Genomic DNA, 286,211 nt, shown 5'->3' with positions numbered 1-286,211 from the left:
CCTTCAGTATCTTCCCCTTTTGTGCCTCAGGTAATTAGAAGAGGTTTCCATTGCTTAACACCAAACAAGCCCTGAGTATGACTAACCATAATCTAAGACAAGGGAACCCTGCTATCCGGCAGTACTGACTAGTTTCCTGAACTGAACTCACAGATGTCCAAGTCAGGTATGTATATAAACACAAAGAAAGTACCTGGTTCTTTATTTATGAAACTCGAGATTATAGGAAAATGATGCTCTTTGCAGTTTTCTCTTCATGGTTCAATATGTCATTTAGCAATTTTGAAAAGGATGGGTCTAAAAAATTATCTTAAATTACCAGTTAGTCCTTTGGAACTGAGCATTTCCTCCCAAAGTTCCTGGGTACTGATGTTGACCTAGCATCAAAGAGAAACAAACGCTGTATTACTGAGGGTGCTGATGGGGAGACAATTTTATGTATTCTGTTGCTCCAGATATCTACCTATTGTTCCCTCTCGCTCTTGCTCTCTCTCTCAATGAAATACTCACAAATACAACTCAAGCTGTCATCTTTCCCCAATCCTCTCTCCTCCTGCCTCCACCCCCAAGAATAACCACTATCCTAAGAAAATCTCATTTAAAATTTTTTTAAACTTGTTACTTGTCCAAAAGCACTATATATAAAATTGTTTCGTGTCCCTAAATATGCATAAATGGTATCATACTGAAGATATCCTTTTTCAATTTGTGTTGTTACTCAACATTAATTTTTTTTAATTTATTTATTTTTATTTTCGGCTGCATTGGGTCCTCGCCGCTGGGCGCGGGCCCCCTCCAGCCGCGGCGCGAGGGCTTCTCACTGCAGTGGCCTCTCCCGCCGCGGAGCACGGGCTCCAAGAGCGCGGGCCTCAGTAGCTGTGGTACACGGGCCCAGCCGCTCCACGGCACGTGGGATCCCCCCGGACCAGGGCCCGAACCCGTGTCCCCCGCGTCGGCAGGCAGGTTCCCAACCACTGCGCCACCAGGGAAGCCCACAATATCATTTTTACACTCCACTTCCCGCTCCACACCATCTTCCTCGTCCCCCAGCCCCAGTCAAGTGCTGGAAGGAAGCTCCTCTTTGAGGCTTACCTGCAGGGCCATTTCCTTCTTCGTGCTCCCCATGGCGCTGCAAAGAAGACAGAAGCTCTGTTACTGACGGAACGTTGCCCTGATCAGCAAGCCGAGACCCTCCTTCAGACAAAGCCCCCCCCCCTCGCCCCTTTAAGTGAGAGTGGCAGCAAATAAACGCAATGATGCAAAATGGACACCCCACGGGAGAAGCAGAGCTTGCGGCCCGCGGGCTCATGGCTCGCCGGAAGATTTTCTGCGGATTTGCGGAGCCCCTTCCCCGCCCCGGAGCTGGCCAAGGGGTACGCGCAGAGGCCAGACTACGGGCTCCCGGGCCACGCAGCCCGTCAGGCATCCGAGCGCCTGCCGAGGAATTCGGATGGAAAAAGTCTACAGAACCCTGCTATCCCTACTGTTCCAATTTATTCCTGGGAAACTGAGTCACTGCAAACAGATACACGGTCCTCAACCTGCAGCGAGAGTTTCCAACAAAATTTGCTGCGACCCAGGCACGGTCGTCATGGCAACACAGCGCTGGCCTAAGGCGGCCAAGAAATAAACAGTACACATAAGCCACGCCTACTCTGAGCCCAGCGGAAAGGCAGGAGGGTGTCCCGCCCCTTGCTGTCAGAATTGGACTGTAGGAACACTTTCATTGGCTGAAGAGTTTGTCCCTGTCTGGGACATTTGAACCCACCAAGCAAAGACCCGGTGCATCCATGTACTGTCGAGGTGCATCCTCGAATCCCTGCATCCCTCCTGTCCCACCAGGACTGGCATGCAGCCTTTCTATTGCTACTTAATACATGCCGGGCAGGGGTGGCTCCAGGTTTTGAGGGATCGGAAGAGGTTCCCTTTAAGACAAAGAATACAAAATTACAAATTCAAAATTAAGTATGAAAGTCAAGTGGAGCAAATAGAAAACAAGCACAAACCTAGTGTAAATGATCTACACCAATTAAAAGATGGAAATTGTCAATGGACAAAAAACAAGGCCCAACTGTATGTTGTCTACAAGAAGTCCACTTTAAATATAAAGACACAGGTTTAAAAGTTAAAAAAAAAAAGACAGTTAAAAGTAAAGTAAAGGGGAGGAGAAAGCTATGCCATGCTAACACTGATCAAAAGAAAGCTGGAGTAGCTATATTAATTTCAGGCAAAGCAGATTTCAGAACAAGGAAATTTATCAGGGATAGAGAGAGGGCACTACATAATGGTAAAGGGATCAGTTCTCCAGGAAGACATAACAATACTTAGTGTGTATGCACCTAACAACAGAGCATCCAAATACGAGGCAAAAACTGTTTGAACTGCCAAGAAAAAATAGATAAACCCACTATTATAATTGAAGACTTCAACACCACATCTTTAGGAATGAGTTGATCCAGCAGGCAGATAATGAGCAAGGATATAGTTGAACTGAGCAAACAGCATCAGCCAACCTGATCTAATTGACATCTATACAATACTTCCTCTAAACAGCAGAATACAGATTCTTCTCAAGTTCACATGGAACATTCACCAAGATAGGCCACATGCCAGATCATAAAAATACCCTAATAAATTTAAAAGAATAGAAATCATACAGAGTATGTCCTCAGACCACAATGGAATTAAACTAGAAATCAATAATAGCTGGTGAAAGACATCTAAAAGATTTATATAAATGGAGAGATATTCCATGTTTGTGGAGAGGAAGAATCAATATTTTTAGATGTGATCTATAGATTAAACACAGTTTCAGTCAAAATCCCAGCAAGCTATTTTGTAGATAACAACAAACTAACTCTAGATTTTATATGAAAAGATAAGAGACAAAGAATAGTCAACACAACGGTGAAGAATAACAAAGTTGGAGAACTGACACTATCGGACTTCAAGACTTACCATTAAGCTACAATAAGCAAGACAGCATTTTAGTGAAAGACTAAATCTATGGAATAGAATAAAAAGTGCAGAAAAAGACTTGTACAAATATAGTCAACTGATCTTTGACAAAGGGGCAAAGGAAAGTGATTGTAGAAAGAATAGTCTTTTCAAAAAATGGTGCTGGAATAATTGGACATCCATTTGCAAAAAAAAAATCTGGACATAGACCTTACACTTTTCACAAAAATTGACTCAAAATGGGTCATAGACATAAATATAAAATGGAAAACCATAAAACTTGAGAAGAAAACATAGGAGAAAATCTAGGTGAACTTGGGTTTGGCAATGACTTTTTAAGACACAACATCAAAAGAATGATCCATGAAAGAAAAAATTTATAAGTTAGATTTTATTAAAATTAAAAACTTGTGCTCTTCAAAAGACTGTTAAGAGAATGGAAAGACAAGGGAGAAAATATTTGCCAAACACATATCTGATAAGGGACTTGTGTCCAAAATATACAAAACTCAACAATACGAAAACAACCCAGGCTTCCCTGGTGGTGCAGTGGTTAAGAATCCGCCAGCCAATGCAGGGGACACAGCTTCAAGCCCTGATCCGGGAAGATCCCACATGCCACGGAGCGACTAAGCCCCTGCACCACAACTACTGAAGCCTGCATGCCTAGAGCCTGCGCTCCGCAACAAGATAAGCCACCGCAATGAGAAACCCGCGCACTGCAAGGAAGAGTAGCCCTCACTCACCGCAACTAGAGAAAGCCTGCGCCCAGCAACGAAGACCCAACACAGCCAAAAATAAATAAATTAAACAAATAAATTTATTTTGTTTAAAAGAAAACAACCCAATTTTTAAAATGGGCAAAAGATCTGAACAGATACCTCACCAAAGTAGATAAACAGATGAAAAGTAAACAAATGAAAAATATGCTCAGCCTCTTTTGTCATTAGGAAATTACAAATTAAAACAATAATGAGAGACTTCTACATACCTATTAGAATGTCTAAAATTTTAAAGAAGACCTGTGTTAAATGCTGGTGGAGATACAGAGCAACAGGCACTCTCCTTTATTGTTGGTGGGAATGCAAAATTGTACAGCCACTTTGGAAGACAGTTTAGCAGCTTCTTACAAAGCTAAGCATAGTCTTACCATATGATCTAGCAATTGTGCTCCTGTATATTTACCCAACTGACTTGAAAACTTATGTGTACACAAAAACCTGCACGTAAATATTTATAGCAACTTTATTCATAATCACCAAAAATTGGAAGCAACCAAGATGTCCTTCAGTAGGTGAGTCAGTAGTCTGTGTTACATCCATACAATGGTATCTGTAAGACACAGCATTATTGACTGGGTCTACTAGGTGCAAGTGATGTTTTTTGCCACATGGTGGTGGTTATTCAAGCTCTTGAATCGTTTGAAATCTCCCTTAGATCTTAGTTCCCAAAATAAAATTCAAACCAGGTACTAAACTCCTCCTGCCAGCATGCTGAGAGATAAAGACTTTTTATTCACTTTTAAAAGGTTAGATTTCTCATCACGTGGTCTCTGCTATAAAATGCAGTCACAACTTTGCCAGGCCAAACCACAGAAACAAATATGAGGAACAACATGTCTTTACACCCTGACCTTACTCTTACTGTCCCGTGTAATTATTAATAGCAATGCTTTTTACTTTCAAAAGTGTACAGTTTACAGGACTTCCCTGGTGGCACAGTGGTTAAGAATCTGCTTGCCAATGCAGGGGATACGGGTTCGAGTCCTGGTCCAGGAAGATCCCACATGCCGCAGAGCAACTAAGCCCGTGAGCCACAACTACTGAGCCCGCGTGCCACAACTACTGAAGGCTGCGTGCCTAGAGCCTATGCTCTGCAGCAAGAGAAGACACAGCAGTAAGCCCGCACACCACAATGAAGAGTAGCTCCCGCTCGCCACAGCTAGAGAAAAGCCCCCACGCAGCAATGAAGACCCAACACATCCAAAACTAAAAAATTTGTTAAAAAAGTGTACAGTTTAAACAATATGGAACCTCCTCAATTTTTCCCCAAATGGATCACTCCAACTTTTAACATCTTGATTTAATGAAATTTCCATCTGTTACCTATCTTATGACATGGGTCAGTGATTTGATTGCTTTGCCCAGAAGTCAGATACCTTTTTCAAAGACACCTGTTTTAATTAAGCCCATCCTAAGGAAAGTACTTTTTCCGTTTGTTTGTTTTGCTTTGTTTACTGCAAAAACTTCCAACTTAAGTGTTACCGCTGTGTTTTGGAGTTTGAAAGACTGGAAACAAACAAACAGGCAAAAACCCTTCTTTCTCCTGCGAGTTATGTTCATTGCCACAAGGTGGTGGTTTCCTCAAGGGAAACACTTCTGTGATCCAAATTGAACACCAGGAGCATTTTCTCTATTAAAACTCTTCAGAGCCGTGATGTGACTGTGTAAAAGAAGAATGAACCTACTCGCTTCAACAGCAAATCACAAACCAGAGCAAATTATTTCCCCAGATAACTTCCAGTCTTCCATGTTAGATAAGAATGGATACATATAACACATCTTTGTCTAGGCTGACAAATATCTCTGCTTCTGGATATTATGTTTTCTTTTTCCGTAAGTACCAGCATGTCCCTACTGTAACTTGGTCTGAGGAAGGCAGCCAGGAGTCATAGAACTGGGAACTTTTGAGTCTAATAGGCTTGGGTGGGTCCTGGACCTACCACCTACTGCCCGTGTGAGCTTGGGCAAGTTACTTCAACTTCAACTTCAACTTCCTCAGCCTTGGTTTCCTCATCTTTAAAAGGAGGAGTATAATACCTACCATTCAGGGATGTTGTGGAGAGAGATAATGCCTTTTAAAGTTTCTGGACAGTAAAGTCGTTATTGGTATTGTTGTTAAAGTATCATGTTTGGAGTGTAGGATCATTGCTGGGAGGTAGCTTCCCAGTCAAGGATCAAGGTGACCGCTCCCTCCCTTGCCTACAGATGGAGCCATTGGATTAGTTTTCTCAGTCAGGGTGGACATGGTTAGTGTTAACTCGGGGGGCCTAAGTGGTGAAGTATCAGATGTAGAATCTTCCACACTCTGCCGCCAGCTGCCAGCTTGATGTTACCAGGATGGCTTTAATGACCAGAAATTTTACATTTTTGATGAGATTTAATTTACCAATTTTTTATTCTGTTTATTGTTTTCTTTGTCTGAAGAGATCTTTCCCTAAGGACTCTTTGCCTACTCCCATGAAGACATACCTTTTATCTTAAAGTTATAATACTATAAATTATTTTTCAATTATAATAAAAGAAGTTATTTAAAATTCACATTTAGACTTATGATCCATCTCAAATTCACTTTTTCATTGAAATTTTTATTGAGATAATTATAGACTCACAACCTTGAGAAAATCTTTGTATACTCTGCCGAGTTTCCCCCAATGGTAACATTTTGTAAAACTACAGTATAATATTGCAACCAGGATATTGACATCAATACAATCCACCCATCTTACTCAGGTTTCCCTAGTTTTAGTTGTACTCATTTGTGTGCATGTGTGTGTGTGTGTGCGTGTATTAGGTTCCTTAAAATGCTGTCATATTTAGGTTCATGTATTCACCACCATAGTCAAGATCCTGAACACAAGGATCCTCTGTGTTGCCCTTTATAGCCATAACCACCTCCCTTCTACATATCTCTCCCCACGTTCCTAACTTCTGGCAATCAGTATTATGCCCTCCATTTATAAAATTTTGTTATTTAAAAAATATCTAGTATAGCACAGGGAATTCTGCTCAGTATTCTGTAATAACGTAAATGGGAAAAGAATCTTAAAAAGAATGGATACATGTATATGTATACCTGAATCACTTTGCTGTACACCTGAAACTAACACAACATTGTTAATCAACTATACCCTAATATAAGATAAAAATTTTTAAAAATGATATCTAAATCATATCATACAGTATGTAGCCTTTGGGGATTGGCTTTTTGTCACTCAGCATAATTCCCTACAGTTGTTGCATGTATCAATATTTTGTCCCTTTTTAATTGCTGCATATCCCACAGTATGGTTGTACCACTCTTTCAGATTAATTTTTGTGGAGGATATGAGATAGAGGTCAAGGTTCTTTTTTTATTCCATATGGATTTCTGACTGTGCGAACACCATTTGTTGAAAAACTTTCCTTTACTCCATTGGATTGCTTTGGCACCTTTGTCAAATATCAATTGGTTGTTAAGTGTGAGTTTCTTTCAGGACTCTCTAGTCTATTCCACTGATCTATTTGTCTATCCCTACGTCAGGACTCCTCTGACTTGATTATTATAGTTGCATAGTGTTACGGGCTGAATGTTTGTGTCCCCTCGGAATTCATATGTTGAAACCCTAATCCTAATGGGATGGTATTTGAAGGTGAGGCTTTTAGGAGGTAATTAGGTTATGAGGGTGATGCCCTCATGAATGGGATTAGCGGCCTTATAAGAAGAGGCCAAAGAGTTAGCTAGCTCTCTTTCTGCCATGTGCCATCCTAAAATTTGTGTGGACATCTAAGGTCTTAATTCTAAATGGCCTCTGAGTTCTCTAAACTTGGCTAATATTTATCTCAAAGATTTGTGTGTGTCTTGGAATACTACCATATCCATATTTGTTTTAATGTAAAAATAATGTTTTAAAATCCTAACCATCAGAGATCTAAAATTCTTCTGTCTTGTTTGTTGATGGAGTGATGCTATTGGATTTCAGAAAATTGGGCTAAATTGAAATGAGCCAACCTTGCATTTTCAGTTTCAAAATCCAAGCAATTTCCCTTTTTCTGACTTGGTATTATAATATTTCAAATACTAAGACATGAAAACACATGGCTACAAATGATGATCATTTTCCAATCATTTTGCAAGCTGGGGCTGGGCATTATTCAGAAGTGGTGCTGAGGATGGTGGTCCCAGCCTCTGAGCTGCAGAATGATGTTGAGGGCTGGCCACATTGTTCATGTGGCAGGGAATGGCTCTCACTCAAGATCAGCTTCTTATCAGCTGCCAGGAAATGGTTTTTTTTCATCAAAGGGTTTTTTTCAATGAAGAAAGATTTCTGACACTTAAAATTTTATTTTTTACCCTGCTGTCAACAATATAACTATGATGAGCCTGCGTGTAGTTTTCTTTGTGTTTATCCTTTTTGGAATTCATCAAATTTCGTGCATCTATGGATTTATGTCTTCCACCAGTTTTGGAAAATTCTCTGCCATTGTCCCTCTGAATACAGTCATTTCCCACTTTTTGAAAGTTCACTTTATGTCACCTTGCTTTTATAAAAGACCTACATTAGTACATGTTTTCACTAATAGAAAGAAATCTATAGAGGCTTTTCACTTTTAAGGAAAAAGGCAAAAATCAAAAATAACATTCAGCATTTGTTTTGCAGGGAGCTGTTACAGAGGCAGCAAAAGTAGCATTGCCAGCTCCTTCCCAGGAACTACATTCAGTGTCTCAGCATCAAGGCACCATAGCTTTGAACGGTGTCTGTGAGCATGTACGCCTTATTTCAATTTATTTTGTGCATCTATTAGCACAAAGGTAATTGCTATTTCATTTTATACTATTTCAGATTATGAAAGGTTTCATAAGAACATTCTACTTTCAGATGGTGGGGAAAACCTGTATTGCTTCTGTTCCATTTTCTCTCTCTCCTCTCCTTCTGCGACTCGGGTGATATGAATGTTAGACATTTGAATATGCTCCACATATCTTTTTGATACTATTATCTCTTTTTCTCTCCATCTTTTTTCTCCCTCTGTGCTTTAGTTTCTTTTGACTCATCTTCAAGTTCATTAATTTTGTGCTCAACAGTGTTCAATCTGCTATTAAACTTATCCAATGAGTTCTTATTTCAGTTATTATACTATTTAAGTTCTAGAATGTTCACTTTGTTTTTATAGTTTTGTTTTTTTGGTAGATTCCACTTATCTGGTGCCATTTTTCTCCATCTACTCTGTCTACATTTTTCTCCACTTTATTCAACATATTAATCTAAGTGGAGGTATTATGAATTTTTATTTTCTTCTATTTTTTTTGCGGTACGTGGGCCTCTCACTGTTGTGGCCTCTCCCGTTGCGGAGCACAGGCTCTGGACGCGCAGCCTCAGCAGCCATGGCTCACAGGCCTAGCTGCTCTGTGGCCTGTGGGATCTTCCCGGACCGGGACACGAACCCGTGTCCCCTGCATCGGCAGGCAGACTCTCAACCACTGCGCCACCAGGGAAGCCCATGAATTTTTAAAGTACAGTTTACCCTTGAAAGGCACAGGTTTGAATTGCACTGGTCCACTTTTACATGGGTTTTTTTCAATAAATATACAGGCTGGTGGCCCTTGGTATCCACGAATTCCACATCCACAGATCCAACCAATTCAACCAACTGCAAATCGCAAACTGAACACATGCTCTGAGGTTGGTTGAATCTGTGGATGCAGAACCAGCAGATACTGGAGGGCCGACCATGGGGCTTGAGCATCTGTGGATTTTGGTGTCTGCATCGGGTCCTGGAACCAATCCCCTGTGGATACCGAGGGATGACCGTGTAATACACATACAGTGAAATGTGTAAAGTGTGCTAATCATTAATGCACAGCTTATTGAACTTTCACATTGGTATATATTCATAAAACCACCACCCACATCAAGATACATAACATTTCTGGCACTTCTTTCCCACCCAAGCAGTTATCTTCCTCTCCCACAAGAGAAAACCACTGTTCTGACTTCAATCACCATCAGTTAGTTTTACATTTTACTGGACTTCATAAATGTCTTTTGCATCTGGCTTCTTTCACTTAATATAGTATCTGTGAGATTCATTCCTGTTGTTTTTGTATCATTCTTAATATTGCAGTAGAGTATTCCATTGTATGAATAAACTACAGTTTATTTATTCATCCTCTAGTTAATAAACATTTGGATTGTCTCCCATTTAGGGGCTAATTTCTCTTAGATATATACCTAGGAGTAGAAACATTGAGCCCAAAGGTAGCTGTATGTTTAGTTTTAGTAGATTCTGCTAAAGAGTTTCTCAAAGCCAGTTGTGCCAGTTATCAATTTGTTACCTCTCAGATCCAAATCCATACTTAATTACCTGCCATGTGCTAATGGAGATGGGCCCTGCAAACATTTCTCCTTTGCCATCTGGCACAGTGTTCAGGTTTGTCAGTAGGGAGCACTGGCAGTCACTGCAGGAGAAAGAGGACTCTCTTCCTGGTTCTGATGTTCTCACTTGGCAGATTCCTGCAGCATGTGGCAACCAGAAATACAAAGCACATCTCCATGGGCAGCTTCCTCCAAAACCCCAGAGGGTGACCTTCCAATGCATCACTTCTGTGGGAAGTTTTCCAGCAATTTCCACGGTGTGGCACCCTTCCATGGATGGCTTCCCTCAGCACCAGGAGGAATGCTTTCCAATGAATACCATCTGCATAGACCTTCAGCAAACCTCTTCATCATCCAGTGGGTCATGGCTACATAATCTCCGACAAGGTATGGTTCTCAGACCCCTGGTAGAAGGTGAAGGTTGGGACTCATACAGACTTGTTCCTTCTTTGGGTGGTCTGTCTCAGCCCGAGAGGCTGCTCCCGACATCTGCCATAACTATATTCTTTAGAGTTCTCTTTTCTCCTTAGCAGGTCGTCCCCTCTAATACTTAATAATTCTTTATATTAAAATTTCCTGTCCAAAGTACTGTGTAGTTTCTGTATCCTGCATACACCCTGGCTGATGCATGGATATACCATTTTACACCTCCACCAGCAGTGTATGAGAGTTCCAGTTCCTCCACAGTCAAAGTTCTGTCTACTGACTCCAATATCTGAATGATCTGGGTGTCTACAATTTTTTCTCTTCCTTATCAATTATATGTTCATGCCTCTTCACAGGACTAGTTATGTTTTACTATACACACACATTGTAAATAAGAGGTAGAGAGACTCCAGATGATGTCATTTGACCCACAGTGTTCCCTCTTTCCTCTGACAAGCAGGTGGGTTGAGGAGTGATCATCTCAATCCATTGAAGGATTGAGCTGGGTTGGGGCTGGGTTTCAATTTTTACAGGACTCAACGTATCTCCGGTTTACCCCTATTCCTCACATGTGGATTTTTTTTTTTTTTTTTTTTTTTTTTTTTTTTTTTTGTTACGTGGGCCTCTCACTGTTGTGGCCTCTCCCCTTGCGGAGCACAGGCTCCGGACGCACAGGCTCAGCAGCCATGGCTCACGGGCCTAGCCGCTCTGCGGCATGTGGGATCTTCCCGGACCGGGGCACGAACCCGTGTCCCCTGCATCGGCAGGCGGACTCTCAACCACTGCGCCACCAGGGAAGCCCCCACATGTGGATTTTGATTGAGAGCCTTGCAGATCTCTGTCTCCTAAGCCATGGAGGGTTATGGAGAGTCAGCTCTGCCCTTCAGAAGTTCCCAGTCCAGCTCTCTGGACACTGTCCCCACGGAGCTTCAAAATCTGGCAAATCTCAGGAAGAGGCAGGAGCTGGCCTTGTTTTTGAGGCAGGCTCTTTCTTCTTGGGAAGGCTTTATTTTCTAAGCACTGTGGGACTTTGGAAGATTTCACTCTGCTTTTTAGATGCATTTAGATTCGTTCCAATACCATGTGACCAGTAAAAGCTTTACTGGTTTCTCTTTATTCCATTAGAAGTCTTCTTTCTGGACAAAGATTGATCATCAGCCAGTGCCCCGAATTAGCAAATGTCCTTGGGGAGGGGAGAGGGAACAGCTGGAGAGCCTCATCTCATTTTGTTGCAATAGGAGAATTGACCAGCCACAACCTACCACGTCCTACTTAGAAGAGGAAATCCCCTGGGCTTATGAAACTCAACTCTTTTCAAACTATTGTCCCTAGCATGTGTTTCAAAATCTTAGACTTTTCTTTCTTGACAAATTTCTATCATGTCACTACCCTGAGGCTATAGGTGTCAAAACACGGTTCACGGGCTTCGCTGGTGGCGCAGTCGTTGAGAGTCTGCCTGCCGATGCAGGGGACACAGGTTCGAGCCCTGGTCTGGGAGAATCCCACATGCTGCGGAGCAACTGGGCCCGTGAGCCACAACTACTGAGCCTGCGCGTCTGGAGCCTGTGCTCCGCAACAACAGAGGCCACGATAGTGAGAGGCTTGTGCACCATGATGAAGAGTGGCCCCTGCTTGCCACAACTAGAGAAAGCCCATGCACAGAAACGAAGACCCAACACAGCCATAAATAAATAAATAAATAGATAAATTTAAAATGGAAAAAAAACACCCACGGTTCAGTGTTTTTCAAACTGTAGGTCACAACCCATTAGTGGGGCATGAAATCAATTTAGTAGGTCTTGCTAGCATTTTCTAATGAAACAGAATAGAATAGAATAGATCAGAGTGCATGGCACATAGTAACAATAAGTATCGTTTCATGAAATTTTTGTTGCACTTGTGTGTGTATGTCTGTGTTCTGGTTTGCAATGTCAAACCTCTTTATTGCTATGGGTTGCAGGCCAAAATGTTTATTTATTTATTTTTTAAAATATTTATTTGGTTGTGCCGGGTCTTAGTTGTGGGTGGTGGCTTCCTTAGTTGCGGCATGCAGGCTCCTTAGTTGTGGCATGCCTGTGGGATCTAGTTCTCTGACCAGGGATCGAACCCGGGCCCCTGCATTGGGAGCATGGAGTCCTATCTACTGTGCCACCAGGGAAGTCCCCCCAAATGTTTAAAAGCCACTGGATTTTAGTTTAAACAGAGGAAGGACAAAGTGGAGAAAAATAAATGATCAGAAACCAATGTTAGTTGAGTATGGACAACTCTGGGGAGAAGTTTGGCCATGAGTGGGAAGTCAATTGATTAAAAGCTGCTCTTCTGGGGGCTCCCCTGGTGGCGCAGTGGTTGGGAGTCCGTCTGCCGATGCAGGGGACGCGGGTTTGTGCCCCGGTCCGGGAAGATCCCACATGCCGCGGAGCGGCTGGGCCCGTGAGCCATGGCCACTGAGCCTGTGCGTCTGGAGCCTGTGCTCCGCAACGGGAGAGGCCACAACAGTGAGATGGACCACAAGCATCAGTAACCTTAAGCATCAGAGAAGAAAATCCTTTGAGGCCCAGCTCCTAGTGGGGCTGGGGCAGCTGGGGCAGGTGCAGAGGGGTAGCAGGGGGAGCTGAAGCTGAGAAACAGCTGAACCTGCGTTGGTAAAGACCATGACAGCCCTGAGAGAAGACCATGGAGTTCTTGGTGCCAGATCCCTGGCAAAAGGCCTTGTAGTTGGCACAGAAGCAAGGTCAGCTGAGGGAAAGGACAGGCCTGTGGGTGGGGTGAGGCTCTTCGGCTAACCCCTCGTTGGTGCATCAGGGTCAGCAAAAGATAAATTTCAGCCACAGGCCCGAGGAGACTGGGACTGGAACAAGTGCTAGTGTTTTCTTCACCTTCTCCCTGCTTTCCCAACACCACACACACACACACACACACACACACACACACACACACACAAACACACACAACTGACCAACTGACCTGCCCGCCGAGGCCACCAGACATAGGGGAGAGAGTGGAGGCTCTGTGTTCAGAAGGCCCTGACTTTCAGTCCACTGGCTGGGTTGTATTGGGCTTGTGGTCTCCTATGCCTAAAGCAGGGCCAGTGAGACCTTCTGCCTGGGTCCTTGGGAGGCGTGCAGACCCATCGCTGTGCCCGTGTCTGGCACGCTATGAGTACTCCGGAGCCCAGAGCTGCTTGAACCCCCAGGGGCCGCACTGGGGCAGAGAGTTCTGGAGGAAGGTTGTGCCACAGTGACCTGGCTGGCTCCTGGCCCTGAAGTCCACAGGCCCCCCAGGTTTGCCTACTGAACCCCAAGACAGCAGTGTGGGTCTTCTGTGAGGCATGGCACTCAGCAAAGTTTGGGCAGAGAGGCTGGCATGGGACGCCCTGCAGTGCATCAGGCATGTTTGCTCTTGTCACTGAGCGGGGAAGTTCTACTCTGGGTCACAGCTCCGATCTTTGTCCTATTCCAGGAACTATCTCCTGGCCTCGGGTCTGGCCTCGGACTTCAGGGCCTGAAATTTGGCCTGAGCCCTGCCTGGGTTCTTGACCTTCTATCATGCCCCATGCACACCTGGTCAGCCATGGGGATCTGCTGGAGTTTGGGGAAAGATTTCAGCTCAGTCATACCTCAGCCTATCAGGTTTTCTCCCTCCCTTCACAGCCTAGCTGATTGGTCTTTGTCCATCAAACCCTGGCTCCATCATCACCTCTCACAGAAAACCTGCCCTGGGCACTTGCCCCTCCCCACACTGGGTTACGTGCCCCTCCTCTGGGCTCCCTCTGCCCCCCTCCCGCCTCTTGATTCCATACCACTTACCCCTCCACTGCTGCTCTGAGTTTGCTTGGAGGTAGGACTCTGCACAGCACCGGCACATAGTAGGTGCTCTGGCAGCATTTACTGAGTGAATGAACCATCAATCCCAGGCCTCAATTTTCTGCTCAGTGGTCCTGTTCTCTAAAGCTCCTATTTGCCAGCAGCTGAGCCCTGCTTTATTTCAGGGCTCAAAGAGCAGAAGTGGCAGCCCAAATGGGATGAACACCCTGTTGTAAGACCCCAGCCATAACCTGCAGGGTCTAATCTCGCCGTTAGAGAATCTCAGGTACTTGTGTGTGATTACTAGCTGGCTAAGTTCCATTTCTAAGGGAAACAGGTTCTTAAAGCTTTGTGTATGAAAGGGGTATAAAGACAAACCTTTGACTAGTGTGCAGAGACAAGCAGGACACACAGGCCCCTGCCTGCCTCCGCCAAGGCCTGTGGTAAATGGAAGGGGGAGGAAGATGCAGGTCCCAGGCCAAGACCAGCCAGTCAAGATGAACATCTGTCCCTCAAGGCCCCTCCTCAACCAGTTCTTTTACTCCCTACCGAGATGAGATACTCTTGATGGCACCCAAACCTTCCCCCGAGCCATGGGGACTCGAGGGGTCCACGGGGCCTTCAGAACAGCAGGTGGGAGTGGCTGCAGGGGGCACAATAGCTCTCACCAAATGGCTGCTTGGATGCCTGGGGTGCCAATTGAAACCACCATGGCATGAATGACTCAGGGTAGCAAAGTTTCCTGAGAACTGGGGTGGTGGGCGAAGCTCTCAAAATGATAAGGGAATGAGTTCCCCAGATGTGTAAAGCTGGTTCCAAGTCATCATCAAGGTCCGTCTACAAAAAAGAACATCCTCAAAAATGACACTGCTAATCTAAACTACAGTGAGATACCTGCCCCCCCCAGGATGGCTGTAATCAAAAAGAGGTGATAACAAGTGTTGGTGAGGATGTGGAGACATGGAATTCTCATACACTGTTGGTTGGAATATAAAATAGCACAGCTGCTTTGGAAAACAGTTCGGGGGTTCCTCAAAATGTTAAGCATAGCTAGCATATGACCCACAAGTCTACTCCTAGGTATTGCTGTATACCCAAAAGGAATGAAATGTTCATACAAAGACTTGTACACTAATGTTCATAGCAGCTTTATTCATAATAGCCCAAAAGTACAATCTGTCCATCAGCTGATGAAAGATAAACAAAATGTGGTGTGTCCACACAATGGAATGCTATTCAGTCACGACAAGGAGTGATGTATTTCTACATGCTGCAACGTGGATGAACCTTGAAAACATCCTGCGAAGTGAAGGAAGCTGGGTCACAAGACCACATGTATGATTCCACTTTCATGAAATGTCCTGAGTAGGCAAATCCATAGAGACAGAAAGTGGATTAGTGGTTTCCAGGGGCTGGGGGAGGAGCAGGGAATGGGGAGTGACTGCAAATGGGTTCGGCGGTTTTTGTTTGTTTGTTTGTTTGTTTGAAGAGGGGGCGTGTTATGAAAATTATCTGGAATTAGGTAATAGTGGTGGCTGCCACTGTGTGACTATGCTAAAAACCACTGAATTGTCCACTTTAAAAGCTGGAATTTTATGGTATGTGAATTATATCTCAATTTGTAAAATAAGGAAAAAATGACGCCGATGGAGAGGAGTTAGAGGAACTGAAACAATAAAATGGATCGCGAGTGTCGCCCGTCCGCGTCCGTCGCCTCCATCTGAACGAACTTTAGGCCCAGGAACCGGGCACCGAGAGGGCCTGGGAGAAGCAACGCTGGGGACTGGATCTAGGAAGAAACACGGCCCGGGATTCGAAGGGAACGCGGTTAAGGTGGCGGGCTGGGATCGCCTAGGACGGGGGAGGCGTCTGCAGGCTCAGAAGTTGGCCGGGCGGGAGCGGAGATTTAAAGGCTGGAGCGCAGAGGCTCTTAAAGAGGCCCGGGCGAATTCCCATTCGGCGTCCACTTTAAAGCCAGCTCCGCCGCGCAGAGGGTCGGACCTGGGTAAGTGCGCGAGGCCGCGGGGTTGGGGGGGCGGCAGCGGCGGCGGGGTTCCGTGGCCGGGTCCGCTCGCCCTGCCGTGTCCGGGGCGCTCGGTGCGGATGGCCTGAGCATCGGGCCGCACGTCCTGAGAATCTGGGGCCCGCTGGGTGTCAGGGTCGCGGCGCCGGGCCCGGCCCCCCCCTGCGCCCACGGCGGCGGCGCTCTATTTTTAGCAGCCGCTGTTGCATTATAAGGAATGCGCGGCGCGCCGGGCGACCAGGGCGCGCGCGGGCTGCGCGGTCGCTTTAAGGAGGCGCCGGGGCGGGGACAGGCCAGAGCGGCCGTCAGGCCGCGGGCCGGGAGCCGTCAGTCCGGCTGCCGCGGGGCCCGGCGGGCGCGGCGCTGCTTTCTCGCCGGCGCGGGCATGGAGGAGGCGGCCTGAGGCCGGAGCCGAGCCGGGCTGGAGCGCGCGGTGAGCGGTCGGGGCAGGCTGGGAAGGGAGGGCACCCGGCCGGGCGCTTTGTTCCGGGCGGGAGGTGTGGCCGCCCCGGGCCCGGCCGCGCTCGCCACAGGCGGACTGCGCTCAGGGGCTGGCGGAGAGTGGCCTTTGCCCCCACGGCAGGCTCCAGCGTGACGGTGTGCGATCGAGAAGTCGGAGACGATCGAGACCCCAGTGAGAAGGGCCTGCCCACCGCGCAGAAAGTCCCTTTCATGGTAACCGCCCTTGGGTTCCTTGTCTGCCCTGGCGAGAACGCGCGGAGAGGTGGGCGGCGGGACTCGGGTGGATGGAGGCGGAGGGGGGGAAAATCTTTCCCCTTTTAAAATGGCGTTAACGAGGGCAGGGATTGGCCGAGGGAGTTGTCAGATTCATCTGAAAGATAAAAAGCAGCTGCTGCATAAACCTTTGCTGCGCCGGGGGCTTGGGGCTCTGGTCACAACCAGGGCCCGGCTCATTCATTGACGGGACCTGCAGGGGCGCCCACCGAGTGTAGGGCACAGTGCCAGTTACCGCGCCGCGAGGAAGGCAGAGGTGCAAACTGAGCGACAGCCCGGCGTGGTCGGTACTGGGGTCAGGGAAGCGCTGGGGCTGTGGGAGCAGACAGCGTGGAAGGGCAGGGAAGGCCTCCTAGGGGAGGTGACGCCTGGCGGGAGCGTGGGCACTGGACACCAATTAGACTTTGTGGCTGGAACTGAGGTCTGTGCTGGCCAGGGCCAGAGCCGAGGCTGGAGAGGTGGAGAAGGGCCACTTCATCCCGGCCCTGATCCCCAAGCTCTGGGATTGCCCCTCCTCCTCCCACCAGCGCCTACTCCGAGCAACCCTCCTTGGGCTTGAATGGTTCTTGCCCCTCCAGAACTCACACTCTATCCTGGACCTGACCAGAGAGGGTGACTGACAAGGCTCAAAATTGTGGCCTCAAAAGAGTGACCTCCCCGGCAGCAGGAATGATAAGGGAATCTGACTTAAAAGCCCTGAAGCTCCACTGTAATAATAGCTGCCAGCAGGGCTGACACAGACCAGGCACTTGACGTGGATATGCTTGCTCATCACTTGACAAGACTCCTGCAGAAGGGTTTTATTATTCCCCGCATATGCAGATGGGGAACAGGGGCTAGAAAGAGTAACTTGCGCAAGATCGTATCTAGGGTCCATGATGTAGACCCCGCAGCTCCTCAGGCCCCTCTTGTGAGGGTCTGGCTGACCTGGCCTGAAGGCTCCAGGTGCAGCTTGTGTTAGGCTTTGACTCTATTGCCTTTCATTGGTTGGGTGAAGTGTGGCGTGGTGAGCTGCTGGTGTTAATAACTGACACGTGTCAGGGGCTTTGCAGTGAACAAAGCACTTTCACCAAGACAGTTCTTAGAGTTTCTCCTACTTTTCTTCCCAGGAAAGAAACTTGAGCTGGCTAACATTTTTGTAAGTCTCCTAATTTCCTGTAAATCGCATGTCCCTGCTGACTGGGGCTGAAAATGTTCCATGAAAACTTATTCATGGTTTTGACCCCCCAGTCTGTTCTCACTCCCAGCAGCCAATTAGCTTTTCTGTCTGTGGTTTAAGGTGTAGTTTGTCCTTTCTCTGCTAGGCCAGGAAGGTTGGAGCTTTAATGCTCTGAGGTTTTCGAGGCGCAGAGTCTGCCAGCCTCTTTGGGGGTGCGGGTGGAGGTTGTGTAAGCCGGGTGCTCTACTAGAAACTGCCCCCCGCCTCAACATTTTCTTATGGGGGTGCAGTGTGGCCCTCTGCTGAACGCTGGTGGGGCAGTGACAGTCTTCCAGGGCTGCCAGCTCTGTTTGTATTTGCCACTACTTATGTTTTCACCTACCTAAGACATCTTTGTGACAGGTATAACTTTTATTAGCTCTAACCACAGGTATTTCACACTTTCAGTTGATCTGAGCTGCTTATAGAGAGGCAAGTCCATTATCCCTGGGGTTGGTTCCTGAGCTTGAGTGATCACCTGGAACCAGGGTGGACTTCTGGGCTCTGATGGACTGAACTAGCTCCTGGGGTGCCTGGTCCTAACATCAGCCTGATTCACATGTTGACCAGCCTGCTGCATCAAGTGACTTCTCGGGGAAACGTGACCTCCCTTTTATATTTCACATCTGGTGTCATCATTGTCTACCAATGAAGTGCCCCCATATGGAGTGTGCCTCCCTGCAAGCGACTGAAAACATACCTGTTCATGAGCATCATGTAGTTTGCACAAACCATACACATGTGAACTAATTGGGAACACGTTCTTGTGCAAAGCTGGGAGTGCACAAGAGTGTGCACTCTTGCACTCAAGTGTCCAAAGAGTGTGCATTGAGTTCCAGAGGCTCTGTGCTTGCCTGGCCCGGGGAAGGTATCTGACTGGCTAGGAGGTAAAGCTACCTTTGTCTAGGGATGGGAGAGAGGAAGGAACTGGGTGAGCTCCCTGTGCCCTGGGCATCTGGCAGCTATGCATGGTCTAGAGGCTGAGCAGAGAGGTTGAGCTTTGAGAGGAATTTTGTTGGTGGTCTCTGAGGCCTTGCCACCCCTCACAGTCTCAGGTGATGCCACTGGGCCCTGTGGCACTGGATCAGTGCGGGTGCTTTTGGCTGCAAATAATGTAACCCAACTAATAGTGGATTAAGGAGAGCTTAGATCTCCCAAAGATGTTCTCAGCTTTTGTGAAGTCTCTGGACACAGGGGTGGGATATTAGTGCCACTTCCGGCAAGTTCTTGCATGGGACAGGCAGCCAAGAGGGCTGAGTGTTCAGAGCCATGATTTTTACCTTCTTGGGCCACTGCCTCTTTAACATGCCAGTGAGAAGCCCAAAGAAAAGTTCCCTGGATGTAGGAAGTTGGGCGTTCAGTTTGGGAGATTTGTGGATCTCTGAAAATGAGCCCTGGATCCCAGGGTAGATCCCCTGCTTCACTGTATTCACTGAGGACCTACCCAGGGGCTCTGCCCTCCCAGCCAGGCCAGCAGCCTGTCGCGGTAGAGCCGGTGTCAAGAGTGGAAGTAGAGCGGGACGGGTGTCAGTTCTCAGCTTGTGGGTGGAAATCCATGCAATCAGCGAGTGGGTCTGTCTTGTGGAACTCTGACTGAGAGGGCAGTGCTGCCACCTTCTGCTTCAGACAGCAGAGGGCGCTGTCGAGGCCGAGGTGACGGCCATACCGCACTCCTTGGTGTCTGCCATAAATCCCTTGGTGTCCGTCTCCAGTCTTCTAGGTAGCATTCCTGCTGCACATAATGAGGCTGGTCCTGCCTGTTCTGAGACTCCCCCGGCCTTCCACTGAGCCCCACCACTGAGCCAAGGGCGGGTAGCCCATTGGCATGATCCATGGCAGCTTTCTGCAGCCATCCCCCTTGTAGGGGTCACGAAGTAGCAGTGTGTATTTAGCTTTTTAATGTCCGTATCATTGTCCTTTAGTATTTTTCAAATTAATTAATTATATTTATTTATTTTCGGCTGCGTTGGGTCTTCATTGCTGCGCGCGGGCTTTCTCTAGTTGCAGCGAGCGGGGGCTACTCTTCGTTGCGGTGCGCGGGCTTCTCACTGCGGTGGCTTCTCTTGTTGCGGAGCACGGGCTCTAGGCGTGTGGGCTTCAGTACTTGTGGCTCATGGGCTCTAGAGCCCAGGCTCAGTAGTTGTGGCACACGGGCTTAGTTGCTCCGTGGCATGTGGGATCTTCCCGGACCAGGGCTCGAACCCGTGTCCCCTGCATTGGCAGGTGGATTCTTAACCACTGCGCCACCAGGGAAGCCCTCCTTTAGTATTTTTGATAGCTTTACTCGGTGGAGCCTTTTGATGGCCAGATGGCCAAATGACAGTATGGGTCATCATTGGTTATGAAATGACATTCTGGGTCTCAGAGAGGCATATTTTCATCTACAGAGCCTGGCATCTGGCCACCTAAATGGATAAAACATCGTGATTTGGATCTGGGTTGTGTTGCTAATGAGATTTTGGACAGTACCAGGAAGGGATTTGGCTGTGCAGTGTGTGGCGGTAGAAGGAGGGAGGGGGTATGGAGAGTTCTGCGCTGTGATTCAGGTCCTCTGTGACCGTTGATAGGGCCTTGGGAGCGTCCTGCCCTGCAGGGGCCCAGGCTCCGTCTGTGACTTCTCTGCCCCGCCCTCAGGGTTGTCATGGGGATTAGATGAAACACACAGATGAGAACATGCTTGGGAGACCAGAAAGGGCCGTAAGAATTAAGAGCATTATCAGTATTCAAGCAGCCTTCAGGTAACAGAATCATAGACCCAGAAGGGGCCCCTGGAGCATATTTCGTCTCAGTTCAGACCCAGGAGAGCACATTTCTCATAGTGATGAGGTAGATGGTTTTAGGTGGGACACATTTTAATAGTTATATATATATGTGTGTCTATATTCACACTTATTTATGTGTACTATAAAATACAGGTATGACATAAAACCCCCCTTTTTTTTTTACTGGCTATTTTACTCAGATTAAGGCTAAGTAAGAATTTTAAGTTAAAAAGTATGGTGATTTTAAGGTAAAGATTAAACCAGTAATATTTCAGTCGTAGACAAATACAGCCCAAATGGGAAAGTGACCCCTTGAGTGGAGGCTGGGCAACTTTCAACAGGGGGTCCCTCCAGTGCAGCCTGTGAGGGGCGGGTCTTAGCTGGACGCTTTCAGAGGCAGGGAGCTTGACGCCCCTTAAATCAGTTTACCCCATTTGGGGATTCACTTATCCTGGCAAAGTCCTTTTCTTTCTCCCTTTAACCTGTCCTGCTGGATCTGTGTGCCACGGTGAACCTTGACAATCGTGCTTTTCTCCAGCACAAGCAGCCTGCTTTCTCCAAGTGCTCCTCAGATGGCATGGCTTAAAGGCGGCCTCTCTGGAGGTCTACCCTCTCTCCCCGCCCTCCTTCCCGTCTCTTCCTTCCCTTCCTGCAGTGAAGACTTGTGGGCTGGGCTGGGGTAGATGCTCCTCATTGGCCGTCTCTAAGCCTCACAACAGTTTTGCTGTTAGCCTTTGACAGACGTGGAAACGGGGGCTCAGGGTGGTTAAGTAGGCATCCCCACGGCCATGGCCTGGGAGGCGCAGAGCCTGGAAGGAGTCTCACCAAGGTCTGTCCGGTCCTGGAGCACATGCTCCATCTGTTACTCGGTGTTGCTCCCAGGACTGATGACTTTGGTCATTTGATGACACGCCCCTTCTCTCCTGGTGCTCATGGGACATGGCCCACAGGGTTCTGGCCATACATGATCAGTGCTGCAGTGGAGCGAAGGCCTCGTGAGGAGAGGGCACAGAGCAGTATACGCACAGCGACGCTGTGAAGCAGCAGAAGCCATGGAGGTGCAGGCGTGGCTGGTTGGCAAGAAAGGCAGAGGGAGCCTAGATGGAAGTGGTTTTCCCCGACTCATTAATCTCACTGTCAACCTGGAACCCCTCCATCATTTGTGCACTTGGTATATTTTTTAATTTTCAAAAATATAAAAAGATGGGGCTTCCCTGGTGGCGCAGTGGTTGAGAGTCCGCCTGCCGATGCAGGGGAGGCGGGTTCGTGTCCCGGTCTGGGAAGATCCCACATGCCGCGGAGCGGCTGGGCCTGTGAGCCATGGCCGCTGAGCCTGCGCATCCGGAGCCTGTGCTCTGCAACGGGAGAGGCCACAACAGTGAAAGGCCCACGTACCACACACACACACACCAAAAAAAAAAAAAAAAAAAATATATATATATATATATATATAAAGATGAAGGATAATATATAACAAGCACCATGTACCCATTACCCCAAATGAGCAGATGCGACCGTTTTGTCTGCACCTGATCCCTTTGGCAGGGCTTCAGCGCATCCCTGGTCAGGAGGCCTGGCTGGCTGGGCCTGCCCTCAGCCTCCAGCCAGCTTTTGGAGCCTCGCTCCCGAGTTTCCATGTCCTGGCTCTTTTACCTCCACGTCCCCAGCAAATTCACTGAAAATGCCACCTGGGTCTCCATCAAGGTTGTCGATAGATCCTTTTGCGGCCTGAACTCACCCCAGGGAGGAATGAGTGTGCATCTTGGGATTTAACCTTTTTCAGAAAGTTCCTCTATCCGAATACATACTTGCCTTGAGCACTGTGGCTTCAGGCCAGGCTGTGGAGCATCATTTAGTCAGAGCTGCCCAAAGCAAACTGTAATTTAAATGGTAAATGTACATATTTGGAAAAGAGAGAAGAAAACCCCATGATTTTCTTTTTACCATTAGATGACACCGATTTGTTAAGCTGCTCATCGTCAACAATCTTGAGCCAAATACATTTCTGGTCTAAAGTGCAGGACTGCTTTACAGGAAGGAAGACCGGAGTACCATGTAGTACCTTTGTCACCCCTAACATGGCCAGCTCTCCCTTTCCTCGGCTCTCACAGAAAGATGGTGACCCAGGTGTGTGGTCCCAGGTCCTCCCGTCTGCCAAGCTCTCCAGCGGCAGAGGGGGAAGCTCTCCTTGACGACAGGAGACAGGAGAAGGCTTCTCCCCCAACTGTTTGCAGCCTCCTGCTTCCCGTCCCGCCCCCGCCTGACTCCACTCCCGAGCTGGAGCCTGACATGGCCCATTTGCAGGTAGCTTGGGCTTGACTTAGGACAGTTAGCAAAGCACCACTTTTAAAGCTGCGCAGAAAAGATGAAAAACCTTCTGGAAAAGCCTTGCATACCCAGGCAGATTCCATTTTCAAGGAGTCAAGGAGTTCAAACTGGGGGCAGACATTTGAACAAGTTTCGTAATAGAACACGGAGACCTGAGGCGGTCCCCGAGTTTTCTTTACTAAGTGGTGAGAATGAGCTGAAATGTTTTCCGTTCCTGAGTTGCCAACAAAGGCTAACACTGCCTGCGTCCTTTCCCCTGACTCCATGGAGATGCTGCAAAAGCCAGCAAAGGCTGGGACCCCAAAGACCTCTGAAGGACCTGCTTTGTTGGGGTTTGTCTTGCAGTAGAAACGGTCAGAGACTGTACCAAGGAAGGCAATTAAGCATATTCTAAAGTCAGTTCCTATTTGTTTATGCAAAAATACACATACATGTTATGTTGACGGCCTACTTTTTTTTTTTTTTTTTTTTTTTTTTTTTTTTTTTTTTTGTGGTATGCGGGCCTCTCACTGCTGTGGCCTCTCCTGTTGCGGAGCACAGGCTCCGGACGCGCAGGCCCAGCGGCCATGGCTCACGGGCCCAGCCGCTCCGCGGCACATGGGATCCTCCCAGACCGGGGCACGAACCCGCATCCCCTGCATCGGCAGGCGGACTCTCAACCACTGCGCCACCAGGGAGGCCCGACGGCCTACTTTTTAAAGAAAAGTTTTGGTTTAAAAAGACTCTGCTATACATACTATGTGTTAGGCCGTCCCTAGTATCCTAACTACCCAGATTAAAAGTAAAAATATTTGTAGGCATGTGGTGCTGTGTGGAGATTGCTGAAGATGTGCTGGAGTTGGGGAGGCCCACTCTCCCCTTAGGGCTGACCATTTTGGGGGGGGCTTGGGGACAGATTCTTGCCTTCCCAAAGCATTATATATTCACTTCAAGAGCAAAATTCATTTTAACTCAGTTCCAGTTTTTTTTCTTCTTCTTCTTCTTTTTAGCCTCTAGAACTTTAACACACCTTGAAAATTCCCCCTTTTAGATGACCGCCAAATTCACCCCTTTATATTTTAATTCCACTGGGAATGGGGGTCCCAAGGCTGAGGCGGAGGCAAATGCATCTTTCTTGGCGAGCACCATTCTCTCACAAGGGCTCAGCAGCCCCAAAATAGCATCCATCACGTTCTTCTTTCAATGCCTGCTCTGTTGTAACTGGAGATGATGGAAAAGCGTGGAGCCACGGTCCCAAAGCCTTGGGGGCATATCTTAAATAATAACTTGTAGGAGATATGTCTTCTCAGTGGTCCCTCCGCACCCACATTCCTCAGGTTGAGATTCCCCGGGCGACAGAGTCAAGAAGGCCTAGCAATCCCCATACGCTCCGCACACCCATTCTCTTCGCGCAAAGGAAGTCAGGCCCCGGTGCCCTGCTGGCGCTCCCTGGCGCTAAGGTCAGCTGGCATCAGAGCCTTCCGGGCCACCCCACTCAGTGACCCCCGGCCCTGCCTGCCCGCAGTGGCCCCAGTCCACTTATCTGGGGCTGGGTGGGTGTTTCCTGCATGTTTGAGATTTTAAGCAGGAAATCAAAGTAAAGAAACAAAGCCTTTGTTTTACTTCTGGGCTCAAACTGGGGATGGCTGGAGGGATGGAAAAGGGGAGTGGGAGCAGGTCACTTAGCACTTCCATCAAATAACCATTCTAATAAAGCACTCAGCAGGGGCTGTGTTGTCCTTAGGGCTGGTGTGCGTGGATAGGAAAGCTGGGTGGAGGCTGGGAGAGCCTCTGTGTGGAAGGGAGGAAAGAGAGGGCCCCAGGCAGGGTCTGGCACCACCAGCGATTGGCAGCCAGAGGGGCCTCAGGGAACCTCAGTCCTGCCTCCCTTCCTCAGAAGACCCCAGAAGACCCGCAGGAGAGTGGGAAGGGGCCCGGCTGCAGGCCAGAGGGCCCCCCTGCTGAGTCTCTGCCCCCCCCACCTGTCCTCTATGTGACCTTGGGCAAGTCCGCGTCTGCCGTGGGCCTCCTTAGCGGTGTCTGTAATAGGGACAGTGCTGCTATGACACGTGTCTCAGGCATCCCCCCCGCCTTTCTCCTCTAGCCCGGTCATGCGGGGCCAGGCCCTCATCCCACATACGTGGAAATGGAGAGGTGCTCGCCCCAAGAGATCTTCATTCTTCCCCAAGGATTTTCTCCCTGTGCCAGTTTTCTGAGTGTATCATTTATTTTTCTTTGAAGATTACGCAGTCGTTGATGGAAACCGTCCCCACCTGCAGCGTTTCTGGGGATTGCAGGGTGGGCACCATGCCAGCAGGCCATCTGAGCTCCGGGGTCAGCTGCCACACTTTGCGTGGGTACCATAGGCGTGGCTTCCTCGTTCCCTAAGCCCCGCGGAGCCACGGCTGTTGTACGTAACAGGCTGTCACCAAGGGCCTCTGAGAAAGGGGGCTGCCTGTAGCTTAGAACGGGGCAGAACTTAAAACTGAGCGTCAGACACCCTTCCCTTGCCTGCTCACGCCCTTGGAGACTTTCTCCCCAGCTCTCTGTCTCCTCAAGCCTAGTTGACTGCCATTTTCCAGGGACCAATTTTCTTGGACACTTTCCCCTAGAACTTCTGAAAACTCCCAATTTCCATTACTTTTGACTATAGAGGAGTAAAGACATGGAGACAAGGCTGGGAGCCTACCCTTTTACTCCTGAAAAAAGCCAATAAAGAGCTTGTCTGAGCAAGAGGCATGCACCCCAGACCTACACCGTGACCTCCTGCAGGAACCACAGCAGGAGCTGTGGGGTTGTTACTGTCACGGTTCCAAGCCAGGTCAGACTCTTGAGTCAGGCTTTCCCAATGACCAGAGCAAACTCAAGTGTTCATCTTTTTTCCTTTGTGTTAGGACAGTGTTCAGAGTAGCTGTGAGGCTTAGAGCTGATGTAGATCAGGATATTTATTGAGCATCTTCTTGGTGTCAGGCATGCGCTGGGCTCCACAGATACAGTGGAGAATAAAACGGAGGATGGGCCCTGCCCTCCTGGGGCTGACAGTCTGCTGGGGAAGACACATGACATCATAAACAATTAGGCAACTGAGTGCAGCGTGCAAAGTGCCGTCAAGACAGACAGCTGGGTGTCTTGGGAACTAGAGCAGTGACCTCACCTAGTCTGAGGTGCTGGTCAGGGAAGTGTAGCACGTGGTCAGGACGTGATACACAGGCATTCTAACGATCGGCCCTGGCCACGGCACTCGGCCTGATTCCACCTCCAGCTGCCTGCTGCTACCCATTTACCAAGGATAGTTTTGCACGAAGAGGTTTATACGTCATTTGTCCGAGGTCACACAGCTAGTAAGTGGCACAACCGGGATTCAACACCGGGTCCGTTGGAGTCATTTCCACGCTCCTGACATCTCTGCCTCCAGCTTTACCCTGCTCGGGCTCGTCCCCCGCCGATGGGATGTCGCTCCACTGTTTCTCCTTTCTCTGCACCCCCGAAGCAAGCCAGCACGGACTGTGGGTGGGGATCATTCCTCAGATCATCAGGAATAGAATGTGCTTCCTTGCTGAGCCCTGGGGTGGCCCAGAGGCAGGAGCAGTGATCCTTCATCCCGCTGGGTGGCTGAGGTCTCCCTGTAGAGGAGGCTGCGCTGGGCGCCTCGCGGGCTGAGGGTGGTGATTCAAAAGCAGCCGCTGGGTGCTTTGTGACCGCCTGGAGGGGTGGGATAGGGAGGGAGGGAGGGAGAGAGACGCAAGAGGGAAGGGATGTGGGAACAGATGTATATGTATGACTGATTCACTTTGTTATAAAGCAGAAACTAAAAAAAAAATAAATATAAATAAATAAATAAATAAATAAATAAAAAAGCAGCCGCTTCCTTCCCCTCCTGCCCCTGTCCTGAGTGCTCTGGGGCAGCCTGGAAAGCAGCCTTGTGTGGCCCCAGGAACCCTTCTGTGCAATTTGGTGGAGGGGACGTTGGAGCGAGTTCCCACAACATACTTATGAGGAGGATGAGGAGGAGGACAGTAATAATAACACTTTCTGTGTCGGGCACTGTTCTAAGCACTTGAGCGTATTGGCTCATTCTGTTCGCAGACAAACGCTGGGAGGTGAGGACGTGGATAACAGATGAGGAAACGGAGGCGCACACCCGGGTTGAGTGGTTTGCCTGACGTCACATTCCCAGCAGAGGGGCAAATGCTTTGAGTCATGACTTCTTATAAAAGTGCTGTATATAGAAGAAAGAGAGGTGGGCGGCCGGCCCCCTGGCCAATGGTGGCTTCTAGGCGGCTCCTGCCCCTTGGGAACGGAGTAGGTCTGCCCACTCTGCCCTGTGCCCCCTCTGCATCCACGGCTCGCTGTCTGGCCTGGCCAGGCTGGGTAGGAGGGCAGGAAAGATGCAGCCACCCTTTAGGGTTTGGGGAGAGAGATGTGAAGAGTGGCCTCCTGCCCTTCCGGAGTGTGGCAGGGTCCCTGAGAAGACATCCCTCCCCACCTCCAGCCTGGTTCAAGCCTCCACGGCCAGGCGGCTGGACCCCCCCACCCTGGTCCTGCTTCCCTGGACTTTCCCTTTGCTGAGGAAAACCCCACACCTCCCCGGACGCTCATGGCCTTGCCCGCCTCGTGTTCAGGAAGTTTCCCTTTTGTTTTGCTCCAGCCCTTCTCTCTGCAGTCTGCTTACTCGTTTAGAACGAGGACTGGGTCGCCTCTCCTCACCTCAGGGAAGGGCCTAGATCCTGTTTCTCATTTTGGGTCGAACATAAAATTTTTCACATTTTTCATTTATGATGTTTAACCTTTGGAATACAAACAATGGAAACAAATCAAAGCAGCGGTCATTTTTGAATGTGCCTTTCTGCCCTCCTCCTCCGCGGGCTCTGCCGTGCTCCTGGGGTGGCTGTGTGCTCTCCCCCAGCTAAAGATGGCTAGACCGGAAAGTTTCCAGGCTGAGTAAGCCCTGCAGCTGCTCCGCAGTGTCACTGCTACTTCCGTTAACCTCACACTTCTTTGCGGCCGAAGCTAGGCCAGGCCAAGGCAGCGCCAAGGGTCGTCTGCCTTGGAGGGGCCACACCACGCAGTTGCTGGCATGCTCGAGGTGGCAGGGTAGCAGCAGGTGCCCCCCCACCCCAGGGAGGTGATTTATTTGGCTTATATAATGTGTAAAACTTTTTAATTGGTAGCCAACATGTAAAAAATCAATTTCACATAAAAATTCAGATTTCTGGCTACCCTTTAAAATTTTTGACTGGAAGCCCCGTTGCAGATATGCTTCTGTCATGGCGGTCAGGTGGTGGAAGGTACCAGTGGCCTCCTGTTTACCACAGGCCCCACTGCTCCCTATTGCCTGTGCCTGTCCCCTTCTCTCATTTATCGACCTGGCCTCTGCCTACACATGAGTTTGGGGTGTCCATTTGTCTCCTGAGTCCCTCTTTCTGCTATTGCAGGGTAAAGCAGTTGAGATAGTGGGTCAGGTAGGAGGCGGGGGGCTGGAGTTTAACCATTCAGCCCTGGCAAGAAGCATCCATCTCATAGGCAGGGGGTTGCTGACACAGAGGGAGGCCTGCCCCCAGCATCCAGGCCTTCCCTTTGCTGTCTCTCACCACCCCTGCCCTTTTTCTGGGCTGGGACAGCGCTGAGGGGCAGCCTGTGAAGCTGTTCTCCGGTTGCCTCCACTAGGGAGAAAGACAGTATGAGAACCTCTGCCTTGATTCCATCAGGGGGTTCTGGGGGTGGGGTGTGGCATCCCCAGCCCGAAGGCAGAGATGGTCAGGGAACTGGGCCCTGGGAGCTACAGGGGGCTCAGTGTTTGGGAGTGTGGGTGACAGGGAAGGACCCCCTTAGAGTCACCCACTCCTCCTCTGGGCTGGTGCCCTTGTGTGTCCAGTGCGACTGCTCACATGGTATCTCCCTTGTGAGGGCCACCACCCCACTTCTCTGTGTGGCCCACAGCACTTCAGCCTACCCGCCACCCAAGCAGAATCCCAGCCAACTCCCAGGGTCACCCCTGCATTTGGGGAATGCAGACAGCAGACACCGGAAGCATTTCTGTGCGGAAAGCTGTGCCAGGGCTCCAGGGTGACCCCGAGATAAGGAAAATGAAGCCCAGCCTGTAGCCCCCAGCCCCACCCCTGCAGGGGAAATGTGACAGTAAAACAACTCCCAGCCCCTAGATTTGAAGGGAGAAGAGGCAGCGTGGCCGTGTGGCTGAGCTGGGAGCTCGTGGTCACTTGCAGGTGGCGATGTGTGGCTTGGACAACCATGGAACCTTGGGGACCTCAGGGGCTGAACAGAGCCTTCTCCATGAGGTGGCTATGATGAATCAGTGGAATAGTGGCTGCAAAGCACACTGGCTGCCACCTGCCACCTGGTGGCACTTCGTAGACGCAGGCAAGGCGGCTCAGTGGAAGGAGGCCTGGGGAGCAGGAGAGGCCGGGAACGAAGGGGTGGCTTTGGGAGCCTGGGGCGCAGGGCGGCCGTGCCTCCTAGAGGGAATGTTTTCACAGGCCGGGGAGAGTGAAGAGGGAGGGCGGGCAGACGGCATTCCCGGGCAGACTCCACGAGGCCCTACGCATTGGGCACCGCCCCTGTCTCCAAGGACGCTGTACTAGGAATCAGTGGGAGAGAGGCTCTGGGCGCCGGGGACGTGATGCCGGTCAGCTCAGGGAGGGCCCGTGGGGAGAGCTTCAGGCTCCGGGGTGGTTTCCAGGAGGAGCACTGCGCCCGGGCTTGGTTGAGGGGTGGCCGCGCTGGAGTGGCGGGAGGGCGGCGCCCGTGAGGGGGGCCCAGGCAGGAGATGTGCCACGAGGCCTTGGCCTGGGATTTGAGGTAAAGGGATGTTGGAGCTGGCGGGGGAGGCCGAGGAGAGAGGGGTGGGGCGGGCTGGCGGGGGTCCTGTGTGCGGGGTTGAGCCTGAGCAGCCCAGGGGGGCTCGTAGGAGCCCCTCCTCCAGGCATGGGCCGAGGGAGCAGCTGAATCAGGATGCAGAGCAGCCTGCCAGGCTTTGGGGAGTCTGAGGGCCTCACTTTGGAGAGCCCCAGAGTGTCCAGAAGACGACCCTCTGCATTGGGGTGATGGCCAGGATGACTTTCCCGATGGTGCGCAGATGCCGGCCTGAGGCTGGGAAGCTCCTCCTCAGCTGCGGGTGAGACTGCCCGGCCCTAGGGAAGTCGGAGTGGCCCCCAGGACTGAGAATAAGAATCCAAGGATAAAGCCACTTCCTCCTCTCTGCCCCTCGAGGGAGCTGCGGGCCAGGCGGCAGCCCCGCCCCTCACCCCTGGACTGAGTGCAGCCCCAGCCTCCCTGTGGTGGTGGGACATGGGGACACAGGGGGCCGGCATTGGGGTGCGACCTCAGCCCGTGAGGGCCAAGCGGCCAGTTGGCAGCACCTCCGTGGCCCGGGGACGCCAGTGGAGCACGTTGTTCTGAAAGGTCGTGCGGACCCTGAGACGCCAAAGCCCCCGGTAACCCCTCAGCTCGGAGACCCCCGCAGACCCACCCAGCCGCCTGGGCTAGCTGGGCGGGGAGGGGGGCAGAATTCTAGTGTTTAGTTGTCAGTCTGGATGCCACAACCCAGCTTCGCCCTTTTCCAAGCTGCGCCCTCGGGCACGTGCCTTAACGCCTCGGATTCTGCTCCCCGCTGGCAAATGGGGGCCAAATGCCACCCCACACAGCTCTGCCGTTGGGCCTTTGTGGCCAGGCCAGCTCCGCCTGCGTGACCTTCCCGCTCCCACCCGGCCCTGCAGCCCTTTGCCGTCTGCTTCCCCTCTCGTCTCCCCTGAGCTTCTGGAGCCCTCGGTTTGTCCTGTGCACGTTATGCAGCGTCCGCTGGGCTTTTCTGGCTGGTGAACTTCACTGCGGTCATCAGAAAGAGCTGTGGGCCTGCTGGACCGCGCGGCCTTCCAGCGAGCCTGCATGGCGCGCCTGTGGGGAGGGGAGGGGAGGGGAGGGGAGGGGCGGGTCTGGGGGCCTCGGGGTCGTGCGGGGCCCCTGTGCTCCCACTGCCGCGCCATGCAGCCCCTGCACTTGTCCCTCCATCATTCTGTGCTGATGAGCAGCCACCGCGTGCCAGGCACTGTGCTGAGTGCTCTGGATACAAAGACAAACACCCCCAGTTGTCAGGCAGCCGGCAGGGGCTCCTCCCACTCCCCTTCCTACCACCCCGCACCCGTCACACATTCTGCGCTCCAGTCACAGGCACTGCTTGCAGAACTTGGCACCTTCTTGGTTTTTCACACCTCTGTGCTTTACAGCTTTGCAACTTCTGGTCCTCACCTAGGATATGCTTGTCCCTATCACTTACCTTAGCTGATACCTACTTGGCCTTCAAGACCCCATTTTGTCATTGCCTCAACCAGGAAGCTTTCTGCAATGCCCCCAGGCTGGGTGAGATGCCCCCCGCTGCCCCTGTGCTCCCACTTAGCCTTGTATACTGTAGTCCTCTGTCTGTCTGCCCCTCCCCCCCCCACACCCCATGAGCCCCAAAGCCGGGCGCTGGAGCTCATTCATCTCCATCTCCCCAGCTCCGAGGGCCAGGCACATTGGAGGTGCTCTGGGAGTACTGACTGGACGTGCAAGTCTTCCGGATCTGACCCTCTGTGTGCGCTGGGGGAAGGGTGACCAGCACCGGCGGCCTGTCCACTTTACTCCTCCTGGATCATTCTCCTCTGGGCTCAGGAAAAATGGTCCCTTTCTCATGTCATGTGTCCTTAACAGGTTTTTCTTTCCAAGGATAAATCCACCAAAACAGGAGGAACCCAGAGAGGGGCTAGGTTTTAGGATGGAGAGCACTTCTGGGTTTAAAGACCAGAGGGAGAAACCGTTTCATGCTGACTTCCCAGCAATTTGGTATCTGCTGCGCAGTCTATTCAGTGAACAAGCAACTCCTGAATATTTGGGGAAATGTCTTTGAGGAGCTTAAATCTCCTTCATCATTGGGTCAGCAGCATGCGGGGGCTTGTTGTCCTCCAGCATGGCTGCGGGAGGCTGCCCCCCAAGGTGGAATGGGGGAGCTGAGACAGCCGGCAGATGGGCGTGAGAGCGCCCCGAGGACGGAGTGGGGAGGGGCTGAGTTCTGTTGAGCTGTCATCTGTGGAACCAGCCAGTTTGCAGGGCATGAGCTCAGGAAGGACTCTGGAGAGGCAGGAGGGCTTCCTGCAGGAGGAGGGACGTGGGATGGACTTCGAAGGATGCTGGTGATGGTAACTCCCTGATGTTTAGTGAACGCTCTCTATGGGCCAGACACTGGGCCAAGCAAATAAATGTAGCCTATCATGACCACCACAAGTCACATGCTGCCACTGTCCCCACTTTTACAGGAGAGAAAACCGAGGGACAGAATGTCCGTAACTTGCCTAAGGTTGCAGCTGTGCGAGTTCCTAGCTCAGGCTCCTTGGCGAGGGGTTCCAGGTGAGGCGCGAGCCCCAAGGTGGGCAGGGAGCAGCCGGTGCGTAGGACCACAAGGGGACAGGCTGGGGCAGGGACCAGCACAGTGGAGAGGGCCCCAGACAGGGGTGCTGAAATAGGAGGTCTCAGAACCCCTTCCTGGCGTTCCCACGATGCTGGCCAGCTGCCTGATCCCTCAGCTTTCTCCCTGGTCCTCAGGGCAGGAGCACCTGGCAGTACCAGACCTGTGCCCTCTTTGGCAGACTTTGTCCCAGTTGGGATGGGGGGCGTGTCTGTTCCCAGTGACTAGTATTTACCCTGGGTGCCCCTTGGGCCCTGACCTCTCAGCTGCTTCTCCCGCAGGGGCAGCGGTCCGGCCTTGGAGGCCTCCCTGACTCTGACACCACCTCCCCAGCTCACTGCTGGCCTCTTCCTAGCACTTCTGGATCTCCTGCCTCTGGCCTGGCCCGACTCTGCACCCACCCACCACGCTGTCCGCCACGAGAGGTTGCCTAGCATGACGCACTGGCCACGGGCTCTGGAGCCACACTGTTGTGGTTTTAGATCCTGGCACTGCTGCTTTCTAGCTGGCTGACCTTAGAAAAGTTATTTTACTTCTTTGTGTCTCAAAATTTCTTCAAGTGTAAAATGGGGACAAAGTTATACCTCATAGGGTTGTTACGACAATTAAATGAGTTAATTTGGTAAAATCTTCCAACAGCATCAGACACGTCGCCTACGTTAATTAAGTGCTCCTATTATTTTTAACATGATCACCCTTGTAATTATTATAGCAGGTCATTTCTGGGACTCATAGTGCGGGGTTGTAGATGGCTAAGCTCCAGGCTCTGTCAGGAGGTGCTCACACACTAGCAAGTAAGACCCTGGTGTTAACAGTTGTGATATACGAAAGCACGTGGTACTTGGGGTTCGTGAGTAAGGTCAAGGGCCTGGCTTACTTCAAGCACTGGCCTTCGTCTGGATCTCAGGACTCCTGTCTGATATTTCTGCCCTGCTGTTAGCAGTCCAGGTGTGATCCTGGCAGAGGAACTTGGATTTAATGGGGTAGAAAAGCAGGGGGCTGCTGTATTACCCGGAAGACTTGGGTAACAGAGTTCTCCAGAGATAGCCAGGCAGGCTCCCCGAGAAGGTCCTGAGCCCCTCCCATGGAACAGGATGGCCAGTAGGTGGGATGTTTGGGAGGGAACCTAAAGAGTAGCGGGTTCGATCTGGGACGGCAAACAAGTTTCCTCTCCCGACCAGTCACCCGGTTCTGGCTGCCAAGGGTGCTGCGTTGAAACGGGTTGTAAGACTGAGCAGGGAAGAGGACGACGATGGACTGTGGTGTCTGCCATGGCTCTGGGAAAGTGGGGGAGGCACCCATGCCACATACCATCCAGACCTGATGATGTTTAAGGGCCTGTACAGCATAAAATAACACACGGTTGGATTGGTGGTTAAATCTTAATAATCAAGTGAGCTGAATGCATGGGCTTCCCGGAGGGGTTGAGAGATGCAGTGACGGTGCTGGGCTGGGATTAGCAAAGGTGGGAGACAAAGGGCAGAGCAGAGTCTTAGGGAGGGGAGAGTGGAGCCTTAGGAATGCCAAGTGGCCTAGACCCCTGGCGGGGCTGCACGCCATTTTTGCACAGCCTGCAAATCAGCAGCCCTGGGGAAGCTGCCCATTTCTGGGAATTGTGCAGAAGGGACGGGCAGCTCCTGGAATGCAGAGCCATTTCCTCCACATGGGTTGGGTCACCCCCCAGTGCATCCTCATCCCCCTGCACTGGGCACACCCAGACGTCACAGAGATGAGATTAGCTTCCCAGGGCTGATTCAGCTCAATGTGAATGAAAGTCCACTCACTCTCCCAAGAGCTGCATTAATACTGAATGTGTCCCCCTCTTCCAGCTTTATTTACCAGACAACTTGTAGTTTGACAGATGGGGTTAGGGGAGGTCTTTAAAATAATTAGTATGGAAATAGAGAAGCAAAAAGCAGTGAAAACTAAACCTTCAATTAAGTTGGTAGCATCTTTGGGAGAGGCTCTGGGATGACCACTGCCACAGCTGCTACAGTCAGAGAAGATGAAGAGTGCCCTATGTGTTACGAGTCACAAAGACAGTCAAGGAAAAGTCCTGTGATGTTGCGAAACTAATGACCAAAAGAATTCTAGGCAGTGCAACACGACGCTTCCAAGCCTGACCTTCGGTGTCTGATCCATGCACTGCTGATGCCCACTAAATACTGGGGGCTGTTACTGCTATGTAGCCTCTCCTGGGCACCTTTTCTTCTGGCTAGGACTATGACACCACTTCGGAAGTGGTGCTGGGGGGATGGGGAGCATGGAGAGGCCAGGAAGCCCGTGAGCCCCTTGACAGTGTCTGCAGCCAAAGCCATTTCTTCTACCATGTGCCCACTTAGAAAAATGGGCAGTGTTCTGGGCTGTTCTTTTGGGAAACAAGCGCTGTAGAAGCCCTAGAAACTGGGAACTTGGGGAGAAGGCGGCAGATTTGGTAAGAGATAATAAACACTGGGCACTGCTGTTTTGGGGGGCTGCTGGGGCCCACTGCTGTCCTAGGATTTGTTACTGTGTTGGGTCCTCCAAAAGCCCTATGCGTTCAGGTGCTCTCAGGGCCATGGATGGGGCAAGCAGGGGTCCAGATCACTAGGCTCTAGCACACTGGAGGGAGCCCAGGGGCCCAGCTGCTTTGCACATCAGTGCAAATATGCCCTCACTGGGGGGCCCTCCAGTTTCCCCCCCCGCACTGGGACTGTAATTACACATTCTTGAGGGTCCTGTTCTGTTTTATAGATGGGGAAACTGAGGCTCCCTGAAGTTAAGAAACTCGCTCCACGTCACACAGGGAGTCCGTGTCAGAGACACAAGTGGAACTCAAGCTGCCTGGCTGAAGAGTCCAAGGCTATGACTGACACTCCACCCCAAGCTGCCCCCCTGAGAACAGAGGGGGCTTTGCACAAGGCTTCCCAGGAGGTCTCAGGAACCCCCTCCAAGCACACTTTGAAAATTGCTGGGTGAAAAGGTTATTCTGGGGTCATGGGTCCACCCAGGCCCCCCTTCCTCTCTTCCTAGGGACACGAGCCTACCCCTGTCCGAAGGGAGGGTGTCACGCCCTGCTTATTGGGCCAGTATGGAGTAGTCAGTCAGCGAATACACCCTGAGGTTCCCACGTGTTGGGCCCTGCCTGGCCCTGTGAGAGGTCAAGAGAATGAGCCGACGTGGCTGTTGTCCTCTTGGAGCTCCCCAGTTGCTGGGAAGACGAAATCTGCCATTCAGGAAACCACTTCAAACCAAGCAGGCTGGTGCTAATCGTGGGGAGAGAAAGGGAGCAAAAGACAGCCACCAAAAAAGCTTATTTCTCAGCTGAAAGATGCCTAAAGTTTTCGTATACATGTCATTAAAATCGTCGAGGCAGTGATACTGCCTTTTTTTTTTTTACATCTTTATTGGAGTATAATTGCTTTACAGTGGTGTGTCAGTTTCTGCTTTATAACCAAGTGAATCAGTTATACATATACATATGTTCCCATATCTCTTCCCTCTTGCGTCTCCCTCCCTCCCGCCCTCCCTATCCCACCCCTCCAGGCGGTCACAAAGCACCGAGCTGCTCTCCCTGTGCTATGCGGCAGCTTCCCACTAGCTATCTCTTTTACATTTGGTAGTGTATATATGTCCATGCCTCTCTCTCACTTTGTCACAGCTTACCCTTCCCCCTCCCCGTATCCTCAAGGCCATTCTGTAGTAGGTCTGTGTCTTTACTCCTGTCTTACCCCTAGGTTCTTCATGACATTTTTTTTCTTAAATTCCATATATATGTGTTAGCATACGGTATTTGTCTTTCTCTCTCTGACTTCACTCTGTATGACAGGCTCTCGGTCCATCCACTTCATTACAAATACCTCAATTTCGTTTCTTTTTATGGCTGAATAATATTCCATTGTATATATGTGCCACATCATCGTTATCCATTCATCCGATGATGGACACTTAGGTTGTTTCCATGTCCTGGCTATTGTAAATAGAGCTGCAATGAACATTTTGGTACATGACTCTTGTTGAATTATGGTTTTCTCAGGGTATATGCCCAGTAGTGGGATTGCTGGGTCATATGGTAGTTCTAGTTGTAGTTTTTTAAGGAACCTCCATACTGTTCTCCATAATGGCTGTATCAATTTATATTCCCACCAGCAGTGCAAGAGGGCTCCCTTTTCTCCACACTCTCTCCAGCATTTATTGTTTCTAGATTTTTTGATGATGGCCATTCTGACTGGTGTGAGATGATATCTCATTGTAGTTTTGAATTGCATTTCTCTAATGATTAGTTATGTTGAGCATTCTTTCATGTGTTTGTTGGCAATCTGTATATCTTCTTTGGAGAAATGTCTATTTAGGTCTTCTGCCCATTTTTGTATACTGCCTTTTAGAAAAAAGTTTCCAGTATGAGCCGGGGTTTGGGTTACTCTGGCACTGGGAAGGGCTCTGGGAGCGGTGGTTGCCATGGGAACCAGCGCTCAGCCGCCTCCTCCGCCCAGGGGCTGCGGTTCCAAAAGTCGGTTTCTGAGTTGAGCGGGCTGTCTGGAACCTCAGAGCCATTTCCCATGGAAACAATGTTCTAACCGATGGGTGACGTTGCCACACGAGCCTGTTTAATCTGACTGCAAGGGAGCTGAGGTGGCAGCGGGCTTCTGATGGGGGCGGGGGAGGAGGCTGGGAACGGCGGAGCCTCAGGGTGGAGGGAGGGAGGGAGACTGGGTCCGCCTCTTCTGGGAACAAAGTAAACAAGGCGAGAGAACAAACATTTGAGCACCTTCTTTAAGCTGGGCTCGTCTCATACATTTTAATTTCCCGCTTAGAGCAATCCTGCAAAGGATGATTCTCTAACCAACTCCATCTTTCAAGTAAAAAAACTGAGGCTGTGTGAAAGGTTAACTCGCCCAAGGTCGCTCAGCTGGTGGGTGGGAGAGTATCAGTCATGGAAAATTGGTGGCGAGACTTGAAAGGGGGCCCCGGGCCCACCTTATTCCACCGTCCCACCTCGAAGGGGCCATCTATGACCCCCAAATGGTGAAGAACCAGCGTTCCAGAATGATCTCCATGGTGCCGTCTAGTTGAATAGACTGGAGAGGAGAGGGAGGTCGTAAATGGAAACAGTTTGCTCCTTAAGCACCGACCAACTTTTTATCCTGTGGTGACTTTCGTCATAGCCTCTGGTGACTTTAAAAATTCCTTCTCCACACCACGTGAGATCAGCCGATTTTGTAGGAGTGTGGTGCACGCCCCTTGGCATTTTGACTGCCCTCCCTGTTTACAAAGACATCATTTTAGTCAGGGATTATTTCAGGGGAGGTTGAAGACTGGAAAAACATGTGCATCAAGAGAAGATCTGCCCGAGAGCCCTTACAGATTGAGGGGTTTTCTGGACTCATGGTCCCGCCTTTGTAAACCTGGGCTCACACTTGCTTCCAGGAAGGGTCTTATCTGTGTGATCCGTCTGACTTGGGAGAAGGAGGGAGACAGTCCCAAGGCCTGGCCGGGAGAGCTGTGCCCGAGCCCTCTGCGTGGGGAGGGGAGGCCAGTGCTGTGGCTGGTGGGTTGTCTGACGGTTGTCCAGAAAGGCCATTGTTGGGCCCCAGTCCCTCTAGCTGACGTCTGTCCTTGCTGATGTGGTGCCGGGCCTTAGTGATCCAGGGAGGGACGAGATGCATCCCTGCCCTGTTGTGCACAGTAAGTATAGAAGACTTCCAGTGTGGTGGTGGCCTCTGCACCAGGAACTGCGGGGCACGGGGTCGAAGGGGGTGCCTCCCGGGAGGCGATTCCTGGGCCTGACCTGTGAAGAGGTGTGCGCTCTCCCCAGGGCCCCAGTAGGAGGTGGGGCGGGCAGAGGGCTCCAGGGGACCACAGGGCACACTGGGGAACACAGAGTGGCTTGGGAGAGAGTAGTGTGAGCGGCTGCAGCATGGGTCCCACTGGAGAGGTCAGCGATGGCAGCCAGTGACTGCCTTGAATGTCCCGTGAAGGGACGAGGACTTGACCCATCAGCCGTGGGAAGCACTAAAGGGTTTCTCCCCGCGAGGGACCCAGTCCAAGGTTTGTGTTAACCGTGCATTCTAACCCTGTTCCATTGAGTCTGAGGTGGGAGGGAACCCCAAATTGGCCCCCCGTGGTCTCTCAGGGCCCAACTCCTGAGTGCAGGGCACTGTGAAAGGAAATCGGCCCTCATCTGACCACTTCCTGCCAGCTGCCTTGCTTGGCAAGCAGAGGGTGATTTTTTTCAAGTCCCCAGGTGATTCTGCTGTGGGTGGTCTGAGCACGGCCTCAAAGGTTGGTCCTCTATCTTATTTACTAGTGTATTTCTCATCTTCTTTTATTTTGAGAAGAAAATCAAGGGAAACGATTTTCCTTCCCGATACCTTTCCAGCCACTTAGTATTTTTTTATTCACGTTGCTGCCAGCAAGAAGGGAAGAGAGCTTTCATTTTTATTTATTTTAATTGTTTTTATTGAGGTATAGTTGATTTACAATATTATATTAGCTTCATGTGTACAACATAGTTATTCAAATTTTTTACCGATTATACGCCATTTAAAATTATTATAAAATATTGGCTATATCCCCTGTGCTATACATCATATCCTTGGAGCTTATTTATTTTATTTATTTTATTTTTTAATATTTATTTATTTATTTATTTATTTAGTTATTTATTTTTGGCTGTGTTGAGTCTTCATTTCTGTGCGAGGGCCTTCTCTAGTTGTGGCGAGCGGGGGCCACTCTTCATCGTGGTGCGTGGACCTCTCACTGTCGTGGCCTCTCTCGTCGTGGAGCACAAGCTCCAGACGCGCAGGCTCAGTAGCTGTGGCTCACGGGCCTAGTTGCTCCGCGGCATTTGGGATCTTCCCAGACTAGGGCTCGAACCCGTGTCCCCTGCATTGGCAGGCAGATTCTCAACCACTGCGCCACCAGGGAAGCCCCTTATTTATTTTATACATAGTAGTTTATATCTTCTTGGAAGGCAGCTTTAAAAACAGCCTCTTTCATAGGCAGACATGTTCACATGACTTAGTGTCACCATCCTCCCCAGGCTAGGACAGCGGTTCATTTTTGTCTCCCTCATCTCCCCTCTGGCCCCTTTGGACCACCAGCTCTGTCCCGTGGGAGAGCTCAGTGTGTTGAAGGCTCAGCTTAACTCCACTGTCATCCCCACCTAGGGGGGGAAGGGGGAACCAGATGCTGGGGCTCAGCTGACACCTGGTCCTTCTAGCCCGCACCAAAGGAGTTTTAAGTCCCCACTCGAAGGAGAGGGAATCACACATTTTCAGGTGGCCCGAACATTTTATTTGGTGGAAATATTTTAATACTGTTCAGCTTTTCTGATACACAAATAGAACACATGCTTGTTGTAGAAAATTGAAAATCTGAGAAAGTGTCCCAAAGTCTCCTGTAGAGACAGCTACGTGCCAATTCTCTCTATGCCTAGAACCACCCTAGACATGTAGATTCATAGATGGTAGTTTCATGGAAGTATAATCATATGTACTTGCTGTTTTGCAGCCTGGCTTTTTTTTTTTTTTCATGTATATTATAAACCTTTTCTAGGCTAGGGAATATCGTCCTTCTGAATAGCCATATAGTATTGCATTGTATGGATAAACTTTTCTTTAACTTGCCCCCCAGTATTTAAGTTATTTCCATTTTTTACCCCTGTTCTTAACATCTTTGTATGCTTATCTGATTACCTCCTTAGACTACGTTGTCACATGTGGTATAGCTTTGAGAGAGGATATGTCCGTTTTAAATTTTGATGTATTTATGCAAGTGTATTCTCAGTCCAGTTTGGACAGATTTACATTCTCACCCACAATGTATGAAAGCGCCTACTTCCCCGCCGCTGCAGGGAAACCCTAAATGTCAACATCAGGCTTCAGTAACTGCAAAAGATTATGCAGTGACTCTCGCCTATAGCCCCATGAAAATCAGCGTGGCCACATAACCTACATTTGTGTCTGACATCCTTTCTGTTGAAATCTAGAATGGAGGACCCTTTTAGAGCTAAGAGCAACTGTGAAAACCCAGCCCTTTAATCTGTTAGGTAAGGAAACTATGGCTCAGTCAGTGGCCTTCCCGAGCAGCAGTGATTGCACACAGGACACACAGTTCGTTGTCCCCTGGCATGCTGCCCGCCCCCCTACCCTTCTATGAGCCCTGAAGCTACCCAGGAATGGCCCTACCGGAGGTGGTTTGTGCTTTTCCCTAGTTAGCAGCTTAGGTCCCTGGCAACACCCTCAAATTGTTCTTTAGGTGACTCTCCTCCCTCGTCCCCCACCAGTGTTTAGCCTTCGGTGCTGTCAACCTCCTCCTTCTGGAAACTCTGGGCTTCTATCACCGTGACAGATCCTGCTTTCCCTCCTATTTCTCTGAGTGCTCCTTCCATGCTCCCTGCCCGTCCCTCCTCCTTGGTACTTTGTGATGCAGTTTCCAAAGGTCACCCCCCACTTCTCTGCCATCACCTCTACACAGTCAGTCCTTATCTGTTCAGGCTCAATGGCTCTTTGGGATCCTGGTCCCACATTTCCAGCCCCTCCTAGTCAGCTTAGCTCAACGTTTCTCAACCTTGGCACTATGGACATTTTAGGATGGTTAATTATGTGTTCTAGGGGTGTTTTCCTACGCATTATAGGATCTTTAGCAGCATCCCTGGCCTCAGCTGACTAGATGCTGGTAGCACCCACTTGGTTTTGGCCACCAAAAATATTTCCAGACATTGCAAATATCCCTGGGGGACAAAATTGCCCCTGGTTGAGGACCACTGCCTTAACTGGACTCACCGTCATCAAAATAAAACTTATCCCTGATCCTCCTCTTCTTCCTCCCCAACTAAAAGAGGGGTTGACCAGATGTCACGAGAGTCTAACACGACTTTCTGCGTGATAGAGGGCAAGGAGATCAGAGAACAGAGCCAGGATCACAGAATTCTGAGAGTTGGAAGGGGCTCAGAGACGCTGAGCTCAGCTGTGCTAAGCTGTTGGGACCCTCTTTTCCTTTAAGCTCAGACAGCCTCCCGTTCTTCTCAGCACCACAGTCCAACGACCAGCGCTGATGTGAAAGGCGAACCTCCTTGCCCTCCCTGCTCAGACTAACGCCCACGTGTTTAGCTGTACAGGACTAGGGCAGAATTTGATGGTGGAAAAACGTCGTTGACATGGCCTTTGGCTGGTTAAAGGCCGTGTGGCATTATATCCCCAAGACTGGGCCTGGCACATAGTTGACCTTCAGTAAACGGTTGAATAAATCATTTTAACAGTTACTGTCTCTGGGTGAGGGACCTGGGGTAGCACTTTTCTCTTGCATGTCTTCATTTTCAAAACTTTCTACAACTGGGAGTATTTGTTACTCTGTAAGACAGGAGGAAACCCCGTGAATATGTTCCCCTGAGTCAGAGAAGCAGCCCCCTGTCTCATTCCACGTATCTTGCCTCCCCAGGTCTGACCTACCAGCAACATGGCGACCAGTGCCGTCCCCAGCGACAACCTCCCCACGTACAAGCTGGTGGTGGTGGGAGACGGGGGTGTGGGCAAGAGCGCCCTCACCATCCAGTTTTTCCAGAAGATCTTTGTGCCTGACTATGACCCCACCATCGAAGACTCCTACCTGAAGCATACAGAGATTGACAACCAGTGGGCCATCTTGGACGGTGAGACTGGATGGCAGCCCTGCCTGTGGGTGGGGCATTACGCGGGGGTCAGGGATAGTCGATAGGCTTCAGCAGGGCATGCCAGTTTCTTCTGTGTTGCCATTATGGGATGATTGGTATAAGGCTGTGTATGTTTTCCAGGGTGAATTCTGAACAACTTTGTGGAAACCAAAATGTGTATTCAACAAAGAGGCAAGGCTAGAATCAAGCCAACTCAGTGATGTCATGTTTGTTATTTCTCTCTCATCAGAAGCTCTGATTAACATTTATAGATGTCTCTAGCTAATTAAAAAGGGGGAAATCAATTTTTTCTCTTAATAAACATAGTTTATTTGATAATTGTCCCTGGGGTGGGGTGGGGAATCTTGCATCTGACATTGTGTTTCTAGTTTAGTCTAAGTTGGTCTGCAGTAGCAGTTCTCAAAGTGTGGTAGCCAGGCCAGCTGCAGGGGCACCAGCAGGAAACTTAATCAGAAATGAAAACCCTCAAGCCCTACCAGTTCAGAAATACTGGGGGTGGGGCCCAGCAACCTGTGTTTTAACAAGCCCTTCAGGTAATGAAGTTAGAGAACCACTGTTCTAGATTCTTACTGATTCTTACTTTATACTGTCTGAGTCTCGAAACAAAGAGCCATTAATCATAGAATGTCATTCTAGGAGGGGAGCTTTGTAAACCACTGGGATACAAGTCCTCTATCAGACATGTGATTTGCAAATGTTTTTTCCTAGTCTTCGGCTTGTTTTTTATTCTCTTAACAGTGTCTTTCAAAGACGAGAGTTTTTAATTTTGATGAAGTTCAGTTTATCAGTTTGTTCTTTTAGGTGACTCTCCACCCCGCTTCTGGTGTTGTGTCTGAGAAATCTTTGCCTGACCCAAGGTCACAAAGGTTTTCTCCTATGTTTTCTTTTAGAAGTTTAATGGTTTTAGGTTTTACATTTAGGTTTATGATCTACCCTGAATTAATTTTTGTATATGGTATGAGGTATGGGACAAAGTTCGTCTTTTTGGTATATGGATATGCAGTTGTCCCAGCACTATTTGTTGAAAAGATTGTCCTTTCCCCACTGAATTGCCTTTTTTGTACCTTTGATGAAAATTGATTGTCCATATATTCTGTTTGATCTATTGTCTGTCTTAACACCAATAGCACACTGTCTTGGTACCTGTAGCTTTATAATAAGTCTTGAAATCAGGTACTGTTAAATCTCCAACTTCATTCTTTTTCAAAGTTGTTTTGGCTAGCCTAGGTCCTTTGCATTTCCGTGTGAATTTTAGAATCAGTTAAATTCTAAGATTCTAGATTTTGATTGAGATTGTGTTGATTCATATTCGTATGGGTGAATATGAGGAGAATTGACATCCTAACAATGTTGAGCCTTCCAACCCATGAACACAGTGTCTCTCTCCATTTATTTAAGTCTTCTTTAATTCGCTTATCAATTGTTTTGTAGTTTTGAGTGCATAGGCCTTTTACATATTTTGTCAGATTTATACCTACCTCTGTATTATAAATGATACTGTTGGGCTTCCCTGGTGGTGCAGTGGTTGAGAGTCCGCCTGCCGATGCAGGGGACACGGGTTCGTGCCCCGGTCCGGGAAGATCCTACATGCCGCGGAGCGGCTGGGCCCGTGAGCCGTGGCCGCTGAGCCTGCTCGTCCGGAGCCTGTGCTCCACAATGGGAGAGGCCACAACAGTGAGAGGCCCGCGTACCGCAAAAAAAAAAAAAAAAAAAAAAAATGATACTGTTTTTTTAATTTCAGTTTTCAATTGTTTATTGCTAGTATATAGAAATACAGTAGAATTTTATATATTGTAACTTGCAGCCTTGCTAATTACTTATTAGTGCTAGTGGCTTTTTTGTAGATCCTATTGGGTTTTCTGCAGAGATGATCATGTCCGTGAGTAAAGATAGTTTTACTTCTTCCTTTCCAATCTGGATGACTTCTATTTCTTTTTCTTGCCTTATTTCATTGACTTGAAGACATACTTGTCTTGTTCTTGATCTTCAGGAGAAAGCTTTCAGTCTTTCAGCATTAAGTATAATGTTAGCTATAGGGTTTTTATAGATGTCCTTTATCACGTCAAGGAAGTTGCTTTCTATTCCTAGTTTGCTGAGAGTTTTTATCAGGAATGAATGTTGGATATTGTCAAATGCTTTTTCTGTGTCTATTGAGATAATCATATGGGTTTTTCTTTTTTAGTCTTTAATATGGTAAATTACATTGATTAGTTTTTCTAAGGTTAAACCAAGATTGTATTCCTGGGATAAACCCCACTTGGTCATGATATATTATCTTTTTATATATTGTTGGCTTTGATTTGTTAAAAGTTTTTAGAATTGTTGCATCTATGTTCTTTTTTTAAAAATAAATTTATTTTATTTATTTTATTTTTGGCTGCGTTGGGTCCTCGTTGCTGTGCACAGGCTTTCCCTAGTTGTGGTGAGCAGGGGCTACTCTTCGCTGCGGTGAACAGGCCTCTCACTGAGGTGCCCTCTCTTTGTCTCGGAGCACAGGCTCCAGGCGTGCAGGCCTCAGCAGTTGTGGCACGTGGGCTCAGTAGCTGTGGCTCGCGGGCTCTAGAGCACAGGCTCAGCAGTTGTGGCGCACGGGCTTAGCTGCTCTGCGGCTTGGGGTATCCTCCTGGACCAGGGCTCAAACCTGTGTCCCCTGCATTGGCAGGCCCACTCCCAACCACTGTACTGCCAGTGAAGCCCCATCTGCGTTCTTGAGAGATGTTGGTCTGTAGTTTTCTTGTAATGTCTGAGTAATTCTGGCTTTATAGAATGACTTGGGAAGTATTCTCTTTTTCAATTTTCTGGAAGAATTTCAATGACATTGGTATTACTTCTTCCTTAAATGTTTAGTAAAATTCACCTATGAAGACATTTGGGCTTGGAGTTTTCTTAGTGGGAAGGTTTTTAACTGCAAATTCAATTTCTTTAATAGATATAGGGCTCTTCAGGTTATCTATTTCTTCTCCAGTGAGCTTTTGTGGTTTGTGCCTTTCAGAAACTTGATCGGTTCATCAGAGTTATCAAATTTATTGGCATCAAGTTCATAATATTCTCTTACTATCCTTTTATATTCCATAGGATTTGCAGTGATGTTAGATCTCTCTTTTTTTTTTTTTTTTTTTTTTTTGGCGGTACGCAGGCCTCTCACTGTTGTGGCCTCTCCCGTTGCGGAGCACAGGGCCCGGACGCGCAGGCTCAGGGGCCATGGCTCGCGGGCCTAGCCGCTCCGCAGCATGTGGGATCCTCCCGGACCGGGGCACAAACCCAAGTCCCCTGCATCGGCAGGCGGACTCTCAACCACTGCGCCACCAGGGAAGCCCCCATCTCTCATTTTTGATATTGGTAATTTGTGTCTTCTCTTTTTTCCTAATCAGGCTGACTAGAGATTTGAAAATCAATGTCATTGATTTTCACAAAGAACCAGTCCATTGATTTTTCCCATTTAATTCTATTGATTTCCATTCTTATGTTTATTGTTTCCTTTTGCCTTCCTACTTTGGATTTAATTTGCTCTAATGTTTCTAACATCTTAAAGTGGAAGCTGATGTCATTGATTTGAACATTTCTTCTTTAATAAGATATTCATTTTGGTGCTATAAATTCCCCCTAACTACTCATTTAGCTGTATCCCACAAATTTTAATATGTTGTGTTTTCATTTTCATTAGGTTAAAAATACTTTCTAAGTTCCCTTTTTATATCTTCTTTGACCCTTAGGTTATTTAGAAGTATATTATTTAGTTGCAGCTATTTAGGAATTTTCCAGAGATCTTTCTGTCATCGATTGCTATTTTAATTTCATTGTGTCAGAAAACATACAGTATATTATTTGAATTCTTTAAAACTTATTGAGGCTTGTTTTATGACTCAGGATATGGTCTATCTTGGCAAATATTCCATGTGCACATGAAAAGAATGTGTATTCCACTCTGTTGGGTGGGGTGTTCTATGAATGTCAACCGGCTCAAGCTGGTAGTGTTCTCTAAGTCTTCTGTATCCTTACTGATCTTCTGTCTACTTGTTCTGTTAATTATTGAGAGAGGGGTATTGACTTTCACAGTTTAATTGTGGACTTGCCTATTTTTTTCCTTTTAGTTCGATCCGTTTTTGCTGCATGTATTTTGACACTCTGTTGTTAAGTGCATAAATGTTTAAGGTGGATCATCCTCTTGATGAATTGACCTTTTTATTATTATAAAACGACATTCTTTATCCCTGGGTTTCAACACTGTGGCCTAGAAGCTCTCTCAGGGCAGTAAGCCGGGAAGCTGAACGTTCATAGGTGCCTTTCCCTGTTTTTTGTTTGTTTGTTTTGGCCTCGGCTTGCGGGATCTCAGTTCCCCAACCAGGGATTGAACCCAGGCCACAGCAGTGAAAGCCCAGAATCCTAACCACTAGGCCACCAGGGAACTCCCATGCCTTCCCCTCTTTTGTATCCCATCTCTCAGGGGTCACCATCCTTTGTTGCCTGATGTCCAGTGTCTTGAAATCCAGTTTCGTATATTTTGTCTGTTTTTTGGTTGTTTAGGTGAGAAGGTAAATCTGATCCCCAGTACTTCGTCTTGGCCAGAACCAGAACCAAATCATCACTCTCAAAAAATAGAACAACTTTGTGTATATACTGACTTGTACACTTTAAAAGGGCAAATATTATGGTATTTGAATTTGATTTAATTAATTTTAAAAAGCATCCCTTAGGGTTTGTCTGCCGCCCTGGAACTTGGAGCCGTTCCACCAGGTGCCAAGCACATTCTCCCTCGGGGATTTGTGTCTGGTGTTCTCTCTGTGCTCAGCATGTTCTTCCCTCATTCAGCTCTCCGTTCAAGTGTCCCTTTGTCTGAGAGGTCTTCCCTACACTAGTGCTCACCCCACCCCTGTCACTTCTGTCCCCTTGCCCAACTGTTTTTTTTTTATTCTGCCTTTTACTGTTGAACATATATTTATATGTGTTCAATATATTTATTTGTTTGAGTTTTTGTCACTCCCCACTAAAAAGTAAATTTATGAGAGCAAGGACTTTATTTATTTACTGCTGTGTTCTCAACATCTAGAATACTGCTTGACTCATAGTAGGTCCTCAGTAAATGTCTGTGGAATGAGTGAACGAATGAGTCCTGAGCAATATATGTGCAATCATAGGTTTGGTGGGCTAGCTATATGATTTGCCAACTGACATCAAAATAAATATATATAACCATTAAAATTAAAAACATTTATGCACTTTCTAAAATCATCTCATGCATCACCCATTTGAATATATACCACTCTTTGGGATATACTGGGTTAAAGAAATGTAAACAGTTTCTTTACTGCAGGGCTTGAAAGAACCTTCAATATACAAACATACATTATAAGTATATTGGAAGAATATATTGTCCTTAGAGTTTCCCAAAGGACTGCTTTTTTGCACATCATTCTGGGCTAGTTCCACAGAAATTCTGAAAAGCATTGCATAATGCATGTAAGAGAGTAACGTCATGCCTGGTTCAATAAATATTATTTCTATCTACTGCCATATTAACTGCTCTAACTTTTTTTTTAATGATGGAGATATTTTTAATGTTTATTTATTCATTTATTTATTATTTATTTGGCTGCACTGGTTCCTTAGCACATGACTCTGAGTTGCTGCAGGCAGGCTCCTTAGTTGCAGCTCACGGGCTTCTTAGTTGTAGCATGCAAACTCTTAGTTGTGGCATGCATGTGGGATCTAGTTCCCTGACCAGGGATTGAACCCGGGCCCCCTGCATTGGGAGCATGGAGTCTTAACCACTGCGCCACCAGGCAAGTCCCTCTAACATTTTTTAAAAGTAACTTTGGATATTAGATTACCCAAAGTTGTTTCTAGAAAAAATTTTTTTTCCTCAAGGGTGGTTTTAGGAAGATTTGGGGATAACATTTATAGCAGTGGAGGAAGCATGGCCACAGCATTACTTTATAAGTGTGAATTTGCAGAGCTTGTGTTCTGAGGTTCCTGGGCTCCCCTTAGGTGCTATGCCTCTGATCCTGCCCCCAGAATCAGGCCTGATTTAGGGCATTGCCCACCCAGGCCTGACTCAGGAGTAGTTACTGGATTCCCAGATTAGCACACTTCTCTACTCAATTAGGTCTTGTTTTAAGGAAAGAAAGGCTTAAAGCATTACAGCTAAATACTAATTAGTCTGGCATTTAAAAGGATGTCCCATATTTAGGGAACTTTAATCAAAGGCTGGTTGTATTTAGGCTTGGGTGTAACTCTGACCCCTACTGGGGCTGAACTCTTCTGGGGTTGTTGGCTGCCCTGGGATGGACGGGACTATCCCTGACATCCTGCTTCCCTGGAGCCCACAGCATCCTGGGGGAGGTGCTCAGCCTGGGATGCCTGCCAAGCACTCTGAACTCTGGGGTTTCTCTTCTTCCAAATTCAGAAAGAGCAAAACATGGCAGCTTGATAATGCAGAGGAACAGGAGGAGACAATAATGATATCTGTTGGGCAGTTCCCATGTGGAAGGCCCATGCTGTGTACTCTTTATCCTTACAAACGCTATTGTGGTGGCTACTTTTGTTATCACTATAAAAATAAAGCACGGAGGGAGTCGCACAGCCAGCAATGCTTTCAACTTCCCTTTGTCTCCTATACTCTCCATCAGTGTGGCTGCGTGGGAAAACCTCTCCCACCTCACACAGCTGGTCCCTGCGCCTCTGGGAGTGGAGCTGAAATCCCAGGGAGAAGGGGGCGTGGCCTGGATTATCAGGGTCGGCAGACACACGCACCTGCCCTTCCAGCTCCTTGCCCAAGGTCTTCAGAGGACCAGGGGCTCCAGTTCTGATCTGAATCTCAGAGCACAGATGCTCAAGCTTGCTCAGGGGGCCTTCTCTGTGGTTTCCACACTGAAGAGTCTCAGTCTTCCCACTTACAAACCTATTTCTTTTTCTTTTTCTTTTTTTTTTTTTGCGGTTCGCGGGCCTCTCACTGTTGTGGCCTCTCCCGCCGCGGAGCACAGGCTCCGGACGCGCAGGCTCAGCGGCCATGGCTCACGGGCCCAGCCGCTCTGTGGCATGTGGGATCTTCCCGGACCGGGACACGAACCCGCGTCCCCTGCATCGGCAGGCGGACTTTCAACCACTGCGCCACCAGGGAAGCCCCAAACCTATTTCTTGTTGTCTTTCAAGGGGTCTCATTGCCCTGGTGCTCGCAGAATCTAAAAGATGAGATGGCCGACCTCAGGGGCCAGCAGCCAGGCTCCCCAGTGTCTGTGGGGCCCCCCAACTTTGGAGCAAGCCTGCTCTGTGTTCTTTCCCACGAGGGCTCGGGACCTTTGTCTCACCTTCCAGTGTTAAGGGCCCAACCCTGGGGACATCATCGCCTCCTCATCATCTGGGTGCCACCTCTGTGCTGTGGGGCTGCATCGGCTCCCCATCTCCCTCTTCGGGGGTCTGTGACTTTGGACCCCCGTCACCCTGTCTGTCAGCTGTATGACTCCCCGTACCCCAGTTCTCCGGCTTCATGAATCAGGAAGACCCGAGCCTTAGTCAAAGTCCTGGAGTTTTGTGTTTGTTTTTGTTTCTGTTTTTATTGTGGTAAAATATACGGAACGTCAAACTGACCATCTTAAGCATGTTTAAGTGGACAGTTCTGTGGCATTCAGTACCTTTATACTGTTCTGCGACCATCACCCCCATCCGTCTTCAGGACATTTGCATTTCCTCCAGCTGAAACCCTGTACCTGCCAAACAGTAGCTCCCATTTCCCCATCAGCCCCAGCCCCCGGCAACCCCCATTCTACTTTCTGTCTCTATGGTTTTGACTACTCTAGGGACCTCGTACGGGTGGAATCATACAATATCCGTCTGTGACTGGCTTATTTCACTTACCACATGGTTCACCCGTGTTATAACATGTGCCAGAATTCCCTTCCTTTTGAAGACTGAATAATGTTCCATTTTATGCATCTACCACATTTTGTTGAGCCTCTCATCCGGCAATGGACATTTGCGTTTTGGCCCTCGTGAACAATGCCGCTGTGCACGTGGGTGCACAGATATCTGCTCCAGTCCCTGCTCTCACTTCTTTTGTCTTGGAGTGCTTGCCTGCCTGTTCTTCCAGTCTGTTTGGAGCTGGAAGGCGCCTGAGCGCTGTGGTATCAGCCCCCTTTACTTTACACCTGAGGAAGCTGCAGTGCCGATGGAGAAGGGACTGCCGGGCTCAGACCTCTCTAGAGGCAGAGCCAGGCCTAGGGCCCCCTCACTCCGCTAAGGACGTCCCATCCTGTCAGCCTGCCTCCCGCTCTGGCCCAAGCCTCAGGCCTGCAGGGTAGGATGTTGACCAAATCTCCTGCCCACTTAACAATCTGGGCCTTCCCACCCACATGGCTGCCAGCCCCGCCCTCTGCCCAGCCAGCCTCTGGAAGCTGGCGTCTTTCTTCCGTCGACAGAGGACGGTGGCCTGCGGACACCCCTTCCCACCTAGGGGCTCTGGGGCCCCGCTCTGCAGCCGCTCCGTCCCCGGCCGGGGCTCAGTCTCTGCAAAGAGCGAAAACCCCGGCTCCCCTCCTGCACCCTCAGAAGCTGGGACGTTTCCACCCTGGCTTCCGCCCAAACCGCAGACACAAGTGCTGTTGTCTTCACGGAGGGGCCTGGACCTGGCTCTTCCCCGAACACTTGAATCCGCATTCTTTCTGGGGAGGTGGGGGGAGGAGGACGCGGGGAGGGCAGCAAGAGGACAGGAACACTTCCTGAGGGTTTTTTCGGAGCCGGGGGCTTTGCATGATGGGCTCTGTGCTCAGCAGCCCTTAGGCCCACTTCAGAGAAGACCCCTCCTTGTGGCCCCCGCTAAGAGGGGCGTACGGGCCGAGCTGGCCTTCCTTCCACCCGTCCTCCCCTTTCCCTGCCCACAGTGATGTGGGAGGGATTTCCCTCTTTCCTTTCCTTTCTGAGGGAGCACGGCTGCTGGCCTGGGATTATGCAACTCAGCCCCGCAGGCCTCTCTGCCTGACCCTTTATCTCACCTCCATCAGCCATCACTGCTTGAATGCTTCCAGTGACGCAGAGCTCACTGATCTCCTGGTGCCTGGGGCGGTGCTGCTGGGAGAAAGCCCTTCCTGACCCTGAAGCCTGGTCGCCGTCGCTTCTGCCCCCAGCAGTGTTAGCAGCTACTGTGGGAGCAGAAGGTCTGCGTTCCCAGGGGGAGGGCTCTGGGGGACACAGGGTAGCAGCGGTGGCAGCAATTTTCCGATGGTACCGAAGTATTTCACCATTTTACCCACGGGTGCAGTAGCACTGGCCGAAGAGCAGCTGTGCTCACCTGTAACGTGAAGACACTAATCTCAATGTAGCAGGATTGCCACAGGGATGAAATAAAGCAATCCCTGTGAAACACGTAGCACAGGGTCTGGCCAGTACGCAGCAGTACTACTGTACCCGTGGGTAAAATGGTGAAATACTTTGGTACCATTGTAAAATTGCTGCCAGCGCCGCCACCCTGTGTCCCCAAGAGCCCTCCCCCTGGGAACCCAGACCTCCTGCTTCCGCACCTGTCCAGCAGCCCTGATTGGTAGGTCAGGGCCCTGCAGGGGAAGGAACTGAGACTCAGAGAGGTGAAATAACAAGTCCAAGGTCACACAGCTAATTAGCACCCCATTCCCTCTGACCCTGAAGCCAAGGATATCTTGCTCTATGCTCACCTTAGCCCCACTAGCCAGCCTGGGAGCTGAGGGACCGGCCACCAGCCAGTGACCTAGAGTCAGTTCGGCAGGGCTGAGTGATGCAGGTCTGAGTGCAGTGGGCACCCCTCCGCCTTCAAAGTCACAGCACAGCCTGGGGGTCATTCCAAGCTTGTCAGCACCCCAAACCCCAGGTTTTCCTCTTACTCACCTTGCTGACAATCAGGTCCTAGACTCCTGCAGTTAATTTTGGGTTTTGCCCTGGTTTCAGAGCTCCGAGTTAATCCCTGTTAGAAGTCATGTGACTGGTCTGTGCTAAGCGCACCAGCCCAGTCAGTAGATTTGACATCTCACCTGTCTGCCCTTGTGTTGGGTGACGCTGCCAGCTCCAGGCCACGGCACAGCCGCTGTCAGCCTGTTGTCACCAGGCCCCAGGTCCGAGTGACTGGGGGCTCCTCTTTCCCTTGGGCACAGACAGCCTCTGGGCCAAGACCACCTTCTCTCATCTGTGGGGTCTGTGCCCAAATGGGAGAGAGCCTCATAGGTGTTGACTCCCTAACTATCCCTTGGGGAGTTTGGGATTGACATGTACACGCTGCTATATTTAAAATGGATAACCAGCAAAGACCTACGGTATAGCACCGGGAACTCTGCTCAATATCGTGTAACAACCTAAAGGGGAAAAGAATTTGAAAAAGAAGAGATACATGTACATGTATAACTGAATCACTTTGCTGGACACCTGAAACTAACACAACAGTGTTAATCAACTATACTCCAATATAAAATAAAAAGTTAAAAAAAAAAAGAAACATCACAAATTGTAAGCTCCGCCAGGAGAGAGACTTTGCCCACCATTGTATCTCTGGTGCCAGCAGCGCCTATTAGGGGCTTAGTTATTGTCTGTTGAGGGAGGGAGGGAATGAAGCACCTTGTGAAGCTCAGCACATAGAAAGCCTCGGTAATGCTTTTGTTGCTAGGGCTGTTCTAATATGATTTATATTCAGAGAGTGGCTTGGTGCTTTCAAGAATAGGTCCTATCCCATGTGCCGATGAGGGGTCACTGACCCATCTGCCTGCATCTGGGGAGGTCCAGAGTGAGGCTTAAGCCCCTGACTTGGAGCTTCCACCTCTCCCCTTCAGTGTTGTGTGGATCGGTCTCCAAGACTTATGTATGTGGGACTGTTCACTAGTTCATTCTAGAAATACTTCTGGGTGCCTGTTGCTCTCTTTGGGGCGCTTTGCGTGCAGCAGCTGGCAAAGCCAGGGCCCTGCTCTCATGAAGCTTCTGGTAGAATGGGGGAGACAGGGCATGAACAAATATGTACTGTGTCAGGTGGTGATGAATGCTGCGAAGGAGAATGAGGCAAGGTAGGAGGGAGTAGACAGTGGGGAAGGGGTTGCTATCTCATCTGTGCCCATCAGGGAAGGCCTTCCTGATGAGGCGGTGTTGGAACAGAGACCTGAAGGGAAAAGCTGTGCCTGTGCCTGGGGGGAGAGAATCTTGGACAGAGAATCAGGTGCAAAGGCCCTGAGGCAGGGATGTGTTTGGGGAATAGCTAGGAGGCTAGAGTGCAGAGGAAGTGGGAGAGAAGCTAATAGGAGACATCAGGGAGATAGCTAGGGGGCAGTGATCTTCTAGGGCCTTGTAGGGAAATAAGCCACTGGAGGGTTTTGAGCAGAGGACGGGCATGGTCTGACTGATGTTTAAAAGGCTCGCTCTGGCCGTGGTGTGGACAACAGACCAGAGAGGAACCAAGGCAGAACTAGGAGACCAGTTCAGAGGCTCCAGATGGTAGACTAGGACATCGATAAAGGAGGTGGTGGGAAAGAGTTAGAGTCTGGATGTATTGTAAGGAGGAAGTAGCAGAATTTGTCGATGGAGTATGTGGGATGGGGTAGGTGTATGGAGGGAAGAGCCTTTGACCTGGACAACTGGTAGAATAGAGTTACATTTATCAAGATTAGGAAGACGGATAAATCAACTATACTTGAATAAAATAAAATTTTAAAAAAGGTTAGAAAGACCGGTAAAAGCAAATTTGAGGGAAAAATTAAGAGTCTAATTCTGGATGTGTGAAATCTGAGATGCCTTTCACACATACAAGTAAAACTCAAACCAGCACCGGGGGTCTGAGTCTGGAGTAAGGGGAGGTGTGCAGGCTGGAGATGGAAACTTGGGAGTTGCCACATAAAGCCATGAGACAGGAGACCTCTGAGAAAGTGAACGTGTTTAGAGACGGGGTCCCGGGATTGAGCGCAGGGGCCCACTGATGCTCAGAGAGGGATTAGGGTCAGAGAAGAAGCAAGATAGAGTGACATACCAAGGCCAAGTGCAGAAGGCTCTTCAAAAAGGAGGGAACCATCCAGTGCATCAGATGCTGGTGAGTGACCCAATGGGATGAGGACCACGAGGTGTCCGCTGGATTTAGTGACACGGAGTTCATGGTGACTTGACAAGCTCAGCTTTGATAGAGTGGCCTGATTATGGTGGGTTCAAGAGGGAGTGGGGAGGGGGAGGGAGGGAGACGCAAGAGGGAAGAGGTATGGGAACAGATGTATATGTATAACTGATTCACTTTGTTACAAAGCAGAAACTAACACACCATTGTAAAGCAATTATACTCCAATAAAGATGTAAAAAAAAAAGAAAAAAGAATAAAAAGGGCTTCCCTGGTGGCGCAGTGGTTGGGAGTCCGCCTGCCGATGCAGGGGACATGGGTTCGTGCCCTGGTCCGGGAAGATCCCACATGCCGCGGAGCAGCTGGGCCCGTGAGCCATGGCCGCTGAGCCTGCGCGTCCGGAGCCTGTGCTCCGCGACGGGAGAGGCCACAACAGTGAGAGGCCCGCATACCGCAAAAAAAAAAAAAGAGAGAGAGGAGAGGAGAGGAAGGGCAGGTAGTAAAACCAGATCCGTCAAGGGGTGTGGCTGTAAAGAGGAGGAGAGAAATGCACAGTAGCTGGATGGTGTGAGGTCACTGGGAGGGGTTTTTTATTTTTAATTTTTTCTTCTTTATCTTTGTTCATTTTTTTTAAGGTGAAAGAAATTATACCATGTTTACATACTGATGGAAATGAACCAATAGGGAAATGGATGATGCAGGAGGGGGAGGGGACAAAATAGTAGCAATGTGCTTCCACGGGTGACAGGGGACAGGATCCAGTGGGCAGCTGGAGGGATGATGGTCTTGGACAGGAGTAGGCTGGGGCATCCACCGCAGAGAGGGGAAGGCGGAGCACACATTTCAGAGAAGGGAGGTGGTTTTTTTCCCTCAAAATTTAGATATAATTCACATGTAAAATCCCCCCCCTTTTAAAGTGTACAGTTCAGTGGCTGATAGTATATACACAAAGGTGTGCAATCACAAACTGCTGATAGCTTTCACAGATCAGCGAGCACTGGAATCACCACGGTCTCCTCCTCAACATTTTCATCACCCTCCAGAAAACTCACACCCTAAATTATCCGTCATTCCCCCCACCCTCCCCTCCCCCCAGTCCCCAAGCCACTCATCTCCTTTCTGTCTTTATGGATTTGCCTATTCTGGACATTTCACATATGTGGAATCATATAACATGTGACCTTTGCGTCTGGTTTCTGTCCCCTAGCACAGTGCTTTCAAGGTTCATCCATGTTGTAGCGTGTCTCAGGATTTCATTCCTTTTTACGTGTGAATAATATTCTAGTACAGTTGATCCTCGAACAACGTGGTGATTAGGGGTACCGACCTCCCTCGCAGTTGAAAATCTGCTTATAACTTTTGACTCCCCCAAAACTTAACTACTAATAGCCTGCTACTGATCAAAGCCTTTACCAATGACATAAACTGTCAATTAGCATGTATTTTATATGTTTTATATATATTATATACTGTATTTTTACAATAAAGTAAGCTAAAGAAAATGTTTTTAAGCAAGTCATAAGGAAGAGAAAATACATTTACAGTACTGTACTGTATTTATCGATACCATAAGTTTATGTCATCTGTTTATATCTGTCTGTCGGTACCTACATCACTTTTCTCTTATAGGATACAAAGCACTGTAGATATTATATGTGTTACTAACACTAAACATCAAAAATGAAAGGATAATATGAAAAAGAAGTTCATATTTATACACAGGTATAATGATTCATGCATTGATAACAAAGAAGCAGCGACACGAGCACTCTATGGTAGCCTAGTGTAACCGATACAGTTGTTTCCCAGTAGCCTAGCTTTAACACTAATGAATGAATTGTTATAAAGTTTTTACAGCATACAGTATTACAGTCATACTCATAATACAGTACTGGAAACACTTACATTTTTTTAGAAACCACTTACTTGTGATGATAGACGGATATGCAGTTTCTCTAATTACAAGCTGAGGAGGGGAAGAGACATACTGTGCAGTTATGTAATTCTTTGAAAGCAAAGTTATAAAACAATAAGAAAACTAACAGATTAGTAATTTTAAATATCACTCACCTTATGCCTAATGTAAGGACAGGCCATCCACTTCAATACAAGTCTTGCACATGATGTTCTACACATATATTTTTGTATATTTATTGAAAAGAATCCCCATATAAATGGTATAAATAGACCTGCTCAGTTCAAACCCGTGCTGTTCAAGGGTCAGCTGTATATGGAGGGACATTTTGTTTATCCATTCATCAGTTGATGGGCACTTGGGTTGTTTCCACTTTGGGGCTACGATGAATAATGCTGCTGTGAGCATTGGTGTGCAAGTTTTTGTGCGGACATGTGTTTTCAGTTCTCTTGGGTACACCCCTGGGAGCGGAATTGCCGGGCCGCGTGGTAACTCTGTTTAACATTTTGAGGAACTGCCAAACTGTCTTCTAAAGTGGCTGTGTCATTTTACTTTCCTCACCTGCAGTGTGTGAGGCTTCTGCTGTCTCCAAGGCAGGTTGGTTTGGAAACTTGTGGAGTTCAGCTCCTGATAATCTGTTTTTGATCCTCAGCTGGGGGTGGAGGCTTGAGGAAAGAGGAAGCCGTGGGAGATGGTGGCCTGGGAATGGAGGGACTGGATGGGGATGTGTTTAGATTTACTGGGTGTTCTAAGGGTGCCCTGCGAGCTGCTCTAAGGGAACCAGGCCGGCTCAGCCGAGCTCTCTCCTCCTGGCTCCACGTGGCTGCCCAGGGGCAGGTGTGGAGTAGGTGAACGGTTTGGGGTGGCCAGGTGGGGGTGTGGGGAGGAGGCATAGCCTCCAGGACTTAGTCTTCCATCCCCACAAGCCTCAGGTGGTCCGTCCTCACCCCTCCTTTTAGGCCTGCCCCTCCTCACAGGCCTTGGGGACACTGTTGCCAGCTCCTCAGCCAGGCCGGGACCCAGACACGCTTGGTTTCAGATCATGCCTCTGCTGTTCATCAGCAGTAGGAACCTGAGCAGGTCCCAGCCCTGCCCTGCCTCCGTGTCTTCCCTGGTAACATTCCCCCCGCTCCCCACAGTGGTTGTGAGGTGGAAACGGGGTCTCAGGCCAGTGCTTCGCCTCCCTGTTCCTCTCCACGGCCAGGCCCCTCCTAGGCCCCCATCTGTCTCTGGGATGCTCCTGGGTCCCTGGTTACACAGGTGAGCCCCGCTGCTGCTCTTTCCCCTCTTTCTTCTCTTCCCTCCCTGAGAGCGACATGGAGGTGGGGTGCGGGGAGGTCCAGGCTCCTCTAAGAATCCCACAAAGCCACGGATGCCCTCCCTGAAAGGGTGTGCACCCACACATGCAGTGTGCCCACCAAGTCCGTGAATCTGTGGGCCTCATGGAAACGTCTCCCGAGACCTCCCCCACTTTACCCCACTCCCGCAGCTGCAGCGGTATGGTCATGAGAACAAGTGTCCCCTGGGGCCGGTGGCCAGCACTTTTCCCCTGGGGTCAGCCAGTCAAGGTTGGGGCCACTGCCAGAGGGACTCTTCCCCCATCGCCAGGGAGCCAGCTGGCGCCTGCCACGGGATTTTAGCTCCCTCCCCTTAGAGCGGCCTGGCTCCCACACTGGGCCAGCACTTTGGAGAAGGAGAAAGCGGCCCTTTTTCTGGGAACAGTGCCTGGTCGATGCATCCAGCCCTCTGCCCGGCACCCAGCCTACCCCATACACACCCTCTCCCAGAAAGGGGAGGCTTCATCACTATTGATCTTCAACTAGGTGGCATTTCTTAATGGGAGTCTTTTCTTAGGAGGAGCATAGGGCTTGGCTGCCTGACTGCCCTGTAAAATGGGCACATCCCTCCTGCCTTGCACAGTGGGTCCATCCCTCCTGCCTTGCACAGTGGGCCTGTGCATGAGAGGGGTATAGAAAACACCACGCACGGTCCTGGGAGGCATATTATCTCCAGAAATTGTCATCTGTGTTGCTTCATATTCCAGAACCCTTACTTCACCCTGAAGGGTGAGTTATAGGACTTTAAAAGTCTGTTTTTAGTGGTTTCCCTTACAGCTGGTGTGGGCTGTTTGAACACAATAACTGCATTTCCTGTGCGTGCGATTTGTACAGTCATTCTGTAAATATTTTTTGAGCCCTTCATTGGGTGCTGAAGCTTTTGGGGGACCCAGGGAAATGAAAGCCAGGCTCTCACGCTCTGGAGCTCCACCACCTGGTGGAGAGCTGAGCCCGGCCTAGAGGCACAGTCTGGGAGGAACCAGAGCCACACACACCAGCAAGGGTTCAAAGACAGAGGTCGGAGGTCGGAGGCCGGTGGGGGCCCTCAGGAGAGGAGGAGGGCTGTAGCCCTTCTGGAGGGCAGCTGGGGGAGCCCCGAGAGGGCATTCTGGTTGGAGGCATGGCTGGGCAAAGGCCTGGAGCCGAGACACAGCCCAGCCAGATCCACACCCTCTGGTTGAAGCCAACAGCCTGGATGAGCTGAGGCATCTGGGCCTTGGGGAGTTGGAGCACCCTCCTCCCCAGCGTGTGGCCTTGAGCAGGTCCCTTTAACTCCCTGGGCCTCAGTTTTCTCATCTGTGCAAGGGGGACAGTAATACCTCCTTTCCAGGGCCATGAAAAGGAGGACTGCGAGGACATGTGTGTATAAAGCCCCAGCATGGCGCTTGCTGCGTCAGAACAGTGAGCGGGACTACGCTTAGCCAAAGAGCTTGGACTGTACCCTGGGCTGTGGGCCAATGTCAGAGCCACGAGACCCCTTGCCAGGGTTTGCCTCCCTCTGGGAGCCCTGGAGGAGGAGGAGGAGGAAGGAGAGGGAGAGACCTAGGGAGGGGGATGGGGGAGGGTTCAGCAGGGACCCAAGCAGGTGCTACCTCCATGCTGGCTGCCCGCCTGCCTGGGACCCCGTCCCCGCCAGCATGTGGGCTTGGCTTCTGAATCCACCAGAGCCAAGAACGGCTCCAGGGTTTCCACTTAAATCCTCCCCAGCAGCACTGCAGGGCCCGTCCACCCCCGGGTGGGAAGACGGGGGCAGGGCAGGTGGAGATGCACAGCACTGGCCCCCTCTGTGTCTCTCCTCCCTCCTCCTCCAGTCTGTCTGCCTGCCTGTCTGTCTCACTCACACAGGCACACGTTGGCAGAACACCTCTCACGGTGACTCATGCTTTCTGTCTCAGGAGTCCTCCTGCCGTCGTGACATCAGGCATGGGGGATGCAGGCGGAATCATGAGTCTTTTTGAAGCATAGCTGCCCCTGTTCTGCAGCCTCCCCAGAAGCCTTGGAGGCCGAGCTGCTGACCAGGGCCTGGGACCAGGCTTTTGCAGGATTGTGGAGGGGAGGGGTGGGCAAGGGGTGGACCCCAAACCAGACAAGGCCCAGCTCGGCCCCCACTCCTCCCTGGTTGAGCCTGCCTTCCTGGGGCCCACGGTTTGGAATTTCCACGGCGCCCTCAACCCTGCTCTCTCCCCTTGGCCCCCATTCCCTGTGTGCCGTGTCCTCGGGGTGCCCCTGGTCATTCTTTCCCCTCCCTCCGAAGCACACTGCCTTTGCTGACACCCTGGTAGCCTCTGCTCGGGGTCCTCCTCCACCTCTTCACAAGCACCCTCCTTCAGCCCCTCACGCTCTGGATGCCAAACTCTCCTCTGACTACATCTCTTTCCTTTCTGGACCTTCAATAGCTCCCCAGTGCCCACCAAGTTCTAACATTTTAGTGTAGGATCCAAGGTCCCAGCCTCTGATCTCCCTGTCTCCTCTTCCCAACACAGACCTTTTCCCCCAGCACACCAGCCTCCTCACTGCTCTCTCTTTTCCAGCCCCCGGGCCCTTGCTCATGCTGTTCCTCTGCCTACGAGGCCCTTCCCCAGGCTCTGTCTTCTTTTTTTTTTTTTTTTTGCGGTACGTGGGCCTCTCACTGTTGTGGCCTCTCCTGTTGCAGAGCACAGGCTCCGGACGCGCAGGCTCAGCGACCATGGCTCACGGGCCCAGCCGCTCCGCGGCATGTGGGATCTTCCCGGACCGGGGCACGAACCCCTGTCCCCTGCATCGGCAGGCAGACTCTCAACCATTGCACCACCAGGGAAGACCCCAGACCCTGTCTTTTTATGTCAAATTCTATTCTTCTGATAAATGTCCTCTCTTCGATAAATGTCCTCTCTTTGCTAAAACCTTCCATTATCCCTCCAGGCCGAAGGGACCCACCCCGTCTCTAGATCTCCAGTAATATGCATCACTTTCTGTCCTGTGTTGTTATTTTTCTTTAAGTATCAGCCCAACTAGCCTCTAAGTACCTTGAGAGGGAGATGCATCTTATTCTTTAACCACCCAAAGTACCAAGCAGCAGAGGGGTTGGTACCGAGTAAGTGCTCAGAAAATAATTGGCAAATGGATGGCTGGACCTCTTAGGGTCACACCTGCAGGCTGTTTCTGTCCCCCAAAGGTGGGGCGGGCCTGGCGGTCACCACACACCCATGTGCTATTTCTGTCCAGGTTGTTATTAGGATTATGCTAGGCTCTTACAATGAGCTAGAAAGTTCCTATATTTTCCTTGCTCTGGAACAATTTGTAGATTACAAGACTAGCTTTGGGCTCCTCGTGGGGGAGTTTTTGTCTCTTCAGTTTCATTGACAATTATTGGCCTATTCGGGTTTTATATAGTTTCTTGAGCCAATTTTGTTTATTTATATTTTCTTAAAACACCCATTTCATTGAGTTGAAAATATGTTGCTATAAAACTGTAGATAGTTTTCTCTAATTAAATATTTATCTATATCCATAGTCATAGGCCTTTTCTCATTCCAAATATCTTTTCTTTTTTTCCTCTGATAGGAAGTCCTAAAGGTTTTTTTCTTAAGTGGTCTTTTCAGAGAATCAGCTTTTGATTTTTAGATATCAGCTACTTTTTCCTTCTTCCCATTTTCTTAATTTCGACTTTTCTTGATGATTTCTTCTTTCTTTGGTTTTATTTTATTTTTTATTTTCTAACCTCTTGGTTTAAAATACTTAGTTACTTTTTAGTCTTTCTTGTTTTCTGAAGTGCATTTAAAGCTGTAATTTTCCTCTAAGTACCACTTTGACCTCAAACCAGGGGGTTTATTATTGTCTACTGTACAATTCTAAATTGTTTGTGATCTCTGCTTTGCTCTTCATTTTTTTTTAAGTTTTTTTTTTAATTTGGCTGTGATTTTCAGTTAATTTATTTTATTTATTTTTGGCTGTGTTGGGTCTTCGTTTCTGTGCCAGGGTTTTCTCTAGTTGCGGCAAGCGGGGGCCACTCTTCATCGCAGTGCACGGGCCCCTCACTATCACGGCCTCTCTTGTTGCGGAGCACAGGCTCCAGACGCGCAGGCTCAGTAGTTGTGGCTCACGGGCCTAGTTGCTCCACGGCATGTGGGATCTTCCCAGACCAGGGATTGAACCCGTGTCCCCTGCATTGGCAGGCAGATTCTCAACCACTGCGCCACCAGGGAAGCCCCTGCTCTTCTCTTTTACTGGAGAGTTGTGGAGCACTATACCTTTTTAGATTTTCAGGTGGATAGTTTCTTTTATACTCATGTTTCTGTTCATTTCTGATGACCCATATGACTTATGCTTTCTGGAATTTGTTGAAATTTTTATTTATGGCCTAATATATGGCCAATTTTTATGACGATTTCACGTGTGTTTGAAAATACTTATTTATGGTTCTGAATGTAAAGTTCATTCTTTCAGTCTCTCAGATTACATTTGTGAATTGTATTATTTAATGATAAATCATTATTTTGGGAGTCACTTGTTCTATCTCTAAGGGAGGACTGTTCAATTCTCCCACAATGATTGTGGGATTTGTCAATTCCTATTGTTTAAAGAAATTAGTTTTTTATACATATATATATATATTTTTTTTAGGCAACATTCTTATATGCTTCTGACTCATGACTTTGACATTTCTTGATGCTGGACTTTTTCCTATTATAAATACCCTGGTTTGTTCTGTTTAATTCCTTAGTCTTGAATTCTGTTTTGTGGATGCATGTGGCTGGCATATCTTTTTTTATCTTTTCATTTTTCACTCTTTCTGTGTCATTTTGTTTTATACGTGTCTTTTATAGTAGCAGACAAGTGGATTTTGTACTGAGTATCTGCTTTTAATGGGTGAATTTAACCCATTTGCATTTACTGTCATTCATCATAGATTTATTTCTGCCATCTTATTTCATGTCTACTTTTTAAACTTTCTTATTTTTGTATAGTTTCATTGGATTTGTCCCATTTACTTAGTCCTGTTTTTCTTTCCTCTAATGATTAGGAAGGTTTGAGTTTTATTTCAGGTGGTTATTCTATACACATATGTGTGTATATACTTATGTTTTTCTATCAACATCTGGATGTAATCAATATCTTTAAACTCTTCCCAGATAAGGCAAGCACTTTAGTAATGACTTACTTTTTCCCAGCCCATACCCTCACATATGGATCAGCATAGATTTTAGTTCTAAATTGCCATTCATTTTCTCCAAGTTGTGTTATAATATTTATTTAAATTTAACTCTTAGGTTTTTCTGTTTCCTTTGCATACCATTGGTACCATTGTTTATAATACCACTCGTCTTTCTCTTTCATGGATCTATTTTTCACTTTGCTGGTGTATATCCTCCAAGAACTCTCTTAGAAACTGTGGGTAATGTAATTTCTAAGGCCATCAATGTCTGAAATGACTTTTTCTCTGTTCTCGAGGGTCCATTTTGATTTTCAACTCCCTGTTGAATCGTTTTTTTTTAAGTTCTGAATGATCAGATTTTTAAATATCTTAGACCTTTAGTTTTTGTTTTGGATAATATACACCCTCAAAATCTATGAGCATATTAATTACAATATTACCTGAATGTCTTTTGCTGTTCAGTTCAGGCCTCCCCATCCCCACTTCAGCCAAATCCATGCCATTTTCATCTGTTTTGTTGATTGCATTTCTGAGTGGGATTTACTTAGGACCAAAGGCTCCACTCCCTCTGGGTGAAGGTGCAGTCTTCGTTCCCCACCCCCTCCCGAGGAAACTGAGGAAACTGCCTCAGTCACCCCACTGGTCCTCAGCTGTAGATCTTATTTTCTTAGCCCCTTCATTTGATATCCAGACCAAAGAATTCTAGGATATCAGAACTCAATCCTGAAGACCCAGGAGCCCTACCCCGCCTTTCGTCCATGAGGAGACCGAGGCTCTTGTGTGTGGGGCACAGCCTGGGTCTGTGTGTCCGCCGAGCCTTGCCCCTCTGCCATGCTGAGTGACTCAGGAGGACGTGCAGGGGCGACAGCCTGTGGGGACGAGGTCACTCTCTCAGGCACGAGCTCAAGATGTCTCCTGAGGAGACGTGGCTTCCTGAGGGTCCTGGATAGCCCGTCCTGTGGCTTTCCTTGCCAGCCACACACATGTAGATGGATATATCCTACATCTGTATCTCTTGCCCCTCTTCTAAGTTTCTGACTGAAGTCTGCAAATGCCTATTTGAAACCCACATAGGTGTCTGAGAGGTTCTGAAGTGTGTGTCAAAAACTCAGCCCTCCCAACCCTCTTTTTCACCGTCTTCCCCACCTCGGGATATGATACCACCATTCATTGGCTCAGGCCCCAGACAGCCACTGTCCTCAACACTCTTCTCTCCCACTCCCACATCTGCACATTTCCACCCAGAACGCCCCGCTCCTGTTGGCTCTGTCTTAGAAAGTAGCCTAAACCTAGTCACTTCTCTCAGCGTCCACCCCATCCCGCCATTGGTCCAGCCCTCCATCCTGTCTTGCTGGTTATGGCATAACCTCCTACCTAGTGTCGCTGCTTCTGCTCTTGGTCTGGGTTTTCCCAACAGCCAGGATAAACTTTTCAAATGTCCTATAGATCATTTCGCTCTTTGGCCCAGCCTCCGCGGTGGCCCGTTTCTTGCTTAGAATGAAGTCAGCCTTACCCCGGTGCAGCAGCCCACCCCCCATCACCTGCCCCCACCTCCTATCCTCCACTCACCAGTCCCTCCGCTTCCCCAGGCCAGCGAGCCTGCCCTTGCACACCTCCACGCACTGTGTTTCCTCTGCCGGAAGTGCTCTTGCCCTCGGCCACGTGGCTGCCCCTCCCCCATCATTTAGTCACTGTTCAAAAGCTTCTCCTAGAGACGCCCTCCTTCCCTATCCAAAACGACACCAACTTCTTCCAGTTTCCTTCAACTGGCACCATTGGTCTTCATAGTATGTACTCATCTTTACTAGATATAATATTATCCATTCATTTATCTGCCTTCCTATTAGAGTATACATAAGTCCTATGGGAGCAAGGATTTTGCCCCATTCCCCCTGTATCCACAGTGCCTAGAACACTGCCTGACACACAGTAGGCTCTCAGATATTTCCTGAATGAATGAATGGATGCATGAAACCGAATAGACTTCACATTCATTTATTCATTCAACTACTGTTTGTGCCAGGCTCTGAGTAGATGAGTGACACACAGGCCAGCTCCCTGCCTCTGGGAACTCACAGTCCAGCTGGGGGTCTTTTCATGGGCAGTGAGAACAGCGTCATGAAGGGTCTGTATGGGGGCGGTGAGAGTCACGGGGGCTCAGGAGCAGAATTCTGTGGGTCAGAGCCTGCTCACCAAGCTAGGGGAGCAGAGAGGAGGGGTGGCTGGGGGAAGGGAGTCCCAGGCCCGGAGGTGGGAGAGGCGCCCCGGGTGAGGACACAGGCTCACAGCAGACGCTCCCATAGGGCTTCTCTCTGCCAACACTGCTCCGAGGGCCTGAGTACATTCACTCAAAACAGCCCCGACGAGCCCCATTTTAGGAAGAGGAGGCACAGAGAAGTGAGCTTGCCCAGGATCACACTCCAGAGATATGAGGAGCCAGACTCAGCCCCGAACCCGGCTTTGAAATCGGTAACCAGCCGCTCCGCTGCGTGCAGGAGAGGGGAAGTGGGTCTGGGGCAGGGGCTTGCAGGCCGCTGAGGGGTTCAGATTTCACAGCGCCCACAGGGCTGGAGCCGGGCCAGGCTTGCAGGTCTAAAGGGAGACACCCCCGCCCCCTACACCTCTGAGGCTGTGACCTCTCTCTGAAACAGTCAGGGAGGGCATTTTATCTCTGGAGAATAGCGGTGTGGGTAGTGGAAGAGATGGATGGGTTGGGGGGAAGAGCCTTTGCGAAGAGGTTCCCCCCGCAGCCTCCGTCTCCCCAGCTACCTCAGCTCCCACATCCCACCACCCTGTAGCAGCCGCATCCTAGGTGGCGAGGGCCCCGGCTCTCAGGGGGCTGCTTCTTCTCCTCGCCCTGCCTGGTGTCTGTCCGCACAGGGACTGAGGACCCTTCCTGACCTGGGGATGGCCTCTTGGGGCTTCCCTCAGGCTTGTCCCAGGGCTCTCCTCCAAAGGAGCTGCAAGGTAGAGGCATTGTGTCCATTTTTTTAAAAATTTATTTTTATGTTTGGCTGTGTTGGGTCTTCATTGCTGCGCACGGGCTTTCTCTAGTTGCGGCAAGCGGGGGCTACTCTTGGTTGCGATGCACAGGCTTCTCATTGCGGTGGCTTCTCTTGTTGCGGAGCACGGGCTCTAGAGCGCAGGCTCAGTAGTTGTGGCACACGGGCTCAGTAGTTATGTCTTGCAGGCTCTAGAGCACAGGCTCAGTAGTTGTGGCTCGCGGGCTCTAGAGTGCAGGCTCAGTAGTTGTGGCACACGGGCTTAGTTGCTCCGCGGCATGTGGCATCTTCCCAGACCAGGGCTCAAACCCGTGTCCCCTGCACTGGCAGGAGGATTCTTAACCACTGCACCACCAGGGAAACCCCACTGTGTCCATTTTACAAAGGGGAAAATGGAGGCTCAGAGAGTCAGGTGACTTTCCCAAGAATCAGCTTGTAAGGGCTGCAGCGGGGCTCTAAGCCTAGGTCTGGGGACTCCAGAGGGATTTTGCAGCAGAGTTGATCACTGGCTTTATGAGGCTTTTCTGTAGGCAGAGAATTAAGGCCCAGGGAGCACCGTGGGCTGGAGTCAGTGGGTCCACAAATGAGTCAGTTAGAGCCTCACACTGAGGTGTCTGAGGCCCCGCTGGACCCTAACCAAGCACAGCCTGGAAGCTCTTGGGGGCAGCTCGATGGAGTCACCCCAGGGGCCGCAGGAGCAGCCTGGGGGTCCACAGGCCGCAGGGGCTCCAGGGTGGGTGGTGACAGTCCCTGAGCAGCCTCATCCCACCCCAGTTCTGGACACAGCCGGACAGGAGGAGTTCAGCGCCATGCGGGAGCAGTACATGCGCACGGGGGACGGCTTCCTCATCGTCTTCTCAGTCACGGACAAGGCCAGCTTCGAGCACGTGGACCGCTTCCACCAGCTCATCCTGCGCGTCAAGGACAGGTGAGGGCGGCCAGGCCGGGACCTCCCCATGCCTGGCTCAGGGTGGGCTCTGTCTGTCTGTCTGTCTTTCTCAGGTCTTCAGGTGAAAGCTGAGGTTCGAGGGGCAGAGCTGAATTCAGACCTTTCCACACAGCCAGAGGAGTCTACACGCAGCCAAGGCCTCGAGGCGTCGGCCCCCTCCCGTCTCTCCTAAGCTGTCCCCACCGATGAGTCAAGGAATCATAAATAACATCTGTTTTTCAGCTCCCATGTAACCAAATTTTATTACAGTCAAAGAAAAAGTGAATTTTCTCTCCAGCGTACCTTGTAACTGGTTACATCACATTTGACTGTGAGATTTCTAAGCCCCTATTAAAGGCTCATGTTTTCCTTAGCATCATATGGCGTAGTTAAATAATTTGGAGTCTGTTTTAAGCCCAACTGGTCTTTTCAGTTAATTGGCTCTTAAAGAGGCAATGTAAAAGTAAAAGGACAAACTAATAGGAAAAGAGCAAGCTTTGAACAAATCTCGAAAATTCAAAATTTTCGAAAATTTCAAAATTCGAAAAATCCAGTTAACACTTATCTCAAAGGCAAAGTGTTAATAACTTTTCAAGGTAAAGGGACATACGCTCACACACACATACACACATATACACATAGAGCTCCAAGAGACAAATGTGGGTTAAGCCCCTGACTATAGGAATCTCTAAAGAGAAAACGTACATGACACAGATACGGGAAAATATTTAACCTTCTTGCTCATCAAAGAAGTGCAAGGAAGAAGGATAAAGTACAACTTTTCACCCATCAAATTATAATTTCTTTATGAAAATACTCGATGCTGACGAAGACTGGCATTTCATTCACTTTGGAACAGCAGTTTGGCCCCGTGTGTCCACGGGAACCTTTAAGGCAGACATGCCTCTTGATCCCCCCCTTCCACTCTTGGGAGCCATCCTGATTTTGCAGCTGCTATTTATTGAGTGGCAACTGTGTGCCAGCCCTGGCCCTGGTGCTCTTCACAAGTCACTGCGGATGGCCACAGCATGTTGGCCTGCATGGGTGGTGTGTCAGGGTGACTGGGAGATGAGAGGAAGCAGGTCTGGGAACCTGGCCGCTGGCCCAGTCAGTGCAGAGCCAGGGGATTCCCAGGAGGGCCTCCACTCACCTTGCAACATGCCTGAGGCTTCAAACCAAGGCAGCCAGCAGCCCCCGGGTCCCTCTTCCATTCCAGGAGATGTGGAGGGAAAGACTCTGAAGTTAACCCAGCCCCAGAGGGAGGTGCTGTGTGCTGTGTCAGGCCTGAGGCATGGGTGCCCCGCCTTCACCAAGGGAAGCTCACGAGCTGCTGTTCCTTTTTTTTCCCAGGGAGTCATTCCCAATGATCCTCGTGGCCAACAAGGTCGATCTGATGCATCTGAGGAAAATCACCAGGGAGCAAGGAAAAGAAATGGCCACCAAACACAATGTAGGTGGTGTGTGTGTGTGCGTGTGTGTGTGTGGGGGGGTGTCGGGGTGAGGGCTCAGGGGATGTCAGTGCCCCCTCACTCCTGCAGTCCTAGTCTACTGGAATGAAACACAGGCCTCCTAGGTAGTGGGCTAGATCCACAAAGAGGCACGTGTGATGTGGGATGTTTTGTGAAACAAGACAACAGGCCAGAGAGAAAGCACCTTCTTGGCAGTCATTAGAGGCCCTGCTGTTGAGAGCAGGTGCATTCACCTCCTGGCCCCGACGCAGCAGGTTCCTCGCTGGGCTGTGCAGAGGCTTGGCTTCGTCCCTGTCTCTGAGCCAGTGCCTGACTATGTTCAGAATCGTCAGATCAGCCACCTTCACTGAGCCCTGCTCTGTGCCAGGCATTGTGCTGGGGGACCATCTACTCCCGGCAACCACACGTTGAGGTAGGCACCACTGTCTTCATCAAGAGATCAAACCGAGGTTTGCCCAGGCCACATGGTGCATGTCAGCAGACATCTTTGGGTTGCTTGTTTTTTTCAGTTCACTGGGATGCCCCTTTGCCCACTGGATGGTGGGGTCACTGGGCTTCTTCCCACCCCTCCCCCCGCATAGCACAGCCATGCCCCGGCCTCAGTGGTCAGTTATGTAGAAGTTCACCCAGCCTCCTGGAAGGTCTGCAGGGTTGCCCCTTCCCTCTGCCCGGTGGGCCCAGCTCTGTAAGTAGAGAGAGGGGCTCACTGCGAGTTCGTTTTGCTTGTCTCTGCCTTCTGTGTTTATTCGCGTATTCATTCAACAGTCCTAGGCCCTGGCAAACAAAACTCTTTGCCTCAGGGTGCTTGCTTCTAGAGATGGCAGCAAATTAGAGCGTGTCAGAAGGTGACATGTGCTCTGGGAAAGTAAATCAGGGAAGGGGGTAGGGAACGTGGAGTGGGGGGCTGCTTTTACACATAGGTGGTCAGGGAAAGCCTTACTGGAAAGGTGCGTATCAGTGAGGACTGACAGGAGGTGAGGGAGTGGGTCCTCTGGATATCTGGGGAAAGAATATTCCAGCAGAGGAATAATCAGTGCAAAGGCCCTGAGGTGGGAGTTTGAGGAACAGCAAGGAGGTGAAAGGAGGTCGGAGCGGCCAGAGCAGGAGTAGGAGGGATGAGTAGCAGGAAGTGAGGTCAGAGCGGGGGGTTAAGGCCTTATGGACTTTGCTCAGAGTGGAGGGGAAACCACTGGAGGGTTTTTGTTTGTTTGTTTTTTTAAAGAAGATGTTGGGGGTAGGAGTTTATTAATTAATTTATTTATTTTTGCTGTGTTGGGTCTTCGTTTCTGTGCGAGGGCTTTCTCTAGTTGTGGCAAGCAGGGGCCACTCTTGTTGCAGACCACAGGCTCCAGACGCGCAGGCTCTGTAGTTGTGGCTCACGGGCCCAGTTGCTCCATGGCATGTGGGATCCTCCCAGACCAGGGCTCGAACCCGTGTCCCCTGCATTAGCAGGCAGATTCTCAACCACTGCGCCACCAGGGAAGCCCCACTGGAGGGTCTTGAGTGAGGAGTGACATGGCCTGACTCATGGCTGAACAGCTTCCCTCTGGTGCCCGTGTGGAGAAAGGTCTCTGGGGGCTGTACCGTAAGCCGGGTGCCGGCTGACGTGGACCTGCGTGTTGCCTGTGGAGGTGGCAAGGAGCGGGTGGATTCTGGTGTCTTTCTGAAAGCCGACAGGATCTGTCCACAGACCGGATGTGGGGTGACAGAGAAAGGATTTGAGGAGGATGCCAAAGTTTGGGGCATGAGGACCTTTCAGAAGACTGGAGTTGCACTAACCGGGCAGGGGGACTAGAGCACCGAGGACGTCGGGAAGACCAGGAGCTTTGTTTTAGACGCTTAGGTTGAGGAGCTGAGGGGAGAGTCAAGGGGAGGTGTCCAGACCGCTGTCAGATACACCATCTGGAGGTAAATACTGGAAATCAGCAGCATGTGGGTAGAATCTAAAGCCATGAAACCAGAGTAAATCTTAAAAGTTCTCATCACAGGCTTCCCCGGTGATGCAGTGGTTGGGAGTATGCCTGCCGATGCAGGGGACACGGGTTCGTGCCCCGGGACGGGAAGATCCCACATGCCGCGGAGCGGCTGGGCCCGTGAGCCATGGCCGCTGAGCCTGCGCGTCTGGAGCCTGTGCTCCGCAACGGGAGAGGCCACAGCAGTGAGAGGCCCGCGTACTGCAAAAAAAAAAAAAAAAAAAGTTCTCATCACAAGAAAAAACAGTTCTGTAACTATATATGATGGATGTAACTAGACTTATTGTGGTGATGATTTTGCAATATATACAAATATCGAATCATTAAGTTGTATACCTGAAACTAGTGTATGTCAGTTCTACCTCAATTTTGTGTGTATATATAATTATGTATTTATGTATACACACACATAGAGATGGAGACAGAGGTATATACACACAAAAAGAAAAAAACCATGAAGCCTGGGGGAATGGTTGTCGATAGGGCAGGGGTCCCAGGCTTGAGGCTGGGGACACTTCGGTGCTGTGGGTATATGGGGAAATGAGAGGAAGCAGAAAAAGGGACAGAGAGGTCAGTGATGGGTGAGGCCCAGAGTGGGGTCTTGGGGGCCAAGGGAAGAACATGCCTCAAGGAGGAGGAAGTGATCAACCAAGACAGGTGTGCTCAGAAGTCTCCAGGTGAGCACTTGGAACTAACCTCTGGGTTTAGCATTAGACGCAGGCCTCAGACAGCAGCGTGCACGTGCCTTCCACCGGCCAACATCCTGCACAGAGAGAGGCCAGGAGCCATGGCATCCCACAGCCTTGGGCTCCGCACAGTGAGCTGATGCTAAGAGCCTTCACAGACCCCTGGGTGGGTGCGTGGCTGGCTGGGACGGGGGAAGGGCGCTGCACAGGGGTAGCAGCAGCCCCATTCTGCAGGTAAAAGGGAATGAGCCACAAGGGGCTGAGGGGATTCTGGGGGCTTCAGGGCTGGCGAGGAGTACCCAGCCATCCCCACTAGAACCCGGGTCTGCAGTCTCTCAGCTGACGCTCCTACAGCGAACGCTGCTGCTTCATTGATCATTCGACCAAATGACCCTGTGAGCTCCTGTCCTAATTTTAGAGCTCATAAGGCAAGCTCTTCTTTAGCTGACCAAGGCAGGTCGCCCCCATCCAATGCAGAAGGTGGCATTTCCTGGCCCTTTGGTGGAGTCAAATAGTACTACCATTTATTGCAGGGTTTCCCTTAGTTTAAGTCTTGTGACTACAACACCCTAGAATTCTAAGAACCCAGATAATGCACATCCGTGTTTCTTCAGAAGCAGGATCCCTAGAAAGAAAGTGGAGGCGTCTGGGGACCTGGGCGTACTACAGCGGTGTGCCTGTGAGCAGGCAGCGGAAGTCTGAGGCCCCAGGAGCCTGGGACTTACGAGCTGGCAGGATTATAGGATGTGAAGAGCCTCCGGGGAGGTCCCAGCCCCAGCTGCCCTCCCGCTTCCCCGCTGAGTGAGTGTGCACAGGGAAGAACGCTGTCCTGCCCTCACAAGGTTGCACAGGACTCTGGCTCCCAAGAGCTATTGGGGCGCCTGCCATGCCTAGAAGAGGCTCCGCAGCGGACCTCAGCACCTCTACCTGTCCGTGCAAGGCCCTGTGGGAAGTGTAATGTGCACTTGGTCCAGATCTTGATTCTCTGCTGGCCACCGTGTGGCCTTGGGCAAGTACGTCACCACTCTGAGCTCAGTCTCCCCAGCTGTGAAACGGAGATAACCGCTTGCCTCAGAGGGTTAACGTGAGGATGAGTGAGGTCAGGGACGTTGAGACCTGGAAGGCCAAACAGCCCACAGTCACCTCAGGGAGCAGCCTACAGTCCAACAGCCTACAGTGGAAGGGTTATCAGAGGCTCAAATATTTGCCAAATGAAAATTTCGAAGGTCTGAGCCAAGTCCTTCGTGCTCTGCCCTTTGTGTCTGGGTCAGCTAGAGCAAGCCCCTGCTTGAAGCCACAGCGGTGTGTGAACATCTGATCTCCTGCGATGATCGTTGACGGGAAGATACTTTACGATGTGTTCTGGGCCATCATTTATGACACGCTCCTCTAAGATAACGACTTACCCTGTTACCCCGGACTCCCATGCATTTAAAGTGTTGATCGTTTTTATTTTCTTTGCTGAGCTTTTCCTTTTCAAGTGTGTTATAATGAAATGCCTTAATTTTGTAATCAGGAGAATGTTGTGAAAAATACCAAAGTTCTTCAGTCTAATCGTGATTGGCTCACCTGCATCTCATCTAGGGGGCCTGTGCGTGTTGTCCGGAGCCCACACACTCGCCACTTGTTGGGGGAGTGGGGATGAGCCTCCTGACTTTGTGGGGTCCCTATTAAAGGAGAAGACCGTGTCCTGACCTCATGGAGCCTTTGGTTTCCTCCCTGTGCCGGTCCGAGGCTTGGGGTAGACACGGCCCTATAGGGTCCCCTCAGCCACATCTCGCAGTGACTGCTGCCTTCCAGCCGGGTAATGATCCTCAGCCTTAAACATGCAGACACAATCCTTCTGCAAACGTGGCTGAGCTCCGGGCTCGTAGATGCAGACCAAGCTCCGGGCTCGTAGATGCAGACCAAGCTCTGGGCTCATAGATGCAGACCAAGCAAGAGCTGGGCCAGGCAGACGGTTGAGGTCGGGGTGGGGTGCATAGACCACCAGGGTCGCCAGGGTGCAGAGTCCTGCCCAGGGCCAGCCTCACCTCAGCCTTTCCCACCGGCATCCCCTCTGGAGGACCCGAGGAGAGGGGCAGAATCCTCTAAGGTAGAGAAATAGACCTCAGAGAGACAACTGAATAGAATCCGAACATACATCAGTTTGATAAATGAAACGGTCTTTAGTCTTCAAGTGTCTGAAAAGATCATTTTTATTCTGTTTTTAGGAGGCTCTTAAATATCTCTGTGACCAGAGAACAAGAGAGAATCAGAAAAGCTGTCAGTAAAACTTTCCGACTTTATAGAGTGAGAAACCACTGAGGGCTTGAGGTTGTAGGAGCTGGGGTTCCATGGGGGCTTCGTAGGGTTCCTCGGGACCTCTGAGAATTTGCCTTTTTAGGGAACAGGACTATGTAACGCTGTTACAGGAACTCCGTAACGCTGCTTTGCTTTCCAGATTCCATACATAGAAACCAGTGCCAAGGACCCACCTCTCAACGTCGACAGAGCCTTCCATGACCTGGTTAGAGTAATTAGGTGAGTGAGGCTCGCCTGCCTGGAAGCAGGGCCTCTGTGGCCAGACGGACACCGGGAAGGCTGGAGGAGCATGGCGCCGTGTCTGAGGCCCAGGCTGGGTGGTTCTGGGCCTGGTTTTCTTTTCTTTTTTTTTTTTTAATTTAATTTATTTAATTTATTAATTTTTTGGCTGCATTGGGTCTTAGTTGCGGCATGCAGGATCTTTGTTGCAGCAGGCAGGCTCTTCGTTGCAGCGCATGGGCTTCTCTTTAGTTGTGGCACCCACGCTCCAGAGCACATGGGCTCAGCAGTTGTGGCACGTGGGCCTAGTTGCCCCGCGGCATGTGGGATCTTAGTTCCCTGACCAGGGATCGAACCCGTGTCCCCTGCATTGGAAGGCGGATTCTTAACCACTGGACCGCCAGGGAAGTCCCTAGTTTTGGATTTCTTACACTTCTGTCCATCTCTGTCCCTCCCACCTACCTTTGCTCTCCCCGACTCCCTATGGGTGAAGCCACAAGCTAAACAAAGTGCTTTCCTGCGTGAGGTGCCTCCCTGGCCTCCCCTCCACCCTGCAGCTCAGGCTCCCTGAGGGCAGCGCCTCCATCCTGCCCCCGCTGTTCTCCCAACACCAAAGCTGCCAACACGGTAAAAAGTAGGCCGTTCTCCTCTTCCCTGATGTCAGAGCACCCCTTGACATTTCACCTGAACAAGCAGCATTCTGATCCCCAGGTTCCAATCACAGAGGCTTTGTACATGTGTCTCCTTTCCAGCCCCTACCCACTGTCGGTCTTCAGGGAGTGTCAGGAATCCCAGGCTGTAGTCTCTTGTGGATTCCTTTGCATAGTCGGGTCCAAACCTTAATCATCTCATGCTTAGATGACGGAGACAGTGTCCTGGCTGGTCTCACTGTCCCCCCACCTTTCCTGTTGCCAAAATCTTCAGCGTACAGAGCGGCCTAACCAGTGGTTCTCAGACCGCATGCATTTGGTATGTTGTCTTATGCCGACCTGTAGGGCTGTTGCTTAGTCATGGAATCGCCGTACACTTCCCAACCTGCCGCCTCTCAGCCCCCACAGTGCGTGCACACACTCACACCCATACACACACACCCAACAACCTCCTTTTCTCATCATTCCCCAGCGTGGACTGTGGTTTGCAGCCTTCACCTTATGCTTTAGCTGGCAGTCCTGCCCTCGGGAAGCGATTTTCTCTTGGGCCTTTGCCTGGAGTCAGGAGATGCTGCCACACCAGGAGGGGGTGATGTCTTGCTTATGGACCTCGAGTTCCAAGGGCAGGTTTTAGATGTAGGAAAAATGAACAGGAAACATGTAAAAAGCTTTTGTGCTCAGTTGACCTGTCATTTTATTTAAAATATGAAACACAGACATAGAAGCCAACCCTGTATAACATATAACATAGCTTGTGATTGAAATAAACGTAGCCACAGCGTGGTATCAGGAAGTCTCACCAGCAGCGTGACAGGTTTTGCTCTGCCGTCTCTCCCTTCCCACCTCCTCGCCTTAGAGACACCGTCCAGGCCAGGCTCTCCTCCTCCAGCGTCCAGGACAGCGGCCCCGCCTCCCCTCCCCCTCCCCCAGCCCCCTCCCCTTCCCGAGCCAGAACTGGGCTCCCAGCCGCAGACCCAGGGGCAAGGGAGGAGAAGGCAGGGAGAAGCAAAGCCCTTTCTAACGTTGTTATTCTGACCTTCCTCGTCTCAAAAGGCAACAGATTCCGGAAAAAAGCCAGAAGAAGAAGAAGAAAACCAAATGGCGGGGAGACCGGGCCACTGGCACCCACAAACTGCAGTGCGTGATATTGTGATGGCCCGAGGCCCTGGGCACAGTGACCGGGAACTGGCCAGCCCCTGGGACCCCTCCACCGCCTAATCGCACTGAAGACCATTCTAACCATGACCCTTGGCCTGAGGACAGGGAGAGAGGGAGGCTGGGCAGGGAGGAGAGAGAGTCTGGTTTTGCTGGAAGGGCACGGGCTGCCCTGTGTCTCAGCAGCAACCAAGAGGCAACGGTAAACAAAGCAGCATCCAAGTCCCTGCGTTGATGCAACCCGGTCCCTCCACGCTCTTGATGGCTGTGTTGTTCCTTTGAACCACATAGTGTGGAAGTGTTTATCCACGTACAAAAACAAGCCATGACCACGCTTCCCCCACCCCAACCCCGGTCCACAGTGTCTGAGCTTGGGTGTCTTTTGTAGATTTTTAAATTATTTTAGGGATTATTATTTTATTAAAGGGGTCTGTGCCCACTGCCTGGTGAAGTTTCAAGTCTTCAGCAGACCTCTTCTATAACATGTCTGGAATATGGTGGTTTTTTAACTGAATTTTCCCAGCCGTGCCAAAACTCAACTCAACGTGAAAGCAGAGTGACCGAGAGACCAGAAGTTCACGGGGACCGTGGCTGGAGGCCCTGGGAGAAACAGACCCTACTCATGCCTACTATAAACTGGAGAGAAGAGAGATGTGTGTACCCAGAAGGTTTTACTGTGGTTGAGGATGCAGATATTAGGAAACAAATTTTGTTTTGCTGAGGGGAGAGACGGGCACGTCAGTTTTAAAAGGGCTTCTCATTACCCTGGAAATCTATAAATTTTAAGTAAGTTTATTGGAGTCGCAAAAGTGTTCGTGTATTTTTCAGGTGGTGTGGGTTAAGTTCTGTGTTCTTCGCAGCCGTGGGAGAGGGCTTTCTCCCATCACCTGTGCTGTCTGGTGCCTCTGATACAAACACACTGAACCGGCGTGTACGGTCTCTGCGTCAAAGTCAGCTAACATGGACACCATCTGGAAAACTCTAGTTCGTGCTAAATCTTAACCAAAAATGATCCAGTACTGTTCTTACTAAAACAGCACCAAGACCTGAAGCCATTTTCCCTTTGAGTCAACTGACTCACTTCTTAAGCCCAATAAATGAGCAAAACCCCTTGAAGCATTTGCAAACTTAGTATTACAGGTTGCCTTTCTGGCAGGAACTTTTATTAACCTCTTGGACCTTAACTACACTATGTAAGTGGAGGAGAAAGTAAGGTTGGGGGTGACGACATGGCTCCCATACACCTGTTTCTACAAGGGGCCAGCCCCGTAGCTTCCTGACCACGCCTACCTGCCTCTCAGGTGCTGCTGGTGTGAGCCAGACTGGGGCGGGATGGATGGACAGCGCACCCTCGAGAGAGAGCCAAAAGATGAGGCGGCCGGCTAGTGACCTTAGTTTCCATCTGTTACAAATCAGGCCACCAAGCAAACTAGAATATCCCTAGTGAGTGGCCTGGCCACCACTTGGAGAAAGAAACCCGGGGAAAGTGAGCACTCAGCTGGACATCGAGGCACCTGGATTCTTCCCTAGTTTTGAAAATATGCTGAGTTCCTAACTCAGCAAGATCACCAGCAACGTGGTGGAAGGGGAACGCAGCCAAAGAGTGATTCTGATGCCGGAAAAAACAGTTGGGACTTCTGTTTGTTGGAAAATCAAACTTCTTTGTCTAAATGGCCCTTTTTTTCTCACCCTAAAAGGAAAGATAACGAAGAATATTCCAGATCAGGCACTTCAGAGCTTCCCAAGATCCTGTAATGTTAATGGGCCTTCTAAACACTAACAGGACGAGGCTCTTTCCAACCGATACGCTCCTCTGAGCCACACCCTAGCAGCCCGGGTGCAGTTGGGTGGCAGCTGCAAACTGGAGATGAGGAAGAGGCAAGACAGCGGGAAGAAGGAAGGATGGAGATGCGGTGATGGAGCGACTTGGAGGAGCAGGACAGGAAGCCCTGCACACGGGGCAGCGTCCACTTCAGAAAGGCCCCGGGCGCGGACCACCACCAGCACCCCTGCCCACTGTGGAGCCTGCAGCTCCCTGACGGCACTGGACGGGGAGTCTTGTTAGAAACAGATCAGTTGACTGAGAACGAAGCCCTTAGCTGTGAATGTAACCAGACAAAGGGATTCCAGCTGCTTCTAGGCCCTCCACCCAACAGGGCAGCACATCTGCCCCACCCCCGGCCCCATCTTCCATCTCTCCTGCACTCAGCCCACAATGCCGGAGGGAGAAACTGGGTACGGGATGGCCTTCTGCAGCCTCCTTGTTGAGCTAATGGTCAGCCTTCGTCTCCCGTGACCTCATTTTCCCCATAGGTGAGATGGGTGGATAACACTTTTAAAAGGCGGTTCTTTGCGTTTTAGAGAACTGTGGACGCTTGTGGCAGTGGCGGCTTCTGGATAGGCCTGAGTGGAGCATACCCAAGGGCATCCCCGGTACACGGTCACCTGGCGGGGTCAGTCTGGAAAACCAGTTGGCCATGCTACTTCCTGACTGTGGAGCCCAATGGGACTTGTGTCTTTGGTGGCATTCTGGTGTTCCCACTGGTTTTCCATCTGAATAGTGCTCCCTTCATGCCCGCTGGAGCACACCCTTCCTGAAATCCTCTCACCCCATGCCTTTGCCACTGTGTGCTCTCAGATTTCCTTCGAACATTCTTCCGCCCCTCCCCCACTTAGAGGGCTCTTTTCTCCCCAGCAAGTAAGGCTAGCCATCCTCTCCACCCCCAGCCTGGGGCAATGGCCACTGACTTTCCCTCACAGGGGACACTTGGATGGCTTCTGTTAGGGCTTTGCCCCCCCTCTTCTTGTGGAGAATGCCTGTCAGCCTGGTGCGGTCTGCCTCATGTTCCTAGGAGGAGTGACCCACTAACACGTGGCAGCTCTAACCCAAGGACCCCTCGGACGTGTTACAGAAAATCCGGAGCCAGAGACAGTTTCCCTCCATTCGCAGCCCACTGGATTAGAAAGTCCATGTCGGGTTTACTTAGAATGAAAGATACTTGAATTACTGAGCGCCTGTGAGCGCCCAGCTTCTGTTACACAGTGTTAGCCATTGTCTACACAGGTGGCCATTGTCGTGAAATGAGAGTGATGCCTGAAGGTCTCAATGATGCTCGAGCCTTTTATGTAACTTTTATTAAGTCTTTGTGTATCCCAGCTCATTAATAAAGAAAAGAAGAGGAACACTTGTCTGTCTGATTTCCTCTTACTCAAATATTCCTGACGTTTCGCTGAGAACATTAAACGTTCAGTGTCTGGCCCAGGACACCGCCCTCTTGCGGACAAGACAGCTGGTGACTATGAGGGTTGTCCCCGTCCTGCCGATCTCCTGACGTCCAGCAGCCCTGGATAAGGGCTCTGCCTCTGACTTTTATGTGCCTTTGAGTAAGTTACCTGCTTTAATCTTCAGCTGCCCCGCCTGTGAATGGGACAGTGGTGTGCGCTTCCTAAGCAGACGAGGGCTAAAGCTAAGTGTGGGCGTTCGTGGTACAGATCCCAGAAATGATGCTCTTTGTAAAGGACACCGATTGGATTGTCTGCTGTTGCTTTTCATGAAAACTGCCCCCTGCCCCCATCTGCGAGATCACAGTCTTTCCTATAATGTGATTACATTTCTCTTTTGATTGAAACTGATGGGTCGTTGGCCAAGCTGAGCCTCTTTGGGTCTTTTTCCCAGGGAATAGAGGACCAAAGCCCTCTCTTGGTACTTCTTTGGGTGATGACAGCTGAAGCATGTAAACTTGGAGGCTAGGGGTGCTTCTCACACCCTCCGCGCTGGGGGCAGAGAAGGCCGGACGGCAGGCTAGAGTAGGGAGGGGTGGTGTGGCTGCCTGCCCATTCATCCCTCCCATGCAGATTTCCTGGGCACCAGCACGTGCCAGGCACTGGGCTGGGTGCTGGGTGCTGGGTGGTGATGAGCAGAGCAAAGGGTCTTCTGATAGATCTCCTTTAGTCCCGTCCTGACCCACTCAACCAAAACCTGCAGTTTCACAAGATGCCCAGGTAATTCACATGTGCAGTAAAATCTGAGTATCACTGCCCTACGACATCAACCCAGCACTGGAATGAAATCTAGCCTGGACCTGAGGCAGGAGATGGATGGGCCCCAGGCTGAGCCTCTGGAGTTGGTCCCCTGTGGACAGACACTCCACGATGAAGACAATAGCAAGAGGGAAGAGGAGCTGAGCCCTGCCCAGATAAGAGACAAAGAGGCCACGTGTCCCTCATTCTGAGGTCAAGGAGAACTTCCTGACTACACATGCGCAGAAAGGCTCCTCAGGGACCAAAAGGGGAGGGGGCATCATCCCGTAGTAGGTGATGTCAACCTACCCATAGGCCTCTTCACTAGAATCCATCTTGGCTAAGAGACGCGCACGCACACAGGGGAGGACACTGAGTTACACCAGATATACCAGATACGGACTCAGAGCCAGGCAAAGCAAGATGACTGGCCAGAGGAAACCCGGAAGAAATGCCCCATACAAGTGATTCAAGGGCTTCCCTGGTGGTACAGTGGTTGGGAGTCCGCCTGCTGATGCAGGGGACACGGGTTCGTGCCCCGGTCCGGGAAGATCCCACATGCCGCGGAGCGGCTGGGCCCGTGAGCCATGGCCGCGGAGCCTGCGCGTCCGGAGCCTGTGCTCCGCAACGGGAGAGGCCACAACAGTGAGAGGCCCGCAAACCGCAAAAAAAAAATAAAGAAAGAAAAGAAAGAAAAGAAAACTGAGTTCCTACCAGCCAATAACTGATGGATGCTTTCAGTAGAACGTACATCCTGGCGATGATGTGGGAAACCACAAACTCTGACTCAAACCAGCTTCCCACTCAGTCATGGGACCCGCACCTGGGGTGATAAAATAATCGGGCAGGTGGTTCTCAAAGTTGGGTCCCCAGACCGGCAGCTTCAGCATCACCTGGGAACTTGTTAGAAACGCAAATGATCCGGGCCCATCTCAGACCTACTGAGTCAGAAATTCTGAAGTGAGGCCCAGCCCTGTGTGCTTTAACAAGCTCACCAGTGATTCTGGTGCTCCCTAAAGTTTGAGAACCACTGAATTAATACCTGTAGGTAAAAATGAAAATTCCTACCACGTGGAGGTAAATGGCAGCTTGTTTTGTTCTCATCTGCAAGACAGCAGCCGGCTCTCTGGGCGAACTTGCCCAGATCCTTCCCCTCTCCTTCCTGTGTCTGATTAACAAGGGTCCCTTAAGGTCTGGAGCCCAGGGACACTAGTACAGAGGTTATTAACCTTGGCTCCGTGAGGTGACAGGTGGGGTAGCTGACCCCCTCTCGACCCCTCTTCAAAATCATATGCAAAATTGTATGTACGAGTGCATTCTTCTGGGGAGACAATCGTTTTTATCAGATTCCCACCGTACCACCATGTTACCCAGTGAGAAAATGAACCGGCCCCTTGAACCTCTTTTTCTGTCTGCGGACGCTTCTGCTAATTTCAAGGCCACTGAGAGTGGGGAGAGGAAATGAAATGAGCAAGGGTCCATCTTCTAAGCAACTCTGACAGCATCCCTCACACGTCCCTGCATTTGCTCCCACAACATCCTGAGGGAGGGGGCGGCCTCAGCCCTTCTCCCCGTCCCCCACATGACTAAGTGTGTGACCCCCACACAGGATTCTCCCACCTCCTCCCACCGGGGTTACCACCACCTGCTGCTCAGGCCCCAGCACCCTGGGCCAGAATTGGCAAAGGGGAGAGGAAATTCAGGATGCAGTGACGGCCTGGCAGCACTTAGCCACCCACGCCGGGCGGGAGTGGGGGGCTGGGAGCCAGGTGCAGAGGAGGGATGCGAGGCGTGTAGCAAAGGCACTCGATGTCCGATGCCATCATCTCAAATTTGTCACCAGTGGTTCGCAAAGGGCTGTGTATTACCGTTAGCATCACTTGGGGAGTTTTGGAAGGAATCTCGCTGCCCAGGCCACACCCCCAGAGGATCTGGTGCAGTTGGCTTGGGTCAGAGCTCCCCAGGGGATTCGGCTGTATGGCCAGGGCTGAGCCCACCAGCTGGGTTACATTGTATGATGGTCCCTTGAATCCTATGGCTTCTCAGTGAAAACTGGTTAATAAAAGAAACAACTGCGTGGAGAGCCCAGCCCTCTGTAAATGAACACTTGACTACAAGCCTCTGGGAGCCTGGCTTAACTTGTTGACTGATCTGGTCCAATCTACAATGATGTGTATGTCCCCAGGTCCAGGGGAGGGCCTGGTGCTACAATGTTAATGCTGAATGTTTATTAAATGGATTAATAGTTATTACAGATATCAGCAGATATCCATGCCTTCAAACCTAAGTCAGATAGGTTCCTACTTCCCTCCTTTGCCCCCAGTCCCCGGCCTATGGCAGCCCCAGGACAGCTACAGACTCAGATAGTTCCTGAGGGTCGGGGTCCCTCAGAGGCTTCTGCCTCTGACTCCGTCCCACAGACTCCCCACTCTGAAGTTCAGCCTCTGCCTCAGTTTCCACAAAGGAAGCCCACTCTCAGTAGCCATCCCTGAGCTTCACGGAGGAATTGGGGTGCCAGGGATGGCCCCTCTGCTGTCAGGGCCTCTCAGCTGGCCTTCAACCCACACCTCGCCAGACCCCCTCCCACCCACGCTTCCCCCAGTCAGCTGAACACCCACCCCTCAGGTTATCTCCCCCCTTGCCTGGTTCACTTTCTTTCACCACAATCCCATAACCCCTTCCTAGGGTACAATGTGGTTCCAACTGGGGGACCAAGGTTCCCGATTGCCTGTGACAGAGGAGTTTCCTGGGATGTGAGACTTACAGTTCTAACCCAGGACGGACCCGGGCACACCGGGACAGCTGGTTTCCCCTATTAGTAAGAATGAAAATTTTCACCTTGCTCTATAACAACAATACTAATAATTATCAATTAGGTGGCCGTTCTCAAACGTTAGCATCCATCAGAGTCGCCTGGGAGGCTGGGTAAGACACAGGATTTTCTGATTCAGCAGGTCTGGGATAGGGCCCGAGCTTCCCAGCTTCCCTGGGAAGTGATGCTGAGAACCCTGAATTAGCTGATCCATGTTACTTGGTCCGCACACGGTACTTGGACCGCACACGCTAGTTACCAGCGAACGTTTCGTGGAGCTTACGGTAAGCCAGGCGCTGAGTTACTTGTGCATGTTATCTCACCCCGTGAGGTAGGTGGTAGGGCACTTGTTTCACAGAAAGGGAAACCGAGGCCCAGGGACAGCCAGGGCTGACAGGGCCTGGCCTTGCACGCAGATCTCTCTGGCTCCCAAGACTGTGCTCCGTCTTCCACCACCCCTGCCTTGCTGAGGCTGAGCGGGTCCCACCAGCCACCCCACCCTTTTTTAATTTTAACCTGTTTGAGGCAAATCTCTCACTGCATCTCCCACATCCCCGCCTTCTTCCAAGTGAGCTGAATGAGATCAGCTTCCCCCGAGTGACTCCGCAGAGGCATTTTGAACCTAGAGCACTGTCCTTGTCCAGAGCTTCTGCAGTGGGCCTCCTCCCAGGGGCACCGCCTAGTCCATCTGCTGCCTTTTTCCAGCCTAGTTTTTCTGAGCAAGGCCGGCCAGCCAGCCAGCACTTAGCAGAGCGGGTGAAACCCCAGGGGCCTCAAGTGTAGTCTGGGACCTCTGGCCTCCAGCCCGTGGAAGCAGCCTGCAGCCAGGGGCCCCCTGGGACCCCTCCTCAGCCCTACTTGAAGGCAGCCTGGAGGAGCCCTTGATGCAGGGCACCAGAACAACTCCTCCCCTGCCCCCACCAGCCCCCCAAGAGTCCAGATTTTTGTTCCTTCTCTGCGGTTGGCATTATTGGTGCGCAGAGCTGCGTGAGGTGGTGCCCAGAGCATGGCTGCCCAGGTCCAGTCCGGCTGTGCCACAGGCCGGTGACTTAGACGAGGTGCCTGGCCACTCTATGCCTCGATTTCCTCATTTGTCAAATTTTTAGGTTTGAATTAGATATATACACTTTTCAGAATAATGGCTGGCACATAGAATCTCTTATTTAAATGTTAGCCAAGGGCTTCCCTGGTGGTGCAGTGGTTGAGAGTCCGCCTGCCGATGCAGGGGACATGGGTTCGTGCCCCAGTCCGGGAAGATCCCACATGCCGCGGAGCGGCTGGGCCCGTGAACCATGGCCGCTGAGCCTGAGCGTCCGGAGCCTGTGCTCCGCAACGGGAGAGGCCACAACAGTGAGAGGCCCACATACCGCAAAAAAAAAAAAAAAAAAAAAATCCCCTACCCTAAAAATTCCACTCCTGGAATCCTTTCCTAAAGAAATCATCAAAGTTGAAATGCATGATGAACAAAGATGATCTTTGCATTCATAGGACAAAAAAATTGGAAATGATCTAAGTGAACAATAATTAGGAATGATTAAATAAATAATGCTATACCCACATAATGGAGTATTACCCAGCTATTAAAGAGAAAATGTGTGAACCAGCATAAGAAATGTACATTTCCTTTATTTTCACCGTCCCTGGCTGTTATCATCTTTTTTGAAATCTTTGCTTAATGGAAACGTGAAGAAAATGGCATCCGATCTCTATTTTATTTTCATTTCTTTGACCACCAGTAAGACTGGATGTTTTAAAGCTTGTCAAGTTTTATTCTTTATAAATTGTCTATTTATGCCATCTCTTCGATTTCCTATTGGAAATGTCATTTTTCTTATTTATTAGTTTTTATGTATTGTTGACCACTTCTGTCATATTTACTGCAGAAATTTTCCTAGCATCTAATTAATCTTTTAAACTTATTTATGATTTGTTTTTACACTATAGATATTTTTAATTTTAAATGTTTAAAACTATCATTTTCCCCTTTATGGTTTTCTGCCTTTGGTGTAAGACTAACAGGGTCCTTTCTCATCCAAATATTATTTTCTTCTAATACCTTTATATTTACACCTTTTTTCCAGACGACTTCCTATGCATTAAATAATAAAATGGAATCACCCATACCTCACACCATTGGAGTGAAGATCAAATGAGCGAATTCATGCAAAGCTCTAGAATCGGTAACTGGCACATAGTAGGTGCTCTATCATCGTTAGCTATTATAACTTAAACTTTACTTCATTGGAAATGTACTCTGGGGTGACACGTAAAATAGGTTTCAGCTTTGTGTTAAGCCAGTTGTCCCAACAAAAAACCTGTGTCTGAAAGGTAATCTTTTTGTTGACCCCAGAGTTCCGGAGGGAATTTCCTTTACAGGGCAGTGAGCCGGGAGGGCGTGAGGCTGCTCCGAAGCTCCCTGTGCCCCTCTCACTCAGGACTTTCCCCCGTGCTAAGTTCAAGACCTCTGCCACAACAGGTTTCCTAAGGATAGGGGATAGAACCAAGACACGCTCAGCCTGACCACCATCTCCTTTCCCAGCCCAGCTTCAGGGCCTCCTAGCCTCAGTGGTTCCACAAACCCTCCCTTCACAAGGGCCTCCGGGGCCAATGAGATCTGTGTTTTCTCTGACCACATCCCTCCTACAGCCCATTCAGTGGGCTTGGCCAAGGTCGCCAGTGGCCCCCAACCTAGACAGCAAGTCTGGGCAGGAGCCAGGGGAAGGACAGGCCCTTTGTCCTGCACTGGGTGGCAGTGAGGGGGTGAGGGATGCTCTACCCCTGGGTGAGGGAGGGGGTGTCACCCGGCCAGGCTCTCTGGCCACTGCTGGTTCCTGGGTCCAATAAGGGCCAGATGTCCTCTGTCTGAAGCTGAAACAGGGTTAATCCCTCTCCCTTGTCATTCACCTCTGCAAGGAAGTTCTTCAGAAGTGACACATTTTCGCTGGGGCGCAGGGGAGAGGTGGGGTAGGTGTAAGTAGCATCAAAATTTGGGGAAGGGGCTTCCCTGGTGGCGCAATGGTTGAGAGTCCGCCTGCTGATGCAGGGGACACGGCTTCGTGCCCCGGTCCGGGAAGATCCCACATGCCGTGGAGCGGCTGGGCCCGTGAGCCATGGCCACTGAGCCCGCATGTCCGGAGCCTGTGCTCTGCAACTGGAGAGGCCACAACAGTGAGAGGCCCACGTACCGAAAAAAAAAAAAAAAAAAAAGTCTGGGGAAGGAGGTGGGGTTTATTGACAGAGATGCCACTTTCTGTCAGGCAAAGAGCTGAAAGGCCACATGATGAAGGCTTGCTCTGTGCCGGGCAGGGCCGGGGCTACCCAGTGTGAGGCAACGCTGCCATGGCATTTGTGTGAATGGTGCCCCCGGGTTGCACAGAGCTGAGCGCTTTCACCACACCACCCCTCACTGCATCCCCAGGAGGAGGACACGCAACTCCCCTCAGGAGAGGAACCTGAGCTTCAGCGATGTTAAACAACTCTCTCCAGTTCTCACAGGCCTGAGTGGCAAAGCCAGGACCTCAAGTGTGTCCTCCATGCGAACTCCAAACTGAGATCAGAGGACACCGCCTCACTGACGACGTGGCCTCGCAAGTTATTCCAGCTCTCTGGGACTGGGTTCCGTCATCTGAAAAACAGGCTCATATGAGTATTTACCTCTATTGTCGTGAGGATTAAATGAGTCAATGCATTCTAAGAGCTTAGAATGCTGTGTCTGGCGTATACAGAGAATGTTCTCGATACTTCATAGCTGCTGTTCTTGGCACTACCAGCATTATTTTCGTAGTAGTAGCAGCACTGCTACTAAGTGGGTATGTGTTCTCCGCATTGGAGGTTCCCCTGGCCTGCTCCGAGAACGCCAGGGAAGCCGGGCCAGTGTCCCTCTTGTCCACCAGGTGGCACCATCGCAGAGAGGATGGGTCTCTTTCCAGCCTCACGGGGTTTGTACCTGAAGGCCTCCGGCTCAGCTCCCTGTAGGAGTCCTAGGATATCAAAAGTCAGACCCCTCTACCGCCGGCCCCAGCTCTCACCCTGCCCTCTGGGACTTCCTGCCCTCTAGAAGGCCTGCTTGTATGCAGCTTAATGTACACCCTGGGGACCCCGGGTCTGGCGTGTAGCAAGTTCACCGTACACTTGGCAAATGGTTCACACAGGTCTAGGCTGGAGGACCCTCTTAGGAGCTGTTAGATGAACCCCTCTGTGTCTAAACACCCACCACCTTGGGAGACCCCAAGTCCCTGGCCTCTGGCCTGTTCACTCTGCAACCAGCACTTGCCAAAACGTTGTGTGAGGGTCTCCGCCTCAGTCAGTCACAGCTGGGGCTTATTAACAGGGCAGATTCCAAAGCCCCACTTGGGCCAGTTGTTCTCAACAACTACACATCACCTGGGAACTTGTAAGAAATGCAAATTCTCCCCGCTCCAGGCCCACTGAATCAGAGTCTCTGGGGTGGGGTCAGCAACCCGTAGTTATCAAGCCCTCCAGGTGATTCTGCTGCATTGGGAAATTTGAGACACGATGGCCGGCATTCTCTCCTCTTCTACCGCAGCAGGAATCCCTCTCTCCAGAGCTCCGGTAGGTCTACGTTATGATTGCCAAGGGGCTGTAGTGTTTTGTCAGTGGTGTGGTTAGTGGTTTGTGCGGTGTGCCACCTGACAGGGTTGTGATAGGTACTTTCCCGTATGATGGTGCTCAAAGCTATTGTGGTTTTCGTCTTTAATCTTGATGAAAATGTGTAATGTTTTCATGACAGTTGCTTAGCAAATAGAACCCTGACGCGTGACAGCTGACTTCACAGATTATCAGATTTCGTGATTTCTCTTGATCCTAGCAACTACACTACTTTTAAGTTCCGTCCCCTCCCCCCATGATGTTATGAGAGCCCCGACCCTCGGGAAGTGCCAGGCCTGGGAACGGAACAGCGTGGTACCCGGAGGAATGGGTCTGTACCTAGCATTCCCCCATTCTTTAGGAAGCTCACAAACTCAAATAGACAAACTTTTCGCAGAAAGTGCGAACAGTTCATTTCTTTCCCTCTTGGTCACCTCTAAGAGAGGAATTTCACAGAACTCAGCGTTGCCATCCAAATCCCCCACGTGTATGGTGAGAGAGAAGAGAGAGACTTATTTCCTGTGAAAATGGACCTGGTGGCATCATGTAAACAAGGCTCTCTTACTGATGCTGGAAGGCAACGGAAAATAAAGATTTTAAAATTTTAATTACAAATAAATGTGTTTGTTTCTCAGAAACCCTCAACCCAGTTCTCATGATTCTATAAATAGAAGAGTAGTGGGTTGAATAGTGGCCCAAAAAAGATATGCCCAAGTCTTAAACCCCAGTACCCGTGAATGTGACTTTATTTGAAATTAGGGTCTTTGCAGATGTAATTAAGTGAAAGCTATAGTGATGAGATTATCCTGGGTTTCGGGTGACCCCTAAATTCAATATCTGGTGTCCTCATAAGGAAAAGGAGACAAGATCAGAGACACACAGGGGAGGCCATGTTAAGACGAAGGCCGAGGTTGGAGGGATGCAGCTACAAGCCTAGCAATGCCATGGATTTCTGAGAGCCTCCAGAAGCTAGGAGAAGGCATGGAACAGACTCTCCCTCAGAGCCTCCAGAGGAACCAATCCCATCAACACCTTAATTTCAGACTTCTGGCCTCCAGAACTAGGAGAGAATGAATTTCTGTTGTTTTAAGCCACCCAGTTTGTGGTAATTTGTTAGCGCAGCCCTAGGAAACTAACACAAGAACATTATGTGCTACTTTATGGCAATAATGTGAAAGCCTACAAAGAAAAGGAATGATTTTCTAACACAGAGTATATTGCCAAATATGACCCAGAGAGAGGTAGAAAATGTGAAGAAAATAGTAACAATAGAAAAACTTGGAAACATTGTTAAAGATTTATCACTTTTTAAAAGGCACCATGGGACTTCCCTGGTGGTCCAGTGGTTAACACGCCGCACTTCCATTTCATGGGGCGTGGGTTCGATCCCTGGTCAGGGAACTAAGATCACGCATGCCGCATAGCACAGCCGAAAACAAAAAAAAACGGCACCTGGGACTTCCCTGGTGGCACAGTGGTTAAGAATCTGCCTGCTAATGCAGGGGGCATGGGTTCGAGCCCTGGTCCGGGAAGATCCCACATGCCACGGAGCAACAAAGCCCGTGTGCCACAACTACTGAGCCTGCACTCTAGAGCCCGCGAGTCACAACTACTGAGCCTGTGTGCCACAACTACTGAAGCCTGCGTGCCTAGAGCCTGTGCTCCGCAACGAGAGAAGCCACCATGATGAGAAGCCCGCGCATCACAACGAAGAGTAGCCCCTGCTCACCTCAACTAAAGAAAGCCCGCGAGCAGCAACGAAGACCCAATGCAGCCAAATATTAATTAATTAATTAAAAACAACAATAAAAACGGCACCATGCCAAGACTGTTTTACAGCTAAGTTTACTTAACCAAAAGAAACAATTTCCTTGTTACTCAAACTATGCAAAACTATATGGAAAAGCCCCTGAGTAATTTTGTAAAGCTAGAAATACCTTCGTGTCAAAGTCTGGTAAAGCACGTAGAAAACAATAAATGATAAATTTCGTGTATGAAATAAGGGCAGACGTTAAAGTATACTAATAAATCAGGCCATGTATGAAAAGCACACTGTGCTGTGATCAGGAGGCTTTAGTCCAGTGTGCTGGGCTGTAAATGCAGTGCTTCCTGATGTCTGAGTTTTGGCAGAACCCAGCAGGCCAAGAGCAAGAGCAGAGCTGGCAAGCACCTCCCTTTCTTGAGGGAGTCACCTGACCTCTGCCAGCCCATGAGAACCTCCATGAGGTTACTTGAGGGGCCGAGGAGGAGGAGGAGTGAGGAAGTATTCGGAAAGCAAGAGTCGCCAATGAGCGTGCCCTCCCGCACCCTGGCCTTCCACCTCAAGTCAGAGGAGGGGCTCCTGAAACCTGAGGCACACAGGACCCAATAAGGACTCAAGGTCAGAGACTGGCTGCAGCTGCCCTTGTCTGATAGCAGTATATGGGTGAGGACTGTCTTAAGAAAGACGAATGGATAAAGAAGATGTGGTACATATATACAATGGAATATTACTCAGCCATACAAAGGAATGAAATTGGGTCATTTGTAGAGACGTGGGTGGATCTAGAGACTGTCATACAGAGTGAAGTAAGTCAGAGAAAAACAAATATCGTATATTAACACATATATGTGGAATCTAGAAAAATGGTACAGATGAACCGGTTTGCAGGGCAGAAATAGAGACACAGATGTAGAGAACAAACGTATGGACACCAAGGGGGAAAGTGGAGGCGGAGTGGTGGTGGTGTGATGAATTGGGAGATTGGGATTGACATATATACACCAATATGTATAAAATGGATAACAAATAAGAGCCTGCTGTATAAATAAATAAATTTAATTTAATTTAAAAATTCAGAAAAAGGGCTTCCCTGGTGGCGCAGTGGTTGAGAGTCTGCCTACCGATGCAGGGGACACGGGTTCGTGCCCCGGTCCGGGAAGGTCCCACATGCCACCAAGCAGCTGGGCCCGTGAGCCATGGCCGCTGAGCCTGCGCATCCGGAGCCTGTGCTCCGCAATGGGAGAGGCCACAACAGTGAGAGGCGCGCGTACCACAAAAAAAAAAAAAAAATCAAAAAAAAAAAGGCCTGCACTTCAGACCTCCAGGCCTTCAGCAGTGGCATGTGCATATTTCCTGTGGGCCAGAGGTGGACCCTAGGTAAAGAGTGGTACTTAGTAGAGATTCCCCATACTGGGCAAAAGGACGGCCAGGGGACTGAGGGAAGAGGTTGACACTGCCAACTCAAAGAGGCATTGCCTGGATCAAAGTCTCCACAGGAGACAGCCTCAGTGTTGGGGAAGCAAAGCCCTCCTCAGTAACTGCAAGAGCAACACACCCCAAGGCGAGGTGACAAAGTACCAAACTAGTAGGACCTTCTCACTCCTCAACTCTGCTCTCTCCCAGAGGGGCCCTGTGATGGTTAACTCTACCTGTCAACTTGACTGGACCATGGGGTACCCAGATATTTGGTTCAGCCTGATTCTGGGGGTGTATGTGAGCATGTTTGTGGATGAGATCAGCACTTGGGTCGGTGTACTGAGTAAAGAGGATGGCCCTCCCCAGTGTGGGTGGGCATCAGCCAATCCGCTGAGGACCTGAATAGAAAAAGATAGAGGAAGGGAGAATTCACTCTCTCTGCCTGATTGCTGAGCTGAGATAATGTCTTCTCCTGGCCTCAGATTAGGAATGACACCATCAGTTCCCCTGCTTCTCAGGTCTTTGAACCCAGACTGAGTCATGCCACCAGCTCTCCTGGGTTTCCAGCTTACAGACCCAGATGCAGGGACTTCTCAGCTTCCAGAATCATGTGAGCCAATTTCTTATAAAAATTTATTTTGATATAGATGTAGATATCCTATTGGTTCTGTTTCTCTGAAGAACCCAGAGTAATACAGCTCCCAAAACAGCACTTAGGAAAGAGGTGAAACCCCTGTCCCCATCTCAGATTTCGCAGTCAGAGACAGAGCTAAAAGAGAGGAGAAAGTTAAATTAGATAAAAGGTTGGAGTTTTAAATATTGGATTGAACAGGGCTTTTTTATTACTAAAATGAAACTGTTCTTAGACTAAAAATAATTAGAAAAATTGAAAGCTGTACAAGATTTCATCCAGAGCAAGGAGGAGCACACCCAGAGAGTGGGCTTGAAGGATGGTAGAAAAAGTTTGCTTTCTGCTTGTACCTTACTAAGTAGACATTTATACAATAAGCTGGTTCCACACTGCAAGTGTGGCTCAGTAAGAGGATAATTTAAAAATCATGTGGTCATATCTGTAGATGACAGGAAGACATTTGATAAAATTCAGTGCACTTTCCCAACAGAAAACACTGGATAAATTAAGAATAGAAAGAAACCACCTAAAATTTTAAAAACTGTGTACTGAGAACCAAAAACTAGTATCTATTTTTATTTTAAAAATTCAGAAAAGTACAAAGAAAACCACAAATCATTCATATTCCCATGATCTGAACTAATAATAAAACATATTTGCTTACTGTTTTTTAAAAAGAATAATTATTTCACTGCATAATCATGTTTGTTAAAACAAATTCAAACAATGCAGAAAAGCACAACCACACAATTTTTCTTTAACCACCAACCAGAAACAATCATCATTAATATTAGGTAAACATCATCCCAAGTATCTTTCAATACATATTTACAGTTAGAAGGTTAGAGATACATACATACATACATGAGTATTAAATTTAATTTTACTTAAATTTGCATCTATATTCATGAGGAATATTGGCCTTTTTAAATAATATCTTCATCTGGTTTTGGAATTAAGGTAATACTGGCTTTGTAAAATGAGTTAGGAAGTATTCCATACTTCCCTATTTTTTAAAGGAGTTTGTATAGGATTGGTTTTTATTTGTAAAATGTTTCATAGAATCCATAAGTGAAGCCTTCTAGGCCTGGAGTTTCCTTTGTGGCAAATTTTAAATTACAAATTCAATTTTTGAAATTAATATAGGGCTATCCAAACTTCCTGTTTCTTTTTGTACCAGTTTAGGTAGTTTTTGTCTTTGAGAGAACTGGTCCATTTCATCTAGATTGTCCAATTTTTTGGCATAAGGTTGTTCATAATATTCTCTTCCCTTACTATTCTTTTAATAACTGTACAGACTATTGTGATGTCCCCTTTTTCATTCCTAATATTAATATTTTATGTCTTCTTTCTTTTTTTTACCTTTGTCAGTTTAGCTAAAAGCTTATCAATTTTACTGACATTTTAAAAGAAGCAGTTTTTGGTTTCACTGATTTTTCACTATTGTTGGTCTATGTTCTATTTCATTAATTACTACACTTGTCTTTACGATTTCCTTCCTTCTACTTACTTTATGTTCCACTTTGTACTTTGTTATACAATTTCTTGAGGTAGGGACACAGATCATTGGCTTTAGATGTTTCTTCTTTCTAATATAAGCATTTAAAGCTATGAATTTTTCTCTTATTTAGCTGCATCTCACAAAATTTTATGTGTTTTATTTTCTTTATCATTAGATTAAAATATTTTCCAATTTCCTTTGTGATTTTTTTCTTTGACTCATGGATTATATAGAAGTGTTTTATAATTTCCAAATATTGCAGGTTTTTCTAGTTATTGTTATTTAGCTCTGATTTAATTCCACTGTGGCCAGAGAATATACTCTGTATAATTTCAATCCTTTTAATTTTATTGCTTAGCACCTGGTGTACCACATACACTTGAAAGTAGTCAGCTATTTTGTGGTGCAGCATCTTGCAAATATCAGTTAAGTCAAAGTGTAATAGTGTTGTTCAGATTTTCTATATCTTTGTTGATTTTATGTCTAGTTCTATCAATTGGTGACGGAGGAATGTTAAAACCTCCAATTATGATTGAAGCATTGTCAATTCTCCCTTTGCTTAATTTTTTTAATGGTGAAAAAGGAGGAAAAGGGAATAAACACCAGATGGAACAAATAGAAAGCAAAAGGCAATTCAACAGACTTAAACCCAAACTTGTCAGTTATCACCTAAATACAAAAGGACTGAACACTACAGTAAAAACAGAGATTTCTGATTAGTTTGTTTAAATGACCCAACTTTACATATATAAGAGAAACACTTTATTTATTTGTTTATCTATCTATCTATTTATTGGCTGTGTTGGGTCTTTGTTGCTGCATGCGGGCTTTCTCTAGTTGCGGCGATCGGGGGCTACTCCGTTGCGGTGCGCAGGTTTCTCATTGCAGTGGCTTCTCTTGTTGCGGAGTACAGGCTCTAGGCATGTGGGCTTCAGTAGTTGTGGCACGAGGGCTCAGTAGTTGTGGTTTGCAGGCTCTAAAGCACAGGCTCAGTAGTTGTGGCGCACGGGCTTAGTTGATCCGTGGCATGTGGGATCTTCCCGGACCAGGACTCGAACCCGTGTCCCCTGCATTGGCAGGCAGATTCTTAAACATTGCGCCACCAGGGAAGCCCAAGAGACACACTTTAAATATAAGAGCACAGATAAGTTGAAAGTAAAAGGATGAAAAAAGATGTATCACACAAACAGTAAGAAACAGTAAGGACAGAAAGCTGGACAGGTTATATTCATATTCAAGACAAGGAGAACTATCAGAGATAAACAGTGACATTTTATTATAATGAATTCATTAAGAGACAATTATAAATGTGTATGTACCTAATATCAGAGCTTTAAAATCCATGAAACAATACTTGACAGAACTAAAAGAAGGAAGAGACAAACCAACTATCACAGTTGGAGATTTTATCACTCCTCTCAATAACTTAAGAATAGAAAGACAAAAAATTAGTAAGGATACGGAAGTTCTGAACTATACTATTAATCCTTTTGATCTAAATGCCGTATACAGAATATGATACTTAACAACTGCAGAATACAACTTCCTTGCAAGCACACATGGAACTAAGAGTATATGCTGGACCATAAAACAAAACAGCATATTTCTGAGGATTGAAATCATACAAAAGATGTTCTGTAACCACAATGGAATTGAATTAAAAAATCAATAATGAAAAAGTAAAAATTTCCAACTATTTAAAAATTAAATAGGAACTTCTAAATAATCAATGGATCAAAGAGGAAATTACAGTGGAAAATAGAATAGTTTTTAACTGAACAAATAAAATACTATATCATATTGAACCTAAACCTGACATAAGAGTAAATAAAATACCTGAATAGTCATAGGTGTTAGTGAAATTAAATTAATAATTAAGAACCTTCCCACAAAGAAAATTCTAGGCCCAGATGATTTCATTGGTAAATTCTACCAAACATCAAAGGAAGATATAATATAAACCACACACAAACTCTTTCAAAAATAAAGGAAAAAGGAAACTTCTCACCTCACTGAAGAGGCCAGCATAATCCTGATATCAAAAACTGACAAGGAAAGAAAATTACAAGAATGGAACATTTCAGACCTATATCTTTCATGAATACAGATGCCAACATTCTATTAGCAAAATATTTGCAAAGCAAATACACTAATAAATTAAAAGGATAATACCTTTTATGGGTTTTATTCTAGGCATGCAGGGTCAAATGTATACATCCATTTAATTTAATAACCATAAATCAATCACCATACTTTGCTGTGTTAACAGAATAAGGGGGGAAAACTGTATGATCATCTCCACGATTCACAAGAAGCATTTAATCAAATTCAACATCAAATTCAGCAAACTAATATAAAAGGGGAAGTTTCTTAATCTGATGAAGGACATCCTTAAAGAGTTACAGTTAAATCATGCATAATGAGAAAATATTGAATGCTTTCCCTCTAACAACAGGAACAAAACAAGGATTTTTCTCTCATTCTATTCAGCATTGTACTGGAGGTCCTAGCTGTTCCAAAAAGGCAATGAAAAGAAACTAAAGATATAAAGATTGAAAAGGAAGAAGTAAAAATGTGCTAATTGGCAGATAACATGATTGTATTTTTGATTGTATTTTTAGAATATCTAAAAGAATCTACAAGCAAACTAGTAGGTTAAGTTAATGAACACAGAGTCAATATACAGAAATCAATTGTATTTCTATATGCTAGCCACTAGAACTAGAAAATAAAATTTAAAAATCAACACCACTTTCCATAGCATCAAAAATGTTTAAAACCTAGGAGTAACTCTTACAGAAATTGTGCAAGTCTTCTATTCTGAAAGCTACAAACATTGTCCTAAACGAATGAACAAATAAAACGAAGCCTCAAATTATAGAAGTCCTTACTAAATGAATGGATATAACATGTTCATATGTTCATGGTTGAAAAACTCAATATTGTTAAGATGTTATAGGCAAGATTCTAAAATGGGCCCATGATCGCTGTCCTCTGATATTAAGTCTTGTATAATCTGATCTGTCCCCCTTGCGTGAGAGCAAGACCAGTGGCTTGCTTCTAGCCAACAGAACATGGCAAAGGTAACAGGCTATCACTCTTGTGATTATGTTATGATAAATACAGGCAGTCTTCACTTTGCACAGTAGTGTAGGACAAGCTGAAACCCTTCAAAGTGAGCTTAATAATCTTAATCTGATTAGTTTAAGAGAAAACTTAATGGGAAAAATTCTGATTAGTTCCTGACCTTTAAAAATGCTTGACAAAACATTAAAATCTCCCATACTGTTAATTATAAATATGTCAGGAAATGAGAAAAATAGTAAAACTAATATTTATTTAGTACACTGTAATTTAAAATATTGGAAACATTGGCAGTAACTATTAAGACTAAAAATTCACATATCCTATTACCACGCAATTCCACACAAGCCCAAGAGAGTATATGTCCACCTAAAAATATGTGCAAGAATTTTCATAGCAGTTTTATTTATTATAGCCAATAACTTTTTTAGAACCCACTAAATTTCTGTCTTCAGGAAAATGAATCAGTACATTATAGTATATCCATACAATGGAATATTACACAGCATTTTCCAAAAAAAAAACATACATACAACAACACAGATTAATGTCTAAAACATTGAGTTGAGCAAAACAGCCAGACACAAAGATGTACATACTATTGGGCTACTGTTGGATTTGATTTATATGAAGGTCAAGAACAGGCACATCTAATCAATGGTAATAGAAATCAGAAGAGTGTTTACCTTTGGACATGGGTAATAACTAGGAAGAAGAAAGAGGAAAATTTCTGAAGTGATAAAGATGATCCATATCTGGATCTGGTGATAATACTGATGTATAATTGGTAAAGATTTGTTAAACTATACCTTTAAGATCTGTGAATTTTACTATATGTAAATTGTGTTCAATAAAAATATACAAAATTTAAAGAGAATGTTTGTAAAGGTTTCAATACAGTGCTTTGCACACAGTATGACCTGAATAAATGTTAGCAATTTGTTGTTTTAAAAACTTGTAGGATGCAGTTGTAGCGGTGCTTAGAGGGAAATCTATAGCTCTAAATGCACATACTATAAGAGAAAACAGGTTGAAATTATTATCTTAATTTATATCTCAGGAAGCTAGCTAAAAGAAAAAAAAAACCAAGCAAAGTAAATGCAGAGAAAGTAGAACAGAAATAATTAAGAAAGAAGCAGAATCATTGAAATAAGAAGCAGACATAAAAGAAAGAAATTAATTGAAGCCAAAAGTTGGTTATTAGAAAAGATTAATAAAATCAATAAACCCCTAACAAGACTGATTAAGGGGACAAAAAGAGAAAACACAAAGTACCTATAACAAGAATTTAAAAGGAACATTACTACAGATCCTACAGACATTTAAAAAAATAATATTATAAACACTTCTATGCCAGTACATTTTAAAATTTAAGTTAGATTGGAAAATTCCTTGAAACTACCTCACAATTAGTTTTGAAAACACAACTGATTAAGAAAAGAAAGAAAAAGTTAAGGTCCTATAATTATTAAGGCAATTTAACATGAAATATAGAATCACTGGGTTGTCTGGAGGTAGAACTGCTGCCTGTGTGGATCTGTGCAATTGGACAGCCCGCTAGTTTTCAAGACGGACAGTGAGGACCGAGGGGACTGCCCATCTCTCACTTGGTCCCTGTTCCTGCAGAGCCAGGTTTGCACCTTGGCCAGCACTGGCATGCATTACATAGTAGTGATTGCAGCAGCCGTGACACACCTCCAAGTGGGGTTGAGCTGCAGTGTCAGTGTGGATTACCTGAGAGACCAGTGACCTTCCACAGCGGGCACTCCTGTCACTCCTGCACTTCCGCCACTCCTGTATCTGCCAGTCCTGGGAGGATCTGTGGGTCGCGATCCTCTATCATAGGTGTCACCCAGGCAGGCACATGAGGAGCAATCTCCGGGTGAGTAACAGGACTGTAACTGACAACAGATACCAGATCAAAGAAACACAAACCATGTGTGAAACAGAATAATTGGTTTCTGACAACGCTGTGTGGGAGAAGATGCTAGACAGAGATTCTCTGCTGAAAACTAGGACTGCTGTCTGAGGTCAGGGGAGTGCTTTTGCCTGCTTCTAGTCACAGGAAGAAGGAACTCAAAATTATATCAGGTCCCTAAAGAGTAGAGTGGAGTACATTAGTAAAAAATATATATTAGCTAGCCAATCAAGCCAGAAGAATAAAATTAGAACATAAGCTTCCCAAGGCAAGAGTTTTGTCTGTTTTATTCATTGCTTTATCTCCTGTGTTCTATACAATGTCTGGCACATAGAAGACTCTCAGTGAATACTTACTGAATAAGTGAATGAAAGAGCCAAAGATGAAGGTGGAATTAAACACCAGATTGGAGGATCTAGGCCTGTTTTTGGAAAATGAGAGGAAATCAAGTTTTCACAGTTTACAAGATAAAGGAAAGGATATTGGGCAAAAATCAAATAAAAATACTAATATCAAAACTTTCAGATCATGTTTCCACACTAAAAAAATCCACTAATGGATTATAAGTACAGTCAGAATTTGAATTATTGATAGATATTAAATGATTATCTACCACAACAGGTATAAACATCTAATATGACCCAGCAGCCTACTCTTTTCAATTGAGGAATGATCGTTGCAGGTTTCCTTCATAATAGTAGGGCCTAAAGAAACATTACCAACACACTTAAGGCAGATCTAATAATTCTAAAGTATGTATATGTGCTTCTGGAAAGATAAAACTTTTTTGTAATCAAAAAGACTTACTGATTCTGCAAGTGACAACATTCATGGATTTATTTCAGCCAGGTGCTGTTAGTGGGAAGTAGAAGTGGGAGACAAGTGTGAATAGAATAAGGGGCTGGGGGTCTTGGATCCTCTTCCTGGAGATGGGAAGAGGCCATCCACACAATAGGCTGGATGCTGGAGAATTCAAACAAGAGATCAAGAAAGCCTCACTGCAGTGGTCACTGTACCATACTTCTTTTGCTAAAAGTAAGTCCTACTCTCACATTTCCTGGCATTTTTCATTTCATAATTTGAGTGGCAGATCTCATGTCTACTTTTACTTTTGCAGAAAAAAACCTGAGAACTTTGTTTTCTGCTGGCCTCACTTAAAATGCATTTACCATCTGCAGAGTAACATACTATGAATGATGAGCTACCTGGAAAACTATTTTGGGTTCTGACTTTTTTTCCCGATTTTTCTCTGATTTTTATTATTATTTTTTTTTTGGCCTTGTCTGGCTCCAACAATTCTAGTGGTTGTTTCCTCCCCCACCTACTGCTACCACTTTAATGAGCAAATGGATGTTATTTTGATCTCTTTGTTTTATAACCAACTATAAAATAATTTCCATATTTAATACAAACCTCATAGAGATTTTGTGGGAGTGACACTGGAGAGCTTTTGAGTTTATATTATCCCCATTTGGGAGGAAAGAAAGAAAAAAAAGAACCACAATCAAAACTAGCTCTGCTTGGGCTTCCCTGGGGGCGCAGTGGTTGAGAGTCCGCCTGCCGATGCAGGGGACGCAGGTTCATGCCCTGCTCCGGGAAGATCCCACATGCCGTGGAGCGGCTGGGCCCGTGAGCCATGGCCGCTGAGCCTGCGCGTCCAGAGCCTGTGCTCCGCAAAAGGGAGAGGCCACAACAGTGAGAGGCCCGCGTACCACAAACACACACACAACCCCCCCCGCAAAAACAGCCCTCTGCCCCTTGCCAGTCACTCTCTCTCAGACACCTGACTGCCTTTCCTCACAGCGTTCTCCCTTACCTGCTATTTTCTGTTCTTTATTCACTTGTTTGTTCTCTGTGTTCCCCACTAGAATGGCAGCTCTGTGAGAGCAGGGATCTTGTCCATTCTGTTTGCACTGAATCTCCTGTGGCTAGAACAGTGCCTGGCTCTTAGTCAGTGGCTGTATTAGTTTCCAAGGGCTGCCGTATCAAAGTACCACAAACTGGGTGGCTTAAAACAACAGAAATTTATTCTTTCACTGTCCTGGAGACTAGCAGTCCAAAATCAAGGTGTTGGCGTGACCAAGCTCTCTCCAAAGGCTCTCGGAAAGAATCTTTCCTTGTCTCTTCCTAGCTCTGGTGGTTGCCAACAATCTTTGGCCCTTGGTTTTGTACTGCATCACTCCAGTTTCTGCTTCTTTCTTCACATGGCCTTCCTCCCTTTGTATATCTCCTCTGTGTCTCTGTTTCCAAATCTCTCTCTTTATCAGGACACCAGTCGTTGGATTTAGGACCCACCCTAAGCCAGAATGATCGCATCTTAGCTTGATTACATCTACCAAGACTCTATTTCCCAATAAGATCCCATACACAGGTACCAGGGGTTAGGACTTCAACATATTTTTTTGGTGGGGGGGACACAATTCAACCCACAATAGCAGCCAGTAAGTATACTGAACAAATGAGCTAGCGTTCTCTGGAAACGTGGTATAATATGATGAATTCTCAAATGGGTTCAGGCAAAGGGTCTGGAAGTCATCATCACCCCCAGGCTTTGCTGTGATCAAACAGAACATAAAATGTCTTTTGCTGGCTGTAGTAACCAAAGTAGCACGTCCAGGTCAAGGAAAATAATGGCTCCAATGTTCTAGGCACAGATTTGACCTCAGGTGGGATATCGAGTTTTAGATGCCATATTCTCAATGTTCTTATATATTTAATTTATGAGAGTAACGTAATGACATTATAAATAAATTTAGAAAAGAGAGAAAAGAAAATCAACCATAATCCCACTTCCCTAATGTACCTTAGAGGAAATTTATGTGGGGATCATTCCGGTTAGAGGGAACAGCAAAGTACACAAGCCTTGAGGCATAGATGAGCTTGGTGTGTTCGAGGAGCAGAGAAGGCAGTGCGGCTGGGGTAGCCACGTCCCCCCAGGTGTTCCAGGTCTCATTCTGGACATCAGCTCCCAAATTGACAACCTTCCTTGTCCAGTAATCCTCCCCAAATACACTAACCCAGGAGGGGGCTGTGGCGTTAGACCTGGTGTGTGTTAAGAGGAAAGGGGATAATAGATACAGTTGGGTCCTCTCTCCAAGGCATTTGGAATTGGGAAGGATAAGAGTCAAGCAGTCTCTCTGTGAAGCTCTGTGACCCTGGAAGCCATGAGGAAGGTGCTGTGTTCTCCACTTCAGCCAAAGGCAAAGGAGGCAGGTCAGTGAGGAGAGCAGCAGGGTTGCTGAGCCGAGTCCAGCCAGTTAACTTCCTGGTCCATCCATCATGGGAATCAGCTGCATTCCTGCCTCAGGTTCCAGGGGCCTTCCCTAGAATCCCTGTCATTCTTTCTCATTCCTTTAGCTCAAGCTGACCTGGGTCAACCACTAGAGGAGTGTTTTGAGAACGGAGTTCTGTGGTCAAATAATTTGGGAAACAGTGGGTTAAATCAAATATAATAGCTTGTTATCTGCAGGACTTCTCAGAGCCTTTAATAGGATTAGGTACATTCAGAAAGGAACTCTCCAAAAAGGAACTCGAGTGAGATGCATTTCCTACATTGACTTCCTAGGTTACTCTGGGAAATGTAGTGTAACAGGATGTTAAGCTGGAAGGTTTCAGCTTCTGTTTTGGCCAGCCCTGGAAGACCAAAAACAACAGAGGAGGGTCCAGCTATTCTGACCACTAGGAACACACGTGTTGCTGAAAAAACTCATCACAGCCAGTAATTTTATCCAGGAAAGAGGAAGGAAAAAGCCAGAAAGACAGACAGAGAGATACCTGAAGGACAGAGGAAAAGAGAATTCAGTTACATTGTGCTTGCTGTCCATTGGGTCTGGTCCTTCAGTAAAACTACTGAAAGAGTGTAGAATAATTCCAAATCATTTGTCAGCTCCAAAATCACATTCCAGTAATCGACGTGCCCACTCAGGTGAGCCTCCTAAAATGTATGTTATCCACAACACCTTCACCTGCTCTGATCATTCAGAAAGGATTAGGTAGGAACCTTGGGTTTCACAACTGGCCGCCAAGCACCCCAGGGCTTGCTCATTATTTCGCTTGTTAGTCACCATCGCTTGCCGTACTGGGCGCCCCCAGATGAGGAGGACTGGCCTGGCCCGGGAAACTCCCGATCTGATTGATGCAAAGAATGATGTTCCAAACTGACACCCAGCACAGAGGGTGGGAGTGCAGGGTAGAGAGTGCTGTGGGGCAGAGGAAGGGCCCTGAGCTCGACCAGGTGGGGCGCGGTGCTAGGTCTACGCTTTATAGGTGCAAGAGGAGGGGGCAGCGATACAGGGCTTCTGAGGTCCATCCAGGGAGCTCAGACACAGGGCGGGGCCCACCTGGGGCTGGGAGGCCCTCGAATGCCCAGGTAAGAGCCTATTACACTCGCCTGCATATTGCAGACTGGGCGTAGGAAACAGGTTTTAGGTGATGTTTATCCATGACAAGCCATTTGTCCACATGCCTCGGTGAGTCATCAACTGCCTGGGGTAGGACCTGGGTGTGGCAACTGCAACCTCTTCGGACTCCTGCGCGGGACATTGGGTCTGAAGGCTGCGTCAACACAAGGTTTCTTTTTACACCTCCGCGGCGCCCGCTGAGCAGCCTGACCCCGCCCCCTTCCTCCTGGGCCCGCCCCCGGGGGCGGAGACATCCGGAGCTGCGGGCTGGGCGAGGAAGGGAGCGCGACGGCGGCTCAGCGCATTCCCAGTTTAGAGCTCGGGAGTTCTGGGCGCGGAAGCTGCGCGGGCGAGTCAGCCAGGGAGTCAGCCAGCCTCCCCCTTGGAGGACAGATGTGACCGGGCGTCGCGGCTCGCGGACCTGACCTCAGGTGAAGCTCTCGGAAAGGGCAGAGAGAGACGAAGAGATGCCAGAGGAGGAGCCCTGCGCCCCCGGCGCCCGGGGGACCGAGCGCGCGCCGGGCCCCGAGCCGCGCCTGTCCAGCCAGCTGCTGCCCGAGCTCTACAGCTTCGCGGCGCGCGTGCTGTTCTACCTGACGCCCGTCTATCTCGCCGGCTACCTGGGGATCAGCTTCACCTGGCTGCTGCTCGGCGCCCTAGGGTGGATGTGCTGGCGCAGGAACCGCCTCGGGAAGCTCGGGCGCCTGGCGGCCGCCTTCGAATTCCTAAACAACGAACGCCAGTTCATCAGCCGCGAGCTGCGGGGCCAGCACCTACCCGCCTGGGTGAGCCGGGCCGAGCCGGGCGGGGGTCGGAGGTGGGGCGGATGCCCTTGAAGGTTCGGAAGGAACCTGGGGTCTTCCGGGGAGCTGGGGCGCGCAGACCCGAGGGAGGGAGGGAGCCTGGAGACCCGTACACCTGGTCCCCCGCGGATTGCGGCGCAGAGACCCTGGGGGCGGTGGCCGTGTCCCTTGCCTCGGCTTCATTGCCACTTCTGGTCCGGCTGTGCTGGCAGCGGGAACCTGGGTTTCACCTGAGGGCCCAGAACCTGGGAGAAAAATTACGGGCGGGCCACACCCAGGAGAAAAACAAGGGCGTCTGGGACTCTGCAAAGTTAACTCGTGAGGGAAGCAGAAGACACTTCTTCCACTCGCCTGTTGAGTGAAAGAAGAAACGCAGGGCACAGCACTGACAAATACAGCTGTGACAGAAGCTGCAGACTGGTTGCCTTTGGCAGAGGCCCGGTCAGAGGGAGGGGCTGGAGATGGGAGTGCTGGGATGGGGTTGCCAGGCGGGAGGGGAGAGGCCGGCGGCCGCCGCGCTGGCTCCCGGGCTTCCCTCGCTCCCTCGCCTGGTAGAGATGCTCAGACGCACCGAGACACACCACACACACACTCACACTCTACAGCTACAAAACCATCTCCTGGTGTGGAATGGCCTGGACTATGGCTTCTCAAAGCCTTCTGGGTCCTGAGAATCACGTGGCCCACTTAATAAAAACAAGTTTTAGGCCTCACCTCACAGCCCCCAGGTGGGACTGGGAAACCTCAGTGAGTCTTATGATCAGGTGAGTTTGGGAAACAGCTGCAAGAGGGGCATTCAGTCTAAGACTTGGTCTGCAGCAAACCCCCTTCTCTGGGTGATGAACTGGTGCTGGTTGTTCCAGAAACATTCAGGCACACAGGGAGAGGTGTCCAGAGGCCACCAGACCCCTCATTTCCCCTGGCCTGAGGCCTGTACTCTAAAATCCAGCCAGGCTCTAGGTTCCTCACACGTGCCCATGACAGTAGCGTCTGAAGTGGGTTGAGAAGGTATGAGAAAGGCCAGATCTCTTTTCTCTGTTAAAAGAGAAATTAAGCCTTATTGCATTAGTTTTCCAGGGTTGCCATAAAGTACTACGGAGTGGGTGGCTTAAACAACAGACATGTATCGAGATCAAGGCGTCAGCAGGGTTGGTTTCTTCTGAGGCCTCTCCTTGGCTTGTAGTTGGCTATCTTCCCCTGTGTCTTCACATGGTCTTCCCTCTGTACTCACCTGTGTCTAAATTTCCTCTTCTTATAAGGTCATCAGTCAGGTTAGATTAGGGTCCACCCTAATGGCCTCATTTTAACTTAATCACCTCTATAAAGACCCTATTTCTAAATACAGTCATATTCTGAGGGACTAGGGGTTAGGACTTCAACACATAAATTTGGGGAAACACAATTTAGCCCATGATACTAGTATATGGATTGAGAGTAAAGCTTTGCAAATAGGTTTACGTATGTATTGGGTAGCAGCCATGGAGACAGTGTTTGGGGCCTGTCTCGCCCAGACCTTGGTTTTCTTGCATGAGAGAGATTGATGGCTTGTGATCGTGGAAAATGTGGACCCAGAGAGCAGGCTTGGACCTGTTCACACTCCTTGTTCACTGTTGAGGGAGCCCAGGCTGCCTGCCAGACCTCTGTTGTGACCCCCATGGCAGCCTCAGCCCACGAGGGTGGGCCCGTGATACCTCACCAAGTGACATTCCTTTCTTTCTGCCCCTCCCAGTGTTAGGGAGGCCTCCAGACACTTAGCTGTATGCAAAGGCCACGTTTCTGAAATTGGGGTAAGAATCAGATCCTGTAGGGGCCTTGACACCCCCAATCCCCCAACACCCCCCGCCCACAAATGCCATAGAAACCGTTCTGGCTCCTCTTGGGGGAGGGGTCCCCGGAACTACGTGGACGTAGCCAACAGGGAGCTCAGCCTGATGGATGAGACGAGCACAGGACAGTACCTCCTGGTTCTCACCCCATAAACCACACGCCAGGCCTGACCTAGCTGGGTGCAGGGACACACCAAGGAAGGCGATGGTGTCTCACCTCCCAAGAGGGCAGCCTGGGGCGGGAGGCAGATGTGTAACAGGTAGTCGCCATAGAGGTCTCAGGGAAGCTGGAAACTGGAATCTGAACAGGGTCCAGTCCAGGGTCAGAGGCCTGGGGGGAGGGGCACCCTACCTGGTTTCCACATCAGATTGTCCCCAGACCACAGCCTCCTGCCTCCTTGGCAGGGTCCTGGGAAGGGCCTGGACTCCGCCTATGTTCTCCAGACCCTTCTGGCAGGCTTGGCTGGCCAGTTTGCAGGGCCAGGGCCTGGATAACCTTTTGGATTGAGGCACTGGTACCGCAAAGGGCAGTCCAAGCAGAAGGGGGCTTGCGAGCACAGCAGGGAGGCGCCGTGTGGCTGGTATCCGAGGGCTACTGTGTGGTTTGGCCTGGCTGGCGTGTGTGGTGTAGGCTGAGGGACAGGGGCCAAATTGAGGCTGGTCTGATGGAGGTTGGGGCTGATTCTGAAGGCTGAAAGGAGTCTGGGCAAGGTTTTGGAAAGGCCCTGGAACAAGCAGCATGCAGGGAGGAGTGAAGCTGGAGGAAAGAGACCAGTTGAGAAAGTGATTTGAGCCAAGGTGGCCATAGTGGAGGCTTAAAGAGCTGAGGGTGAGAGCTGTACGGACGGGGACTCCAGGTGCTTGGCGGCCTCTAGAGTGCAGTGAGGGAGGGATCAGGGTCTTCTGCTTTCTGATTTGGGGAGCTGGGTGCCCATCACTGGGACTGGGAATCCAGAATGTGAAGCAGGTCTGGGGAAGTTGGTTGTCTGTGTGAACCCCCGAGAAGAGCACGCACGTAGATGTAAATGTGGGCTTTTGGACCCACCTCGTGAGGGTTTCCAAGCCCAAGGATGATGTGGAAAATCTGGAACCTACTTGGTTGAATATCCTTCTTCTGGCTTCTCCCTGCCTCCTGAGGACACACAGTGTTTATGAAGACAGAGAGACGTGGCTCCCGTGTGTTAGGGACAGGGTGACCCTTGTCCACAATTGCAGAGCACGGTGTCTCTATCTTACACGCGGACCTTTCAGCACACCTTCTTCCTGTCTTGAGAACTGGTGTTCTTGCATGAATGGGGATTGATGGCTTCTGACCTCCTTTGAGAAGTATTTTTACTAATTAACAGATGGCAAACCAGTAGTCGGGGGGTTGAAGAAAAGGTCTTGAGGGCCTCGCAGCCATGCAAGTCATCACCCAGCACCCAGTGAGTGAGGGTGGATCCCAGCCCCCCTGCTGCCTGCCCGGCTGTGTGTGCACCTTGCTCTAGTTTGCACCAAGACCCTGTGAGGGGACGGAGGCCAAGGCCAGGCTGAGCCAGAGCCCAGCGGCCATCGCTGCCCCCGGCCAGGCCACGGCGGTCCGCTCTCAGCGGAGCCGTCCAGTCCAGCCCCACGAGACTCCTTCTCAACACTTCGCTCCAAGCTGCTGCCGCCGGCTGATCTGAGAAGGTGCTTTTCCTCACGGGGTCTCATTGTCCCCACCTGTAAAAACCCGTTAGAGGAGGTTGTTTCTGGTCCAACTTCAGAGAGACCTGCTCCTCCTCGAGTTCGCTTCCATGGAACATACAGCTCAAGGAAAGGGTTCTTCTGCTTTAGAAGGGGTCATGAGTGAAAATGCCGGGGAGCCTCTTGGCTTGTGGACGTGGCCCGGCCACTTGGAGAGAAGGCAGTTCGTCTTCTGAACAGGGGAGCGGCTGTTGCCTGCTGTTTACATGCGAATGTTCCTCCCACTCAGTTTTTAGATATATTTTTCAAGAAATAAGGAGCCTCGGGCTTCCCTGGTGACGCAGTGGTTGAGAGTCCACCTGCCGATGCAGAGGACACGGGTTCGTGCCCCGGTCCGGGAAGATCCCACGTGCCGCAGAGCGGCTGGGCCCGTGAGCCATGGCCGCTGAGCCTGCACGTCCGGAGCCTGTGCTCCGCAAATGGAGAGGCCACAACAGTGAGAGGCCCGCGTACCGCAAAAAAAAAAAAAAAGAAAGAAATAAGGAGCCTCTTCAATCAGCCCACCTTGCCAGAGCTGGGGGCTGTGGACAGCACAGTGACAAAACTGGAGCCCTTGATCCCACAGAGCTGGTGACACCCCAGCTCCACCACTCACCTAGCTGTCGGCCTCGAAGGCTCAGTTTCTACACGCGTTTGTGATGAGTTGAGTCTGAAAAGCTGCTTGTTCGAAGTCTGGCACGAGTACGTGCTCAGGGGGGCTGTCACTGTATCCTCCTCAATTTCCCAGACCTCCTAACTCTCCCTTTTTCTAATATGAAACTCATTACCAAGTGGCCCAGCTGTCCAGGGATGGACGGCTGCCGGGGTCGGCGCCCGTCGGAGATTTCAGCCTGGCCCTCAGCCCTTCCTGGGGTTCTGTTCATGGGATTCCAGCTCTAGTGCTCCAGAAACTTCCCGTCTGGTCTTCAGAGTCAGTCCTTCATGCTCTGGGCTCTTCAGGACACTTCCTGGGGTAACTTTTGCTGCTTGATGCCTCCCTGCCCCCGAGGCCTGGGCCCTGGCTGGAGCTCCGAAGGCTGCCTCCCGGGTCTGGGCACGATCTCCCCTTCCCTGCCCCATGTTTATGGGTTGCTCGTCGAGCCCGAGACACAGGCAGAGCTGGCCCCTCTGTGGGAAAGTCCCCAGTGACCTTGGGGGAGCCACTGGGAGGTGTGAGCTGCGCCCCGATGACCCGTGAAGGCCGCCACCCAGCTACACAGAGGTGCAGGGGGCTGGTGCCCTTCCTTCTGCCTGCTCCCCCCACCCCGCCGTGCAGAGTTACTTCTCCTGGCGGAGTCCCAAGGATTTTTAAATCTCAGGAAACCTAGAGCTCATAGCCCAGAAGTGTCCCCATGTGCTGGAGGAAAGGGCTTCCCCACTCCCCCTCCTCTATGGCAAATAGTGAAGAGACAGTTAAGATGTTTTCTGCCCCAGTGGGAACTATTAAAGGGGCAAAGCCCCCTTCTCTCTTCTAGTCAAGGGGATGAGACTTGAGTCCCTCAGGCCACACTGGGAGTCAGGGCTCAGCTCCGGTGTACCCTCTTTCTGTAGGATGCCAGGTGGGACTGAGAAGTCCCATCCCAGTGTGCCCGGGGTCACTAGTCCTTGAAATGCTCACAGTGAAAAGCCAAGGAACTCCTCCAGGACATGGGGTGTTTCAAGACCCCAGATTCACCCACTCCATTCTTTTGCCCATACTGTGTTTACTTTTTAAAGTAACTGGTTAAAAATCTCACTTTTCCGGTTATAAAAGTGCAAATATTCCCATGTTAGAAAATTTGGAAATGGTCTACAAGTAAATATTAGAGTAAGCATTTACATTCCTGCCACCCGGAGATACACCCTATGTTTGGGTGCACTTCCTTTGTATAAAAGGTCTATGAAAAGTTTTTTGAAAACTTGTACCTTTGAAAAAAATTTTTTTATGTCCTTAACATTGTCTTACAAACATTCTTCAAAAACATTCTTAAGGATTATGATATCCTTAATACGAATAGACCAGAAGTTGCCTGACCATTTCTCTAACATCACTATTTTGGTTATGTCCCAGTTTGCCCTGTCTCTGTGGCAGGCCGAGGTGGGTGGCGTTTCCTCATCTGTCTGGAATTTCTCCCTTGATCTGTCAGTCTGACTCCCTTGACTCCTCCTTCAAGTCCAAGCTCAGGCACCGGCACTGGGACCCTTCTCTCACACCCACTCCACCTCCCGTGTTGATTTGCACTTACCTATTTTTATGTCCAACTTTTCCTCCAGATCGAATGTTCTTTTCAGGTGTGTTTCTTGTTCCTGTCTGTACACTCAGCTCCTTGCTCAGTGCCCGGTTCATATAGGCATTCAATAAAAATCTATGGGGCTTCCCTGGTGGCGCAGGGAAGTTAAGAATCTGCCTGCCAATATGGGGGATATGGGTTCAAGCCCTGGTCCGGGAAGATCCCACATGCCGCGGAGCAACTAAGCCCGTGCGCCACAACTACTGAGCCTGCGCTCTAGAGCCCACGAGCCACAACTACTGAGCCCACATGCCGCATCTACTGAAGCCCGTGTGCCTAGAGCCCATGCTCCACAACAAGGGAAGCCACCGCAATGAGAAGCTCATGCACCGCAACGTAGAGTAGCCCCTGCTCGCCTCAACTAGAGAAAGTCTGCGAGCAGCAACGCATACCCAACACAGCCAAAAATAATAAATACAAATAAAATAAATTTATTAAAAAAAAATCTGTGGCATAAATGCTGCAGTGAATGTCTGCAATGTAAATCTCAGTCCCTGTCCAGTTCTTTACACAGATTACACATTAAACCGACCTGTCAAAACTTAAGGACTTTAAAGATCCTCATTCCCATCTCACCTTGGCCTTATCAGGATGGAGGAGGAGGAGGAAGCAGATGATGATGTTTTGCCTTTTACTAGTTTTATAAGTAAGCGGATTATTTATTTATTTATTTATTTACTTACTTACGTACTTACGTACTTACTTACTTACTTACGGTACGCGGGCCTCCCACTGTTGTGGCCTCTCCCGTTGCGGAGCACAGGCTCCGGACGCGCAGGCTCAGCGGCCATGGCTCACGGGCCCAGCTGCTCCGCGGCATGTGGGATCTTCCTGGACCGGGGCACGAACCCGCATCCCCTGCGTCGGCAGGCGGACTCTCAACCACTGCGCCACCAGGGAAGCCCAGAGGATAAATTTTTTACCCTCCAGGCTGTACCAGACCTAACTGGATCACTGAACTCTCTGCCGACTTAGGATTACACTCAGGTCTCCTCGAAACGACTCTGCAGCTAGCTCAGGGCAGTCCGTCTCTGCTCCGAGCCCTTATTCCTCAGCAAGGGTGACAGGCTCCTGGCACCTGCATTCTCCTCACCGATGACTCTCTTTGGAGTTTTATCTGCTCTGTCATCCTGCTGGGTCCAGCCGACTTAGGCCAGTTCTCAGGCTGGGTGTGCTGTTAAGGAATCTGTGGATTCTAGAACATTGCTAGACAGAATTCCAAGCTGGCAAAGCAGTTGTTTCCCTTAAGGCACTTTTAGCAGGGTGACGTTAAGCAGAAGAGTTGGGCAGATTTAAAAGCAGTTTTCATGGTTAAATGTTTACCTCCCAAGAACGGAGAAAAAGGGATAAAAGTCAGTGCTTCATCAGGAGAAAAGCGAATGAAATGAGGGGCCGTTTTCTGGTGGAGGAGAAACCACTGCAGAGGCAGCCACAGAGCAGGGCCTGTCTCAGGAGGACGACAGCCCAGCGCGGCCACCTTGTGTCCCATCCTTGCAGGACACCCGGAAAAGGGTCTTCTCTCTTCTTTGCATGTGGGGAGGGGGTCGGCAGCATCAGTTGAGTCAGCAGGAGTGCGTGTATAAGAATGCCCTTTGGGCTTTTTTGCAACGGGTTTGCCGCCAGGACACAGGTGTCATGAAAACCACCACTAAACCTAAGCAAAAATGGGAAAGGAGAAGACCCACATCAACATCGTTGTCATTGGACACGTAGATTCAGAGAAGTCTGCCACTGCTGGCCATCTGATCTACAAATGTGGTGGCATCGACAAGGGAAGCATTGAAAAGTTCGAGAAGGAGGCTGCCGAGACGGGAAAGGGCTCCTTCAAGTATGCCTGGGTCTTGGACAAACTGAAAGCTAAACGCGAGCGTGGTATCACCATGGATAGCTCCCTATGGAAATTCGAGACCAGCAAGTACTATGTGACCATCACTGATGCCCCAGGACACAGAGACTTCATCAAAAACATGATCACAGGCACATCCCAGGCTGACTGTGCTGTCCTGATGGTTGCTGCTGGCGTTGGTGAATTTGAAGCAGGTATTTCCAAGCATGGGCAGACCCGTGAGCATGGCCTTCTGGCCTACACTCTGGGTGTGAAACAACTAATTGTTGGAGTTAACAAAATGCATTCCACCGAGCCACCCTACAGCCAGAAGAGATATGAGGAAATTGTTAAGGAAGTCAGCACCTACATTAAGAAACTTGGCTATAACCCTGACACAGCAGCATTTGTGCCAGTTTCTGGCTGGAATGGTGAAAACATGCTGGAGCCAAGTGCTAACATGCCGTGGTTCAAGGGATGGAAAGTCACCCGTAAAGATGGCAATGCCAGTGGAACCAGCCACTCTGCTTGAAGCTCTGGATTGCATCCTCCTACCAACTCGCCCAACTGACAAGCCCTTGTGTCTGCCCCTCCAAGACGTCTACAAAATTGGTGGTATTGGCACTGTCCCTGTGGGTCGAGTGGAGACTGGTGTCCTCAAACCTGGCATGGTGGTCACCTTTGCTCCAGTCAACGTAACAACTGAAGTGAAGTCGGCTGAAATGCACCATGAAGCTTTGAGTGAAGCCCTTCCTGGGGACAATGTGGGCTTCAGTGTCAAGAACGTGTCTGTCTGTTTGAGGATACGGGGACGGGGAAGGGTAAGCTGGGACAAAGTGAGAGAGTGGCATGGACATATATACACTACCAAACGTAAAATAGATAGCTAGTGGGAAGCAGCCACATAGCACGGGGAGATCAGCTCGGTGCTTTGTGACCACTTAGAGGGGTGGGATAGGGAGGGTGTGAGGGAGGGATACACAAGAGGGAGGGGATATGAGGATATATGTATATGTGTAGCTGATTCACTTTGTTATACAGCAGAAACTAACACACCATTGTAAAGCAATTATACTCCAATAAAGATGTAAAAAAAAAAAGAACGTGTCTGTCAAAGATGTTCATCGTGGCAATGTGGCTGGTGAGAGCGAAAATGACCCACTGACGGAAGCAGATGGCTTCACAGCTCAGGTGATTATCTTGAACCATCCAGGCCAAATCAGTGCCGGCTATGCACCTGTGCTGGATTGTCACACAGCTCACATTGCTTGCAAGTCTTCTAAGCCGAAGGAGAAGATTGATCGTCGTTCCGGGAACAAGCTGGAAGGTGGCCCCAAATCCTTGAAATCTGGCGATGCTGCCGTCGTTGATATGGTTCCTGGAAAACCCACGCGTGTTGAGAGCTTCTCTGACTATCCTCCTCTGGGCCTTTTTGCTGTTCATGACATGAGACAGACGACTGCAGTGGGTGTCATCAAAGCAGTGGACAAGAAGGTAGCTGGAGCTGGCAAGGTCACCAAGTCTGCCCAGAAAGCTCAGAAGGCTAAATGAATGTTATCCCCAACACCTGCCACCCCAGTCTTAATCAGTGGTGGAAGAACGGCCCCAGAATTGTTTGTCTCAATGGGCCATTTAAGTTTAATAGCAAAAGACTGGTTAATGATAACAAGGCATCGTCAAACCTTCAGAAGGAAAGGAGAATGTGTTGTGGACCGTTGGTTTTGTGTGTGGCAGTTTTAAGGTATTAGTTTTTAAAATCAGTACTTTTTAATGGAAACAACTTGACCAAAAATCTGTCACAGAATTTGAGACCCATTAAAAAAGTTTAATGAGAAAAAAAAAAAAAAAAAAAAGAATGCCCTTTGCGGGACTTCCCTGGTGGTCCAGTGGTTAGGACTCCACGCTTCCAGTGCAGGGGGTGTGGGTTCGATCCCAGGTCTGGGAGCTAAGATCCCACATGCCTCATGGTCAAAAAACCGAAACATAAAACAGAAGCAATATTGTAACAAATTCAATAAAGACTTCAAAAACGGTCCACATCAAAAAAAAATCTTTAAAAAAATAAAAAGCCCTTTGGAGCAAAGGCGTGAGGCTTTCTTTTTTTTTTTTCCCTAGCAAAGAGGGTGTGTACCTGGGTCTTTGTACATGTGTACATGTGATTCTGTGGATGGGTCTGTAGTTCTGCGTGTGTGTGCGTCTATGTGTGTACATGTGTCTTTGTGTGTGTATATCTTGGTGTGTATGTCTGCATGTGTGTGTCCACCCACCTCTGTATGTCTGTGTGTCTCTCTGTGTCCATACACACCTGCTTCCATGGGAGGAGCCACCGTCCCTGTGTGAGGGAACAAGCAGGAGTCACCTAGTGACAGGGAAGCTCTGTAAGTGAAGCTCTCCAATCCCCCTGCCTCCTGAGAGGGTCTGGTGGCCAGAAGCTCCTGTCCAGGCCTCTCAAACCCCAGCCCATCTGTGGACCCCACCCCCCAATGGGATGCAGCCGTCACTCTAGCTCCATTTCCTCAACTGCTATGAAATCATTTTTCCTAAAGATTTTAAGAAATAAAGCACGTGACCACCTAAAGGGAAGCACCGATGTGGGCCATTTTGGTGGCCTCTGCTAGTCTGGAATTCTTAGACTCGGTTTGATTTCCAGTCTTTCTCTCCTCTCTAAGCTGTCATTACCACCACTCGCTTGACAATGTCTAAAAACGCCGTCCTTAAATTATTAGCCCACTTTGCCTGGAAAGCTTTGGCCCAAGTGCACTACAAGCAGCATGACTGTGTTAGTTTAGGGAGGCCTTCCATGCAGGCTGAGGCCCCTTCTTGCTGAAACTTCCCCGAGGGCTCCTGCAGGCGGAATAGCAAGCATCTGAGATCCTGGTGACTTGACCACGGCCCAACAACTTTCGAATTTTCCAGGCCTGCTTTGGGGAAATGCTCATACCTGTACTACGTCAGTCAGAAGAGTGTTCATGTTTCTATGGAGACGAACCTTCCAGAGTTCTGTCTCCATTTAGAAGTGGATTTTTGTCCATTATCTCCTTGATTTTAGATCCTGTGGGCAGCACAGGAATGAGCAGCTTCACTCCTCTCGGTCAGGAGAAACCTGAGGCTGCGGGAAGGGACTGAGGACACCTTCTAATGGCAAGGGCAGCGCCTCAAGCCAGGCAGGATTGTGATAGTGTGTTTTTCACCTGTTAGCTTTGCCTCCCTTTGCTCTTTGTGGTCCAAAAGATTTGTAAAAGAATTGAGGGCCATAGGCTGCTGGTAGGAATTTGGTGTTCTCCTAGGAGTGACAGCTGGAAACACAGGCTGTGACTCTCTAGCCCTGGTCAGGACCCCCAGGGAGCAGAAAAGCCACCTAGTTCCAGGGCTGGAACAGGTCCTCTAGCCTGGGGGGCCCCGTGTGCTCATGCTTCCACAGCCTCCACCACCAGGATCAGGACAAGCTGGCGAGCTTGTTAAAGATGCATGTTTCCAGGCCCCAACCAAGAATCCACATTTTCACCAGCTCTCCAGGTGGTGTTTTTATACCGAAAAGTTTGAGAATCACTCAGACTCAAGAGTCTAGCCCTTTGCATTGCCTGGTGGTGTGAGTGTCTCTCTTCCTAGCTGTTCCCAAGGACTCCCGGCTACCCCCAGCCTCATGGGAATTGGTACAAAAGTGACTTTAGGACTCAGTCTGACAGTGAGCCATGTGGCTTCTTTTTCTGCCTTCCCTTTGTTTACCTGGCAAGGGAAAGTCACAGACAGAGGCTCTGACCGGGCCGCTTCGCCCCACCTCACTGTGGAGCTCCTGCATTGGGCAGAGTTTCCCGTGGAGCCTCGCAGGCGCTGGGCCCAGCCTATCTGTGGCTCATTATCTGGGGGCACAGATCTCTCAGCCAAGCAGCGGAGGCCAGAGAAACAGGAATCTACGTGGTCCTTCCCCCTCCGCCGCAACCACTTGCGCTGTGTTATCCTCTTGTCATCTTCCGTTCCGCCTTCTCAGTGGTCTCCCAAAGTGCAGAGCAGCAGGCGCTAGGAGACCCAGGGAATTTGCCGGGCTTTGGGTCAGACAGAACTGGACACACAGCCCACGTGATCTTGTTCTTGGCTGTACCTGAGGTCAGAAGTGTCAGTGTTCGTACCTGTGACGTCTGTACAACTTCCATCAAGAATCACCATTTCTGGAGCATTTACTCTGAGTCAGGAAGGGTACTGAGCACCTTACATGCATTGTTTTATTTAGTTTTCTCAGGAACTTTGTGAAGTTGGTAGTATTGTACCCGTCTTGTGGCTGAGAAAACTGAGGTTTAAAGCCATGGAATTTTAAATGCAAAAGGGATAGGTTAGAAAAACACTGAGAAATGGACTTCAAATGTTGACATTTCAGCTGGCTTAAGGGGAGGGGAAACAGATGAGGAAAAGATTGGAAGGCTGGGCTCAGGTGAGAAAATCTGAGTTCTGGTCGCCTGATTGATCTTGGCAAGTGCTAGTCTCTGAGCCTCTCCTCATATGTAAAACGGGGATAATTGCATCTTTGCTGTTCACTTTATACAGCATGAGGAGGATCAAATGAAAGTGTCTGTGGAAACCGTAGCTAGAAAGCATGGCCTACCGGTGAAGGCTCAGGTCCCATGAGGGCAGTCCTCTGTCCAGTTAGACGTTCTGTAAGAGAGGAAAACAGTGGTATGTAATGTTTTCTTAAAAGGAGTGAGTGGTGGAGTGGAAAAGCACAGACAGACCTAGATCTGGGTCACAGCTGTAGCACTCCACAGCTGGTGATTCTAAGTAACCTCTCAGGCTTAGTTTCCTTATCTGGAAAATGGGTCTAATAAGGGATTAAGATGAGTATTAAACAACATGAGATAACATGAACTCAAAAAGGCTGAAAATAGGATAAAAAAAATACAACTGGGTAACTTTGAAGCAAAAGAAAGCTGTAGTAGCAATTTTCATCTTAGACAAGATAGACTGTAACTCGGATATATCTTTAAGACAAAGAAAGATGTTATATGCTCGTAAAAGGAGCCATAATTAAGAAATAATCATCATGGCCATATATGTACTGCATAATATAAACCTGAAATATAAACCAACAGCTAACAGAATTGCATAGAGAAGTAGATAAATCAGCAGTTTGGCTTGAAATTTTTCATATATTCCTCTTTGAACATGGAAAATCAAGTAGACAAAAAGTAAGCAAGGAGAAAGACTATTAAAAGGAAATGATTAATAACTTGATCATACATGGAACAACCATAGACATTAATCATGTACCAGGCCACCAAGGAATTATCACTATATTCCAGTGAATTGCCATCCTACAGACTGTTCAGATCATAAAGAAGTTAAATTAGGAAACAAAAATAGGTAATAGATATCTCGTGCATCTAGATATTTTAAAATATTACTATTTTAAAAAATCATTGTTTAAGAGGAAGTCATAATGGAAATTACAAAAACTGAGAGCTGAATAATGATGAATAATGATGAAAAAACTGTTAAAAATTGTAAGGGAATTTATAACTTTGAATTTATCATGAAACAAGAAAAACTGAAAATAAATGATTCAACTCTAAAACTCATAGAGTTGACCCTAAGGACATAAAAGAACAACAGATTTAGATCAAAGAAATAAGAAGGAAGGAAGGAAATGATAAATATAGGGATGAAAATGAACAAAAAATTTTAAAATGTAAAGGGGAAAGAAAATTATTAACAACTGAAGTTCATTCTCTCAAAAGATTAATATAATAGGCAAAACTTTGTCAAGCTTGATCATGAAAAAAATAGAAAATAAAATATAGAATGAAAAAAGGCAGAAACAACTACAGATATAACAGATTAAAATAGTAAAATATTGTAAATGACTATATATCAAGACATTTGAAAACCTGGATGAACTAGACACATTTCTAGAAAAATAGAAATGCCAAGATTACCAGACTAAGATCAGTAGACCTTGAATACACCATTAACCTCTAAAGAGAGACATGGTAATTTACCACCCACAAAAGTCTCAGGCGAAGATGGTTTCAGAGGTAAGATATACTAAATTCTATCGATCAGATAATTCCTATATTTATAAGTTGTTTCAGGAAATAGGAGGATAAGGACAGCTGTCCCACTCATTTTACAATTTATCATAAAATCTTTATACCAAAACCAGATAGGAATTGTACAAGAACAAAAGCTGTAGGTATCACTTTGGATCATTAGTGTATAAAGCCTAAATGAAATATCAGGCCAGCTAAATATTTCAAGTAGGGTTTATCCCGGGAACTAGTGATGGTTCTGTTTTAGAAAGAAATATCAGTTAAGTTGACCACATTAATGGATGAAAGGGAAAAAAATAACATCATTATCTCAATAGATATGAGAAAGTATTGAATATAGTTCAATACCCATTTATAATGAGAGCTCTTGGAAATTTAGGAATTGAAAAGAATTTCCTCAGTCTGATAGAGGCTGTCCTCCAAAATCTATAGCAAAAATTGTGCTTAATGGAGAAACTTTCTTTTGTGGCCAGGAACCAGACAGAGCTGCTTGCTATCACCAGTGTGCCTGCTTAGTACCAGAGGACTGGCCAAGAGAAACAAGTAAGGATAAGGATGGGGAGTGGAAAGAAAAAAATTGTTATTATTTGGAGATTATAATTGTTTGTAAGTTACCTATGAGAATTAACAAACAATTAGAACTAGTAACAAATTTCAACAAAAGTTGCCCAGAAAATGAAATACCATTTTTAATAACTATAAAACCCACAAAGTAATCTAACAAAAAATGTACAGGACTTTGGTAGAAAAAAGGTTATGATCCTAAATGTGAATACAATAAAATGTGAATAAATAAAGGGAAATATTCTGTTCATGGATGCAAAATGTAGTAAAGAGATCAGTCCTCCCACAAATTAATCTATATATTCAGGAATACAACAATCAAAATCTCAGGAGGATTTTGGCAGGGAGACTGACGAGATGATTCTAAAATTCATATGGAAGTATAAATACCTACTATTATCTAAATCAGTTTAAAAAAGAAAAGCAAAAAGAGGGGAATCACCCTACCCAGATCATATTGTGAAGCCATAGAGATTAAAACAGTGTGGTACTGATGCAGAAACAGGCAAACAGACCGTGGAGGTCAATGCCAAGTCCTGAAACACACCAAAAGTTCACATGGGAAGCTGACGTGTGAGGGAAGTAGCTTCACTAGTTAGGAGGAAACATGGGCTTCTTTCTTTTCCTCCCTCCCTCCCTCCCTTCCTTCCTTTTATGTATGTTATTATAAAATTGCCTTAGTGAAAATAGAACTACCATACAACCCAGCAATCCCACTACTGGGAATATATCCTGAGAAAACCATAATTCAAAAAGAGTCATGCACCACAGTGTTCATTGCAGCTCTATTTATAATAGCCAGGACATGGAAGCAACCTAAGTGTCCATCGACAGATGAATGGGTAAAGAAGATGTGGCACATATATACAATGGAATATTACACAGCCATAAAAAGAAACGAAACTGAGTCATTTGTAGTGAGGTGGATGGACCTAGAGTCTGTCATACAGAGTGAAGTAAGTCAGAAAGAGAAAAACAAACACCGTTATGCTAACACCTATATATGGAATCTAAAAAAAAAAAAAAAAAAAGGTTCTGAAGAACCTAGGGGCAGGACAGGAATAAAGACGCAGACATAGAGAATGGACTAGAGGACATGGGGAGGCGGAAGGGTAAGCTGGGACGAAGTGAGAGAGTGACATGGACTTATATATACTACCAAATGTAAAATAGAGAGCTAGTGGGAAGCAGCTGCATAGCACAGGGAGATCAGTTTGGTGCTTTGTGACCACCTAGCGGGGTGGGATAGGGAGGGTGGGAGGGAGATGCAAGAGGGAGGAGATATGGGGATGTATGTATATGTATAGCTGATTCACTTTGTTATACAGCAGAAACTAACACACCATTGTAAAGCAATTATACTCCAATAAGGATGTTAAAAAAAATACTGCCTTAGTGAAAGTGTGGAGAGAAATTATACGCCTATCTCACTTGCTATAAAAGAAATTCCAGACAGATTTTAAATGCGAAAGCTAAAACACAAAACCAGTAGATAAAAACAGAGAATAACTTTGAGAATTTGGAGTAGGGAAAGGTCCAGATTATAATGGGAGAACAGACTCATTTGTCTTCATGGAATTGAGGAAGCACTGGGTGTGAGCAGTTGCTCCATGAATGTCAGCCTGTCTCATTTCCTTCCCTGGTCCAGAACTTACTCAGGGGCAGTCACAAAGAAGGTGGCCCGGCTCTTGTGTTGGCTCCCTGGGGAGGGATGACATGGCTGAGATTCGGACCCAGGGAGGCCCTACAGGTGCCTAAGGCAGAATAAGCTGTCTTTTTTTTTTTTTTTAACAAATTTAATCAGTTATACATATACATATGTTCCCATATCCCCTCCCTTTTGCGTCTCCCTCCCGCCCTCCCTATCCCACCCCTCCAGGCGGTCACAAATCACCGAGCTGATCTCCCTGTGCTGTGCGGCTGCTTCCCACTAGCTATCTACCTTACGTTTGGTAGTGTATATATGTCCATGCCTCTCTTTCGCTTTGTCACAGCTTACCCTTCCCCCTCCCCATACCCTCAGGTCCATTCTCTAGTAGATCTGTGTCTTTATTCCTGTCTTACCCATAGGTTCTTCATGACATTTTTTTCCTTAGATTCCATATATATGTGTCAGCATACAGTATTTGTCTTTCTCTTTCTGACTTACTTCACTCTGTATGACAGACTCTAGGTCCATCCACCTCATTACAAATAGCTCAATTTCGTTTCTTTTTATGGCTGAGTAATATTCCATTGTATATATGTGCCACATCTTCTTTATCCATTCATCCGATGATGGACACTTAGGTTGTTTCCATCTCCGGGCTATTGTAAATAGGGCTGCTATGAACATTTTGGTACATGTCTCTTTCTGAATTATGGTTTTCTCAGGGTATATGCCCAGTAGTGGGATTGCTGGGTCATATGGTAGTTCTAGTTGTAGTTTTTTAAGGAACCTCCATACCGTTCTCCATAGTGGCTGTACCAATTCACATTCCCACCAACAGTGCAAGAGTGTTCCCTTATTTCCACACCCTCTCCAGCATTTACTGTTTCTAGATTTTTTGATGATGGCCATTCTGACTGGTGTGAGATGATATCTCATTGTAGTTTTGATTTACATTTCTCTAATGAGTAAAGATGTTGAGCATCCTTTCATGTGTTTGTTGGCAGTCTGTATATCTTCTGTGGAGAAATGTCTATTTAGGTCTTCTGCCCATTTTTGGATTGGGTTGTTTTTTGTTATTGAGCTGCATGAGCTGCTTATAAATTTTGGAGATTAATCCTTTGTCAGTTGCTTCATTTGCAAATATTTTCTCCCATTCTGAGGGTTGTCTTTTGGTCTTGTTTATGGTTTCCTTTGCTGTGCAAAAGCTTTGAAGTTTCATTAGGTCCCATGTGTTTATTTTTGTCTTTATTTCCATTACTCTAGGAGGTGGGTCAAAAAGGATCTTGCTGTGATTTATGTCATAGAGTGTTCTGCCTATGTTTTCCTCTAAGAGTTTGATAGTGTCTGGCCTTACATTTAGGTCTTTAATCCATTTTGAGCTTATTTTTGTGTATGGTGTTAGGGAGTGATCTAATCTCATACTTTTACATGTCCCTGTCCAGTTTTCCCAGCACCACTTATTGAAGAGACTGTCCTTTCTCCACTGTACATTCCTGCCTCCTTTATCAAACATAAGGTGACCATATGTGCGTGGATTTATCTCTGGGCGTTCTATCCTGTTCCATTGATCTATCTTTCTGTTTTTGTGCCAGTACCACACTGTCTTGATTACTGTAGCTTTGTAGTATAGTCTGAAGTCAGGGAGCCTGATTCCTCCAGCTCCGTTTTTCATTCTCAAGATTGCTTTGGCTATTCGGGGTCTTATGTGTTTCCATACAAATTGTGAAATTTTTTGTTCTAGTTCTGTGAAAAATGCCAGTGGTAGTTTGATAGGGATTGCATTGAATCTGTAGATTGCTTTGGATAGTAGAGTCATTTTCACAATGTTGATTCTTCCAATCCAAGAACATGGTACATCTCTCCATCTATTTGTATCATCTTTAATTTCTTTCATCAGTGTCTTATACTTTTCTGCATACAGGTCTTTTGTCTCCTTAGGTAGGTTTATTCCTAGATATTTTATTCTTTTTGTTGCAATGGTAAATGGGAGTGTTTCCTTGATTTCACTTTCAGATTTTTCATCATTAGTATATAGGAATGCCAGAGATTTCTGTGCATTAATTTTGTATCCTGCTACTTTACCAAATTCATTGATTAGCTCTAGTAGTTTTCTGGTAGCATCTTTAGGATTCTCTATGTATAGTATCATGTCATCTGCAAACAGTGACAGCTTTACTTCTTCTTTTCCAATTTGGATTCCTTTTATTTCCTTTTCTTCTCTGATTGCTGTGGCTAAAACTTCCAAAACTATGTTGAATAAGAGTGGTGAGAGTGGGCAGCCTTGTCTTGTTCCTGATCTTAGTGGAAATGGTTTCAGTTTTTCACCATTGAGGACGATGCTGGCTGTGGGTTTGTCATATATGGCCTTTATTATGTTGAGGAAAGTTCCCTCTATGCCTACTTTCTGCAGGGTTTTTTTTTATCATAAATGGGTGTTGAATTTTGTCGAAAGCTTTCTCTGCATCTATTGAGATGATCATATGGTTTTTCTCCTTCAATTTGTTAATATGGTGTATCACGTTGATTGATTTGCATATATTGAAGAATCCTTGCATTCCTGGAATAAACCCCACTTGATCATGGTGTATGATCCTTTTAATGTGCTTTTGGATTCTGTTTGCTAGTATTTTGTTGAGGATTTTTGCATCTATGTTCATCAGTGATATTGGCCTGTAGTTTTCTTTGTGACATCCTTGTCTGGTTTTGGTATCAAGGTGATGGTGGCCTCGTAGAATGAGTTTGGGAGTGTTCCTCCCTCTGCTATATTTTGGAAGAGTTTGAGAAGGATAGGTGTTAGCTCTTCTCTAAATGCTTGATAGAATTCGCCTGTGAAGCCATCTGGTCCTGGGCTTTTGTTTGTTGGAAGATTTTTTTATCACAGTTTCAATTTCAGTGCTTGTGATTGTTCTGTTCATATTTTCTAGTTCTTCCTGATTCAGTCTTGGCAGGTTGTGCGTTTCTAAGAATTTGTCCATTTCTTCCAGGTTGTCCATTTTATTGGCATAGAGTTGCTTCTAGTAATCTGTCATGATCTTTTGTATTTCTGCAGTGTCAGTTGTTACTTCTCCTTTTTCATTTCTAATTCTATTGATTTCAGTCTTCTCCCTTTTTTTCTTGATGAGTCTGGCTAATGGTTTATCAATTTTGTTTATCTTCTCAAAGAACCAGCTTTTAGTTTTATTGATCTTTGCTATCGTTTCCTTCTTTTCTTTTTCATTTATTTCCGATCTGATTTTTATGATTTCTTTCCTTCTGCTAACTTTGGGATGTTTTTGTTCTTCTTTCTCTAATTGCTTTAGGTGCAAGGTTAGGTTGTTTATTCGAGATGTTTCCTGTTTCTTAAGGTGGGATTGTATTGCTATAAACTTCCCCCTTAGAACTGCTTTTGCTGCATCCCATAGGTTTTGGGTCGTTGTGTCTCCATTGTCATTTGTTTCTAGGTACTTTTTAAATTTCCTCTTTGATTTCTTCAGTGGTCACTTCGTTATTAAGTAGTATATTGTTTAGCCTCCATGTGTTTGTATTTTTTACAGCTCTTTTCCTGTAATTGATATCTAGTCTCATAGCATTGTGGTCAGAAAAGATACTTGATACAATTTCAATTTTCTTAAATTTACCAAGGCTTGATTTGTGACCCAAGATATGATCTATCCTGGAGAATGTTCCATGAGCACTTGAGAAAAATGTGTATTCTGTTGTTTTTGGATGGAATGTCCTATAAATATCAATTAAGTCCATCTTGTTTAATGTATCATTTAAAGCTTGTGTTTCCTTCTTTATTTTCATTTTGGATGATCTGTCCATTGGTGAAAGTGGGGTGTTAAAGTCCCCTACTATGATTGTGTTACTGTCGATTTCCCCTTTTATGGCTGTTAGTATTTGCCTTATGTATTGAGGTGCTCCTATGTTGGGTGCATAAGTATTTACAATTGTTATATCTTCTTCTTGGATCGATCCCTTGATCATTATGTAGTGTCCTTCTTTGTCTCTTCTAATAGTCTTTATTTTAAAGTCTATTTTGTCTCATATGAGAATTGCTACTCCAGCTTTCTTTTGGTTTCCATTTGCATGGAATATCTTTTTCCATCTCCTTACTTTCAGTCTGTATGTGTCTCTAGGTCTGAAGTGGGTCTCTTGTAGACAGCATATATATGGGTCTTGTTTTTGTATCCATTCATCCACTCTGTGTCTTTTGGTGGGAGCATTTAGTCCATTTATATTTAAGGTAATTATCGATATGTATGTTCCTATTCCCATTTTCTTAATTGTTTTGGGTTCGTTATTGTAGGTCTTTTCCTTCGTTGTGTTTCTTGCCTAGAGAAGTTCCTTTAGCATTTGTTGTAAAGCTGGTTTGGTGGTGCTGAACTCTCTCAGCTTTTGCTTGTCTGTAAACGTTTTAATTTCTCCATCAAATCTGAATGAGATCCTTGCTGGGTAGAGTAATCTTGGTTGCAGGTTTTTCTCCTTCATCACTTTAATTATGTCCTGCCACTCCCTTCCGGCTTGTAGAGTTTCTGCTGAGAGATCAGCTGTTATCCTGATGGGGATTCCCTTGTGTGTTATTTGTTGTTTTTGCCTTGCTGCTTTTAATATGATTTCTTTGTGTTTAATTTTTGACAGCTTGATTAATATGTGTCTTGGTGTATTTCTCCTTGGATTTATTATGTATGGGACTCTCTGTGCCTCCTGGACTTGACTGACTATTTCCTTTCCCATATTAGGGAAGTTTTCAACTATAATCTCTTCAAATATTTTCTCAGTCCCTTTCTTTTTCTCTTCTTCTTCTGGAACCCCTATAATTCGAATGTTGGTGCGTTTAATGTTGTCCCAGAGGTCTCTGAGACTGTCCTCTGTTCTTTCCATTCTTTTTTCTTTTTTCTGCTCTGCAGTAGTTATTTCCACTATTTTATCTTCCACCTCACTTATCCGTTCTTCTGCCTCAGTTATTCTGCTATTGATCCCATCTAGAATATTTTTCATTTCATTTATTGTGTTTTTAATTGATGCTTGATTCATCTTTAGTTCTTCTAGGTCCTTGTTAACTGTTTCTTGCATTTTGTCTATTCTATTTCCAAGATTTTGGATCTTGGAAATAGAATCTTGGATCATCTTTACTATCATTATTCTGAATTCTTTTTCAGGTAGACTGCCTATTACCTCTTCATTTGTTAGGTCTGGTGGGTTTTTATCTTGCTCCTTCACCTGCTGTGTGTTTTTCTGTCTTCTCATTTTGCTTATGTTACTGTGTTTGGGGTCTCCTTTTTGCAGGCTGCAGGTTCGTAGTTCCCGTTGTTTTTGGTGTCTGTCCCTAGTGGCTAAGGTTGGTTTAGTGGGTTGTGTAGGCTTCCTGGTGGAGGGGACTAGTGCCTGTGTTCTGGTTGATGAGGCTGGATCTTGTCTTTCTGGTGGGCAGGTCCACGTCTGGTGGTGTGTTTTGGGGTGTCTGCGGACTTTTTATGATTTTAGGCAGCCTCTGTGCTAATGGGTGGCATTGTGTTCCTGTCTTGCTAGTTGTTTGGCATAGGGTGTCCAGCACTGTAGCTTGCTGGTCGTTGAGTGAAGCTGGGTGCTGGTGTTGAGATGGAGATCTCTGGAAGATTTTCGCCGTTTGATATTATGTGGAGCTGGGAGGTCTCTTGTGGACCAGTGTCATGAAGTTGGCTCTCCCACCTCAGAGGCACAGCAGTGACTCCTGGCTCCTCAATTTGGGATGATTCGTTGTCTTTTGAGGTATTCCACAGATGCAGGGTACATCAAGTTGATTGCGGAGCTTTAATCCGCTGCTTCTGAGGCTGCTGGGAGAGGTTTCCCTTTCTCTTCTTTGTTCCCACAGTTCCCGGGGCTCAGCTTTGGATTTGGCCCCGCCTCTGCGTGTAGGTCGCCGGAGGGCGTCTGTTCTTCGCTCAGACAGGACAGGGTTAAAGGAGCAGCCTCTTCGGGGACTCTGGCTCACTCAGGCCGGGGGGGAGGGAGGGGCACGGAGTGCGGGGCGAGCCTGCAGCGGCAGAGGCCGGCGTGACGTTGCACCAGCCCGAGGCGCGCCGTGCGTTCTCCCAGGGAAGCTGCCCCTGGATCCCGGGACCCCGGCAGTGGCGGGCTGCACAGGCTCCCGGAAGGGCGGTGTGGACAGTGACCTGCGCTCGCACACAGGCCTCTTGGCGGCGGCAGCGGCAGCCCCAGCGTCCCACGCCCGTCTCTGGGCTCCGCGCTTTCAGTCGTGACTCACGCCCGTCTGTGGAGCCCCTTTAAGCAGCGCTCTTAATCCCCTCTCCTCGCGCACCAGGAAACCAAGAGGGAAGAAAAAGTCTCTTGCCTCTTCGGCAGCTCCAGAGTTTTCCCGGACTCCTTCCCGGCTAGCTGTGGCGCATTAGCCCCCTTCAGGCTGAGTTCTCGCCGCCAGCCCCAGTCCTTTCCCTGCGCTCTGACCGAAGCCCGAGCCTCAGCTTCCAGCGCCAACCGCCCCGGCTGGCGAGCAGACAAGCCTCTCGGGCTGGTGAGTGCCGCTCGGCACCGATCCTCTGTGCGGGAATCTCTCCGCTTTGCCCTTCCCAGGTACGTGGGGAGTTTCTTGCCTTTTGGGAGGTCTGAGGTCTTCTGCCAGCGTTCAGTAGGTGTTCTGTAGGAGTTGTTCCACGTGTAGCTATCAGAATAAGCTGTCTTGATGGTCTCTTATTTTCTTTGTCTGAATCGCTGCTTTGGTCAGGGGTTCAGACTCACTCTCTGGGGGAATCTCTTAGACAGGAGCCTCAAATACAGGCATGGGTGGCCAGGAGAGACCATGACAACGTCCTCAGAGTGGGCCCTGGGCATTCCATTGCTGTCCTCGATGTCAGGGTGAGTGTGGGTCACTCTGATGCAGGGCTGAGCAGGTCATTGGTACCTCACATCAACCCTGACTGAACTTCAAGATCACGCCAGGAACTTGTTAAAAATAAATCGGAAGACCCCGCCCAGGTACACCCTGATTCAGTAGGCATGAGGCAGTGCAGGAATCTTCGTCTGACTAGATACCAAGTGTGGGCGAAGGCTGGACCCACCAAGCTGGATCACCTTTCCAGGGTTCAGCAGATCAGAGCTTCTCAGCTTCCAGGGGTGAGAATCACCTGGACGGGGGTGCAGGACGTTGGAAGGGGTATGCACATAGGGTGTGCGGGGACGGGATGGGAAGTGCAGCGTTAGGACAGCAGGAAGGGTGTGAGGGGTCCAGCCAGTAGGCTTGGGCACAAGAGGAGCGGAGGCTCCAGTGACAGCCCCACTGTAACCGAACTCCCCCCTTTGTGGCGGTCCCCCTCCCCCTGCCTTGGTGCTGATCCTGTACTGGAATAGCCTGTTAATTGCATGCTTCCTTCACCAGCCTGAGAGCTCCTTGAGGACAAGAACCTTGCATTCATTCATTCATACATTCATTCATTCCACAAATAGTTATTAAGACATTCATACACCAGGGACGGGCGCTAACAGGAAGCACGGCTGAGTCAGCCCACCGGAGCTTGTGGTCTGGTAAGGAGGCAGGTGGAAGGCTAAGCGGCTCTAATAAGGTGTGTTGAAAGCTGTGATGGAGAAGCAGCAACACATACTAGGGACACCTAGCCCCAGCTTGAGCGATCTGGAAAGGCTGCCTGGAAGAACGGAAGTCTAAGAGGGTGGTGAATGGAGCAATCCACGGGGAAGCAAGGGGTCTTTTCAGACCCACGTGCAGGAGTTTTTACTTCAGTGCTGGGCAGTGAGTGTAATAGGGAGAAATGGAAGGGTCTCACCCTACACTTGGCTGGAACCCAGCTTGGGACCTGACCCAGGGCCGCTGCAGGGCATGTGTGGTGAACTGGCCGGGCTGGCCCTGGCTCCTGGCCCCCTGCTCCCCTGACGGTTCCCTTCTGTTCCTGGGCTGGGCTGACTCCCCTTCTGGCAACCAGGCAGTATTTTTCTGGCAGCACCTGGGAATGTTAGACGCTTCTCCAAGTTGGTATGGGCCACTGCCCAGAGGTGGGGAAACTGAGGCTGGGAGAATGGCGTGATGTCCCAGGAGTCTCAGAAGCACTGAGCTCCTCTGAACTGTCAAGCCTGTTAAAAACTGCTCCTGAGAGAATGAAATCTCTCTCTCTCTCCTCCTGGGCGAGTGGCCTAGGCCTAGGTCTGCGTTTGGGCCCTCGGGGCATCCCTGGGACTAGCTCAGGGCCTGGCCCTTGGCAGGGCTGCACCAGGTGTGTGAACTGCATGGACGCGTTTACTCAGTCCCTGGACAGTGCACCTTCCGAGCCCCCAGGTGGGAAGGACAGGCCCTTTCTCCACCGTCGGGGGTCCCAGGCCCACCGTGAATCTGATCCGGAGTTGGCCTCATCCTCCGGGGACTTGCGGCAGGGTGACAGTGATGGCCGTCCCTTCCGTTTTATCGACCGTGTTCTGCGCCAGGCACCCGTACACTGTTACTCTGTCCGTCCCAGAAAACCCTGGTGCTGGTGCGGAGGCGGCCCTCGTGGGGGGTGGCTAGTGCACTCAGTAGACATATTCCGAGACTGAGACTTGTGGGGAGGGGGTTCAGCACCCTCAGGATCAGGTTAGGCGACAGGATTGTCAGTTCCCCTCAGGGACCTCCCCCCCGACCCACCCAAGGGAGATGTGGCAGGACTCACCCAGCAGGCCCTGGAGGGAGCTGTGCTGTGACCATAAGATCTGGCCCAGGGGCCTCCCTGCCGGGGACGGCGGGGGCTTGGGGAGGGGTCCCCGAGAGCCGAGGAGGGGCACGTCCACTCCCCAGTTGCCCCTGGAAACAACACGGTGCCCTTTTTGGCCTTTTATATTGGCACCAGTTACCTCTGGAGTCAGCACAATCACAATATATTAAGTGAAAAAAAGCAGCCTGCAAAAAAGCGCTGTGACCTCAATTTCTGTGAAAACTACACGTACTTGTTTCTGGAAAAGACTGGAAGGAAACGCATCAACCTGGTAATGACAGTTATCACCGGGCGGCATTCTCTCATAAAATATTTTCCCTTTCGTTTAGCTTTATTTTCTGATTTTTCCTACAGGGGCTATGATTACTTGTGTCATTAAAGGGAATAAGGGGGACAGAATCTGCAAGAAGCAAGCTCGGGTGTCACCCTGGGGAAGGCCCGGGTTGGGGTTCTGCACTTCCACTGGGAAGGTGGGCTAGGGGCGACGGGAGGGTGGACGGTCGCCGCAGAACTGCCCCTCTGTGCCTCCTGAGCCAGGAGCCGGCGGCCAAGTCAGGTCAGTGTCAGGCCGCACGTGGGCGCCTTCGGTCTGGTTGCCCCCCGCCTGGCCGCGGGCCGGCTTCCAGTTTCCAGGGTAGGTCAGTGCAGCTCTGTGCTTGGGAGTGGGAACGCGCCTGGTCCCGCAGGGCAGGCAGGTCTCACGTCTAACTTCCCCTCGGGGCTTCTGTTCCCTAGATGCACTTCCCGGACGTGGAGCGGGTCGAGTGGGCCAACAAGGTAAGGCCAGGGCGGGCCTGGGGGCACCGGCCTCACTCCAGGCTTCGTCCTCCCCTGCAGCCCTGGCTGAGTCACCCGAAGCCTGGACGGGGCGGGCAGCGCGTGGACAAGGCGGTCCTGGCGGGAGCCCTGCCCGGGGAGGAGCGGAGCTGGTCCTTGGTCGCTGGGGTGGGGCCTTCTGCCTGTCGCTTGCTCTTCCCATCCTCCGGGTTCTTCTCATCACCAATGACTCTCTTTTCTAAAAAGAAAATATTTTCATTGTGAAATTAATGCATGGCCACGGCAGAAAGCTTAAGAGTACAGAGAAGCACAGAGCACAGTGCAGGCCTCCAGTGGTCTACCAGGCCGAGACCGGCGCATCCTGGGGAGAGGAAGGCAGTGATTCGGGATTTGACAGCCCCCAGTCACCGAAGCACCCTGTGATGAGGGAACCGGGGTTCCGCCTGGTCCCCAGCCCGGATCTAGCAGCACCGGCTGTGCCCCCTCGAGCAGGTTGCCTAACGTCTCAGAGCGGGTCCCCTCCTTGGCGTGATGGGGATAAGGATGGTCCCTGCCTCACAGGGCTGTCGTGAGCCTTAATGAGGTACTTAAAACACCACCATGCCTGGCTCATCGAGGCCGGAGAGGGGTAGGGGCGTTAAACCCTGAAACCGCACTTCCTCTAGGCTCCTTTGATTAGGATTTGTAAAGGGGGAGCTGCATCTTTAAACTAAGGCCCAAGTCCCAGAGGTGGAAGAGGCCTTTGGCCCAAACAGAACATACGGGCTGCTCTCCCCCCCTCCACATCCCCTCCCCACTCCTTGCCCCTCTCTGCTCGCCATCTTCTGCCACCAGCTTCCATCTCTCCACCACCTTCCCTCTCCCCAGGTCCTACACTTGGTTCCCAGCACTGTGAGTCATCCTGCTGCAGCAATCAGCTACAGGCAGCCTTTCCCGATTGCTAGGAAAAAAATTACATCCACAGGAAACAATTTAGATGTCTCTTCTGTGGCTTTTTTTTCTTTCTTTCTTTTCTTTTCTTCTTAAACTTCTGGCACCTGCTACTTCTTGTTTAATACCACAGTGTTGTTCAGGTAGCTTATGTTTTAGCACAGAACTACAGGGCCTCATCATATTAAGTTTAGTGAGTGACTATTTCATGGTGGGCTGCAAAATGGCAGCAAATCTTGGGATCTAACTGTAAGAGTGAGAACCACGGCTGTAGTTATCTGATGTCTGATGGACAGATGGACGGACAGGTGGGTAGGTGGGATGAGGGTCAGGCAGGCAGATGGGTGCTGCAGCATAAGGGCCACCCCTGGGCAGCCACGGGTCTGGGGCAGGGGGCACAGACCTGACCACCAACGGCCCCTCCCTGTCCTCCCAGATCATCTCCCAGATCTGGCCCTACCTAAGCATGATCATGGAAAACAAGTTCCGGGAGAAACTCGAGCCCAAGATCCGGGAGAAGAACGTGCACCTGAGGACCTTCACCTTCACCAAGCTCTACTTCGGGCAGAAGGTCAGTGCTGTCTCGGGCAGGGCAGCCGGACCTACGGTGCAGGCTCTTCCCCAGCCCCTGCCAGGGGTCACTCCCAGGGGGCCCATTCCCCTCCTGCACTTCCCAGCCTCTCGGCCTCAGGATAAACCCCTCAGCCCCTCGTCCCATCACCACCACCTCTACAGGTTCTGGGGAAGCCTGGCTCAGGGAAAAGGAAAAGGAGAGGTGGGCAATACTTCCACTCTTCTTAAGCAAAATTTGGAGAACGTGCCATGGGGTGGTGGAAGCCAGCCTGACACAAAGACGTACGAGTCACTCTTCCTAACCTCAGCATCAGCTGGGGAGAACTCACCATCATGGAGTGGGATCGTCAGTGCCTCAAAGCAGTGACTAATTCTCTACCGATTGGTTGATGCTGGCTATCCGTGTTAGAAGCCCAGGCTAGTTCTGTGAAGATACTTGGTGACCCAGGGTAAAAGTGTGTGTATTGAACACACCTAATGTCATGTCCCTATTCTAGGCTGCATTTCCTATTCCAGCCTCTTGCCCCACTCTTTCTGCCCCCCAGTGCCCCACTGATGTAAAAGTCTTATTTTGATCATCAGAAAATGCATACCCCAGGCAGAGCCGCTGTGAGCTCCATCACCCCGTAAATCAGAGGCACTGGCATCTGGTCAGCTCCAGGAGAAGCAGATGTAGCGGGCAGGCCAGCCTGATGAGAGCTGTCGGCCAGCCCCAGGGTGGGTGCCCCGCCAGCCTCCCGAGTGGGGGCGGATCAGGCTTACCTGAGCCCTGGAGGTTCTGGCTGAAGCCACTCAGACTCTGCCAGGACTCGCTTGTCCCAGCATCTGTTGGCTCATTTGTTCTTTCCCTGTTTCACTCACATATGACTTCCTGAGCACGGCCATGTGCAAGGCACTGTAGACAGAGATGGTGTGGCTGTGCCCCTGCCTTCAGGAAGGTCCCTGTCCTGTCGTGGAGACAGACGTATAAGCTGGGGGGTGATGGACACCGACATGGCAGTGCACGCACGACGTGGAGGAACGCGTGGCTTCAGCAGTGTCGGGGCGTGGGAGTGTGGTAGTCAGGGAGGACTTCTGGGAGGGGTGATGTCTGAGTCGGCGTTTGAAGAACTCAGCAGGCAAAGAGTCAGGAAGCTTGCGGACCGCTGTGTTCATAGCAGAGCCTGCCCGGCCAGGCTGCTTGTTGGGTGGTGATGCCTGTGGGACAGCGGGCCCTTGCTGGTGGCGGAAGCAGGCAGGCAGGCCTAGTGATGTCAGAGAGACCGCAGTGAGCGGTCCTGAAGCGAGATCTTAGTTCCCTGCTCAGGAATTGGACCTGGGGAGCCTGGATGAAAACCAGGAATCCTAACCGCTAGACCACCACCGGGGGCTAGAGGCTAGAAGCAAAGTGGCCCTGACTCTTGCCCCCATTCGAAAGCAAGAATGTTTCAAGGAGGCAAAAACTGTAAAAACAGGTACAGAGTTTATTATCAGAGACACAGCACAACATGTGAGAGAGCACACGGAGAAATTGTTTGTTTAAGGCAGAATCAAGGCAGAAATACACACCCAGAGAAAGGGGGTGGGCATCCTCCCTAATGAGGAGGAGTGCCATAAAGAGGCGGTTAAATCGTCTTATGTAGGGCAGTTCTTCCGGGTCTTTGTTTACACTTGGCCAGTGTTCTCATTTCTTTTCCCACATCTGACTGGTCCTAGGACCCTCCCCAAGATGCGTGCGCCACTTTTTGCTAAGATGGATCCCACCGCAAAGGACTGTGGGTGCATGTCCACACTTATTATAGGGGGGCGCCCCCTCCCTTTTTGACACCCAAGGAGCCTTCCTGCGCATGTGCAGACAGAGGAGTTTTCCTTGACCTCAGGACGGTCATCTTATCTCTTTACTTCAGCAGAGCTCAGCTCTTGCCACCAACTTTGTCCTTGGAGTGTCTGGGGAAAAACAAAGCTTCAAATTTACTCTGCTTGACAAACACCAGCTGTCCAGCCAGGGGCCCATCCATCTCCCATCTCACTAGGAGTGGCTGATCCTGAGAGATGATTTTCACCCTGTCACGAAAACCTAGCGGGGGTGGGGGGGACCTGCAAGGTGACCAGATGCCCCAGCCCCGCAGGAGAAATAGCTGGCTCCTGGTCCTGGTATTCAAAGCCCTTCATGTCCTGGCTCCTCCCACCCCTCTTAACTCTCCCATCCCCCTCCTTTCCACTTCGGGGGTAGGCGGGGGCCTCACAGAGGACTTCCTCACGTGACCTTCCTGGGCTTGGCCAGGCTCAGTGCGCTCACTACACCCACTCCCTTCACGCCAATGAGTGTTTCCTGCTTCCTCTGATTCCCACATCCGTGCCCAACTCTGCTCACTGCTGTGATGACCTTGGGCCAGTGACTTAACCTCTCTGAGCTCCAGTTTCCTCTTCTGTAAAAGGAAAGGGCTCACTTCTAAGGGTGGTTGTGAAGCGTGACTAACAGGCCTGGCGTCAGGGCCACTCTGCATGGGTGGGTGAGCGGTGCTCCACGTGGGGCACCTGACCAGCCTGGCGCCCCGCGCTCACTGTGAGCCCTGAGCCAGGGCCGCCCTGCCTGGCACAGAGGAGATGCTCACAGTGGTTAGCCCTCCTCTCTGTGGCGAGGCCTCCAGGTAGGCAGCCTTCTCCAGGGCTGGTCTCTGTAGATGGGGGTCTTGGGGCTGGCTGAGCTTCCACGGGTGCCTGCAAACCAGCCCCCAGCCCAGGAGCAGACTTCAGGCTGGGGCAGGTCGGTGACAGGCCCCTTCCTCCTCCCGAGGCTTCTGCTGCTTTCGCTGGGTCTTCTACATCAAGCCAGGTGCTGTGTGGCCTGAAGCTTCTACAATTCTAGGGGCCCTCTTAAAAAAAAAGAATTTTAAAAAGTGTAAAACCAGCACAAAAATGAATGTTGAATAAATATGAGAACGTATGAGAAAATAAATCACAACAAGTTGTACTTTTTAAAAAGCTGACATATCACACATATCACAAACTCTGGGAAAAGTTACATGATCATTTAAATGAACTGTTCAAGATATCCCTGTAATACTTTTGTTCCCGCAGTTTTGGCTCCATACTCTTTGATAACCTTTGCATGTGACAATGCATTTGTAAGCATCACTTTCCATGGAGAGAATAGAAGGATAATAGAATCTTTCCTCTAGTGTGGTCGACTGAATTTTTTTCTCCAACATTTTATTATGAAAAATTTTTGTTTGTTTGGAGAGGGAGGTGTCAGGGTGCCAAGGATGGGCAGGGACTGCAGGGTGGATTTCTGCTTTCATGCCTCATCCCGGGAGTGCAGTGGTCACGTTGGTTGTTGTGGATGAAGCCCAGCTCTGGGCAGGGAGCCAGCAGCCCCCCGCCCCCCTGCCTGCAAGACCCCTGCTGACCCAGTCCTCTGGCATCTCTTCCAGTGCCCCAGGATCAACGGCGTCAAGGTGCATACTAACCAGTGCAACCGGAGACAAGTGGTCCTGGACCTGCAGATCTGGTGAGCCCTCGTGCCCCTGGGGCCAGGTGTGGAGGGCAGGGGAACACTGTGGGAACAGCCAGGTTGAAGCTGGAGTCTCAGGGAAACACTCATTTGGGGTGTGAAAGCCCCTCACAGCGCATTTGCCCCTTCATCCCCCTGGGCTGGAGCACAAGGTCCCTGCTGGGATGGGGAGGAGCGGCAAGAGAACGGATGGTCCCAGGGGAGCCACTTCTGTCTGAGCCCTCGGCCCAGTCCTGGCTTCTCCCAGAGACCAGGCACCAGGCGAGTTTTGGGTACCAAGGCCTGGGCAACAGAGCTTTCTTGGAGGCCAGGTCACCTGGAGGGTCAGACCAGCCGTCTCAGAGAGGATGTAGCAAGAGAAAGCAAGTGTGACAAGAAAATGTGGGGACTTGTGATGCAACCCAGGGAGCTCCGAGCACAGGCTGTGAAAGGCCAGCAGGAGAACTGGGCTCTGTGGTACCTCAGAAAAACTAAAGGATGCAAATACACACAGGTGACTTGTTCAGTGGGTCGGGCAGGGGCACCCCTTTTGAATGAGGTTTGTAATAGGCTGGAGTCAGAGAGAATGGAGATTCAATCCAGGAAGTCTTCCTGGTGGTGGTGGGATTTGAACTGTGCTTAAAGGACCAAGGATCAACTCCTGAGGTTCCAGAAGGTTGCCATTCATTTCCAGTGCCTCTGTATTTCCTGTCCATAGCCCAGAGGCTGGCTCTGAGAACACCTTGGGAAGACAGGAGGCAACTCCAGAACACCCATCACTGTATGGGGGTTGGTCTCAAGTGTGTTGGGATGCTAATGGCAATTGGGCCCTCCCGGCCCCAAGGCTCTGCCACAAGATCCTTGTGTGAATAGCTGGGGCACGTCAAGGTCATCTAGCCCACACACCCGGCTTTCCAGTCATCTCAGGGAGCCCCTGGGGTCCCTGAGTTCCCCCTGCCCTTCCAGGGGACACTCAGCATTTCGGTGACGTCTGGCTCCTCTGCCTGTGCCCTGCAGATATTGGATGGCCACCCTCTCCCTCCGCATCTCCTTCAGTCTTTTGATGGGGTCTCTGCTCTCTACTTTCAAGGGCACCCGTTCTGGGCTTCCTGTGCCCATCGCGTGGCAGGAGCTGCCAGCTGAACTCAGGCTTCTGAGAACTTGTTACTGTGCCCACCTCACCACCCCCAGCAAAGCCTGCATGAATGGCGGATGGGGGCTGTGGGGCTGCTCTGTGTCCCTGGGGGGAGACGGGGCAGAGGCGTAGCAGTGTGTGCACCCAGAGCCCCTCCTCCACATCTGCGGGGTGTCGTGGGGCGAAGTGGTGCCCAGAGGTCTCTGCCCTCGTGGCAGAGGTGGGGATGCACGTGGGACCCCTGGGTGCAGGGGCCCCAGGGGCTGCCTTGGGGGGTCTGGGCGGTGTCTGCGCAGAGCTGAGAAAAGCCGAAGCTGTCAAGGAGTCCACATCCAGGTGATGCAGGGCTCGGGCTTGGCCAGCTGGGCTTGGGCTGGGCTGCACTGGGCAAGTCTCCCGACCTGTCTTGAGTCGTGGACCTGCCCCTACTCTCTGCCTTCCTTCTCCCTCCCCACTTTCAGCTACATCGGGGACTGTGAGATCAGCGTGGCGCTGCAAAAGATACAGGCTGGTGTGAACGGGATCCAGGTGGGTGGAGCCCGGCGTGACTGCCTCTAGGTTGGGGGTCAGGGCAGGGGAAGTGGGCTTATGCTGGAGGGGGCTGCAGCGGGGGTGTTGACACCGAGCACAGAGGCTGGTACCAGTCAAGGGACTCCAGGCCTGAGATCACAGGGCCAGGAAGCGGTGGCTGGGCTTCACCACCCCGCTGCTCAGGACAGCCCCACGCCTGCCTCTGTTCATCAAATCCCCCTGCCAGAGAGGCTCCGACTGCCCTGGGAAGTGAGAGGCTCTCTTTATGACGCGATGCGGAGCCGGTGCTGAGAAACTGAGGCGGATGGAGGAGATAGAGCTGTTTTATGGTACGAGTAGAGGCGCTGAGCTGGAGCTGGACAGCACTCCTGAGTCCCGGCCACGGTCAAGGCTGCAGCCCCCGGCAGCAAGGCAGTGGGGAGCAGTGGGGGCCAGCTTGTGGCCCTTGGGAACCGGCAAAGGGGTGGCAGCTGCACCCTGGCTTCTTTTCCCCGAGTGTGGTCCCTGCTGTGATGGCAGGTGGCCCTGACATCTGGGGATGGCTCGGGCATGCGTGAGCAGAGCAGGTGCGGGAAGGAGGGTGGCTGAGGTCCCCCCCGGCCCTCTGTGCCATCCAGCTGCAGGGCACGCTGCGGCTCATCCTGGAGCCCCTCCTGGTGGACAAGCCCTTCGTGGGAGCTGTGACCATGTTATTCCTTCAAAAGCCGGTGAGTCCCCAGGACGAGGCGGGCCGGCCGCTCCCTGTGGGCCGGCGCTCGCCCACTGGGCCCAGGTACTGGGTTTGAGCCCAAGAACAGACGCTGCCGAAGCCCACCTGGACCCCCATCTCACGTGCTCCTTAAGGCGGCCTGAGGGGCTCAACTCTGCTCTTCCCGAGCCCGGGAAACAGCCTGGAGAAGTGGCTGAGGTCACAGAGAGGAGGCTGTAACTCAGAGCCCTCGGGTGCCAGGCTGGCCTGTGACCGTGCCCTCGGGCCGCTCCTGTGGTCCCGGCAGAAGCAGCCTGCCTGACAGCCCTGGTCCTGAGCAGCACTGGGAGGCGCCCTCACCCGCCTCGCCCCCCGCAGAGGGCACCCCCCACCAGTTGGCTGAATTCTCCGTGGGGGCGGGGGCGGGGCCCTTGGCAGAGGGTCCGCAGCCTGGGCTTCCGGTTCCTTCCAGCCTAATGGCCTCCTCCTGCCCCTGCAGCACCTGCAGATCAACTGGACAGGCCTGACCAACCTGCTGGACGTGCCAGGAATCAAGTAAGTGCCTGTGTGAACCGCCAGGCAGGCCCGAGGTGGGGCCCTCCCGGCCGTGCAGCCAGTGATGGGAGCCACACCGTGGCTGTGCCCTCCCTCTGTCTGCACAAGGAGAGGGGTGGGCAGCTGCTCCCTCCAGAGGGATAGCGTGGGTGTGTTTGGAGTGACGCCATCAGGTGAGATGTCCTAGAGGAGGCCGCGTGGGCTAATGAGGGGCGAGCGCCGGCTCTGGAACCAGGCCAGCCAGACCAGGCTCCTGGCCCCCCCCCCTCAGCCACTGTGTGCCTTTGGACAAGTCACTTCACCTCTCTGGGCTCTTCCTCAGTAACTGGGGAACCTGGTTCCTCTGTCTTGAGGCCCCTGGGAGAACAGTCAGGCATGTGCGGTGCTGGCACAGTGGGTGTGGATACACGTGAGGGTCCTCCTTGTCCACGTCCACCCCCTCCGCGACCCCAGTGTGTGCGGAACGCCCAAGTGGCTCCCCCCGGACACAGACACTGGCTGGGGCGGGGCAGCTGTCAAAGCAGAGGCCAGTGAGGAGGAGCTGGTCTGCGCAACCCACCTTCCTGGGGCCGGTGTGGCGCTGCGCTCAGAGCCTCAGGCCCCTGAGACGAGCAGGGAAGGGCTCCAGCCCCGCGTGGACACACCTCCCGGGGGGAGGGACAGTGGACCATCCAGGGTAGCCCCTGGCTGGCTCGCCAGGCCCCGCAGCTGTCCCCACCTGCGGGGAGGACCTCTCACTCCCGCACTCGGGATATTCCCACTGATCTTCGCCCCCTGGGCGCAGAGAATCCAGTCATGCATTCTTTCACTTAGAAGATATTTCCTGAGCACCTACTGCGTGCCGGCCCTGTTCTGGGCACTGCCCCTGGCTCCCTCTACTGGCGAGATGGAGTCAGGCAATAAAGAAGGAGGATTTCAAGGTGATGTCAGAGAGTAGAAGGGCTACAACAGTGGACACGTACCTGGCATTTACTGGGCACTGAGCACTGTTCTCAGCACTTCACACGTATTAACTCATCCTCGTAACAACCCCAGGAAGTAGGCATAATTAGCCCCATTTTAGAGATGAGGGAACTAAGGTCTGGAGAGAGCAGCAACTTTCCAAGGTCACACAGCTTATGGGTGACGGAGCCAAGATTCTAACCCGGGATCCATGTCCTCGCTCTTGGCTACCATGCTGTGATGCCTCAGAGAACAAAGCAGGATTGGGGTGGGGGGGCCCAGGGGCGGTCAAAATGTACACCCTACATCCTCCCCCTGACCCCCCATCCAGGCAGGCTGGGGTCAGGGCTGCTCTGTCCCGAGATGGGCCCACCTGCCCCCAGGCTGTGCTCCTGGTTCCAGCTCCAGGGATGGGCGGGCGGGCGGGCAGGCGGCCTAGGGGAGGTGGTGCCACCCTCCACAGCTGTGCGTGCCCACTGTCCCCAGTGACGTGTCAGACAGCCTGCTGGAGGACCTCATCGCTGCCCACATGGTGCTGCCCAACCGTGTGACTGTGCCCGTGAAGAAAGGCCTGGACCTGACCGCCCTGCGCTTCCCTCTGCCCCGCGTGAGTACCTGCGCGGGCCGCAGGGCACTGGGCCCAGAGCACAGGGACGGACAGGCCAGGGAGATGCACCCTCGGAGGGCGATGCTCATGTCCGCCCTGGGAGGGCCTGGCATCCTATTCTATGGGGCGAAGACTGAGTCTCAGGAAGATTGAATGACTTGCCCGAAGTCACCCGTCTTGGGAGGGAAAAAGCCCAGGGAGCATTCCTTCCTGGATCCTGGTCCCCCCATGTGGCCTGTGTTGGGGACTGTGGGCAGTCACGCTCGCTCCCGGGAAACTCCAGGAGCCTTCAGGGACAGGAGGCTCCCATTCCATGCTTTGGTGGCAGGAAGAAGGCTCACGTCTTCTGGGAAGGAGCCAGGACGGGGGGCTTCCTTGGGTGCTCAGCGCCACTGCCCCCGCCCGTCCTGGGAGCTCAGGGGGCCCCTGAGGAGGGGACCAGCCCTCAGGGCTGTCCTCAGGAGGACAGCCACATGGCCTCCCTGCAGAAGGTGCCCTGGCCGTGGGGCTGGGAGTCAGGGCCTCAGGAGAGGGGAAAGTGCCTATTTTTACCATCAGAGCCAGGTGTGAGGCATCAGGCCACGCAGGGGTGACGCGTGGCCCTTACCCCACACTGTGCGTTTAGCAGTCTCAGTACAGCACCGTCACCTACATCATAGCTACTGCAGACATTGTCCTTAGGGCATATCCCGCTAGAGATGTACTGTCGAGTGGCTACAATTTAAACTCACTTGGAATAGTTCCTCTCTGTGTGTCTGTGACAACTGGCCGTGAATATTTACATTAATTTGTTTCCTTCCATTTTCTGTTTCTAGAGTTTAATTTTTACCTTAACTTGCTTTCACAATCATGTAAAATATTTGCACACTTCTAAAGGCCAGTGTGAAAAACAAATTGTGCTTTAAGGAGTCTAGCTTCTACCACCTAGTCCCTCCTCCTCCAGTATTTTTCATTATTTGTTTTCTAATATGAGCACATGCACGCGTGATGGCTGCGGGTACGCATCTGATTACACGCATAGCCCCCTTTCTTGGATGGACGGCAGCGGGCCACAGCTCTCCTCACCGTGCTGTTGTGATGCATGTGTCACGAGGGTCACCCCAGGACAGTGTGGTACGTGGTACTCCACCACGGGAATATACCACATCTGTTCAACCAGTTCTCTACGGACGGATGGCTGAGCTGTGCCTGGCCTTCTGTTATTTCCAATAGTGCTGTCGTGAGGAGCCTTGTCCATATCTTTTCATATGTTTGCCAGTATGTCTTTAGGATAGATTTCTAGACGTGGGATTGCTGGGGCAAAGGGCAAATGCATATGTATTTACTGACATTTAAAAGAAATAGTTCTAGGCCAGAGGCCTACTGGCCCCCTGGACTGTGTTTTTCCTGGTTCTTGTGCTCTGACTTGAGACATAGCCTAGGATGTTGGGAGTGGGGTGACTCAGTGCTGGGGCCTTTACGAGCCCAGGGACCCACTGCCAGCAGCAGGCAGCGACCACAGGGGTGTGTACACCTGGGTAGTGGGAAGAAATGACAGCGGGCCTCAGTCTACGTGTAAGCTAGAGAGGGGCTGGAACGCTGGAGGAAAGCCGCTTGGGTGGCGTGTCAGTTGGCACGGGACGAGGAAGTGGCCGCAGTGGAATGAGCCCTTCACAGGGCAGGCTGGAGGTACGGAGGGGCGGGAGGGCCGGGAATGTGGCCGGGCATCGTGGTGCAGTGGACAGAGCCCTGGGCCCTGCCGTCCCTTGCTGCGTGGCCCTGGCCGAGAGGTTGTCATCTCTGGCTTCTGTCTCCCTGTCCAGACATGGGGAGGGTAAGGTGGGGCTAGGGTGATAGCTGATGGCTTGGGCTCTGATGTCGGGGACTTTGAGGGTCCTAGAAACAGCTGTGAGGCCCGGGCTGGGGCATTTTCCAGGGAGTGATCAGAGCCCACTTGCTGGAGGCAGAAAAGCTGGCCCAGAAGGACAACTTCCTAGGACTCGGAGGCAAGTCAGACCCCTATGCCAAGGTGAGCATCGGCCTGCAGCACTTCCGGAGCAGGACCATCTATAAGAACCTGAACCCCACCTGGAACGAGGTGTTTGAGGTGAGAGTCTCCTCAGCGGCTCCCAGCTGCTCTCCATGCCCTCCAGGGCTCCACTCTGGGTGGTCCTGTCCCAAACAAGGGAGGGCCCTACCTTCACGGTCCTCACACACCCACGGGCAACACTGGGCCACAGGCGTGGCCCTTGGGGACAGGCTTCCAGAGGTGGGCCGCTCTGGCCCCTGATGGAGGGCCAGCCTATTGACAGATTCCTACGTCCCTTCCCAACCAGAGCCGGCTTTGTTGGAAGTTTTCAAATCAAATCACAGAACCTCAGGGGCAGCTCTGGCCCGGTCCTCTCAGCCCTCCCTCCCAGAGCCAGACACCAGGAGCCTGACGTTCTGCCTTAAGTTCAGCCACAGTCCTTATCGTGTGAAGCACAGGCCCACAGCCTGTGAGTGTTGCAGTTTGGAAGCGGCAAGCCCCGGGCAGAAAACACAGCAGCCAGCATCCCGAGCACCCACCCTGCCCACAGGCTTGCACAAGCTGCCTCTAATCCTCCGCACCCACAGGAGAGGGCATCACTCCCTCTTACAGGTGGGGTTCTCCAGGCACTGAGAAGGGCAGGAACCTGCCCGGGGCTCCGAGCTGGCAGGCGGCAGAGCTGGCCCTTGGCTCGCCTGGGGTCATGCTTGAGGTCTGCTGCATCAGCCGCTGTGGCCTGCAGGTCAAGTCACCTCTCTCTCCTTCCAGTTCATAGTGTATGAAGTCCCTGGGCAGGACCTGGTGGTGGACCTGTACGATGAGGATCCTGACAAGGATGACTTCTTGGGCAGGTGAGGAAGAGGGCCAAGCTGAGCCTGGGGGCGCAGGGCTCTAGGCCTTGAGGCCCAGGTACCCCTGCTTCCAGCGCCCAGGGCCCTGCAACCCTCGCTGCACTCTGACGTGGTGACGTCAGTACCAGGCAACCAGTCCCATCGTTCTGCACCGCTGCCACAAACCTCCCCCCAGATGCCTCCCGAGTGCCCAGCCCTGAGCGCCAGCCCTCTAGGGTACAGGGAGGGCCCCGACGTTTGTGTACCGTGGGCTCTGCTTTCTGTGCTCCTCATAGTGCACCCAGAGTCCCCGTTTGGAGCAGTGGGCAGGCCCAAGGCTGGCACAGATGGCCAGGCCCCCGGTACCCAGGAACCATCTGCTCACTCTGAGCTGGGGTCATGCTTGAGGTCTGCTGCATCAGCCGTTGTGGCCTGCAGGTCAAGTCACCTCTCTCTCCTTCCAGTTCAGAGGAACACAGAGCCTCAGGGCTGAGAGAGGATTGAAATGACCGGCGTGGGGCTGGCTATCAAAACTCTAAATTTACATGTGTTTTGGTCCAGCCATCCCAATTCCAGGAATCTCCTATAAGAGCATTATACCTGAAATGTTTATTGCAGACCTATCTGTGGTGACAAACCAAAAAAGCTGGAAACGTGAATGTCCAGAGCCAGAGGATATTGCCTGAATGTTTCAACAAATTTGTCACTGCCAAACTACAGAATATCCCGCAGCTTTTAAAAGTGATGAGTAGGATCTATGTATGTTGACCTCGAGGATATTCATTTCTATCTAGGGAAGTAGGGGAAGCAGTTGGGAGTGACCTGAGCAGTTGATACATCTTTCCAGGGAGGATGGACGTGTACGTGTGTTCGCATGTGCTCGTGCGGACGCTACACCGCTGCTCATCTCAGAGGCTGGGGTTAGGAGGGAGCAGAAAAGAGAATTTTACCCACATCCTGTCACTCCTAAAGTTTTTAGCTTGTTTCCGTGAACAGGTGATTTTAAAAAATAGAAACAAAACAAAATGGGAGGGGAACAATCTGACCAGCCGAGAAATAGCTCACCACCACGTTACTTATTTTTAATTTCTCATCTTAATGAAAGGAGTTGTGATTTTTGTAATGTTGCAGGTTAGAAGTGTGTCTTGTGGTTTGTGGTTTAGGTAACTGATTTCAAGTGTGTTTTGAGCTCAAGCACATTTCTGACATTTACATGGAATAAATTTCCCCTCTGGCTCTCAGGACCCTCCAGTTGGGCTCGGGCCGGGCAAGACGGGAGGCGCGCCGTGAATGTGTTATTGCCTCTCACACACATGCCAACTATTCGTAGCCCCTGGAGGGCATCTGGGCCAGTTTTGGAAAGGGAGGGGCATTTCTGGTTATTACGATGACTGCGGGAGGTGGGGCCACTAGCATTTAGAGGACACACGACAGGGAGGCTAAATTCCTGCAATGCACGGGCAGCTCTGCACAGTGAAGACTCATCCCAGCCCGAATACCAATAGCACCCTCATTGGGCAATCCAGAGCCAGTGTGTCCAGCAGTGTCTGCTTATTCCCCTCTGGGGTCAGAGCCGCCTGCCTGCCCGGGCAGCATGCCCAGTGGGAGCAGCCCCGATGGTTAGACAGTCCTTCCTTTGCTTGAGCTCAAAGTGGTCTCCCATTCATTCTTGGGATGAGTGAGGTCCTCTGTCTTGAGGGTCCCACTCAGATATTTCAAAATAGATTTCCGGGTGGGCCTCCACGCCCGCTGCTTGTCGCTGCCTCCGGGCTGAGCTGACCTCCCGCTCCCTGTGTATTCCAGCCTGCGGATCTGCCTCGGGGACGTCGTGACCGACAGAGTGGTGGACGAGGTAGGGTTGGTGCCTGCAACCCCCCCTCGCGGACAGCATCGTTTCCATCCCAGAGTGTAGTACTTCTGCTCTTCCATAACCGCCTCTCCTAGTCCAGAGCCTACCCTGTCTGCGCTGGTTCGCCTCTTCCCTGAAGCCCCTATTAGGGCCCTACTGGGTCCCAGAACTGAGCTGCCTGAAGAGAGTCAGCAGCGTCCCACTGGCCCTTCCCCCAAGCTCTCCTCCCCTCCCCCTCCCCCTGCAGTGGTTTGCCCTGAAAGACACAACGAGCGGGCAGCTGCACCTGAGGCTGGAGTGGCTTTCACTGATCACAGACCCGGAAGCTGTGACGGAGGTGAGTGCGGGCTGTCGTGGAGCGGGGAGCTCGCGGCAGGTCTGGTCCCTGTGAGAGCTGTGCAGGGAGGCAGGGAGGGAGCTAGCGAGCTGAAGCCACACATCTCGCCCCCAGAGTCCTCCAGCCAGCCCCACCTTCTGGGGAGCACGTCCCTCAGCCCTCATCTCCACACAGGGCGGATGGGATCCTTAAAAGCTCTGTTAGTGCCCATCAGCCCAGTTCATAGGGAAGTCCACCGGTTCTGACTTGAGTTTGTCATGCTGCAGTTGTATTTTCAGCCTCAGCAAAGAGCTAGGTTGTGAGGGAAGGTATGGCCAGTCTGGAGGGCAAGGGCTGGCTCTTCAGGCATGAAGAGGCTTCTCCTAAACCAGTCTGTGTCTCCTGATGCTGGGGGCACCTAGTGAGGGTCTGTGTCTGCTTGTAGGACCATGGTAGTTTTTCTACTGCCATTCTCGTGGTCTTCTTGGAGAGCGCCTGCAACCTGCCGGTGAGTGGTGACACAGCCAGAGTGTCACACACACCCTGCCGTGTGCCTGCCACTTTCAAATATCCACGTGTTGCTCATTCACCCTGTTCTTCTCGTGCTGCAGAGAAACCCTTTTGACTACGTAAATGGTGAATATCAAGCCAAAAAGCTCTCCAGATGTGCCAAGGTAAGTGTGGGTGTGAAAGCAAGTCACACAGCTCCTTTTCCCCAGAGTAACCACAGCCCCATGTCTGCTGGGCGGCGCTGTGCACACACAGCTGGGGCCAATAAGCGCCGCCGTTCACTGAGCCTGCAGCGAGCCTGGCACCGGGCTTGGCAGCTCATCCCCACATCTGCTATGCCTGAGTCCCACGGTGGCCGTGCATCCATTTTAAAAATAGGACCCGGAAAGCTAAGTGCTTGTGCCACACAGCTAAGGGGGAGCCAGAACTCAACTGCACCCTGTCTGTCTCCACAGCTCTAGGGAACAAGGGCCTGTGCCCAGCCAGGCCTCCCATCTTTAACTCGGAAGCTACCCCTGGGGTCAACCCCGTCTAGGTGCTGGCACAGTGATGGCAGCCCGGGGCTCCTGGGAGCACCAGGGGAGCCGTCTCTCAAAGGGAAGTGGTTGGGTGGCCTCAGGTCCCACCGATGCTCCTGAGGGTTGAGAGGCAGGGTCTCCAGTTGGCACTGGCGGGTGCCACCTCCACTTTGTGGATTTGTCCCCTCACAGAATAAAGTCAGCAGAGACCCTTCTTCCTATGTCAAGCTGTCTGTAGGCAAGAAGACACACGTGAGCAAGGTAAGGCAGCTTGGCGTGTAGCCGAGGACTAAGGAAAATGGGCGGGTGCCCCAACACTTCAGGGAGAGAAGCAAAAGGGAATTCGCTCACACTGAATGCCTAGTGGGTGCTGGCACACGAGAGGCACTTTATATGACTCTTGTCTTCAAAATAACCTCACAAGATAGTTTCACGGTTCAAGAATCTGGAGGCCAGAGATCAGTGACTCGCCTAAGGGCTAGAAAGCAGAAGAACCAGGGTTTGAGCTTCGGCATGGCTCTACGCCTGTGTCCTTTCCCCCACCGCCAGCAGCAGAAGTCCCCCTGGAAGTGAGCTCTAATGCTGGTAGGATTCAGCCCCGTGAGACTTCCTGGCAAATGCTCCTTGCCTTGGAGTCTGACGGCCCTGCCCGAGTGCCTCCCACGAGAAGGCTCCCAATGGCACCAAGGGGCCAGGATGAGAGCAGAGGGTGCTGGTATCCTGCTCTGCCCAACTTGACCCTTCAGTGATCTCTCCCTCTCCTGTCCCCAGACCTGTCCCCACAGCAAGGACCCTGTGTGGAGCCAGGTGTTCTCCTTCTTTGTGTACAACGTGGCTGCTGAACAGCTGCATCTGAAGGTTTGCTTGAAGTTGGGCTCTTGGAACACAGCTAAGAGGTGTCTAAGCTAGGAGGGGTAGGGGGCTTGAGCAGGCACCCCCTGCAGTAAAGTCAGGAGAGGATACTAAGGGCCCACGTCTTCGTGAGCCTGGTGACCAAGGTCGTTGGGTAGGAGGTTGTGGAGGGACAAACCCTCAGGTCCCTTGGTGCTCCCTGCCAGTCTCTCCAGTGATTACCTAGCACCCAGCGTGGCCTGGGTTGGAATCTACTCAGGACATTAATGATGATGTACTTCTTTAAAAAAAGATCTGTGGGAGAGAGAGATCTTCTTTACACCTGAGCAAACAGAGGCTCAAACGATGACTTGTCCAAGATCTCATGACCAACAAGTAGTAGAACTGGGGTCTTTGGGGACCCTCAGCCCTGTCTGGAAGTCCCAACATAGAGCAGCACAGCTCATCAGTCCCTAAAGCCCTGATGGTCCCAGGCATTTGACAGACTTGCCTCATACAGATCATAATTGCCTCTACCCTGAGTCGCTCTCTCGCCCTGACTGAAGGCACGGACCGGGCCTGGTCCCATTTCCAGTTTTCAGAACAGGACCAGAGGCCAAAAGAAACACAGAACATACTTACTGAAGTGAACTCAGTCTTGGCTGGAGCCCAGAGTGTAGTCTGGTGAGGGTGGGACTTGGTTATCCTCTTGTTTTGTGACTGGCCCACTGCCCAGGTGCTTGATGATGACCGAGAATGTGCTCTAGGCGTGCTGGAGATCCCTTTGTGCCAGATTCTCCCCCATGCAGACCTTACCCTCGAGCAGCACTTCCAGCTGGACCAATCAGGCCTGGACAGCCTTATCTCCATGAGGCTGGTGCTTCGGGTAAACCTCTCCCCTTTTCCCCCAGGGTAAGCAGGGGGTGGTCTGCCCCAGCACTAAGTATCTGCACTGTGTTGGTAAGAAGCTAGGAGATGGAGTCATTTTTTTTTTATCAGTTTCAGAATATTGTCAGCCATTTCCTCTTCAAATATTGCCTCTCCGAATCTTTTAATCCCTCCTTCTACAATTCTCATCATCTCCATGGCTTAACCTGATCTCACTTTCATATTTTCCATCTCTTTATCTCTTGGTGCTACATTCTAATTTCCTCAGACCTGTCTTCCAGACCACTAATTCTTTCTTTGGCTATGCCTAATCTGCTGTTTAACCTGTTCACAGTTTTTGTTTCAAAGGCTATTCTTCATCTTTCACTTTATCTTTTCCAAATCTACAATGTCTTTTCTTTGTTGCATTTTATCTTCTCATGATTCTATCCCATCTTTAATCATTTGAAAATACTTAAAATGTATGTTAATTCTATTATCTGAAGATCTTGGTAGTTAAATTTTGATGTCTGTTGTGTCTGCTGATGCTTTTTCATGGTGACTCATTTCTACATTTGGTAACTTGGGTTGCAGACATATGTTCAGTGCTGCCTTTGTGACCTGGATTGAGGTTGGTTCACTTCCAAGGAAGTTCTGCTTTGGCTGCAACCAAGCACCTCAGGAACATTACACACCTGAGTCCACTTTTATGTTAATTTTCAAACTTTGGGTTTCAAAACCCCACAGTAGTATAAATATGAACCCAAAATTTATAGGAGACAGGCTATAAGATGCCATATTCTCATGAAAGGCTCTATTTCCCCCAACCAGAGTACAGGCTGAGATAGATAGATATATTTCTTGTCGTCAATCTTTGTTTGTGGGTGAAATGTTTATTTATCCTACACTACTTTTTCACTAAAGATATCCCACCTTCATGGGTCCTACTCTGACCCTAGGTCTCTTCTCCAAACCCCTTGGATTCCATGGTTGATAAATGACCCTGGGAAAGTTAACCTTTATTTTTCAGTTTTCTCTCTCTCTCTCTTTTTTTAACCTAGGGATTTTCCTTACTTTCTTGTGAATTTGGCTATGCATTTAGAAGTATGTTTGTTTCATTTTTATTGAGCATTCCTAACAGGAGGTTTTACAGAATATTTTGATTGCCTTATTGCTGGAAATGGAAGTTCCTAGGAAGAGTCTTAATGACTGATGGGAAAAGGGGAAGGAGAGACACAATGGCTGAAGTTTGAAACTCCGGTGCTACAAGCACAGGGGTGTGTCTGGATAGGAAACACATTTTAGGGAAAGCAATGGTAAATAAGGTGACAGCTAGAAATGACCAGATCCAGAAGGCAGCTAGTGATCTATATGAAGGTTCAGGTGAGGGCAAGACTGGAGGTGTAGCTCTGGGAGTCCTCTGCACGGAGGGGAAGTGCACGCTGTGAGAATTGGCCAGGTCTCCAGCATCCAGCACCAGTGGATAGAGAAAAGGGGATCAGAATTGAGTCTTCAGGAAAACTGGTGAGGCAGGAGGAAGGGAAAAGAGAGAAGCTCTGGTCAGAGTGAGTCAGAGGCAGAGAGGTTAAGGAAGATAGGGTCTGGGGGTAAAAAGATATGGTCCAGGGGGTAAAAATCCATTGGACTTGGGAGTCAGGAAGGAACTGAGTTTTGAGAAAACTGTTCCTTCCGGAAAAGAGAAGGAACCATTTCCCAGAGGTAGGTGAGAGCAGAGGGGGAGAGAGTGGTAGTGGTGTGCCCAGCCCATAAACCACCCTGTCATCTGCTCACAGTTGCTGCACTTGGAAGAACGAGAGCTGGGAAGCCCATACACAGGACCTGAAGCCCTAAAGAAAGGCCCTCTGCTCATTAAGGGTGCCACCAACCAGGGCCCCAGAGCCCCACCGCAGGGAGAGGGCCCTGCAGATTTGCCATGCCCTCCAGACCCTGCTTCTGATATCAAGCAAGCCTCCAAAAGCACCACAGCCACCACCAGTGCCGCCATCGCTGCCACCAAGCCCTCACTTCAAGAGATGGGCCCAGAGCCCAAAGGCAAGGACAGAGCCAGAGGGTTCTGTGCACCCACGGGGGAGAAGAAGAGTGTGTCCACCACCTTCCTGGCTGCCCCAGGCCCCCCCTGTCCAGGGCCCATCAAGTCCCCCAGACCCACGAAATGCCCTGCTTCCCTATTCGCATGGCCGCCCAAGAGGCCGGCTCCCAGCATGTCCTCGCTCAACTCCCTGGCCTCTTCCTGCTTTGACCTGACAGATGACAGCCTCAGCACTGAGTATGCACTTCTCTGCTTAATCTTTTCTAAAATGACCTGCATGACAAATGCCTCCCTGGATGGAAAAGTAGATATGAACTTACTTTTCTGTGCAAGTTCTGGTTTTTCACAAAATGGCTTCATAAGAGGCAGCATGGTGAGACAGAAAGAACACAGGCTGGGGGGAGAGAAAGCACGTGTGCACGTGCCCAAAAGTCTCATGTGGTCCTAGCTACACACCAACTATAAAATAGATGTTGGACTTCAGTTGTTAAGGTTCCTTACAGCAGAAACATACCCTGAATTCTAAAGAGTTATTTATACTGGGATGATATGGAAAGCTTAGAATGTGGAATTATATAATCAGTGGCTGCCATTTATTAAATGTTGACTCTGGGCTTAGCATGTTATTTAATTTGATCCTCACAATAACCCTACAAGATAGAACTTACTATCATAAAGGTCGAATAACTCACCCAAGGTTCCACAGGAAATCACAGTATAAAGGCAGATGCTGCTCCAGGGTTCTTCCTACTGTGCCATGCTTTTCCTACTGTGAAACAGGATAATTTTACGTGAATGCTGGATAGAACTGACTTCCAACTAAAAGGAACCTTACTGAGAATTATTTTATTAACTTACATGCTTCTTGGGGGTGCGGGGAGAGGTCAGCACTTGTAATGGCAAGAGAAATGACAAGGCCTTTCTTTACAGAGACGGGGATCTCAGGCATCAGGGGCTGGGTGAGATTCAGCTCACGGTGCGCTATGTGTGTCTGCAGCAGTGTCTCAGCGTGCTAATCAACGGCTGCAGGTAAAGGGATGCTAGGGCCAGGAAAGGTTCTTTGAGAGCATTAGGTGACCAAAATCAGAGTGGGGGCACTTGGAGCCATGGCAGGGGCAGGCAGCCCCAAGGTAGACAAGGTAGACATCTGGAAGGAATGAGGTCTGAAGGCCTGCATGCTGTGCATGCTGTAACAGATCGTCAGTGGTGCTGATGGGCTCCAGAGCCAAGGGCTTTGCTCAGACACAACCACTGCACAATTGTCTGGGGTGGTTTGGAGCCAGGACATTCTCTCAAGCGAGAATCTTCAACTTCCTTTAGATGGAATGGTCCTTGGCTCCACACCCAACTTTACAAAATGCATGTTTACAAAACCATGCACCTGATGTCCTCCGAATTCTGCAGACTTTTGCTTTTTTTGGTCTAGACTGCAGGGCATTTTTATCCTCAAGGCCATCTAAAGCTGTATGGATAGTACAGCTTTCTCTAAGTGAGTATGTTCAGTATTTCAAAACCAGGGGCCTTTTTTCTTTAATGTCTTTGAAACCAAATCAGAAACCTGATGCCCTGTACCAGCAGCGGAGCTGATCCCTACGTCCGTGTCTACTTGTTGCCAGAAAGGAGGTGGGCAAGTCGTAAGAAGACCTCGGTGAAGCGGAAGACCCTGGATCCCCTGTTTGATGAGACGTAAGTGGCCCAGGTGGCCTGCCTAGAGTGCCTCAGCCGCTCGAGTATTTGCTGAGCACCTCCCGTGTACCTGGCAGCTGCCAGATTCTGGGAAGGGCTGGGGTTGAACAGGACTACACAGTCTATGCTTTCATAAAGCTTCTATACTTTAGTGAGAGAAAAGGACTGCCAGGAAAGTTTAGCAGAACAGCTACCCACTTTTCTTGTCCATAGGGACTAAAGTGCTCCTGATTAGGAAATGTTCCATACTCTTTCTCTTTAAATGAAGCCTCTTTGGCAGTAAAAGGATTTGAATCTGGTCAAATATGTTTTCTTTCAATCAAAAATAAACATACCTTGAACCTAAGGACCTAAAATTTCCTCCAAAGCTCCAGGCTCTTTGGCCTGTCTTCCCACCTGCAACAAAGCACAGGTGGCAGTTAGGACAGATACCCTCCCCTTGTGTGTCTACCCATGTCCCTGGGGACAAACCAGTAGACAGAGTCTAATCACATTTCTTGCTTTTGATGGGTCTGTGGTGGCAAGTCTTAACCTTAATATTCTAATTCTTGATTTCAAGTTGATCACAAGGTATGGAAGTCAGAATCTCATCATTGCTTCTTTTTGCTGTGGGATCCTAAGAGAAGACATTGCTAGCCAGCCTAGGAAGATACATCTAATAATGTCGGTTTCCTCTTACCTTGGTCAATAACTACTCATTTTAAAAAGAGTTGTACTGAGTCCTTTATGGGCCATGTCTAACGACTAATATATTCCTTCAAAAGCTACCTTTTGAGTTCATCGATATCATGAAAGAGTGTGGGGGAGAGAGAATATATTCATTCAGTATTTATTGAACACTCTACATACCAGGCACCATCCTATATTCTACAGCCACACAGGTGAAAGATGTTGCCTTCAGAGAGCTGACACAATTATAAAAGGATGTCAAAATTGCTATGTGGGAACACAGGAGATTGACTTTTGTGACAAACCTAATCTGTTAGTAATTCTCTCTCAAAATTGTAACAGCAAGATATGCCTGGATTATCTACGAGGCAGACTTGGCAACCTCCATCTTAAATGTAAACCTAGAAGTAAGGAGTTCAGAGGTCTCTTCTTGAGTACATGATTCATACCATATACATTATAATTAAAATCTCTAAAGTTAACGACAAGGAGAGAATCTTAAAAACAGCAAAAGAAAAACAAGTAGTTACATTACAGGGAGCCCCCCTATAAGACTATCAGCAGAAACTTTGCAGGCCAGAATGGAGTGGCACAATAGTCAAAGTGCTGAAAGGAAAACGCTTCCAACCAAAAATACTCTACCAGGGAAAGTTATCATTCAGAATTGAAGGAGAGTTTTCCAGACAAGCAAAAGCTAAAGGAGTTCACCATCACTAAACCAGCTTACAAGAGATTTCTTTAAGCTTCTCTTGTTGTGGAGCACAGGCTCTAGGTGTGCGGGCTTAGTAATTGTGGCACACGGGCTTTTAGTTGCTCCGCGGCATGTGGGATCTTCCTGGACCAGGGCTCAAACCTTGGCAGGTGGATTCTTAACCACTGTGCCACCAGGGAAGCCGCTAAAATGTATTCACACTTATGTTACCAACTTAAAATAGACTGTTGTAAGTTGTCATATGTAAGCCTAATCGTAAGCACAAAGCAAAAACCTATAGTAGGTACACAAATGATAAAAAGGAATCTAAGCATACCACTAAAGTCATCAAACCACAAAGGGAGCAAGCAAGAGAAGAAAAAAGGAACAGAGAGGATCTACAAAGCAGCCAGTAAAAAATTAATAAAATAGCAATAAGTACATACCTGTCAATAATTACTTTAAATGTAAATGGACTAATTCTCCAATCAAAAGAGAGTGGCTAAGTGAATTAAAAAAAAAAAAACAAGACCCATCTACATGCTGCCTACAAGAGACTCACTTCAGATTGAAAGATGCACACAGACAGAAAGTGAAGGATGGAAAAAGATATTCCATGCAAATAAAAACTGAAAGAAAGCCAGGGTGTTGCTATACTTATATTAGACAAAACAGACTTTAAAACAAAAACTGTAATAAAAGACAAGGGCATTACATAATGATAAAGGGGTCAATCCAACAAGAGGATATAGTATTTGTAAATATTTATGTACCCAACATAAGAGCACCTAAATACATAAAGCAAATATTCACAGACCTAAAGGGAGACATAGACAGCAATAAAATAATAGTAGGGTACTTTAATACCCTACTTTCATCAAAGGATAGATCATCCAGACAAATTCAATAAGGAAACATTAGCTGTATATGACATGTTAGACCAGATGAACTTAACAGATATACAAAGAACAGTCCATCCAAAAGCAGCAGAATACACATTCTTCTCAAGTGCACATAGAACATTCTCCAGGATAGATCATATACTAGGCTGCCACAAACAAGTCTTAATAAATTTAAGAAGACTGAAGTTACATCAATAAATCAAGAGAAATCAAAAAATACCTTCAGACAAAGAAAATGGAAACGTAACATAACAAAATTTATGGGATGCAGCAAAAGCAGTTCTAAGAAGGAATTTCATAGCAATAAATGCATATATCATAAACAAGAAAAATGAGTAAGAAATAAGAAAAATCTCAAATAAACAACATAGCTTTACACCTCAAGGAATAAGAAAAAGAAGAATAAAGTCCAAAGTCAGCAGAAGGAAAGAAATAAAGTTCAGAGTGGAAATAGAGACTAAAAAGACAATAGGAAAAAAAATCAATGAAACTTAGAGCTGGTTCTTTGAAAAGATAAACGAAATTGATAAACCTTTAGCTAGACTCACCAAGAAAAAAAGAGGACATAAAAGAGGAAAGAGGAACTGTAAAAAATCGATACCACAGAAATACAAAGGATAAGAGACTACTATGGATAGTTATACGCCAACAAATTAGATAACCTAGAAGAAAAGGATAAATTCCTAGAAAGATACAACCTACCAAGACTGAATAATGAAGAAACAGAAAATCTGAACAGACTGATTACTAGTAAGAAGTTTGAATCAGTAATCAAAAATCTCCCAACAAACAGGTCCAGGACCACACAGCTTCACTAGTGAATTCTACCAAATATTCAAAGAAGAATTAAAACCAGCCATCCCCAAACTCTTCCAAAATATAGAAAAGGGAACACTTGCAAAACTCATTTTACAAGACAAGCACTACCCTCAGACAAGGATGCCCACTCTTACCAGGTTTAAACATAGTATTGGAAGTCCTAGCCACAGCAATCAGACAAGGAAAAAAAAAAAAAGGAATCCAAAGAGACAAGTAAAACTGTCACTGTTTAAAGATGACATGATGCTTTATAAAGAAAATGCTAAAGATGTCACCAAAAACCTATTAGAACTAATAAATGAATTCAGTAACATTGCAGGGTACAAAATTAATATACAGAAATCTGTTGCATTTCTATACACTAACAACAAACTATCAGATAAATTAAGAAAATCCATTTACAATTGCATCAAAAAGAATAAAATATCTAGGAGTAAATCTAACTAAGGAGGTAAGAGACCTGTACTCTGAAAACTATAAGATGCTGACGAAAGAAATCGAAGACAACACAAACAGATGGAAAGGTATATCATGCTCATGAATTGGAAGAATTAATAATGTTAAACATTATTATTTCTGAGCTGTCTATTCGGTCCCATTGATCTGTCTCTTTTTATGCCAGAACCATACTGTTTTGATTATTATAACTTTGTAATATAGTTTGATGCCTGGAGGCATCAAGGAGCATGATGCCTCCAGCTTTGTTCATCTTTCTCAAGATTACTTTGGCTCTTTGGTGGTGCCATGCAAATTTTAGGATTGTTTGTTCTATTTCTGTGACAAATGCCATTGGAATTTTGATTGCACTGAATTTGTAGATTGCTTTTGTCCACACATGTATAGCAGATTAACTTATGGCAAAGGACCCAAGAATGTATAATGGGGGAAAGCACAGTCTCTTCAATAAGTGGTGTTAGGAAAATTGGACAGCCACATGCAACAGAATAAAATTCAACCACTATCTTACACTAGACACAAAAATTAACTCAAAATGGACTAAAGACTTGAAAGTAGGAGCTGAAACTCTGAAACTCTTAGGAGTGAACATAGGTGGGTTAAGCTCATTGACATCAGTCTTGGCAATGGTTTTTTGGATTTGACACCAAAACCAAAGGCGACTAAAGCAAAAATAAACAAGTGAGACTACATGAGACTACATTAAACTAAAAGGCTTCTGCACAGCAAAGGAAATCATCAACAAAATGAAAAGACAACCTACCGAATGGGAGAACATACTTTCAGATAATATATTGGAAAAGTAGTTAATATCCAAAATCTATAAAGAACTCATAGAACTCAATAGCAAAAAAATCAAACAATCTGATTTAAAAATGGGCAGAGGCTCTGAATAGACATTTTTCCAAAGAAGACATACAGATGGTCAGTAGGTACATGAAAAGATGCTCAACATCATTAATCATCAGGGAAATGCAAATCAAAACCACAATGAAGTATCACCTCACACCTGTCAGAATGGCTATTATCAAAAAGAAATAACAAGTGTTGGTGAGGATGTGGAGAAAAGGGAACCCTTGGGCACGGCTGGTGGGAACGTAAATTGGGGCAGCTGCTATGGGAAACAGCATGGGGGTTCCTCAAAAAATCAAAAATAGAACTACCATACAATGCAGCAATCCATTTCTGGGTATTTATCAAAATAAAACAACACTAATTCGAAATGATATATGTATCCCCATGTTCACTGTGGCATTATTTACAATAGCCAAGACATGGAAACAACCTAAATGTCCACTGATGGATGAATGGATTTTTTAAAATGTGGTGTGTGTGTGTGTGTGTGTGTGTGTGTGTGTGTGTATATATATATATATACACCATAGATATTATTCAGTCATGAAAAAGAATGAAATCTTGCCATTTGAAACAACATGGATAGACCTTGAGGGCATGATGCTAAGTTAAATGAGGCAGAAAAAGATAATTACTTAGGATCTCATTTATATGTGGAATCTAAAAATGCCAAAAACCAACCAAACAAAAAAACCCCAAGCTTATGGATATAGAGAACATATTGGTGGTTGCCAGAGTTGGTGGTTGGGGTGTGTGTAAAATAGATGACGGGTCAAAAGGTACAAATTTCCAGTTATAGAATGAATATTCATAGAGTTATAATGTACAGCATGGTGACTATAGTTAATAATACTGTATTACATACTTGAAAGTAGCTAGGAGAGTGGATCTTGAAAGTTCTCATCACAAGAAAAAAAATTTTTTGTAACTGTGTATGGTGATAGATGTTAATTAGACTGATCATTTCACAGCATATCCAAATCACATCATTATGGTAAACATGAAACTAATAATGCTATGTCACTTATATCTCAATTTAAAAAATTAAAAGATATTATGGGATTACATTGAATCATGTGTGTCAAACTTTTCAAAAGTGTGAAGCACTATAGAATTTAAAGAATCTTTCACTCAATTAAAAAAATTTGAAGATTTTTTTTAAAAAAAAACCAGAAAAGTAAGGAGTCCAGAGGCGTCTTATGAGTACACGACAAAGCTTGTATACGAAGATTCCTCTGCCTTACTCCATAGGTGTAAGTGGGAAAAGACCACTGTTTTCCACGCAATTCCAGCAAACCTAATTATTCAGCATCCTAGCCCTTAGCTGGCGCTGTTCAGAGAGAGAAGGAGCAGCCGAAAGAGTGACAACCAGAGTAGAGTCAGAGAAGGAAAGAAGCAAACTCCAAAGCACAATAGTTCAAGGAACTTCTCAGAGAAGCAGACAGCCTCTTGACACTTCCAGGGTTTGTGAATATAACACAGGACAGTGATTATCTGTAATAATGATGCACTGAGTATCTGCTGTAAGCCAGTACTGTTCTAGATGCTCTTCTCAATAGTCTATATCTTCTGTTTTAAAGGTAGGAAAATGGATGAAACACTTGAGATTTTCAGTGAAAATGATTAAAATCTATAAATCTCATTTCCTGAATTTTTGCTCCTTAAAGATTTGAATATTTTGTTCCCTTGGATGAAGTAAACAAGAGGTCACTAGACATCGCAGTGAAAAACAGTAGGCCCCTTGGCTCACACAGAAGGAAGGAGCTAGGAAAAGTAAGTACAAAAGGGACTTCTGTCATTCTTTCCCTCCTGGTAGCTAACTGGAGTTCACTGGTGGAACACACCCTTGCAGAAATTCTGATGGCATCATCTGGCTATTACTAGAACTGACTTCAAGGAAGGTATAGCCTCATTGGGAGGCTTTTTGTTTTGTGTCTTTTTAAAAAATACTCTTGAAACTGAAGTATATAAATTAATATAATAAACCCTATTTTAACAAACTTGAATATCCAAGTTCATCGCTACACAAGTATTTGAACTTCTACTATGGTATTAAGTATTGTTTTGATAAATACAGCATTGTGTGAAGCTTGGATCTCATTATGTCAAGATTTTTGTGGTGAATGGGATTTTACTTAAAGTTAGAAGTAAAGGAAATATAATCCTCAGGAAGATGCCAAGGAGAGACAAAAAAGAATATTTGTACACTCTGTAGTTGTTGTATTTTAATAAACACCTCCTATACTCATTTTTAAAAGCCCACTTCTGTGAAGTAGGTGATGATATCCCCATTTTTACTACTGAGGAAACTATGGTGTCTTGCTTAAAATTCTGGATCAGTTCATGAGTAAAGGCAAGCTGTTCTCTCTAAAACATTCATAAATAAATTCCTGAGGTACAACTGCAAACAGCAATTCACCTTTTCCCAGGACACTGAGGTCAGTGTCAGTACTGTCCTTCTGGAGAGGTTCTGTATTGAAAGCCAAAGGAAAAAAAGCTCCTGCTCAGAACTCAAGGGGGCCCTTTTTATGATCAATTTCATTTATCCCAATATGTTTCCATTTAATGCAGTTTTGGGGAAGGGAACTGATTATTTGTGTTTGTTTAGGTACTGATTGACTTATCAAAAGAAGATCTGAATAAGGGCTTCTCACAGTGGTAAGTGAGCCCTTTCATTTTATCACATAAAATCTGCTACTCAAGACACTGTCTCAGACAGTTGCCCATATTCTCTCTCCAAAGTTCTTCCCTTTTCAGTATATATCAGCTCCTTTGTTTATCAAGGAGATATTACCACCTTAAGGCTTTACTGCCTACAGATTTCACTTACCTAAAGGACCTCTGTAAGCTCTAGTCTTTAACCCTGGCCAGCCAACTTACATAGGTGAGTTCTGCTGGTCCCACAGAGGCCCAGGTAGGGTAGATTAGGCCACCTGTCCTGATGTTGCCACAGCACACTCTTAATACTAACACAAGTCCAAACCCAACTATCTTACAGGTATGAGCTGACTCCAGATGGCCAGCCCAGAAGTTGATGATGAACAACATCTTTATTTTTTAAATGTGTACATATGTATATTTTGTAACTTAAATCAGAACAGCCATTTGAAAAAAATACATATACACACACACACACACACACACACACACTCTTGTGTGCAGTATAACTGCATGACTGGATAGTATTAGGAAGAGGTAAACATGTAAAAGCAAGAACTACTCTTTCTTGATTGGATTTAATTGTTTAAATCCATAAACAAGCAGCGTATTTGTGCGTAACAAATTATCAGAACCTCAGTGGTGAATCTTCACTGACACAGGACTCACGTGAATGTATGCACCAAAAGGGTCCTGTCTCAGACACAGAGGGTGAGGGGGGTCTGTTTGTGGAGCAGCTGTCAGTATTCCTGGGCAGTGACTGACCAAGGGAGGAGGCTTCTTTTATGGGACTAAAAAGTGATCCACCAAAAAGTGCCAAGAGCTAACTCTATCTAAGCCCTGCTGGCTGCCACCTCTGGTGCTTCTCTGCCTGGAGGTTCCTTCATGTATCTGATTTGGAACTAAAATGTACTTTCCTGATGGCAACAATGTTAGTGACAGTACTTCAGTGTGGGATGGCCTGGGACCAAACTCTAGCATTTGGCATTATTTCCATAGAAAATGCAAGGAGAGTTTCAAACCCAGGTCTACGTCTGCACTCCCATAGAGCACTGGAGGCTGCTGCCGAGTGTCAGTGCCAGAGAACAAGGGGCTTTCTGTACCTCTCTCTGATAGGTTTGGGAATTCTGTGCCACTCTTCTAAGAGAGGGCTGTTTCACCTAAACAGCATGTTAAAAGCAAAATATGTAAATTGTATATTTAAACAAGTGCCTCTTCTGCATTTCAGACTTTATAAAACCACATATTCTTGTCCTTTCTCACGCTCCTAGAGCTGTTGTCGAGCCACGTCCTCTTTTCACTTATCTACTCAGGCAGTACCCCCGCCATCGGTTTCCTCTCCCTACCACTGCCTTCACTGCCACTTTTCTGAAGAATGGTAACATCTTAAAACAAAGTTTTTGTCATTTTACTCTCACTTATAAATTATTATTTCATGCTTTCTACAAAATTCAAGCCCACCTTGTGTTTCAGACCTAACATAATCAGGTCTCCAGTTTTCTGCTACCTTATTCATGTGCAGATGCTCTGTTCCAGAATAGTCCAAATATATCCTGTCTACTAATTCTACTTACCTCTTAGAGGCCTATATCAAACCCACCTCCTCCGTTAAGCCACCCCACACTGACAGGGCCTCTCCCCCACCCCCACCTAGGGCAGCGGTCCCCAACTTTTTTGGCACCAGGGACCAGTTTCGTGGAAGATAATTTTTCCAAAGACTGGGGTGGGGAAGGGAATGATTTGGGGATGATTCAAGCACGTTATATTTATTGTGCACTTTATTTCTATTACTATTACACTGTAATATATAATGAAATAATTACACAACTCACCATAATGCAGAGTCAGTGGGGCCCTGAGCTTGTGTTCACTTGCCACTCACTGATAGGGGTTTTTTTTTTTTTGTTGTTGTTGTTGCAAATGTCAGGTTTGTTGTATTCATATTTCTAAATGAATGTTTTTAGACCTTGACAAAAATAGAAAGGGTTGGTTTACATTTAATGCTCCACTTTAAAAAGAAGTACTTAGCAGAAGCACAAATCAGATTGCAGTGGGGTGGAGAATGAATCATAGCTTTACAAAAATAGGAGAGACTACTCTTATCCTGGCCAAGTATTTAAAAACTCAGTCATTGGTTAGCAGCAGTCCTTAACATTTTTATACCCTCCTCATTATAATTTCCTCACGTTGTAGAAGAAGCTAAGGGTCACTTTGAAGATATTTTTCACAACAGGCAATTCATAGAAGAGAAATCTGAATGCAGGCTACACATGAAAAGATGCCTTGACTGCACTAATCAGAGAAATGTACATCTAAATAATAGTGAATTACCATTTTATACCCAACTGATAGGGTTTTGATATGAATCTGAAAGCGATTTATTATGGTCTCTGTGCAGTCAAACCTCTCTCTAATGATAATCTGTATTTGCAGCCACTCCCCAGCACTAGCATCACTGCCTCAGCTCCACCTCAGATCATCAGGCATTAGAGTCTCATAAGGCGCACGCAACCTAGATCCCTTGCACGCGCAGTTCACAGTAGGATTCGCTCTCCTATGAGAATCTAATGCCGCCGCTGATTTGACAGGAGGTGGAGCTCAGGCAGTAATGTGAGCGATGAGGAGCGGCTCTAAATACAGATGAAGCTTCGCTCGCTCACCTGCCGCTTACCTCCTGCTGTGCAGCCCGGTTCCTCACATGCCACGGACCAGTATCGGTCCGTGGTCCGGGGGTTGGGGACCCCTGGTCTAGGGCATCTACTATCAACACTGTACATTCTTCATTTTAGCAAATCCCTGCCATGTAACATTTAATTTTTAAAAGTGCTTATTAAATATCTACTAAGGTCATATGCTAAGCAACTACCTGTACTGTGATTGGTATTTAATGTTTCTGTTTACTCTCCAATTGACCTAGAAGCTACCTGAATTGATTTTCGCCCCCATCATCCAAGGCTATGCTAAGTACATGGCCGACGTGTAATAAAATTTGTTTCTGCTGTTTTGAGTGACAAATTCTCATAATAAAATGGGACAATTGATGCCTGTCCTATCTACCTCACAGTGGCATTGTAATGTTCACTAAACAGACAAGTTGCTTAAAAATTATAAAGTGCCAGAGGAGTAGAAGGGAATGTATCATATATCACGTCCTGAATATCAGCAGCCCTAAAACTACTACTGAGCAAGATGGCAGACAAAGCAGACAAGTGAAAACCTATCCTTCCTCTTCTAAACACATAGAAAACCTAGTTAAACCATGAACAACATTTATTTTAAACATGGTTGATTAAAAAGTAACACAGGTAGGACTTCCCTGGTGGCGCAGTGGTTGAGAGTCCACCTACCGGGCTTCCCTGGTGGCTCAGTGGTTGAGAGTCCGCCTGCTGATGCAAGGGACACAGGTTTGTGCCCCGGTCCGGGAAGATCCCACATGCCGCGGAGCGGCTGGGCCCGTGAGCCATGGCCGCTGAACCTGCGTGTCCGGAGCCTGTGCTCCGCAACGGGAGAGGCCACAACAGTGAGAGGCCTGCGTACCGCAAGAAAAAAAAAACACAGGTAAAGTTCTGGTGATGATCCAAAGAGAAAATCTACAGCTGGGTATAGGAGTTGAAGGGGGTGTTTTGAAGAGAACCAGAATTTTAGCATACACCAGAGAGAAGGCAAAGCTACTATGTAAGGCACAGGAGCCTGAAAAGTTTTGTCATCAGAAAATGCCTTTGCTGCCAATGAGGACAAGGAGTTGGTTGTCAGCAGTGGGTGGAAACAATCACCTACTCTCTCCTACAGGACCACGGGGTCTGAAGTTACACACAGTTGACTTGGTGTGGAGACCTCGACACCTGGAAACTAATGTGAAAATTGGTTTAGAACCTGGAACCATGTGAAGCCCTGACAGAGGCAGCCACAAAACTAGCCCTTAGGGTTGTCATGCCCACCTAGGGCACATGTTGGACCACTGTAGCAGATAATTCCCACTAAAGGGAAGCTCACAGGCAAAAATTATAAAAACAAAAACAATTTTAAAAATATGAAGCACATGGGAATACCAACTGAAAAATGGCCACTAGATGTATTTCAGCAAGAAGGAAAATATAACATTAAGGCAGAAGTGGCATGTGGGAAACAACGGAGAGCAAAGAAATCTGTAAAATATGTTGGTAAACCTACCTAAGTCTTGATTGTTTAAGAAATGTCAACAAGTAAGCAAGCAACCAAAAATGTTTGCAAAAACTGGGTTCAGAAAGCCAGTGGCACTGAAATGCTAGTACTGACATCTAAGGAGGACCATGAAGCTGGTTCAGAGGAATGTTTAAATCCCTCTTTAAGAAATTAAAGACAGTTTTCTATTTTAAAAACTAATTATAAGTATGCGGTAGTTACTAGTTTATTACCTTTCAGCTCCAAATCAACCCATCTTTGCCCTGCTTTGATACTAGAGACACCACAGCCTCCCCTCCTTTGCCAGGGGGTTTGAGGTTAGGCTTTTGCCAATTGAGGGCACTGGAGAGACACTGCAAGGCCAGAGTGGGAAGAAGAGGCCTTTCTTTCTTCTGCTGAGGTGCTTTTTTCCCCGGCTGTGTGAGGGCCGTCCTCTGTTACCAAAGCACCGCCACAGTTTACTCTTGGCTCACGCCCTTGGGCTTTGCAAACGTAAATACAGCCTTCATGGTTCAGCACCATCCAGCACCCTCAGCAAGTTTCTTTGCCACAAGTTGGCTGCCTGCTCCTATAGCAGCCAGACCTCTACTCAAAGGTTTAAATCTCAGCCTAGTGGGAAGGCAATTTTTAAGTTTCTAAGTTCCTTCCTTGTTCACTCTCCTTTATCCCTGGGGGTAGTATCTGCTTTCTGAAGTCGCTACTGCATACCCCTTAGAGTCTTCTTTTCTCCCCTTTTAGTAGGTAACTACCGTTACTAGTTAGCCATTCTTGTTTTAAATTTTTCCTGTTAGGCTACCTGTGCAATGTAGTTTCTATCTCCTGACCTTGACTAAGTGTATATTAAAAATTTTAAGATAACCAATAAAATAGAGTAACAATAGAAAAATCAACAAAGCTGAAATATAAAACTTCCAAATCAGTAGTGAAGAAGAAAAAAAAAAGAGAAATTCAATACCCCCCCAAAAAAATAGGAAAGAAAAAAGTAGCATAGAAAAATATGATAAATAGAAAATACAAAAGAAGATAGGCAAAAGACTTCTAAATATATTTGTAATCACAATAAACCCACTATTAAAACCTGCAAAGGGGTCAAATTCCATGAAAATAAAAAGTACAGCTATATGCTATTTACAAGAGGTTCACTTCAAACACACAGAAGTGTTGAAAATAAAAGGATGAAAAAGATATACTCAAGGGTAGTTTAGATTTGTTTATAGTAATGGTAGCAAATATCATATTTAATGGTGAAACATTAAATGCTTTCCTTTTGAAATCTGGAATAAGAAAGGGCTGCTTCCTATCACCACTTCTGCTCAGCCCTGTATTGTGGCATATGTAGTTGGGCAAGAAAAAACAGGTATATCTGACCAAAACTGTTGTTATATACAGATGATATGATCATGAGCATAAAAATCCAAAATAATCTAAAGATATACTGCTAGAGCTAATCAGACAGTTTCTAGCAAGGTTGCTAACTGCAAAGTTAATATTTAAAAATCAATTGTAGTTCTCTGTTCCTGAAATAGTTGGAAAATGAAATTTTAAAAAGATAATTTATAAATGTATAAAAGATCAAATACTATGAATATATCCAACAATAATCCCTACAGGAAAATTATGAAACTTTATTAGAAATGTTAAAGGGAATCTAACCAGATGGAGAGCTATGTTGTATTTGGAGTTTGAAGACCCAGCGTTACAGATGCTGATTTTCCTCACTGATCCTATGTTTAATGAAAAAAAAATCTCAATATGTAGTGTGTGTGCATGTGTGTGTGTAACTTGATAATCAGATTCAATACACATGGAAACACTAAGGGTGGGAGGCCTTCAACTGGATACCAAAGTTTATTTTAAAGTTAAAATAATGAAAACAGTGGGGTACTAGTGCAGGGAGAGACAACTGGACCAAAAGAATAGAAAAGAGAGTCCAGTAACAGACCCATTCACACACAGATATTCAATTCATGACAGAGGTAGCACTACGAGCAGAGGGGAAATAGATTTTTCAATAAATGGTTCGGAGATAACTAGGTATCTTTGACGGAAAATGTAAAAATGGTCCTTTACTTATACCACATTAAAAAAATCAAACAACTGCAGGTATATTAGACTAAGTGTGAAAGGCAAAAGTGTACAGCTATAAGATAATATAAGAGAATAACTTTACAACTTGTGACTAGAGAAAGATTTCATAAGACACTTAGAGCACTAACTATAAATCTCTACATCTTTAACTATACTCTCTATATTAAAATTAAGTTTGTCAGTTCATAAAAAGAAACTAGAGGAAAATGGAAAGAGGACATAGAATGGAAGAAGACATTTGCAACACATATAACTGTCAAATGGCTCATGTCCAGAATATATAAATAACTCTTACAAGTCAATAGGAAAAGACAGACTGTCCAACAGAAAAGTGAACCAAAGATACATACAAGCACTTCAAAAAATAAATACAAATGGCCAATAAACAAAGGAAAAGATGTTTAACTTCATTAGTAATCAGGAAAATAAACATTAAAACCACACTAAGAGCTCTATACACTATACTGGCAAAAATAAAAAATCTGACTTACCCAAAATTGGTCAAGATATGGAAAAGTGGGAACTCTCATACATTAATGGTGGGAGTATAAATTGGTACAACCACTTTGGAAAAGAGTTTAGCATTTTCTTCTAAAGTTGAAATATACATTGTCTATCAAAGTTGCACACTATACAACCCCAGAGGCTCCATTCACATGGTTAGATGTGTTTTACTCTAGGACCCAGCAATTTTACTTCTTGGATATTGCTTCTAGAAAACCTGCACACAAGCGAACAAAGATGCACATACAAGAATGTTCACAGCAGTAGCTCACAACAGCCAAGAACTAGAAACAACCCAAATGCCAATCCCTAGTAGACAGACAAATGGATTATGGAACATTCATAGAGGAATACTAGACACCAATGAAAACAAATGACCTGGACCTACACACAACAACATAGATGAATAGTACAAACATAATGTTGAACAAAAGAAGAATTAAAAAGAACATATACAATATGATTCCATTTTTATGAAGTTCAAAAATAGGCACAACTAAACTATCTTGGTTTAGACGTACACACAAAACTGGCAAAACTATTTAAAAAAACAAGTAAGTGATTAACATAAGTCAGGCTAATGGGGGAAGGCACATATGGTATGTGGGGGAGGCCTTTTGTAGTGCTGGTGAATGTCCTGTCTTGATTGTTGCATGGGTATTCACTTTATAATCATTCATTATACTTGACATTTAGGTTTTTGTCATACTTAGCATATGTGTTATATTTATAACACACAAAAAAGATTAGTGAAATAGGACTTCCCTGGTGGTGCAGTGGTTAAGAATCCTCCTGCCAATGCAGGGGACATGGGTTCGAGCCCTGGTCTGGGAGGATCCCACATGTCGCGGAGCAACTATACATGTATGTCAACTATACATCAATAAAATTGTAAAAAATCAAGAGCTAAATAATGGTTGCAGTACTTATATTTTAAATAATTAAAACTGGATAAAAGTAGACCTGATAGAGAGGGCCTAATGTTCTTCCTACTAGCAGCATTGTCCCTTCTCAGTGGCCCTCCAAAAAAACTCCTAGGCCTCTGAGGAAGAGTTTGAAAACCTCTGTTTTAAACTAAGAGTTAACCACAGGCTCTTAAACTAGCTGACAAAATTTAGATTAACATAATTTTAAAATTATATTTCTTCCATGCAAATCAAAACTATAATGAGGTACCACCTCACACCAGTCAGAATGGCCATCATTAAAAAGTCTACAGGGCTTCCCAGGTGGCGCAGTGGTTGAGAGTCCGCCTGCCAATGTAGGGGACGCAGGTTCGTGCCCTGGTCCAGGAAGATTCCCACATGCCGCAGAGCGGCTGGGCCCGTGAGCCATGCCCGCTGAGCCTGCGCGTCCAGAGCCTGTGCTCCACAACAGGAGAGGCCACAACAGTGAGAGGCCCGCGTACCACAAAAAAAAAAGTCTACAAATAACAAATGCTGGAGAGGGTGTGGAGAAAAGGGAACCCTCCTACACTGTTGGTGGGAATGTAAATTGGTGCAGCCACTATGGAGAACAGTATGGAGATTCCTTAAAAAACTAAAATTTTGCCATACGATCCAGCAATCCCACTCCTAGGAATATATACAGAGAAAATGATAATTTGAAAAGATACATGCACCCCAATGTTCGTAGCAGCACTATCTACAATAGCCAAGACATGGAAGCAACCTAAATGTCCACTGACAGATGAATGGGTAAAGAAGATGTTACACACAGACACACACACACACACACACAATGGAATACTACTCAGCCATAAAAAGAATGAAATAATGCCATTTGCAGCAACATGGATAGACTTAGAGATTATCATATTAAGTGAAGTAAGTCAGACAAAGATAAATATGATATCACATATGTGGAATCTAAAATATGACACAAATGAACTTATTAATGAACAGACTCACAGACATAGAAAACAAACTTACGGTTACCAGAGGGGAAAGGGGGTAGGGGAGGGATAAGTTAAGAGTTTGGGATTAGCAGATACAAACTACTATATATAAAATAGATAAACAACAAGGTCTTACTGTATAGCACAAGGGACTATATTCAATGTCATATAATAAATAATGGAAAAGAATATGAAAAAGAATGTGTGTGTGTATATATGTGTATATATGTTATATACACACACATATATATCTCTATAACTGAATCATTTTGCTGTACACCAGAAACTAACACAACATTGTAAATTAACTATACTTCTATTAACTATACTTGACATTTACTCTCTGCTTTACACTATGCTGCTTCCCAGAAATTCTTTCCAGTATTCTACATGGCAATGAACAAGAATAACTGAGAAGTCTCCCTAGGCCCGTTACTTACAAAAGTGGGGGGCTTCCCTGGTGGCGCAGTAGTTGAGAGTCTGCCTGCCTATACAGGGGACATGGGTTCGTGCCCCGGTCTGGGAGGATCCCACATGCCGCAGAGCGGCTGGGCCCGTGAGACATGGCCGCTGAGCCTGCGCGTCCGGAGCCTGTGCTCCGCAGCAGGAGAGGCCACAACAGGGAGAGGCCCACGTACCGCAAAAAAAAAAAAAAAAAAAAAAAGTGGGGGTAGGGGGTGAGGGAGTGGCAGTAACCAAAAGTGGCCTGTACTCACGGATGTGAAGCCAAACACCTGTCCTTTAAGAAAAACAGAATGAATATGGAGAACAGAGAATAAGTAGAAAGCATCAAGAAAGCTACTCTTATGTAAAATGAAGCAAAGGTGAACCAGGAAGGGTGCCCAAGGAAGGCTCAGCCTAGTAAGAGAATACGACTCATTATTGGTGAGGAATACAAGTCGAGTCACTGAGAACACTTATGTTTGGAAATTCTTAACAAAAATTTTATTTAAGATTTCATGCCCTTGTAAAAAGTACATCACATCAAGATAGCAAAAAGGACACTTTATGAGAGACTCGCATCCACTCATCTATTTTACCTCATAATTCATTTCCTACCCCAACACGGTAAAAACTTTTTTCCTTCTTCCTTTTGTTCCTTCTGCTCTGAAAGGGCAAGTGTCATGAGGGATATCTTAATAGAATGTGCCATTTCCTTGCCAGGAAAGCAACAGCTTCCTGCTGGCTGGACTAAAGAGAGCCACTGGCATTCCTTGTTCCCAGGCCAAAAAACTCTGAACTTAAATGCAACCTTTCTATTACTTGCACTATCTCTCCCTGAGTTTCTCTCTTACACACTGTACTTTAAAACAATCTTACATTTTAAGCACTCAAGAATTGCTTAAGAAATGATTAAAGGATCTAAAGTTAATTTAGTAATTAAACTTAGCAATGTTTTCTATAAAAGAATCTCAAAGTTAATAAAAATTATATGGATGGAGAAGGACTCAACAGAAAGAAGGGGGTGAATTCTGAGAGTATATACATTTTATAACCCTTGTCTCAGAGTAAGATCAATCCTACAAAATATTTAGAATGTTAAGAACGCAATTTACACAGTAAAAATGATTTGTTTTCAGTATGAAGGTATTTTTAATTTCCTTACTGCAGGTACAATGGCATCCAAGTCATCAATTTCTGTAATAGAAAAACAATAATAATCAAAGATAGCTTTATCCACTGTTAGGCTCAGATGAAATGAGAATCTCTATTCAAAGGCAAACTTCAGACACAAAGGCAACATCACTAGTGCTTTCATGCCCATGAAACTTTTCTCCAATAGTGGTGATGAGTGTATCACTGATTCAGACACGGATGCTTCACAGGGCAAAAAAATGGGTGTTTTTTTTTTGCCCTACAAAAGCATTTGCCTTTTTGCCCTATGAAAGCATCCTCTGACTCTGATATTAATCTCATTAGCAGTGTGCTCTTATTAACAGATCCTACTAGCAACATTTATGATATTATGTTACTGCTTCTTTAACTACATGGGTGAGCCTACATGGTGAAATCCCTAGTAGAGGCACTCTCTCTCATGGGCCCCCATCTAAGGACTTAGGGATTTCTTCTCTTGGAACACAGTCCTATCCTAATTCTATGATAAAGATTTCTCATTAGCAGGATGGCTCTTAGGTCTACCTTTTAGGATGAAGCCTATCTACCTAATAGGAGTGAGGTGTCTCAGAGTAAAATCTCAGATGCAGTGTATTATAGAGCTTAGCCTGGTCCAGCCTACAAGATAGTTCAGGTTCTTCTCTGCCAGGTTCTTTCCGAATTTGACTTCTTTTCCTAAGACTATCTTCTTCCAACCAGCCTAAGTTAGAATTCACCATCTGGAAGCTCCTAGCCACTAAGGAAGGTCCTTTCTCTGAGTATGTAGACTCCAGCCCTACTTAAGGTAAGCCCCAGTGGCAGGTTCTCTAAATTCTCACCACTTTCTTCTAGATTATTCTGCTAGTTCACTGTTCATAAACTCACTTCCTTTACATAAAACATGATTCCTTGGATTCCATCTCTCTCCCTCCATGTTTAGCTGGATTTTGATTGTTCTTCCTTTAGCCAAAACACATGACCCATGCTGTTTAAGCTCCTGACTTCAGTCAGAATTCTTGTCTGAATCCACTTATCAAAATATAGGAAAGGAAAAAAATATGGACAAATCTACAGCAGAGAATTTGGTTCACATCTTACATTGTGGTAAGGTACAAAGGTCAAGTTATTCCCTGACCCGCATTCTAAAATCACACCTGTTGAGTTGAAGCAAATGATCCTACACGAGCCATGCTGAGTATCATATCTGAGGGGAAGTTGCTATAGGAGGATTCTGAAATAAGTGTTGCTAGCACGCCTATTAAAATGTTTATTAATGACAGGAAACTCATTGTTTAAGTTAATTGCTACCCCAAAGCAAGTAAAATCATATTATTGCAGGAAACAAGGCTCTTTGAGATACAAGGCAACACATTTATACAATTCCACATCTCAAGTTAAACTTTCAAATTACATTTTCCCAAACAACAACAACAAAAAACAAAAACAAAAAAACACTTTCAATTTCAAATGAGCTATATGGAAAAAAAAAGAATTCATTAATAAATAAATAGCTTTAATCTTTTTTTAAAAGTGGGGGTTTTTTTGGCTACGCTGCGCAGCTTGCGGGATTTTAGTTCCCCCACCAGGGATTGAACTTGCACCCTCGGTAGTGAAAGCCCAGAGTCCTAATGACCACTGGACCGCCAGGGAATTCCCTAAAAAGTGTTCTTAACAGTAAGATAACTTATTTTTATAGCCATATATAATCACACTTAAAGTAAGAGAATTGGGTCTCTATTTTGCCTATGATTCCTAAGCTAATTACATTTTTCCCCTTTAAGAGATATTACTACTGACGAATCCCTCAATCTGACCAAGAGTGTAAAATGTATCTCTTCCCTTCTACAGATTTATAAATTTATCTCCTTTCTACAGATGTTTACTTTATATTACTTCTCATCACCTTAGAAAGAAATTTAATTTGTATATCTAAAAAACACAGTAAGTAGGAACTATCTTTAAAAAAAAAAAGAGAGAAGAAAAAGAAGGAGAAGCAGGAAGAAGGAAAAAGACACCTTCCAAGGTCATAAATTCTAAGGACATTTCTCATTAGCCAATGACAGAGTCAAGGTTACACTGGGCCTAGCCAGAATAATGTCATTTCTCATTTTAAGGTCCTAAAACAAAGGCAGCCCCCAGCTCCTTAAAGGATATATGCTTCTCTGTTCTGCAGACTAATCCCAACCAACTTTAACTGCAAGTTAGAAGTTTGTTTCCAGAACTGTTAGTGGTTTCCAGACACTTTCTACCACTCTGGGTAAAAACACTAATACAGTGACTAAGGAGCACTGTTTCCTCAAACCCACTGACATCTTGAGACTCAAAATTTAACCACCACCACCACCAAAGATCTTACCTAAGATTTCAAGTAGATCATTAGTAAATGCCTGAAATGCTGGGAAAAATTCCTCATGTTCTTCCAATTTGTTGATAATGCTTTAAAAGAAAAAATGCAGTTTACACTGAATTTCCAACTTGCATCTCACTGGACATAGAACATTTCAAAATGGAAGGAAATTGTCTTGCTAATTTAAATATAAGTTTAATGATCATTTACTTCAATCCATCCTTTTTCAGCTCTTTGTTCATCTAGTAACACTTTTCTAAAAAAAAATCTATTATCAGTGTAATCATCTGTTCTAAAGTTAAATCTATATAACATTCCTAATATAGGAACTTTCTATGTAGCTTGAGGATTCTTAAGAGACCATGCTTTTATAACATTTTCTAAAAAGAACTGGCTTTTATATCCTGTCTTCTATTAAACATTAAGAATAAGTATCAGTAATCAGTAAAACTGTGGGAAGGAGAATAAGACCAATAATGAGACATACATTCCTTTTAAAAGCATCAAGTATCAGAAAACTCAAGTGTCAGGTAAGGGTTCTTGGAAAACTTGCAGAACATATGTTGCAGTATAAAATCTGGGGAAGGGAGGAACAGTATAGCTATAACATTTTGATATTTTAAAAAATATCAAAACATTTTGATATTTTAAAAAAACATTAGGTTTTATGTCAGAGATGCCTAGCTTTTTAAAAAAATCCTTAACATCTTCTTATCAAATAATACACGTCTCATAGTGATTATTTAGTGATCAGTGATTGATGGTAATGTACTAAAAATTGGACTCATATATTCTGAATTCACATGAAGCTGCTAATAAAGTTTGAATTTCTCCATATATAATTTGGGAACAAGCTTATAGCAATAATGCTGGAGTCCTGACCCACCCTATGTAAACCTATAGGCCCTAGAGTCTACTTTTATCTTGAAAATACTTGACATTCTCTCCATCCCTAAGGTGTGAGATTATTTTAGATTGTCAAGTTATTTTAAAAAATGCTATTCCAAACAGGAAAGGTAATTAACTTATGAAGTTTTGGAAGTCTTTAATTTTACCACTCCAAACATTCTGGATGGTACTTTGCAACCTTTTCAAACTAAATACCTTTGGAGGTCTTCAGGTCCCAATACCTGCATAACCTGTTCATTCACATCTTCATTAACCAGCCTACACAATTTTCCAACTCTGCTCACCAGCACACACAATGAGGATGAACTATCTGCAAAAGGATAGGATATTTTAAAAGAGAGTTTTCAAAATCATTAAATCAAATACTTTATGCTTCAGTTAGTCTTGATTTTTTAACTACTTTTTGTTGATTTATTAAAAATAATTCTTAAATGGGGGGCCAAAAATGACAAAGGGTCATCACCTAGTTCTAAGAGTTCCTGGAGGTTTCTCACAGCATTGTTCACTTCTCCAAGCCTAGTATAAACTTCATTCATTCGGGGATAGACTCCAGTTAAAGAAGGCACATCAAATAATTTTTGGAAGTGAGAAACAATAGCTCGCAAAATTTGAAAGTCTGGCATATTGCTGTCCTGCCCAAAAGAGAGGAAGAAAAAGATAGTTTACATCTTAAAATTATTCCAAATCTTTAATAAAAACTTTCAAAAGAGAAATAGAGTTCTAGTAGAATATCTATATCCATATCATTATTAGTTTCTAAGATAAAGAGCACATTAAAATGTGAACATTTATGTAAGTATTAGGTAGTATTACCTTTTCCTTATTTTCCACTTCTTCTAACATGGTATCTACTATAAACAACAGATCTTCAACTTTGACACCTTCATTTTCATCCTGCTTCTTTAAATTATGCCAAGGCACCAGTTCTGCAGATAGTATTTTCAAGGACTTATACAAATCCTTTACGAAAGAAACAATATGCTATTACTGATTTTTAAAGTTTTCATAATAACGCTAATAAAATATAATTATCCAAGCAGGTTTAATATATATATTAACCATCATCATTATTTTTTTTAAATACCATTATCAGTTTAGAAAAAGTCTGTTAAATTAGTTTTCTCCAGGCCTTACATATATGTATATATTGATTATCTGGAATCTGGATGTTTAAAGTAATTATGTTATTTATTAGTAGCATATGTTATTTAAGTAATTATTTTGAATTACTGATGAAAAAAAATAAGCTTGTCCTTAACATTTTGCCCTTGATTTTTTAAATAACAGATATACTGAGATGTAATTCACATACCATAAAATTCATCCTCTCTAAATGTGCAATTCAGTAGTTTTGACTTATTTACAGAGATGTGCAATCATTACCATTATCCAGCTCTAGAACATTTTCATCACTCCAAAAAGAAACCCTGTATCCACTTTCAGTCATTCCCTGTTCTCTCCTGCTCCCAGTTCTTGGGTAACTACTAATCTACTTTCTGTTTCTATGGATTTGCCTATTCTGACCGTTTCAGTAAAAAAAAATGGAATCATACAATAAGCGGCCTTTTGTGACAGGCTTCTTTCACTTAGGATATTTTCAAGATTCATCCATGGTATAGTATGTATCTCCAGGAAAGTTTTTAATTCGAAAGGATGCTAAAGTAATTCGACTTGATTTTCATGACAGCCTACTTAGTTTTCCTGGCCTAGATATGTTGTCCTAATCTATTTAAAACTGTGCACAAGAGGCCGGGCTCCTGAAAGTTTAGAAGTCTAAGACTGGTCAATCAATAAATATTTACTGAGCATCTACTATGTGCATGGCACAGTGCTTGGCCCTTTAGAACAATGCCATCCAGAAGGAATGTAATGTGTGTCACAGTAATATTGTTTAGTATCCACATTTTAAAAAGTAAAAAGAAATAGGTGACGATTTTAATAATATATTTAACCCAATATATCCAAAATGTTATCATTTAACAGATAATCAATATTTTAACTATTTTTCTCCATAATCAGTCTTCTAAATCAGGTGTGTATTTTTATACTTGCGGCACATCTCAGTTGGGACTAGTCACATTTCAAGTGATCAAAAGCTACATGTGGCTTAGTGGTTATTGTATTAGACAGTGCAACTCTAGAATACAGAAAGAAATACAGGAAATTTTTACTTTTCTCAACTTCTTATTTTAGTCCTCCACTTATTTAACACTCTCCAATTAATACCCAGACCTCACATATTAATATCTTTAATCTTTCATTTGGTAAGAAGGCAGTTATCTATTTTAGCAATTCAAGGCAACACATTCAGTGCCAAATAAATGTATTAAACAGTAAGTGCCACCAGAATTTGAAAAAAAGTCAGGAAGTCAGAGCATAATGATACTTTCATTAACCAACGTTTTTCATCAGTAAGGTGCAATTATAAAGAAAAAGTCTATGGTAAAAGCACACCAAATATAAAACTTTGCTTGAGAATAAAAGTATATAAAGCCCATGGACTCCTGCAGATTTTCAAAGCCTGTAAAGAATATTCAACCCCTTACCTTTAAGGAAGCCAGTTGATCTGCCCACATTTCTATTATAGGAACAAGATGCTCAAATCCACAATCTTGAACAAGATCTTTATTAAAATGTTGGGCTCCTCCTTTGCTCTGTTTATAAATTATTACTGGAGCTCTTGGATTGTGAATAATTGAATTGATGCTCCTTAATACCTTTAAAAAAGACCGTGTTTTTAGTTGAAATGTTTATCACAAAGTGATATATGTTAAAGGAGTGCTTTACATATCAATGTAACATCATTACCGAGTTACAGATTCATTGGACAGGATTCACCAAAACAAGTGTCTTTCAACGGACTGTACAGAACAAGTGAGTGAAAAATACTGTTATTTTTCTTTTCTTCCCATAGAAAGCTACAGGTCTCCTGAGACTTTGATTTCTGATGCTTATTAACAAGCAGTTTTGTTGTTGCTGTTGTTTGGTTTAGAACATGCATTTCAATGTCTTGCTTCTATTATATTTAAACTCTACTTTGAATTCCATTTTAATGGAAAAAAAATAATTAATTCCCCTTCATTACATTACTAATGAGCACAGGAACATAGTCTTTCTTCTCCCTCTGCCTCGCACCAAAGATTAAGGAGGGCAGCAGAACTCCTAAGAAAAATCAGGGAGCTGATATTAGCTGAGTGCCAGAAGGTCATAGCACAATTCCCTTCCATGAGGGTGGTGGTGAACCAAGGGGGATTACATACATGTCTAGCAGTATGTATCCATACCTCGTAGTAGACTGTTAGCAAAAATTACTGCAATTATTACTCTTCCCTACATCCTCTCCCCTTGGCAGTATGACACTGCAGGTTCTCCCATCAAGAGGTAGAGTATTTTCTACTCCTTGAATCTGGGGTAATCTTGGGCCTTGCTTTGGCATACAGAAAAGGAAGTTATGGTGTGCCAGCTTGAAGCCCAAGACTCAAGGGGCCTTGATTATTTCTGCTCTCTCCCGTTGAGCTCTCCTGCCACATGGACCAGCCCAGGCTAGATGGTGAACGATGAAAGACACATAACCCAGTCAACCCAATCACTCTAATACAACTCCAGAGCCACTGAGCTGACTTGTACCAGATTGCAGATGCATGAGGGAGCCCAGCTGCAATCAACAGAACTGCCCAGCTGTCCAAGCACCGTAATATTAAAGGGGTGTTATTTTAAGTCACTAAGTTTTAGAAAGGTTTTTTACACAGCAAAAATAAACTGATATGTATATAAAGACAAAGATAGAATAGAGCGAGGAGAGGAGGCAGCAACAAGAGAAGCTTGGGCTTCCCTGGTGGCGCAGTGGTTGAGAGTCCGCCTGCCGATGCAGGGGACACGGGTTCGTGCCCCGGGCCGGGAAGATCCCACATGCCGCGGAGCAGCTGGGCCCGTGAGCCATGGCCGCTGAGCCTGCGCGTCCGGAGCCTGTGCTCCGCAACGGGAGAGGCCACAACAGTGAGAAGCCCGCATACCACAAAAAAAAAAAAAAAAAAGAGAGAAGCCTGCCCTTTTACATGGTGGTAGGGTAAGAATATACCCTGTGACCAAGTGGACACTTTGGAAGACAGTCAAGCTTTGCTTTCATGGAAAAAAAAAAAAAAAAAAACTACCTATAGCTGGAGGGCCCTAAGGGAGTGTCACTCGAACAAGAGGAGGAGAGGGATTCATAAGAGGTCAGCTGGAAAATGCATTGCCCACAGAATGAATGGTACATTGCCAAGGTCCCTAGTTGGTAGGGAGGAAATAGCTGCACACACACACACACACACACACTCCGTGATAGAGAAAAACAGGCAGTATTTGGTCATTAGCCACACAAAGGGCACCAGTGCTAGATTATACCAGCACCAGTCGAGAAAGATTCTACCCTTTTGCTGTGTGTTCTCACTCCACATTCAGCCTCACTGATAACCTGGAAGAAGCCAGATACAGCAGAGGACTAGGAGCGAAGGGGAGCAGTGAGAATAGAGACACGGATCTCACCCGCCTGCCACACGGCTTACTTGGAGAAGTGCAGGTCAGACATGAGATAAAGCAAGCATAAGGCAGAAGCCTTGAACTGGATGAGAGACTGAAGTTTTGACTGAGATTTGGATGACTTTTTCTCCCAATTTTTCAACAGGGAAATTTTGAAACATACAGAAAATAAAAAGAATATAAACAATAAATACGATATTATATAGTCAGTGTTCACCAGAAACAGAACCAATAGGGTGTGTATGTGTGTGTGCAAATGTCTGTGTATTTATTTATTATAAGGAATTGGCTCACACAATTATAGGGGCTGACAGATCCTGAGATCTGCAGTCAGCAATGCTGGACACCCAGAAGAGCCAATGGCATAGTTCTAGTCTGAATTCCCACAAGCTTGAGACCAAGGAAGAGCCAATGTTTCAGTTCAACATTTGAAAGCAGGAAAAAAAATGGATGTCCCAGCTCAAAGGCAGCAGGCAGGCAGAAAGTTCCTTCTTCCTCAGCCTTTTTGGTCTACTCAGGCCTTCAAGTGACGTGATGAGACCCAGCCACCATGAGGAGGGCACTCTGCTTTACCCAGTCCACCATTTCAAATGTTACTCTCCTCCAGAAACACTCTCACAGACACACCCAGAACAAGGCTTGACCAAATTATCAGGGCACCCTCTGGCCTAGTCAAGCTGACACATAAAACTAACCATCACAAGTCCACCCCTTGTCAACTTGGCACCCATACACTTTGCCTTAAACCATACTTAATCTCCAAATAAAGACAATAACAAGATCATGGATCACCTAACATGACACAACTGTGCTGTGTACAACCAAAAATGTACTAACCCCTTTGCCAGAAGAGGAGGTAAAGTCCTAAAGTGAGGATTACTCTTCTCCTTGATACCCTGTAACTTAAAAACTATGATATAAAAATAACAATACTCAAATATGATGATATAAAGTCATTATATGATAAGAGAATAAGATCAGGAAAAGAACAAAGATATTTGCCATATATATATATATGTATTTACAAATATATACATACACACATACACCCATGTGAACATATTCATAACCAAATAAGGAGGAAATACACATGACACTTATAATCCTCATTTCTGTAAGTCATCATATGGTCACAGCTGGTATTTATCACTCCTTTCTTCCAATACCTTTTTTTTATTATTACGTTTGCCTCCAGCAAGCACCTCAGCTGGTCCTGGTTCTTTACGTGCTGGGGTAAACCCAAATCTTCATTCCTGAAGGGCCTGGGCCATTAGTAGTTCTGCCTAGACCAGGCTGTTGGAGCTTTCCATTGACCTTTAGCACAAGGCATGGCAATACTAAGAGATGCCCTAAGGGATGGCCTGTATTCTAGACATTGTCTTCCTTTCCTTCCTCGTGGAGTGGTAGTACACTGCTCAAAGTTCTGCCCAGTGGGAGGATTTCCCTTCACTACTTTCCTTCAGGGATGTCCCAGACAGAAGCTGTAGTGCTGCAGTTGTCTACTTTATTGTGGTCCCTACAGATTATGCAGAGCCACCTGTAAATCAGGCCTAGGTCTCCCCTTCTTATGTCAATTGATCATAGGGAACTCCCCATGAGGCCACAGGTGGAGGCTGGGGGAGAGAAGGTAGTGCAGCAAGAGCGGGAAACCACAGGCATTTGGCCACTGCTTCATGTAATTTATTGTGCCTTCAGGGCCTGCTCAGGCCCAACTTCATATGTACCACCTTCATTTGATGACAGAGTGCTGCTGTGCTCACCCAATTTTATGGCTTGGTGGGTCAGATGACACCCAGCTCATGATGGGTAATTCAGGTCACATGGTAACTTTGTGGCCCACTGTTAAGCCTTTTACTCAGGCCCCGTAGCAGGCCAAGAGTTATTACTTAAAATGAAAGTAGTTATTTGCAGAAGATGACAGGATTTTTCTCCAAAATCCTAAGGGCCTGACTTATGATTCACCTACAGGGGCCACCAAAGGCTCCAAGCAGCATCCCTACCTGCCATGACAGTCTAAGCCCCATCGGATCTGCTGGATCCTGTGGCCCGAATGGCAGAGCAGCTTGCATGGCAGCCTGGACCGATGCAGAGCCTTCTCTTGTTCTGGGCCCCACTCAAAACTAGTGCCTGGGATTCCCTGGTGGCACAGTGGTTGAGAGTCCGCCTGCCGATGCAGAGGACACGGGTTTGTGCCCCGGTCCGGGAAGATCCCACATGCCGTGGAGCGGCTGGGCCTGTGAGCCATGGCCGCTGAGCCTGCGCATCCGGAGCCTGTTCTCCGCAACGGGAGAGGCCACAGCAGTGAGAGGCCCGCGTACCACAAAAAAAAAAAAAAAAAAACTAGTGCCTTTTCAGATCACTCAGTAAATGGGTTGGAGTAACACATCACATGAGGAACATGTTACGTCCAAAATCCAAAGAGGCCTACTAGGTGTTGTGCCAGGTTTTTGGTTGTAAGAGGTGCCAGAGCAATAACTTATCCTTTACCTTAAAGGGAGATCTTGACATGCCCACACCACTTGAGCCCTAGAAGTTTCACTGAAGTAGAAGGCCCCTGAATTTTTGTTAGATTTATTTCCCATCCTTTAACATGCAAATGTCTTAACAATAAGTTGCTACTTCTTGCTCAGTAGGTCCAATCAGCATAAGGTCATCAATGTAATTGGGCAGTGTGATATCTTATAGAAGGGAAAGGTGATCAAGATCCTTGTCAACTAAATTATGATATAGGGCTGGAGAGCTGATATACCCCTAAGGCATGACAGTGAAGGTATATGATTGGCTTTGCCAGTTTAAGCAAACCACTAGTGGTGGTCCTTATTGACAGGTATGGAGAAAAAAGATTTTCTCATCTCATTCAGAAACATTCTCAGAAAAACCCAGAATAATGTTTGACCAAATATCTGGGCACCCTGTAGCCCAGTCAAGTTGATACATAAAATGAACCATCACAAACACCCATATAATCACTACCTAGATTCAATAATGGTTCACATTTTGCCATATTTGCTCACTCTATCTATATTTTGAGCTGAACCATTTGAAGGAACTGCAGACAAGATAACACTTCACTCTCATACATACGTAAGCATCTCTTAAAAGCAGGCATATTCTTCTACAAAGTCATAATGCTATTATTATAAATAGAAAATTAACAACAATTTCCCCCACACACACCTACAGTCAGTATTTGACAAAGAAGGCAAAATATACAATGGAGGAAAAAAGTCTCTTCAGCAAGTGGTGCTGGGAAAGCTGGACAGCTGCATGTAAATCAATGAAGTTAGAACACTCCATCACACCAGAAACAAAAAATAAACTCAAAGTGGCTTAAAGACTTAACTATAAGACAGAACACCATAAGACTCCTAGAAGAGAACATAGGCAAAACAATCTCTGACATAAATTGTAGCAATGTTTTCTTAGGTCAGTCTCCCAAGGCAATAGAAATAAAAGCAAAAATAAACAAATGGGACCTAATCAACTTATAAGATTTTGCACAGCAAACGAAACAATAAACAAAATGAACAGACAACCTATGTACTGAGGGAAAGTATTTTCAAATGATGTGACCGACAAGGGCTTAATTTCCAAAATATACAAACAGCTCATACAACTGAATAACAAAAAAGCAAACAACCTAATCAAAAAATGGGCAGAAGACCTAAATAGACATTTCTCCAAAGAAGACATACAGATGGCCAATAGGCACATGAAAAGATGCTCAATACTGCTAATTGTTAGAGAAATGCAAATCAAAACTACAATGAGTGCTCCCTTCGGCAGCACATATACTAAAACTGGAACAGCACAGAGAAGATTAGCATGGACGCTGTGCAAGGATGACAAGCAAATTCGCGAAGCGTTCCATATTTTTTTGTTATAAAGCAGAAACTAACACACCATTGTAAAGCAATTATACTCCAACAAAGATGTTAAAAAAAAAAAACTACAGTGAGGTACCACCTCATGCCGGTCAGAATGGCCATCATTAAAATCGACAAATAACAAATGTTGAAGAGCGTATGGAGGAAAGGGAACCTTCTACACTGTTGGTGGGAATGTAAGTTGGTGCAGCCACTGTGGAAAACAGTATGGAGGTTCCACAGAAAACTAAAAATAGAGTTACCATATGATCCAGCAATCCCACTCTTGGGCATATATCCAGAGAAAACTATAATTCAAAAAGACACATGCACCCCAATGTTCACAGCAGCACTATTTACAAGAGCCAAGACATGGAAACAACCTAAATGTCCATCAACAGGTGAATGGATAAAGAAGACATGGTACATATATATACACAATGGAATACTACTCAGCCATAAAAAAGAATGAAATAATACCATTTGCAGCAACATGGATGGACCTAGAGATTATCACACTAAGTGAAGTAAGTCAGACAGAAAAGACAAATATCATATGATACCACTTATATGTGGAAGCTAAAATATGATATAAATAAATGTGTTACAAAACAGAAACAGACTCACAAACATACAAAACAAACTTATGGTTATCAAAGGGGAAAGTTGGGGGAGGGATAAACAAGGAGTTTCAGATTAGCAGATACAAACTACTACATATAAAATAGATAAACAACAAGGCTGTACCGTATAGTACAGGGTACGGTACTATATTCAATATCTTGTAATAACCTATAATGAAAAAGAATATATGGATATATACATAACTGAATAACTTTGCGGTACACCAGAAATTTAATGCATTATAATCAACTATACTTCAAGAAAAAAATAATAAAAATAAAATAAAAAACCAATAATTTCCTAACATCATCAATGCTTGGACTGAAGTTTAAATATACTGATATGTATAATATGTGACTATAACCCCCTTGCCAAAAGCTATGAGTTCTACTTTATATATTATTCAAGGACAGGAAAGGGAGACGCAAAACAACCACTTTAAAGAGAGAAGAGTTGGGGCTTCCCTGGTGGCGCAGCGGTTGAGAATCTGCCTGCCGATGCAGGGGACACAGGGTTCGTCCCCTGGGCCAGGAAGATCCCACATGCCGCAGAGCAACTAAGCCCGTATGCCACCAACTACTGAGCCGGCGCCCTAGAGCCCATGAGCCACAACTACTAAGCCCACGTGTCATAACTACTGAAGCCCGCATGCTTAGAGCCTGTGCTCTGCAACAAAGAGACGGCACCACAATGAGAAGCCTGCACACCACAATGAAGAGTAGCCCCCACTCGCCACAACTAGAGAAAGCCCGCGTGTAACAACGAAGACCCAACGTGGCCAAAAATAAATTAATAAATTAAAAAAATACTTCTAAAAAAAAAGAGAGAAGAATAAAGCCATTTCCTTTGTTTCCACCATTAAGCCCAGGCTATTTGATAAATAAAAATAATAAAAATAAATAAAAAACCAATAATTCCCTAATATCAGGGAATTATAAACTATAAAGACAACATACCATTTTCATACTGAATTTTTGTCCCTACTCATACTTCAAGCTACAACTCACAGGTCTCCTGGTAATATGACTTGAGATGTTTATTTTGGAGCTTTTTTATTTTTTATTTATTTTCTTAGTTCAACAGAGTGTATTCAACATTTCACTTCCATTTAAACACATTCCAGGGCTTCCCTGGTGGCTCAGTGGTTAAGAAGCCGCCTCCCAATACAAAAAACACAAATTCGAGCCCTGGTCTGGGAAGATCCCACGTGCCACAGAGCAACTAAGCCCGCGCGCCACAACTACTGAGCCCGTGCTCCACATTTACTGAAGCCCACGCGCCTAGAGCCCATGCTCTGCAACAAGAGAAACCACCGCAATGAGAAGCCTGTGCACCACAACGAAGAGTAGCCCCCGCTCGCCACAACTACAGAAAGCCTGCGCACAGCAACAAAGACCCAACACAGCAAAAAAAAAAAAAAAAAAAAAAGACCCTAAACACATCCCTTTAATGGAAAAATTAATTAATTCCCCTCCACGGAATTATTATTGACAACAGAGTGTATTCTTCCTCTTCTTTTTTTTTCGGGGGGGGGGGCGTTGAAGTATTAAAGGATAGCTTTATTACTTTGCCAGGCAAAGGGGTCATACTGGACTTCTGCCTCGAAAACCTATGTGTCCTAATCCAGGAGGACTTTTTCTTTTTAATCTTTTTTTTTTAAACATCGTTATTGGAGTATAATTGCTTTACAATGTTGTGTTAGTTTCTGCTGTATAACACAGTGAATCAGCTGTACATACAAATATATCCCCATATCTCCTCCCTCTTGCGTCTCCCACCCACCCTCCCTATCCCACCCCTCTAGGTGGTCACAAAGCACCAAGCTGATTTCCCTGTGCTATGCAGCTGCTTCCCAGTAGCTATCTATTTTACATTTCGTAGTGTATATATGTCAATGCTACTCTCTCAGTCCCAGCTTACCCTTCCCCCTCCCCGTGTCCTCAAGTCCATTCTCTACATCTCCATCTTTATTCCTGTCCTGCCCCTAGGTTCATGACAACCATTCTTTTTTAGATTTCATATATATATATGTTAGCATACAGTATTTATTTTTCTCTTTCTGACTTACTTCACTCTGCATGACAGACAGACTCTAGGTCCATCCACCTCACTACAAATAACTCAATTTCGTTTCCTTTTATGGCTGAAAATATTCCATTGTATATATGTACCACATCTTCCTTATCCATTTATCTGTCGATGCACACTTAGGTTGCTTACATGTCCTGGCAACTGTAAACAGTGCTTCAATAAACATTGTGATACATGCCTTTTTTTTTTTTTTTTTGCGGTACATAGGCCTCTCACTGTTGTGGCCTCTCCCGTTGTGGAGCACAGGCTCCGGACACGTAGGCTCAGTGGCCATGGCTCACAGGCCCAGCCACTCCGCGGCATGTGGGATCTTCCCAGACCGGGGCACGAACCCGTGTCCCCTGCATCGGCAAGCGGACTCTCAACCACTGCGCCACCAGGGAAGCCCACATGTCTCTTTTTGAATTATGCTTTTCTCAGGGAATATGCCCAGTAGTGGAATTGCTGGGTCGTATGGTAGTTCTATTTTTAGTTTTTTGAGGAACCTCCATACTGTTCTCCATAGTGGCTGTATCAATTTACATTCCCAATAACAGTGCAAGAGGGTTCCCTTTTTTCCACACCCTCTCCAGCATTTATTCTTTGTAGATTTTTTGATGATGGCCATTCTGACTGGTGTGAGGTGATACCTCAGTGTAGTTTTGAGTTGCATTTCTCTAATGATTAATGATGTTGAGCATCCTTTCATTTGTTTGTTGGCAATCTGTATATCTTCTTTGGAGAAATGTCTATTGAGGTCTTCTGCCCATATTTGGATTGGGCTGTTTTTTTGATATTGAGCTGCATGAGCTGCTTGTATATTTTGGAGATTAATCCTTTGTCAATTGCTTCATCTGCAAATATTTTCTCCCATTCTGAGGGTTGTCTTTTAGTCTTGTTTATGGTTTCCTTTGCTGAGCAAAAGCTTTGAAGTTTCATTAGGTCCCATTTGTTTATTTTTCCTTTTATTTCCATTTCTCTAGGAGGTAGGTCAAAAAGGATCTTGCTGTCATTTATGTCATAGTGTTCTGCCTATGTTTTCCTCTAAGAGTTTGATAGTGTCTGGCCTTACATTTAGGTCTTTAATCCACTGTGAGTTTATTTTTGTGTATGGTGTTAGGAAGTGTTCTAATTTCATTCTTTTACATGTAGCTGTCCAGTTTTCTCAGCACCACTTATTGAAGAGGCTGTTTTTTCTCCATTGTATATTCTTGCCTCCTTTATCAAACATAACGTGACCATATGTTCATAGGTTTATCTCTGGACTTTCTACCCTGGTTCCATTGATCTATATTTCTGTTTTTGTGCCAGTGCCATACTGTCTTGATTACTGTCACTTTGTAGTATAGTCTAAAGTCAGGGAGCTTGATTCCTCCAGTTCCGTTTTTCTTTCTCAAGATTGCTTTGGGGGACTTCCCTGGTGACACAGTGGTTAAGAATCGGCCTGCCAATGCAGGGGACATGGGTTCGAGCCCTGATGTGGGAAGATCCCACATGCCGCAGAGCAATTAAGCCTGTGCTCCAAAACTACTGAGCCTGCGCTCTAGCGCCCACGAACCACAACTACTGAGCCCATGTGCCACAACAACTGAAGCCACGTTGCACAACTTCTGAAGCCCGTGCACCTAGAGCCCGTGCTCTGCAACAAGAGAAGCCACTGCAATGGGAAGCCCACGCACCACAACAAAGAGTAGCCCTCACTCACCACAACTAGAGAAAGCCCGCACCCAGCAATGAAGACTCAATGCTGCCATAAATAAATAAATAAACAAATTTATAAAAAAGAAGAAAAAGATTGCTTTGGCTACTTGGGGTCTTTTGTGTTTCCACACAAACTAAAATTTTTTCTTCTAGTTCTGTGAAAAATGCCATTGGTAGTTTGATAGGGATTGCACTGAATCTGCAGATTGCTTTGGGTAGTATAGTCATTTTCCCAATGGTGATTCTTCCAATCCAAGAACACGGTATATCTCTCCATCTGTTTTATCATCTTTAATTTCTTTCATCAGTGTCTTATAGTTTTCTGCATACAGATCTTTTGTCTCCTTAGTATCTTATTCTTTTTGTTGCAGTGGTAAATGGGAGTGTTTCCTCATTTTCTCCTTCAGATTTTTCGTCGTTAGTTTATAGGAATGCAACAGATTTCTGTGCATTAATTTTGTATCCTGCTACTTTACCAAATTCATTGATAGCTCTAGTAGTTTTCTGGTAGCATCTTTAGGATTCTCTATGTATAGTATGTTATCTGTAAACAGTGACAGTTTTACTTCTTTTCTGATTTCGATTCCTTTTATTTCTTTTTCTTCTCTGACTGCCGTAGCTAAAACTGCCAAAACTATGTTGAATCATAGTGGTGAGAGTGGGCAATCTTGTCTTGTTCCTGATCTTAGAGGAAATGGTTTCAGTTTCTCACCACTGAGAACGTTGGCTGTGGGTTTGTCATATATGGTCTTTATTATGTTGAGGTAGGTTTCCTCTATGCCCACTTTCTGGAGAGTTTTTATAATAAATGGGTGTTGAATTTTGTCAAAAGCTTTTTCTGCATCTATTGAGATTATCATATGGTTTTTATTGAGATTATCATATGGTTTTTACCCTTCAATTTGTTAATATGGTATATCACATTGATTGATCTGCATATATTGAAGAATCCTTGCATTCCTGGGATAAACCCCACTTGATCATGGTGCACGATCCTTTCAATGTGTTCTTGGATTCTGTTTGCTAGTATTCTGTTGAGGATTTTTACATCTATGTTCATCAGTGATATTGGCCTGTAGTTTTCTTTTTTTTGTGACAACTTTGTCTGGTTTTGGTATCAGGGTGATTGTGGCCTCATAGAATGAGTTTGGGAGTGTTCCTCCCTCTGCTGTATTTAGGAAGAGTTTGAGAAGGATAGGTGTTAGCTCTTCTTTAAATGTCTGATAGAATTCGCCTGTGAAGCCATCTGGTCCTGGACTTCTGTTTGTTGGAAGATTTTTAATCACAGTTTCAATTTCAGTGCTTGTGATTGGTCTGTTTATATTTTCTATTTCTTCCTGGTTCAGTCTCGGAAGGTTGTACTTTTCTAAGAACTTGTCCATTTCTTCCAGGTTTTCCATTTTATTGGCACAGAGTTGCTTGTAGTAATTACTCATGATTCTTTTATTTCTGTAATGTCAGTTGTTACTTTTCCTTATTCATTTCAAATTCTGTTGATTTGAGTCTTTTCCCTTTTTTTCTTGATGAGTCTGACTAATGATTTATCAATTTTGTTTATCTTCTCAAAGAACCAGCTCTTAATTTTACTGATCTTTGCTATTGTTTCCTTCATTTCTTTTTCATTGATTTTTTTTTTTTTTTTTTTTTTTTTTTTTTTGCGGTACGCGGGCCTCTCACTGTCGTGGCCTCTCCCGTTGCGGAGCACAGGCTCCGGATGTGTAGGCTCAGCGGCCATGGCTCACGGGCCCAGCCGCTCCGCGGCATGTGGGATCCTCCCGGACCGGGGCATGAACCCTGCGTCCCCTGCATCGGCAGGCAGACTCTCAACCACTGCGCCACGAGGGAAGCCCTTTTTCATTGATTTCTGATCTGATCTTTATGATTTCTTTCCTTCTGCTAATTTTGGGGTTTTTTTGTTCTTCTTTCTCTAATTGCTTTAGGTGTAAGGTTAGGTTGTTTGAGATTTTTCTTGTTTCTTGAGGTAGGACTGTATTGCTGTAAACTTCCTTCTTAGAACTGCTTTTGCTGCATCCCACAGGTTTTGGGTCATAGTGTTTTCATTGTCATTTGTTTCTGTGTATTTTTTGATTTCCTCTTTGATTTCTTCAGTGATCTCTTGGTTATTTAGTAGTGTATTGTTTAGCCTCCATGTGATTAAACTATTCTTTACAGTATTTTTTCCGGTAATTGATATCTAGTCTCATAGCGTTGTGGTCAGAACTTGATACTATTTCAATATTCTTAAATTTACCAAGGCTTGATTTGTGACTCAAGATGTGATCTATCCTGGAGAATGTTCTATGAGTACTTGAAAAGAAAGTGTATTCTGTTGTTTTTGGATGGAATGTCCTATAAGTATCAATTAAGTCCATCTGGTCTATTGCGTCATTTAAAACTTATGTTTCTGTATTAACTTTCTGTCCGGATGATCTGTCCATTGGTGTAAGTGAGGTGTTAAAGTCCCCCACTATGAATGTGTTACTGTTGATGTCCCCTTTTATGGCTGTTAGCACTTGGCTTATGTATTGAGGTGCTGCTGTGTTTGGTGCATAAATATTTACAATTGTTATATCTTCTTCTTGGATTGATCCCTTGATCATTATGTAGTGTCTTTCTTTGTCTCTTGTAATAATGTTTATTTTAAAGTCTATTTTGTCTGATATGAGTATTGCTACTCCAGCTTTTTTTTGATTTCCATTTGCATGGAATATCTTTTTCCCTCCCCTCACTTTCAGTCTGTATGTGTCCCTAGGTCTGAAGTGGGTTTCTTGTAGACATGATATATACGGGTCTTGTTTTTGCATCCATTCAGCCAGTCTGTGTCTTTTGGTTGGAACATTTAATCCATTTACATTTAAGGTAATTATCAATATGTATGTTCCTATTACCATTTTCTTAATTGTTTTGGGTTTGTTTTTGTAGGTCTTTTCCTTTTCTTGTGTTTCCTGCCTAGAGAAGTTCCTTTAGCATTTATTGTAAAGCTGGTTTGGTGGTTCTGAATTCTCTTAACTTTTGCTTGTCTGTAAAGGTTTTAACTTCTCCTTTGAATCTGAATGAGATCCTTGCTGGGTAGAGTAATCTTGGTTGTAGGTTTTTCCCTTTCATCAGTTTCAATATGTTCTGCCACTCCCTTTTGGCTTGCAGAGTTCCTGCTGAAAGGTCAGCTGTTAACCTTATGGGGATTCCCTTGTATGTTATTTGTTTTTTTTCTCTTGCTGCTTTTAATATTTTTTCTTTGTATTTAATTTTTGATAGTTTGATTAATATGTGTCTTGGCGTGTTTCTCCTTGGATTTATCCTGTATGGGACTCTCTGCCCTTCCTGTACTTGATTGACTATTTCCTTTCCCACATTAGGGAAGTTTCTGACTATAATCTCTTCAAATATTTTCTTTTTTGTTTTTTAAATATCTTTATTGGAGTATAATTGCTTTACAATGGTGTGTTAGTTTCTGCTGTATAACAAAGTGAATCAGCTATATGTATACATATATCCCCATATCCCTCCATCTTGCATCTCCCTGGAACCCTCCCTATCTAGGTGGTCACAAAGCACCGAGCTGATGTCCCCGTGCTATGCAGCTGCTTCCAACTAGCTAGCTATTTTACATTCTTCAAATATTTTCTCAGACCCTTTCTTTTTCTCTTCTTCTTCTGGGGCCCCTATAATTCAAATGTTGCTGTGTTTAATGTTGTCCCACAGGTCTCTGAGACTGTCTTCAATTCTTTTCATTCTTTTTTTATTCTGCTCTGTGGCAGTTATTTCCACTATTTTATCTTCCAGGTCACTTATCCGTTCTTCTGCCTCAGTTATTCTGTTATTGATTCCTTCTAGAGAATTCTTAATTTCATTTATGGTGTTGTTCATCATTGTTCATTTGCTCTTTAGTTCTTCTAAGTCCTTGTTAAATGTTTCTTGTATTTTCTCCATTCTATTTCTGAGATTTTGGACCATCTTTACTATCATTACTCTGAATTCTTTTTCAGGTAGACTGCCTATTTCCTCTTTGTTTGGTCTGGTGGGTTTTTACCTTGCTCCTTCATCTGCTGCGTATTTCTCTGTCTTCTCATTTTAACTTACTGTGTTTGGGGTCTCCTTTTCGCAGGCTGCAGGTTCATAGCTCCCGTTATTTTTGGTGTCTGCCCCCAATGGGTAAGGTTGGTTCAGTCACTTGTATAGGCTTCCTGCTGGAGGGGACTGGTGCCTGTGCTCTGGTGGGTGGGGCTGGATCTTGTCCTTCTGGTGGGCAGAGCCACATCTGGTGGAACACCTGTGTATCTTTTTTTCTTTTCCTTTGTGCTTGTCTAGTTTCACTTGAAGTGTACCCTGCTCTTCAGACGAGAGTTCCTAGTGTGAAATGGCTGCACCCATCACCTCAGCTTGGCAGCCCATCTACTGGAGCACTATGCTCCACACTGCAATTGATCTGGAAGGACTTGATCAGGGGTTTTATAACAGTGGTTCAAAGGTGGGGTCTCTGACAAGATTAGGGTGTGAGCCAGGCCTGCACTCCTTTAATCTCATCTCAGTTCTCCTAATCTTGATGATCTTCTCTGGCCCCTTCAATCCTGCCTCAGGTGGTTTGTTGGCTACTCCTCCCTTGATTAGCAACTGCCCTTTGGAATTCAGGGAAGGTCATGGATGCTGGAGTCTTGCCTTGGTTTGTAGAAGCCAAACCTCTAGATGGACAGATTAAGGGAGTGAGCATGTTGGGAAAATCCAGTCTCAGTCTTCTCACTTGCATACCCACATAAGAAAGATGAAGAATAAATAAAAGGAAGATCATTTAAAATCCAATTTAGTGTGAATTTTGTTTTAATCTTGTGTCTTGAAGAGATGCAAATTCAAAGGGAAAAAAAGATGGAATTCACAGGTAATTCAGGGTATGGAGAGCAGCTCACAATAAGGAATCCAGAGTGATTATTCCATTTGCATGTGAGGTTAGTGGGTGGACTTTTTTTTTTTTTTTTTTAGTGATTCTTCTGGCAATTACTGTATTTGATTTCTGGAGCTTCAGTGGAGGGGGCTCTGTGAAGAGAAGCTGGGGGCCAGCTCTGTCCCTCCACAGAGCATGGTCATTCCCATAAAGTGCCCTTCCGGCTTGGAGCACCTGGGCGATAGCAGGGCCTCCAGAGAGGGGTGGCCAGTGGCCGGGAATGGAGAGTTTTCCTTTCCTGCAAAGCAGGATTAATAATCCATCTTGGAGGCTTTTGAAGTGCACAACTCTTCATTGCAAAGGAAAATGCATCTGGACACCAGCACTTCTGGATAGTGGTGCCCAAAAATCACCCAGTTGAGCACTTTCGATAGAGCAAAGCCCCAAGATTTCCTAGAGGTATATATTCTTCTTTATAACTTAGCCACACTCTGATGATTGGCAGCAAAAGATGTATTAACAATGAATAAATGGTAAAATAAAGAATTCCAGAGAGACTAGAATTTATGAAAGAAAAGTCACAATACAGGTCTCATCTTACTCAGAAAGAGTTTGCAGGTACTGACAAACTCTTGGTATGGGTAAAAAAAAAAAAATGTTTTTAAGGGTAATCATTACAAGAATAGAAAAGAATTAAGATGATGATTGTCCTAACTACTTGAAGAGAAAAAAAGAGCAAAGGAATCTCCACCTAGCAAATGTCAGGAAAGAAAAGAATGGAACAAGAAACCATGTAAATAGAAGACAGAAATTAAGATATCAGGAATAAAAGCAGATATATAAGTTGGTCTCAGTGTCCATGAATGGTTTAATTACCCTGTTAAAAGAACAAAGCCTCTCAAAGTAAATCTAAGAAACAAAATGAAATTTAGTTATATAGTGGATACAAGAGAGTTATCTAAAACAAAACAGTTTTCACAAAGGTGCCTGAACATAAAGTCAACACAGAGATGTACGAAGAACCAGCAACAATCAATTAGAAAATGTAATGGGAAAAGTATCCCATTCATAAGAGCAATAAAAGTTATAAGATAACTAGATAACCTAGGAAATAAACAGAACAAAAAATATGCAAAAGCTAAATTTAAAAATATATAAAACTTTACTGAAAGCTAGAAAGGAAGACCCAAAGAAAATTAGAGACTTATTTCTGAGTGAGATGATTCAAAACTGTAAATGTGGTGACTTCCCTGGTGGTCCAGTGGCTAAGACTCCACGCTTCCAATGCAGGGGGCCCAGGTTCGATCCCTGTTCAGGGAACTAGATCCCACATGCCGCAACTAAGAGTTCTCATGCCGCAATAAAGATCTCACATGCCGCAACTAAAGATCCCGCATGCCGCAACTAAAGATCCTACATGCCGCACTAAGAACTGGTGCAGCCAAGTAAATAAATACATAAAATTTTTTTAAAACTGTAAATGTGTTATTTTTCCAAATATTAATCTAAAACATTAACTCAATTTCAGCTCATCTCAATGGGATCTATTTTTGAATTTGACAAATTATTCATACAGGAAAATAAATGTGCTAAAAATATATCCAAGGAAAAAATTTTAAAGAATAATAACAAGACACTTACCTTAAAAGGTATCAAAACCTACTATAGGGGCTTCCCTGGTGGTGCAGTGGTTGGGAGTGCGCCTGCCAATGCAGGGGACACAGGTTCATGCCCCGGTCCGGGAGGATGCCGCATGCCGCGGAGCGGCTGGGCCCGTGGGCCGTGGCTGCTGGGCCTGTGCGTCCGGAGCCTGTGCTCCACGGCGGGAAAGGCCGCAGCAGTGAGAGGCCCGTGTACCGCAAAAAAAAAAAAAAAAAAAAAAAAAAACCTACTATAAAGCTACAGAAATTAGTACAGAAATGGAAGAGACTAGAGAGTCTAGAAACAAACCTATGCATCTAAGGGCATATGGTATATGATATACGTTTCAATTCAGTAATGTAGAGAAAGAACGGTCAACTAGAAGCTGAAAACTCAAATGCCTATAGAAGCCAGGTAAGAGCATAAATGAGTGAAGCAAGGACGGGGTGGGACTGTGGCTAACTGAAGAGCATGTGCCCGTATGTGACAGGGGAAAGGCCTAATTCTGTGCTGATAACAACTATGCAAGAATTTGCTGCCAGATTCTTTGGTTTTTTAAGAGAAATTAGAAATAAGGACATAAATAAAAATCCCTTAATTAAAAAAAATTAGTAATTAATTCAAAGTTTAAAAAAACCTGTATGGGCCCAATAAAATATGAGTGCAGGCCCAGTTCAGTCAGTAAACTACCAGGCTTACTTGCTCATTTATTCAATAATAAATGGTCTATAAATCAAGTAAAGCTAGATCTTTACATCATACCACATAGAAAATTAAATTTCAGATGGACTAAATATCTAAATTTATAAAAAGCATACAAGGACCTTAAGAAATAGATTTACTTACATAATAATAATATCAACAGCAAAACCAAAAACAATAAAAAGGGAAATGGCTTAAGCAGGTAGAGAAAAGTATTATAAAATCTGTTAAAATCTTATCAGCTTTTCACTACCCTACTTTGAACTAGGCCAAAGTCTCTTTTCAAGGGTAAGACAAATTCTCAGTCAAGTTACCAACTTTTAGCCAAGTAGCATGTCATGGCAAGACAAGACAGGCTAAGCAACACAAATAAAGGATACAAGTATTCCTTACCAATTGATCATTTTTTATACTGTGATTATAACCAAGGTTCACTGTAAACACCAGTCTTTCTGTCAACTGTTCAATACCTGAAAGTATCTCTGGTCAATTAGGGTCTGCTGCTGGTTATCTTTGCTGGGCTCATCTTTTCCCTCTTTGTCCTCAGCCTTTTTTTGACTGATAAGATCCTGTAATCTAAAGGGGAAAAAACCCAAGATAATATAAAATGCTTTACTAGACACTGGATTAAGATGACAAAATAAGCCAATGATCCAGCTACCCTCCCAAAAGCTTTGTCACTTTCCATATATATGCGTGTTTATGTGCATGCACATACATGCATATATGCATACATAAATTTTTTTTAAAATTTTAAGCCATGTTGTCACTGGAAAACAAGAAGACCCTCTTAACAGACACAATATAGAAGGAATCCCTGAAAACTAAAGGGATCAGACGGATGAAGAAAGTTCTAACCATTCCCCAGCACTTACAAAAAGTAGAATAGGAAGGAACTACAGTAAAGGGTGAAAGCAACTTCCAAGGTACTCCACGCTTGATGCTGTAGGTAAGGGAATCAACAAACAATGGGTAGGGAAAGCAGTTTGGGCACTGCAGCAGCAAGAGCTAGGCAGTTTGGTCCTTCCTTCTTCATACTCCTCTTGTGCCAAAGAGAAGACAACAGTGATACCTGCCAGTCAAGAGGGCATGAAAACCCAAGAGACCATTGTCCCAGGTGGCTGGCTACCAGAACTCTGGGGGAAAGTCTCTTTGTCCAGAAACCTAAAAACATGAGTGTATCCACCTAGTAGCCCTTCTCCAAATATCTCTGAAGTCAAGGCTGTAGTAAACATTTCTCCCCCACCCACCCTGCCTTAGAAAAAAGTCTCTTATTAAACCCACTTCAAATTAACCAGTATGCCTATCAGTTTCCTGTGGAATGCTGACCCATTAAACTGATTCCATGACTCTTTAATAAGCTTTACTTGCTGTTTGTAAAATAGAATAGCAACATTCTATCGTGTCATTTGCCTACTAAAAAACAGTGGCTTCGGGCTTCCCTGGTGGCGCAGTGGTTGAGAGTCCGCCTGCCGATGCAGGGGAAATGGGTTCATGCCCCAGTCTGGGAAGATCCCACATGCCACGGAGCGGCTGGGCCCGTGAGCCATGGCCGCTGAGCCTGCGTGTCCGGAGCCTGTGCTCCGCAACGGGAGAGGCCACAACAGTGAGAGGCCCGTGTACCGCAAAAAAAAAAAACAAAAAACAGTGGCTTCTCACTACTTTTAGAACTAAATCCAATCTCCTTGGGTTAGGTTTGAACTTCTCCATGCTGGTAGTCCTAACCCAGTATTCCTCCGGACTCCTTTCTTACCTCATCTCTTATTACCACCTTACAATTATCTCCTTCACTCACATGTATTCCCCTTGATCTTCACTCAACTGCTTTTCTCTGCTCTCTGGTGAGCATATGCCAGAAACAAAATAAACAGAATTAGCTCTAGATAAAAAGTCAACCTCCTTCCTCTAATAGACACAGAGACCTCACAATCTGTTTTCCACTTGACTTCCCATCTATTTACCATATTCACATATTTGACAGTTTTGCCTAAAGGCAGTGCCAGGAGCATACTGTCTAGAATACAAAAGTGACACAGAAAAGCCAACAGCTCTACAGTGGGACTACAGGTAAACTGACATATCTGAATTTAAATGTTAGTTAACCTTTCATTCAGGTGGAAAAGTTTAATTTATCAATGAACTGTTTGCAAGTATGATTAATAAATATTATACTATGTATATACAATATTTTAATGGCCAGTATAGTAACCTGAATATATATATCATTGCATGTACTAGCTTACAGTCACTCTGGGAAATGAAATGTGATTCAATTAATTAGGTGAATAAAGAGATACCCTCAATGTAATAATGATAATAACTAACATATATTGGGAGCCTGGTGATGACGATAATTAGTATTTATTGAGAAACTCTATGCAGGAACTCTTCTAAGCACTCACATGTATTAATTTATTTAATCCCATTGTTTTTCTAAATTTACAGAAGGTAAGGATCAGTAAAAGCTAGGGATTCATGGGGAATTGAACTTTGGTTCACCTAGTCTAACAGTAAATATTTGCCACAGCATAATACTCCTGAAAACTTTTGTATTCTGCAAAATCACACATGTGAAAATAACAGGGTTCAGGAGAAAAGTAAGTGTTAGCAACCAGACTATTTAAAACTGATGCAGCTTTATAACTAGACAACTAACAAAAACAATAATTGGTGCCTCAGGAGATAAGTTAGACAGCTCAAGTATGTCTGGAGGTTGCCTCAGGCGATATTACAAATGCATAGCCAACAGAGCAGAAATGTTGGATTGAGGATGCCAAAACTATGAAGATGGAAGTGGAGCTCCTGGCCAAAGAAGCCGAGGTTAAAATAGGTGAGGAAAGAAGTGCAACCTGCCTCCAGCCTATAGTGTGTCTAATGCTGAGGGTCAGGGAGGGAACCCTGGGTGCAGTTTCTCATTTTAAATTTTCTTAAGATAGATCTGAAAGGGCAGATGCCTATGTATTAGCAAAGCTTTCCCCTTCCTGAAGTCTACTATACTGCTATTCTAACTCCTTGTACCTATGAAAAAAGTGCATGTAAACAATGCAACTTCTATGTTATACTATTAATCATTCCCTTATTTTCCAATTGCATTATGACTTAATTGGTGTTTTAGAAACCCATGTTTGAACAGAATATGCTGTACTCAGAAATATTCCTGGGTTGTTTTATAGTCTCCAGAGTAGTGAGCAGAGCCTGAAGGCCATAAAAATCTCCTAAAATGGCTAATTCTTTACATACTTAGCAGACACCCATTCCACATAGCTAGCAGCAACAGCTATGTTTCTTTGTGGAGTCCGGGAAATCCAGAAAACTGTACTCCCAACTTAAAACACTGTGTTGGTAAGTCTCTATGTGCAGACACTTTATAGCTTTTACCTGTGTCTGCTGAAGCCTTTCCATAATCTCATGGCAACTCCTGTTCTCTTTGGGGGATGGATGGGGGAGCCTTAACTAACACACTTTTTCCACTCTGACTCAGTATTTTTCCACTTCCTGCCCTTCCCCTAGGCCCATGAAACAACAGGAGTTATCTGTGCAGCATGTCACTGATTGACCCTTACCTGGTGCCATTCTATGGGGAAAAATGGAACACCAAGGAGCCAGTCCTCTTTTGGCCTCTTTCTTATATGACTGCAGTAAGTCAATAAAGCCTTGATTGTTAATTTCATTTTGGCTCATTGTCCTAACTGACCACCGCAACTCCTATCAGCTCAGCACTAGGGTGACGAGATTCTGATTTTATTCCCTTCTAGCAAAATATAAATACCACTGAAAAATTAAATGGAATTAGGGTAGTACCTTTGGTTATCTTGCACTGGCAGACCTATTTGATCACTTCCCAGCAACAGAATTTTATAACCAACTTGTTTGTAATATTAACTCAAACAAGAAGCTTTCCCATGTTAAATTAATTTGATATTGAAGACTGGTTAGTTGAAAGGGAACTACAGACTAAAGAAAAAAATTAATTTTCTCTAGTTATAAAAGGCAAAGAGGGACGTCCCTGGTGGCACCATGGTTAAGAATCCGCCCGCCAATACAGGGGACACAGGTTCAAGCCCTGGTCCAGAAAGATCCCACATGCTGCGGAGCAACTAAGCCTGTACGCCACAACTACTGAACTTACACTCTAGAGCCCGCGTGCTGCAACTCCTGAAGCCCACGCACCTAGCCTAGAGCCTGTGCTCCTCAACTAAATAAATAAATAAATAAATAAATAAATAAATAAATAAATATCTAAAAAGAAGGGTTGGGGGAGAGACTTTCCTCTCCTTTTCTTGTAGCATTTCCTTTGGAAAACCTGTAGTTATAAACCCTAAGAAGTATGTAGATCTTGTTAAAATTTACGTAAGCCTCCTGCCAATTTTATATCCTAGCAATGTCTTTCTTGGGAACCTTAGAACGATCTCTTCAAAGGTGGACATCAGGGAAGAGGGTGCCTTGTCTCCTTTTCCCTGTTGGAGCTTAGCCTATGCTCCTGGCTCTAAATTGTAACTTCCTCCTTGTCATGAAGATACAATACGTTTCATTTTTCCTTTGGCTAAAGACAATTCCATGCATGTAATGGACTGCATATCTGCCTGGCTATATTAAAGGGTGAGATTTCTTTCAGTCTTTGAAATCTCTTTAGCAGATTGTCTCTAATGCATACCGCAGTCTGGCTGGATATTTATTCCAACTGTTATATAAAACTGTTTCTTTTTTTTCCTACATATGTGGAGAGGATTCACTGGGTTGACAGGAGATTTTTTTTTTTTAATTTTTTGAATAAGTCATACTTTTATTTTTCAGAAGCGAAAAGGACAAGTGGCAACTTGCCTTTGGAAGATACATTAATATCAGAGTAATGAGCTATCTATGTCATAGGGACAGTAGCCTAAGAAAGCCTGTATTACCATACAAATCTCCAAGTTCTATTAAATAAATCTCAGAATAATATGTTTTTAACTGACACAACAAAACAAAAACATCAGCAACAACAAAAAATTAAACAGAATCCATAATGTGGTATGTGAAGACGGAAAAAGGAAAATCTGGAAATCTACACACTGAGTTCTCTATTAAAATCAAGGAGGCCCAAATCTGTTTCTTTTAAACAATATTCATGGATATAACTGCGTTTTTCTAAATGTCTCATTGGTAATACTCAGTCTCGTAAGTCTGATTCCATAATAATCTATAATGTAACTACTTCCATCTGAAGGTCCAACAATCTGCATTGAAATAAGAATGAAATCAATTAGGTTCCCAATTCCACAAAATCCTACAGTGTAAAACTTTAACAAACACATTTTGGCAAGATATGGGCTTGAGAAAACCAATTTCGTTTCCAGTAAAATGTGTTTCATTGCCACCAAAATCCTTACAAGTTATGTTAGGTGCTGGAAAACATGGAACATGAGCTGTGTAGTTTGTACAGTTAACTGGTTCTTGTGTAGCATCATTTATTTTTGGATCTTTACAAATATATTGTCCCACTTTGAGGTCCTCGCACTTAAGTGAGTCCTCGCTGCCGCCGGCGGCAGCTCCCCAAGGTCCTGTGGTTACTGACACAGCCCACAGGACAGCCTGGAGCCGAGCAGCAGCAGTCTCGGAAGCAAATGGCCCGGAGGGCCAAGCGGCCGCCATGCTGGGGACCAGCGCATCCCCCTGGAGATTTTTATTTTTGATTATTTCCCTAACATCACAGTAGTTCTTTGAAAAAAATATTCTACCTCTGCCCTGGCAGAAAATAAAAATTTGAAAATTTTTTACGTTGAAAAAGTTTTTTTCATTGGGTGTTCTGTTTGGTTTTAATTATCAGTGTGGTGGTTAAGAGTGTGAGCTTGAGAGTCCAAATGCTTGGGTATGGATCTGATTTCTTTCCAAGTTCTTCCACGTACCACCTCCTGTGCGATATGGGCAAGTTATCTAACATTCCTAATTCTCTGTTTCACATCTAGATACTACAAAGGTTCCAAACTTAAAAACAAATTAATGATAGATTTTTAAAAATTCCAAATGTAAACTTCTAAAAAACACAAATCCTTTATTCAAAATGCAAATCATTTCTTCAAAATTCAACAGAAATATATAGTAGGGATTGGTTCTGAACCACAATTTTAAAGTCTAATAGTGAAGTCACTCTAAAAACCAGTTCCCAAATGAATAACAAAAAACATATACACCATCAAATCTCATTATTCATGGTAGTTATACTCTATAAAGTCACCATGTACACTGACTTAGTGAAGACTGAACCACTGCTGCTAGGGGAAATACAGGATCAGGTTCCTACATGCCTCTGGTCACATTTTCCTCAACTGATCAATATATATAACCTTGTTTTGTGTGTGTTAATGTTTATAAAGACATCTTTTTAAATATCGTTGTTTCATCAACATTGGACTCATGGCGAACAGCACTATAACGCATGCCTAAATGAAGTTTCTCTAACACATGTATATTCTCTGCAAGGTCCATCACAGCCTTCTTGTGTGTAGATCACTACACAGCACTTCAGTACCATGCTTGGGACCATCTTGGAGAAATCACCAACAAAAAGCAAAAAATGAAAAAATAAAAGTGGCATATGACAGCAAAAAGCATGACTATTTACATTATGAAAGCTAAAACAAAAGGGCAGAGCATCACCTTGTTCAGCAGCTGAAAATGTGTATACTGGGCACATCCATGAATGATTGTGAAAGTGCCACCACTACTGATTTGGGGATTAAAAACAAATTTTAGCAGATAGGCAAATTCACAAATACGCGATCTGTGAATAATGAGGAAATGACTAGATATCTCTATGAATATATGTGCATGCCTTTATGTGTGTGTATCTTCACTGATACATTTACATTGAAGTCCTAAGAGTCCTTTGAAGGGGATCAGGCCACTCCAAAATATGCCACTTTGAGGGATGGCCTAGCGCTTAGGATTCGGGCTTCACTGCCGTGGCCCAGGTTCAATCCCTGGTTGGGGAACTGAGAGCCCACAATCCGCATGGTGTGGCCAAAAACAAAAACAAACAGAAAACCCAAAATATGCCACTTTGACATAAGAAATGTTTTAAGCTAAAGGAATTTGAGAAATGGCAGGAGCAGGAAGGACTCTCTGACCTCCCCCTTCTCCCCCTGAAGCAGACCATAAGGCCCTCATGCAACAGGTGCCCTCCCTGCACCCAGAGGAAAGGAGCATCTTTATCTCTGAAGACGAGGAATCTGAATTTCCCCCAGTTTATTACCCTTAGCTCACACCCTTTTGTACTATCACATTTTCCCACAACTTTCTACTCTTCATCAAACCTAGTAGTAAAATGCTCAAGCTTAACAGTTTCTTCCAGTCTTCATTTCTTCTCGGGTCAGGTAAAACTTACATTAAATACATTTACATACTTTTCTCATGTTAATCTGTCTTTGTCAGTTTAATTTCCAGGCCCAGCCAGAGACCCTAAGAGGGCTGAGGAGAAGTTTTCCTCCCCCACACCTTCTCTGACTTTTTATCTCCCTTACATCCTCCTTTTCCCAGCTGCTCCTTGACCAGTTTTCCTATCTCAGTTAATGCCCCAACAACTACCTAGTTATTCGGGACTAAAACTTGGTCTTGATGTTTTGATTTTTTAAGTTGAGTCTTGATTTTTCTCCCCCCCTCAGCTGCCTGTATCCCCAATCCATCACCAGGTCCTCTCAGTTCTATCTCCACTACTGCTACCTTCGACCATGTCACTACCACTTCTTGTCCAAACTCATACAATAGCAACTCTCACGCTATTTCACCTTTAGTACTTATACTATATCAAAATTGTCTTATTTATTTCTTCATCGCCCTTCCCCCTTCACATAACCTTCATGAGAGCAAGAACCTTTTCTATTTGATTTACCACTGTAATTTCAGTATGCAGAATGCCAAGCAGATAGGAAGAGGTACTACAGGTACCTAAAATATCAAGCGATAGTAGTAAGGGAAAAAATATTAATTGAATGAATGAATGCAACCTTTCCAAACCTTCCACTTTTCTTTTCTTTTTTAGTTTTCCTTCCTTAATTTAACTCAATATGTAATTCCTGGATGGCCAGAATACTTCCCTTTCACTGTGGCATGTGCTGCCATAAGAAGGAGGAAACAGCTGTCACTGAAAATTGAATCAACATATGCTAATACAACTGATTTAATGCATCTAATGCATATTTTAACTCATGTCATTTTAAAAATATTTCATCTCAATGCTCACTGCACTACTTCAAGTCCCATTCCCTTGAATCAAAGAGTACACATAGCTAATCTTCAGAAAATACTATCACTGTTTGAAGACCAACTTTTTGAAACTCCTCTGAGTACATGCTTTTCAAAGTCATAAGAGAGAGGTGGTGGATATGAATGGCACACTGCATTCATTCTGGTATCTTTAGTTTTTCTGTTTTTTTTTTTTTTTCTGGTACGCGGGCCTCTCACTGTTGTGGCCTCTCCCGTTGCGGAGCACAGGCTCCGGACGCGCAGGCTCAGCAGCCATTGCTCACGGGCCTAGCTGCTCCGCAGCATGTGGGATCTTCCCAGACCGGGGCACGAACCTGTGTGCCCTGCATCGGCAGGCGGACTCTCAACCACTGCGCCACCAGGGAAGCCCCAACCTTTAGTTTTAAAATACGAGGAGGCTATATATTATTCATGTCATAACTACCACCAACAAAAATTTGGGCCTTGTCACCTCTAATTTCAATGATTCTCTTGCAATTCCTCCATGACTTCCAAAGACAACTTTCTAATTAAAATCTTTGCCTTTTATTATATCAGACAATTACCTTTTCCTTGTTCTTATTTAAGATGCATATACAGCCAAATCCAATACAGTAGAAACCTTTAAAACTGTGGAACCAGAAATATCCCTTTTTAATGTCACTTCCCCCCATCAGCCTGGTAATTTTGAGCCACGGTCATTATGAGGTAAGCTGACAGGTAATAAAAATAAATAATAAGATACAAAATCTTAATAAATTTTTAACTTTGGTAAAATATAATTACTTGATGTTTTCCTTAAGGGCTTTCTCCAGCTTCTTCACCTGTTGTTTATAAAGTCTTAATTCATGCTGTGTGGGCCTGTAGAAGATAAATCATGTTGAACACACTTATTTTTATTTAATAAAACTGTACCGTAAAGATATTTAATAATAAACAATAGTGTATACCCTGTTACTTGTCACAAATATGCTTTAAAATTCTTAAAATATTTCATGATTGCTGGGCTTCCCTGGTGGCACAGTGGTTAAGAATCCGCCTGCCACTGCAGGGGACACAGGTTCCAGCCCTGGTCCAGGAAGATTCCACATGCCACGGAGCAACTAAGCCCGTGCACCACAACTACCGAGTCTGTGCTCTAGAGCCCGCAAGCCACAACTATTGAGCCCACGTGCCACAACTACTTAAGTCCACATGCAGCAACTAAGACCCAACGCAACCAAAATAAATTAATTAGTTAATTAAAAAAATATTTCATGACTGCTAATGAGGTATTTATTGGCTATTGTGTTTCTTCTTCTGTGTATTCCCTGTTCAAAACTTTCTACCCATTTTTATTGTTATTAATCTATTACTTGTTTTTATAGTGAATTATCTCAAATGTACAGACAAGAATAGAGAATAGTAAGACAAATAGTGCTGTGTCCACCCTTCAAGCTTTATCAAAGTTGAATGGTAATTTGTTTCAAATATTTTAACTAAAATATTATACATGTACTTAGAACTCCATGTGTGACCCTGATTACTTACTGTCATTGCTCTCCTTCCCATACCACAGGTAACCACTATCTGAAATTCACTCTTCATTCTTCCCATTCATGTTTTATAAATTTTCACCTCATATTTATATAACCATAAATTTACACATTATTATGTGGCAGGCTTTTAAACTTCATAGAAATGGTTTTTACTGTAGGTATCAGTCTCCTCTCCATTAAAGTATAAGATTTACAAGAACAAGATATTTGTTTTGCTTATTATATATTATACCAGAACTTAAGGCCATGTCTAACTTACAATAGGTATTCAACAAATATTTGTTGAATAAAAAAGTCTCAGCAGTGTGCATTCCTTATTACTCTCTGTTAACAGGTAGAGTGCCATCCTTTTGTGGTAGTATGCTGTACATAAATAAACCTTTCTATTGTATGCCATTTAAACTTTTTAATTCCCCCCTTCCCACAACACAGGCATATGATGAGGTAATAAGACATTCTAAAGTAATTTGGAAAAAAAATTAAAATAAAAAATAAAGTTATTTGGGAAAGGGAAACCTGCTGGCATAAGACTGAATATGTTCTGAGTTCCTACCCAGTTTTATCTTCTTCCTATTTTCTCACTTCCCTTGCCTACATATGTATTTTTGCTCTTTCCATGATATGAAAGACAAATGACTAAAATAAGTATGAGGTCCCCAACATTAGTTTTAGAGTAAAGGGAACAGAATGATTTATTTAATATTCAAAATTCCAGTTTATGCTTAAATGGAAGTTAAATAAAAATGACAAGTTTCTCTCACCTGGTTTCCAAATCTTTTTGGAGATTCAGCTTTTCACTTAAAAGTGCATCTATCTTAGATTTCGATTCCTTGAGTTGATTCTGTAATGACTGCAACACATTTCATAAAAATATAGTTAACTTTCCTGGGAGATTATTTAGATTATCATTTTGCTCTATAAAAAAAGTATTTATCAGTCATATAGCCCCCATACCATTAGAAGGCCTTTATAAGTGGGTGAAGCACTCAGACTTCTGTAGTCTTCTTCTGACTGACTTTCATCTTCTTTATATTGCCTATGAAAAGATACATGCAGTGTATTTATGAAAAATTTATCTTCAAAGAAAAAAAATCTAGCTAACAAAAATTAAATCAATACAATAAGGGTTTGATAACCTAAACATGAACTAAAATTTAAGCTAAATTTCCTACTTATTCTCACAGAAAATGGTATTAGAACATACTACTTACTACTTAGTAAGTACTATAGTATATATTTGTTCACTAATGCCTTAATTGGAAGCTAAGATCCATGAAGACCAGAACTTTGTCTTGTTCACCATTGTATCTCACTGCCCAGAAAAATATGGGGCATAAGAGGTGGTGAAAAAACACTTCTTGAATGAATAAACAAACAAAGCATATTGTTTTTTCCTTCTAGTACTTTTAGGTCACCAAAAAATTTATATCAAAAAATGCAGGGACTTCCCTGGTGGCGCAGTGGTTGAGAATCTGCCTGCCAATGCAGGGGACACGGGTTTGAGCTCTGGCCTGGGAAGATCCCACATGCTGCGGAGCAACTAAGCCTGTGCACCACAACTATTGAGCCTGCGCTCTAGAGCCCACAAGCCAAAACTACTGAGCCCGCGAGCCACTACTACTGAGCCCGCGAGCCACAACTACTGAAGCCTGTGCGCCTAGAGCCCAAGCCCTACAACAAGAGAAGCCACCGCAATGAGAAGCCCACACACCGCAATGAAGAGTAGCCCCTGCTTGCTGCAACTAGAGAAAGCCGGCGTGCAGCAACTAAGATCCAGCAACGAAGACCCAATGCAGCCAAAAATAAATAAATAAATTTATTTTTTTAAAAAATGCAGAGTATAAGTGGACAAGGCCACAGACTTAGTGGCCCTGATTCAAGTCTTGACATCACCATTAACCAGTTGTGTTATTTGGGTAGGTCAGTCTCTCAAAGTTTGTTTTCTCATCTATAAAACAGAGATAATTTCTGTCACATCTACCTCACAGAACTGGTGTTAAAAGTAAAAAAGATATCAAAGCATTCTGTGAGCTATGAAGTACTAGAAAATCAGTATTAATGTTTTTAAAAATCCTGATACACTAACACAGGGCTGTCCGATACGGTAAACACTAGGTACACACGGGCAATGAGCACTTGAAATATAGCTAATGCAACTGAAGAGCTAGACTTTTAATTCTATTTCATTTTAATTAAAATTTAAAAACTGAAGCAGTGTAAAATATTCTTCTGTTAAACATGATTTATTGTTTAGGACTACATACCACTACCATGCATCAGGTTAAGGTATTAGTGTTGTGGCCTAGTTGTGCACTGAGTGTGTGGGTGGTTTGTAGTACTATATACAAACACACCACCAATCTAGTCAGTATCAAAGGATTGATTCAGTTAGAATGATTTTTTTTCCTATGTACCAATATAACATTGTAAGGTGTTTGTTATGATACTATATTTATGGTGATGCCTATATAAATCATAATTGATAATTGGTATAGTTATTATTTTAATTATAAGAACGAAACTTTTTTAGTTTAAAAAATAATTATGGACAGATTTTTAACAGAATCAAGTGGAGATGATAACATCTGAGACAGTACAATAATTGGAACAGTAAAGAAAAGAGACTGGAAGAACGTATGCCACAAATTTCCTAATGAATGCTACTATAATTTGCTGCAGAACAAAATGGAAAAGCTGTTCATTCATGACACAAAAGAAAAAAAACAGATAAACTGGACTTCAGTAAAATTAAAACATTCTTGAGCTTCAAAGGACACCATCAAGAGGAAAAAGAAAACCCACAGAATGAAATAAAATATTTGCAACTTGTATCCAGAATTAATAAAGAACTCTTACAATTCAACAATAAAAGACAAAAAAGTCAATTTAAAAATGGGCAATGGATGTGAGTAGGCATTTCTCCAAAACAGATATGCAAATGGACAATAAGCATATAAAAAGACACTCATCATTAGTCCTTAGGGAAACACAAATCAAAACCACAATGAGATATCTCTTTAGGATATTCACAAAGTTGTGTCACCATCTCCACAATCAATTTTAGAACATGTTCATCACCCCACTGAGAAATACCATACCCATTATCAATCACTTCCCTTATCTCCTCTCTGCCCTCAGTCCTTACTCCACTACAATCCAATTCCTAGGCAACCACTCATCTACTTTCTGTCTTTATGGACTTGCATATTCTGGACATTTCATGTAAATGGAATTGTATATTTTGTGATGTTGTGCTGCAGCAGAGTAGGGGCTCAGGGCGGGGAGTGATTGCCAACGGGGTTTCTCAATGGGGTGATGAACATGTTCTAAAATTGACTGTGGAGATGATGACACACTTTGTGAATATCCTAATATCACTGAATTGTACACTTTAAAATGGTGAATTTTATGGCATGTGAATTATATCTCAATAAAGCTGTTATTTTAAAAAGTTGTTATATAAAAAATCTTTTAGGATAATAAAGTAGATAAGGATAGGACGCATTTTCAGCAATTACATAATGAACATATTAAGAAGTTTCCTCTCAACAGTCAAATAAGCTTGAAAGTCACCGAAATCAAAATTAACCATACAACAAAAACTTTTAAAATACTTTTTTAGCAAAATCTGAGCTTATAATTTTGGCCACCTATAAAACATTTTGAAGTGTTGTGCAAAAACAGAAACTGTCCTTACATGAAATAAATTATTTGTTATGGAAATTTTGTTGGAAAATTATGAGAAAACAAAAGTTATTTTTATAAAAAAGTGAAAGATCTTCAATTAAGCCCATGAACAACTGCCTGGAGAATACAAGACCTTTCTTATAACATCAAAAATGAATTGATTTAATTTAAAAAACTGCAAATATGTTTCTTTATCTTTAGATGAATCATATCTCAATTAACACTTTGGGAATGTTATGTCTCAGAGGACTTCCAGATTTACCAAGAAATGTTGACAATTTGAGGTCTTAAAATAAAAATATCACACTTATGATGTGTCTTTGAATTTTACATATCTATCAAAGAAGAATTTCAGCTAGATATGAAAAAATCATTTTTTTCCACAATGGAAGGTGCTCTAGCTTTGTAACATCAAAAATCCAGATTTACTGGAATGTTCAAAAGACTGATGTTTCTCATTGCTTTGTTATACTGTATAATACATATTAGAAATGTGCTCAGTTTTCTGAAGCAGACTATGACAGTGTCATGAATATAGTTGTTAAAATTATACAGCACCTGTGTAAATGCTATACCAGTTTGCAGAATCACTGAAACAAAATGACTTTAACAATCTTGTGTTTTTTGCCAATGCTTATTGGTTGAGCCATGGAAGAGTTACAAAGACTAACTGTACTGTTAACCTGAATTCAATATTTTCTTGAATCAAACAAACAAAATGCTTGCCAAATGCTCAGTAACCAAACACAAAAATGGTAGTGTGGTTTATGTTTTCTTACCAATATCACTCTACATATGAGTAAGCTAAATTTGAAGCTCCACAACTACAGAGCTCATGCACTCTGGAGCCCATGCGCCACAACTAGAGAGAAGTCCATGCACCACAAGGAAAGATCCCAAGTGCTGCAACTAAGACCCGACGCAGCCAAAAATAAATAAATAAATAAATATTTAAAAATAAAAATACATTTGAAGCTCCAAAGAAAGGAAAAGCGTATTTGTGACAAGCTAATAGGTTATGAGAATTTACAGTGAAATAAAAACTTTTCATAACACAAATCAGTATTGACTTTACACACATTTTCTAATATTATGGTAGAAGATTTTAGTTTTAATCCACAGTGCATATAAATTGGCTGTAGGGCTTCCCTGGTGGCGCAGTGGTTAAGAGTCCGCCTGCCGATGCAGGGGACACGGGTTCGTGCCCCGGTCCGGGAAGATCCCACGTGCCGCGGAGCGGCTGGGCCCGTGAGCCATGGCCGCTGAGCCTGCACATCCGGAGCCTGTGCTCTGCAACGGGAGAAGCCACAGCAGTGAGAGGCCCACGTACCGCAAAAAAATAAGTAAATAAATAGGCTGTAAAAACTACAAGAAAACTTTGAAGAACTTTTTGTTGCTACTGACTGATTTAGAGCTGCTTTTCAGTTTTGCAGTACCCTTCTGAATTAAATAGAAGAGTTAGTGAAAGAAGAGTTAGTGAATTTAAGTTGGGTATAGTTTTCAAGCAGATATATCTTTAATTCAGTCAAACCAATTATTCTAAAAAAGATGAGCCAGTTTTGTAAATGTGGATGTAAATATTAAAGGAAAAAAGTTTTCTGTACTTGATTCAGGTGCTAGAAAACTTTTAGGTATGTATAGAACAATTTGAGTACATAGTCCATTTTTGAACTAGGCTTCGTGAAATCTAAATACAGATCAAATATTTCTGATGAAAATTTAGTATCTGAATTGAGGTGTGCTGTAAATTAAATATATACCATATTTCAATGACTTACAATGAAAACAAGTGTGTGAAATACCTAATAACGTTATTGATTACATGTTGAAATGATAATATTTTGGATATTAAATAAAATATATTAAAATATATTTCATTGTTTATTTTTACTTTTCAACTTGGCTAAATGAAAATGCGAAATTATATATGTGGCTTGCATTACATTTCTATTCGAGACAGCTGTACTAGTTTATCCCTCAGACCTTCTTCTAAAACACATGCTAGCCTTGAGCAAATGACCATTTTAGGAAAGGTGACTAAAATAAGGATGACTGAGTAGCCTCTATATAACAAGTACTAAGATAGACGTTTTATACAAACTATTTAACAGGTGAGGAGTTTGAGTAGTTATTTAACTTGCTCAGAGTCACTCAAATAGTTAGCAGTAGTAGTGAGATTCAAATTGAACTCTCTCTGGCTCCAAAGCCTAGGCACTCACATCATTCCCTATATATATTCTAAAATACCTGCCACTATGGCTGTACTTGTTCTCAAGAGAAACCTAATATATGAATATAGTAGAGGAGACCAATTTTAAATATATGCAGACCTAAAGGGAAATGAGTTTCAGTAAAGAATCCTCACTTTCTTTTCCTGTAGTTCTTTATTTAGCATTGACAGATTTTGTGGTTTTCTTGAAGTAAAAACATAATTCTAAGGATCCACAAACTCTCATTTGGACATGGGATCCCCACAGCCAAATTCCTCCCACCCTTTCTCCAATGGCCTCCAGAAGCCTCAGGAGGGACCCAGTGTTGAAGATCGTGCTCCTTAGGGGTGGAGAGAAAGAGCAAAACTAGAGAAATTCTGTGTTTTATTTTCTTCCCTAATCCAAATCATGTTCAGTCAGAGGTTAACCTCAAATCCGCCTGCCTCCATTTCCCAAGACCAATTTAAAAATTTCTATCTAAAAAGAAGGATGGAATTAGACAAGGGGACTTCACTTCACTAATTCATTATAGAACTATTTTCCTTGGGGTAACTTTCCAAATGTCTCTGACATCTCAGAAGAAATTCAATCTGAGGCCTATAGGTTTTATTCCTATGTTACTTTCCTTGGCTCTTTGATCTATCTACCAAGCCAGGGAAATACTAATAGAAAAAGCCAGCAATATATTCCATGTAATCTATAGTGATAAATTAATCTATATTACCATATAGTGATATAGTAATCTACAGTGATATATATTTCTGGGTAAAGAAAAGTAGGTAGGGGCTTCACTGATGGTGCAGTGGTTAAGAATCCACCTGCCAATGCAGGGGACACGGGTTTGAGCCCTGGTCCGGGAAGATCCCACACGCTGCGGAGCAACTAAGCCCGTGAGCCACAACTATTGAGCCTGTGCTCTAGAGCCCACAAGCCACAACTACTGAAGCCCACACGCCTAGAGCCTGTGCTCTGCAACAAGAGAAGCCACTGCAATGAGAAGTCCGCACACTGCAACGAAGAGTAGCCCCTGCTCGCCACAACTAGAGAAAGCCCGCACAGCAACAAAGACCCAATGCAGCCAAAAATAAATTAATTCAATAAATTAATTTTTTTTAAAAAGTAGGTAAAGTAACATAGCTGAGAGCCTATCATTTTAAAATTTACTTTTCCTCTGTTTCAGAGGTTATACCATGTTTGCAGTTTTCTAAGATTTCCAACTGCTTAACACATGTATTCAAGTATCTGCTGCCTTGATTGCAGCTTCCTTTGCTTTCCCTGAGTTTTCTCATGTATGGAGGCAGAAAGAAATACCAGTCCATAGTATTCAGAAACTGCCTTTCACGAGCTCTCTGGAGGCCTTCTCAAGGCTGCGCCCTAAAATGAGGGTCCAGATGGTGTGCCATAGGTGTGCTGTGCAAAGGGATTACAAATGCGCCAAGATATTCATCTCTCTCAGCCCTCAGGACAACTGGCCAGACCCCAGTGTGGTACACAAACATCATTTTCTGTGTTTCATGATGAGAAAAACTTTGGACAACACTGCCCTTAAAAAGTGGGTGCTAAACAGAGGGCTTCTACGTCTGCAAGAGGCCCATGTCCCATCTGTCTTCTTCCTTTGGTCTTGCTCCCCTAGCTCTACAGGTGTATACGTCCTCCTCCTGTGCTTCCTGTTTATCCCACTTAGGCCTCCAAATCATAGCCCATCTTCCTTCATTTTCCCTTCTCTTTCGCCTTCTTTTTTTAGTAATACAATACTTGTCAGTTAATTCTCACACCCTCCTTTTAGAGTACTCCTGCTTCTTCAGGTGATACTAATATCCTATTTGTAGATCTCAAAATCTACCTTGAAGTTGCTACAATCTATCAAGTTAGTATTTACTCTTAGAAAAGAGACTGATAAACTTTGTTCAGTCAATGAACTATGAAAAACTCTCCTCAGGGCAGACTCTTCATCACTGTAAAGTATAAATGACTTCTAATTTTCCACCTGTGAGAACATTATGTATAATGCAGCCCCTATTTTCTTCCTATATCCTTCTCCCTTAATGAGACATTCAATCCAAGTATCTGACCTGAGTGTAGTTTGCACCGGCCGAAGTATTATATTTCACTTCAGCTAGACCAGTGATGATAGGATTGCTAAGCAAAAAAGTAATTCCTTTCCTCCAAGGTCCTCATTCCTCAATCCCAGATTTTCACTACAAATTCATGACAACAAGATTCAACACCACCACCCCCAATGGCCTCAATCCTTTTATTATTTTTAACTAGAGAATGCCAGTTTGCACAACTTCAGAGGCAACCTCTCACACCACATTCTACACAAGACATTTCAGTGATGGCTACACTAAATCTTCTCTACTCTTACTACAAATCCCAAATGTTCTCTCTTCATCATCTAGATTGGTGGTCAGCAAACTGTTGCCTGTAGGCTACATCTAGCAGGCTTTTTTCAATTAATGTTTTATGGAACAGAGCCATGCCAATTCATTTACTTATTGTCTATGGCTCATTTCATGCTACAACAGCAGAGTTGAGCAGTTGTGAGAGACTATATAGACTAAAATGCCTAAATACATACGGTCTGGCCCTTTACAGAAAAAAAGTCAACCAACTCCTGAATCCAGATTACAATTTATTAAAGATATAGAGCAAAGGTTTCAAATAATATTCAGTCTGGACCGTATAATATGTTGTAGAGCATTGAGTTTTAGTTGCAAACATTAAAAATCTGATTTCATTTATAAACCTAACATTCTAACTTCTCAAAAAAGCAGATTTAGCTAGTGGGCTCACATTCCTCGCAGAGTGTACAGTTTAACTGCCCCCTTGAGACAGATGGTACACAGCTCTCCAATTTGCCACAGTTCCCACCTAACCTGCTTTACTCATTTTCATTATTTTCCTGATTCTGTGAGCTTAACAGTTTACAATCTCTCAAATGAAATTATTCATTTGCCTTCTCTTTACTCTTACATACTATGATTGTTCATTTTAGGCTAGGCTATGGTGCCTTGCTACTTGGTCAAACACCAGTTTAGACATGGCCATAAGGTATTCTTTAGATGTGGTATTTAAATCAATAGACTTTGAATAAAGCAGATTACCCTTCATAATGTGGGTGGGCCTTGTGCAATTAGTTAAAGACCTTAAGAGCAAAGACTGAAATCTTCAAGAAGGGAGGTATTCTGCCTTCAGGTGGCCTTCAGCCTCAACACTGCAACATCAACTCTTCCCAGGGTCTCCGGCTTGTGTGCCAGCCTCACAGATTTCAGACTTGGCAGCTTCACAATCGCATGAACCAACTCCTTTAAAATAAATCTCTCTCTGCATATGAATGTACATTCTATTGGTTCTGTTTCTCTCTAGAACCCCACCTAATACACATACCTACAACCTCATCACCAGCTTTTCTGTATCAAAGGGAAAGCGCCTTCCTTCTTTCCAAGGCAAATGATGTCTCTTTGTTCATTTATAGCTCACTCTTGGTCCTGTATGAAGTCCAGCCAAACTGGCTTATAGTACCATAAAAAAGTCTACTCTCTTACATCTATGAACTTTTGCTCAAAGCATACAAGCAGTGTTGTTTTTTTTTTTTTTTTTTTGCCTTCCTGCTTTCCCAAATTTTACTTATTCTTCAACCTCAAGCACAACCCCCATCAGCTTTGTAATGGCTTCCCTGGTTACTCCATCTAAAACAAATTTGTTCCTGTTATCGACTCCCGTATTACTTACTGTCTGTACAGTTTTTAGTAATTACTCTATTGTGACATTATGCCTTAGTGTCTTTTAAGTCTCATATTATTTTTAACTATTAATGTGTTTACATTTCATCTCCCTTACTAGATTGCAAACTCCTGGAAGCTAAGACTTGTGTTCAAAACGTTGTCCTAGGGCTTCCCTGGTGGCGCAATGGTTGCAAGTCCGCCTGCCGATGCAGGGGACACGGGTTCGTGCCCCGGTCTGGGAAGATCCCACATGCCGCGGAGCAGCTGGGCCCATGAGCCATGGCCGCTGAGCCTGCGCGTCCAGAGCCTGTGCTCCGCAACGGGAGAGACCACAGCAGTGAGAGGCCCGCGTACCGCAAAAAAACAAACAAACAAACAAAAAACAAACAAACAAAAAAACGTTGTCCTAGGGACTTCCCCGGTGGTCCAATGGTAAAGAATCCAATCCGCCTTCCAATGCAGGGGACGCAGGTTCAATCCCTGGTGGGGGAACTAAGATCCCACATGCCACAGGGCAGCTAAGTCTGCGTGCCTCAACTAGAGAGCCCACGTACTCTGGAGCCCACACGATACAATTAAAGAGAGAAAAAAAACCCAGCACGCCACAACTAGAGAGAAGCCCACGCATCTCAACAAAGAGCCTGTGTGCTGCAAAAAAAAAAAATATCCCGCATGCTGCAAGGAAGACCTGATGCAGCCAAGATAAATAAACAAACGAAACTTTGTCCTATCTCTAGAATCTATCTAACACCATGCCTACCATCTAAAAGACACACTCTGAAAATCAGAAGGTCCCTGAAGTTAATGGTATAATACTACTTTCTGAACAGAACAAAGCAAGGAGTTGCTCTATCATTAGTTGTTCTTTTCTCATCTTCCCTTCCTCCCTCCATCCCGCTCTTTTCTAAGAGTCCCCAAGGTGCTAGAAGGAATCAGCAACCAGCACAGCTCTGCCATCAGTCCTACTGAGTTTCTGGAGTCAGTACTCTTGGGGCAAGAATACTAGACAATGTATGCTTAATGAAAGCAGAGAACTTATCTGCTTTATTCTAGTTTATCTATTTTATCTGTTCAGTAACAAAAACAGAACTTGGCAGAAAGTAGGTGCTCAAATATTTGTTAAAAGAACTGTTCCATTTATAAACAATGAAACAGAATAGCCACTGTTTTAATGACTATATTAAAGCACTTTAGATTATTTGGCCTTAGATATCTTTCAGCTATTTTTGGTTAGTCAAAGACCATTATTTTTAAACTTTACCCTTATTTCTTTAATCAGATGTGACAACTGTGTTTTACTCTATATACTTGATTTTTCACTATGACATTTTATCTTTATCTCATATAAATCTGCATACTAATTAGGCTGTACTTTGGCAGGCAGATAATCCAACCCTACACACTTTGTGGATGTACTCAGTAACTATCTAGTGGTTAGATGACATCAGTAGAACAAATTATAATACTTCAACAAAAGAAAAATACTATTTCTTCTGTGACCTATACTTTGGTGATTATTAAATATACATATTTTAATATAAATGCAACAATATACTTTAACATAAGTGGTAAAGTACAGTCTTGAAGATCTTTATAAAAAACGAAATTTGTAGTTAAACATATTAGGTAAATTACACATATATCAGGTAGATTTCCAAAGCATATTTGTTTCAAAAGCCCATAGAAATTTTTATTGTAATTCATGACTAGATAATAACTTTAAAAATTGTAATACAGGACTAGTCGTACCTTTGTTTACGAAATTTTCTAATTTTAGATTCATAGTAATCAATTAGGCAAAGCAACCTAGAAAACAGATAAGTTGAATTATTTTCAAAATGTGGTATTGGAACATTTACTATTCTCTCTATACAATTTCAAATTACAGTGATAAACATACAGGTTATCTGCAAATTTATAAAAAAATTTAAGTGATTTTTGCCAGAAGCAAGTATCACACTATGCCATATATTTTAATTTTAATGTATATATTTTTAAATAACCAGACATTAAATCTCAACATATTAAATGCATATTTCCAAACAGTTCTACCTCTAGCAATCACTCCCACAGAAATATGTGCCTAATGCTGTAACTCAAGATGAACAAAGTTGCTTGATGCACCACTATTTATGAGTGAAAACTCAGATACAATCTAAATATTCGTCAACAAGGGAAAAGTTAAATAAATAATGGCACATCCATATTATAGAAAATGATGAGGCATGAGAAGAGACAATGTAAATTTGTACATCCTAATGAGAATTGCTAAGGTTAAAAAATGTTGCATAGCCAAATGTATAATATTACTCTATTTTTTTAAGAAAATAGTTATAAATGAATCTGTATATGTATTGAAAATGAACTCTATGGGTTCTTAACTGAGGGATAATACCACAACTAGGGGCCAGTGTTGGTTGTCACACTGAATAGTTGGGGAGGGGGCAACGATGCTTAAAATTAAAAGTTCATCAATGAACATGATGAATGCCCATCATGCCCTACACAATGAAGAATGGTCCCACCCAAAAGCCAACAGCACTATTGCTGTGAAACACTAGGAAGGACAAAAACCAAACTGTTAAAAGTGGTATCTCTGGGATGTGGAAATTAGGAGGGGTAAGCAGGTCTATAACATTTTACTTTACATACTTTTATATTGTTTGAATTTCTAAAAGCACATATTGCTTTCGTAATTCAAAAAATCCTCAAAGAAAAATAAAATAACACTATACTTTCACATATTATTCTTTTTAAAGCAAGAATGTATAGTATTTCACTCCTATCTTGGGAAACTCACCCATCTCCTTTTTTTCAGAGCTAATTCAACCAACTGAGCTTTTAATATCATAACTTTCCGGATTATTCTTTCTCTTCAACTTTCCCCATCCCAACACGTACCAGCTTTCATATTATCCTGCAAACATGCTTTAATTTCCTTTATATACTTCACAAAGCCCTCTCACCCCTTCCTTCCCCCATGCTACCATTCCATTTCTATCTTTTTCCTTCATGGCAAACTTCATTCATCCTGAATGACTGTTACCTCTACCTTCAATAAACTTTTAAAGAGGACTTATTATGGGTCCAACCGGGAATTCTGAGCAAATAAGACAGTGCGAAGGCAAACACAAACCAATGAGGTGGCATGTAACACTTCTTACCACCCTCTCCTCCTTCAAACACTCTTGTTCCTCGGTTAGCCTGACACCCACACGTAACTCCTCTTCTGTCTCTTCTTCCTCTCTCTAAATTTTAAAGTTCTCTGGAGTTCAATCTTTCTAACTGTAGGCCTGATATCTCTCTGTGGCTGACGTAAAGTGCCTAATGTTCGTAAATGAACCCATTATCCTCCTCCCCCATTCCCCAAACCTAGCTTGAAATCTGGCTATCTTTGACTGCTCTCCTTCTTTCAACATCTACAGTCAGTCAGTCTAGACAATTCCTGTCCATCTCTGCAATATCTCTCTCCTTTCTTTTGTCTTTATAGACCTCTGTTATCTACCAACTAGACTATTAAAACTGATCACTAATTTGTCTGTCTCTGGGTTTAATTTCTTTGCTCATAAATCCTGGGGGTTTTTTTAATCCTGCTACACAGAAGGTAGAACCTAAAGTCTTCAGCCTGGAGTTGAAGGCCCTCAAAGTTTCAGCACACCTTTCCTTCCATACTGTCTCCTGAGGTACCACCACCTTGTGCACCCTGCGCTCCACACCTCTCGGATTACCTGGACTACTTGCCACTCCCAAATACATTTTGTTTCCCAGCCACCATATTTCTCTAACTAGAAGACCCTTTTCCTCATTAACGTCTATTAAAACTCTACAATTCCTCTTGGACATGCACTAGAACACAGCAGGGAATGACACAGAGTCTTTGGCTTCATTGAGCTTACAGTATCGTGGGGAATACAGATGCCAGAACAAATTAATACAAGTGTAATGAGAATTACAACACACAAAATTCAAACTACCATCAACTGCTCCCTTTAAGGAACATGATATGTCTTCCCGTCTGCAAATAAATTTTAAAGCATTCGTCTAGGACTTCAACACACCTCAGGAGAATTGTTCCTGGGTATTGCATATTTACTGTTATGACTGTGTATGGAATTTTCCTCCTATTACATTTTCTGCCAGGTTATTATTGGTGTAAAACAAAACCTATTGATTTTTATAGATTTATTTTGTAAACTGGACACCTTATTAAACTCTTTTATTGTGTTTAAAAAAAAAAATTCTACACATCCTAATAATGTAGTTTACAAGTTACCTCCTTCATGAAGTCTTTCTGGTCATCCCCATCTTTCTCAGTGGAAATTAAGCTCTCCTTATGCCACGCCCAGTTAGTATCCTGTTTGCCTTACCATTATAGCACATACCAGTGTGCCTTTTATTTTACTTACCTGAGTATGTGTCTATCTACCCAACAAGCTATCAGGTCCATTAATACAGCAAACATGGCTTTACTCATCTGTGTATGTCCCATACTGTTTTGTCCAATGCCTTTGTAACTTTTGACAATAGCTGTAGTGGCTACAACTGATGCATTTTTATATAAGGGTTAATTCACAATTTTTAAGTTCTGTGCTCAAACTGAAAATTGGTTTTATTAAAAACCAAATAGGGGGCCTCCCTGGTGGCGCAGTGGTTGAGAGTCCGCCTGCCGATGCAGGGGATACGGGTTCGTGCCCCGGTCTGGGAGGATCCCATATGCCGCGGAGCGGCTGGGCCCGTGAGCCATGGCCGCTGGGCCTGCGCATCCGGAGCCTGTGCTCCGCAACGGGAGAGGCCACAAGAGTGAGAGGCCCGCATACCGCAAAAAGAAAAAAAAAAAACAAAAACAAAAACAAACAAACAAAAAAAAAAACCAAATAGGGGCTTCCCTGGTGGCGCAGTGGTTGAGGGTCAGCCTGCCGATGCAGGGGACACGGGTTCGTGCCCCGGTCCGGGAAGATCCCACGTGCCACGGAGCAGCTGGGCCTGTGAGCCATGGCCGCTGAGCCTGTGCGTCCGGAGCCTGTGCTCCGCAACGGGAGAGGCCACAACGGTGAGAGGCCCGCGTACCGCAAAAAAAAAAAAAAAAAAAAAAAAAAAAAAAAAACCAAATAAAGTGGAGAATCTCCAGGCCATCAGACAAATTCACACCTGAATTAGCTTGACTTCATCTGGTACTTGGTAAGTTTTCTCAATGCTTCTCTCCCTTTTTCTTGCCCTCTCACTCACTCAAATTGCCTGTTATTTTGTTTTTGTTTTCATTCCTCTTCCTCCATCTCTCTTCTTACCTTATTCTCCCACTGTAATTATCTCTCTCCTTCTTTTTGTTCCTCCTTACTCCTATTTTCCTTTCTTTGCTTTTCTATTTATTCACACCTACCTCCAACTACATTTTGTTATTTAAATTATTATTTATATTTTTATCCTAGTTCGTCCTTCAAAAGGATAAAAATTGTATATATATTTGTGTACACATATATGTGTGCATTATCTCTCAAATAATTATTGAAACAATCTATAGTTTCAACTTGTTTTTAACTTATATGTGACTTCATTTTTTTTTATAGTATAAAACAGACATACCTAATTAGTAAAAATCCCCAATCTTTCTATGTAAACACATAAGACTAATTAAAATGTAACTAGTTTATACTATTAAGTGAAAAGAACAAGGTGCTATCTTTTATACAAAGAAATATAATATCCACAGTTTGTATTTGCTAAAAATAACACTAAAAAATTATCTATAGGGAGAAGTAAGGAATAGGTTAAGGGAATGGGAATGAAAACAAAACCTCTCCAAATATAAATAATTACAGTTTTGACTTTATAATTGTATAAACGTCTTACATATTCAAAAGTAAATAAATTTAAAAAGCCAGCCCTAAAAACCGAGAACAAACTGAAACAAGTAAACCTAACTGTATATTAATTTGGTGCCACAAACACACAGAAAAGAAATATTTCAAGATATTTTAGAACACTATATTTTGACTGTACTCATAGTGGAATATATTATTAATGTCGAAGATAAGTGTAAAGAAATTTAAATTTCATTCAGTTGGCTTATTGTTAGTAACAATACTGGTATTATTTTGAAACTATTTTTCTATATTATAGGATAAAGCAAATAAATCATTATGATATTATTCTTAGGAATAAGGATTTTCAGTGTAAAAGAAAACCATTACAAATGTAAAATCAGAGTTTAAATAAAAAACCAGTAGTGTTAACTTCAGTTAGAAATTTTTCTCAGAAATATATATAGTTCCTGGTACTTGCCACTAAAAAGCCCTAAAATCAATGACAACATAAGATAAGCAACCTAAACACTCAAACTGTGGTCTCTAAAAACCATTCCTGACTAAAAGGAACACCAGAGCTCTTTTGAGAAATGTCTAATTAATTCATTTTAAATGAGTTAATTTTAAATGTTTAGTGTTAGTTTTAACAAATACCTAACTCCATTCCTCAAAACAGCTCCTAGGGCAAAAAAATGTACAGGATGTATCTTCTGCCTAAAGTAAGAAATCTAACAAAGATTAATGGAGTTGGGTCTAAGGGATATAATACCAACATGAAAAAGATCCCACGGGCCAAAGATACGATAATTTGATCATTAAAACCCCATGAGTTAATAACAACCTTTGAAAAAAGAGAGATAGGCACAAACAAAAAATCGTATTGCTTATCATTGGAGATCATTAGGGCAACAACTGCTTACTCTAAAAAATTAGAATTAAAATGAAAGAACTGAGCATTGCACTTCCCTGTAACAAACCATATACGGCAACCAAATAGCCCCTATTCAAAAGGAAAGGTTCTTTTTTTTAATGGAAGACTTCCGGGAAAAAAAGAAAAAGAAAAAAAAGGGATAGCAGAATTGAAAATAAGATCATCAATGGGGGAAACCATTAGATGAAAGGATGATGAGAAATTTTATAGTGGAAGGATCAGATTGTTATTATTTAAACCGCTGAACAATCTTATCATCCCTGAGAGTAGGTCAACTAGACATTACGTGCCTCCTGATATGTTATAATTAGAAGCATAAATTACCACCTATGAAGTATTACGCCAAAAATACTTGCATCTGAATTTAGCTCTAACTTCCAGTTTAGAGGGAACACAGGAGATAAAATAAATTACATGACATAGTAAGGAAGCAAACAGACAAATCTAGCATGTACTTCTCCAGGACAACTGACCATTTTCTTCAAAAAGTTAATGACATTTAAAACAAACAAACAAACAAAGAGCAGAGAAGAGGGAGAGGAATACTTCACCAGTTTAAAAGAGATATAACCACACCCAAGATGGAATCTGTTTTTAAGAAAGTGATGACTCTAGCTACATATCAATTTACGTAGCAAACATTACTGTTTATCCAGGATGGTGTGAGGGACTCTCTTGCAGAGACGGGAGAACACTCTGTTTCGAGTGATGATGCGCTCTTCGTCCTCCTTTGTTAATCTACGGATATCCTTCTGCAAAGAAGCAATAGTCTCTTGTTGCTCCATTCGTTTTTTCTTATAATGCTCACATTTTTCCTGTAAGAAATTTTTCAAAAAATATAATTATGATATATACATCAAGGACATGCTGTCCTAACAATATTGTATACAAAGCTACCCTCACAATTTCTATCAGGCGGCTTCATTCAAGAACTTCAGTACTGAGCCTGTTTTTAAATGGGTGCAAGCTCCAGGAACACTGATATGTCAGAAATGCAAAAACTATAACAAGTAAAATCAGTGTAAAATGGGGAAAATATAGCTTATAATTGCATGCACTCAAGGTTTCATAATAAGTAAAAGAACTCAATCTCCATAAAACTGATATAATTTTATATATATGTTTAGATGAAAATAATAATCAGAAAGAGACCAATATTAAGGATGTCAAAAAGAACCAAGAATTAAAATTAATATTCTTAAGTGATCAACGATAATTCAGGATTTCAGATGGTTTAATCAACTTAGGCATTCATGTAATGTGGTAGACTGCAAGCTCAGAGAAACCAGGAATTTGTCCAGAAATAATATGTACCCCAAGATTTATACAAGGGAATGTAAATCTTGAATACTCTCTTGCCTTCAGTGAAATATCACCGGCCTGGTTTTCCTTTATTCGATAGTTTCCATACCTCAGTGTCCTTAGAAAGCTCATAATCAACAGTACCATCATTGTTATTATTAATACACTTTTTATAAAGCTCAGTGAGAAACCCTAGCCCCATCTGGCCTGCACAATACTAAGACACACCACTTTCAGAAGACAATGCCATATATAAGCACATGTTCACCTGCTGATAGGGTCAAGTTTGCACAGACTTAAGAGACCCTCAGGGGAAAAAGGAGACTCAGCTTCTGGTACCATACCATCTGTCAGTAACCGCCAGCTATACCCAGAACTTATCCTCTGCCTTAGCCCCACCTTGGAAGCCAGGCAGGAGCTCTACAGCCAAGTGACTTGGGTCCCAATTCCACCTCTATAAATTAGCCATGAAACTAGAATGATTGAATTTTTCAAGGTTGCAGGGTGTAAAAGCAAGATACAAGAATCAACTGTATCTCTCCTAAGACATTCTTAGGTTAGTGTTACCCTAATACCCAAACCAGACAACACAATAAAAAGAGAACCACAAACCAATATCCCTTAAACAGTGATGCAAAAACTCAACAAAATACTAGCAAACCAAACACAGCAGCATATTAAAAGGATGATACACCATGACCAAATGGGATTTATTCCTGGAATGCAAGAAAGGGTTTTTCATACGTTGAACCAATGTAATAGACTACATTAACAGAATAAAAGGAAAAAAAAAACATGATCATCTCAATTGATGGGGTCTGTGTGCTGCAACTACCAAACCTGTGTGCTGCAACAACTGAAGCCTGCGTGCCTAGAGCCCGTGCTCCACAACAAGAGAAGCCACTGCAATGAGGAGCCATGCACCCCAACGAAGTGGCCCCTGCTTGCCATAACTAGAGAAAGCCCGTGCACAGCCACAAAGACCCAACGCAGCTAATAAATAAATAAATAACAAAACGACAAAAACACAAAACAAAACAAAACAACCCAAATTGCCTAAAGGCTTGGGCCTCTGAGATAATACCCAAAGACCCACAGGAATAAAAGATTATCTCCGTTCCACTGATGTTATGTACATAGTTTACAAAAGACAAAAGTAGGACTATAAATCTGCCACACAGCAGAGTCACTGAACTCCCAGCTCCCTGACAGATACAGATAAAGGCCTGACACACATTCTTAAGTTATTTTTGCAGGAAGCAGACCCCCGCCAGAGGAAAACTGCTGACTGCAAGCATGTAGACACCAGACTGGTTGAAACTAGAAGGCTGAGGATACTTGAAACTTCACCTTGATGCCAACCAGTGCAAGAAATGAGCACAAGCTGATTAGGCACTGTGCAGCCCCCTCCCTCACCCGGCCTTTAAAACCCTTTCCCTGAAAGTCCTCAAGGAGTTGGCACTCTTTTCCACCTTCTCCCTTGTGCTCAAGCTATCCTTTCAATAAAAAGCTTTGCTTGCCTAAGCACCTTGAGGGAGCGATATTCATTTCTATGGTATTGCTGTCCAAGAATCTGGAGAGGGCACAGTAACAATTTTAACGGCCCATGCCATCCTTCCTATATCTCTTTCCTCCCTACCTAGATACAAGTTACTTATAAGGCACTCATGTGTTAGGAATATCTTGCTGACTTTAATATACATTAGATCTATTTTTTCATTTGGCCCTAAAAAACACTCAATTTCATGGCTCCCTGTATATTTTAGAAAGCTAAAGTCAATAGAGGAATCCAACACAAAGTAAAAAAAAAAAAAAATTGAAGCTAAAGAACTTGTGGAGAAGTGTAAAAAAGAGCTTGGTGGCTTTACACCAGATGGTTTGGACAATACATAATAATTAGGGCACAGAGTATAGAGCTAAATTTTTTTCCTGCTTTTTAAAAGTTTAAATAATAACAGGAAGGAAGTATTTTGTGCTATTTCAACTGTCAGCAGTAAATACATGTATGGAGAGAAAATAAAAATAAATATGGAATTGAAATATACAACAATAATATAAGTTGGAGAGTGTCAAAAATTGTTTTATGATGGTTACAATGTCATGGAATAAGGTAAAAAATACAAATTAAATTACATTTTGAGAAGTCAAGAGAGTGCATATTTTAATCTTTGAGGTAACCACTAAAAGAAAAGTAAAAATCAGTTTCCTGATCCATATACTCTCTATGAAGAAAGAAGAGGGAGAACTACCTGATACTGTTCACGTTGACTTAAAACTGAAATTGTCCTTTAGAGGACCCAAAAGTTTATCAAACTTGATCCACAGAAGCTAAGTACAGAAAAAGGGAAACTGTACTGAAGAACATAGAAACTGTAAATACAATGTTGTCTTTTAGTTTCTGCATTTCCCCAGCAATCTCTCAACAGCAATCTTTCAAAATATTATTGTCAAACATCTGTTCATTTCCTAGATCTCTTTGCCACATACACACAAAATCAATGTTTCCTTTCTCTCAACTGCAAAATATGCAGCACTAAACCATTCTAAAATTGGAAACAAGCATATGCCAAAAAAAGAAAAATGTTTCTCAAACTGTGAAATAATTGTTCTCCGGGAGCACTTCCATCTTCCCCAAGAAAGCACAGATTACCTAGTACAGTACAGAATAGAGGACTAGTCTGTAACAGAACTGGACAACCAGGCAACACTAAGGGACAGCAGTTCCTTGGGTTTGCCCATTTCTGTCACATTCCATAAAAAGTACCCTTTAGGTACTTTAAAAACAAACAAGCAAGCAACTAATTTCAGTTGATCCAATTAGCATAGACACCCTACGCCAACACCAGGTTTTCACACCCCAATCCTAATTCTGTCCGTCCCCCACACAGACTGGAACATGAGGCCTCCTCTGTACCAATTTATAAGCTACATAACAAATCTCTGGGACCTGAAACAAAAAGTTAATGGCCCATAATTCATTTAAAACAGATGAACTACTCAACAGAAAATACATGCCACTCCAAGTCACTTCTTACCAATGAATCCTCAAGCATCTATTCTTTCAACTGCCTAAAACCCTGGTACATTCATAAGTCTTATATTTTAATAATTTGACTTTGTGATTTTTTATAGATCAACCTCTCTGAAAAAAAAATAGGCATCGTCCTTAAAAAAAAACAAAAAACACTGCTCTCCCCTGCCCTCATCTCCCTCTGTCAGTACCACCTGATGGCTGCTTTCTCACATCAGTAAGTTGATGAGTTAAAGACCTTCAGGTTTCCGCATGGTCCTATATCTGAGAGCAAGGTCAAAATCAACTGCATACAGAAATATTTCCAAAATCCCCCTCCCTGTAGAGAGAGTTTGAATGTACCGTTGATGAGGAAAGCAACCTAACAAAGCAAACCTAAAAATGTAAAGTTCTGGGCTTCCCTGGTGGCGCAGTGGTTGAGAAACCGCCTGCCGGGGCTTCCCTGGTGGCGCAGTGGTTGAGAGTCCGCCTGCCAATGCAGGGGACACAGGTTCGTGCCCCAGTCTGGGAAGATCCCACATGCCGCGGAGCGGCTAGGCCCGTGAGCCACGGCCACTGAGCCTGCGTGTCCGGAGCCTGTGCTCCGCAACGGGAGAGGCCACAACAGTGAGAGGCCCACATACCACAAAAAAAAAAAAAAAAAAAAGAATTCGCCTGCCAATGCAGGGGACACGGGTACGAGCCCTGGTCCGGGAAGACCCCACATGCCGCAGAGCAACTAAGCCCGTGCGCCACAACTACTGAGCCTGCACTCTAGAGCCCGCGAGCCACAACTACTGAGACCACGTGCCACAAATACTGAAGCCCGCGTGCCTAGAGCCCGTGCTCCGCAACAAGAGAAGCCACCGCAATGAGAAGCCTGTGCACCGCAATGGAGGGTAGCCCCCGTTTGCCGCAACCAGAGAAAGCCCGCGCCCAGCAATGAGGACTCGACACAGCCAAAAATAAATAAATAAAATAAATAAATTTATTAAAAAAAAAAAAGTAAAGTTCTAACAGTAGAAGATTTTGTTGACTGATGAATAACAGAAACAGACTTGGCCATCAAAGGATGACAGTGTCTTCTCCAGAACGATGATCAATACCAGCAGATAGAGCACTGTCCACCCCAAGCTGGCAGCCTAAATGAGGACAGAACGCCAACTGCCCGCGGCCTCATGCCACAGCTTCTTAGTATCTCTGGCTGATTCTCTCTGGCTCCTGAAATTTATATTAACTCATTAGATCCTTTCAGTGCTGCCAGTATAAACTGAGGGGACATCCAGATGCTGCCTGAGGAGTAGTGGTCCCTTTTAGGCAGCCTGAACTCCCTGTGTGCAATAGGTACATATAATGTTGTGCCGACAAAAAGCATTTATGATGATATAATGTTTCTAAGTATCTGTAATGTCTCATAAAACTAAATACTGGTTATCACTACAAAAGATTTATTTTGTTTAATCATAATAAACACCAGAGGTTTGAAATAAGGGGTTTTTTACATTAGGAAATTAAGTATTCCATGTTATAACATTGTTATTTCAATAAAAAGTAATAAAACAACTTAAAATCACAAAGTATATTCCATATAAATGTTATGTAAATTTAACTCAATAATTCAAGTATTTATTGAGCATCTACAACTAATAATAAAGCAGACACTTTCTTAGCCCTAAACAAAATAGACAAAAATATTTGCCCTCATGGAGCTTACATTCTAACACAGAGAGATACATAAACAAAACGAAGTGTATATAGTATATTAGCATGTTAGATGGTGCTAAGAACTATGGATAAAACAAAGCACGGAAGGCAATATGATATGTGGGGGACAGGACTGCCAACTGTAAGCAAAGTAGTCAAAAAAAGAATCCCTGAGAGACTGTGATGTGACACTTGAGTAAGGAGACAGAAAACAAACCATGCAGCTATCTTTAAAAAAGCATGCCTGGCAGAGGGAAAAGGAAGAACAAGATGTACAAAATCCCTGAGGTGAGAACAGTCAAGGAAAATGTCAAAGAAATGCGAGAATATCATTGTGGCTGGAGCAGAATATGCAAGAGGTATAGTAGATGAAGTCAGAAGGTAACACGGGGCCAGATCACGTAAGGCCATGGTAAGAGTTTTGGATTTTCCTCTTAAAAAAAAAAAAGGAAAGTCATTGGAGTGTTTTGAGCTACTATGTTGAGAGCACATTGAAAAAGGCAAGGATGGGAGTAGGGGAAGCAAGAGAGAAGCAGGAAAGAAATGAAGGTGACTTGGACCAGAATGGAGACTAAAAGAAGAAAGTTTGGGGAGGAAATTCAGGAACTCAGTTTTAGACATGTAAAAAAGTTCTAGATGTCTATTAGACATCCAGTAGAGATATCAAGTAGGGTGCAGGATATGAGTCTGAAATTAAGGGAAGAGGTGTGTGCTATGGATTTAAAAGTGCTGTGGGGCTTCCCTGGTGGCGCAGTGGTTGAGAGTCCGCCTGCCGATGCAGGGGACACGGGTTCGTGCCCCGGTCCGGGAAGATCCCACATGCCGCGGAGCAGCTGGGCCCGTGAGCCATGGCCGCTGAGCCTGCGCGTCCAGAGCCTGTGCTCTGCAACGGGAGAAGCCACAACAGTGAGAGGCCCGCATACCACAAAAAAAAAAAAAAAAAAAAAAAAAAAAGTGCTGTGAATTAGACTGAGCATCACCAAGGGAGTCAGAATTTATAGGAAAGAGAAAGGTCTGGGGAATCCAACACTAAGAGGTTAGGAAGATGAGAAGAATCAGCAAAGGAGCTGAAAAACAACCAGTGGGGTTGAGGAAAACCAAAAGAGAGGATGTTCTGGAAATGAAGCAAATAAAGTATTTCAAGGTAACGACAATGATAGGTCAAGTAAGATAAGGACCACTGAATAAGTAACATGGAAGTCACCTGTAACCCTGACAAGCTGTCTTAATACCATCATGTAAGAAAATGTTTAGCTCGGTACCTGTAAAGCTTTATGCTCCTTTTGAAATTCTTTTATTTTATTCTGTTGCTGGCAAACCCTATTTAGGGATTCATCCTCCATTTCACCAATTTTGGATTTCACACTCTCCATAATTTGTTCCAAGTCATTAGCTCGTTGTTCCTGATCTGCTGCTCGGCTGTGTTGTAGCTGAAGTTCATTTCTAATAACAGACACACAATTCCTTCCCTTAGTAATAAAAATAGAGGCTTCCCTGGTGGCGCAGTGGTTGAGAGTCTGCCTGCTGATGCAGGGGACACGGGTTCGTGCCCCGGTCCGGGAAGATCCCACATGCCGCGAAGCGGCTGGGCCCATGAGCCATGGCCACTGGGCCTGCACGCCCGGAGCCTGTGCTCCGCGATGGGAGAGGCCATAACAATGAGAGGCCCGCGTACCGCAAAAAAATTAATTAATTAATTAAATTAAAAAAATTAAAAATAAATTAAAAATAAAAATAAAACATCAACAAACATATCCATCTAATAACACAATGAGTTTCTAAAATTTCTTTGCATTCTTAAAATGTCTATCCTATAACACAAACCAACTGAAGAAATATAGGGTACCATTACATATCTAAGCTAAGCTATTACCAAAAGATTTACCTAATAAAAACATTTTTAATTTAATATCTAATCAAAATGGAAAATTAAATTTCAAGATTTTTTTCAAGGGAGTTATTTTTAGAATGCATACCACTTGTACACAAACAATTCAAAAGAGATCTTTTTTTTCCATTTTCTTACTTAAGCTGCTTATTAGTTTCTATGAGCTCCTGGATAATGTTCTGTTGACGTGATGTTTCTTCCATCAAAGTTTTTAAATTCTCCCTCATCCTTTGTGATGACTGTTTGTCAAAAATGATGAGATCTAGATTTTCTGAAATGTAATACACATAGTAAAAATAAAGATAAGGAAAAAAATTTAACATCAAAAATTTTTTAACAGAAAAAGAACATTTTTATCTTAAGAAGCAAGAATAGGACCTGATTACCTTCCATATCTGTTCTTTTGACTTGACATAAAGGTTTTAAGCCATGCATCAGCAACAGCACGTTTATGCTTTCCCATTCTGCTTCTTCCCGCTACAATTACGAGGGAGAAAGGATCAACTTTAAGATGTAAGGTGAAGAAATACCCTTGTATATAATTTCCTTTGTTTCCAGAATAACAGACTTTTTCTCCAAAAGCTTTTTTATACACATATAATGATTAAAATTAAAACAAATTTGTTTCTAACAAAATTAAGAGACTAAAAAGGATGCAAAGAAGCACAGATAATTACATTATATCATTCCAGAATACTCATATATAGGCCTTCATGAATAAATTAAATAAAAATAAAAAACCTTGTAATTTCAGTGAAACAAGCAGAACTTAGGGTTTTTGTTTTTTTGTTTCTTTAAAGTCTTTATTGAATTTGTTACAATATTGTTTCTGTTTTATGTTTTGGTTTTTTGGCCACGAGGCTTGTGGGTTCTTAGCTTCCAACCAGGGATCGAACCCACACCCCCTGCATTGGAAGGCCAAGTCTTAACCACTGGACCACCAGGGAAGTCACGCCCTTAGGTTTTTTATTTAACTGAACCAGACCAGGCCCCAATCAAAATAAAAAGCTGCAAATTAGGTTATATTAATTGAAGAGTAAAGAAAGGTTGAGTCACTAAGAAACAAGTGTCACTTTAATCCTAACTAGGGTCACAACAAAATCAAAACATATCTGACTTGGCAGAGGCAGTAATTTAGAGAGAACTTGTCCATTATACAAGGAACTAACTATGAAAAGGAGTCTGCCCATCCAGGTAACTGATTCTAGTAGAATCATTGTGAAAGACACTCAAGTTTTGTATTGCTGATTCTAAATATGTATTTACACCATAAACCTGAGAGGGTAACTCTCACTCTCTAGACTAAAAAAGAATAAAAACTAAAATAAGTAAAAACCTAACAATGGGAAGAAAAATAAGAACATAAAATACAGATAAGAACAGAAATGGAGATTTTTTTAAATGACACATTTAAATCCATGATATTAACAGTTTTATAACAGGCTCTTAATTTAAGTACAATGATCAATTTTGAAATCACTGTGTGAGGTGCTTTGTGTTCTTTTTAAAAATACCTTAAGTATCTTATTTATTTGTGAAAATACAATTTGAGTGAATATTCAATCTATTTAAAATGCTTGAAAAAATATATTTTATACATTTTCATTAGTGTAGAGTATGTAAATATCATAACTTTAAGATTAATAATTTAGACTTTTCCCCTCCCATCCTCCTAGACAATTTTTAAAAATATTCTCCACATCCAAATGCCCCTCAGACATTAAAAAATCTACCAAGATAGATAAGCAACAAGGATACATCATATAGCTAGAGAATTATAACCATTATCTTGTATTTTTTAATGGAGTAAAATCTGTAAAAATACTGATTCACTATGTTGTACACCTGAAACTAATATAGTACTGTAAATCAACTATACTTCAATTTTTTAAAAATCTGTCAAGACAAAAAACAAATTATGATGACTCTCTGATAGCACTATGACTCAGTGCCAAACAAATCTTTCCTTTTGACTGCTGACTTTCTTCCCTTTCTTTATCCTTTCTATAACTCTCCTCCCTCCCACAAACTTTTCCCTTATTTATGTCTTCTGGTCACAAAGATTAATGACACAGAACTAAAATTATTGCTAATATCTGTCTTAGGAGCCAAAAGCTCTGTGTGGGTATATAAGTGGATGCCTACTATGATTCATAAAAACAAAATGCTCTATAAATAACAATGTCACACATTTTGAATGACCCAGTTACACATATCGTTCCTTGATAGCTCTTTTAAGAGAAAGAAAAACAACTGTTTGCAAATTCTGAAAATAGTTGAGAATGGTATTTTCCAAAATATGTGCTGCAGAACACCAGTCTAATGAAATATTCATCAGATTAGTGTTAAATAAGTAGGTAATACTGTATACTAAAGCCTCTTTTTGGAGACTGATAGTACAGTAAGTCCCCTACATACAAACAAGTTCTGTTCTGACAGCGTGTTCATAAGTCCAATTTGTTCTTAAGTCCAACGAAGTTAGCCTAGGTACCCAACTAACACAATCGGCTATACAGCACTGTACTGTAATAAGTTTCTAACACTTTTCACACAAATAATACATAAAAAACAAACAAACACAAAAGTTAAACATTTTTAATCTTACAGTACAGTACCTTGACAAGTACACTAGTACAGTACAACAGCTGGCATACAGGGGCTGGTATCAAGTGAACGGGCAGGAAGAGTTACTGACTGGAGGAGAGAGAGGAGGTGGGAGATGGTAGAGATGAAGGATCGGCAGCAATAGGAGACGGAGGGCAAGATGCAATTTAACTCACGTCTGACGTTGATGGCACAGGTTCTGGTTCCTTGCTGGTACCAGATGCACGTTCGCATCTTTGAAAGTTCGCAAATTGAAGGTTCGTATGTAGGGGACTTAGTGTATTGTGAAGTCTTAGAATAATGGTATCACTTAATAGTCTTTAACCCATCATTTCCCAAAATGATTTTACTAAAGCAGCCTTTGAAAGTAAGATTTTTCACATTTGTAGATGTGGTATTCTTTGACATATACTTTGACAAACACTGGCTTCAAATATTTTAGGTTTACCTGTTTTTCAGTCATGAGTCTGTTTGATGATTTGCTGGACTCCTGGGCTTTAGGGGCTGCTGTAGATACAATTTTCTTTGTAGAGTCAAAGGAAGTAGAGGTTGACAATAAAAAATTGTGAGTTGCCTAAATTAAGAAAAAAGTGCAACAGGTGTTAAAGGAAATTACATCTAAAAGAAGCTACTACTCTTAGGCAATTTAAGTATTCCTGTGTCAAAACTTTTATGACTTCTAAGAAAACTGATTTTAAGAATTTTATCATGTTCTCCTCCAGAAATAAAGCATTATGGGGTTTTACATACATACACACAAAGAAATCTATTTGTTTTAACTAGATAATATGAAAAGCAAGTGATGCTAATAAATAAATTGATGTTTTTTGGAAGCTGCTTCCCCAAAAAACTAAAAGAACTGTGTCTGACCCAAAGTTACAGGCCAGTCTAACAATTCACTGGACTAATTCGAAGGGTAAATGACGTGCCACATTCTTAGGTGGTCTTTATTTATTAAGTAGCTAAGAAGCTAGCAACAATGGATTCTGTATGGCACACACAAAGGTTTATATTAAGTTTACCCTCCCATCACGTGCTCTTGTTGTCTAAGACTGTGCCACTCTGTAGGAAAATATTTCCTTGGATTTTCTGATATCTAATTGCTCCTTTGCAGAGGCACAATCACACACACACATTCATTAGCATCATGGAATCTCAGAGCTTGAGAGAACCTCGGAAATTGTTTAATCCAAAATCTATAGCTGCCCAGAGCTGGCAAGAGAGAGTGTTGGGAGAATTGTACCAATATATCAGATGCTAAAACCGTCTGAGACCCAGAGAGGTAAAATGATCTTCCCAGGATTCCTTAGAAGTAGGTCTCTCTGCTGCTAGTTCAGTATTTCTTGCAAAGGACCATTCTGTCCTTCTATATCTGCTTCAGGTAGTAAAATCCAACTAAACAATTTACTAGCCACCAATAATTCATTTTCAGCTAAACCTAGTAACATGTTACAAATTCTCAAATTCTGCCATTTTTGCTGCTTGATATCACAGAGTACTCTCTCCCCTTTAAATTCTGGTCTCGAAGCTTCCGGGTAAGATGGCGGAAGAGTAAGACGCGGAGATCACCTTCTTCCCCACGGATACACCAGAAATACAGCTACACGTGGAACAACTCCTACAGAACACCTACTGAATGCTGGCAGAAGACCCCAGACCTCCCAAAAGGCAAGAAACTCCCCACATACCTGGGTAGGGCAAAGCGGAGAGATTCCCGCACTGAGGATCGGTGCCGAGCGGCACTCACCCGCCCGAGAGGCTTGTCGGCTCGCCCGCCAGGGCGGGCGGCGCTGGAAGCTGAGGCTTGGGCTTCGGTCAGAGCGCAGGGAAAGGACTGGGGCTGGCGGCGAGAACTCAGCCTGAAGGGGGCTAATGTGCCACAGCTAGCCGGCAGGGAGTCCGGGAAAACTCTGGAGCTGCCGAAGAGGCAAGAGACTTTTTCTTCCCTCTTGGTTTCCTGGTGCGCGAGGAGAGGGGATTAAGAGCGCTGCTTAAAGGGGCTCCACAGACGGGCGCGAGTCACGACTGAAAGCGCGGAGCCCAGTGACGGGCGTGGGACGCTGGGGCTGCTGCTGCCGCCGCCAAGAAGCCTGTGTGCGAGCGCAGGTCACTGTCCACACCGCCCTTCCGGGAGCCTGTGCAGCCCGCCACTGCTGGGGTCCCGGGATCCAGGGGCGGCTTCCCTGGGAGAACGCACGGCGCGCCTCGGGCTGGTGCAACGTCACGCCGACCTCTGCCGCTGCAGGCTCGCCCCGCACTCCGTGCCCCTCCCTCCCGCCCGGCCTGAGTGAGCCAGAGTCCCCGAAGAGGCTGCTCCTTTAACCCTGTCCTGTCTGAGCGAAGAACAGACGCCCTCCGGCGACCTACACGCAGAGGCGGGCCAAATCCAAAGCTGAGACCCAGGAGCTGTGAGAACAAAGAAGAGAAAGGGAAACCTCTCCCAGCAGCCTCAGAAGCAGCGGATTAAAGCTCCACAATCAACTTGATGTACCCTGCATCTGTGGAATACATGAATAGACAACAAATCATCCCAAATTGAGGAGCCAGGAGTCAGTGCTGTGCCTCTGAGGTGGGAGAGCCAACTTCAGGACACTGGTCCACAAGAGACCTCCCAGCTCCACATAATATCAAACGGCAAAAATCTTCCAAGAGATCTCCATCTCAACACCAGCACCCAGCTTCACTCAACGACCAGCAAGCTACAGTGCTGGACACCCTATGCCAAACAACTAGCAAGACAGAAACACAACGCCACCCATTAGCAGAGAGGTGGCCTAAAATCATAAAAAGTCCTCAGACACCCCAAAACACACCACCAGACGTGGACCTGCCCACCAGAAAGACAAGATCCAGCCTCATTCACCAGAACACAGGCACTAGTACCTTCCACCAGGAAGCCTATACAACCCACTAAACCAACCTTAGCCACTGGGGACAGACACCAAAAACAACGGGAACTACGAGCCTGCAGCCTGCAAAAAGGAGACCCCAAACACAGTAACATAAGCAAAATGAGAAGACAGAAAAACACACAGCAGGAGAAGGAACAAGATAAAAACCCACCAGACCTAACAAATGAAGACGTAATAGGCAGTCTACCTGAAAAAGAATTCAGAATAATGATGGTAAAGATGATCCAAGATTCTATTTTCCAGATCCAAAATCTTGGAAATAGAATAGACAAAATGCAAGAAACAGTTAACAAGGACCTAGAAGAACTAAAGATGAATCAAGCATCGATTAAAAACACAATACATGAAATAAAAAATACTCTAGATGGGATCAATAGCAGAATAACTGAGGCAGAAGAACGGATAAGTGAGGTGGAAGATAAAATAGTGGAAATAACTGCTGCAGAGCAAAATAAAGAAAAAAGAATGAAAAGAACAGAGGACAGTCTCAGAGACCTCTGGGACAACATTAAACGCACCAACATTCGAATTATAGGGGTTCCAGAAGAAGAAGAGAAAAAGAAAGGGACTGAGAAAATATTTGAAGAGATTATAGTTGAAAACTTCCCTAATATGGGAAAGGAAATAGTTAATCAAGTCCAGGAAGCACAGAGAGTCCCATACAGAATAAATCCAAGGAGAAATACGCCAAGACACATATTAATCAAACTGTCAAAAATTAAACACAAAGAAATCATATTAAAAGCAGCAAGGTAAATTCTGGTCTCCAACAACTATGTCACCCACTATGTTCACCCCTCCCACCTTTATTTTAAATAAAGATACTTCTCAAAAATATCAGCCAACTTCAATGGCTATCACCTTTCAGCTAGATTTTAAACTTTTCGTTAGAGAAATTTTCAAAAATACACAAAAGTAGAGAAAGGGTACAATGAACCCAAGTATTCATTAATCCAGGTTCAATGATAACCGACATTCTTCCATACTTGCTTCATTTCTTCCTTACCCACGTATATCTCAGTATTCATCTCTAATAAACACAGACCCTTTTTAAACATATCTTCAATACCACCGTCACACCCAATTATAGTAAGAATTCCTTACTATCACTTAATATCTAGTCCATGTTCAATTCTCCCCCAAATGTCTTAAAAATGTCTTTTGGGGTTTTTATTCAAGGAATCCATATAGCATTCCTAAATTTCTTTTAATCTGTAACAATCTCACTCATCTCCCCCACCCTCTTTTTTTTTAACCTGACATTTATTTGTTGAAGAAATAGGCCATTTGTCTTATAGAATTACTCACATTTCAGATTTGGCTTATTGTATTCTTATCATTTAACATACTTCTTCATCCCCTATATTTCTTGTAAACTAAGTTACATCTAAAGGCTTTACTAAATTCAGGTTCAGTATTTTTTGGCAAGAATACTTCAGAGGTGATGCTGTGTTCTTCCTACTGCATCACCATCAGGAGTCAGCCAGTTTTAAAGTGGGAAGAATACATCTGTAGCAGACATATGGGGAGTAAATATCAATGTAAGAGAATCCCCCAAGAGTGTGGAGCCACATATTCTGACAATCTCCCTAACAGCCACACCAGACTTCTTTCAAGTCTTCAAGTGTCATCTCCTTCCAGGTTCTAGGCCTAGGCACTCTTATCCTTTTCACTTAGTTAACTCATACTTGACCTTCAGCTCTCGACTCATTTCCTTCTTCAGGGATATCTCCCCTGATCCCATGACTAGATCAGGTCCTCTTTTAATATGCTCTTCTAGCACTACAAAGAGTAAAGTATAAAGGTTTAGAGTTCAGAGTCAGGTGGCCTGCGTGACTAGCAGCTTAACCATTTATTAAACTGTGTGACATGGACAAACTCAACATCTTTGAGCCTTGATTTCTTCATCTGTAAAAGAGAAAACAAAGTAATGCCTGTATCTCATAGGTTGAATTAAGTCAGACAACATATAGAAAGTATGTAGAACCTGAAACATAGAAACTTATAAATAATTGGTGTCATTGCCATATATCGGTATGCTGAAAGAAACAGATCTTACCTAATCATACCACTGTATATTATCTTAGACTTTTCCTACAAATTACACAGCTTAATCATCTGTGTAATTTGTTTTATATGAGTATGTCTAGATAAGACTAAATTCCATGAGGTGAGTAGCCTACTTTTTGGTAATAGTAGAGTGGGCAACTCTGCCTCCAAAGACAATGAAAAAAGCTGAATAAACTATGTTAAAGAAATGTCTTCTTCTTAAAAGCATTAAAGAACTAATAAGATAATGATGAATTATCAAGGGAAAAAAATCAAGAAGATGAAAACTCACTTTTTCCCTGAAGGCATTTGCCAAATCCAAAGAAAAATCTGTGAAAATGAATGCTAAAATCAAAGACAGTCCCCCATTTAAAACTGTTACCTAGATGGGCTATAACTCTCAGAATAAGGGTGAACCAGATGTAAACCACCTCTGAAACCTAGCTTCTTCTCCTCTGGGTCATTCTTATATGTCAAGAAGGTCCCGCATTAATAGTGCTTCCATTGATTTACCAATTTTCAAGAAAATGAATTGGTTCCTTATCTTCTGAAGATAATCCTGTTTTTAAAATCTAATATTGGGGCTTCCCTGGTGGCGCAGTGGTTGAGAGTCTGCCTGCCGATGCAGGGGACACGGGTTCGTGCCCCGGTCCGGGAGGATCCCACATGCCGCGGAGCAACTAGGCCCGTGAGCCATGGCCACTGAGCCTGCGTGTCCGGAGCCTGTGCTCCACACGGGAGAGGCCACAACAGTGAGAGCCCCATGCACCAAAAAAATAAATAAATAAATAAATAAATAATAAAAATCTAATATTACTATGAGGTTGTGAATTTAAACATATTTTATACATTTCAGTTCACTGCAATTATTATTGTTATTATTATTAATATTTAAATGGATTATAGACCTAAATGTAAGACCAGATACCATAAAACTCTTAGAGGAAAACATAGGAATAACACCCTTTGACATAAATTACAGCAATATCTTTTCGATCCATCTCCTAGAGTAATGGAAATAAAAATAAACAAATGGGACCTAATTAAACTCAAAACCTTTTGCACAGCAAAGGAAGCCACAAACAAAATGAAAAGACAACCTACAGAATGGGAGAAAATATTTGCAACCAACAAGGAATTAGTCTCAAAAATTTACAAACAGCTCGTGGGGCTCAATATCCAAAAACCAAACAACCCAGTCAAAAAATAGGCAGAAGACCTAAACAGACATTTCTCCAAAGAAGACATACAGGGACTTCCCTGGTAACGCAGTGGTTGAGAGTCCGCCTGCCAATGCAGGGGACATGGGTTCAAGCCCCGGTCTGGGAAGATCTCACATGCCGCGGAGCAGCTAAGCCCATGTGCCACCACTACTGAGCCTGCGCGTCACAACTGCTGGGCCCACGTGCCACAGCTACTGAAGCCTGCATACCTGGAGCCCGTGATTCTGCAACAAGAGAGGCCACTGCAATAAGAAGTCCACACACAGCAACAAAGACTAGCCCCAGCTTGCTGCAACTAGAGAAAGCCCATGCGGAGCAATGAAGACCCAACGAAGCCAAAGATAGAGAAATAAATAAATAAATAATATATATATATATTTTTTTTTTTTACAAAAAGAAGACATACAGCTGGGCAAGAGGTACCCGGAAAGATTCCACCACTGCTATCTATTAGAGAAATGTGAATCAAAATTATGAGATATCGTCTCACGCCAGTCAGAATGGCCATCATCAAAAAATCTACAAACAATTCCAAAATATAGCAGAGGGAGGAACACTCCCAAACTCATTCTACGAGGCCACCATCACCCTGATGCCAAAACCAGACAAGGATGTCACAAAGAAAGTAAACTACAGGCCAATATCACTGATGAACATAGATTCAAAAATCCTCAACAAAATACTAGCAAACAGAATCCAAAAGCACATTAAAAGGATCATACACCATGATCAAGTGGGGTTTATTCCAGGAATGCAAGGATTCTTCAATATACACAAATCAAACAACATGATACACCATATTAACAAATTGAAGGAGAAAAGCCATATGATCATCTCAATAGATGCAGAGAAAGCTTTCGACAAAATTCAACACCCATTTATGATAAAAACCCTGCAGAAAGTAGGCATAGAGGGAACTTTCCTCAACATAATAAAGGCCATATATGACAAACCCATAGCCAACATCATCCTCAATGGTGAAAAACTGAAACCATTGCCACTAAGATCAGGAACAAGACAAGGCTGCCCACTCTCACCACTCTTATTCAACATAGTTTTGGAAGTTTTAGCCACAGCATTCAGAGAAGAAAAGGAAATAAAGGAATCCAAATGGGAAAAGAAGAAGTAAAGAGTCACTGTTTGCAGATGACATGATACTATACATAGACAATCCTAAAGATGCTACCAGAAAACTACTAGAGCTAATCAATGAATTTGGTAAAGTAGCATGACACAAAATTAATGCACAGAAATCTCTGGCATTCCTATACACTAATGATAAAAAATCTGAGGGCTTCCCTGGTGGCGCAGTGGTTGAGAGTCCGCCTGCCGATGCAGGGGACATGGGTTCGTGCCCCGGTCCGGGAAGATCCCACATGCCGCGGAGCAGCTGGGCCCGTGAGCCATGGCCGCTGAGCCTGCGCGTCCGGAGCCTGTGCTCCGCAACGGGAGAGGCCACAACAGTGAGAGGCCCGCATACCGCAAAAACAAAAAAAAAAACAAAAAAAAAAAAAAAAAAAAATCTGAAAGTGAAATTAAGAAAACACTCCCATTTACCACTGCAACAAAAAGAATAAAATATCTAAGAATAAACCTACCTAAGGAGACAAAAGACCTGTATGCAGAAAATTATAAGACACTGATGAAAGAAATTAAAGATGATACAAATAGATGGAGAGATATACCATGTTCTTGGATTGGAAGAATCAACATTGTGAAAATGACTCTACTACCCAAAACAATCTACAGATTCAATGCAATCCCTATCAAACTACCACTGGCATTTTGCACAGAATCAGAATAAAAAATTTCACAATTTGTATACAAACATAAAAGACCCCAAATAGCCAAAGCAGTCTTGAGAATGAGAAACGGAGCTGGAGGAATCAGGCTCCCTGACTTCAGACTATACTACAAAGCCACAGTAATCAAGACAGTATGGTACTGGCACAAAAACAGGAAGATAGATCAATGGAACAGGATAGAAAGCCCAGAGATAAACCCACGCACATATAGTCACCTTATCTTTGATAAAGGAGGCAGGAATGTACAGTGGAGAAAGGACAGCCTCTTCAATAAGTGGTGCTGGGAAAACTGGACAGGTACGTGTAAAAGTATGAGATTAGAACACTCCCTAACACCATACACAAAAATAAGCTCAAAATGGATTAAAGACCTAAATGTAAGGCCAGAAACTATCAAACTCTTAGAGGAAAACATAGGCAGAACACTCTATGACATAAATCACAGCAAGATCCTTTTGGACCCACCTCCTAGAGAAATGGAAAGAAAAACAAAAATAAACAAATGGGACCTAATGAAACTTCAAAGCTTTTGCACAGCAAAGGAAACCATAAACAAGACCAAAAGACAACCCTCAGAATGAGACAAAATATTTGCAAATGAAGCAACTGACAAAGGATTAATCTCCAAAATTTACAAGCAGCTCATGCAGCTCAATAACAAAAAAACAAACAACCCAATCTAAAAATGGGCAGAAGACCTAAATAGACATTTCTCCAAAGAAGATATACAGACTGCCAACAAACACATGAAAGAATGCTCAACATCATTAATCATTAGAGAAATGCAAATCAAAACTACAATGAGATATCATCTCACACCAGTCAGAATGGCCATCATCAAAAAATCTACAAACAATAAATGCTGGAGAGGGTGTGGAGAAAAGGGAACACTCTTGCACTGCTGGTGGGAATGTGAACTGGCACAGCCACTATGGAGAACAGTATGGAGGTTCCTTAAAAAACTACAAATAGAACTACCATATGACCCAGCAATCCCACTACTGGGCATATACCCTGAGAAAACCATAATTCAAAAAGAGTCATGTACCAAAATGTTCATTGCAGCTCTATTTACAATAGCCAGGAGATGGAAGCAACCTAAGTGTCCATCATCGGATGAATGGATAAAGAAGATGTGGCACATATATACAATGGAATATTACTTAGCCATAAAAAGAAACAAAATTGAGTTATTTGTAGTGAGGTGGATGGACCTAGAGTCTGTCATATAGAGTGAAGTAAGTCAGAAAGAGAAACACAAATACCATATGCTAACACATATATATGGAATCTAAGAAAAAAAAATGTCATGAAGAACCTAGGGGTAAGCTGGGAATAAAGACACAGATCTACTAGAGAATGGACTTGAGGATATGGGGAGGGGGAAGGGTAAGATGTGACAAAGTGAGAGAGTGGCATGGACATATATACACTACCAAACGTAAAATAGATAGCTAGTGAGAAGCAGCCACATAGCACAGGGAGATCAGCTCGGTGTTTTGTGACCACCTAGACGGGTGGGATAGGGAGGGTGAGAGGGAGGGAGACGCAAGAGGGAAGAGATATGGGAACAGATGTATATGTATAACTGATTCACTTTGTTATAAAGCAGAAACTAACACACCATTGTAAAGCAATTATACTCCAATAAAGGTGTAAAAAAAAATCTACAAACCATAAATGCTGGAGAGAGTGTGGAGAAAGGGGAACCCTCCTACACTGTTGGTGGGAATGTAAATTGATACAGCCACTGTGGGGAACAGTATGGAGGTTCCTTAAAAAGCTAAAATATAGAGCTATCATATGATCCAGCATTTCCCCTCCTGGGCATATATCTGCAGAAAAACACAGTTCGAAAAGATACATACACCCCAATGTTCATTGCAGCACTGTTTACAATGGCCAAGACATGGAAGAAAAGCTAAATGTCCATCAATAAATAAGATGTGGTATATATAAAATGGAATATTACTCAGCCATTAAAAAGAATGAAATAATGCCGCTTGCAGCAACATGGATGGACGTGGAGATTATCATACTTAGTGAAGGTAAGTCCAACAGAGAAAGACAAATATCATATGATACCACTTATATGTGGAATCTAAAAAAAATGATACAAATGAACTTATTTGCAAAACAGAAAGAGACTCACGGACTTAGAGAATGAACTTATGGTTGGGGGGGCAGGGATAGATTGGGAGTTTGGGACTGACATGAACACACTGCTATATTTAAAATAGATAACCAACAAGGACCTACTGTAAAAAAATTTTTTTAATCTAATATCAGTATGAGGTCATGAATTTAAACATATTTTATGGATTTCAGTTCACTATTATTATTGAAGCTTATGTGGTCTCAGTTCTGCTCCAAATCTGAAATCATCCAATTCTTCAAGATCAGGAAGAGATGATTCTGGGAAGATGGCAGAGTAGGAAGCATCAGGAATGAGTCTCCCCAACTAGAAAAAAACTTCACTGGCATAATCTGTCTTATTTTAACTATTTTGGAACTCTGAGTCTATTGAGGCTTGCAAATTCCACTGAAGGATTAAATGATGATTTGTGGTTAATTTCAGTCTATTTCACCTCTCAGCAGGGTAAAAGTTACCTATTCCCCACCCTCAGCTTTAAGGCAGGCAGCTGTGCACAATGTACCAGGAGCAGGTTATACCCAGTTTGTGTGAGTCAGGGTGGGCAAAAAGGACCTTGTCCTCTAAATTCTGGGGTTCTGTGATCTGACTGATTGCTGCTTCTGATCTCAGAGGAGCAGAAAAAGAGGCAGGGGTCTCACTGTATTTCCTCCCATTGTTATAAGCTCCTCTCACGCTGGTTAAAGTGACTTACAGGGGATTTAAAGGAACATTGTCCTTTTCTTCTCTTCATTCTTCTCTTTTCCCCTTTTTGAAACCATACATTTAAAAACTAGGACATTTAAAAGCAAATACAGGGACGTCCCTGGTGGCACAGTGGTTAAGAATCCGCCTGCCAGTGCAGGGGACATGGGTTTGATACCTGGCCTGGGGAGATCCCACATGCCGTGGAGCAACTAAGCCCATGCACCACAACTACTGAGCCTGCACTCTAGAGCCCATGAGCCACAACTACCGAGCCCATGCACCACAACTACTGAAGGCAGCATGCCCTGGAGCCCACACACCACAACTACTAAGCCCACATGCTGCAAATACTGAAACCCATGCGCCTAGAGCCCGTGCTCCACAACAGAAGCCACCACAAATTGAGAAGCCCGCACACCACAATGAAGAGTAGGCCCCACTCGCTGCAACTAGAGAAACCACACATGCAGCAATGAAGACCCAATGCAGACAAAATTTTAAAAATAATAATTAAAAAAAAAATAAAAGGAAATGCATATATGGGAAATTAGAAAGTCACTGCACATGCCCAAGTAAGGTGTAGGCTAAAAAAAGACCTTAAATTTATACCTCAGGCTGATCCTCAGCAGAGAGACAGCCATGACAATTTAAAACAAACAAACAAACAAACAAAAACAAAACCTAGAAAACCTTGGTGAAGGAAGAGAACCTTACTTGCAGACATACCAAATTATTAGATTGAAATGTTCAGTTTTCAACAAAAAATAAGGGATACAAAGAATCGGAAAAGTATGGCCCATTCGAAGGAAAAAAACAAGTCTACAGAAACTGTCCCTGAAAAAAAAGAGCTGATGGCAGAACTACTAGACAAAGATTTTAAAACAACCATCTTAAAAATATTCAAAGAACTAAAGGAAGATGTGGAGAAAAATTAAGAGAAAATATATGAACAAAATGGAAATATCAATAAAGAGATGGGAAACCTAAAAAGAAATCAAAAAAATTCTGGAGTTGAAAAGTACAATAACTGAAATGAAAAATTCACTAGAGCCATTCAAAGGCAATTTGAACAGGCAAAAGAAAGAATCAGTAAATGTGACAATAAGACAATAGAAATTATCGAGTCTAAGGAACAGAAAAAAAAAGACTGAATAAACTTGAACAGTGTGGGACTTCCCTGATGGTCCAGTGGTTAAGAATCCACCTTTCAGGGACTTCCCTGGTGGCACAGTGGTTAAGAATCCACCTGCTAATGCAGGGGACACAGGTTCAATCCCTGGTCTGGGAATATCCCACATACCACGGAGCAACTAAGCCCGTGTACCACAACTACTGAGCCCATGTGCTGCAACAACTGAAGCCTAGAGCCTGTGCTCTGCAAGAAGTCACCGCAATGAGAAGCCCGTGCACCACAACAAAGAGTAGCCACCACTTGCCGCAACTAGAGAAAGCCCGCGTGCAGCAACAAAGACCCAATGCAGCCAAAAAATAAATAAATACATTTTTTTAATTAAAAAAAAAGAATCCATCTTTCAGTGCAGGGGACGCTGGTTCTATCTCTGGTCAGGGAACTAAGATCCCACATGCCGCAGGGCAACTAAGCCTGCGTGCCGCAACTAGAGAGCCAAAGTGCCGCAACTACAGAGCCCATGTGCTTTGGAGCCCACGCACCACAACTAGAGAGAAGCCCAAATGCCACAAGCCTGCATACTGCAAAGAAGAGCCCATACGCTGCAACAAAAGATCCCACTTGCCGCAGCTAAGACCCGACACAGCCAAATGCATAGCACAGGGAGATCAGATCGGTGCTTTGTGACTGCCTGGAGGGGTGGGATAGGGAGGGTAGGAGGGAGGGAGACGCAAGAGGGAAGGGATATGGGAACAGATGTATATGTATAACTGATTCACTTTGTTATAAAGCAGAAACTAACACACCATTGTGAAGCAATTATACTACAATAAAGTTGTAAAAGAGAAAAAAACAGATCCGACACAGCCAAATAAATAAATAAATAAATATATATATATATTTTTAAAAAAGTGAACAGTGCCTAAAGGACCTGTGAGACACCATCAAGCAGGCCAACATACAAACTGTGGGAGTCCTAGAAGGAGAAAAGGGAGAGTGGCAGAGAGAATATTTAAAGAAATGATGGCTGAAAACTTCCCAAATTTGTTGAAAGATACAAATATGTATATTCAAGAAGCTCAACAAACTCCAAGAAAGGTAAACTCAGAGAGACCTACACCAGGAAGTATTATAATCAAACTTTTGAAAGACACAGACAAAGAGAGAATCTTGAAAGCAGCAAGGGAGAAGTGACATATCATGTACAAGGAATCATCAATAAGATTACCAGCATATTTCTCAACAGAAACTTTGGAGTCCAGAAGGTAGTGAGATGATACATTCAAAGTGCTGAAAGAAAGAAATTGTCGATCAAGAATCCCATATCTGGCAAAACTGTCCTTCAAAAGACAGAACAAAATTAAGACATTCTCAGATAAACAAAAGCTGAAGTAGTTCGTTACCATTAGACCTGCCCTACAAGAAATGGTAAAGGGAGTCCTTCAGGTTGAAATGAAAGGACACTAGACAGTAAATCGAAGCCATATGAAAAACTAAAGCTCTCAGTAAAAGTAAATGGCATGGTAAATACGTGGGCAATTATAAAAGCTACTATTATTATGACAAAGATGTGTAACTCCGCTTTTTGTTTTCTACATGATTTAACACATTACTGACCAGGGGATTTTTGTAGAAACTAATGTCTGTAGCCATCAATTTGTTATGCAAGTGAATACAGAAACACCCGTGTTTGAGTAAATATCAACAACTTTTTTTGCACTTAATGTATTTATTTGAAACTTTGTACATGTCTTACTAAAGCATTCTATTATTTCGTTAGAGTGTGACAGGGAGTATAGCAGGCACCTCTGTGCAGGGGAACAGAACATCTATTACAAATACACCATGTTTCATTGCACTTTCCCCTGGAAGAGCAGACTCTACACTTTCTGGTAGCATTTTTTTTTTTTAGTCCTGTGGGGATTATTTCCTCTAGGATATGTTCTTTTATTTTACCTGAGAGTTGACAAGGTGGATCTTTGTGCAGGGACTCTTTTAGAAATGCCACAAGAAGGACCAGGCGCAGGACTACCACTACATTCACCAGAATGGTCAGTTACCCATTCTCTAGTTACTGCTAACAAAAACTGCTTGTAAGTAATTTTATTCTGTGCCTTAAGGCTACAATAAATTTTAAATGCATTGAATAAACTGCAATTACTCAAATAGAAACCCACTTTCTTACACCATTTTCAAGTTTTCCAGAGGATATTGAAGTTTGCCAGATATTGACTGGATCAATCAACTCCGTTCATACGTTATACTCTAATACACAAGTAGGCTTAGTTATCTGATGGCCAGTCCTCCTGTCTTCCTTTCCTGTAGATGCTATGGAGGCACCATGAATAGTTGTCACCATGCGGACTAGCTTCTTGTCTTTCCATATAAGAATCACTTCTCCCTTCTGTAAGAATGTCATTTCTCCCCCTGTAGATTTTTAGATTTCTCCTTTAATTCGTTTGGTAGACCACGATTCTCTCCTATGGTCCCACAAACTCTGGTTTTACTTTTCAACAATATTTCAGATGTGGACACACTATTGTAATAATTGTCTTAGTAAATATGGTGCCATAAATCAAGATAAGGTTGTAGGACCCATAATATTGTTTCTTGCAGTTTCTTTCCTTCACCTGTGTAAATCTCAAGGTTGCACAGATATCCGATTTCACTTTCACTAACCATCCTGACCAAAATTTCATATTTTGTAAGTTTTCCAGGATTATAGGTTTTGAATCTGAGCCGTCCTCTCCGCTTTATGATTGCCTCATCAAGTGATAGCTCTTGTTTGGGTACTATAGATCGATTGAAATTTTGGTAGAAAATAATCCAAAAGAGGTTTAACTTTTGAAATTCTGTCCGCAGGAAGTGGAGTTTCTGGGTTATCGTTCAAGTGAAGAAACGTCATTATTTGTTCAAACCTTCTTCTCGTCATAATCTTTGGAAAGATAGGTGTTTCAAAGTAAGGGATCAATCAACCAATATTCTTTCCAGTGTAACTTTCTTATTTGTCCCACCAAAATTATTAATCCAAGAAACTTCTTCATGTCACTATCAGTTACATCAGTCCATTTTGAAGCTTTACCACACTTTTTATATGATTTTTCATTCTGTTGGTGATACAAGTTTGTCTGAGAAGTGACCAACACGAAAAAGTAGTTACCAAAAATTAATTCTGTTATTTCACTAACACTTTGCAGGTTATTACACTCAATAGTTACACCTGACACATCTGTAAGTCTTCTAATTTTCGTGAAATGTTGTCTTCAATCCACTCTTCTGTAGAAGCAAAGGAGCATTCTCCAGCACCATGAGCTTCATTTTCACTTTCTGTATCAGAATCAATCACTAAGGTTTTTTGCCTTTTCGTTGGCCTAATACTCACATAGTTCTTCAGAATATAGTTCTGATTTAGACTACCATCTTCTCAGACACTAGTATATACGTCACTTGGAAAATCAGAGAAAGTATCTGCACAAATTCATTGAAAAATTCTTCTTCACTCAAAATTTCATGACGCGTCATTTTTGAAAATTTTACCATAATAAAATTTCATTTATAATATACACAGGATTGGAACAAAAACCTAAAGGAGCAAAATGTGAATGATAATGACAATCATAAGTTGTAAAAAGAACCTTTGATCAATTTTAAGTTCTAACAGCTTGGCACAGTGATGTTAATTGTATCACTCTCTAAAAACATATTGATACATCTCCAGTCAATAACATTTGGGTAACAAAAGACACATTAATAAGTCTCCAGTCAATAATGTGTTAAGAAACAGATAATTTTTTAAAAAACAATCATTAGTCTAAAAGCTAATATTATTGTAACTTTGGTATGTAATGTCCCATCTCATTTTCCACCTAATTTAGGAGACTAGGGTCTTCCCTGGTGGTGCAGTGGTTAAGAATCTGCCTGCCAATGCAGGGGACATGGGTTCGAGCCCTGGTCTGGGAAGATTTCACATGCCGCGGAGCAACTAAGCCCGTGCACCACAAATACTGAGTCTGCACTCTAGAGCCTGTGAGCCACAACTACTGAAGCCCGCACACCTAGAGCCTGTGCTCTGCAACAAAAGAAGCCACTGCAAGGAGAATCCTGCGCACTGCAATGATGAGTAGCCCCCACTCTTCGCAACTAGAGAAAGCCCGCGCACAGCAACGAAAATCCAATGCAGCCAAAAATAAAGATAAATAAAAAATAAATGAGACTAAATTAATTTAAAATAATTATTAATTTATGTTTTGGGGCACACATGTATAAAGATGTAATTGTGCAACATCGACAACTAAAAGAGGTGGGGGAGTGTTATAATTTATAATGTTAAATGTAATCTCCATGGTAACTGCAAAGAAAACAGTGATAAAATATATAGAAAAGGAAATGAGAAAAGTGAAGAGAAAAACATTTCACTACAAAAAAATCAACTAAACACCAAAAGACAGTAATACAGGAAATGAGGGGGAAAAAAAGCCATAAGATATTACAAACAATAGCAAAATGACAGAAATAATCCCTGTGAGTAATCATTTTAAATGTAAATGGGTTAAACTCCTGACAGAATGGCAGAATGAATTTAAGAAATCCAACTACATGTATCTAAAACACTTTAGATCCAGCAAAACAAAGACGTTGTAAGTGAAAGGATGGTAAAAGATACTCCATGAAAATAATAACCAAGAGAAAGCAAGGGTAGCTATATTAGTATCAGACAAAATAGACTTTAAATCAAAAAAGGTTACTAGAGACAAAGAAGGGCATTACATATTAATAAAAGATTCAATACAGCAAGAATATATAACAGTTACAAACACTTACACACTTAATAACAGATCACTAAAACATATGAAGTAAAATTTGACAGAACTGAAGGAAGAAATAGTTCTACAATAGTAGTTGGAGACTTTAACACCCCATTCTCAATAATAGATAGAACAACCAGATAGAAGAAAAGTAATGAAACAGGAAGAAAAGTAACAAAACAGGATGTGACACAGTAAACCAACCAGATCTAATAGATTTATAAAAACACTCTGGGGAATTCCCTGGTGGTCCAGTGGTTAGGACTCTGTGCTTCCACTGCAGTGAGCACGGGTTTGATCCCTGGTCAGGGAACTAAGATCCCACAAGCTGCGTGGTGTGGCCAAAAACAACAACAACAACAACAACAACAACACTCTACCCAACAACTACAGAATACACAGTCTTCCAAGTGCACATGGAACATTTTCCAGGATAGACTATATGTTAGGCCACAGACTAAGTCACCACAAATGGATGAAGTTAGAAATCAATAACATAAATAAAACAAAAATTCATAAATTTATAAAAATTAAACAAACATTTGTAAATAACCAATGGATGAAAGAAGAAATCACAAGAGAAATTAGAAAATACTTAAGATATTAATGAAAATGGGGGGACCCTGGGAAGATGGCGGAAGAGTAAGACGCGGAGATCACCTTCCTCCCCACAGATACATCAGAAATTCATCTACACGTGGAACAACTCCTACAGAACACCTACTGAACGCTGACAGAAGACCTCAGACCCCCCAAAAGGCAAGAAACTCCCCACATACCTGGGTAGGGCAAAAGAAAAAAGAATAAACAGAAACAAAAGGATAGGGACGGGACCTGCACAAGTGGGAGGGAGCCGTGAAGGAGGAAAGGTTTCCACACACTACAAGCCCCTTCGTGGGCGGAGACTGCAGGTGGCGGAGGGGGAAAGCTTCGGAGTAGCGGAGGAGAGCACAGCAACAGGGGTGTGGAGGGCAAAGCGGAGAGATTCCAGCACAGAGGATCGGTGCCCTCAGGCACACACCAGCCCGAGAGGCTTGTCTGCTCGGCCGCCGTGGCGGGCGGGGCTGGGAGCTGAGGCTCGGGTATCGGCTTTCAGTCGGAGCGCAGGGCGAGGACTGGGGCGGACGGCAGGAAGAGAGCCTGAAGGGGTTAGTGCACCACGGCTAGCCCGGAGGGAGTCCGGGGAAAGGGTCTGGAGCTGCCGAAGAGGCAAGAGGCTTTTTCTTCCCTTTTGTTTCCTGGTGCGCGAGGAGAGGGCATTAAGAGGGCTGCTTTGGGAAGCGCCGGAGACGGGCGCGAGCCGCGGCTAAAGGCGCGGACCCCCGGAGACGGGCGTGGGACACTGGGGCTGCTGCTGCTGCCGCCGCCGCAGGGCCTGTGTGTGAGCGCGGGTCACTGTCCGCCCCGCCTTCCGGGGGGCCTGTGCACCCCGCCACTGCCGGGGTCCCGGAACCTGGGGACGGCTTTCCCGGGAAAGCAAACGGAGCGCTTCGGTCTGGTGCAACGTCACGCCGGTCTCTGCCGCCGCAGGCCCGCCCCACTCTGCGCGCCCCTCCCTCCCCTCTGCCTGAGTGAGCCAGAGCCCCCGAATCAGCGGCTCCTTTAAACCCGTCCTGTCTGAGCGAAGAACGGACGCCCTCCAGCGACCTACACGCAGAGGCGGGGCCGGTCCAAGGCTGAGACCCGGGAGCTGTGAGAGCAGAGACAGGGGAATCTCTCTGTGCAGCCTCGGAGGCAACGGATTAAAGCTCCACGGCCCATTTGATGTGCCCTGCGTCTGTGGAGTGCATGAATGGACAGCGAATCATCCCAAATTGAGGAAGTGGACTTTGAGGACAAGATTTAAGACGTTCCCCCCTTTCCTCTTTTTACAACGAATTATCCCAAATTAAGGAGGTGGACTTAGCAAGATTTCAGACTTCTCGCCCTTTTCCTCTTTTTACAACGAAGTAACCCAAATTGAGGAGGTGGACTTGGAGAGCAAGATTTTTGATTTTTCCCCCTGCTCTCTTTTTGTGAATGTGCATGTGTATTCTTCTGTGTAAGATTCTCTCTGTATAGCTTTGCTTCCACCATATGTCCCAGGGTTCTATCGGTCCGTTTTTTTTTTTCAATAATTACTTTTAAATTTTAATAACGCTACTATATTTCATACTTTATTCTATTTTATTTTACCTGCTCTTTCTTTTTTTCCTACCTTCCCTTCCTCCCTCCCTCCCTCCGCGCCTCCTTTCCTTCTTTCTCTCTTTCTTTCCTTCCTCCCTCCCTCCCTTCTTCCTTTCACTCTTTCTTTTTCTTTCCTTCCTCCCTCCCTCCTGTCTTTCTTTCCTTCCTCCCTCCCTCCCACCCTTCTTCCTTTCACTTTCTTTTTCTTTCCTTCCTCCCTCCCTCCCTCCTGTTTTTCTTTCTTTCTTTCCTTCCTCCCTCCCTTCTTCCATTCACTCTTCCTTTTTCTTTCATTCCTCCCTCTCTCCCTCCTTTCTTTCTTTCTTTCTTTCCATCCTTCCTCCCTCCCTCCCTCCTTTCTTCCTTTCTTCCTTCCTTCCTTCCTTTCTTTCCTTCTTCCTTTCTTTCTCTCTCTCTTTCTTTCTTCTACTAATTCTTTCTTTCTACTTTTTCTCCCTTTTATTCTGAGCCGGGTAGATGAAAGGCTCTTGGTGCTGCAGCCAGGAGTCAGTGCTGTGCCTCTGAAGTGGGAGAGCCAACTTCAGGACACGGGTCCACAAGAGACCTCCCAGCTCCACATAATATCAAGCAGCGAAAATCTCCCAGAGATCTCGATCTCAACACCAGCACCCAGGTTCAGTCAACGATCAGCAAACTACAGTGCTGGTCACCCTATGCCAAGCAACTAGCAAGGCAGGAACACAACCCCACCCATTAACAGAGAGGCTGCCTAAAAATATAATAAGGCCACAGGCACCCCAAAACACACCACCAGATGTGGACCTGCCCACCAGAAAGACAAGATCGAGCCTCAACCACCAGAACACAGGCCCTAGTCCCCCCCACCAGGAAGCCTACACAACCTACTGAAACAACCTTGGCCACTGGGGACAGACACCAAAAACAACAGGAACTACGAATCTGCAGCCTGCAAAAAGGAGACCCCAAACACAGTAACATAAGCAAAATGAGAAGACAGAAAAACACACAGCAGGTGAAGGAGCAAGATAAACACCTACCAGACCTAACAAATGAAGAGGTAATAGGCAGTCTACCTGAAAAAGAATTCAGAATAATGATAGTAAAGATGATCCAAGATTGTATTTCCAAGATCCAAAATCTTGGAAATACAATAGACAAAATGCAAGAAACAGTTAACAAGGACCTAGAAGAACTAAAGATGAATCAAGCATCGATTAAAAACACAATAAATGAAATGAAAAATACTCTAGATGGGATCAATAGCAGAATAACTGAGGCAGAAGAACGAATAAGTGACCTGGAAGATAAAATAGTGGAAATAACTGCTGCAGAGCAAAATAAAGAAAAAAGAACGAAAAGAACAGAGGACAGTCTCAGAGACCTCTGGGACAACATTAAACGCACCAACATTCGAATTATAGGGGTTCCAGAAGAAGAACAGAAAAAGAAAGGGACTGAGAAAATATTTGAAGAGATTATAGTTGAAAACTTCCCTAATATGGGAAAGGAAATAGTTAATCAAGTCCAGGAGGCACAGAGAGTCCCATACAGAATAAATCCAAGGAGAAATACGCCAAGACACATATTAATCAAACTGTCAAAAATTAAACACAAAGAAATCATATTAAAAGCAGCAAGGCAAAAACAACAAATAACACACAAGGGAATCCCCATCAGGTTAACAGCTGATCTCTCAGCAGAAACTCTACAAGCCAGAAGGGAGTAGCAGGACATAATTAAAGTGATGAAGGAGAGAAACCTGCAACCAAGATTACTCTACCCAGCAAGGATCTCATTCAGATTTGATGGAGAAATTAAAACGTTTACAGACAAGCAAAAGCTGAGAGAGTTCAGCACCACCAAACCAGCTTTACAACAAATGCTAAAGGAACTTCTCTAGGCAAGACACACAACAGAAGGAATATACCTACAATAACGAACCCAAAGCAGTTAAGGAAATGGGAATAGGAACATACATATCAATAATTACCTTAAATATAAATGAACTAAATGCTCCCACCAAAAGACACAGATTGGCTGAATGGATACAAAAACAAGACCCATATATATGCTGTCTATAAGAGACCCACTTCAGACCTAGAGACACATACAGATTGAAAGTAAGGGGATGGAAAAAGATATTCCATGCAAATGGAAATCAAAAGAAAGCTGGAGTAGCAATTCTTATATCAGACAAAATAGACTTTAAAATAAAGACTATTAGAAGAGACAAAGAAGGACACTACATAATGATCAAGGGATCGATCCAAGAAGAAGATATAACAATTGTAAATAGTTAGGCACCCAACATAGGAGCACCTCAATACATAAGGCAAATACTAACAGCCATAAAAGGGGAAATCGACAGTAACACAATCATAGTAGGGGACTTTAACACCCCACTTTCACCAATGGACAGATCATCCAAAATGAAAATAAATAAGGAAACACAAGCTTTAAATGATACATTAAACAAGATGGACTTAATTGATATTTATAGGACATTCCATCCAAAAACAACAGAATACACATTTTTCTCAAGTGCTCATGGAACATTCTCCAGGATAGATCATATCTTGGGTCACAAATCAAGCCTTGGTAAATTTAAGAAAATTGAAATTGTATCAAGTATCTTTTCCGACCACAATGCTATGAGACTAGACATCAATTACAGGAAAAGATCTGTAAAAAATACAAACACATGGAGGCTAAACAATACACTACTCAATAACGAAGTGATCACTGAAGAAATCAAAGAGGAAATTTAAAAATACCTAGAAACAAATGACAATGGAGACACGACGACCCAAAACCTATGGGACTCAGCAAAAGCAGTTCTAAGAGGGAAGTTTATAGCAATACAATCCCACCTTAAGAAACAGGAAACATCTCGAGCAAATAACCTGACCCTGCATCTAAAGCAATTAGAGAAAGAAGAACAAAAAACCCCCAAAGCTAGCAGAAGGAAAGAAATCCTAAAGATCAGATCAGAAATAAATGAAAAAGAAATGAAGGAAACGATAGCAAAGATCAATAAAACTAAAAGCTGGTTCTTTGAGAAGATAAACAAAATAGACAAACCATTAGCCAGACTCATCAAGAAAAAAAGGGAGAAGACTCAAATCAATAGAATTAGAAATGAAAAAGGAGAAGTAACAACTGACCCTGCAGAAATACAAAAGATCATGAGAGATTACTACAAGCAACTCTATGCCAATAAAATGGACAACCTGGAAGAAATGGACAAATTCTTAGAAATGCACAACCTGCCAAGACTGAATCAGGAAGAAATAGAAAATATGAATAGACCAATCACAAGCACTGAAATTGAAACTGTGATTAAAAATCTTCCAACAAACAAAAGCCCAGGACCAGATGGCTTCACAGGCAAATTCTATCAAACATTTAGAGAAGAGCTAACACCCATCCTTCTCAAACTCTTCCAAACAATTTCAGAGGAAGGAACACTCCAAAACTCATTCTATGAGGCCACCATCACCTTGATACCAAAACCAGGCAAGGATGTCAGAAAGAAAGAAAACTACAGGCCAATATCACTGATGAACATAGATGCAAAAATCCTCAACAAAATACTAGCAAACAGAATCCAACAGCACATTAAAAGGATCATACACCATGATCAAGTGGGGTTTATTCCAGGAATGCAAGGATTCTTCAATATACGCAAATCAATCAATGTGATACACCATATTAACAAGTTGAAGGAGAAAAACCATATGATCATCTCAATAGATGCAGAGAAAGTTTTCGACAAAATTCAACACCCATTTATGATAAAAACCCTGCAGAAAGTAGGCATAGAGGGAACTTTCCTCAACATAATAAAGGCCATATATGACAAACCCACAGCCAACATTGTCCTCAATGGTGAAAAACTGAAACCATTGCCACTAAGATCAGGAACAAGACAAGGCTGCCCTATCTCACCACTCTTATTCAACTTACTTTTGGAAGTTTTAGCCACAGCAATCAGAGAAGAAAAGGAAATAAAAGGAATCTAAATCGGAAAAGAAGAAGTAAAGCTGTCACTGTTTGCAGATGACATGATACTATACATACAGAATCCTAAAGATGCTACCAGAAAACTACTAGAGCTAATCAATGAATTTGGTAAAGTAGCAGGATACAAAATTAATGCACAGAAATCTCTGGCATTCCTGTACACTAATGATGAAAAATCTGAAAGTGAAATCAAGGAAACACTCCCATTTACCATTGCAACAAAAAGAATAAAATATTTAGGAATAAACCTACCTAAGGAGACAAAAGACCTGTATGCAGAAAATTATAAGACACTGATGAAAGAAATTAAAGATGATACAAATAGATGGAGAGATATACCATGTTCTTGGATTGGAAGAATCAACATTGTGAAAATGACTCTACTACCCAAAGCAATCTACAGATTCAATGCAATCCCTATCAAACTACCACTGGCATTTTGCACAGAACTAGAACAAAAAATTTCAAAATTTGTTTGGAGAAACAAAAGACCCCGAATAGCCAAAGCAATCTTGAGAACGAAAAACGGAGCTGGAGGAATCAGGCTCCCTGACTTCAGACTATACTACAAAGCTACAGTAATCAAGACAGTGTGGTACTGGCACAAAAACAGAAAGATAGATCAATGGAACAGGATAGAAAGCCCAGAGATAAACCCACGCACATATGGTCACCTTATCTTTGATAAAGGAGGCAGGAATGTACAGTGGAGAAAGGACAGTCTCTTCAATAAGTGGTGCTGGGAAAACTGGACAGGGACATGTAAAAGTATGAGATTAGATCATTCCCTAACACCTTACACAAAAATAAGCTCAAAATGGATTAAAGACCTAAATGTAAGGCCAGAAACTGTCAAACTCTTAGAGGAAAACATAGGCAGAACACTCTATGACATAAATCACAGCAAGATCCTTTTGGACCCGCCTCCTAGAGAAATGGAAATAAAACCAAAAATAAAATGATGAACTTAATGAAACTGAAAAGCTTTTGCAGAGCAAAGCAAACTATAAAAAAGATGAAAAGACAACCCTCAGAATGGGAGAAAATATTTGCAAATGAAGCAACTGACAAAGGATTAATCTCCAAAATTTATAAACAGCTCATGCAGCTCAATAGCAAAAAAACAAACAACCCAATCCAAAAATGGGCAGAAGACTTAAATAGGCATTTCTCCAAAGAAGATATACAGACTGCCAACAAACACACGAAAGAATGCTCAACATCATTAATCATTAGAGAAATGCAAGTCAAAACTACAATGAGATATCATCTCACACCAGTCAGAATGGCCATCATCAAGAAATGTAGGAACAATAAATGCTGGAGAGGGTGTGGAGAAAAGGGAACACTCTTGCACTGCTGGTGGGAATGTGAATTGGTACAGCCACTATGGAGAACAGTATGGAGGTTCCTTAAAAAACTACAAATAGAACTACCATATGACCCAGCAATCCCACTACTGGGCATATACCCTGAGAAAACCATAATTCAAAAAGCGACATGTACCAAAATGTTCATTGCAGTTCTATTCACAATAGCCCGGAGCTGGAAACAACCTAAGTGTCCATCATCGGATGAATGGATAAAGAAGATGTGGCACATATATACAATGGAACATTACTCAGCCATAAAAAGAAACGAAACTGAGCTATTTGTAATGAGGTGGATAGACCTAGAGTCTGTCATACAGAGTGAAGTAAGTCAGAAAGAGAAAGAGAAATACCATATGCTAACACATATATATGGAATTTTAAAAAAATGTCATGAAGAACCTAGGGGTAAAACGGGAATAAAGACACAGACCTACTTGAAAATGGACTTGAGGATATGGGGAGGGGGAAGGGTAAGCTGTGACAAAGCGAAAGAGAGGCATGGACATATATACACTACCAAACGTAAGGTAGATATATAGTGGGAAGCAGCCGCAGAGCACAGGGAGATCAGCTCGGTACTTTGTGACCGCCTGGAGGGGTGGGATGGGGAGGGTGGGAGGGAGGGAGATGCATGAGGGAAGGGATGTGGGAACAGATGTATATGTATGACTGATTCACTTTGTTATAAAGCAGAAACTAATAAAAAAAAATAAAAAATAAATAAATAAATAAAGTAAATATAGAAACACTTCACCCCTAAATAAACAAACGAAAAAAAGATATTAATGAAAATGAAAACACAAAACTTACGGGACACAGTGAAAGCAGTGCTAAGGGGAAAATTTATAGGTATAAAAGTTTACATTAAAAAATGTGAAAGGTCTCAAATTAACAACCTAGCTTTACAACTTAAGGAACTAGAAAAAGAATAACAAACTAAACCCAAAGCTAGCAAAGGAAAGAAAATAATAAAGATTAATTAGAGCAGAAACAAAGGAAATAGAGAATAGGAAAGCAATAGAGGAAGTCAATGAAAGACAGCTGAAAAGATCAATAAAAATGACAAATGTTTAGCTAGATGAACAGAAAAAAGAGAAGATTCAAATTATTAAAATCAGAAATGAAAGGGGGGACATTACTATCAATTATACAGAAATTTAAAGTATAAAACAATACTATGAACAATGGTATGCCAACAAATTAGACAACCAAAATGAAATGGATAAATTCCTAGAAACACAAAACACACCAAGACTGAATCACAAAGAAATAGAAAATCTCAGTACCACCTATAACTAGTAAGGAGATTGCATCAGTAATCAAAAGACTCCAAACAAAGAAAAGCCTTGGACCTGGTGGCTTCACCGAGAAATTCTACCAAAACATTTAAAGAACTATTAGCAATCCTTCTCAAACTTTTCCAAAAAATTAAAGAGGAGGGAACACTTCCTAACTCATTCCTGGAGGTTAGCATTACCCTAATATCAAAACCAGACAAAGACAATACAAGAAAAGAAAACTAAAGACTAATATTCCTTATACGCATCAATGCAAAAATCCTCAACAAAATACTAGTAAACCAAATTCAGCAGCGTATTAAAAGGATTACACACCATTTCCAAGTGGGAGTTATAGTTGGAATGTTGGAATAGTTCAACATATGAAAAGAAATCAATGTATTACATTACATTAATGGAATGAAGGAAAAAAATCATCATCTCAACTGATGCAGAAAAAGCATTTGACAAAACCCAACACCCTTTCATGATAAAAATACTCAACACACTAGGAATAGAAGGAAACTAGCTCAACAAAATAAAAGCCATATATAAAAAAGCTACAGCAAACATCATACTCAATGGTGAAAGACTGAAAGCTTTCCAAGATGAGGAACAAGGCAAGGATGTACACATTCACCACTTTTTTTTTTTTGGAGTATAATTGCTTTACAATGTTGTGTTAGTTTCTGGTGTACAACACAGTGAATCAGCTATATGTATACATATATTCCCTCCCTCTTGGACCTCCCTCCCACTCCACCCCATTCCCACCCATCCAGGTCATCACAGAGCATGGAGCTGAGCTCCCTGTGCTATACAGCAGGTTCCCACTAGCTATCTATTTTACACATGGTAGTGTATTTATGTCAATCCTAATCTCCCGATTCGTCCCACCCTGCCCTTCCCCCCAACCCCGTCCACATGTCCATTCTCTACATCTGCATCTCTATTTCTGCCCTGGAAATAGGTTCATTTGTACCATTTTTCTGGATTCCACATATATGAGTTAATATACGATATTTGTTTTTCTGACTTACTTAACTCTGGTTGACAGACTCTAGGTCCACCCACATCTCCAAAAATGACCCAGTTTCGTTCCTTTTTATGGCTAACATTCCATTGTATATAAGTACTACATCTTCTATATCCATTCATCTGTCATTGGACACTTAGGTTGTTTCCATGTCCTGGCTATTGTAAATAGTGCTGCAATGAACATTGGGGTACATGTGTCATTTTGAATTATGGTTTTCTCAGGGTATATGCCCAGGAGTAGGATTGCTGGATCATATGGTAGTCCTATATTTAGTTTTTTAAGCCACCTCCATACTGTTCTCCATAGTGGCTGTATCAATTTACATTCCCACCAACAGTGCAAGAGGGTTCCCTTTTCTCCACACCCTCTCCAGCATTTACTGTTTTTAGATTTTTTGATGATGGCCATTCTGACTGGTGTGAGGTGATACCTCATTGTAGTTTTGATTTGCATTTCTCTAATAATTTAGTGACGCTGACCATCTTTTCACGTGCCTCTTGGCCATCTGTATGTCTCCTTTGGAGAAATGTCTATTTAGGTCTTCTGCCCAATTTTTGATTGGGTTGTTTGTTTTTTTTGATACTGAGCTCCATGAGCTGTTTGTATATTTCGGAGATTAATCCTTTGTCAGTTGCTTCGTTTGCAAATATTTTTTCCCATTCTGAGGGTTGTCTTTTTTGTCTTGTTTATGGTTTCCTTTGCTGTGCAAAAGCTTTTTAAGTTTAATTAGGTCCCACTTGTTTATTTTTGTTTTTATTTTCATTACTCTAGGACGTGGGTCAAAAAAGATTTTGCTGTGGTTTATGTCAGAGTGTTTTTCCTATGTTTTCCTCTAAGAGTTTTATAGTGTCTGGTCTATTTAGGTCTTTAATCCATTTTGAAAACTTCTGTGTATGGCATTAGGTATGGTGCTCTAATTTCATTCTTTTACATGTAGCTGTCCAGTTTTCCCAGCACCAATTATTGAAGAGGCTGTCTTTTCTCCACTGTATATTCTTGCCTCCTCTGTCATAGATTAGGTGACCATAGGTGCATGGGTTTATCTCTGGGCTTTCTATCCTGTACCATTGATCTATAGTTCTGTTTTTGTGCCACTACCATACTGTCTTGATTACTGTAGCTTTGTAGTATAGTCTGAAGTTGGAGAGCCTGATTCCTCCAGCTCTGTTTTTCTTTCTCAAGATTGCTTTGGCTATTCAGGGTCTTTTGTGTTTCCATACAAATTGTAAAATTTTTTGATCTAATTCTGTGAAGAAGGCCGTTGGTAATGTGATAGGGATTGCAATGAATCTGTAGATTGCTTTGGGTAGTACAGTCATTTTCACAATATTGATTATTCCAATCCAAGAACATAGTACATTTCTCCATCTGTTTGTGTCATCTTTGATTTCTTTCATCAGTGTTTTATAGTTTTCTGTGTAAAGGTCTTTTTATTCCATGTAGAATTGGAAGTTCTCACCAAGCAATTAAGCAAGAAATAGAAATAAAAGGCATCCAAATTGCAAAGGAAGGAGTAAAATTACCTCTATGTGCAGATGATATGATTTTATATGTAGAAAACCCTAAAGAATACACACACACACACACACACACACACACACAGAAAACTGTTAGAATAAATGAATTCAGCAAAGTAGCAGGATACAAAAATCAACATATAAAAATCAGTGCATTTCTACACACTAACAATGAATAACCCAAAAAGGAAATTAACGACTCCATTTACAACAGCATAAAAATGAATAAAAACGGCAGTAAACTTAACCAAGGAAGTGAAAGCCTTGTACAATGAAAAGTACAAAACACTGTTCAAAGAAATTAAACAGACATAAATAAATGGGAATATATCCTATGTTCATGGATCATAGACTTAATATTAAGACATCAATACTAACTAAAGCAATCTGCAGATTCACTGTAATCCCCAGCAAAATTCCAATGACATTTTTTGCAGAAATAGAGAACCCATCCTAAAATACATAGGGAATCTCAAGGGACCCTCAATAGCCAATACAATCTTGAAAAAGAAGAAAGAAGCTGAAGAAGTCACACTTCCTGATTTTAAAACTCACTGCAAAGCTACAAAAATCAAAACATAGTGGTATTGGCATATAGACCAATGGAGGAGAATAAAGAGCCCAGATATAATTCCCCACATTTATTGTCAAATGGTTTTCAACAAGAGTACCAAAAATCCAAAGGGGAATGGTCAGTCTCTTCCTCTTCTGGGAAAACTGTAAAAAGAATGAAGTTGGGGCTTCCCTGGTGGCGCAGTGGTTGAGAGTCCACCTGCCGATGCAGGGGACACGGGTTCATGCCCCGGTCTGGGAAGACCCCACATGTCACGGAGCGGCTGGGCCCATGAGCCATGGCCACTGAGCCTGCACGTCTGGAGCCTGTGCTCCACAAGGGGAGAGGCCACAGCAGTGAGAGGCCCACATACCGCAAAAAAAAAAAAAAAAAGAATGAAGTTGGATCCTTACTTAAGACCATACACAAAAATTAACTCAAAATGGATCAAAGATCTAAATGTAAGAGCCAAAACTATAAAACTCTTAGAAGAAAATAGGGTAAAAGCTTCACAATCCTGGATTTGGCAATGATTTCGTGGATATGACATCAAAGGCACAGGCAACAAAAGTAAAAATAGACAAAATGGACTTCACAAAAATTTAAAACTTTTGTGCATCAAAACATATTGTCAAAAAAAAAACTGTCAACAGAGTAAAAAGGCAATCCATGTAATGGGAGAAAATATTTGCAAATCATTTGTGATAAGGGATTAATATCCAGAATATATAGAGAATTCCCGAAACTCAACAACAAAAATTCTGATTAAAAAATGGGCAAGGAACTTGCACTTATCTAAAGAATATATAAAAATGCCCATAAACACATAAAACGATTTCAATATCACTACCCAATAGGTAAATGCAAATCAAAACTACAATGAGATACCACCTCATACCCATTAGGATGACTACTATCAAAAAAACAGATAGTGAGGATGTTGGTGAGTATGTGGAGAAATTGAAACCCTTGTGCACTGTTGGTAGGAATGTCAAATGGTATAGTTGCTGTGAAAAATAGCATGGTGGTTCTTCAAAAAACTAAATGTAGAATTGCCCTTATGATTCAGCAATTCTACTTCTGGGTATATTCAAAAGAATTGAAAGCAGGGTCTTGAAGAGATATTTGTACATCCATGTTCACAGCAGCATTCACAATAGCTAAAATGTGGAAGCAACCCAAGTTCCATCAAGAGATGAATGGATAAGCAATATATGGTATATCCATACAATGGAATATTATTCAGCCTTAAACAGGAAGGAAATATTTACACACGTTACAACATGGATGAACTTTAAGGACATTAGCTAATCACAAAAAAACAAATGCTGTATGATTCCACTTATACAGAAAGTAGAATGGTGGTTGCCAGGGTCTTGGGGGGATGGTGAGTTATTGTTTAACAGGTATAATGTTTCAGCTTTACAAGATGAAAAGAGTTCTGTGTGCAACTACAGATAAAGCTAGGATACTTATATCTACCTGTCTACTGAAAGGCCTCAAACAGTGACTGACTCAGTATCCCCTAGAATACAGATTATGATCTTGAAATGCTATTTCCTTCTTTAAAAAAACAGAGTTTCTTGAAGAAATGATGATTTCAGATTTGGGACAGAACTGATTTAAGATATCAGACAACAAGGAAGCTATTAAAGACTAGTAGGGTCGTATCAAAAGGATAGACTTGAATAGGTTCCCCCCAGCCAAAGATGAGACCACATGAGCTTTGATAATAATGATAATTGCAATGAACTGAAACACATAAAATGTTTCAATTCATGACCTCATACTTATATTAGATTTTTAAAAAGAATTGTCTCAAAAACAAAACAAAAAAATTGTCTTCAGAAGATAAAAAACCGATTCACTTTCTCAAAAATTGGTAAATAAATGGATAGAATCAAACACTTATGCTGCCTTTCCTAAAGGAATTGTACTGCTGCATATTCAAACGATAGACAGAGGACTAATATTCCAACTAATAAGTTAAAAAGCCATGATAGAATTAGAATACCGCTATTTTGCAACCTTCAATGAACAGATATAGGCATCAAGTATCAACAAAAAGAGAAACAATGAGACATTCCACACCTCCTATGGTCTTGGCAAACACCACCTAGAGAATTACCAAAGGGATTGAATCTGAGTCTGATCCAGTCTTGGATCCAGCTACCAATATATGGGAATTACCCAGGGCAGAGGAACATAATTAACTGTACATGAGTGTGCAATCTGCAAAATCCAGACTATAGGATATACAGGTCAAATGACCCAAGTTCTTCATCAGATAAATTGTAAGAAAAGAAAGTAATAGGGAGAAAACCTACAGATTAAAAGAGATTTTTTTTTAATTTAATGACAAGACTACATTATAGTGCTGAAGAATACAGATTTATGAAAAAACTTTTTTTATCACAAGGAAGCAACTACTATAAAAGTCAGAAGAATGGCTACTAATGGGAGTACACAAGTAGTTGTAATTGGGATGGAGCAAAGTCTTAACACAGCTAGCATGGTTCTTCACCCTGACCTAGGTGGTATCGTCTTTTAGTAATTCATTAAGCTACACATTTTTATGTATGCTCTTTTGTTTGACTTCATAACAAAAATTCATTTTTTAATAAAAAGATTTTGTTAAATAACAATAAAAGCAAAAGGAAAGGAAATACTAACTAAAAGAAGGCTGGTATAGCCAGAATGCCTAGGTTCGAATCATGGATTCTGCCACACAACCAAGAAAGTACTCATCTCTCTGTGCCTCAATTTCCTTATCATAAAATGAAGATAATAAAAGTACTTAGATCATAGGTTCTTGTGAAGATTAGGAAAGTTAATATAGAAAGGACAAATAGAACAGTGCCTGGCACACAGGACAGAAGTGGTGATCAGAGTTGGTGACCAGCTATCTGTGTTATCTTAAAAAGTTATTTAACCACTCTGGGCTTCAGTTTCCTTAACTGAGTTTAAAAAATCTGATAGGAGGGACTTCCCTGGCAGTTCAGTGGTTAAGACTCTGAACTTCCAATGCAGGGGCATGGGTTCGATCCCTGGTTGGGGAACTAAGATTCCCACATGCTGTGGTGGGGGGTGGCCAAAAAAAAAATTAAAGTATCTGACAGGATTATGAGGAGGTCAAAAGGAAATATACGTATAGTATTCCATAATTAGTAGATCCTTTCCACAGTCTCTCAACATCCAGAGAGCGTTATCTGTCACATTAGACATACCTCAGTCATAGCACATTCCTCTTGCACTTTTCACCTGGTCATTCAAGTTGATCTCAATGAAATGATCACTCAGTGACACTCATATCTGAAACTGGATCTTCATTTAAGTTTCAAAAAGAAAAAGAGACCCAAATCTTACAAAGTTCATCTCCTAGTAAGAATGTGTTCATGTGTTATTCCCAGAACAGGCATCCGTCGTACTGGTGGCAACCACTAAACAGAAACTGGAACAACTGAATTAGCTAATGGACTCTGATGCTCACCACCACGTGCCTTCACCCTTGTCTTCTTTCCCCTTATCTTTCCTGTCCCCGCTCTGTTGAAACATTTAGCTGGGAGTCCAATTCTATCATCATCTAGCATCAATTCTGATTCTGGCTTCAAAGGTAGAATAATTCTCATTGGCAGGGGTACTCTCAGATAGACAATACCACTGAACACAAAAAGCAAAGGCAGGGAGAACAACTTTCACAATTTCACCTGTGACCAAGCCCTCCTTTTCAGGAGTCCATACTGTGAAATTAATGTGCCAATAGTTTGCAGCTGCCTTTACCCCACTACAAGCTGTAACAGGACATAGGTCTGGAACTCTGAGTCAGAAGAGACCCAATGCTTCCCAAAGCCAAAGCAGAAGGTACAGCTTGCTTTAATCAGTGTCACAACACACCTAAAGTAAGACTGTGAGAATAGGAGTTGCAGGGTTGGAGTTCATTTGTACATGGCATAGAAAGCCAAGTGCAGAGAAGCAAAACACATTTCTATCTCCTTGCACTGAGGTCTCCCAAGAGTCCTTTGGTAACTTGCCCTTTATAGGTCTGAAGCCCCTGTAACATGCACCATAAATTAAAATGTAATTATTTTTCACTACTTTGGGGGGAAAAAACTGGAAATAAAGCATGGCCAGTAGCTGTTCTTTCTCAAGTGAGTCACATCAAAATGTGCAATTAGCTTTCTCAAAAGTACATATGTCACTTTACTGCAATAAATGGAACATCCAATGCTTTCAAGGTCTCTATTGTCTATTAAATGCAAAAGCTCTATTCCAAAAATATGCCAACATGCTGTTTAACGTTCCTAAAAAGAACTGAATCTACCGCAAATAAGGAAACGGAATTAGCACTGGATCTCATCTCAACCAAATCATTCTGCCCCGCGAGAGGTTACATAAAGGGTCAGAACACGCCTCCAAGCAGAAGCTGCGGGCAAAACCCTAGTCAGCCACCTCTTCCCCAAAGTGGGGCGGGGAAGGCCCGCGTCTACTTGGCAATACCAAAAGTAAAACAACACAACAAAACAAAACCTCATACAGAGGAATGAAACCAATAGAGGTAATGCGTGCCCAGTGTTTTAACATTATTACGGTTAGAAAATAAAGTGGTACAAAAACCTGTTTGGTCTGCGTGTTACGGGTCTCTTAGCCCTGCAATATTTTCACCTCATTGATTTTCTTAATAAAATCAAATTAGGCTCCGCATAATGAGGCCCCTCCGATTCTGAAACGGGCCTAATAAACCGGAGAAGGAGATACCTACTCTACCCGTCCGCGGAGCCCCCACCTTTTGCTACGAGCCTTCACTAGCCAAGCGACCTTCTCAGACACCTTGACAACTGCAAAGTGGAGGGGGTCGGCCCTAGTGGACGCTTGCGAACGGAGTAACTACAACCTATCCAGAATCCAGGCTACGCCGGCAATCATTCCACGCTTCACACTCACTGCCTCATTTAACCTTCTCAACCACCATGTAAGGCAAGAATTACCAGCTGTGTCCTACAACTGAAGAAACTGAGGCGCTGAGACGTTAAATGGGAAGCCAAAGATCACAAAGGGCGGGAAGCCAGACCTGAACCAGGTTTCTCAGGTCACCCCGCTCCCCCCGGCCTTTACACTGGGATTTTCATTGCTCCTCTCTGGGAACCCCAGCAAGGGTCAGTCTGACCACTCGCAGGGCGCAGGTGTGGTCAGTGCCCGGGGTTCCTCAGACAGGGGCTCCAGACGCCGCCTCTGTGCACCCCGAGAGCCGCTCACCTTCCTCAGCCGCCGCCGCCCTCCAACAGCGCGCCCAGCCCCGCCGGCTCAGCGACCTCCGGCCCCGCCTCTGCACCGTTACCACGCCGTGGGAGGTCGGCCAATCGAGCCCGAGCGCGTCGAGCGGCCTTCCTGTGCTCTGGCTTAAACGCCGGGGCGATTTTCTCGGACCGCCCGGGGAGGCTGGGCCTGCCCCGCGCCCTCTGGTTGGCTCCGCTTCTGGGGGTGGGGCCTAACTTTGACTTAGACCTGTGTGTGTGCGGGGCTGGTTTTGTCGTCTGCGCCTGCGCACTTCCATTGCAGCTGAAAATAGGCTCTGGCTCAAGTTGTCTCTCTCACTTACCTGGATCCTCATTTGTCAGGAAGACTTCAGAAGTTTACGTTTGAGGCTGTCGGTGAAAGTGAGGTCCGGGCCACGTGGCGGCTGCAGACCTGGCTGAGCGGTGCAGCGCCTGGCATTTGGAGGACGCAAATAAGTGTTTGTTGATGACGTTTTACCCTCCCATTAAACATTTTCCAAATCTCCACGAAGTGTGAGGCCACACATAGAGCTCCAAAAATGCAAAAGTGTCTGGCTGGAGATGTTCAAAATCTAGTTAGGGAGATAGGTATACACCCTGAAATTAAGGTGCAGTGTGATAGGCATGATCAGAGAAAGGTGTCTAGGGCACAGAAGGGAAAGAAAAGGAGGATTTACCTCGGTCCCTGAAGTCTTCCTCGACCAGTGCGTCTCAACCCTGGCTGCACATTAGAATCACCTGGGGAGCTTTGAAAACAATGTTCAGACCCCAAGTTAAGCATATCAGAACCTGCTGGGTAGGACCCAGGCATTGGTAGTTTGTAAAGCTCCCCAGGTGATTCCAATGTGCAGCCAAAGTCGAGAACTACAAACCTAGAGAGATGCATAAGAAGAATGATTCTGAATGGTGAAGAGTTCCCCAGCAATACAGATAGGAAAGATACTGAAACCGCAGGAATGCGTGGAGGGAGAGGGGGTTCAAGGACCTGCTGTTCTTTATGTCTCAGCACAGAAAGAATTCATTGAGAGGCAAAGTGATAGATCAGAAGTGTTTTATTCGAGTAGGACGCTTGTGAGGCTTAAAAGCCGGTGGGCAAGGGAATGCCGCTCTGAGAACTTAGTGGGCTACAGTTTTATAATCAAAGAAAAAGAAGACCACCTTCTTCCTCATTCTTGAGTAGATATCAAGCTTCCATCATCAGTTCCACCTCCACATCAGGTGGAGGAGTTTTCTTGTCCCCACACGGTCGAACTGGGACTGTCATGGTGCAGTGGAAATGAGCAAAAAGGCAGTAACATATACTAAAATATGATAAATCATCTCGGGTTTCAGTATAATGTCACCTTTTCCTTATATTTTTGTTTTTAGTGTGCACAGAGAAGCATGTCGTAGGAATCATTAATTTACTGACCTCACTGGGCAGGATGTGTGTCTCATGCCACCACTGTTTTGTTTTGGGGCAAGTCATGCTTCTGTTGCATGGTTTTGTTGCTAAGCAAGCCTGCTTTCTTGAGTGATCATTAACTTACAGGGGTCTCCCATACTTTTTCCTTACAATCCCCTAGTGGAATTAACTATTTAATCACCTACTTTGGCCGTTTGCCTCTATCAGTATTTAGAGAAAACTTCATGTGCAAATTAAGATTATAACTCCAAAGCACGTTATTATAATGCCTAGTTCACAAGTGCTCAGTAAACCTTACTTTTTTTTTTTCTGTAATTAAACCTGGACTCCTTTGGTACAGCTCATATCTGCCCTCCCCAAAAACCTAACTCCCAAAGCATTGGCCAATATAATGGGCTTCCTGAGGAAGCTGAGGAGTATGTTGCATCATTGGAGAATCAGAGGAGGAAGCCCTTTAGCAGGTGTGCTAAGGAGCTGGGACTTTGTCCTGCAGGCGATGGGGAATCATAGATGAGTTTTCAAAAAGAGTATAAAATGGAAAGGCTTTTGTTTGGGTCTTTCCAAGCCTAACTTTCTTGCATCCTGATATATAAGTAAAAACTGTAAAAAAAAAAAAAAGGGGGGGGGGGGCTCCACAGTGTACAAATATGATCAGTGTTCTTTTTCTCCGCAAAAGGAAATCATCTCAATCCTCTCTGTATCACTTTAGTAAATTCAGAATCTACAAATAGGGCCCCTGCCCACCTTTTTCAAAAACTCATAGCAGGTTAAGCGATCCAAAAATTCCCAAAGGAAAATCCAGCTGTGACACACCTGAAGGGAAGGCCTGGTGGCCTTTGTCATTGCATCTTATAGCCACACGATGTCACTGTTGCAACCTGTACTTTCCAATTGGTCAAAGGATGCAAGTCTGTAGCACAGCAGGTCCCACAATGGCCAACAGGGATCTCCATGGAGGGCATGGTGTCTCTCACAAGGAGGTCTCAGGGTCACAGCTTTTAGGGTTCAACTTTCAGGCCTATACTCAGCCTTCTTCCAGGCAGCTGGAGCCACTGTGAGTTTGATCTCTGTGTCTGCCCCATGCAAACATGTCCTCACCCCACCGCCACCCCCTGCCCTTTCCATACTTAGCTATTCACACTAGCCTGGTTGGCAGATTTTCATTTTCAACACTTGGAACACAAAGAGTCTCACTGCTTGACTTTTCCAGGCTAATAGGGTGACTTACCCACTTTTCTGAGTGTAGCTGCCCTAATTATAGCTAGGAGGCCAAACATCATTGGTCAGTTAGGATTATTTGGCCTGCAAATAGAATAGAAAATCTGATTCAGACTGTCTTCTTAAGCAATAAGGAAATGGATTATCTCACATAACAGGAAGTCCAGGGGCAAGATAGACTTTGGACTTGTTTGATGCAGTGGTTCAACAAGTTACCAAGATAAGTTATTGGAAAGTACAGGATATCAAGTTTATCAAGTTACCAAGGAAAAGTTTACCCTCTGGGGTGGGTGCTCCTTGAGTCACATGGATTATAAGAAGGAAGCATGGCTACTTGGGTAAAATTGGAGTTCTGTAAGGATCAAGAGGAAAATGGACGCTAGGTGGATGATCACCAGTATCCTTCACAATCTTCAAAGCAAAAAAGGCTGTGTATTCTCTAATTCCTAACAGTAGAACCTCTCTCCCATCACTCCTGGATTTTGTATGTAGCAAGTGGAGGGGAGGAAGCTCTAGAGCAGTGTCCTCCAAAGGAATTCCTTCTTCTGAACCCCTAAAGCTCTTCTAGCACCTCTCTGCCAGAAAAGGAAAGGGCCCTGCACACAAGTTCAGTCTTTAGGTCAGCATCCTGCTGCACTGGTCTCAAGAGTCTTCTATGGACTTCATCTACCCACCAGGATTGTAATGGTTCTAACACTTATTTAACATTCGTTCATTTACAAAAACTTATTAGGCACCTGTTATGTACCACGGATTAAACTAGATACTTTCTATGGTGGTGAGTAAACCAGATGTGGTTCCTGCCCCCAAGGAGCTTACAGTATAGTTGGGAAGAGAAATATGGAACAAATACAAATAAGCATATAATTATAATAATTGCTATGAAGGAAGAGAATAGGGTTACATACAGGAGACCTCCCTGAGGAAGTGACATTTAAGCTGAGATCCAAAGCCTGTCTTCATTTCGTCGTACTGCTTTCCTCTGTGCTTTGACTTCCCAGTATAATTTTTTTAAAGTTTTATGTATGTATGTATGTATGTGTGTATTTAATATGGCTGCATCGGGTCTTAGTTGCAACACGTGGGATCTTTGTTGCCGTGTGCATGATCTTTGTTACAGCATGCGGGATATTTTAGTTGTGGCTTGCGAACTCTTAGTTGCGGCATGTGGGATCTAGTTCCCTGACCAGGGATAAAACCCCGGCTCCCTGATTGGGAGCACAGAGTCTTAGCCACTGGACCATCAGGGAAGCCCCCCGCAGTGTAATTTATAGCCTACATTAGCAATTAAAACAGATCTATTTTCTAAATTTCTAAACTGATTCTCAAATTTTCTCCTGAGTATAGAACTATCAGGTGTCTCCCCACAAGAAGAAGTATACCAAATATGAATGGCATTTGGTGAGGAATTCTTGCAGATTCTTCGACTCACAAGTCTTTTACACTTAGAATCCTTTATTACACTAATACATTTGTTCTGCCTCCCCTGGGGAGGTATGATCCATGGGGACAGGGATCATACCTCACTAATCTTTTTCCAGCACCTAGCTTAGTCCCTGGCACATAGTAGGTGCTCAGTACAGTGTTGAATTATATTGTTAAATCTGAGTCAGATTTATACAGCGGCATTCACCTTCAGTAGCCATTTTCCAGTATGAAAGACAATAAGCAAACAGCTCAGGCAAATATATTAATAACAAATGCTTAAGCATCCATACAGCATAACAATAGTTAAATGAATTGAGCCCTTAAAATGTGTCAGGCTCTGGGCTAAGCACTTCCATTTTCTAACTTGTTGACGCTTCACAACTTTAATGTAAGTACCGTTATTATCTTTGTTTTACAAATGATCAAATTAGAAGATAGAAGTTTAGAGAAATGACTTGCTAAGGTCACACTGCTAGTATGTGGCTGAGCCAGGATCCAGGATCTGAAACCAGCATTCAGGCTCCATGAACCACTTCTCCCAATGGGCATCTGCTCTACCGTAAGATCGGTGTAGGCACTTATTCCAACTTGCAATTATTTCCTCTGTCTCTGTATTAGTTATCTATTGATGCATAACAAATTACCCCTACTCAGAGCAGCTTAAGCCAAACACTTATTATCTGGAAGTTTCTGTGGGTCAGGAATACAGGAGTAGGCTAACTGCATGGTCGGGACAGACTCTTTCGTGGTGGTGCACTCAACGGGTTGGCCGGGGCTAGAGTCATCTCAAGGTTCAAGTGGACTGAAGGATCCATTTCCAAGCTCACTCATGTGGTTGCTGGCTGGCCTCAGTTCATTCCTTGTCACGTGGACCTCTCCACAGGCCGCCTGAGTGTCCACATACATAGCAGCTTCCCACAGAGGAAGTGATGAAGAGAATGTGTGAGCACCTAAGACAGAAGCTGAAGTCTTTTTTATAACCTGATCTTGGATGTGATATAGCATCACTTCTGCTGTAGGCTACTGATTGCACAAACCAACCCTGCTAACACTTGGACAAGGGCTATACAAGGACGTGAATACTAGGAAGTAGGGAGCTCTGGGAGCCATCGTGGAGGCCACCTACCTCGTTGCCTCTGTTTGCTAATTTTTGTGACTGTCTTCTCCACTAGAATGTAAACTTCATGAGTGGGGAAAAGCCATCAGTGCTTCTCGTTGTCATATCCCCTCACACGCTGCCTGCCATATAACAGACTGTCAATAAATAGTGAATAAATGTAATGATGATGGTGATACTGTTACTGAATTAAGCTGTATGGACCCTACTCAGGCCATAGCCCGGCCAAGGCTCTCTGCCTTGTCAGGGGAGGATTCTTTTTCCGTTTGGGTTCGAGTGAATAATGACGCCGAAGCTGAGATGAACACAGCACAGGCTTTATTCAGGGGCCAAAGAATAGAGAAGCAGGGAACTAAGTTCACAGATCATCTTCTCACCCACCTGGCAAGAGGGATTTAATGTTAAAGAGTACTGTAGGGCTTCCCTGGTGGCGCCGTGGCTGAGAGTCCACCTGCCGATGCAGGGGACGCGGGTTCGTGCCCCAGTCCGGGAAGATCCCACATGCCGCGGAGCGGCTGGGCCCGTGAGCCATGGCCGCTGAGCCTGCGCGTCCGGAGCCTGTGCTCCGCGACGGGAGAGGCCACAACAGTGAGAGGCCCGCGTACCGCAAAAAAAAAAAAAAAAAGTACTGTAAAGACAAAGCGAGGAGGAGTGAGGCTGATGATAGGGAGGCATATACATTAGTCTACCAGGGAAGGGCAGGGCTTTTTCCAGAATAGTGGCGTACCACCCGCTTTTATCCTTTTTGTTCTATAATGTCCAGTCCTGGTGGCTGGTACGGTGTGTGTCATTTAATATGCTAAGGTAGTTAAGTCAACGTATAATGAGACTCAGGGTCTGTTGTAGGTCAGATGCATCACCATCTTGGTCCCAGCTGGTTCCATCTGTTTTTTTTGTGTATAGATTCCTTTCTTATCTCTGGACCCTTTAACTTAAAGATTTAGGTGAACTCGTGCTAAAGGTGGGGGGTTGAAGGGTTGTGAGCAGAGACCAGGCTCACCTCTGGCAACAATAGGAATTCCAAAGGGTGGCTTCCTATAATCCCGTCCCGCATTCATACAAATTCCCAGCTGCCATGCATGGTACCATGTAAATAATTTTTTAAAGCAGAACTATATCATGCCCTAAAACATGTACTCATGTATATAATTTCTATATAACTATAGAAGGTGGACTTGGAGGCAAACACACCAAATCCACGAGAACGTTGGCCTTTGGGGAGGAGAAGAAAGTAATGGTGCTGCGGGTGAAAGTCAAATACGGCTTTATCTTCTACTGGGATTTTTTTATTGAGCCAACATTTAATGATGGTCAATTCTGGGTGGTGGGAATATGGGTATTTTTCTCTGTACTTTTCCATATTTTTAAAATTTCTCAAAATAAACTAGATATGGATTTTTAGTCTTAACCAATTGGAACATGTGCCTTGGAATGATCCTTAGGCACTTAAAAAGTACCTTCCTTTGGCTCTTGCTCTAATTAAGGGTGTAGCTACAAACCCCACTCTCCAGATGACTCAGACCAAAGCCTATTTTCTCCTGAAATTGTCAAAATTTTCTGGTTTGAAGTTCTACAAAATCACCTTGGTTCACTGCTTCTCCACTTTCTGTGTTTTGTGTAGATAGAGCCAGAGCCTCCGTGGGCTGAAGGAGAGAGACCCAAGCAGCAGCAGCAGCCTGGCTGGCAACAGGAGGCTGTGGTTACTGGCACTGGTGCTGACATACAATCCTCTGAGGCCAGAGTCCTGGACCCTGGGCTCCTTTGAAAAGCACTGGTGCCTCTTCCTTTAACACACAGACAACAGTCACGCTGGACCAACACTGGAAGGGCACATGCAAGAAGACACTCTGAGAGTGGAAATAAAGTCAAAAGCAGGATCAGCCAGATGAGTACGTTTCACACTCAGTTCAATACCTTTCACAGTATTTTGTTCAGACTTTCTTTCCATGACAATCCTGTTTGATAACAAGCGACTATTCCTATCTCCAGTGTCCTGGACCCAGGGAATGAGTAGGTAGAAAATACAGCCCAAACTGGTAAGTTCCTTAATTCCAGGTATCCCAGAACCTATACCCAAGGAGGAAACAGTGGCACAGAAGAAGCCAGCGGAGAAATCAGACTGCCTCGCCTATTCTGGGGACAGACTTGGGTACACTTCACGAGTGGGCTGACCCTCACTACATTCTGGGGCCCCTGGGCAGAGGGGCTCCCCAGGCCTCTAAGACAGGACCTATATTTCTGTTCATGCACAATTAATACTTTTCTAATAACAGGCCTTGTTAATATGAACTTTTCAAATCCCACAGGCCTGGCTCCACAACTTATGAAGGGCTTTGGGTCTCTCTGAAAAATGGGTGTAAGTATAATCACTGGACTGTTGTGAGAACTACAAGCAATGATACACAAGGCACAAAGCAAGCATTCGATAAATGACACATCATTGGTCTTGTAAAAGATATTCTGATTCCCAAAGTTTTACAAGAAAATATGACTCTTCATTAAACAATACTTTTGAGCTGCTGCCCAACCAGGGTTTCCTGGTCCTAGCCCAACAACTCACAGCTGTTTCTCAGAAGAACTAAGGATTGGGAGAAAGGAATTAGGGAGGTATCTTCAGCTAGCCTTGTCTCATCTCTGGAAATCACCACTCTGAGGCCTTTTACCTTTGCCCCCTAATCCATTCTTTTAACAATCATTTATTGAAAACTCTCTTTTCAGGACACTAGTGCAGAAAAAAATACAAACATGAGAAGTCTTTGTCTTCAGGGAGCTTTCAATACAGGGTGGCAAACAAGAAATCAGTGCTCTCTGAGATTCAGCCTACTACTGTGCAGACAGGTTGACCTGATCAATCGATTGTTCTTTATTGTTTCTCAACTCCCCTTCTCTCACGTGCTTGCTCAGCATCCTCACTACCAACCCCAGAGGTGAAACAATCCTCTTTACCGTTAACATCAAGCTGCAGGAAGAAATTACAGGATGGGGCCTAGATGTCCCTGTGCCTCCAAATCTTCAGAGCCCCAGGTCCCCCGGAGAATCCCTTCACATGTCTCTATTTTGTTGCTGGGGCCCACTCTCCACAGGGACCACTCACTGCTCTTCTCAGCTGGCCCACTCACCCACCGTCCTCCCTCCCTGCAGTGATGCGGTCTCTTCCTTAAAGTGAAAAACACCGAGGCCACCTAAAACATTCCTCAGGCCTGCTCTTCATTCAGTCATTTAACAAACATTTATCAGAGCCTAATCCAAGCCTGCACTGTGCAGACCTGGGAGATGCTAGAGTGAGAACCGAGCAGCCCCCGTCCCCGCCTTCTCGGACCTCGGTGTACAATTACACTGCACATTCAGCAAAGATCACAAAGCGTACTTGCACACCCTGAATGGAGCTGAGAAGGAGAATTCCAGGTGTTGCAAGCCTTAGGGGCCAGCGTAGTTTTCCTTAAGAAATGATATTTGAAGAACAATCTCAACAGCAAAATGGAGGTTAACTAAGGGAAGAGGCAGGGAGGAGCGTCCAGGCAGAGGGAAGAGCGCCTGCAGAGGCCCTGGGTGGGAAGGACCCTGCAGCATCTGAGGATCTAATGAAGCCGGAGGAGGCAGGGGCAACCTCAAGCACAGGGCCTCGCGCCAACCCTAAGGAGTTCTGATCTTTAAAGGAATAGCCAGCAGCCTTACAGGGTTTCAAGGAGCGAATGCCACGATCGGATTTACCTGGCCCGCGGCTACAGAGCAGGTAGGGTTTGGCCCGCCTGGTTTTCCCCAGCGTCCGACCAGCGCCGGCTATCCGCTGGTTCCTACCGAGGCGTCTAGGGAGGGGGTGAGAACGCAAAGCCGGCGGCGGGGTTGGGTCGCGGCGCGGGGAGGCAGACGGCGGCCTGCGCGGGGCACCCCCGGGGACCTGAAGCGCGACAGAGAGTCGGCGCGCTCGGGACTCGCGCCTGCCGAGCTCTCGCTTCCGCGGAGGCTGCGTCTGGTTCTCGGCGACGGGACGAGGCCACGGCGGCCTAAGTGGCCGAGTCGGCGGAACCCACCGGTCTCTGGGCCCAGAGCCTCGCCGCGGCCCACATCGCCCAGGTGAGCCCCGCGCTCCAGGTGGGGCGGCCCGGCCGCCCCGGAAGCCCCTGCCCGCAGCCCCAGGCGACCCCGCCGCGGCGCTGGCGGCCGCCATCTCCGGGCGGCGGCGGCGGCGGCGGCGGCGGGCGCGCCGAGCGGTGGGCGGTGTCTCCGCGGCCTCGCGACCCTGCGGTGAGGCCCGGGCCCGCACGGGGGGCGGGGAGGGGGCGCCTGGGGCGGGGCAGGGACCGGGGCGGGCCGCGGGGCCCCCCTACCCGGCCAGGCCCCGTGACCCGCGGCTCTGGCCTCTCCCCGAGTATAAATTCATACTTGTCGCCGTCGGAAAAGTGGAGCAGAAAAGCACAAGCAAGGAAGCGCAAGAGCCGAACCCCCGCTCCCGGGAGACACGGGTTAACATTAAGGTGTATTTCCTTCCAGTCCCCTTTTCCCTGCAAGCATGAGCGGGCTGTATGTTTGCAGAACCTGGATCATAAAGTGCCGCAGCTCGGCTTCTTTGTCTTACTAATACATCCCACGCGTCTGCGCGTGGCTTTCGATGTTTTTCTCCATCCTTTTCATTGGCCGCCCTAGGCTGTGTTGGGGCCAGGTTGACCGCGCCTGGCCGGGGCTTGACGCTCGCTGAGTGACGGGACTGTGATTTACTTAATGGATTATCTTTCTGATGGTGAACATACAGGTGGTTTTCAGTTCTTAGCTATTACAAAAAGCAATTCGTTGAGCACTGTTCCGCCTGGTTTTTTGAGCACGATTATTTGTTTAGAGAGAATCCTTCGTAAGGCTTGTGGCATACGTTGCAAAAATGCACCTCGGAAAAGTTATTTCCGTTTTTGTGCCTCGCATTTGGGAACACCTGGCTTAGGGAGCTTTCTGACAGACTTTGCTGGAGATCCCAGTGCTTCACAAGGGATCGGGCGGACGGTGTCAACACCTCTTTAAGTTTGACCTGCCTTGTAGCTGGCCTTACCTAGAGCTTTGCTGGAAAGAAACTGTGAGTACCTTAGTAATTTTTAAAACTGACTTAGGTTTAGCTTGGATAAACCATTACAGTCTCCAATACGACTAAACCTAAGTTAAAGCAAAATTCAAGCTGGGGTTAGATAAACAGTGGAAACTGTTTTATATTTAAGTCATACTCTCTGATACATGGATGCTGGGTTGCTAGGGAAGGGATTTTAAAGGATTATGCTGATGGGTATGTCACCAGATACTCAGAAAGCTTCCTTTGAAGACATGTAAAGTTTCAAGTGAGTGAGTGACATTGTCCTTATCAGTGAAAATAAATGGAATTTGTTTTTCCATCCCTTTTATTTACATTCTTAAAACTTTGTGTTGAAATACAGGGGATTTTTCTTTGTAATGATCATTTTCCAGTTTGGTCACATGTTTGTGATAATTAAATGTATGTATGGTGGATGAATTTAGAATATGACATGTGTTTATTAAGTCCAATTTGTAGCTTAGAGATCTGTGTGAGACAGATATTTCTCATTATTCATATGAGTAAGGTAGAAATCGGGGACATGGACAGCTGTGATCATCTCTTGGTTATAGGTGTAATCATATTCCAAGAAACACTACTGGCAGGGCACCTGGGTTTTTTTTTTTTTTTTTAATAGTAATCTTTTATTTCTTTATCTTTATATTTATTTTTGGCTGTATTGGGTCTTCGTTTCTGTGCAAGGGCTTTCTCTAGTTGCGGCAAGCGGGGGCCACTCTTCATCGCGGTGCGCGGGCCTCTTCACTATCGCGGCCTCTCTTGTTGCGAAGCACAGGCTCCAGACGCGCAGGCTCAGTAGTTGTGGCTCACGGGCCTAGTGGCTCCGCGGCATGTGGGATCTTCCCAGACCAGGGCTCGAACCCGTGTCCCCTGCATTAGCAGTCAGATTCTCAACCACTGCGCCACCTGGGAAGCCCTGGGTTGTTTTTTTTTAAAACAGTTTTGTTGAGATATAATTCATATAGCATACAATTCACCCGTTTAAAGGGTATAATTCAACGGGTTTTTTGTATATGACAGTATTATTTTTTTAACTTGTGGTAAAATATATATGACATAAAATTTGCCGTTTTAAAATGTACAGTTCAGTGGCATAAAGTACATTCATGATGTTGTGCAACCGTCACCACTATTTCCGAAACTTCTTCAACACCTTAAACAGATACTCTATAAATAAATGTTGAATGTATAAGTGAATGTTGATAGATGAGGGAAAACATTTTTTTCTGTGATCTTGATTTTCTTGCTGTGTTGTCTTTTATACTTTATATGAAATATAATTATAATTAATATGGTACCATGCCTTATCTTAGTGTGATAATATTTGAAGTTCCTTATAATGGAAAATTGGGCAGTTCTTTCAAGTTTGCTGAATTACTGAACTTTCTAGAGTCTCTAAAAGTTGTAGAGCAAATTTTGAATGATATCCCAAAGTCTACTCTGATTTACAAAGGATGCTTATTTAAGCTTATATTATGCTGTTGGCTTACTCTATTGCTATGTATTCTCTTTGCTTTGATAGTTGCAGGATACCCTCCACTTTCATAGGAGATATCCTAAGAAAAATTTTTTTTAAGATTTTTTTTGATGTGGACCATTTTTGAAGTCTTTATTGAATTTGTTACAGTATTGCTTCTGTTTCATGTTTTGGTTTTTCGGCCATGAGGCATGCGGGATCTTAGCTCCCCGACCAAGGATGGATCCCGCACCCCCTGCATTGGAAGGCAAAGCCTTAACCACTGGACCACCAGGGAAGTCCCCCTAAGAAATATTTTTAAGACTAGAAAAATCCACAAATATATAAGGTGCTAAAAAAAAGAGGGATTTATTTTAGGTACAGTGTGTTTTGAATCTTTAGCTTTCGTTCCAAAATGCTTAGCTTTTCTTTGCCTGTTGGATCGCTTTTATGGGTGCTAAGGTCTTCTTTAATATCTTTAAAATTTTTTAATCAATTAATTAATTAATTAATTTATGGCTGCTTTGGGTCTTCGTTGCTGCGCGCGGGCTTTCTCTAGTTGCAGGGAGCGGGGGCCACTCTTCGTTGCGGTGAGCGGGCTTCTCATTGCGGTGGTTTCTCTTGTTGCGGAGCACGGGCTCTAGGTGCACAGGCTTCAGTAGTTGCAGCACTTGGGCTCAGTAGTTGTGGCTCACAGGCTCTAGAGCGCAGGCTCAGTAGTTGTGGCGTACGGGCTTAGTTGCTCCGCGGCACGTGGGATCTTCCCGGACCAGGGCTCGAACCCGTGTCCCCTGCATTGGCAGGCGGATTCTTAACCACTGCGCCACTAGGGAAGCCCTTAATATCTTTTTAAAAACAATTAGTGGCTTCTGGCTGTTTCCAAACCAAAACGATTGTCATCTCCCGTTTTTTACAAGGAGTGAGCACCCTTGGACATCTATACAGAAAAGGCTAGACTAGAGTAGATCTTGGGAGCAAAAAATAGTTGAAATTATTTTTCAATAGGTTTGGCAGGGGTACAACTGTTAATCCCAAATCTTCAAATGTGGGGGGTTTCCTATGCATGTGAGTATTATGTATGCTTCTGATTTTAGCATTACAGCCCAGATACTGTTCAGTTAATTACACAGGAGTTCTGGACTTTAGTTTTGGCTTGGGCTCTTCTAGTGACCTGAGCAAACTACGTAACTTGTATGGATTCATTATTGGCACTAGTAAATTAAGTGGGCTTGAGTAAGTGGGCAAATTAAGTTTGCTCTTAGAAAGCAAACTGGCATATCCCTGGATGCTTCTTGCAAGCTTAACACATATACCATACATTTCACCCATTTAAAGGGTATAATTCAATGGGTTTTTTATATATGACAGTATTAATTTTTTAAGTTGTGATAAAATATATATGACATAAAATTTGCCATTTTAAAATGTACAGTTCAGGGGGCTTCCCTGGCTTCCCTAGTTCAGTGGCATAAACTAGAGTTTATTCTCTGGTTTTCGGAAATTATAAATCCATAACAGGTAAAAGTATGATTGGCTAATTTGTGTGATTTAACTTCTCTCCCTGAAAATTAGATATTGCAATTCTATTGTATGTAAACGCTGTTTCATCAGAAGCTGCATGCAATTTAAGAAATGGATTGCAGAGTTAGAAAAACTCTTTGCAGATGTCATGTTTGTTGCTCTCAGTCTTTCTTTGCTGCAATTCTCCTTTTCTCTTTCCTGGCTGCTAATTGGATTAAAGACTGTTTTGCCAGCCACATGGCATCTGGAGATGACAGTCCTGTCTTTGAGGATGACGAAAGGTAACTGTCTTGCATCGCAATAAAACTAGCTTATGAAAATTTCAAGATGGTTGTAATCATTCAGGGGAGTTATTTATCCAGGCAAAGGGCACATTTTGTAATATTGCAGAACACATAGTTTTGCTTTTCTGTGATTTCGAGCAAGGGTGGTAAACACCTGGCATGGAGGTGGCCAGCACTAATGTGGCATCCTTTCCCATAGGACCTGGATGTAAGGTCTCCAAATCCGTCTCAGCACAAAATTCTTGGCAGTCATTTCAAAATGATATAAAATCCATTTACCGTCTCTGATTTAGACCCTACAAAGGAGATTAGAGTTAAGAGTAGGATATAGTTAAGAGACAGACTCTGGAGCCAGAGTCCTAAGTTTACATCCCATCTGCCACTTACTGTCACTGTGACCTTAAACAAGCCCTTGGTCTCTCTGAGCCTCAGTTTCCTCATCTATAAATAGAGATAATGATAGTACCCACCTCATGGTGAGGATTCTTTGAGTTAATATATATAAAGCTCTTAGCACAGTGATTGACACACAGTAAGTACTAAATAACTGTTAGCTATGATCATTATTGCTGTAATAAATGTTACTTCTCTCAAAGCTAAAGATCTATATCAGTATCAAAATAGTACTTACATGTTACATATTCACTATACATAACAGGTTATTCACATAGGACACACATATAATATATATTTTATATTAAAATATTAATATAAACTGTGTGTTTAAATTGTGCCAGAAACTTGACAAAACAGAATCCTTTATATTTTTAATAAGATTTCCTGTAATAATGACAAGATTACCATCTTCCATAACATTTTTATATCTATTATAGAACATTTCTTCCATGACTTCTTTTTTCCTCAGTCTTAGTATTATAAATTCGAACCTTTTTTGTTAAAATTAATCCCTAGTTATTGGTTGAAGTGTAAAATGTTTTGAGAATTCTTGCTTTAGAGTGATTGGATCTGAAAAAGTAAAACCAAAATTAAATACTGTGCTTTTTAAGTGACGGGAGGAGAAGTAGAAACTTTTTACTGACCTTTCCAAGCATTATTCTGTGGCCTAGCTTAGAATACTGTCATGGATAAACTGACTGATTCTTAATCCTATTATATTAAGGTGACTTTGGAATTATCTGACTGTATACCCATATATAGTAATTTCATCTTAAAAGAAGAATGCATAAGAGGGAGAAGATAGTTACACGTACTGTAAGTAGGCTTACTTAGCTAATATCACTTTAATATTTTATAATTTCAGGGCTTTTTAAAATCTGATATCTTCACCTTGGAAGGATTAACTGGTTATTCTATTACTGTTTTGGCCTATTATAATTGCTTAATTTTATTCCCTTAGCCCTCCTTACAGCCTGGAGAAAATGACAGATCTCGTAGCTGTTTGGGATGTTGCTTTAAGTGATGGAGTCCATAAGATTGAATTCGAACATGGGACCACATCAGGCAAACGAGTGGTATATGTAGATGGGAAGGTAGGAAAAAATGTTACTTCGTAAAGTATGGTGTACAGGGAAGCTTGACTTTGCTCATGTAGATTCTTCATATGTGAATGCAAGGCTTTTCTCTTACAGTGATTATCTTTATATATTGGCCTGTATCATTTTGCCATACAAAGCAAACTAATAATAGTTGTGCAGTTCATAGACTATAACATCTAATATTTAAACTTAAAATGACTTTATTTTCTAAAACCTTTGTATCGTGAAAATATTAAATTTTCTTCCATTTATGTGTTTTCAACTTTTATATTTTATTACTTAGGAAGAGATAAGAAAAGAATGGATGTTCAAATTAGTGGGCAAAGAAACCTTCTGTGTTGGAGCTGCAAAGATGAAAGCAACCATAAATATAGATGCTGTCAGTGGTTTTGCTTATGAATATACTCTGGAAATTAATGGGAAAAGTCTCAAGAAGTATATGGAGAACAGATCAAAAACTACCAATACTTGGGTATTACATTTGGATGGTGAGGACTGTAGAGTTGTGCTGGGTAAGTGAGAGCTGTTTCTGCAGAATTTGTTGGCTTTTTATGGTGGCCATGTAATTAGTTCCTCTAACTGTCCAGACCTTTTATGGGAGCTTTGAATAGGAGAGAACGTTAAGTGCAGTTATATTTCTCATGTGTCCTGTGGAAATGAAGTATTCATTGAATCGACTGATTTATATGGAAAATATGAGAGCCAGATTTTATAGTGATGGATTCGAGGATTATAAACTTGGGTTGAAAAAACGAAATATTGATGTAGACATTTGTTATTATTTGATATTTGTCTTTAAAAGCATGTCTAAAGGCAGTTGGAAATTAAAGATTCATCAGTAAAAAGGGAATTTTTCTCTAGGTAGCAATAGGCTTAGGACGGCAGCAGATCAAAATTATCAGTCCAGATAAAGTAGATTAAAAAATAAAAAGTAAGTCATTGCTCTTTAAGCTAAGTTCTGCTATTACAGATTGCCATCTGTGTTCTCAGCTTCTGTTGGGCCTACAAAACTTGCAAGACAAATATTTACTACCTTTTCACTCTTCTGGTTACCCTTAGTATTTCCTGCTTCTCATATCACTAAGTTAAGACTATGTAGATCATCTCATTAATTCATGGATTCATTTATTTAGGTAATATTGAGACCCTCTTAAATGGCAGTTTGTGTACCAGGCCTTGAGGATACATAAATGAAGAGACTTTGTCTGTGTCTTTTAAGAGTATATAGTCTAGGGCTTCCTTGGTGGCGCAGTGGTTAAGAATCCGCCTGCCAAGGCAGGGGACACTGGTTTGAGCCCTGGTCTGGGAAGATCCCACATGCCAGGGAACAACTAAGCCCGTGCGCCACAACTACTGAGCCTGTGCTCTAGAGCCCCTGAGCCACAACTACTGAGCCCACGTGCCACAACTACTGAAGCCCTTGCACCTAGAGTCCGTGTTCCTCAACAAGAGAAGCCACTGCAATGAGAAGCCCACGCACCGCAACAAAGAGTAGGCCCTGCTCGCCGCAGCTAGAGAAAGCCCGCGCGCAGCAACAAAGACCCAATGCAGCCAAAAATAAATAAATAAAATTTTTTTAAAAAGAGTATATAGTCTAGTTGAATGCTAGAAAATACCTTAAAAATTTTTTTAAGAATGAAAAATGTTTATCAGGTAATAAATGCACATAGTTGGAAAAAAAGGAAACCAAAAAACTCCTGTATGGTTTATTTATTAAAGAAATTGGGTCAATTTTTCTTGAAGAGGATAGGAAACCACCAAATTGTCTTCCAAAGTGGCTGTACCATTTTGTGTTCCTCCCAGCAATGAGTGAGAGTTCCTGTTACTACACATCTTTGCCAGCAGTGTTGCCAGTGTTTTGGATTTTGGTCGTTCTAATAAGTGTGTAATGATATCTCACTTTTAATTTGCAAGTCCCTAATAATATGTGGTGTTGAGCATCTTTTCATATGCTTATTTGCCATCTGTGTATCTTCTTTGGTGAGCTGTTTCTGTAGAGCTTTTGCCCATTTTTCAATTGGCTGGTTTGTTTTCTTACTGTTGAGTTTTAAGAGTTCTTAGTATATTTTAGATAAAGAGTTAAAAAAATTGGAACCATAATCTTTAGTGAATTATGAGATTTGTTTCACATATCATGAGAAAAAAGCAGATTAATTTTTTCAACCACTTTGGCTTCAGTTATATTTAAAAGAGTATGTCTAGGTTGCCATTTAAATACTTCCTGTCAGTCAATAATTCTAAAAATGTAACAAGATATTTAGATACACGTTCTTTATCGGATACATTTTGCAGCTATTTTCTTCCAGCCTGTGACTTGTACTGTCATCTTTCTTTCTTTCTTTTTTTTTTAGTTGCTTTTTGATTTAAAAAATTTTCCTCCTCTTCATTTTATATTTCTATTAAAGAATTATTTATTATGTTTGTTTTGTGTTCCTTTTAGTTTAGTCCTCATTTCTGAAATTATTTTTATTTCTAATTTTTACTGAGTTCTATACTTCATTTCTCAGTTTTTCTAATCATTGTTTAGTCATTCTTTCATATCTTGTATGATTTTCTTAATTTCTTTCAGCTCATTTTGAAATAGTATTTTACAGCTTTACCTTTCATGTAAGCATGTCTTTCTGATACTTCTATTATCTATAATGATGGTAGTCTGTTCTTTTTTCTTACAATTTTGTATGGATCTAGAGCTCAGTACCTTTCTTTGATAATTCTTATATGATCTTAGTTTTTCTGAATTTGTAGAAGGGAGTGTGGTTTTGTGTAGCTTTTTAAACTTCAGGTTCTTGAGTTCCCTCTTCTGTCGTTTTTGGATGATGTTAAAAATCATTGGGGCACACTTTCTGAGATGGCTGCTGTTTCCTTACCCCATTTTTTTCTAGATTTTCTTTCTTTTACTCTCGTTTCCCTGGGTGCTCAGTTAGGATTGTCTTCCCACAAGTTTCTTATCAGTGTGGGGTTTTTATTGGAAGGGGGTTTCGGTGGGTTGGTTTGAGGGTTCCTGGGGCCCAGACTGCTGTAGCCCTTTCAGACCCCTCCCGCCGCTCCCACACCCCATCCACTGTCAGGATGTAAAACCCCTTCTAGTTCAGCTGCTCTTCACACACCCCCCCTCCGAACGCTCCAGTTAGAACCGGGACTGCCGTCTGGGGATTCTTAGGTCCACCAGAGGCTCTGCTGCTTCCCTCTGCTTCCTTCTGCGTGGTTGCCGATACTACAGCTACGGTCTTGTAGTTGCCTGTGGTTCCCCCACCTATTGGTACTGTAGAGTTTGTGGTGTAGAGACTGTCCATGGGGTCTTTGGTTCTGTTCTGTTGCCCTGTCGGTTTCAGCAGGGAAATTTGGAGACAGTAAAAAGCTCATGCCTCTGCTGCCACTACCACCATCTTCATCATCAGCTTTCAAATTTACTTCATCCCCCGTTGAGTAAGATGAGGCTGTGAACATATAGTTCCCCCGCCGCTCCTCTCCCACCTTTACCACCTTCAACTTCTGTCTTCTCTACCTTTTCTTTGACATCATCAGAGTAGCTAATATTTGTATTCTGCTGTGTAGCCATAACTGTGTTCTCCTGTGTTTTTTCTGTAGGTTGATTCTAAAATTAAAAACCAATAAATTACATTTATATTATTGTGATTTTATAAATATTTTTGGAGTGGGCCATGGTTACATTCTTTCTCTGTATTATTGTCACCCCCCCCGTGCCGCTCAAAGGAAGTTGTTTTTAGTGTCAAGGTCAAGTGAGTTTTCTGTTCTATAATCTACCAATTTCTCAAAATTATACCTCATTTTTTGTTTACTTCACAATTGGACCTTGATTTTTTTTTTTTTTTTTTAGTCATTTGTTTTTCTGGGCTCTTCTGGTAGCTTTTCTCTTTTCTTGTTGGAAATGGAAATATATCTTCTTTGCTCATGTTCCTAATGTCTGTTTGCATTTTTTACTCGTATTATCTATTGCTTCGAAATCTTCTCATTCTTAATGACAGTATTCTTGGGCGTCTGTTGACTTCCCGTTCAAAACTAGGTAGTTGCTTCCCAGGCCTGCTGCCCAGTGGCCGTCCTGGCTTTAGTTCCATCAGTTATTGAATCCCACAACTGCCAGTTTCACCTTTGTTTACTGGAAAATATCCTTAAGTGATTTCCTTATAAAGGGTGTCTAGGAGCTAAATATTATGTGAACCTTATACGAAGTTGATGCTTTTGCGGAGTATAGAGTTCTAGCTTTAAAATGTGGTTTTTTTTTTCCCCTGAGAAAATTTGAAAGCCTTGTTCCATTGTCTTCTATTCTCCATTGTTTTGAATGAGAAGTTCTATGCCAGTCTGAACCTCGTTAGTTTTTTCTTTCTGGAAGCTTTTGGGGGCTCATCTTTATTTTCCAGAATTTTACAGTGTTGTGTTTAGAAATGTAGTGGCTCACCAGCTACTTTACTTTTAGGTGAACACTGGTATTTCAGCACGTTTTTTTATTTGCCTCTTTCAGAATTGGGTGAGGTTGAGCCTCTTTTCATGTGTTTAAAGTCCTTTTGTGTTTCTTTTCTGATGATGCCTGTATGTGTCCTTTGACCTGTTTTCTCTTGGGTTGTTGGTCTTTTTCTCCTTGATTGCTAGGAGTCCTTCTATTACTAAAATTAGCTCTTTGTGTTGTGAGCTTCAAGTATTTTTCCCAGTCTGTCATTTATTATATGACTTTGCTTATACGTATGCATGTGTTTTTTTAATCATGCAGAAATCTTTTTTACTTTCATGTAGTCAAATTTACTTACCCCTTTTCTTTTATGGCTTTTGGATTAGCAATGTTCTTCAGAGGCATGTTAATAACAGCTATTATAGAAAATCTGAGTACATGTACACATTCAGTTGGCCCACTAAATAAAATCCCGATTGTCACCACCATCATGGTTTATTTGAGCACCCTGTGCTCTGATCCAGGTGGCTGAGCTGGGTTTCCCCACAACTGTGGCCGTAGATGCTCCCCACTCAGGCTGCCATTGGGCTTCCCCTCCCATACCTCCTGGGCCCCTCTGCCCTTCTCTCTCTCCCTCTAGCCCAGTTCAAAGTCCTTTCTCCACGCTCTAAGTGAGGCTCACATCTCGAGGTGCAGGGAGAAGAGACCGTGTTCCTGGAATAGATGGCTTGTCAGTGTCAAGGCATCTCAGCCTTGACACCCAGGCAGGTTTTTTTTTTTTAATGTGAATAGTACTTTTTTTTTTTAAAGAAGATGTTGGGGGTAGGAGTTTATTAATTAATTAATTTATTATTTTTGCTGTGTTGGGTCTTCGTTTCTGTGCGAGGGCTTTCTCTAGTTGTGGCAAGCGGGGGCCACTCTTCATTGCGGTGCGCGTGCCTCTCACTATCGTGGCCTCTCTTGTAGCGGAGCACAGGCTCCGGACGCGCAGGCTCAGTAGTTGTGGCTCACGGGCCTAGTTGCTCCGTGGCATGTGGGATCCTCCCAGACCAGGGCTCGAACCCGTGTCCCCTGCGTTAGCAGGCAGATTCTCAACCACTGTGCCACCAGGGAAGCCCGTGAATAGTACTTTTTAATGATTTGAAATTTAAATGCAAACAATTACCAGAAGAAAGCATGTAATTTTTTTTGAATTGAATTTTTAAATTTAATTTTATTTTTTACACAGCAGGTTCTTATTAGTTATCTATTTTATACATATTAGTGTATATATTTCAATCCCAATCTCCCAATTCATCCCACCACCACCCCTCCTTTCTCCCCTTGGTGTCCATACGTTTCTTCTCTATATCTGTGTCTCTATTTCTGCCTTGCAAACCGGTTCATCTGTACCATTTTTCTAGATTCCACATGTATGCGTTAAAATACTATACTTTTCTCTTTCTGACTTACTTCACTCTGTATGACAGTCTCTAGGTTCATCCACGTCTCTTCAAATGACCCAATTTCATTCCTTTTTATGGCTGAGTAATATTCCATTGTATATATGTGCCACATCTTCTTTATCCATTCATCTGTTGATGGACACTTAGGTTGCTTCCATGACCTGGCTATTGTAAATAGAGCTGCAGTGAACATTGGGGCCCAGGCAGGTTTTGACCCCTGGGCTCTGTGGGCACACACAGGTCCCGCTTCTCTCTAGTCTTCGTTATAACACCCAAAGCTCGTCTTCTGGATGCTTAATGAGTGCAGTCCTCCCACCTGCCACTCCCTGGGACACTGACATTCACAAGTGGCTCTAGGGATCCTCCACCAAAAGGCATATGCGTTTGTGACACGCGCACACATGTATACACCTCCCTGGAGTGAGCTGCAGCTACTTAGCTAATGCCCAAGTGTATCGTGGCAGCATTTTGCTCTATCATGTCAGCACTGTACTCTGAACAGTCCATCAAGTACTATACCTATATTTTTTTCTTATGATCCAGTAATTTTCCCCAAAGTGAAACCATAACAAAATGAATAGAGATTATTGTGCTATCCAGTGTGAAATTTAAGGCTAAATTGCTCTCTGTCCTGTATGAACAGCAGGATAGCCTTGTTTGGTGGTCGCTTTGTGCCATCATCCAGTCAGGTGAGTGAGAGGCAGGAGGAAACATCTAGTCACTGGTGTTAAAGGACGTTCTGGGAGGGATAAATTAGGAGTCTGGGATTAACAAATACACACTACTATATATGAAATAGATAAATGACAAGGACCTACTGTATAGCACAGGGAACTCTACTCGATATTCTGTAATAACCTATATGGGAAAAGAATCTGAAAAAGAGTGTGTGTGTGTGTGTGTGTGTGTGTGTGTGTGTGTAACTGAATCACTGTGCTGTACACCTGAAACTAACACAACATTGTAAATCAACTATACTTCAATAAAAAAAAGAAAAGCAATACTTGCTATAATCCAAAAAATAAAACTACAAAAGGGATAAGGTCAAATATTACATTACTTGAAGTACGTAGGTTTTTAAAAGGCCAAAAGCATTCTTTAATTTGCTAAAATGTATTGGTATCCTAAATGGAAACACGTTGTAATCCTGGGAGTGTGTAAACCCTTCTTTGATTCACAACCAGACCTTAAAATTTTATTACAACGTTTCAGATGATATGAAAAGAAAGACATTCTGTGTGGAAAGGTCCCTCCTCACATTCATTTGTGTGCATCCTCCTTTAAAGATGTTCTTTAACAAGTCTTCATTAACTTGTATTGGGATCATGATTTTCTCTTAAAAGATTGCTTTCATTTTTATTCGTCTGCGAACAAAAGATAAACACAGTTTCTTCAAATTTGGAAGAACTTCAAAGCCATGAATGGAATAAATGGAGTTTTCAAAATCCAGTGTAACAAACTCTTCTTAAAATAATAAAGTGTTAACTTTAAATCACAGATTATAATTCTTTTTTCATCTGTTACTTTTACAGAAAAAGACACTATGGATGTATGGTGCAACGGTACAAAACTGGAGACAGCAGTGAGTTGACCTTTTGATTACTCTCACCATGTGCGTGAGTGACCACTGAAACGTTGCTGTGTTTCCTTACTGGAGATTTTATAAGTAACGAAGGTCCTCTTGCTTAAAAACAAAAAAGAGATGAAGTAATCCTGACTCCAAAATCTGAAGACCTTTCCTGGGCAGTGCCTGGGGCAGTGAGAGTTTGGTAACAACTTATGTCTGGCACCAAACTCATACTCTACCTTTCCTCTCCTGGACCAGCCTCCACCCTGAAAAGAGTTCCCACATTTACAAAATCCTCCCCGGCGCGGTGCAGCGCAGCGCAATCTGCCGTGCAGAGTCCTTCGTCCTGGGACACGGACGCGGCTGGAAAGGTGGCCGCCCCCTCGCCCGTTACGCCCGTTTCGTGGGGACCCTGGTGCTAAACCATTCGTAGACAATCTGCTTCTGGGTCCGGGTTTCGTACCTAGCAGAGCAGCTCCCTTGCTGCAAACTTATTGAAAGTCAGTCAGCCCTCGACACAAGGGTTTGTAAAAAAGAAAGAAAAAAAAGTCCTCCCCAAAGGTTGAGTCCTCCTGTGTTTATCCAGGTTAAAGGGGTGCTTTATACCACTGCTTCTCAAACTTGCATGCATAGAATCAGTTGGGATCTTGTTAAAATGCATATTCTAACATGTCCTCAGGTGTTGCCAGAGCTGCTGGTCCACAGGTCACACTCTGAATAGGAAGGCTTTACACCATACACTCAAAAAGCAGATAGTACTTTTCTAAAAGCAAAGGTTGTGAAAAAGAAATGATGCACACAATGTCAGGTGACACAAAGGCAGGTAGGAAAGGGCACTGTCACGAACCCCAGAAGACAAGTGGAATTTGTAGAGTAGCAGTGCTAAGAGGCTACCCCACCCATTGAAGCCAAGCACAGTGAGATCCCCATCCAAACCCCAGTGTGTTGGGCTTTTGCTGCTTGCACTGTTGGGGCTGTGGTGGGACGAATATAGGAGTGCATCTCAAGTGGGAAGGAAATAATAGTGGTATGTACAGCAGGGGAGGAAGTGAAGCAGGGGAGGCGGTCCTGGACAGCGGGGAGTGTGGAAGCAGGAGCTGAAATCTTTGGGTGGAAATTCCCATGTGTTCTGGGGTCAGCTGGCAAGCAGGCGGTATACCAGCCCTGGTGTCCCCTTTCATGGCTTCGGACATGAACACCAGGGCTAGAGATCGTGAGAAGCTCTCTTCCCCAGCACAGTTTAGCTAGTTGCAAGTCGTGGTTGCTGCTGTTATCTCCCTTCTCTATTGTAGGTCTGGGAAGGTGAGGAGATGTGCTTGGAGGGAAGGTCTGGGATAAATGTATTCAGCAGACTAGCTGGGTCTTATAGCCAATCTGCTTCTAAGGAAGTGCCCAAGCCAGAAATCAAAAGTTACAAAGATTAATGCTTTTCTCTTTATTAATCCTAGTTTTAATTCTTGAAGGGAAATGTAACCAGGGCTCACTCCAAATTGATCCTCCAGAGTTTGATCCACCCTCTGGGTTAAACCTACCCATCGAGACTTTTATGCAGAGAGGCTTGGAAAGCTCTTCAGTATTTTATGTCTCCTTTTGGACCAGCTTAAGTTTCCATGCCTACTGTGTGCCCGATGCCACATCTGCTAGACCTTCCTATTCTCTTTTTCCTACCCTGGAATTCTCTAGATGGAGAGTCTGCACTTTGGGATCACATTCCCTCCACCCTCCAGGAATTCTCCAGTGCAAATGTAAAGAGAGATTTAAGAATGTGGTTGTAAATAAGTAGGAAGTTGAAAATAATGTCCATCCACAATGTCTTTGTTCCTCAGTAATTGACAAGAAACCACAAGTGTTCGGACAATAGCTCTCACTCAGTTGCCTCCTCATTGTAACTACGACCTAGGCAGTTTTGGCAGCTCCATATCCGGGCAGTCTTCCCCAGCACTATGCACACCTGCTCTTGCTGCCTGTGACTTACAGCTTATTTTCTCCATTTCCTTTTCATCTCAAAGCATCGTGACCAAGACTATGTATCTGTCAAATTACCAAGAAGCTACTCACAAGGACTGTATTATTCAACCCTTCCTCTGCCCTCCAAATTAATTTTTACAGAAGTATGACCTGAAGGGTTTTTTCAAAACTCAATGTGGAAAGGGGTAAAAAGAATACACTAGACTCCAGGACCAGCACCCCCAGTCCTTGTGGTCAGTACACCTCCGTGTTGGCCAGATTCTTCCCAGAGCTAAGAAAAAGCTTCCCTCTCTGATGCCTCCTGTGCTTTCCTTGGTTGGATAATGTTAGCTACGGGGCCTTGCTCTGCTTTGGCTGCCAGGAAGCTCATAGCCAAGTTTTGAGTCTGATGATGCTTCTTTGCATAATTCACTTTTATCCTCTAAGCCTCCTGTTCTTCCTTCCTTCTCTGTACTACTTGGCCCCTATCTTTTTACTCTAGATCAGTGATGTTCAATAGAAATATGAGCCACAGATATGAGCTTCATATATAACTTTTCTAGTAGCCAGATTTCAGAAGTTTTACAGTGAAGTTCATCTTAATAAAAATTTGATTTAAATCCGTATATCAAAAATATTATCATTTAACATGTAATAAATAGAAAAAGTTTCTACTGAGTTATTTTACATTCTTTGTTTCATACTAAGTCTTCCAAATCCAGTGTATATTTACCCTTAACAGAGTATCTCATTTTAGACCCACCTCATTACATGCTCAGTTGCCACATGTGGCCAGTGGCTACTGTACTGGACAGAGCAAGTCTAGACTCAGTAGTGTTTGGTTTTATGTTTTTTGTTTTGTTTTGTTTTTTGCAGTACGCGGGCCTCTCACTGGTTTTATTTTTTATGTTATGTATTTATTGTAAGCCACCTTACACACTGGGGAATCAGATGTTCAGAGTGGTTAAGAACACTCTATCCCTTACTGACTGGGGCCTTCAGCAAGTAATTTAACCACTCTGTGCCTCAGTTTCCTCACATATCAAATGTGGATAGTAATCGTACTCCAATCAATCAGGTTATTGTGAGGATGCAACAAAATAATGCATGTAAACCATTCTTTGTATAGAATAAATCACTTAATAACTGTTTGCTATCAGGTTTATTACTTTTACTTTTGAAAATAGTCTACATGGTCTACATAGTATATGTTATAGACACATAGCCATTAGGTACACTTTTTTTTTTCTCTGAAACTTAAGATTCTTAAAGATTGTAGGGGGTGCAAATAAGAAACCTTCATAACAGAGACGTAAAAGCATCTAAATACAAGCTTCTAACTTTAATCTTGCAAAGTTTAACATTGAACTAATATGTACTTCATTATACCTCCCTTTTTAGGTGATGTTAATGCTCTAGACAAAGATAAATGTTTCTGGAACACTAATTCCTCCTTCTTTTGTTTGCCCAGGGTGAGTTTGTAGATGACGGGACTGAAACTCACTTCAGTATTGGGAACCATGACTGTTACATAAAGGCTGTCAGTAGTGGGAAGCGGAAAGAAGGGATTATTCATACTCTCATTGTGGATAACAGAGAAATCCCAGGGATTCCTGAATGACTTCATGTTAATTAATTTTAATCTTAACAAGTAAAGATCAGGACTTTTAAATTACTGTGGTGATTAAATATGTTCAGTATGTACTTTTCAGTACATCTAGTCGCCATGTCTTTATGTTTTAGTTACTTGAAACTGTAATGTTCCAAAGGTCAGGAAAAAAATTATGTATCATAAATATTGCAATTTATTTTGTAAATAATGTAAAATGTTTTAATGTCAAATGGAAAATAAGATACGGACCAAAAATCACTAGTGTTTTACAAGAGCAACTTTTACTATAATAAATGCTATAAAATAAAATTGGTGCTGCTTGATTTGTGTTTCTTAAAATGGATGTCTTTGTATATTTTTAACCTGTGCATATAGATTGTCGTTGGTATACAATGATATTATTAGTTTAACTGAAATGAGAAACATTTTCTATCTGGAAACAATGTTAAGGAGATATCAAAGAGTGTCATGTAAGAATTTAATTAAAAATAGGTTTCTGAAAAAAAATAGTTTTCTGAAAATCCAATTGTTTAATCAGTATGATCAGGACAAAAAAAAAAAAAAAAAGGAAGAAGCAAATTTCTTTACACCAGACAGCATCAGCTGCATTGTCAGGCAGTGTTTGGAAAGTCAGAGTTGCACACCTGTGTGGAGGTAGC

General features: G+C 44.7%; 5 protein-coding genes, 1 long non-coding RNA gene and 2 pseudogenes across 17 annotated transcripts in view; 5 read left to right on the top strand and 3 right to left on the bottom strand.

The window, feature by feature from the left end:
• The window catches only part of NME9 (NME/NM23 family member 9), a 17,611-nt gene extending 16,025 nt beyond the window's left edge, over window positions 1–1,586 (bottom strand). Inside the window, exons 1-3 of one of the 2 annotated variants that reach the window (XM_081235484.1) lie at window positions 1,542–1,586; window positions 1,093–1,129; window positions 320–377 (exon numbers count right to left, since the gene is read on the bottom strand). In XM_081235484.1, coding sequence (XP_081091610.1) covers window positions 320–377; window positions 1,093–1,125 — 91 coding nt within the window. In that variant the 5' untranslated portion in view covers window positions 1,126–1,129; window positions 1,542–1,586. The other variant, XM_081235483.1, reaches the window with a different exon arrangement.
• A 14,642-nt stretch (window positions 1,587–16,228) lies between these two features.
• Window positions 16,229–78,448, top strand: MRAS (muscle RAS oncogene homolog). Of its 3 annotated transcripts, none has more exons than XM_081234800.1 (6): window positions 16,229–16,327; window positions 42,222–42,432; window positions 66,656–66,809; window positions 68,160–68,259; window positions 73,381–73,460; window positions 75,164–78,448. In XM_081234800.1, exons 2-6 carry the CDS (start codon window positions 42,240–42,242, stop codon window positions 75,261–75,263), a joined length of 627 nt encoding a protein of 208 aa, XP_081090926.1. In that variant the 5' UTR covers window positions 16,229–16,327; window positions 42,222–42,239; the 3' UTR covers window positions 75,264–78,448. The 3 variants fall into 3 exon arrangements, with proteins under 3 accessions (XP_081090926.1, XP_081090924.1, XP_081090925.1); XM_081234798.1 differs by lacking the exon at window positions 16,229–16,327 and adding an exon at window positions 16,622–16,778; XM_081234799.1 differs by lacking the exon at window positions 16,229–16,327 and adding an exon at window positions 16,785–17,020.
• LOC308617444 lies at window positions 29,522–33,395 on the top strand. Its single transcript, XR_014015879.1, has 3 exons — window positions 29,522–30,163; window positions 32,653–32,743; window positions 33,083–33,395. It is a non-coding gene; the product is annotated as an uncharacterized lncRNA (long non-coding RNA).
• Window positions 78,449–101,698: 23,250 nt separating the features above from the next.
• ESYT3 (extended synaptotagmin 3) lies at window positions 101,699–158,739 on the top strand. Of its 3 annotated transcripts, XM_081234610.1 has the most exons (23): window positions 101,699–102,202; window positions 127,506–127,547; window positions 128,914–129,048; window positions 132,464–132,540; window positions 134,119–134,185; window positions 134,806–134,895; window positions 135,376–135,431; window positions 136,860–136,980; window positions 138,896–139,066; window positions 139,757–139,839; window positions 141,622–141,670; window positions 141,915–142,004; window positions 142,429–142,491; window positions 142,595–142,657; window positions 143,204–143,272; window positions 143,783–143,869; window positions 144,579–144,728; window positions 146,503–146,996; window positions 147,690–147,788; window positions 148,314–148,445; window positions 154,505–154,610; window positions 155,446–155,495; window positions 155,836–158,739. In XM_081234610.1, exons 1-23 carry the CDS (start codon window positions 101,885–101,887, stop codon window positions 155,870–155,872), a joined length of 2,649 nt encoding a protein of 882 aa, XP_081090736.1. In that variant the 5' UTR covers window positions 101,699–101,884; the 3' UTR covers window positions 155,873–158,739. The 3 variants fall into 3 exon arrangements, with proteins under 3 accessions (XP_081090736.1, XP_081090735.1, XP_081090737.1); XM_081234609.1 differs by lacking the exons at window positions 155,446–155,495; window positions 155,836–158,739 and having other exon boundaries at window positions 154,505–154,866; XM_081234611.1 differs by lacking the exons at window positions 142,429–142,491; window positions 155,446–155,495; window positions 155,836–158,739 and having other exon boundaries at window positions 154,505–154,866.
• On the top strand, window positions 109,634–111,717 carry LOC308618258 (elongation factor 1-alpha 1-like; annotated as a pseudogene). The gene is made up of 2 exons: window positions 109,634–110,627; window positions 110,947–111,717. The product of its transcript is annotated as an elongation factor 1-alpha 1-like (transcript).
• On the bottom strand, window positions 147,216–259,603 carry CEP70 (centrosomal protein 70). 3 transcript variants are annotated; one of them, XM_081234612.1, is made up of 19 exons: window positions 259,561–259,603; window positions 257,535–257,631; window positions 226,064–226,189; window positions 223,398–223,488; window positions 223,150–223,282; window positions 222,386–222,566; window positions 215,753–215,922; window positions 210,125–210,181; window positions 199,705–199,786; window positions 199,512–199,600; window positions 197,999–198,073; window positions 189,463–189,568; window positions 171,541–171,711; window positions 169,808–169,954; window positions 169,458–169,626; window positions 169,190–169,304; window positions 168,095–168,174; window positions 148,781–148,841; window positions 147,216–147,528 (listed from the first exon to the last, which is right to left on the bottom strand). In XM_081234612.1, exons 2-19 carry the CDS (start codon window positions 257,541–257,543, stop codon window positions 147,507–147,509), a joined length of 1,884 nt encoding a protein of 627 aa, XP_081090738.1. In that variant the 5' UTR covers window positions 257,544–257,631; window positions 259,561–259,603; the 3' UTR covers window positions 147,216–147,506. The 3 variants fall into 3 exon arrangements, with proteins under 3 accessions (XP_081090738.1, XP_081090739.1, XP_081090740.1); XM_081234613.1 differs by lacking the exons at window positions 147,216–147,528; window positions 148,781–148,841 and adding an exon at window positions 165,063–165,783; XM_081234614.1 differs by lacking the exons at window positions 147,216–147,528; window positions 148,781–148,841; window positions 257,535–257,631; window positions 259,561–259,603 and adding exons at window positions 165,063–165,783; window positions 227,304–227,325.
• On the bottom strand, window positions 193,586–194,638 carry LOC308617439 (TM2 domain-containing protein 1-like; annotated as a pseudogene). Its single transcript has one exon. The product of its transcript is annotated as a TM2 domain-containing protein 1-like (transcript).
• An 8,404-nt stretch (window positions 259,604–268,007) lies between the features above and the next one.
• On the top strand, window positions 268,008–285,861 carry FAIM (Fas apoptotic inhibitory molecule). Of its 3 annotated transcripts, none has more exons than XM_081234141.1 (5): window positions 268,008–268,481; window positions 274,438–274,570; window positions 274,860–275,088; window positions 281,959–282,008; window positions 285,412–285,861. In XM_081234141.1, exons 1-5 carry the CDS (start codon window positions 268,441–268,443, stop codon window positions 285,559–285,561), a joined length of 603 nt encoding a protein of 200 aa, XP_081090267.1. In that variant the 5' UTR covers window positions 268,008–268,440; the 3' UTR covers window positions 285,562–285,861. The 3 variants fall into 3 exon arrangements, with proteins under 3 accessions (XP_081090267.1, XP_081090269.1, XP_081090268.1); XM_081234143.1 differs by lacking the exon at window positions 268,008–268,481 and adding an exon at window positions 268,605–268,822; XM_081234142.1 differs by lacking the exon at window positions 268,008–268,481 and adding an exon at window positions 269,188–269,223.
• The last annotated feature ends 350 nt before the right edge of the window (window positions 285,862–286,211 follow it).

Source organism: Mesoplodon bidens, assembly GCF_964165515.1.
Source record: "Mesoplodon bidens genome assembly, chromosome: 5".
Taxonomy (NCBI): domain Eukaryota; kingdom Metazoa; phylum Chordata; class Mammalia; order Artiodactyla; family Ziphiidae; genus Mesoplodon; species Mesoplodon bidens.
The sequence above is the reverse complement of the archived record's forward strand: the minus strand, read 5'-3'. Positions and strand labels throughout refer to the sequence as shown.

What these genes read in the sequence shown, in the direction of transcription:
- MRAS (XM_081234800.1), top strand. Translation starts at nt 42,240, where the DNA reads ATGGCGACCAGTGCCGTCCCCAGCGACAACCTCCCCACGTACAAGCTG. An exon ending in ATCCTGCGCGTCAAGGACAG is followed by an intron (nt 66,810 to 68,159) that starts GTGAGGGCGGCC and finishes TTTTTTTCCCAG; the next exon opens with GGAGTCATTCCCAATGATCC. An exon ending in AAATGGCCACCAAACACAAT is followed by an intron (nt 68,260 to 73,380) that starts GTAGGTGGTGTG and finishes TTTGCTTTCCAG; the next exon opens with ATTCCATACATAGAAACCAG.
- ESYT3 (XM_081234609.1), top strand. Translation starts at nt 101,885, where the DNA reads ATGCCAGAGGAGGAGCCCTGCGCCCCCGGCGCCCGGGGGACCGAGCGC. An exon ending in TGTTATTCCTTCAAAAGCCG is followed by an intron (nt 134,896 to 135,375) that starts GTGAGTCCCCAG and finishes CTGCCCCTGCAG; the next exon opens with CACCTGCAGATCAACTGGAC. An exon ending in GTGCTAATCAACGGCTGCAG is followed by an intron (nt 147,789 to 148,313) that starts GTAAAGGGATGC and finishes AAACCAAATCAG; the next exon opens with AAACCTGATGCCCTGTACCA.
- CEP70 (XM_081234612.1), bottom strand. An exon ending in CAAAAGAACAGATATGGAAG is followed by an intron (nt 223,283 to 223,397) that starts GTAATCAGGTCC and finishes ATTACATTTCAG; the next exon opens with AAAATCTAGATCTCATCATT. An exon ending in ATCAACTGGCTTCCTTAAAG is followed by an intron (nt 169,955 to 171,540) that starts GTAAGGGGTTGA and finishes TCTTTCGTAAAG; the next exon opens with GATTTGTATAAGTCCTTGAA.
- FAIM (XM_081234141.1), top strand. Translation starts at nt 268,441, where the DNA reads ATGCCACGATCGGATTTACCTGGCCCGCGGCTACAGAGCAG. An exon ending in GGCCCGCGGCTACAGAGCAG is followed by an intron (nt 268,482 to 274,437) that starts GTAGGGTTTGGC and finishes TTATTCCCTTAG; the next exon opens with CCCTCCTTACAGCCTGGAGA. An exon ending in GGACTGTAGAGTTGTGCTGG is followed by an intron (nt 275,089 to 281,958) that starts GTAAGTGAGAGC and finishes TTACTTTTACAG; the next exon opens with AAAAAGACACTATGGATGTA.